The following is a 241,393-nucleotide window of genomic DNA, read 5'->3' as shown; positions in this document are numbered from 1 at the left end:
ATAATTGATTCATTTACAAAGATAACAAATTGAAACATGAAAAATATCAGAAGTTCTATATATCACGTAACTTATTAGATTGCAAATGTTTGGGTTTTGATTATCAGATATATGACTTGAAATAATTCAATGTTTCCTTTTTGGAAAATTTTGGTGAATATAAATGAAGCATTTCTACTCAATTGGAACATTAGAATAAGTTTTCTGCATTTCTAGAAATAACTTTCAATGTGATTTCTTCTGAACACAATATGATCAAGTTTTAACCATATTTTTAAGTTCAAAATAATTTCATTATCAAAATACCCTTTACCAGCAAAGATATGTATAAAGATATGTCTATGATGAATCACAAAGCATTGGATATACATACATGTATATCTATGGTATTGTGAAACGTTTACATTGAATTTATGATTTGAAAACAATTTTCATGACAAAGTGTTTATGACGTAAAAAAAAATGTTTATGCTATATATGACATGGAAACATATTCATGACAAAAAGAATATTCATGACGTAAAACATGATCAAAAATTGTATTACATGTCAATACACATGTTCACAGTAGGTCTGTAGTATGGTTCACATTCATTTCATGAAGAAAAGTAATGAAAAATCCACTGATAAACAAATCATAATAAGCGGAAGTCGTGATGTAATTAAACAAAACTAGTGATGTAGTTCAACAAAGTCAATAGTTGGTGAGAAGATGAAAAAATACTAACATACAATATATATATATACATGTATATGTAAACTTCTATCTACCTTTACGTTTATTCTTCCGGAACCCGTTGTCATGGCTGTGAAAAAAACGACTTTCTTGAGGTTTAGTAGGATATGATACCTAACATCAGGCTAGAATTTATCTTATGATACCTAACGTCAGGCTAGAATTTATCTTATGATACCTAACATGAGGCTAGAATTGATCTTATGATACCTAACATCAGGCTAGAATTTATCTTATGATACCTAACGTCAGGCTAGAATTTATCTTATAATACCTAACATGAGGCTAGAATTTATCTTATGATACCTAACATCAGGCTAGAATTTATCTTATGATACCTAACATCAGGCTAGAATTTATCTTATGATACCTAACATCAGGCTAGAATTTATCTTATAATACCTAACATGAGGCTAGAATTTATCTTATGATACCTAACATCAGGCTAGAATTTATCTTATGATACCTAACATCAGGCTAGAATTTATCTTATGATACCTAACATCAGGCTAGAATTTATCCTATGATACCTAACATGAGGCTAGAATTTATCTTATGATACCTAACATCGGGCTAGAATTTATCTTATGATACCTAACGTCAGGCTAGAATTGATCTTATGATACCTAACATCGGGCTAGAGTTTATCTTATGATACCTAACATCGGGCTAGAATTTATCTTATGATACCTAACATCAGGCTAGAGTTTATCTTATGATACCTAACATGAGGCTAGAATTTATCTTATGATACCTAACATCAGGCTAGAATTTATCTTATGATACCTAACATGAGGCTAGAATTTATCTTATAATACCTAACATCAGGCTAGAATTTATCTATGATACCTAACGTCAGGCTAGAATTTATCTCATGATACCTAACATGAGGCTAGAATTTATCTTATGATACCTAACATGAGGCTAGAATTTATCTTATGATACCTAACATGAGGCTAGAATTTATCTTATGATACCTAACATCAGGCTAGAATTTATCTTATGATACCTAACGTCAGGCTAGAATTTATCTTATGATACCTAACATCAGGCTAGAATTTATCTTATGATACCTAACATCAGGCTAGAATTTATCTTATGATACCTAACGTCAGGCTAGAATTTATCTTATGATACCTAACATGAGGCTAGAATTTATCTTATGATACCTAACGTCAGGCTAGAATTTATCTTATGATACCTAACATCAGGCTAGAATTTATCTTATGATACCTAACATCGGGCTAGAATTTATCTTATGATACCTAACATGAGGCTAGAATTTATCTTATAATACCTAACATCAGGCTAGAATTTATCTTATGATACCTAACATCAGGCTAGAATTTATCTTATGATGACTTAAACAACGACTTTTTTTTTGTAATTACAGTAACATTTCTACATCTACGCTTTCTGAAGACGGAGACAATAAACTAAACGAATAAAAAACATACTGGATTATACAAATGTAATGCTTCACTAATCTAGAATTAAACTAAATGTGAAAAGTTGATTTTCAAAGTGATGAAAAAGAATTCTGGTAAAGCACAAGTCGTCCTGTGTGTGAATAGTTACACCTCTACTTCAATACGAAGTATTTCAGGTCATGTGAAGGTTTAGACTTTCGATGAAGCAAAGTGTGAGTAACTTAGACATATTTTTTTGTACTATAGAACAGACTGTAATTTGGTTAACTACATGTATATCATTTCGAAGTACATGTATCTTTTTTTTTTACCAAATATTGACCTATGCTTTGAAGAATACACGTACATCCACGCACAATGACGGACCGGCAAGTCCTACTGCCAAATGCGGCACGGAACAACATCTTCTTCATCAGGGAAGGGTATTACTCTTTGAAAAAGACATAGTTTTACTAGTTTATTAAAGGTTCATAATTTCAATATATCAGCTTTAAAATGAGATAGAATGGTGTCTCCAAACAACAATTTCAAGGTAAATAAATAAACAAACAAAAGTGTTTCACTTTTACATGAAATAAGGCTGTATATATACAAAAATATTGATTTGGGAAGCCCAACGACTTTATAGATACTTCTACAAAAATGTTTTCAACAATACAACAAAGTCGACCTACTACAGATACCTTACATATATTACACTAGACAGATTGTAGTTTGGTGATCTTGGCAGTGTTAGTTTACGACACGCAGACTTAAAACAACAGCATGCATTATCAAAGCATTTCATGTACACCTATACCTATTTTCATGGTTGTAGGTAAAAAAAACAATGTTTAAAAAAATCTATAAAAATGTTTTAAGATACACCTGTTTAATATCTGTTCTCATAATGAATTACAATTGTCTGAGTACATGTGTATGTATCACATGTCTTCAGGCAGTTGGTAGTTCAAAATGACCACCTACCTTTACAAACTATGTTGAAGGTCAAAAGAGAATACACAGAATTATATCATTAAGATAACAAAAAAAGAGAGAAAAAAAATGAAAAAAATAAAAATAAAATGAAAATGAAGTTTATTCACTCTCTGATTGATTAACAACTCGACACCTTTATGTAGCCTTACTGTGACTTTACTGATGGTAGTCAGTATTACCCTGGTAGGTACAGAAGTCGGGAGTATCTTGTATCAGTTCAATTAAATTATATCAATGTGTGTTTTTAAGATTAAAAAACAAAACAAAAAACAATGATTAGGAAAATACACATTACTGCAATTTTAAGTTTATCAAAATTATACATAAACAGGAAAATTAATGAAACACTTTTTATCCCTTAATATTGGTAGATGTTAAGATGAAAAAAACCCTGCTCCCTCCACACTGATGGAGCGAAAGATCAGCAGGATGCCAGAAAAAAAGATGATAAACAAACACATCAGATTATAACAGCGCATGATAAAGTGTTTAATGTACAAAAATATGGATTTTAGAATACAAAATTATAAACTAGTATCTGAAAAAAACAAACGCTTAATTTTAACTTGATTTGTAAAATAGTTATTATGCAGTAAAAGCATACACCTAACAGTGATCAGTGTGTGATTATTCAGAGTAATGGACACAGGTGTCACCTGAGCAGTAAGTTATGTGCAGCAGCCTTTTAGAAAAGAATTGTAGACATTTTTTAACCTTTGAGTTTTAAACAGGGATAATGGAAGAATGTAAGGCACATAATGATAATCTGTAGCCAACCCTATCTGATACCCTGGTGTATCAAGTTTACAGAGTTATATCTATAGTGATGATCAGATAAACTGGGGAAACCATCAGATATAAAATCTACATGTATGAACTTTGACCTTAAACAGCAATATTTACCCAAGATACTTAGTACTGTAACTGAATGGTTAGTACAGTAACTGAATAGTTAATACTGTAACTTTTGAATAGTTATTATTGTAAGTGAAGCTGATACATTGTTTAGAAGAATGATATCGGAGTTTATCTGTATATTGTTATCATACTGAGTGTTTAGTGGCAGTAACATGAAAGAAAACTTGGGGATAGTAAGATAACAAGAGGCCCATGGGCCTTAACGGTCACCTGAGTTTTGATATATGTAAGCACATTTGGCCCCCCTGTGACCTTGAACAAAGGTCAAGGTCATCCATTTGAACATGCTACAACCTGATATTAGGTCTCTGCGCCTTTTGGTTATCAGGAAGAAGTCATTTAAAGATTTTAGAATATTTGACCCCTGTGACCTTTAATAAAGGTCAAGGTCATCCATTTGAGCAAACTTGGTAGCCCTTCATCCCAGCATGCTACAGATATAATATTGGGTCTCTGGGCCTTTTGGTTATCAAGAAGAAGTTGTTCAAAGATTTTAGCATATTTGACCCCTGTGACCTTGAATGAAGGTCAAGGTCATCCAGTTGTACAAACTTGGTAGCCCTTCATCCCAGCATGCCACATACCAAATATTGGGTCTCTGGGCCTTTTAGTTATCAAGAAGATGTCGCTCAAAGATTTTAGCATATTTGACCGTTGTGACCTTGAATGAAGGTCAAGGTCATCCATTTAAATAAATTGGTAGCCCTTTATCCCAGCATGCTATATACCTGATATTGGGTCTCTTGGCCTTTTGGTTATCAAGAAGAAGTCTTTCAAAGATATTAGCATATTTGACCCTTGTGACCTTGAATGAAGGTCAATGTCATCCATTTGAACAGACTTGGTAGCCCTTTATTCAAGCATGCTACATATATAATATTGGGTCTCTGGGCCTTTTGGTTCTCAAGAAGAAGTCAATCAAATATTTTAGCATATTTGACCCCTGTGACCTTGAATGAAGGTGAAGGTCATCCATTTGAAGAAACTTGGTAGCCCTTCATCCCATCATGCTACAGATCCAATATCAGGTCTCTGGGCTTGTTGGTAATTGAGAAGAAGTTGAAAATGTAAATTGTTTACGACGCACGACGCACGACAGAGGACGCCGGACAAAAGGCGATCACAATAGTCGGTGGACTTTTATTAGGTCACCTGAGACGACGAAGTCTCAGTTGACCTAATAAAAGTCCACCGATTATCATTGGGTTGAAAGTACTAACACACAATATCCTGTCATATATGGTGCATCCCCTTCTCCAACTAGCCATCAATTTTGTTTCGTTTCGTAATTGTTATAATATGAAAATAAGGTTATTTTCATCAGTAGCTGTGCTGGACAGGCATAGTTAGGTACAATTATAATTCACCAAACCATAAACATATGCACAATAATATAGTAAATATATTAAGAAAATGAAATTCTAGAAATAAAGGAATAGTTTACTGGACGGAGGTGTTGTGTGTATGATGTGAGATATGCTGGTAAAGGTCAGCAACAGTAATCACGTAGAGTTAACATTACAAAGAACAACTAAGAATAAAATTGACTAAACTTAAACTAAAGGTTTATAACCTATGGAGTCTAGTAATAAGAGGTGTTCAAATTAAATTCAAGTGAATGATTGCAACCACATCCTTTAGTTTGATATCAAGCAGTCTTACCTGGTCTACTACACTGTTATTGGATATCATCAATATTCCAGAGATTCCGTTCATTTTCGCTCTCTACACCCCTGGAATATGGCAGGCAAACACCGAAGGCTCAGTCACCACCAACTTGTGGGTAAATCATAAAGACTAGTTTGGTCCTTTGGTGTATATCAAACGAGTTTCCTGGCAGCCATGCCATTAAATTGGCTGGCTTGGAACTTAAATGTCACTGCAATCTGCGATCTCCAAAGAAATACATTAACTTAGCGATTGGTCAGGTGTTTTTCCTCCAATACCAATCAAATGGCTATATAGATGTGTGACTTCGATTTTGACCAATCAAATGGCTATATAGATGTGTGACTTCGATTTTGACCAATCAAATGACTATATAGATGTGTGACTTCGATTTTGACGCAACATATTCCAGGAGTGCAGAGAGCGAAAGTGAAGCTAATTAACACCTGGAGTATCAAAGATGATAGTTGGGTGGATTAGAACATTCACAGGTCAAGGAGGTCATGGGGACTTAACTTCTTAACCCTGGTATGTCACTTAAATGAATCGCTTGTTTGTTTAATAATTATGTAATCTCAAAAATCTTTAATATAATTTGGCACACATTCTTGATTAAGAACATTTTTGTAAAGTAAGAATACAATATACCTTTTTTTTTATAAATTGCCAAACACATACAGATAATTTTGTTGTATATATCAATCTTCTTAGATTGGCAATGTTTACTGCTGATATACCAGTAATCAAAGCTTTTAGATCACATAAAAAGAATAAAAAATACACACATAAAATAACAAATGACAAAATGAATATCAAATATGTCTATATCAATCTAGAATTTACAGGTGGTTCAATAACAGGTGTAGTTAATCTATGAGGACGGATGGTGGACAAACATTTGTCATATATATAATGTATTAATACAGTATTGTAAAATTGAATAATTTGGATGGTTACATTTTAATCTAAGGACTTATATTTGTGTACAGTCATTGATAATTCTATTATTGTTGATTATATTCAATATTGATCTATTATTATTTTAAATTGATTGATTTCAAATATATCTTGATAAATGTATAAAACTGTATTGATATTAAAGAAAATATTATTTTGTATAGGTGAAATAAATAAATAAATAAAATAATATCATTAGAGAACAGCCTAACTAAAACTGATATTAACATTAACTAAGCTACGCTATACTTGTACATAGTATCTATTCATTATCTAATTAATGTAATTGGGGACTAACAATGTAAGCACACAATTACACTAACCTTAAATATCAGTTAGGATACTAATTAACTTATAGACATTCTTTCATGATGTAAAAGGTAATTTTGATGTAGCAATGATGATGACAACAATGATCATTCATGATGCATTAGGTCTACACATCTATCTAATATAGACATCAAAACGCAAGTTCTTTTGACACAGTGAATGGGGTGAACATTTGACTGACAATAAGTAAGCTATACCAACCTCACTTTAAATATTACCCCAGTGAGCTGACAGCTCAATAGAAAACGGAGAAACCCTGATTTGTTGTTTCCTCTTTGTTAAATGCAGTTGAATTAACACGTCATATTTATACTTACATACAAGCATACAATTACTCACATAATAATATAACCTTAAAACACTATATCTTTGGCCATTATTTAGAAAACAATATATCTTGGGTTGTTTTATTTTCCCCGTGTCATATAAACCTGCTACCGGTAGGTATCGTTACATACACATTGTAGGTATTGGATTAATCTTTCCACGAATGTTTCAATTTGATTTCATTTTAAAATGTTCAATCTTTAAATTTTTAACAAGATATCCCCAGGGTTTCATATTACTAACATAACTCTATTTCTTTACATCTACCATAAGCGAAATACACTGGATTTCCTCTCCTCTCTTCATAGTTAACTTGATTTCATCTTCCTCGTGGTCTCGCCACATACAACTAACTCTTCATTAAAATAGTATTCACGATCCTAACACTTTCCTGTTATTATATACAGTATATTGCATTTTCGATACAATACAAATAACAAAATACAACTCCCTCATACAAATACAACTTACTTACCACAAAAACAGCTCACTCGTCACTAAATACAACTCATCACAAACATAGCTCACTCATACAAATACAGCTCACTCATACAAATACAGCTCACTCATAACTAAATACAGCTCAGTCGTCAACAGATACAACTCAGTCATAAATACAGCTCAGTCGTAACTAAATCACATTATAGTTCACTTTCCTTACAGTCAGAAAGATTCAGTAGAGATGTGGTAGATGACGTCCGAGAAATAGACTTTTCTACAGATTTATCTTTTTTAGATTTTTTATGTGAATGTTCCTCCATCTCCCTAATCATATCCCTCGGCGTTTTTGATGACACTGATCTGCTACGTGTGACCTTTGACCCTGATGATTTACTTTCCTTCACTTTCACTTTAGTTGATGAAGAAGCTGATCCTGTGCTTGTCCCAACAGAACCATCCTGGCTTGCACATTCATCGTCAGTTTTAAGAATTTTCTCAAATTTTGGCACATCCCATGATAATTTATGTGGTTTAGTCGGTGGCTTAGAGCCTCTGAACTGTACATCTTCACTTTTGTCATGTACAGAAATTTGTGTTATACTCATTTGACTAAACTGTTTTGACAATTCCTTAGAGTGGTCCCTCTTTTTTGGAGCAGGTACTTTTGACACGTCCATATCACTTTCTGAATCATCCGTAGGTGGTGCCATTACCTGTGCAATAGATAGCGGCGACACACGATTGTAACTAAACTTCCTGTTGGAGGATTTTGGACTTTGTTTTGGAGTTCCAGCAGGAGTTTTCACATATTTAGTATGATTTCGAGGACGTCCATTTGCTATTGGAGTGTGATTTTGTGGGGTATGTGTTGTATGCTCCGGGGAGGAGGTTACTTTGTCAATAAGATCCGGGTCAGAAATCAATGCCTGACCCTTCGTTAAGTCAATGTCCTGTTCCCATGCCAGCTGCTGCAGCATGTTTGAAAACATGTGGCCCTTATCATCGTCATTGTCATCGGTAGATTCATGTGATCCCCGTCGTGAGATGCGGTGTTTACGATGTACTTCGGTGAGATGCAGTGGGCCGGTGATACCTAATTTCTTGTGCCGTTTCATTTGTTTCATTACTTCCTTGCCCGCTTTCTGTAACAACGCGGTAAAATAATGGTATCATTGAAAGTATGCTGCTTTAAAATAAATATGAGGTTTATAGCATTCAAACTTCTCAAAAAAGGATTAAGGTATTCATTAAACTCTAAAAGATATGAACATCGAATCAAAGCCATACCTTCCAGGCAATGACGGCCGCTTTCTTGCGTCTGGCGATGGTCTTGTTGGAGCTCTTAATTACAACAAGAGCTCTTCTGTCCTCCTCGTCCTTGCCAGTGTATGCAGCTAGCTCTGCCACAGGTCGGCCAGACAAACGGGCAGAGTATTCTTTTTGGAACTGAAGCAATTGTTTTTTAGAGAAGCTTCTCTCCAGTACAACAACAATTTTGGCCCACTAAAACAAAATGATACAAAGTAATTATACAATAAAAATATACAATCACAATTTGTTACAATTTTCAACATTGATTCAACATCAAAGATGATGAAGGCATACTCTCACGTAAAGCAGCCACTTCATCGACACTTGTATCCCAAAAGACAATTTCATTTAGGATAGGGAACAACCAACCAATTGTTTTCCCATAGACTTTAGTGTTAATGTTTTGGAGTATATCATTACAATTCTTGAATTCAATATGACAATTATGCTTTATAACAAAAGTTTAGGGTCTGATATAACACCTAATCAAAAAAGAAAGTTGGGTCCTTCGTTTTGAAAATGGGTGAATTTCGCAGTAAAAATTCTCAAAAATCTGAAATGTTTACCTGTTAATTATTATGACCTGTGGTTTTGAAAAAAAAATCAATCAGACTTACGAAATTTATATCAATATTTCTTATGGATAGTTTCCTATCAGGCTACATATCTATTTGATACTTCATAACATACTGGCCAATCAGTGGCTGCCAGACATTGTATCCCTGGCTCAACTTTCTATACATAGGGGATGTTTCAAAAGTCTATATTTTCAATTGGTTGGTTGCTCCCTTAAAAAAACATTTCAAATATTTACCTGTTTACGCCATTCTTTCTCCGACTTTTGGATAACCAACTGATAGGTATTGCCCATCATGGCAATCAACATGTTGAGGAGAAGGATCGGTACTAAGATCATGAACACTGCGAACACCATCTTAGTCAGCCAGGCATACTTGGTATTGTTGAAGTCTTGGTACTGTAATACAGAGGATTTGCGATATAACACACGTAGAGGAGCTATTAACTCATGATAAGTACTCAAGGCACTGTAGTGACTCAGATACGCACTGGAATCTACGGACTACCTGCAATACTATTGACTTAGAAGCAGTGCAACTAAGAATTATGTATTCACTGAATCTGAAGAAGCCCATTGTATGGGCGAAACCGGTAGACCAAATAAATATCCAAGAACCATCAAATCCTGTTGCTTGTTGCGATTGAATTCTAACGATATGTATTCACTGAGGTGTACTATCCTTTTGCTTGGACTGTATTGATTCAATTTTACATACAATAGTGTAGGAAAGTATTGAATAGGTGTTCTATTTACTCATTGTAACAATATTGACTCGGGATTGACTACTTATATTAGGATTATAGCTACTCAGTGTAACACAAGGCTCAACTGACAAGTAACCAAGCAACATACTGACTCAAAATACCAGAGGAGTACACCGACTCAATTTAGCATGGGGATGAATTGACTCAATATAACAGAGTAATGAAGTGACTGACGTAATGTAACAGAGTACATAATGGTTCAGAGGAACTAAGAAATACAATGACTTACAGTACCTGTAGAATGTTTTGACTTTAATGTAACACAGGAATACATTGACTAAATGTAACAGAAGAATGTAGTCAAAGTAACAGAGGAATGTATAGACTAAAGAACTGGGGAAAATATTGACTCAATATAGCCAAGGAATAACTTGGCTCTAACGTAGGTGACTCATGGATTAATTGACTGTAACTGAGCAATGAATTGACTCAAATGTACATAACACATGGATTAATTGACTACTTTACTGAGCAATGATTTGACTCAAATGTACGTGACACATGGATGACCTGACTCAATGTAACTGAGGAATGAATTGACTCAAATGTACATAACACATGGATTAATTGACTACGTTACTGAGCAATGATTTGACTCAAATGTACGTGACACATGGATTAACTTACTCAGTGTAACTGAGAAATGATTTGACTCAAATATATGTGACCTATGGATGACCTTACTCAATGTAACTGAGGAATGATTTGACTCAAATATATGTGACCTATGGATGACCTTACTCAATGTAACTGAGGAATGATTTGACTCAAATATATGTGACCTATGGATGACCTTACTCAATGTAACTGAGCAATGATTTGACTCAACTGTATGTGACACATGGATGACCTTACTCAATGTAACTGAGGAATGATTTGACTCAAATATATGTGACCTATGGATGACCTTACTCAATGTAACTGAGCAATGATTTGACTCAACTGTATGTGACACATGGATTTACTTACTCAATGTAACTGAGGATTAGCATGACTCAATGTAACTGAGACATATGAATGATTATTGACTCAAGTAACACTACTAACTCAATCTGATATACTGATTCAAAGTAAGTGTACTGGCTTGATCAGGTATCTGCTATCGGCTCAACGCATTACACAAGTATACAGACTTGATCATGATCAAGAATCCATGAACACATTATATTAAAGATTAATTAATGTCTATAAGTATTCTCAATTATCATTCAACAAATTCATCAACTCATTCATTACTTAGTCATTATATTAAGCTGGCAGGTAATTGCCATAGGAAAATGCAAAAACATCCCACAATAAATGCAATTCCATAATCATTCATGAGCATATAATAAATACAACATCTACAAAGTTAGAAAGAAGAAAAATGTTATTCTCCATAGTTATATACATGTATACAGTATAATTTCTATATGGAATATGTTGTCTTGTGATCACGAAATAGTTCTTGAGTAATTGCCAAAAGATGATGGCTCATCTGAGAACAGATTGAAAACATCAAAGAATCTGACTCAACTAGAAGCATACCAAAAACAAATTTTCAGTGAATATCATAAAGTTGGATAGAATCCTTCAGATGTACAAATAACAAAATGGAGGCTCCAAAATGTTGATAAGACAGATTTTCCCTACAGACTTAATTTGCAACAGCATTCTACTAGTACAGGAACTTTCCAATACAAGAAAATGAGGTAAAGTAAACACACAGATGTTTTTCTAAGCTTAAGTTTTTTTTCAAATAACCAGGATATTGAAAATGTAGAAGACAATCACACCAAACACAGAAACAGAGATCAAGAGAGGTCGAAAGGTCGGAGTTCAAATGACACAAAGGCCAAAGTTCACAGATGTGATTTCAAATTTAACTCCTTATTGTGATCCGTGTTGTAATTAAGAATGAATATAAAGTAACATCCAAGAAATATATAAAAAAAGACAACATTCAGCCATTCAAACATTACATTCCTAAAAAGCACTAAACATTGTACATTCCTTATTATGACCTTGAAATGAGGTTAAAGATGCAAGAAGGCTACCTACACACATTAGCTCTATAAAAAGCTCATTCAAAACTTCATTTGGCCAACACTAGTTCTGTAAGGAATTTCTACAATCTTATCTTGACCTTTGACCCTGCAAAGCCATGACATTCAGCCAACAAATCAGAATACTGCTTTAAATTCAATATCTAGTCCTGATACACTTCCATGAGTTTGAAGTTTGAGAAAAAAATCTGTTCAAAAGTAAAAATTCAGATAAGCAATAAACTTAAAGGTAGAAATCTGGCTTTCTTAGCAGATATCTAAATAGTCTGTAACAAATTCTTGGTTCAACAAAAACACACCATCAATGAGGCTGGGTTCAAAATCAAAATGTCCAAGCTACAAAATTCCATAAATCATTTCATACACTTGTACTAAAGTGATTTCTGGTCTTTCTGCGAGCACCTGCTTCGGAATTATCAATCCAAAGTAATTTATCCATATAGACACAGAAGAAATACACAACATCTGAAAATTCTTCAAAAGAGTTAAAAGCATTCTTGAATCTAGTAGTCACGGATTTATCTCCAGAAGAAAATACAACACCAACACATCATGACGATAGTAACCTAGGTAAAATTCAGTTTGATAAAACTACGAAATATTTTTTAAATTTTATTTTAGAACATGCATCTTTATCTTTTAGTAAAGATCACTTTCTGAAGCAATGTTGTAATAATCATAAGAAACTAAAATAGGTCCCATATTCATCTGCCAATACACGACCATTATACCTGACAACTCTGTAAAAATGCTAACAAAGAACACCTCATTGTTCCTGTAATAAGTCTGTCCCCAGACTTCGGGTCGAAGTTTATGTGCTGAATCTCCGGATACCCACAGTTGATTGCACTGAACTTACCCTAACTTATAACCCTGTTTGACTTTGGATGATACATACAAATGTTATATAGTAGTAATTGTGTAGTGTAGTGCAATCAATCGTGGGGATCTGACAATAAGGCATTAATGCCCTGGGCTTACCTCAGGAAAAGTAAGGTAATTTAATGATTATAATATATATATATATTGGTCTCATCAGATCTTTCTTAAAATTTATATATTTACCGTACATAATATAACAATGTACTTACTAACCTAATAACATACACTTTTTGTACATATACATCCTAAAATGCTTATAGCTATGATATACATATAAAATACCAAATAAAGTAAATATATAATAATAGGAGAAGTATTGAAGAGAGTATCTCTAAGTTCACATTAGAAACACAACACTAGCAGTAGAAGATTTCTAACAAATGACACATAATTCACACTGATGATAAACAAAGGTGTGTGTGGGTACCTGGGAGGCAGCTCTCCGGCTTAGCTATTTAGCATGCATGTCAAAAGAAATGGTTCATTCAAAAACATGTCGACATGTACATATGACATGAAAACAAAGACAATAAACATTTTTGAGACAGCACAAAAACAAATTCTGACATCACTGAAAAAAAATATATATAAAAAATTGGTACAGTAAATGGTTAAGGATGTGTTGAATTGTAAAATTTAAACGTGCGGGCAAAACTATGGGAAATCTAAAATGTAAATACTGCAGCATTGTGAAAACAAAGGTGCTTATTATAAAATGACATTGGACATATACAGTACATAGAATTAATGATTTTCATGTCACATATAATATGTATGGGGCTACAGTAAGATACTGAATCAGGGATATAAAGTTTCCTAATGTTTTATACAAAAGAGATTGGGGTTAGGATCTAACAAAAAATATGGTACAAAGTAGCAGTAACATCTATGTATCATCATTTATTTTCTAAATTAAGCTTACATTCAATATCTGTCATGTTGAGAACTTTTCAGTTTGTGAATAGCCCATTTGTTTTAAATTAGGTTCAGGTTAAAAAAATCAGTGAACATGATGAGTTATGTCCCTTGACTAAGAAACACTGCATGGCTAGTGTATAGTGAATGGAATATCTTCTACAGTCATCCTCCTAAGACTTCCCCCTCTCCTTACTATAGACATAATTCCATCTATAAAACTTAAATGTCACCATCACAAAACTTCCCCCTCTCCTTACTATATATATATATATATATATATATAGACATAATTCCATCTATAAAACTTAAATGTCACCATCACAAAACTTCCCCCTCTCCTTACTATAGACATAATCTATAAAACTTAAATGTTACCATTAATATTACAACACCAACCAACTGACATATTTTGTAACAACACTGTTAAAACTTCTCATTCATATTTACATAGCACAAACATGTAATGTCTGAAACTTTTTAAAACATATATAAAGCATGTAAGATTAATCCATATTTTCACAAAACAAAATTATTCAAAATTTCCTATTTATGTGATCTTTATTCGAGATAAAATGAAGCTTAAAATGTAAATTACAATAAATTGCCTGTACACTGATCTGGCATTCTGACTGGTAACTTACATTTAAACATCTGTTTGTCCTCCATCTATACTATAATTTGTCTTACTTGCAGATTATCTGATAAATTCCACTTTATTTTTTCGGCACTTAGATCCATGGGTGTAATATCCATCAGTTTTTAATATAAAGTATTATCACAAAATAAAATGTATAATAAGTAGGTGTTTTCCAGGTTAAGTCCCTGACATACATACCAACTTCAAATAGGTTAAAATATTAATTACTTCAATATTTTACTCTATCATTAAATAGTTTTTTTTATGGTAGAAACTTTTTGTAGATTCATATCATCTGTCTGAAATAAATTTTTCTCTGAATGCAGCGCCCATAATAATATTAAAACATGGTAATTTGAACTTGTTTCCCTGCATGAGATCTTTTGACAAATAAATATTACATATTGAACTATAAGATCTCAATATTTCTACATACATTAGTAGCTTAATAACTCAAGGCAAATTCAAATGCTGAATCAGCATGCAGATAAAAATCAATTTTATGGGGATTAAACATGCAAAGGAGCTATTAAATGAATTAAACTTCCATCTGATTTCTTTTTTGAAATACAATGATTTTTTTATGAATCGTTCTGTACCTTGAACTCCCCCAAGGTCATCTGGAACAAGGTCATGATGGTATCTCCAAGGTTGTTGAAACCTTGGCTGTCGGTAGCTCCTTGGAAGAGGAAGTAAAAAGCTAAAAAATAAAAAATAAATGTGAAAAATCTTATTAACTTTTAAAGTTGAAACTTAAGGGTCGTGTTAAAAATAAGAATTGATTTTTAATGAATTTTACACCTGATTTCAAAGGTCTGAATGATGAATTTTCAGAAATTACATTAAATCATAATAAAAAGATAAATAAAATCAAAAGTAAAATTGTACATGTATGACAAATCTTAAAGCCATTTTTAGTACCCAATGTCCTTTACATGTACAGTAAAGTAAAGCTATGTAATCTAAAGTGCCCTAATTATATGCACAGCTGGATGCTTTTTCATGGCATTTTCACCCGAAGTTTCCACCTGAATAAAGACTCTTCCAGTTACCTGCATTCACAAAACAGGTATTACTTAGGCAGGTAACATAAATAATTAAGTTTTAGATTACGATCAAGGAAGTTCGAGTCTGTACAATCTTTCCTTTAGAAGAACATTTACACCAGTAATAATTTTTTAAAATGTATTTATATCATTCAATCTAAATGCCTTAAGTGCAAGTATGCATACTGCATGAAATATAATCTTCAGGTATTATGAAGGATGACAATGGAGTAGCACTAGATCAGATAGCATTTTACATTGCAGATGTTATCAAAATCGTGCATGTCATAGTGCAAAAACGTTTTCTAAATCAAATAATATGTGATAATTTCAGGCAAAAATAGTGTAAGGCATCACGATCCCTAAATTGTGACAATCTTTAGTATCAGTTTTCAACAAATAAAAAGGGGCTTTAATTTTGCAAGCTGCAGGGCAAAATCAATGTACTATCTTTCAAAGAATTTAAAGTACATGTACATTATTTTGAATTAAAAGTTCTTACCAAAATTGAAATAAGTATCTAATTAAATTACAAAACTAAGAACATGAAATAGAAGTTAAACTAGAAAATGTTTGTAAGAAATAAATGCCCCCGCTGCCACTTTTACACTCCGAAACATAGTTTGGTGAGGATTGAATCAGAGATTAGCTAGTTATGGGGCATACAAAGTTTTCAACTACAAGTTACTAGGTAAATTCATCTCATGTCTTCCATATACATTATGTAATAAAGTTCTTTTATTGATAATTTCTAATTTCACAAAACTTACCTTGGCAAAAGGCTAAGAGAAATATTGTATATATGGCCCCAAATCGTACAAGGTCGCCTACACACATTTTGTAGATCATGGTGACAAAGGGGCCGGTTAGTTTGACACTTCTGTAAATGACAGACAGGAACATGGAAGGTGACGTTAGTGAAGAAAAGACTTAACCAACACATAGAGTACAGGTGTCATAGTTCAAAGGTTAAGCAACACATCGGGTACAGATGTCAAAGTTCAAAGGTTAACCAACACATCGGGTACAGATGTCAAAGTTCAAAGGTTAACCAACACATCGGGTAAAGGTGTCAAAGTTCAAAGGTTAACCAACACATCAGGTACAGGTGTCAAAGTTTAAAGGTTAACCAACACATCAGGTACAGGTGTCAAAGTTTAAAGGTTAACATGTAGAGGTGACATCATTAGTAGTAGAGCAACATTTTTTTTTGTATTACATACTTAACTAAATAACTTGTGGTAAATACACATTAATCAATCAATCATCCCTTGATAAAGGCATATATACCAAAAATGAGTAAATTCAACATCTCTTCAAATTTAAAGGACAAAACATTGAAAAACTCTGTCAAGTAAGAAGGCACTTCTTTAATATTGTTGCATTGATATCAATACATACGCTTGATTTTAACTTCGTCTAGTATGGCTGATACCGCCCCAACACAATCAAAGGGAGATAACTTATAACAATGACTGTATAACAATAATGGTATTGTTCAGAGATTAATGCTTTCATGACATAATCACCGAGTCTCTACAATAATATCCATGTACCCGATCTACTGTACATTAATAGCTTTACAGCTTTAACAGAGGTTATTTCTACATTATAATCTATACTCAAATGTCGATCAATTAGGTCCTAAGATATCCAAAACCCTGGCTATATTTCATCTACAAATTGTCTAATGGTGAATTTGTATATCCTAGGATATGATGGAACACATTCAGAAATACATACAGTACATGTTTGATAGAAATACAGATTAATATCTCCTTTCCCTATAAATGTATGTGTAAATTAATGTTGAGAGCGAATTAGTGTACTGCTTTAACTGTAATATTTTTAATCTGCCAACACATCAGTGAAATAGTATGTTATACATGATATAAAACATTAAACAGATCACTTAAATATATACCGTAAATATATACCGTATTTGACTGATGATGAGGGAACCTCTTAAATGTGGGGCATCCCAGAGATTACAAAATTACAATTTTTTTGCTAAGATTTCATAATTACATAGAGTTGCAACTTCTAAAATATCCCAGATGTGAGAAAAAGTCCTTCAAAATTAGATGATTTCAGAAAAAATCAAAACCAAGCACACCCTCATAATGTCCAATATGGTATACAGTCATTAAACATATGTGTCACAATAAAACTGTTACACACAGTATTGAGAAAATTACTGAATATTAGCAAATCACCATTCTGTGAAAATAGAAGATGGTGGAGGAAATGTCCTTTAATAATGAAAACAACATGGCCTTGGATTTCACTGAATTTCAGACTGAAAATATCAGAAAAAAACCCACCAAACTTTAAGATGCTATTTGATAGATCAATTTTCCTTTTCCCCCTAATTATATTTTGTCTTCCGACTGTTGCAATAAAATGGATATTTGTGTTAAAGTAACTGTATAAAACATTTCAACCACAAAACTTCACAGAGCTTTTACAGCTTTCTAGCTATCAGGTACATGAAGATCGATCCTGTGTATTAATGGTTGGAATGTTAAATACTGACAGTTAGTAAAAAGTCAAGGGGAGCAACGTATAACATCATGTAACCATCACTCGTGGGCATACCTATGGAAAATTGGACAATAAATATTGTATATATAGAACCAAATTTGACGAAATCTGTCCCCAGCATCTTATAGGTCATCACAATCATTGGTCCAGTTATAAGATAGCCCCTGAAAGCACAACAAATCAAAGCTTGTCTTCATATCAATAAATTAACAATTAGATTTCATCACTGTTATTATCCAGCAATAAGGACATATGCCTCATTAATACTGCAACACATTATTATTTTAATACTGTAAACATACAAGTTTAATTTGACACAGTCAACATTTTACCACAAAACCGCTAAAGATTAGCGGAATGATGAATTAGCGCACTGACCATGATTACTATAGAAACCAATGTATAAATACACCAGGTATTTTAGCAGTAATCATAAATAAGCAGAATGCTTCCAGTGCGAAAAACGCTAAAAAGGATTACCGTCAAAATATGTAGGTTTACAGTATAAAGCTGGAATAAAGAAATACAGGACATTAAACTACTGGGTGTCTACCATTTATCACACGAAACATGACGGACAGGAAATCATAAAACAGGATACTGACCTTGCAAAAAAGAGAAGGAAGAACCACGACCCAGGAACAGCGATGATGAGGAGGACATCCTCGGCCATCTCCTGCTTCATGAATCGGACCGGTATACACAGCAGGATCAGGACACATGATATCATGAACAGTGTTTGGGCAGGAGCATGTTGCTGCAAATATAAAGAAAAAATCTAATTCTGGTGTCGTAAATGTCCTATCTTCTAACACTGTTGTTATACAGAATATGATGTAAGCTTTATATATTTTACAACAATTGTAAAATAAGTTATACCAACTTAATATTAATCACTCTTGTTGGGTCGGAAGCATAAACGTCTCACTGTGAGAGGAAACTAGGGTACCTGGAGAAAACCAACTTGGTCAAGCAGGTGTCCCCACATCTTTTTACCAGGTGTCCCCACATCTTTTTACCAGGTGTCCCCATATCTTTTTACCAGGTGTCCCCACATCTTTTTACCAGGTGTCCCCACATCTTTTTACCAGGTGTCCCCACATCTTTTTACCAGGTGTCCCCATATATTTTTACCAGGTGTCCCCACATCTTTTTACCAGGTGTCCCCATATCTTTTTACCAGGTGTCCCCATATATTTTTACCAGGTGTCCCCACATCTTTTTACCAGGTGTCCCCATATCTTTTTACCAGGTGTCCCCACATCTTTTTACCAGGTGTCCCCACATCTTTTTACCAGGTGTCCCCATATCTTTTTACCAGGTGTCCCCACATCTTTTTACCAGGTGTCCCCATATCTTTTTACCAGGTGTCCCCACATCTTTTTACCAGGTGTCCCCACATCTTTTTACCAGGTGTCCCCACATCTTTTTACCAGGTGTCCCCACATCTTTTTACCAGGTGTCCCCACATCTTTTTACCAGGTGTCCCCACATCTTTTTACCAGGTGTCCCCACATCTTTTTACCAGGTGTCCCCACATCTTTTTACCAGGTGTCCCCATATCTTTTTACCAGGTGTCCCCACATCTTTTTACCAGGTGTCCCCACATCTTTTTACCAGGTGTCCCCACATCTTTTTACCAGGTGTCCCCATATCTTTTTACCAGGTGTCCCCACATCTTTTTACCAGGTGTCCCCATATATTTTTACCAGGTGTCCCCATATCTTTTTACCAGGTGTCCCCACATCTTTTTACCAGGTGTCCCCACATCTTTTTACCAGGTGTCCCCACATCTTTTTACCAGGTGTCCCCACATCTTTTTACCAGGTGTCCCCACATCTTTTTACCAGGTGTCCCCATATCTTTTTACCAGGTGTCCCCACATCTTTTTACCAGGTGTCCCCACATCTTTTAACGTCTGATCGGGGAATCAAACAGGCCCACACAAACACATATCAACAATAAAATTTCTTTGAATTTTATTAATAAAAAATCAGTCTATTTCTTGGCATCAAAAAGCATCTCTTTGTGAAAAATTGCAAAATATAAAACAATTTAATCTAATGCTAACTAGCGATCAACACTTTTAGCAATAAACATCTATAGATATGTCGATAAGAAATAGTCTAGCTAAACATATTAGCAGGATAATTACCACATGGGATTTCTACAAATCAGAAATGACAATTACCAGTACGTACCATATCTAAATTAACAATTTGATATGTGGCTTTAATACAAACCAAACTCATCAGATAGAATCAATGTGTATCTTTACTGCTGTATTTTGAAGTAATGACCTGATATCTGACCTTACAAAACTGGAAAATATCATAAAACTTAAAACATTTACCATAATAATAAAGCTAGTAAATGGAACTTGAGTCAGCCATTTTTTTTTTTAAATTATGACCCTGACCTCTGACCTTAATGACTTCCAAATGTCAAACAGTTTTAAAGAATTTGATATCTGAACCAAATTAAAGTTTCATTGAAATCCATTCAATTTCTCAATTAAAGATTCTAGAGCTTAAAAAGTGTTCCACATCAAAAAGAACCCCTTGGTATGATCACAATTTGCAAAATTCCATGGAAGTTACCTTTATCAACACTATGAGCCATGGGAACAGATGATACAGTGATTCCATAGTAATTACAAAATAATAATTAATAAAACTGTACAGTTGAATATACTTACACAGTTTTTTAAGAATCCTAGAAGTCCCTGGGAGCCGATTTCCACGACTTCCATAGCCAGGATCATAATACAGCCGAGAATAACGAGGATTTCACAAACAAAGCGGGCCTGTAAAATACAAGGTATCATTTTACTTATGCGCCAAATCAATTGTATTCTGTAATTATAATTAACTTGCTAAAAAATGTACATATCTGGCAATACACCCATGCTAATAAGGCCATCCATCTCGACATCTGTTCAGTAAAATTATAAGGTTTCACTGGCCAGTGTGATAGCTAAGTCCTTACTTATGTACAATGAGTCCGAGGTAAACTGTTAAGTGCATTATGCCTGCATGGGCTTTTTGCAGGATAAGTAGGGTAATGTATATATTTATGAGAATATTAATGCCATCACAAACAATGATGTTGCTTCTCAAAAACTTGGTTGAATGATGTTGCTTCTCAAAAACTTGGTTGAATGATGTTGTTTCAAAGAAATTGGACAAAAACAGGGTTTTTTTGGTTTAGTCCAGGATTCAATGCAGTCATAGAAATTAACTGAATTAAATTTTACACACCCTGTTTGATGACTTAGGATTTACACTCTGTTTGATGACATAGGATTTACACTCTGTTTGATGACTTAGGATTTATACTCTGTTTTATGACATAGGATTTACACTCTGTTTGATGACTTAGGATTTACACTCTGTTTTATGACATAGGATTTACACGCTTTTTTATGACTTAGGATTCGCCCCTTTCTGATCATGAGTTATAACAAAGGTTTACATACATGATAATGAACTCATGCATGCTCAGTGATGTGGTCACAGCTTCACGACTGTTGTACTTGTAATTTGGTTAAATACTTATACATATTTCTTTTTGTGAAAGATATTAATATGGTATATAAACTTGTAATATCCGATAGGTTGACTCACAGCATCTTTTGGCTCATTGTAGGCGAGGAAGTCCTTGGAAGGTCGAGTGTATACTGCCCCGCTGATCAAAGCTAGGTGAACAAAGGCCAGGACCAATCGTTGGAAGAAACGTTTCTGTAATAAAATAAAAATTTGTTTTATACTGTAGAATTAGTTAATTTTTGTGATAATATATTCAGCATAATTTTTTTTTGAGGATGAAATTTCCTACAGAGCAACAGGTTCATGGTGACATCAATCTTACCTGACTTTGTCTATAAATAGATATTCCGAGAATTTTCAAATTTGTGAAAATATGTTGTCTAACTGTTAAATCGGGAAATTAAAGTCCTCATGAAGATATAAATGACCTTGAGTATCTATCTTCAAAATCATATCAATTTATACATAAGCATCTTTTTTTTTTGGTTTTAAATTTTGATATAAAACATTTCATTTCAAAATTATAGCAGTGATGGGACCACATATATTATAACCCTCGATCCAACCCCTCATGAATAAGAAAAATCTATCAAGAGGTTCTTGGGATACTTTTACAAAAAGCATTTTATTTTATTTTGAAAGTGGTCCACAAGTCCGATGACCTGCACCAATACATCTCATCAGAATGTGATGGTGTGATGTTATTATATGTAGGTAAATATGTACTTAATAAGTTGTCCAGCGTTCATGAAATACATTGTCCATACCAAGCTTTGTATGGATGCACAGACACACTGACAGGTAAATCTTGCTTTCACAAAGTAGGGCTGGTGGTATACATGCAATTCATTGATAATCTAACCTGTAACTAACATTTCTGTATTTTCTCAATAATAATATGTGGAAAAAATAGGCATGGGAGTAATCGGATTCCTATTTCAACTTTTTTTTCTGTATTTTGAAAAGATATGGAAAAAAATCAAAATGCAGAGAAAATGTGGAAAACAATGCCAAGAAAATGCGGAAATAATGTGAAGAAAGTTTCAAATCAATAGCTATATATAGCTGTCACTGGAAACCAGGAAGAAAACAGCATTCGGATTTATTTCCCATGACCTTCTCTAGTAATATATAGTATTTTAATCAATAAAGATTGCCATCACATAATTCATCATCACAGTTCATTAATTTTTTTAAAATTTTGTATTTTAGATGTTGCTGTGACCTATAATACATATAAAAATAATTATGTAAAATTATGTGAACTGAAATTCACTATTAGTAATTTATTCATAGCCTTGTAATCAACAATATCTACATTATATATTGTTAAATACAGTTTAAATACCCTGAAGTACAGAAATAAGCTATGTTCATGTCCCCACAAGGTAACAACACAATAAGTGAACCCTGAGTGTGGACAATATAGAACCGTTAAGACACAATTGTACCAGAAATATAGCGATATTCATAGCTAACAATACTAGGCTTGATCTCGTATTTTGTTTGTTTAGGGTTCTTTTGTGATTATCTATAAGGGGTAAATTATCTTAACTTCACCGAACTGAGGGTCAATATATGTGTAAATGTTTACTCTCCTAGAGTCAAACAGAGATCATGCACTAAACCAATGTCCTTGATGGCACAGTGTCAAACTACAAATTACATCACTCATGGTTTCTATATAGGTAAAAAAATGTTATTTTCAATGAAAATAAATCTAATAAATACCAATAAATAAAGAGATACACAAAAGCCAGTCACAAAAGTAATTGGTAATTGATGCATTAATCATATTGTTTGAAAAGCATGCCTTGATCAGCGTTTTTATATACAAATAACATGTAATAGAAGGTGTGTCAGAGAGATATCAAAAGACACAATGAAACCTTTAACTAAATTGCAATTTACTACCTTAAGATACAGGTACACACGATTCATGATATTTTTTTTTTTTTTAATTCTTCACAATTTGAAGAAAAAGAAGATTCTATAATACACTATCTAAATCCTGCACAAGACAATTAGAGTTGTCTCCCCTGTATAGTTGTTGTCCTTACCCTGGCAAATCGTTCCCACTTCTCATCCAGGAGTTGTCGCATCACACCCCCCTCTAACATGTCGAGGTGTTCATCTCTGTCACCATTGATTATTATCATCAGAGCAGAATTCCAGTCTAACAAAAACAATAAAACATTAATACATCAAATATAATTATGTTAATAAAAAACAACAACAACAAAACAATTGATTCACAAATAAATCTGCTAGTTAAGTTTAAACAGTATCAATTGTACTTTTTGTCTTTTTTTCTTAAAAAAATGGTGTAATTAAAAGAATAAATTCTTAATACCGTACTTATAACCAACAAAACAAGGTAAAATGAAGTCAAGATGTATAAATTCGATCCATCAAATTACCATCTCCAAAACCACACCATAGCAATAATCTCATTTCTAATGTACTGGCATCTTGTTCAATCTTACAGACATTGTACTCACTACAAGATGTCAGATTATAGACAATTTAACCTAACCCTAACCTTACCAGAGTGTCAGATTATAGACAATTTAACCTGACCCTTACCTGACCAGGGTGTCATATTAGACAATTTAACCTGACCCTAACCTTACCAGGGTGTCATATTAGATAATTTTAACCCACCCTTACCTGACCAGGGTGTCATATTAGATAATTTAACCCGCCCTTACCTGACCAGGGTGTCATATTAGATAATTTAACCCACCCTTACCTGACCAGGGTGTCATATTAGATAATTTAACCTGACCCTTACCTGACCTGTAAAGGGTGTCATATTAGATAATTTAACCCGCCCTTACCTGACCAGGGTGTCATATTAGATAATTTAACCTGCCCTAACCTGACCAAGGTGTCATATTAGATAATTTAACCCGCCCTTACCTGACCAGGGTGTCAGATTAGACAATTTAACCCGCCCTAACCTGACCAGGGTGTCATATTAGATAATTTAACCTGACCCTTACCTGACCAGGGTGTCATATTAGATAATTTAATCTGACCCTTACCTGACCAGGGTGTCATATTAGATAGTTTAACCTGACCCTTACCTGACCAGGGTGTCATATTAGATAATTTAACCTGACCCTTACCTGACCAGGGTGTCATATTAGATAATTTAACCCGCCCTAACCTGACCAGGGTGTCAGATTAGATAATTTAACCTTACCAGGATGTCAGATCAGATAATTTAACCCGCCCTAACCTGACCAGGATGTCATATTAGATAATTTAACCTGACACAAACCTGACCAGGGTGTCAGATTAGATAATTTAATGTATTATACATACTTGTTTCTCCTTTTGGACCGATAGAGTCTAGAGCTAACAATGGGTAGGCTGAACAGGTGATATTACTGTATCTCCAGAATTCCTGTTAAAAAAGAAAGAAATATCTTAAAACATCTCAATGCCATCCTAACCTACCACTTCCTGTTATGTGAGGAATCCGCACCAAAGGGGAAAAGTGTTGATGGCATTGTTGTGTAGTCTATAACAGTAACAGGATTCCTCAGAAACAAAAATGGATGGGTATACAATTTGTAGAGGTGTGATTTTTAATTGGTCTTGTTTGATCGATCCATAACCTTCAATGTCTTTAACCACCCCCACACCAAGTTACAAAGTAAACCTTCGTCAGTTTGAATCGCTGGATAGTTCCTACACACATTTTTTTCTTCTTTTTATGTTATTTTGGGATATCACACACTTTTTGGATAGTGAAATTGGCCTGTTTTCACTTCTAAAATACACAATGTAGCAGGACATATCCCAGAAATTGTAGTAAATTTGAGATTTTAGAGGAAAATTACTGCCATGCAGTAAGCTTGTTATTTGAATGCTGATCCTAAATCCTTCTTTACTAGAGCATGACCATAACAATATTTTACAGCATTCACGGGAAATAAACATATTAATTAATACTGATGTTATTGGGATGTACTATCCAGGTAGAATCGTGACGATCCGTTGATTGAGGGCTTTCTCCCATGGGAGTAGAGACAAGTAGATTGTATACATATATATATATGTTTAATATATATAATGATGTAGAACTTATTAGAGAAAAAAGCAAATGATATGGAGTGGAATGAAGTGATTATCTCCCATTTTGAAGTTGTGATCTGTCTCCGAGTGAAGAGAAATGCAATCATAATTGTACTTTTATGCAGCATGAAAGTCACATGTTGCTGTCTAATTTGTTTCCATTGAATGTGTTGCCAATTTGACAAGTATAGACGTTAAAAGATTGAGTTCCTTATTTCTGTCTAATGAAACCAGAATGATAGTCTCATGGTTATCGTACCAAAGTAGTTTACCAAAAACAAGGACTTATCTTTTTCTACAATTTATTTTGAAAGTATTTCAATGTCAAATCATGATGAAGAACTGGTTTTAAGGTACAGTACATTTAACAGTAATGCATTAACTAAGGAATTGCTTTGATATATTTTAGCTTGTCAAGTTAATCATCTGTCAATTTCATCATCAAATAGAAATTTGATGTATCCATAAAATGTCAGGTTCTCAGCCAGACAGGACCAACATCAGCTACAACAGAAAGGCCACCTCAATAGCCACTACAATTACGACAAGATCAGATCAGGATTTGTCTCATGCATCTCAAAAAGTCCTTAAGCTAATATCTCTAGAACATATGAAAACAAGCAGTTAATTGATAAATAATTTGGCCCATTTTACCCTAGCCTTATAGTTACTCTAAGTATTCCTGGGATGTTTTTAACCTGCCTAATACACCTGTCAGTTACACGGGGCCAGTTACACCATACTGGTATTGTAAGTAAATAGCCACCTGGAAAACCCTAATTAAAGGTAAACACTTTGTTAAGTGTTTCATATCATAAAATCTTACCTTTTGCTAGTTAACATTGTTTTTTTTTTTTCTAATTACACCCTGGTATAAAAAGTCCTGGCAGTTTTCTCTGCCAACACTGGGGTTCTGTCATCTCGGTCAACCAGAGTAGATTTACCAATAATGACTTGTCCATACTCTATGCTCTACATAAACATTTCACCGAGTTACAAAGCACCTGCAGTGATTATGTCAAGAGATATTTTCAATGTTGATTAATATATCTTAAAGGTGTTATGCATCTGAACAATACATACACAACAGACAGGTTTTATTTTTCATACAGTGATAATGTACTGTATGAAATTAATACAAATAAAGTAGTCAAATAATATATATTAATAAACTAAAAAAGCAACTTAATTTTGACATTTTTAATGCATTTATTTCAATCATTCAATCAATTAGAAAAAAAATAAAATACAAATATGAAGGTAACACTTATATAGGTACTTTGGTTTTATGATTAACTCATGAATATTCAGGTTATATTTACCTATGTTTTATAATTACAGCATTGATTGTAATTGAGAAACCACAAAGACCTCCATACTGATATTCTCGTCCCAGTATTTCACCTACAGTTCTCAGTTAACATTAAAGGAAAGGTACAGAAGTAAACAAACCAGTATTCAACCAAATTTCAATCTCTGACAAAGTAAATACATTTGTGACGATGTTATAAAGCTTGACTAAGGAATGAGGGATTTTCAGAAATTGATATGGAAAGGTGGTTAAGATGCATCAGGTAGAAAGTTAATGCTGAATAATTCGCTGACAAGTAGTGTTGGGGCTTGGATAAGGAGGATAAACTATTGACTCATACTTGAAATGTCAGAGGAATCAAGCTTTCCAACAAAACATCTAGTAACATATTCTTTGTCCTAGAAAACCTAGTAATAAATCAATGTCTGTTTGTCTGGTGGAAAGTCTTCTCTACCGATCAGTCAGAGCTCCTAACGACCACTGACAGCATTGGGTACTTGCAGATGTAATCAAATCACAATCAATGTACCCGTCATAATGTTGATCTTGTATACATGTACCCAATTCTGTTAATTTTCTCCTTAAAACATATGCTCTGCCTTTACATACCTTCTGACTTTGTTATAATACAGCTCCATTTCTCTACATTGTACTCTAGCTCCATTATTTCTACCCAAAGAAATTTCTAGAAATGAAGTTGTTTTTATTCAAAGCAAAACTGAATGATCCAATCAGGAAAAAAAGAAAAAGCGAGTGGTCATCTTTATCCTCATTAGGTCATCTTTAGCCTCCAAGTGGTCATCTTTATAGCCTCGTTAGGTCATCTTTAGCCTCATTAGAAGATAACCTGACAAAACTCCCAGGCTTATTTGAGGACAAATGTATATAGTCCCCACTGGTGTCATAGCGTTTTAGAGGGAAATTCTGTACAACAAGTTCCCATAGAGCTATTGATTGAACGATCCATTTGACCAAGTTTTGCCTTTAACTTGACCAAATGGAAATTGGCCCATCTGTGATAGGTATTGGGTGAAGGATCAATAGGATATGGTCTGACACTGAAGCTAACATTCCCTCCAATAGAAAATTACATTAATAGCCAGTATTCCTGACGGGTACGTAATTACCAGGTAAAAAGGACATCCTGGACCTAGCCGGGCATATCAACTTTTACCTGATGCCATGACACGGTCATCTTCAATGACCAACTTCCACATAGGTCAATCAATTCAACTGTCAGGATTTCAGTAAAAAAAAGAGGAAGATTTAACTAACCTAGTATTATCAATTTGTTTTCTAAATCCAAGAGATCTGCTCTTGATTTTATTATATTTGAGTTTTAGGAATTAAGACACTTCTTGCAATTTTATTATCTTTGAGTTCTAGGAATTTAGACACTTCTTGCAATTTTATTATCTCTGAATTCTAGGAATTAAGAAACTTATTGCAATTTTATTATCTCTGAATTCTAGGAATTGAGACACTTCTTGTAATTTTATTATCTTCCAATTCTAGGAATTAAGACACTTCCTGCAATGCCCCATAACAAAATATGTAAGAATTTATAACCGATACAGAGTTAAACATGGTGTAATAATTTAAACTGGTGGTGAAACATCATCTTTGGCTGTCTCGGACAGATGGAGAGAACAGTGTGCCTCAAACAAAGTTGTACAAAGAAATGAAAAGAATATACTAGCACAGAAGGAAGTCCAATACATTCATATGAAACATAAATAGAAACAAATATTAACATTGTAGCAAAACAAAACAAGAGGCCCATCGGGCCTGTATCGCTCACCTGGTTGGAATTGACCAAATGTCAAAATAATGTTCATGTTCAATTTGTTTTAATTGTCAATCTCAAACAATGCAATATATACGTAGTTATAGTGTGGGGATCCCAACTGTGGTAAAAAATATATCCATATACTAAATTAAGATACCAAAAGTTTGTTTTATCTTTGAGAAATCAAGAAAGATAGTATATCAATAATCACTAAATAAACCTAGTTTTCATACATGATACAGAGAGTGTACTAAACTGACCTTGCCAGCACTACCACCCTGTAAACCTGAGGTGACAGCCATACCCAGGTCTGTCCCTACAAAACCTTATCACAGACACCTTTATAATGAATACAGCCTGAGAATAAAATCAATATGCCCCAATCCTACTATCAGATTTATTTCACAATTTATCCACCATCAGCTAGATTAAAGTCACATTTCCTTTATGGAGAAGGTGCTTTAAATTTGCAATTAACGAAATACCTGCAGCATTCAATACAAAATCAAACATGACACAGTTCTGTCTGCCAGACTTGATACAGAATGCTGCAATATGAGTCATTTGTTAGGTTTCTTGACACTTATTAAGGCTGGCAGCCAAAACATGCAATACATTGAATTGTGAACAGCTGATCACAAGTTAAAGTGCCTATTGCATCAACAAGGCAATCAATCTGTGCTCTGTTGAATTAGAGCTCTCAGGTAGTTCATATTTAGGTCCCAGGGGCCTGTATCTCATTTTCCAACAGATCCAATAGATTATGCATGCCATTTTCTCAGAGGTCTAGTGGACCTACATGCCACTTACAAGAGATCAGAAATGCCTGTGTGTCACTGCACTACCAAGAGGTCCAAGGGGTGTGCATGCCATTTTCTCAGAGGTCTAGTGGACCTACATGCCACTTACAAGAGATCAGAAATGCCTGTGTGTCACTACACTACCAAGAGGTCCAAGGGGTGTGCATGCCATTTTCTCAGAGGTCTAGTGGACCTACATGCCACTTACAAGAGATCAGAAATGCCTGTGTATCACTACACTACCAAGAGGTCCAAGGGGTGTGCATGCCATTTTCTCAGAGGTCTAGTGGACCTACATGCCACTTACAAGAGATCAGAAACGCCTGTGTGTCACTACACTACCAAGAGGTCCAAGGGGTGTGCATGCCATTTTCTCAGAGGTCTAGTGGACCTACATGCCACTTACAAGAGATCAGAAATTCCTGTGTCACTACCAAGAGGTCAAAGGGGTGTGCATGTCATTTTCTAAGAGGTCCAATAGACCTGCACTTCACTCCCAAGAGTCCAATGGATATGCATGTCATTTTCCAAGAGGACCAAATGATCATGCATGTCATTTTCCAAGAGCTAGGTCAATGGGCCTGTATGTCATATATTGTACCAAGAGCCAATTTCAAAGAGGTCACATTCAGGCTACATTGTATACATGTGCTTTATTTAACAAGAGGTCCAATAGACCTTCATGTCATTTCCTGCAAGATCCATCAAGAATATGTCATTTTTCAAAATATTTAATAGGGTATATCTAATTTCACAAGAGGTCCAATTAGGTTGTGCATTGAATAAATATTACTACCTAAAGTAATTAATATGTGAAATATTACAATTTATCAAAATTAATGTGTGAAATAAACATTATTCTCTGTCTATTTCATTAAATCATTTTTATTCAAGTAACTGAAGAAAAACAAAACAATTCAGATTATTCACATTTGTGTATTTGATTTTTGGTGCAAATAATACATAACCCCTTTAATGTTTTGGTGTAAAAAATCTTTCATTCAATTGTCTTTATGGCAATTGTGTCAAGTGTGTAGATAATGTTTCACCCAGAGCATTAACAATTAAGACATCATCAAAAAGTTGAAAATGTAAAATTGATATGATCATGACTGTTAAATTGCTATATATTACCAGCTTACCTAAAGTCATTTAAAAAAATTCAAACAACAAAGTCGTAGGGTTATTTAATAACTACAGGGCTATCCTTTTGAAATAGTGCTGTCCTGGCCATTACTACAAGGATATACACAACTGTCACCTAGCTCGCTCTGTGTGTATAGCAAACATGGTATGTCAGTTTCCAATCTGATATGCATAGATAGTGCTGCATCTGTATGATATTAAAAATACATTGCCGACAGCTTACATATATATATATACAACACCTACCAAACCCATGCTGTGGCATACAAATCCATAATTCTGTAGATGTTTGGGACAGGGATGTGATTCCAATATTTACCAAACACATCTGGATACTTAAATAGTAATCGTAGGTGTTACATCAGTAAAAAAACTCACAACTTCTCACAGATGTAAAGGATTCAGTAACCAACCCAGTTGTGACTTTCATTTACAATTAAATTCAAAATATATTGCATCAATTTTTTACTTATCTCAGAATTTTTATTATTTGTATGTTTCTAATTAACATATGTACACATTTCTACCTCATCTGCCTGAGTTCTATAGTTAAATAGAGGTTACACAACGAGTGGTTGTTGGATATGGAATTTATTTCACACGAGTAAGTTATTTTTTAAAAGTTACAAAAGACACGAGCTTTAGCGAGTGTTTTTTGCAACTTTTAAAAAATAACTTACGAGTGTGAAATAAATTCCATATCCAACAATTTCGAGTCGTGTGACCTGTTTCTACCACAATAATATCGGCTTGAATCAAAGGGAAACGTGGCCAAGCATAATTTCGCGTATGCAAATAAAGTGTACCGGTGACGTCCGGGACCCGGTGATGTGACGCCATTAGATTATTGATGACGTCAATAACAATTGCAGCTTGGGTCAAAGTTCACCGTGTTAGCCAATCAAAATGCGTACAGAGTTTATACCACGTGTGGTATAAACAGATTGTTAATCAACAGCTGTAATGATTAACTGATGGTCTGAGAGTTGAATAACACAGGGTATTGTGGTAGAAAGAGTATTACTGCATTTGATTGCTGAGGTTTATCATCTAGTGAACAAAAAGATCATTTTGGGGTAGGGTCTTATTGTAGTTGCTAGTGGCCATCTCACTAAACAATATATAAGAGGCAGTTGGTTGCTATTGAGAGAATTAAATGTTTTTTTTTCAAAGATACAACCACATCAAAGGATTGCCTCTTGATTTCAGGTTCCCAAGAAACAAACACCATCTTTATAGGTATATAGGTATCGAACTACACCCAGTTGAATCTTCACCAGAGGTAAAATTGAGTCCTGTGCTCTATAGCTACTGACCGAGCTCACAGTCCCTCAGGGGTACATTTAACTGAGTAAGCATGACACTCATCAGTTGTAGTATGAATCAATGTTGACTTTTAACCAGTAGATAAAATCATTCATTACAATGACAGGGTTTTGTTTAGATTTCTCTCAATTTCCACCAATTAGAAGTGGAATGAGAATCATCAATTTTATCTTCCTCTATCTACAGATGGTAACTACCTTTAAAACATTTGTGTAAAGAAGATAAACATTAAGGAAAAGAATTTTTATTTCTTTTGAAATTTTAAAAATGTTCAGTTAACGAAACATCTAAAATAAGTAATTTACTGATGTTCTTTAAACATGGAACCTTACCAAACTTCCTAGTTCTAACATCTCCTTGAAGATCTTCTGTCGCCCAAGTTTACTGGCCAAAGTCAGGGGAGTTAACTTGCAATTGTTTTCGATGTAGGTCTTGGCTGGTTTCTTGTGATGTCTCACACAATATTTATACATATTCTGTAAAATAAGATATTGTACATTATATCTTAGCAAGGAAATACATATGACATCGAAACAGATTCTATCTAGTCTTGTTTATCAGTATCACACATGACTTCAATTAAGTTTTAAAACTTTTTAAAAGTAAAAACAGATTTAAACAAGAGGCCCAATGGGCCTGCATCACTCACCTAATTCTATTGCAACTAAAGTTGATCTACCTGAAGGTCATTTCTGCAGATACTAAGCTGATTACCACTTAATTCAAATATCAGAGAAGGCTGGGTTTATTCATCTCAATAAATTATCTAGTCCTTCATTCAGCATACTATTGGAATGACCTTGAATGTAAATCAAACTCTTTCCCCTTACATGCTACAGACCCAATATTAAGTCCCTGGGCCTGTAGGTTATTGAGTAGAAGTTGTTATAAGATTTTAGACTTTTTGACTCTTGTGACCTTGAATCTTGTGACATTTAAATGTTATTGAGTTTCATTTGATATTCAGTCGAAGCTGGAAGATAAACAGCATACTCACTACTTGGTCTGCTATTACAACCATGTGTAGCACTGTGTTCCCGAAGGAATCCTGGAGGTCAGGGTCAGCTCCATGGTCTATGAGGAAATCGTAGATGTCTTCATGACCGAAGCATGCAGCAAACGCTAAAGGATATTCTCCATAATAAGCATAACCTACAACAACACAACAAAGTCTGTCAAAAACTCAGTTTGATCTCACTGTAGGTGTGGTAATTGGACCTTGAGCTTTTTATAGAAGACCTGGTTTCTTTGCTGCATTTCCCTTAATTTCTATAGGAAAAACTTCAATAGAATTATAGAGAATTCTTATCTAATTATCTTTCCTTAAATTCTTAATCCCATCACGGTCAGAGCAGGAGGTTATTTAAGGATCTCTCTTTGAATGACATTATTTTAATTTTACATATAAACTTTTAATACAGATTTATATACAGCAATAGAGAAGATTTCACAAATTCATATATACATATATTCAGGTTCAGCTGTGAAGTGGCTAAACACCAATGATAAGAGTTATATATTCATTACACCATAATTGCATGTATTTATAATAAGTAATTACATATTAAAAAGTATGTGTACACATCAACACATTTCATCAAGGTGATAATTCTAACCTTTTCTTTTTTTCAAGCTTTATATATTTACCCATGCAAACTTGTTGATTTTTATAAGGGCTATTAATTATGTAGAAAGTAATTCCACAGTATTTTTGCCGATTCCTTGGGGCTATTAATTTTGTAGAAAGTAATTCCACAGGACCTTTACTATAACATATACTAGTGTTAGACAATAAACATTAATTAGTCACAGCTCACTGCCTTAATTACACTGTCTATTGAATTATCAGTGAGTGTTAATTTTGCATGAATGAGGATATTTATCATTGAGATTGGAATTAACACATCAGCTGTCATCCTCCGATCTAAACATTTTTGTATTGAAGACTTGGCAGTGCCTAAAAGTCAATTTAGTAAGGTTACGTTTTACTGAGACAACTGAGGCATTAAAAGTTTGTTATAAGAACGTGGATGTGGCACAGCGGTATAAGCTGTGGGTATTTCTGGCTAGGTGATTGGGTGTCGTAGATCTGGTGTTCGAGTTAAAGGCTTGGTCAGGGCACGCGTCATAAAGTTGTCTTTCTTCGTCATTTGTGTTACTATGTTATTTATATATATAGTCAATCCTCAAACTCTGATAATTCAAAAACCCTGCCTAACTCTAATGAAACATTCAGTTCTGAGAGTAAAAATCGTGTATAAAACACACACGGTCACCTCAGATACTCTGGGTATCTTGAGTGTTGCTGTTTACTCTTATTAAGTATACAGTGCATATCCTTGTTTACAGCTGATATCTACTTCACTACTTTAATGAAAGGATACTTAATTATTAATTCAAGGCTAAGACATGCATGAACTGGTGAGTATGTAGATCAAATATGTCAACCATGACTCCAGCATGTGATGTTATTATTCCGCCATGTCACATATAGACATGTGGATTATACATATGTGATAAGTATATATATATACCTCCATACTTAGCTAATTATAAATATAGCATGACAACTCATGTTATAATTATAACCTCCTTCAGCTCACAATCATCTACACCACGTATCCCCACCAACAACAGCACCCACCCGAACATCTACACCCCCATAATCTCCCAATTCACAACAGCCTCACTTACAACAGCCCCCAACCCAACATATACACTACCATAATCCCCTCCCACATACAACAGCCCCCACCCCAACATCTACACTACCATAATCCCCTCCCACACACAACAGCCCCCACCCCAACATCTACACTACCATAATCCCCTCCCACACACAACAGCCCCCACCCCAACATCTACACTACCATAATCCCCTCCCACACACAACAGCCCCCACCCCAACATCTACACTACCATAATCCCCTCCCACACACAACAGTCCCCACCCCAACATCTACTCTACCATAATCCCCTCCCACACACAACAGCCCCCACCCCAACATATACACTACCATAATCCCCTCCCACACACAACAGCCCCCACCCCAACATCTACACTACCATAATCCCCTCCCACACACAACAGCCCCCACCCCAACATCTACACTACCATAATCCCCTCCCACACACAACAGCCAGGTGTATCCCCAACATCTGACCCCCATAGTCCACTCCTACTAACAACCCCCACCCCAACATCTACACCCCCACACCCTCACAACCCCCTCCCACTCACAACTACCCTCAACAATATCCACACTCTCACATCCCCCCACCCACATCTACCCTTACCCACACAACAAATTCCCCAACTCACACCTGTAACTGCCCCCACTATAAACATTCACATCCCCATATCTCCTGTCACCCATAACATCCACTTCCCCATAACACTCTCCCATTAACACCTGTTTCTATCCTCACAACCTCTCCCAACCATCAACCTCCTTCTGTATATCTTATTTATGACAATGACTAACTCAATTAGTCCTTTGGGGATCATCATTAACAAAAATTGGTTTCCAAACCAAAATAAAACTTTGAAATATTTATTTTATCTATAATCATCCTTGTCAAGGTATATCACTTGGACTATTAATGAAGTCTGTAGCTTTCATAACATGCTATTTTAATAAGCAGATAGTTCTTCTGAGATAACTTACTGTTATGAATTAATCAGTGATAGAGACTCTACTGAAGCTAAATAAACTTAAATATTCATCATTTCAATATTTGATATAACTTATATACATGTATTTCATGAGTACGACAGAATATCAATATTTTCACGAGTGAAAAGCACAAGTAAACAATATTGAAATATTCTGTCAATGAGTGAAATATATGCTATATTAAACAAAAAGTGCGGGAAACAGTAACATAATTCATGATGTCATCTCTTTGTGATGTTACTCCACGTCAACTCGACAGCGCTACATTGTATTTTGAAAGGACTTATCAAACGTATTTTAAGCGTTTTCTGCTGTTATCGGAGAATCTGTGCATGAAAAGCTAATGTCAAGTGAATGTTTTGTCAAAAACTAGTCTGAATATTTCAGAAATACAGTAAAATAACTAATTGATCTATCTGCACTTCGATTGGAAATATCGGCAAGTTTCAATGAGGTGAATACAAAGGTTTGCTCTGATTGGTAAAAATCTTATATTTTCACTGCTCATCACTGCAGTGAAACTATAAGTTTTATTAGTTTGATAAACTTCCATATTTCACTGGGAAAAATGCAATAACTTTTTTATATCATATCTTACATAAAGGTAAACACCCTTATTATACACAGTTATAGCATTAAGACTGTATGACCCCATTAATCAGAGATAAAGATTAACTATAGCTCCATCAAACACATACTCAACATTAACTATATTACCCCCTCAAACACAGATCAAGCCCATTTTTATATAGACACAATATTAAATTAAGCCCCATTAAACACAGATACAGAATTAATACTGTATGCCTATTAAACACAGATACAGCATTATCACTGTATGACCCCATAAAACAAGATACAGTATTAACACTGTATGACCCCATTAAACACAGATACAACATTAGCACTGTATGACCCAATTAAACACAGATACAGCAGTAACACTGTATGACCCCATTAAACACAGATACAGCATTAACACTGTATGACCCCATTAAACACAGATACAGCAGTAACACTGTATGACCCCATTAAACACAGATACAGCATTAATACTGTATGACCCAAATAAACACAGATACAACATTAACACTGTATGACCCCATTAAACACAGATACAACATTAATACTGTATGACCCCATTAAAAACAGATACAACATTAGCACTGTATGACCCAATTAAACACAGATACAGCATTAACACTGTATGACCCCATTAAACACAGATACAGCATTAATACTGTATGACCCCATTAAACAGAGATACAACATTAATACTGTATGACCCCATTGGACACTGATACAACATTAACACTGTATGACCCATTAAACACAGATACAGCATTAATACTGTATGACCCCATTAAACACAGATACAGCATTAATACTGTATGACCCCATTAAACACAGATACAGCATTAACACTGTATGACCCCATTAAACAAGATACAGCATTAATACTGTATGACCCCATTAAACACAGATACAGCATTAACACTGTATGACCCCATTAAACAGATACAATATTAGTACTGCATGACCCCATTAAACACAGATACAGCATTAATACTGTATGACCCCATAAAACAAGATACAGTATTTACACTGTATGACCCCATTAAACACAGATACAACATTAGCACTGTATGACCGAATTAAACACAGATACAGCAGTAACACTGTATGACCCCATTAAACACAGATACAGCATTAATACTGTATGACCCCATCAAACACAGATACAGCATTAATACTGTATGACCCCATTGGACACTGATACAACATTAACACTGTATGACCCCATTAAACACATATACAGCATTAATACTGTATGACCCAATTAAACACAGATACAGCATTAACACTGTATGACCCCATTAAACACAGATACAGCATTAATACTGTATGACCCAATTAAACACATATACAGCATTAACACTGTATGACCCAATTAAACAGATACAATATTAGTACTGCATGACCCCATTAAACATAGATACAGCATTAATACTGTATGACCCCATTAAACACAGATACAGCAGTAACACTGTATGACCCAATTAAACACAGATACAGCATTAACATTGTATGACCCCATTAAACACAGATACAGCATTAATACTGTATGACCCAATTAAACACAGATGCAGCATTAATACTTTATGATCCCATTAAACACAGATACAACATTAACACTGTATGACCCTATTAAACACAGATACAGTGTTAATACTGTATGACCCCATTAAACACAGATACAGCATTATCACTGTATGACCCCATTAAACACAGATACAGGATTAACACAGTATGACCCCATTAAACAAGATACAGCAGTAACACTGTATCACCCCATTAAACACATATATAGCATTAATACTGTATGACCCCATTAAACACAGATACAGGATTAACACAGTATGACCCCATTAAACACAGATACAGCATTAACACTGCATGACCCCATTAAACACAGATACAGCATTAACACTAATGCTCCATTAAACACAGATACAGTATTAACACTGTAGCCCCTTTTAACCAAGATACAGCATTAACAATATAGTCCCATTAAACACAGATACAACATTAAATATAGTCCCATTAATTATAGCCCCATTATTATACAGAGATACAGCATTTTAAGAGTTACTATTAATACAGCCACCTCCTACGACAATGTGGATATAGATTTCTTTGTACCAAAAAACTAAATGATAAAGTTAATTACCACCTCCTTTTGTCGTTGACTCCAGTGTAATTAATCAATGTGAAGATACACAGACTGTGAATCAGTGACGTCAATTGATCAAATTTAAAACAACATCTGAATGATATTTATAGAATGTTACTGACACAGCAAATGGTTGTCGTCACTGAATGAGGTAATTACTGTCGTTTTTTTATGTTTTGTTTTAAAACGGAGAGATCAATAGGTTGTAATTTACAAGTGGAGATGTTGTATCTGGATGTCTGTGATATAAAAAACTACACAATTAACTCATGTTTCATAAAACTTGGTATATTTTCCATAAGAAACATTAAAACTGATTGGTACATGTGATATAGCATAAACTGATGAAGTTAACGGTGCTCCATGAACAACAAAATTTACCGAGAACTTTGTCAGATATCCTTTTCTCAAGAAATGTCTGTATCTCTCTTTTATCCTATCATATCTGACTGTAAGTAAATAAACAAATCTCACTCCCCATTCTGTAATGCCTTTGTGAAAAAAGATTGACCAAAGGCAAGAGTGTTGAGCTGAAAATCAGGCACATTTAAATATATATTTTGTAAAATGTCAGCCATCTTGGATACTGAAAAGCTAATTGGTGTAGATTTGTAGGCCTAACTGACACTGCTGCCAGTGTTTTGTAATATCACTATTACATTTTAGCTACTTAATAAAAATCTATATAGTGATATGAATAGTATTCTGTAGTGTTACAGAGTAAAGGACTAATTAAAAAAAGCTATTTGGTAACAAAATCAATTACAACTGATTAGATATCAAATCCGTTTTTATGTACCATGTTTAATTACATATTGGACAAGGCTGAATGAAAAAAATTAATGGTCACTCAGGGTATCCAATAGATTCTCAGCATCACGTAAGTTTTGGACCTATAAATACCATTGATTATTAATGGTAGGGAGTTTGAAGATACCAGTTTACATTAGGATATTTCACAATATTTTGAAATAAACTATCGAAGTTGTAATCAGGTGACTGATAAAGTTTTTTTTTATATTTCACTGGTCTGAAGTTTTGCAGTTATCCAAAAGAATTCTGCATAATTACAAAATATCCGACCAGATCATTGACTGTTAACTTGTGATCAATAAGATCTCTGCTATATTAAACTTGCGTTCGTAGGGAGATGAAAGCCAGGAAAGTTCCAACATCCTGTCTTTTATTGATGTGGCAAAGTTGTCTCGACGATTGTAATGTCTATAACGACAGACCTACGATCTTTTGTTTGTTGAACAAAATGAAAAGAGAATTCATACAAATGATCCATAAAATTAATTGCTGCAATGATTTAGATTTACTTAGAATTGGTTTTTGTAGCTTTAATTTTATATATACTATCACCTGAATCGTCTGAAACACGCCAAGGCATGCACAAACATTTAGATGGCATCATCATCCGAGTCTGACACAGGATAAAGTCACTCACTGTTTATATAGTATTCATCAAATACAGGAGATGTGTATTATACATTAATGGAGGTGTGTATTATACATTAATACAGGTGTGTATTATACATCAATGGAGATGTGTATTATACATCAATGGAGAAATGTATTATACATTAATGGAGGTGTGTATTAAACATTAATGGAGATGTGTATTATACATTAATGGAGATGTGTATTATACATTAATGGAGGTGTGTATTATACATTAATGGAGATGTGTATTATACATCAATGAAGGTGTGTATTTAACATCAATGGAGGTGTGTATTATACATCAATGGAGGTGTGTATTATACATCAATGAAGGTGTGTATTATACATCAATGGTGGTGTGTATTATACACCAATAGAGATGTGTATTATACATCAATAGAGGTGTGTATTATACATTAATGGAGATGTGTATTATACATCAATGGAGGTGTGTATTATACATTAATGGAGGTGTGCATTATACATTAATGGAGGTGTGTATTATACATCAATGGAGAAATGTATTATACATTAATGGAGGTGTGTATTATACATTAATGGAGGTGTGTATTATACATTAATGGAGGTCTGTTATACATCAATAGGGGTGTGTATTATACATCAATGGAGAAATGTATTATACATTAATGGAGGTGTGTATTATACATCAATGGAGGTGTGTATTATACATCAATGAAGGTGTGTATTATACATCAATGAAGGTGTGAATTATACATCAATGGAGGTGTGTATTATACATCAATGGAGGTGTGTATTATACATCAATAGAGGTGTGTATTATACATCAATGGAGGTGTGTATTATACATCAATGGAGAAATGTATTATACATCAATGAAGGTGTGTATTATACATCAATGCAGGTGTGTATTATACATCAATGGAGGTGTGTATTATACATCAATGGAGGTGTGTATTGTACATCAATGGAGGTGTGTATTATACATCAATAGAGGTGTGTATTATACATCAATACAGGTGTGTATTATACATCAATGAAGGTGTATATTATACATCAATGGAGGTGTGTATTATACATCAATGGCGGTGTGCATAATACATAAATTGAGGTGTGTATTATACAGCAATGGAGGTGTGTATTATACATCAATAGAGGTGTGTATTATACATCAATGGATGTGTGTATTATAAATCAATGGAGGTGTGTATTATACATCAATAGGTGTGTATTATACATCAATTGAGGTGTGTATTATACATCAAAAGAGGTGTGTATTATACATCAATGGAGGTGTGTATTATACATCAATGGAGGTATGTATTATACATCAATCGAGGTGTGTATTATACATCAATGGAGGTGTGTATTATACATCAATGGAGGTGTGTATTATACATCAATACAGGTGTGTATTATACATCAATCGAGGTGTGTATTATACCTCATTGTTACAATACATTACACACATTGGCTTAGTCATTCAGAAATGTCTTGACCTGTCCCAACATTAACAATAACATCCCTAAGTAGCATTTGTTTGTTTTGTATTGTCCATTTGTTTTGATTTAACCGAGAGTATAAAACAATGTCTGAAAGTAGATAAGTGCTATTTGTTTTGTAATTTCCATATAAGCCAACCATTTGAATATTTACCTATTTGCCAAGGTAAACAAATATTAATAGAAGTGGTTGTGACCTTTATATAGGTTGAATTCTGAGCTAATTTTCTATCGACACCACACATATATAAACCTACTCCTTGAATCACAAATTAACGTTCACCAGAGGAACAACCAGGAACTGGAAATTGAGGTATCCTTTCTACTACTACATGTATAACCAACCTTTCTTTATGAATAAATAATGAAAATTGGTCAATATTAAAATAAATACTGACATGAAAATCAATTAAGATAACATAAACCTGATGATTTACTTACCATCATAATTCGTTTCCTTAGTTTTACGTTTCTTTTGATCCTCTGGAAGAAAGAATCGGCCCATCGCCCGTTCATTTACATTAGCACCATATCCGATAAGAAGTTTGACCTGTTCCAGATCCCCATACACAACAGCTAGGTGTAAGGCACTTTCACCTGAAACAGAAAATCAACATCATCAATCACAAATAAAACTTTTGAACTAAAATCCAAATTAAGACTTATTTGTTAAATCCTTTTTCAGTTGATTTCTTTATGATTTTTGTCCTTGCAATGGCATGTCAGGTTACTGGTGATATGAGGGGCACTGATATTGGTTAGTCATCAATTAATTGATTCTTATAAATGATGATGATTTAATGTTTTAAAAGATGAAGTAAGAACTCTTTGTTTTTCAGTAATTCTTTTGCCAAATGAATTAAGATTATTAAGAATGATGTGATTTTTTCTAAGATATAAGTAAGGACCAAATGTCTGACCAGTCTTTAAGGGCTCAACAGATTGTGGTACTATGTATTTTGTATCCCAAAAAGGTTAATCATTTATCAATAGTTTTCTATATGAACATGTGATCTTAATACAAAGGATTTCTATAAAGAGTTGACCTTTATATACAGGTATCAAGTAGGTCAGGTCACGAGGTGGTTTCCATAAGAAAGCTTATAATAGGTGGATTATCTCCCTTGCAAATATGTCTTTACATCTATTTATAGTGTTCATTTTAAGACATTTATTATATATAATGGTCTTTATAGACAAGTTTTCTTCAAAGGCAGTATTTCTAAGAATCCTTTATAAACAAATGTCCTTTTTAATAGATGTCTTATGTAGACAGGTATTCTTGATAAGATGCTTGTATCCATAATACATAAATGTCATGCTAGAGAGATATCCTTTATAGGCAGGTATTCTGTACTGATGTTTGTATCCTTTATATACAAGTGTCATTGACATACATATACTGTTCAGACATGTTCCTTATAGACAGGTTATATTAGGTCTCTAATAACATTATTTATTTATTTGAATAATTGACAGACTGGCAACACAATGATCGCATAAACAAAAACAAGATACGGAATGTATTGTGTATAATGGTCCACCTTTCTAACTCATCCTTATGTGTTGGCCACCACACCTGGTAACGCTTAAACACACCACAGACCAGGTACCGGCTTTTTATTTGCATTAAATAACAATCAATGTTGTCATACCTATTGCTGCCCGGAGGCCTTCTGATTCTGTCAACAAACAGTTACTCTCAAACCCCGCGTATAATGTATACCCTCGAACTCTGTGTATATCACTCTCCTAATACCCAACACCGTTCTCTTGAGACAAAAATCAATGGCTGATGGAATCAATACATATCAGATATAACCAAAGCAATTTAACTGACCCAGTAAGGTTGAGCTAATGCATCGTCGTACTCAGTAAATGGTGGTTGATCTTTAATTAAAAATTATGTCAATTGAAAATGTGATTTACAACTATTATAAAGAAAACAGGCACATAATTGTGTTAATGGGAATGTAGTGTTAGATACTAGCTGTGAAAGTATCTGATGAAACATTTTTTTACACTATTACTGAATTTATTATGATAGCATTTATTGATATCAATGACAGAGTAATTCTGGGACAAATAAAGGGGCATATATTAGATAATGAAGTGTTGATTTAAAATCTAATATCTGTAAAGCTGTATACTCGTCAATTATAGTTACACAATGATTAGAAAACAAGTGAGTTCAGTAATGTCAAGCAGTGAAGAGCATGTGTCACAAACTTTACAATACACACCTCAATACAAGACAGGTCATAACTTTGTTACTTACAAATGAGGAAGATAACAACATTATTTTTGACCTAGAAATGTATTTGAATGTCCTTGGTCCATTGCAAATCAATTTTAGTGTATGACAGTTTTCTATAAATAGTAACAGTGACCTTGACCTTATCCTTAAACGCCCTGAATATATAAAGCTCATCCAAGGTATACACATAGACTTGACCTGTGTATGCAGATTGATCAAATTCTCCTTAGAGAACAAGTTAACAAAGACATTGATATACTTTTAATACAGTAACAATAACCTTGACCTTAACCTTAGAGAATCCTGAAACACAAACTTGTCTGATAATGTGGTATTCTCATATCTTTGTCCTGACCTTTGTGTAATTTAGTTTAATAAAAAATCCCTTAAGAAAAAAATGAAGTTGCTGAGAGAGTGTGGCATCAATTCAGGATGGGATAACCCCATGATGGGAGAGAGTGACATCAATTCAGGATGGGATAACTCCATGATGATAGAGAGTGACATCAATTCAGGATGGGATAACTCCATGATGAGAGAGAGTGACATCAATTCAGGATGGGATAACTCCATGATGAGAGAGAGTGACATCAATTCAGGATGGGATAACTCCATGATGAGAGTGAGAGTGACATCAATTCAGGATGGGATAACCCCATGATGATAGAGAGTGACATCAATTCAGGATGGGATAACTCCATGATGAGAGAGAGTGACATCAATTCAGGATGGGATAACTCCATGATGAGAGAGAGAGTGACATCAATTCAGGATGGGATAACCCCATGATGAGAGAGAGAGTGACATCAATTCAGGATGGGATAACCCCATGATGAGAGAGAGAGTGACATTATCAGGATGGGATAACTCCATGATGAGAGAGAGTGACATCAATTCAGGATGGGATAACCCCATGATGGGAGAGAGTGACATCAATTCAGGATGGGATAACTCCATGATGAGAGAGAGTGACATCAATTCAGGATGGGATAACCCCAGATTCAATGGCTGTAAATAAATGGTACAGTTTACCATGGTGTATAATACAATGTCATCCTCCTCCCTAAAATGATGGGGCATAGAAAGCAGCAGAAGAGAGAATAGTTGTAGCTATAATTTGATTGTACACCTTTTACTGCCTCAAACCTTTTACAAGTCGAATAGAAAAAAAAATCCCCTTTGCCTTCAATATTTCTTAAAGTCTTATAGTAGAGTAAACCCTAGTCAAAAATGCATGACGATAAAATTAGTCTTTCTTCATCAAAATATGTCTCATAGATTTACTGATGGTCAAAAGTGGAAACTCTATAAACTTATCATTTTCCTTCTGAAATCAGAACCATTCAGAAGATCAACCAAAAATTTGGTCAAATTTATACGTAATGTGCCATAAAATCTCAGAAGGTACTTAACCGGTCAAATGAATGAACTTGTCCAATATCGCTTTAGTCATTACACATCCTGAAAACTTAAAATATAAAATGGAGAAAATGTGACTCCAATTGACAGTAAATTGGTCAAACTCCAGGGTCCTATAGACCACTTAATAATTTCAGTATGTCATAGATGGAATCAATGTACAAGAAAAATTTTAAACACTCTTTCAAAACAGTAAAAATAATCAACATGCACGTGTTTCAACTACCTGATAAGAGAGATAATTAACTAAACCAAACATATTACTTGTATATTTGATCAGCTCATCTTCAAGATGAAACAAGAGGCCCAATGGGCCTGTATTGCCCACCTGCTTCTAGAGGATCTTTGAAGTTGATCTGTAAGATCATTTCTGCAGATACTAAGCTGACTACCACCTTATTCAAACATGTGAGTAGGCTAGGTTTATTATTGTAAATAAATTTTGTAGTCCCTTCATTAGACATTGTTTATAGATTTTAGCTAATATTTGAACCCTGTGACCTTCAATGGAGGTCAATGGTAGCCCTTCACCCTAGCACACTTATATAATTACAGACACAGTATTAACTCACTGGGCCACTTTGTTTTTGAGAAATTAAGAAGTTGTTTAAATGAAAAAGTTGATGCTGGATGGTGGGATGAATGACGCACCACAGCATATTAGCTCTGTTGCCCTTCGAGCAGATGAGCAAACAAACTGTCCCTTTATAACAGCATTGTCCTTTAATATCTTGAAACATTTTAAATAATGATATATGCAAAAACTAGCCCTCTCCAAGCCTGATAGAAGATAATGCAAACACTGGCCCTATTAAAACCTTTTTAATACAGCTGTAGAAGATAATGCAAAAACTAGCCCCTTTTAATCAAGAGTCCTTTCTTTTAAAATCTCAAAAACCTGACATAAGATAATGAAAAAAATGTCCCCTTAAATAGTAAAATACTAGAACCTTTCCTTTCAATATCTCAAAATATTATATAGATATTATGAAAAAAGTGATCCTTACTAGAGCCTTTTCCTTTATCTCAAAACCTTATGGAAAATATAATGTAAAAACTTGCCCTAGTTTAGATCCTTTATCATCTCAAAACCTTACAGAAGATGACAAAAACAACTCTTTTTAAATAGCTTTTAATATCTAATTATAGAGGATTAGTGAAAACAGGCCCCCTTTAACACAGCCTTTTAAAACCTTGAAAAAAACCCATGAGAATTAATTATATCAATTCATTCAATGTTTCATGGACAAATATATTTAGCTCCTATGACACATGTGACCACAAACTGGCCCCTTTTGAACCTCTTCTCTGAAAGTTCTTAATATGAACTATTGAACAGTCAATATTAAATACATCAGAGCAATATGCATGAACTGGATTACATGTTCCACACCCTCCATAATCAATACACCACTACCAGTGTGTAGGCCAATTCCATAGGCTGTTTTTATTTGTTCTCCACTTATAACTCCTCTTCTCTTGTTCTTACAGATCAATGGGAATTTAAAAGAAATCCAAAGCGTGATGGATTTTCTGACTGTGGCTGCATGCATACAATAATGTACCTGTTATCTGAAGTCTCGACAGCCGACATACCAGACAGGTGTTTGAGCTAGGGTACACTGCATGCAGTTTTCACTCAGGTGATATTTTACCTGTGTATTGTTTATATTTGAGCATTCAGCACTAAAAAGTCTTAATAGGAAATACAAATTCAAAGCACAAAAAGGGATTAATATAAAAGCTACATTGATTAATAATTTTTTTCTGTATCTTACTTAACTATTTTCTAGCAACTTTAGTTATTTTGGGATATAAAATTCCAATTATAGACATAAGATCTTAAGCATTAGTGTCTGTCTACAAAAAACTTGTAAGGCCCAAGAATCCCATTTGCAAAGATATACTTTAAATTTTACACATAAATAACATTGGCCATTGATATTCTTTAAGATTTTGTATACGTATCAGCCATATTTGAAATTGATATTAGATTTACTTTGTATCCTAAATAAAGCTTGATAAATATCCATTGAATACTAAAGCTCTAGCAGTTTAACCATTTGACCAATTCACCTTTTCTAACCTCTAATAAATGATTCCAGAATCGAAAGAACTCAATTCAGGTAAATATTGTACAGGTATATTTATAGGTAGATTCAGAACCTGATCAATGATTACAAGTCTAAATAAATATACAAAATGTACTTAACACAGAAATGATTGGATGGTGTTTAGATGACGTAGATATCTTATAAACCCATTCTATCTGAGGTTGTACAATTGATATTTGTTGGAAGTTTTAAAATGCATTAAATAATCAATACATATGTGTATACCATTATATATCACTTTTTAAATTTGTTAGAGAAGTATATGAGAAAATATTTCATTCAAATACATTCTGTAAGTTCATGGACTAGGCATTTTCTAAAGCAAATATTGCCTACATGTTTGTTTTTCCATCATTGTATCAAAGAGTGGAATGTCAGTCAATCCAGTCACAAACTGAAAAGTTCCAGTCTTGACTGCCACAGTGGACAAATTGATAGGCCAATACCTCCCTGTTACATGTACAACATCACTTTATTTTTGCTTGGATTAATTAGTAAACACAGTTTAAATGATTATCAAAAGAAGATATCATAATTAATTACACATGTCCCTATAACATTTCAAAAGATCCCTTGAATTAGTCATTATGGGGAAATAGCTAGGTAACAAATTTCAAAGGTCAAAAACAAAATGGCTGCTTCGGTGAGAGTACTGGTAACCATCTTGAATATCTGATTGGATTTCAAATATTGAAAACTTAACTAGGAACCACTGGCTTGACATAGTAATTCTTATAAAGTTTCAAGACAATTCCTGATTATAAGCTCTTGAGAAGTTTGACAGCAAGCATGAGATGTCAAAATTGAAAATGGCTGCATGTCAAAGTCAATTTCTTCACATGGACAACACTGAGGACATATCCACATAAACAGGAAGAAGGCCTACACATTCAGTAGTTAGGGGAAACAACAGTACCTATCTCAAAATGTTAGAAAAGTTGATCATATATATGTATGAATATTGGTAGCCATCTTGAAAGTCTTATCTGAGCTCAATAATTTGCATGTCACAATTAGTTAAAGGTAGGAGCTAGATTGAACATGCCTGGTATAAAATTTGATGCAGATCCATTCAATAGTTCTAAAGAAGTAGCAGTGTTATGGATGGCTTAAGGATGAGTGCACAGGATACAGATGCAGGGAAGAACAGACCTCAGACAAAAACAGATTGGGAAAGTTATTGATTTAAGTTTAAATTAAACACATTGTAAATGTTATAGCAGTAATGTACTCTATAAAATCCCTGTCAGGGGCCCCTTTATAATGTACTCTATAAAATCCTGTCAGGGGCCCCTTTATAATGTACTCTATAAAATCCTGTCAGGGGCCCCTTATAATGTACTCTATAAAATCCTGTCAGGGGCCCCTTATAATGTACTCTATAAAATCCTGTCAGGGGCCCTTTATAATGTACTCTATAAAATCCTGTCAGGGGCCCTTTATAATGTACTCTATAAAATCCTGTCAGGGGCCCCTTTATAATGTACTCTATAAAATCCCTGTCAGGGGCCCCTTTATAGTGTACTCTATAAAATCCTGTCAGGGGCCCCTTTATAATGTACTCTATAAAATCCTGTCAGGGGCCCCTTTATAATGTACTCTATAAAATCCTGTCAGGGGCCCCTTTATAATGTACTCTATAAAATCCTGTCAGGGGCCCCTTTATAATGTACTCTATAAAATCCTGTCAGGGGCCCCTTTATAATGTACTCTATAAAACCCTGTCAGGGGCCCCTTTATAATGTACTCAATAAAATCCTGTCAGGGGCCCCTTTATAATGTACTCTATAAAATCCTGTCAGGGCCCCTTTATAATGTACTCTATAAAATCCTGTCAGGGGGCCCCTTTATAATGTACTCTATAAAATCCTGTCAGGGGCCCCTTTATAATGTACTCTATAAAATCCTGTCAGGGGCCCTTTATAATGTTCTCTATAAAATCCTGTCAGGGGCCCCTTTATAATGTACTCTATAAAATCCTGTCAGGGGCCCCTTTATAATGTACTGTATAAAATCCTGTCAGGGGCCCCTTTATAATGTACTCTATAAAATCCTGTCAGGGGCCCCTTTATAATGTACTCTATAAAATCCTGTCAGGGGCCCCTTTATAATGTACTCTATAAAATCCTGTCAGGGGCCCCTTTATAATGTACTCTATAAAATCCTGTCAGGGGCCCCTTTATAATGTACTCTATAAAACCCTGTCAGGGGCCCCTTTATAATGTACTCTATAAAACCCTGCCAGGGGCCCCTTTATAATGTACTCTATAAGATCCTGCCAGGGGCCCCTTTATAATGTACTCTATAAAATCCTGTCAGGGGCCCCTTTATAATGTACTCTATAAAACCCTGTCAGGGGCCCCTTTATAATGTACTCTATAAAATCCTGTCAGGGGCCCCTTTATAATGTACTCTATAAAATCCTGTCAGGGGCCCCTTTATAATGTTCTCTATAAAATCCTGTCAGGGGCCCCTTTATAATGTACTCTATAAAATCCTGTCAGGGGCCCCTTTATAATGTACTCTTTAAAATCCTGCCAGGGGCCCCTTTATAATGTTCTCTATAAAATCCTGCCAGGGGCCCCTTTATAATGTACTCTATAAAATCCTGTCAGGGGCCCCTTTATAATGTACTCTATAAAATCCTGTCAGGGGCCCCTTTATAATGTACTCCTTAAAATCCTGCCAGGGACCCCTTTATAATGTACTCTATAAAATCCTGTCAGGGGCCTGGGATAGTGTACTCTATAAAATCCTGTTGGGGGCCCCTTTATAATATACTCTATAAAATCCTGCCAGGGGCCCCTTTATAATGTACTCTATAAAACCCTGTCAGGGGCCTGGGATAGTGTACTCTATAAAATCCTGTTGGGGGCCCCTTAATTAGAACACAGGTAATAAAGCATCTATCAGTATCATTCTTGTTTTTGTGATATAGAAATATGTCAGCAGCCACATTAAACAATTGCAGTGTGGATCTCCACATCTATAGCGTGATGTAAGTTGTTAGGCTATGGTTCTATGTCCATTTCGTTAAGGACTGTTCATTGCCTATACCAACTCAACATTGTGACATTAAATATCAGCAGGCACTGTGTGTAGTCAATTAACCACAAACCTGGCCAACAACATCCAACTTATTATGCCATGTTGAAAATACACAGCACCGACTACTGTACACAGCACCTCATCAATATCCCAGTAAAGTACATGTCATTAGTTAATGGTACAACCAGTACATATTGTATATCCAATATTTCAGGATGAGAGATGCATTATAAACATCTTTTTATTAACATATACACATAAGAAATTATTTCCTTACATCACCAATTGATGAAAGCAATTTAAGCTGCTACTGAACAGTTGCTAGAAAGTTAAGCACAGTGGTTTAATTATAGTGGTAGAATGCCAGGCTGGTGATTGAAGGCTCCCTAGTTGGAATCCCAGCATGGGCACTGTTTTGTCCTATAGTAAATATGATAGGACAGTGATCAAAATGCTGTGTTCAGGTTATTCAATAGTTATTAGAATAGCAGCTACTGGCACAATCCTTTTGACATTTTAAATAATTTCTGCATGAGTAAACTGTACTACATACACTTCTACATGGTTTATATTAAACCAAACACTGAGTGGTAAGATAACGTGGAACAATACCAAACCAAACATTGAGTGGTAAGATAACGTGGAACAATACCAAACACTGAGTGGTAGGATAACGTGGAACAATAACAAACCAAACATTGAGTGGTACGATAACGTGGAACAATAACAAACCAAACACTGAGTGGTAAGATAACGTGGAACAATAACAAACCAAACATTGAGTGGTAGGATAATGTAGAACAATACCAAACCAAACACTGAGTGGTACGATAACGTGGAACAATAACAAACCAAACACTGAGTGGTAAGATAACGTGGAACAATACCAAACCAAACATTGAGTGGTACGATAACGTGGAACAATAACAAACCAAACACTGAGTGGTAAGATAACGTGGAACAATACCAAACCAAACACTGAGTGGTAAGATAACGTGGAACAATACCAAACCAAACATTGAGTGGTACGATAACGTGGAACAATAACAAACCAAACACTGAGTGGTAAGATAACGTAGAACAATAACAAACCAAACACTGAGTGGTACGATAACGTGGAACAATACCAAACCAAACACTGAGTGGTACGATAACGTGGAACAATACCAAACCAAACATTGAGTGGTACGATAACGTGGAACAATACCAAACCAAACACTGAGTGGTACGATAACGTGGAACAATAACAAACCAAACATTGAGTGGTAAGATAACGTGGAACAATACCAAACCAAACACTGAGTGGTAGGATAACGTGGAACAATACCAAACATTGAGTGGTAAGATAACGTGGAACAATACCAAACCAAACACTGAGTGGTACGATAACGTGGAACAATACCAAACCAAACACTGAGTGGTAGGATAACGTGGAACAATACCAAACATTGAGTGGTACGATAACGTGGAACAATAACAAACCAAACACTGAGTGGTAAGATAACGTGGAACAATACCAAACATTGAGTGGTAAGATAACGTGGAACAATAACAAACCAAACACTGAGTGGTAAGATAACGTAGAACAATACCAAACCAAACATTGAGTGGTACGATAACGTGGAACAATAACAAACACTGAGTGGTAAGATAACGTGGAACAATACCAAACCAAACATTGAGTGGTACGATAACGTGGAACAATAACAAACCAAACACTGAGTGGTACGATAACGTAGAACAATAACAAACCAAACACTGAGTGGTAAGATAACGTGGAACAATAACAAACCAAACACTGAGTGGTAAGATAACGTGGAACAATAACAAACCAAACACTGAGTGGTACGATAACGTAGAACAATAACAAACCAAACACTGAGTGGTAAGATAACGTGGAACAATAACAAACCAAACACTGAGTGGTAAGATAACGTGGAACAATAACAAACCAAACACTGAGTGGTACGATAACGTAGAACAATAACAAACCAAACACTGAGTGGTACGATAACGTGGAACAATAACAAACCAAACACTGAGAGGTAAGATAACGTGGAACAATAACAAACCAAACACTGAGTGGTACGATAACGTGGAACAATACCAAACCAAACATTGAGTGGTACGATAACCTGGAACAATACCAAACACTGAGTGGTAAGGATAACGTGGAACAATACTAAACAAAATATCGAGTGGTGAAATAAGGACGTGGAATAATACCAAACAAAATATCGAGTGGTGAAATAAGGACGTGGAACAATACCAAACAAAATATCGAGTGGTGAAATAAGGACGTGGAACAATACCAAACAAAATATCGAGTGGTGAAATAAGGACGTGGAATAATACCAAACAAAATATCGAGTGGTGAAATAAGGACGTGGAACAATACCAAACCAAACAATGAGTGGTTAAATATTAAGGGTAATTTAAGTCAGTTAATTTAATGAGCTACATTCATATTTATTGTATATAAGAGATAGACTCTAATAAGCAATGATAATGGTATGGTCCAATATGTATATTGTAAGAAAAGTCTAATCAGTGACCATTGGTTTACGGTTTATTTTGTTTAACGTCCTATTAATAGCCAGGGTCATTTAAGGACGTGCCAGGTTTGGAGGTGGAGGAATTTTAAGCCAGAGTACCCAGAGAAAAACCACCGGCCTACGGTCAGTACCTGGCAACTGCCCTACATAGGTTTTGAACTCGCAACCCAGAGGTGGAGGGCTAGTTGTAAAGTGTCGGAACACCTTAACCACTCGGCCACCGCGGCCCCCCCCTATCGGTGACCAGCATCAAGGTGAACATTAATAGGTTTGACTGATAGACGAGTACAAAATGATAGCTACTTCAAGTATATAACCACTTAGATAAAGCTGAAATAAAATAAAACAGTCAAATGATTATATAATTACATTGGCTTGTAAAAGATACATCATCATAAAGTCTAAATGTAATGATAATGCTGTTCTCCCCTGTTACAGCGCTAGCATTGTAGTTAATTATACTATCCTATAATCATCAATTAATCATGAGACAGTGAGTAATTAATACCTGTGCTCAGGCTGACAGGTACCTCGACAACATCCCTAGTCTCCTGGGGATTGGATCTAGGACATCAGTGGTATAGCTGGGTGTTTACAGTTTATTAATATACAATTACCTATTACAGGCTTTTCAGTTTAAATGAGACTGAATGGCTCACGGAGAATATTCTTAACTTGTTGAATGATTAGTCATGCTGTTTTTGTTTCAAATGTTATGTAAATTATAGGGATGAGCTGTACATACAGCTGAAGGATAAAAATGCAACATTTGTTATCATATCAGTAATAATAACATTATGTCCTTCACATCAGCGTAGGTGCTGTGTCCTGTTAATGGTTATTTTGTAGTGCTGTCACACTGGAAAATCATAGCCATACAATTACATGACACAGTTGCTTAGTTGGTCATATTATACTGACAATGGTTAAACCAGTCAAGGTTATGGCCAACAGACAGTGGTTAAACCAGTCAAGGTTATGGCCAACTGAAAATGGTTAAACCAGTCAAGGTTATGGCCAACTGGCAATGGTTAAAACTAATCCAGGTTATGGCCAACTGACAATGGTTAAACTAATCCAGGTTATGGCCAACTGGCAATGGTTAAACCAGTCAAGGTTATGGCCAACTGGCAATGGTTAAACCAGTCCAGGTTATGGCCAACTGACAATGGTTAAACCAGTCAAGGTTATGGCCAACTGACAATGGTTAAAACTAATCCAGGTTATGGCCAACTGACAATGGTTAAAACTAATCCAGGTTATGGCCAACTGACAATGGTTAAACTAATCAAGGTTATGGCCAACTGACAATGGTTAAACCAGTCAAGGTTATGGCCAACTGGCAATTGTTAAAACTAATCCAGGTTATGGCCAACTGGCAATGGTTAAACCAGTCCAGGTTATGGCCAACTGACAGTGATTAAACTAATCCAGGTTATGGCCAACTGGCAATTGTTAAAACTAATCCAGGTTATGGCCAACTGGCAATGGTTAAACCAGTCCAGGTTATGGCCAACTGACAATGGTTAAACCAGTTCAGGTTATGGCCAACTGACAATGGTTAAACTAATTCAGGTTATGGCCAACTGGTAATTGTTAAACTAATCCAGGTTATGGCCAACTGGCAATGGTTAAACCAGTCCAGGTTATGGCCAACTGACAATGGTTAAACCAGTTCAGGTTATGGCCAACTGACAGTGATTAAACTAATCCAGGTTATGGCCAACTGGCAATGGTTAAACCAGTCCAGGTTATGGCCAACTGACAATGGTTAAACCAGTCCAGGTTATGGCCAACTGACAATGGTTAAACCAGTCAAGGTTATGGCCAACTGACAATGGTTAAACTAATCCAGGTTATGGCCAACTGACAATGGTTAAACTAATCCAGGTTATGGCCAACTGACAATGGTTAAACCAGTTCAGGTTATGGCCGACTGGCAATTGTTAAACTAATCCAGGTTATGGCCAACTGGTAATTGTTAAACTAATCCAGGTTATGGCCAACTGACAATGGTTAAACCAGTCAAGGTTATGGCCAACTGGCAATTGTTAAACCAGTTCAGGTTATGGCCGACTGGCAATTGTTAAACTAATCCAGGTTATGGCCAACTCGCAATTGTTAAACCAGTTCAGGTTATGGACAACTGACAATGGTTAAACCAGTCAAGGTTATGGCCAACTGGCAATTGTTAAACCAGTTCAGGTTATGGCCAACTGACAATGGTTAAACCAGTCAAGGTTATGGCCAACTGGCAATTGTTAAACCAGTCAAGGTTATGGCCAACTGGCAATTGTTAAACTAATCCAGGTTATGGCCAACTGACAATGGTTAAACCAGTCAAGGTTATGGCCAACTGGCAATTGTTAAACCAGTCAAGGTTATGGCCAACTGGCAATTGTTAAACTAATCCAGGTTATGGCCAACTGACAATTGTTAAACCAGTTCAGGTTATGGCCAACTGGCAATGGTTAAACCAGTCAAGGTTATGGCCAACTGGCAATGGTTAAAACTAATCCAGGTTATGGCCAACTGACAATGGTTAAACTAATCCAGGTTATGGCCAACTGACAATGGTTAAACCAGTTCAGGTTATGGCCAACTGACAATGGTTAAACCAGTCAAGGTTATGGCCGACTGACAATGGTTAAAACTAATCCAGGTTATGGCCAACTGACAATGGTTAAACTAATCCAGGTTATGGCCAACTGACAATGGTTAAACCAGTTCAGGTTATGGCCAACTGACAATGGTTAAACCAGTCAAGGTTATGGCCAACTGACAATGGTTAAAACTAATCCAGGTTATGGACAACTGACAATGGTTAAAACTAATCCAGGTTATGGCCAACTGACAATGGTTAAACTAATCAAGGTTATGGCCAACTGACAATGGTTAAACCAGTCAAGGTTATGGCCAACTGGCAATGGTTAAACCAGTCCAGGTTATGGCCAACTGACAGTGATTAAACTAATCCAGGTTATGGCCAACTGGCAATTGTTAAAACTAATCCAGGTTATGGCCAACTGGCAATGGTTAAACCAGTCCAGGTTATGGCCAACTGACAATGGTTAAACCAGTTCAGGTTATGGCCAACTGACAATGGTTAAACTAATTCAGGTTATGGCCAATTGGTAATTGTTAAACTAATCCAGGTTATGGCCAACTGGCAATGGTTAAACCAGTCCAGGTTATGGCCAACTGACAATGGTTAAACCAGTTCAGGTTATGGCCAACTGACAGTGATTAAACTAATCCAGGTTATGGCCAACTGGCAATTGTTAAAACTTATCCAGGTTATGGCCAACTGGCAATGGTTAAACCAGTCCAGGTTATGGCCAACTGACAATGGTTAAACCAGTCCAGGTTATGGCCAACTGACAATGGTTAAACCAGTCAAGGTTTTGGCCAACTGACAATGGTTAAACTAATCCAGGTTATGGCCAACTGACAATGGTTAAACTAATCCAGGTTATGGCCGACTGGCAATTGTTAAACTAATCAAGGTTATGGCCAACTGGTAATTGTTAAACTAATCCAAGTTATGGCCAACTGGTAATTGTTAAACTAATCCAGGTTATGGCCAACTGACAATGGTTAAACCAGTCAAGGTTATGGCCAACTGGCAATTGTTAAACCAGTTCAGGTTATGGCCGACTGGCAATTGTTAAACTAATCCAGGTTATGGCCAACTCGCAATTGTTAAACCAGTTCAGGTTATGGACAACTGACAATGGTTAAACCAGTCAAGGTTATGGCCAACTGGCAATTGTTAAACCAGTTCAGGTTATGGCCAACTGACAATGGTTAAACCAGTCAAGGTTATGGCCAACTGGCAATTGTTAAACCAGTCAAGGTTATGGCCAACTGACAATTGTTAAACTAATCCAGGTTATGGCCAACTGACAATGGTTAAACCAGTCAAGGTTATGGCCAACTGGCAATTGTTAAACCAGTCAAGGTTATGGCCAACTGGCAATTGTTAAACTAATCCAGGTTATGGCCAACTGACAATTGTTAAACCAGTTCAGGTTATGGCCAACTGGCAATTGTTAAACCAGTCAAGGTTATGGCCGACTAGCAATGGTTAAACCAGTTCAGGTTATGGCCAACTGACAATTGTTAAACCAGTCAAGGTTATGGCCAACTGGCAATGGTTAAACCAGTCAAGGTTATGGCCAACTGACAATTGTTAAACCAGTCAAGGTTATGGCCAACTGGCAATTGTTAAACCAGTCAAGGTTATGGCCAACTGACAATGATTAGACTGAGTACTTGATTGACTTTGGATTGTCTTAGTCTCATTGAGTCCCCACTTAACCTATGCTGCCTCGACTTATCTGGATGTTTTATCTAGACAATTAAAGGCATTGTCATCAAACATTTAAATACTCAGAAGTAGATTAAAATAGAAACGAGATCCTGGATGTTTTTACTCACGGAAATGTTTCAGTAGAGTACATAGTGCAAACATTAATCTTGTTTTACAATTCTGCAGGAACTTTTGAATCATGTCCCCTCCCACTCACATGCAGCAGGTACAATAAATGTAACAGCATTTTCCCATTCTGTAACATTTCTGCTACCTGAGATGTCGAGAGTATTAATGGATTTATCCAATTTACCTAATTTCATAACTCATCTGTACAAAACAAAGTGCTTAATATTGAAGTTAAACTACAAGTTAAATGTCTTTATAAAGTGTTGGATATACAATACAAGAATAAACAATATAATATGCATTGTATAATTAATACTATATATAATACACATGGTTTAAAATAATATAATTTTGGTTGAACAGGATTTGTATTCGATCATTTATTGTAGATTTGGACTCAACTTAGATGATATTTCTATAAATAATTAAAGTTCTAACTTAGTTGGTTGGAAATTTGTCTGAAATGAATCTAGACATGGCAATATTTAATGAATTTACAAACATACAATGTAATATACACCAGTTTCTGAGGAAAACAATGAAAAATGTCGTTCTCCTTACCATAGTATTCCTCTCCCTCATAGAAATCCAAGGACATTTTAGGATAAAGTTCGAGTAGAACTTTGGCAACCTCTAAACTTTCTGGTTTGTTCATGAGGTAGAGGAGGTGGAAGGGAGTTTCCCCAACCCCTCCCCTTTTGTTCAGGTCCCAGCATGCTTCGTGTTCATTAATTATGATGAAATCATCCTCTTTATATTCTTGAAGAAGTTCTTCATCTGATTTGGTCTCCAAAACAGTTGAGTTCTGTAAAATTAATCAAAATTGTTGTTATAGGAGTAAATTGTACAAACCAGAAATGTGTTCTCCTTAATTGATCATCGATGTGATATCTATATCTACAATCAGTAGCTAGTAAGATGAATGACTGCAATACATTTGTAATGGAGAATTGAAATGCCACATGATTTGAATGTTTGATTTGAGAGTATTGGCTGTACATCAAATTTACAGAGAATATCATCTTGCAAACAAAACCATTACAGTAGTTCTAAGTAAGGATCGATAAAACAGGCTAAAAATGAACAAAATATAAATTCAATGTATATGCCTTGAGACCCTTACAAACGTATGGGAAAACAGGACCAGGTGATTCCCTGGAGGATATAAGTGTCTTCTAGCTGCCTCAAACTAGTTGTTCAAGGAACTGGACTTAGAAAACAGAATGTTCAAAATGTGATTAGGCTGATCACAGTTTAACCATTTTAAAATCCTGATAAAATCATTTCTGGTGATATTAGTTATGAAAATATAAGAAACTCTATAGAACTTTTCATTATCATCTTGCTATTGAGGAATACACAGGTTTTCAAGTAAAGGAAAAATAAAATTTTCACTAATCAAGCGATTATAGAGTTGCATCTACAACAACTTTCAGAATTTCAATACTCAAAAATGATACAGAAATGTGCATGCTCTCAAAATAAAAGAAACTTCCACACTAGTCAGGCTTCAGACTTCACTGACATTATATATAACTGTACAACATACAAAATGTACAGTTTTCAAATACCTTGAAACAAAGTCACTTGGAATGTACTTGTGGAATATATTAAAAAGACCCTTATCAATAATATACTTATACATCTGAAATATTTAAACTTGAATAATGGTTGTGATATTGATCTTCCATACAAGATTTTGTATATTTACAAAAACTGTTAAAAATTATTTAAATGCGAAACTACATTGTACAGGTAACAATTGTTTCATATAACAATGAGAAATAGATAAATACCACTAAATCTCTGCTGACCATTGTACTTTATAGACAGAAACACAAGGTCCCCCACAACCATTGTACTTTATAGACAGAAACACAAGGTCCCCCACAACCAATATATTAAGAGAGTGACTGCTCAATCTTGTTGATGTCAAACATGTATAGTGTTATAACACAGTCTTGTGCAATATGACTCATTCTATGCATTATAGGGAAAGTTTTCCTTGTGCAACCTACACAAAATTATTGATACCGATGTATAGATTTCATACATTCTCAATGAAAATATTTTCAGAGTCACACAAATACTGTAAAAACAAAATACTCCAAAACAAGAAATATCTTTAAAAAAGATAAACGGCATAGTTTTAATGCTGGTGGTTATAATGTAAAACTACTGGTGAAATAAATTAACGAACTACAATGTAATTAATAAATGCGCAGTTTCAGCACGGATAACAAAATTATATCAGTTTGAATCATTTTTGGTGATAATAAGACTGCAAATGTGTCATTTGAATAGATGCATCCACTTATTCAGCTTGCATTCAATTTAAAAGGGACATCACGGTAAAAACATTGCAATTTTCACTGAATGTACGCGTTTTGTTCCTTTCCAGTTATGTTTCTGTGCTGTTCCAATGTTCACAGTCAATCCCTATGTCCAGCTTGACCACTCGATTTAGTTGGGAATCCCCCTCTAAATTTAGCGCGGAAATTATTTTTAGATCATTACGTGACTGTTTTGAAATCGTAGCAACACAAATACACGATCGTTTACAAGGTGATATCTATATTCCATCTGGGTTAGTTGGATAACGATATTATACACAGTGGTTTAAATGTTAAATAACACGTTCTGTAAATATTACGGCACACATATTTATGTGTAAATAAGTGTAAACACTGTTCATATAGTATAGTGACAGTAGCGATGTACTGCCAGGTACAGACTGTATTTGTGTAAATATTACCGAGATTATCATGACCTACTATCAAACAATCAAGCAGAATACGAGCGGCGTCCGTATTACTGCTGTTTTCATGTTTGAACTGTTACAATCTATTGTACTGCTTCCCAAGTTTAATTCTAGGATTGTGTTTGACCCATTTTCCTATTATTCTCTTCATTGCGGAAGCTGTTATAGTTTTCAACCGCAGTCGATTCACATTGGAAGCCATTTTTGTTTCCGTATATGTCACAACATTTGCATATTCAGAGTGATAACCTTTTAATAATTGATGTTTTTATGTATATACATCATCAAATTCGAATGGTCATTGTTCAGAAGGTTATCTTTTTAAAGATATACCCAATAATATGATAAAAAATACAAAATAAATATTGGTTTACCGTGAGGTCCCTTTAACTTTGTTTCGTTTTTAACTGTATATCTGCATTTTGCATTGACCGCTACATTGACCAATCACATACTTCATCTTGACCAGAACGCCACCTGTCGCGTCATATCCGGGGCCAAAACAAGATTAGACGGCTATGCCGAAAAACCAAAAACCTCCAGACATCTCTTCAATTTGATTGGCGATATAAAGGCCTGAACTAAACACTGCAAACAAAATACATCATCAGCAATGCCTTAGGCAGGGACAGTAGTTGTTGTCAGGGTGATGGTAGACATATCAGGGACAGTAGTTGTTGTCAGGGTGATGGTATAGACATATCAGGGACAGTAGTTGTTGTCAGGGTGATGGTAGACATATCAGGGACAGTAGTTGTTGTCAGGGTGATGGTAGACATATCAGGGACAGTTAAGTTGTCCGGGTGATGGTAGACATATCAGGGACAGTAGTTGTTGTCAGGGTGATGGTAGACATATCAGGGACAGTAGTTGTCCGGGTGATGGTAGACATATCAGGGACAGTAGTTGTTGTCAGGGTGATGGTAGACATATCAGGGACAGTAGTTGTCGTCAGGGTGATGGTAGACATTTCAGGGACAGTAAGGTATTGCTCTGGGGATTAAGTATACAGAGATAGGGATATACCATTGTATGTATGCTGTTGACAGTAATCATACTTGTACTAGACAAACAAATAAAGGATCTCCATGTCATAAATCACTGGCACACTGGCCATATGTACAAAGATACTATAAGAATTGTATATAAAATATTAAAATCATTTCAGAGCAAGCATGTGTTATACTGGTCTGCCCTTAGAGGGTTATTAAAACATGATCAACTTGTCAGAATGTCCAGATAAATCCAATCAAACAAAACTTTACTTAGTGCAACCATCTCAAAGTCAGGTAATAAAGTGTAAACAGATCGCCTTTGGTGGTCACAATAAAGACTCCTTGTCAATATCATGTGATAGCTGTAACCAAAGTAAACATACATGTAGAAATGGCAATTATCTTCAGGAATATAGGAAGTGACTCCTTTTCATGTCAAAGATATACAGACAAGTTAAATTGGGTTGGTACTTATATATACTTAGCCCAGAACACCAGAGTAAGGATTTGTTTATGAATTCAGCAAAAATGAATTTGTTTTTGTGTAATTCAGTGTTAGTGATATTTGTTTGTGTGTTCAGTTTAAGATAATTTGTTTGTGTTTATAAGTGTAAGATAATTTGTTTATGAGTTCAGTGTAAGATAATTTGTTTGTGTTTAATGTAAGATAAGTATAATAAATTTGTTTATGAGTTCAGTGTAAGATAATTTGTTTGTGTTTAGTGTAAGATAATTCGTTTGTATATTCAGTGTAAGACAACTTGTTTGTGTTTAGTATGAGATAATTTGTTTGTGAGTTCAGCATAAGATAATTTGTTTGTGAGTTCAGCGTAAAATAATTTGTTTGTGTATTTGGTTTAAGTGAATTTATTTGTGTGTTCAGTGTAAATGAATTTGTTGTTTGTGTGTTCAGCGTCAATTAATTTGTTTGTGTGCTCATGCAGTGTAAGTTAATTTGTTTGTGTTCAATGTAAATGAGTATGTTTGAGTGTTCAGTGTAAATGAATTTGTTGTTTGCGTGTTCAGTGTAAGTGAATTTGTTTGTGTGTTCAGTGTAAGTGAATTTGTTTGTGTGTTCAGTGTAAATGAATTTGTTTGAGTGTTCAGTGTAAATGAATTTGTTGTTTGGTTTCAGTGTAAATGAATGTATTTGGGTGTTCAGCGTAAATGAATTTGCTTGAGTGTTCAGTGTAAATGAATGTTCGTGTGTTCAGTGTAAATGAATGTATTTGTGTGTTCAGTGTAAATGAAAATATTCGTGTGTTCAGCGTAAATGAATTTGTTTGAGTGTTCAATGTAAATAAGTATGTTTGTGTGTTCAGTGTAAATGAATTTGTTGTTTGTGTGTTCAGTGTAAATGAATTCGTTTGAGTGTTCAGTGTAAATGAATTTGTTCTTTGTATGTTCAGTGTAAGTGAATTTGTTTGAATGTTCAGTGTAAGATAATTTGTATGAGTGTTCAGTGTAAGATAATTTGTTTGAGTGTTCAGTGTAAGTGAATTTGTTTGTGTGTTCAGTGTAAGATAATTTGTTTGTGTTTATAAGTGTAAGATAAGTATAATAAATTTGTTTATGAGTTCAGTGTAAGATAATTTGTTTGTGTTTAGTGTAAGATAATTCGTTTGTATATTCAGTGTAAGACAACTTGTTTGTGTTTAGTATGAGATAATTTGTTTGTGAGTTCAGCATAAGATAATTTGTTTGTGAGTTCAGCGTAAAATAATTTGTTTGTGAATTTGGTTTAAGTGAATTTATTTGTGTGTTCAGTGTAAATGAATTTGTTGTTTGTGTGTTCAGCGTCAATTAATTTGTTTGTGTGCTCATGCAGTGTAAGTTAATTTGTTTGTGTTCAATGTAAATGAGTATGTTTGAGTGTTCAGTGTAAATGAATTTGTTGTTTGCGTGTTCAGTGTAAGTGAATTTGTTTGTGTGTTCAGTGTAAGTGAATTTGTTTGTGTGTTCAGTGTAAATGAATTTGTTTGAGTGTTCAGTGTAAATGAATTTGTTGTTTGGTTTCAGTGTAAATGAATGTATTTGGGTGTTCAGCGTAAATGAATTTGCTTGAGTGTTCAGTGTAAATGAATGTTCGTGTGTTCAGTGTAAATGAATGTATTTGTGTGTTCAGTGTCAATGAAAATGTTCGTGTGTTCAGTGTAAATGAATTTGTTTGAGTGTTCAGTGTAAATGAATTTGTTCTTTGTGTGTTCAGTGTAAATGAATTTGTTCTTTGTGTGTTCAGTGTAAGTGAATTTGTTTGAATGTTCAGTGTAAGATAATTTGTTTGAGTGTTCAGTGTAAGATAATTTGTTTGAGTGTTCAGTGTAAGTGAATTTGTTTGTGTGTTCAGTGTAAGATAATTTGTTTGAGTGTACAGTGTAAGTGAATTTGTTTGAGTGTTCAGTGTAAGTGAATTTGTTTGAGTGTTCAGTGTAAGTGAATTTGTTTGAGTGTTCAGTGTAAGTGAATTTGTTTGTGTGTTCAGTGTTAATGCAGGAGTATGTTTGTGTGTTTAGTGTAAGTGGATTTTGACACATTATGTATGTAAAGCAACTGTTCAAATTTCTTTATTTTTCATGATTTTCTAATTCTATTTCTCGAAAAGTAACAGAAAAATTTACAAAATATGTACATGTAGTTTGATTGTGTTTCAGGTAGTCAAAAGAAGGTCTCTATAATTACATAGATATCCTTTTCTGAGGCTTGAGGGTTTGGAGACATATTAGCGGAAAAAAAGAAACGCAAGTTTATTTTCTAATTATTATTTTACATGATTCTTTGATGATGTGTTACTTGTGTGGGATCCTCGATTGTTTCATTATTACTGAATACATTTCGTTGATATTTGTTGTCCTATCACAGATGGTGGTTGCATGCACGTGAATACCGTTAAAACAAGGGTACCCTACGCCGTTTCCTGATCCAAATCAGTAGAGTGTGTGCCCACCCCTGGCATCAGTTGCTGCTCTTACTATCCTTAACATTGGGGCCTCGCGTTGTCCTGCTACAACGTAATGTTACGTTGATGGATAAGAGGATGAACGTATGGTCTCAAGACCTGATCCCGATGTCTTACTGTTGTAAGATTAACATCGATAACCACGAGAGGTGTTTTCACGCCTTAAGATATCCCTGCCTGTACCATAACACACCATCCCCGGAATCTGTCCCTTTTCGTTACACAAGCGTCTGAATCACCACAACATCAATACATACATTGTTGTCTATCTGACCTGTATTAGCGAAAAGTAAATATCACATGTCTCCAATGCCCCAAACAAAACTGATTAAGTGCATTTGCAAGCAGCTACTGTATTCATCATTTGAGTCACTTCTGTGTAAGTGGCAAACCAACATATAGGGACATCATGGCCTTAAATGAAACTCCCGCAACCGATTCCTAACGGTTCTTTGACACACTGGCTGACCATGAGTGCCCATAACATCACATGCCATCTCTGTCGCCATCTGAAATCAGTTACAGAGGAGCTAGACTTATGCCTCTATCTTGACGTCGTGACGTAATGCATGGGCACCCGCTTCTGTCACCCAATCTCCCTGTGGCTCTGAGATGCCCAACTTAACAAAATATTGTTGTCTCATGTACACCATATTGCAGGGCTACATGACATTGCAAATGGCCCTGCATTATCAGAGCAATGGCCTAATATATTACTTCACTCAATCGCTGCATTTCGCTGTACAATCATTTCAAAAAGAAAGTTGTGTTACTGGTCTGTACTGTTTCAATGTTCGATTTATAATGATTTACCAGCACATATGGCACAAGAGTACCCTGGATGCACCATTTCTTGAACAAGAATTCCACGGAAGTGGAGGTGTCGCCTGTGTATGCGAATAATTAAAGGGCCATAACTCTTTAAAACTAGGACTTGAATAAAAAAAAACAATAACAAACTTGTCCACAGTATTATGGTAACGAACATTCTATTTTCGCAAAAAAAATTAAAGGGCTATAACTCTTTGAAAAAGGTCCGAATAAATTTGGTTAACGAACTTGTCCACAGTATTATGGTAACGAACCTTCCCATGCAGTTTCAAATTAATCCAGTAATAATTATTCAAGTTATTGAGTGGAAACCATTTTCGCAAAAAATTAAAGGGCCATAACTCTTTTAAAATGGTGCGAATAAATTTGGTTAACGAACATGTCCACAGTATTATGGTAACGAACCTTCCCATGAAGTTTCAAATTAATCCTGTAATAATTATTCAAGTTATTGAGTGGAAACCATTTTCGCAAAAAATTAAAGGGCTATAACTCTTTTAAAAAGTTGCGAATAATTTTGGTTATCGAACTTGTCTGAGCTATCATGGAAATGAACCTTCCCATGAAGTTTCGTATTATTCCGTTCTAAACTACTAAAGTTATCGCACGAAAACCATTTTCCGGACCACGCCGACACCGACACCGCCGCCGAAAAGTAATACCTATATGTCTCCTTTTTCAAAGGCGACACAAAAATCGGCTGAAAGCTTGCAGCATCGAGTGGCATCACGATTGGCTGAATTTTAACTGAAGAACATTTTCACAGAGCAAGGACGTACCACAGTGTGAAATTTAATTGAATTTTGACAAGACCACATGTTTAAAAGTTATATTAAAAAAACCGAATTCGCATTCATTTTTTCTACTAGTATACTGTATATAATCTTCATCAGGGAAATTTGAAGTTGACAAGTGTCACCTGTATATGTACAGAATGAACGGACCTGTCATTTGATTTGACTTTGACACACTACATTAAGTTATTAACACCATTTTCTATACCAATGTAGAAAGCTGCCCATCAATCACTCACATGACTTAATTATGAAGATAGTCTAGTATCTATTTCACCAATAGTTTGTCATTGAAGACACTGATATAGAACACAGTAGTTTGATTATGAGATATTTCATCATTTATGAAAAATCATTAACTTTCATACCCCAGCATGCATAATGGCTGGCACAGCAAATACACAAACCCTATATATAAAATATTGATAAAGGGATGTGGACGTCTTGGTGTATGGGAAAGATGTAGGTATGTCTGACTATATATATATACAATATAGCTATTGGCGGCCAGCAGATCATGAGTTTGCGTCCCATTCAGTGCACGAACCATAAAATTATCTTCCATCACGTTTTGCTTTACTATAATGTTATATGATATTATATATGTACTGTAAGCCATATTGCAAGGTGAATAAATACGGTAAAAAGTAGGCTTCTAACCTATCGTATCTTCTCCCCGCCTTATACAACACAATGGCAATTGTACATAGCAATCACATTTAATCACCAACACACTTTGTCCGACACTGCTTCTGACAGCTCTATCGATTCTCCATTATATAATCTCTTCAATACTAGTACTATGCAACAGGTATCCAAGCAGACATAGCAGGTTAACACAATACCAGACACCACAATGTTGTCGGCACCCTGTTTAATGCTTTCATAATAATTCAATTAAAGATGTCTGCTTTAAAAGGACATTCAATTGACATGCTGACTTCTGAAATCCAGGAATAGCATATTAGCTGTAACAATAAGGAATTAATGTTTACTTGCATGGATCTTTTAATATTTTTTTTTAAAAACTTCAATCGCATATAAATTAGATCAGCTATTCAAAAATGTTGAATTTTGATAAAACAATTTTTAAGTATGCATATACATGCTTATATCACATAACAAACTTTGAAACATATGTCTTAAAATAGTCTTCTGATTCTGTCTGGCACATCTTTTTTAGTTGTGGATAAGTAATTATCACCTGTTTTTATTTCATGTAATCAACATGAAGAAGGACTACAGTGTGATCGTGTATGATCAGCCTTAGAAGTCTATGAACTAATTATATATTATAAATAATTCACATCCTGAATACCTTTAATATATTTTCGCTTAAAAGAAACTACGTATACCCATAGTGTCTAAAATCAACTTTAATCATTTTTTTTTAATCTGCGATATTAATGTTTTCTATATATGTGATCGTATTGGTTTTAAGTACTTCTTAAAGCAGTAATTAGGATCAAAATTAAGGTCACACTTATTAACACTAAATAAATAAATCATGTTAAGCTTAGAAAGTAAGAACTCTTAAAGTACATGTGTTATAGATGAAACAGAGGTCATATGTGGGTACCTTTAGTTTGAAAATAAGTGGGATTACATTTTAATCCCGAACACAGAATTGAATCCGCCGAGCCTTTTCTGCTAAGTCTTGGATACCGTTGTGACAATAAGTTATAATATACTTCAGACTGAATTGATTAACATGTGTATTAAATGGATTCTCTGAATATGCTTTCAGTACAAATTTACTTATTGAAAAAGAGGTTTAATTTCACCAGTTCCATCAAAAAAAGGGACTTAAGAGGTACTTAATATCTATTGTATTAACAGGAAAAACAAAACTGTTCAAACATATGGAACATTCCACCCCATGAACGTTGGTTTAACTGATTCAGGCTATTTATCTAATGTCATTTGTGTGTAGGACTTTTTAAGGATCAACAAAGTACTAACTGAAACACTTCATAATTGACTTTATATGTTTATCAATAACAAAGAATAATCGGCTTTAGCACCATTTTAAAAGTAATCATACAGGTACAATATGGTATAATTAAAAATCTGAGAACAAGTATAAATTTATATCTACTATATGTATATATACCTACTTTTTCGTGACTACAAGTTTTTTTCTATTGCCTCATTTTAGGAAGATACTTGGTGAAGTTTTGGGAACATAATGTGAACCTGAAACAATTTCAATTGAAAATGCCATGGGGTCCGCCCCCCAATAAGCCTTTAGAAAAAGACATATTAAATGTATCTAAAATATGTCCCCTTTCCTTGGCTTTGATGACCAATAATTTACATTGCTTGAGTCTCATTCTCAAATGTTACTTTAGAGACAGTTAAACTACAGAACTGATAGAATTAATTTTGGAAGGGAACAAAATCTTATTTATTCGCTTACCGTTAGTTTTGCCGTAATGCGGTGCTGCCATTTTATATTATCTAATTTGTTAATGTAACCGCCTTCTCCGTCATTGAACAAGAAGCCTGGTAATTCTGTTTTGGCGATTTTCTCCACAGCTGCTGTACCTCCAGTATTGTAAGCAGCCAGAAGTTTTCCTCCGTCGACAAAGTTGACATATTTGTACATAGGATTGTGCTCCTGTTCTTCGTTTTGACGTTTCCATGCCGAATCTGGGTCCGACTCCTTTCCACGACATATATTTCCCATTGGAATCGTGTAGTTGTATTCACTTTCTGAAAAATGTTCTCAACAATTTCCACAAGAATATATAATTTTACAGGAATATATACACATCTTCACTTGAATTCAGTGAAATTATCACATTCCGATTTATATTGCACTTCACGGCAAACATTCTGTTGTCTTCATTGTGTATGCTTTCAGCGGATATCTGGTGTTCCACCACTATTTTGATGTAGTCGTAAAAATACAAAAGCCATCTTGTTAAATGTTTTTTTTCAAGAATCCAAAGAATCCAATGATAGATATCTGAAAAAGAAAAAAAACAACATACATGTGGATTTAGAAAATAAGAGGTCCATGGGCATTAACGGTCACCTGAGATTTGAAATATTTCAGTTAATTTAATTGACCCTTTTTGGCCCCACCCATCAGCCCCTGGGAGTCAGTCAGAGCCAACATGTGCATACCGCCATACCATCAAACTGCCATCTTAAGCTGATAATGTTAACCAAGTTAGAATGAATTCCAATCTAAATCAAACAAATTAAGAGTCAAAAATGTGATTTCCCTATATAAACTACAGAAAAGTGTACCCCCTCTCCAGGGCCAAACGTGAGACCCCTGGGTCATGAAATTCACAATTTTGGTAAAGCACCTTAAGACCCTTCCATCTATGAAGAGTGTTTGATTCCACCATATCTGAGAGTAGAGAAGATTTTTGAAGTTTTAGTCAATTTGAACTATTTTAGCCCCACCCCTCAGGCCTCTGGGGGGTGGGGACCGTATAATTCACAATTTTGATTGACCTTTAGCCATAGAAGCTTCCAGCCAAATTTCATTGAATTCGGTTTAGGGGTTTTTGAGAAGAAGTCGAAAATGTAAATTGTTTACGGACGCACAACGGACGACAACAGACAAAAGGCAATTAGAATAGGTCACTTGAGACTTTGTCTCAGGTGACCTGAAAAATATAAAAAATTGCAACATTTTTAGAAAAGGATTAAGGTTAAGTATTTCAAAATTTGAAGGAAAAAAAAAAGCCAAAACTAGTTTGGGTTTCAACTCAGACATTATATTTTTCATTTCTGAGACTGTGAATCAATTGAACACAACCTCAAACACATGTGTATCAATTTGTACAATATGACATACGCATGTGACAATTTTTATGTGGACTATATGTGGAACAGCTAGGCCAATTATGTAATAAATATAATATATATATCATATTGATAAAATATATCATTGTTATCTATTCTTTGAAACATTTGCATCCAAATAAATTCAATATGCGTAATGTAACGGACACAAACTTTTACAGATACATCTATAGATTTTGATTTAAACGTGCAGTAGTAATTGATGCATTTTAATTGTCAAAGTCACCACAATATATTGAACTTGGAAATCGTTTTCTCACTGGTAGACTGGAATTTGATTACCTGAAAAACCTGACATTTGTGTGAACTTTTTTACACACATAATATACATTCCTTGTTGGCCATGACCTTTGACCTCCGACTTTTGTCTTACTACAAAAAATGTACGTGTACTTATTTAGCCTTGGTCTCAGCGACTACTCTTGTGAACGCGAGTAAGTCTGCAAGTGATCGATATGTTTTAAAATACAATCAATCCTTCTATAGGAGTTTGCATTATACAATCAAAGCAGATCTAGAGCAAACCTTGGGAAATTTTCATGAGCACCTATTTATCATGTAATACATAATTATATACAATGTATATATACTAGTATTATGAGAAAACATCTAAATTTGGCCTTGATTCAATGCCATTTATCTGTGATGTCACAATGGGCAGTGTTCAATCTATATTGAAATAGTTACATTTGGTATCTATAGTCAGTGTACATGCCAACTTGACAGAACATCATCAACATCAATTAATATTGCACCGATTTCCGTTGTCAGAATTCATTATATCTACCATAAATGCCAGCTGATAGCAGTCATTCACAGTTTTAAAAAAATCCATTTGTAGAAAATTTCATTGCTTATGAAATTATATGATTTACTACAAATACAAGATAAGCTAACATGTACTTATTTGTGTATTTATATCTTAATAATACATAAAATAGTCTTTGAAATTTCAGAACTGTTAAAATTGTTCATGCAAGTACATCAATCTTTGAAGACAAAATTTAGTAACTGAGAATGTAACCCTTTGATTTTTCGGGTTGAAGATATCCAACAGTACAATTATTATGTCACAATAATTACGACATGAGGATGTGGGTCAAGGCAATCACAGCCGATATAAATGAAATCTCTATTGGATTTTACTATAATATATATATACTGACAATTTGACATACTGTATAGAAAATATGTCAAATTGCATTGAATATATTTAAAAAATGTATGTGATATATCTGTGTAGGTACTGTACATTATACCTACTAACACTATAAGTTGTGGCAAACAGCTGAGGAGGTATGAGTCGCAACAAGTTTTAAAATATCAGCCTGCTCTTACCTACACTTACATAATTGATTACTGTTTTGTCTGTTAACATGATCACTTTATTACTCGGATCTGGTTAGTGGCCAGCTTTAGTAATTATTGATGGAAGAATGTGTCTTAGTATCAGCTGTCTTAGTATTAGTTTCACATAAGCTGTGAGTGTTAAAAAAATCATCTCTTTCTTTTTTATATCAATAATCAATAGCTGTCTTAAATTGTAATTAAATTTATAAGGGCAGACTGATCAATTAAGTCGATCCTTATAAAGATCTAGAAATATATAAAAGTGCTTATGGTAACAAATTTATATATATAAACCCGAGTTACAAAATCTTACATGCATTCAATCAATACATAAATTTTAGATGATGACAAAATTCAATTTTCAAAATCAAATATCTAAATCAAAAGTACCATAGAATCCAAATTATGTCATGCCTTCAGTACCCACTACCCAGTTATATTATCATCCATGTCTGCAGCAAATAACATCTGACAGCCAATGTATGGGTATAATAATAACATATGATAGGCCTACCTACCTGGGACACACGCAATGTAGTGGACTATACAGTATACACAACAGGTAAACTTTCACTTGACCTAAATTTTAATACTAAAACATTTTGTACCATAAAGCACTTACTTTAAAGTAGGTTCAAAGCACTTTAACGTTTTCCACTTGTCATTGGCATAAATTACATCAACTCTTGCCTTCACCTTTGCATATTTACAGAAACACCTGTAATTACCGTTGAAATAAGATCATAGTTGCCATGGTTTTTGTAAACAACCAACTGGGTTTCAGTTTTGAACAACTTTAATTTGTTTTAAATTATAACTGTTATATAAATGTTAAGATCAATACATATTTCAAAATACTCACCTACTTTGGAATCACGTCATTCTGAATAATGGTAGAAATCCGGCAAAAATGTGTCAACACAGTCGCTCTTGTCGCTCAATATACCTGTGGTGGCTAGAAGGTCACGTGACATTTTGCGTAACGGAAGTAAACTTTTCACGTGTGTACACTTCCTGTTTTATACACGAGTGTTGAGTTAGGCTACGTGCCGGTAAGCGAGATAACAAAGTAACATTGGACTGCCTAAACAACATTATTCGGTTGACAAGCAGATAACTTCTTTGTAGAAGCGGAGGATAATCCTTTTTGTTCCTTCGTCTAAAACATGGCATCAGAGAAGGAAGAGGTACCGACAATCTAAATCTTGCTACTTTCGTTTTCAAGTAAATGATTCAATTTATATTGTAGAAAACAATTCATACAATGCGACTATCTTTTATGTTATATATAATGTACACATGTCATGCATGCGTCAATGGTTATGCACAGGCGCCTGCATTAGCTGGTTAATTATTAACCAGCTAGTATTGCATCATTTACTTGAAAACGAAAGTAGCAAGGAAATATACGGTCGACAAATACAATTTGCTATCGGTCCCTGTGAATAGAGACGGGACTAAGATTTGTTTACTCATATATATATTAATTTAATATATATATGAGTAAACAAATCTTAGTCCCGTCTCTATTCACAGGGACCAATTAATATATATATGAGTAAACAAATCTTAGTCCTGTCTCTATTCACAGGGACCGATAGCAAATTGTATTTGTCGACCGTATATTTCCTTGCTACTTTCGTTTTCAAGTAAATGATGCAATACTATCGTATTTTAAAAAGCAATTCATACAATTCTGCTATATGACATGGTATAATATATGTCAAATTATGCACAGGCATCAGCATCTGATTGATACAATGTATATAAGAAAACAAATATCTTGGCCCCGTCTCTTCTCACAGGGACCGGTAGTCAATTGCCAACCTTGTATATAATGATTATCAGTTTAAGGTTAACTCACAGTGATTGACCAACGCTTGACAGATGAAGACATTATATACTTTTCCCGTGTTAGGAAATAAAACGTAAGATGTGGGTATGTCCATGCCGGAATGGTAGTGTTCCGGAATCATTTCAAAATGAGATAAAATACTCTAACTATCAAAATAACCACCAAAAGCAGCAAATCTAGGTTCAGGACTTATATTCAGGTATACATAATTAATAACATGTTACAATAAAACAGACTGGTAGCGAATTAATCCCTAAATAAGTTTTAAACTTTATACTGTAAAGTTTCTAGAGTAAGAGATTCTATTAAATATAAAATAAGTATTCTTGTATATGTTGTATCAAATATTTCTAAATAAGTACCTAATAATATATTAAAATAATTATCGGCTATATAATTAATACTAAATCCTTACTTTGATGCTGCTGATAAATACGTGTGTCTTCTTCCAAATCTGGGGATCGAGTGCCCAATTCCGGCATGGCGTTCGGAACGTTAGATGCACCCTAACGTCATAGCGCGCGACATCCAATATGGAGGCGCCCATGAATAAACGGTCTGACTGTGTCCGAGAGACATTCTACTCCTAATTTACTAATTTAAAAAGGTATGGACATGAAATAATATTGTTATTCATCTATTAACTAACATTAATCTATCTAGTGAATCCTATATTTAGGTATGACAATAAGTATTTCTATGTTTATGACACTATAAATGACAATCAGCTGATCAATACAATACACAGCTGAAATATTATGGTAAAATGGACAACAAGTGCGTACCAGTCTTACAACCTGCTCGTCAGACCATGTTGTAAAATATCGTCAACAAAGTGACAATAATGAACTCTGATAGGCTAATTCCCATTACTATAGGTATTCCAGACATAGTCATCAAGCTCCTTTCAAATACACCATTCAAAAACCCTGACTAGAATAACCTCATTTTTTTCCAAAAACTACACAAGAGTGGAACAAACTACCACCAGACATTGTCTCCTGTCCCACCACAGACTCATTTAAATAAGCCATCTACCGTCACTTTACCAACACAGAGTGGAGCCAAATATTTTCATCCAATTTTTATCCTAAAATACATAGAAAATCTTCTTCCTTTTCACTCCTCTCTGGCATTTTCCCTTCAATTAGTTGAAGTTGGCCAGTACCATATAGACATAGACAAGGTCGGAAATCACTACTGGTCCCCTGTGACTCCACTCCTGTAATATCGGAGGCTGCTTGTCAGCCTATTTATTATCTGACGTTATTGTGTTAACTATACCCCTTAACTATACTCCTTATCTACAAAAAAAGTATATAGAAGTAGGAATATAGGGACTAATAATTTTGTTTCTATTAAAACTGACCAAATGCTGATGGCTGCAGGTCATGGTAATGATTTAACTGCCTAGCACCACAGGTATACACATTGTACTCGGTGCATTTGTACTTCATGACAGGAGTTTGATGAGTAAGTTTTTTAGAAGAAAAAAAATCAAATAAAACCTAATCTGTCATACTTGTATAATATTGTATTTTTAATATTTCTATTTTTTAATATTTATTCGAATATGCAGAAGATCATGCAGGCTGCAGGACTGAGCCCAACAGATCCCTGCTCTTACTCCAGACCAGATGAATGTATTGTCACAAAAATAGACCTAGATCTGGATATTGACTTTGATAACACATCCTTGAGAGGCGAGGTTCATCTGTCTCTGCAGAAGAAGAGACAAGGTATTGACCATGTGGTGAGTGTTACTATAGGTGATGATTAATGTTCACAGGCAGTGTCTACACCTGTCAGCATGATTTTGGGTTTAGAAAACTGATCAATTTTCATTACATTAAAATAGAAAATATAAAGGGTATATTGAATGGTTTTCTGTTGAATATAACATATATTTCATGAGTATGACCATTCTGTCATGCGAGTGAAACATGTATATTATATCTGATGGGAAGACATTATGTTTTCTGTTTATTTTATTTTTTAAAAATAAAAAAAATAATAAAGAAAAAAATCTATGCTTTGAAAAAATACGGGAATCATGCAGTAGCATAATTTGTGACACCGTATCCTTATTATGCTATGCTTGACATCATGACAATGCTATTTTGAATTGGCTGCTCAACACAATTTCAGCACTTCTGTTTTTACCCAGTAATTCACTTTTTCCTGCATGTCTTACCCAGTAATTCACTTTTTCCTGCATGACTGTTTCAAATGCGCTAGAGTATGATATTAAAAACTAAACTGCAATGTATATTGCAGAAGTGAGCAAAAATAACCATTTATTCTACTTTCGCTTCATTTGAATCTGAACTGAAAATGCAGTGAATAGAAAGTGCCATTCTGATTGATCAAAAAGAAAAGTTACATCATCACTGTAAAAGATCTAATGTCAAATGTAGTTAATTTTGAGTGACATACATTTGTGATTTATCATTTTAGGTACTAGACACTAGGGAGGTGACCATTAAAAAAGTCACAGACCAGGCAAATGGACAGGAATTGACCTTCACCCTTGGAGAACATGATCCAAATTTTGGTTCGAAACTAGACATAAGATTACCTAACGGTGGTGGAAGCAGGTATAATTAGAATTCTTTGTGATATTTGACCTCATCACCAGTAATAATAAAAACATAGTTTTGTTGTTAAGAGAATTCAGTTGGGAATTCAGGTTGATATTAATCCTTCAGATTACAATGACTTTGCCAAAGTAAAATGAACAATTCTATGACTTTTTTGTCTCCATATATATTGTAGTTGTGTGGTGTCAGGGAAATGTAAGACTAAAATACTTTGTCTCCATATTGTAGTTGTGTGGTGTCAGTGGTATATGAAACCTCCCCCCAATGTTCAGCTCTACAATGGCTTCGTAAGGAGCAGACAGCAGGAAAACGTCAGCCATATCTCTTCAGCCAGTGCCAGGTAGGTGCATGATGTCAACCCTGGTCATATCACCCATGATTTCTGTGGTCAGGTAGCACAGTGGTAACACACTTGTCTTTCTTGTCTGGGGTTTGATTTGATTCCTGAATCAGACGTGAAAAGGTAGGGGAGGGGGGCGTCACTTGCCTGACCACATGGATTCTCTGGTTTCCTAGCTCCCACACTTCTCTGAGACCCCTTACACACTTCTTTTTTTTTCACAATTGTTGTAAAATAAATAATGTTTACATTTACCTGATTACTCTACCATAAGACATAAGATGTTTGATGGCTGATTATCTGTGTAATTTTATCCAATGAATTTTTGATAATTAATTAATAATTTCAGTTTTTAAACAAAAATAATAATATTTGACATCCAGATTTTCAATATCAGTTTATACATTTTATATTGTGGGTAGCATTATTCTAATGTGCTGACAAGTTCATACTCTTATGATGAGTGCATTCTAGATAGAGCGTCAGACCACTCTCTCCTAGAGCATGTTGTGTAAGTTAAGTTTTGTTGTTTCCCAACCGATGGCACCAATTGGGCTACGTTTGTGGATTTTCCTCATTGGTATCCTAATTAAATTAAGCAACACTGTGGTAAAACTTTGTTTCTTTCACTTTCCACATAAAAATGAAGGCTAGGTATATATACAGTTACAAAATAAGTCATTGGTGTAAAGTAAATCCTAATTCTTAAATCTTAATTAGGAACAAAAGAATTTTAAAAAGAAAATATTCTGAATGTCTCTTGTGGATGACAGTTCATACATAATTATGATTACATACATGTATGATACAAAATTGTGCTTGGTTGAAAGCATCAGTACATTTCAGTGGTTCGGATTTAGTGATTTAGGTATTGTTTTAATGCTAACCAGGTATTCATGAAGGGAGGTAACTCTGGTACAAACCCCTGGTATAAGATAACATAGCAACTGTAGCTTACACCCTAATGCTGACAGAGAGCATAAGTATACATTTTTATTATACTTATGTATTATTAAATATTCTTAACTCAGATACATATCTTATCTCTAATATAAGTCACATTTAAAATTTGTGAGATTCTGTAGTTTATAGTTCCCTATAACCAAACAGTTTATGCATACAAGTGTATTGTAAGTCATAGGTATGCTGTTACATAGTACATCTCATAGGTAAAAGTTTATATCAATACTAGATAATGTGCTGGCATACCTGTAACTGTAGATATCCTCTTTGTTATAAATCTTATATGTTTTGTAGGCTATCCACTGTCGGAGTATGATTCCATGCCAAGATACTCCCGCTGTCAAATGTGCTTACAGTGCTAACGTGAGTATGCTCCACACTTATAGTAAGTATATTATGATAACAAGCACCTTGGTACTTATGTATGATCTCCATATCTAAGTTCACATATACATTGTACCTGTATTTTTTTTTTTCTGCCCTGCAGGTAGGGCGTAAGAATTGTACCTCGGCTGCCCATATTGCATGATCGTAGGAGGCGACTAAATTTTGGGATCTTATCTTTTCTCTTCTTTCTGAACAAATTTCTTCTTCCTAATGTCTCCTTGATGATGCCTCACTTTTGGCCTTTATTTGAGCGTTCGCCGCTGTGAGGAAGGCTTTGGGTTCTGTCCCCTAGCCGAGACATACCAGAGTCTTTAAAAATGGTAGTTGCTACTCCTGCTTAGCGCTCAGCATATATGGAATGGGACGACTGGTTCGCCCGTTGTCAGTATAATGTGACCGGGTGGGGTGTCCTGCTGGATGAGTTCGGCAGTATGCTTCAGTGAGGTAGCACTATAAATTGACAAAAGTTCCGGCCTATCACAGGGAGACTTAACATGAACATACCGCAGCCTCCCAAAACACATATATGCACTCACCATACACATGCATATCGCATGCACGGAAGGGCGTCCTTAAATGATCTTAGCTGTTAATAAGACGTTAAACAAAATAAACCAAACCAAACCAAACTACCATAACATTATTTTTTCCTATCTCTAACAACAATAACAATAAGCAAAAACATTAACCAGACACATTTATCAGGAATTATGTACAAACTAATAAAACAAATGATAAGCCCAAACAAAATATCCTGAATAGAGTATACTTCTCCCTAAAATATAAACGTTACTGGTAGATATCTAACGACCAGTATATCATATATACATAACAAGGATGATATTGAGGAAATTTGATTTGCTCAATAAAATTTTGATGGCCATGTTTTTATTGTCCTACACAGATAACTGCTCGAAGGGAGGTTACTGTGTTAATGAGCGCACTACGACTAGGGTCTGAGCCACATCCCACCGATAGTTCTAAGCTTATCCACAAGTTTGAACAGACGGTGCCCATTGCCAGTTATCTCATTGCGATCGTCAGTGGAGATATTGAAAGCAGGTACATGTGGATCATATTTGTGAATACTTCGTGGTATAATACAACATATTTTCTCTTTACAACAAGTAGTAAGAGTGTTAAAATATGCCTTGTTGTTGGATATTGTAGAGATATCGGCCCTAGGTCCAAGGTGTGGTCAGAGGCGGAAATGGTGGACAAGGCAGCCTACGAGTTTGATGAAGTAATGACTTAAACCTTAAAACCGTAGTGAATTCAATAAAATGAACACATAATGTTTTATAACTGATTATATTAAAGAGCCTCGTTAATCTTACATCAATTTTGAAAAAAAGCTTGCTTGGAAAATGATTGAAGTGATAACCGCTCTCATTTATCATCACAGACCGAGCACATGTTGCAGACAGCCGAGGCCTTGATGGGACCTTATGTTTGGGGACAGTACGACCTGCTGGTTTTACCACCTTCTTTTCCCTATGGTGGCATGGAGAACCCCTGCCTGACCTTTGTCACTCCTACTCTACTGGTAATTATACAGAAAAGACTACTAATTAGAAAAAGGATGTCTAAAAAGACACCGTTATTTAACACAGCTGATCTGTCGTACATGAATTGAGTTGGCCAGAACCATGCTTGTCCCTCAACAAGGTTGCAGTCAGACATGTTCAAATTTGAAAGTCTCAGAATATGTTATAGACCTTCTTCATACAAACTAATACCTTTAAAACTTTCATAAATATTTGAAGCTACTCTTTCTTCTGGCCCAGTTAATTATTTGAAATATTGACATTTTCAATAGGTATGTATATTGTAAGGACTGCTAAGGCCTGGCTTATGCCTGTCATATCAAATATCTTGTGATGAAGATGATAATACATGTATGTAACAGTAAAGATCGACAGCGTTATTGCAAGGAACCAAAAAGTGAAAGGAGATATCAGGGCTATTGTGATTGTTCATCGCGTCCTTCAGGCTATATGTCAGTCCTGACATTCTGTTTTATTTTGAATAATTATTAATAATTTACAGGCGGGTGATCGATCTCTGGCCAATGTAGTCGCTCATGAGATAGCTCACAGCTGGACTGGCAATCTGGTGACCAATTCAAACTTCGAACATTTCTGGTGTGTAAACTTTATGATGATTTAAATTTCAAATAAATTATATTATTCAAACTTTTTTTTAATGAAATAGATATGCATAGAAAATAGAGGTCACATTTTACTTACTTAAGTGCAGGAAATGAACTTTGTATTATATGCACTATAGATAGTATCAATGAGTCCATTTGATATTTATCATGGTAACAAATTCAAGTGTTTATTTGATTATCAGCTTCTGTTACAAGTTTATGTGATGTGCATAATTTAAAAGCAATGGACACAAAACAGACCAAGAATAAGAAATGCTGAAAATGGTTTCAGTACAAAGAAAAGCTAAAAGACCATATTGTATCCACAAGTATATATTAGATATTCGTGTATTTAATTTCAATTAAAGGATAGAAATGAATGTAAACTTATCTTCTTAAACCCACATCAAGATCCTTCTGTAATCTGTTATACCTGGGTAAGTCCAATATATTTTGCTTTGAAGGTTGAATGAAGGTCACACTGTGTTTGTTGAGAGGAAGATAGCTGGCCGTCTCCATGGAGGAGAGGCAATGAGGCACTTCACAGGAATTGGGGGCTGGAAATCTCTCCAATATGGGGTACAGTATTTTAACTTTTGCAATAAATGTTATCAGTTTTCATAAAAAAAAAACAATTTCATATCTCAATAAAAGGAATATTGTATTTCTTGAACAGGAAATTATCTATAAGAAACAAATGCCTTGCTTCCATGCAAATTAGTGTCATTGCTTGACAGATTGCTAAAATAAGTATTGATGACCTTAACTTGACCTTTGAAATGAGGCCAATGTAGTGATGTTCAATCACAGATGGAAAGTGACATCATATAGATATTTATTGTGTTTGACTTTTAACCTTGGTGTTTTGAACCTTGACAGGTTGTGGAAGTACTAAAAAATGGTCCCTATACCAAGCTTATCCCAGATCTGTGCGGAGTGGACCCTGATGACGCTTTCTCTGTGGTACCCTATGAGAAAGGTTTTGCTCTCCTGTTTTACCTGGAAACTCTGGTAGGAGGACCAGGTATGGTGGCCATGTTCTGTTTTTATCTGATTCTCAAGTCAACATGTTGACATGACTGTTTGCTTCGAATTCATTGAACTGATGTGATATCAACCTATTGGCATGTTGTCAGTATAATTATCATTAGATATCAGTATATCTTATCATAAGATATCAGTTTATCTATCATTAGATATAAGTATATTTAGCATTAGCTATCAGTATATTTAGCATTAGATATCAATTTATCTATCATTAGACATCAGTATATCTATCATTAGATATCAGTATATCTATCATTAGATATCAGTTTATCTGTCATTAGATATCAGTTTATCTATCATTAGATATAAGTATATTTAGCATTAGCTATCAGTATATTTAGCATTAGATATCAGTATATTTAGCATTAGATATCAGTATATTTAGCATTAGATATCAGTATATTTAGCATTATATATCAGTATATTTAGCATTAGATATCAGTTTATTTAGCATTAGATATCAGTATATTTAGCATTAGATATCAGTATATTTAGCATTAGATATCAGTATATTTAGCATTAGATATCAGTATATTTAGCATTAGATATCAGTTTATCTATCATTAGATATCAGTATATTTAGCATTAGATATCAGTATATCTAGCATTAGATATCAGTATATTTAGCATTAGATATCAGTTTATCTATCATTAGATATCAGTTTATCTATCATTAGATATCAGTTTATCTATCATTAGATATCAGTATATCTGTCATTAGATATCAGTTTATCTATCATTAGATATCAGTTTATCTGTCATTAGATATCAGTTTATCTGTCATTAGATATCAGTTTATCTGTCATTAGATATCAGTTTATCTATCATTAGATATCAGTATATTTATCATTAGATATCAGTATATTTAGCATTAGATATCAGTATATCTATCATTAGATATAAGTATATTTAGCATTATATATCAGTATATTTAGCATTAGATATCAGTTTATCTATCATTAGATATCAGTATATTTAGCATTAGATATCAGTATATTTAGCATTATATATCAGTATATTTAGCATTATATATCAGTATATTTAGCATTATATATCAGTATATTTAGCATTAGATATCAGTTTATCTATCATTAGATATAAGTATATTTAGCATTAGATATCAGTATATTTAGCATTATATATCAGTATATTTAGCATTATATATCAGTATATTTAGCATTATATATCAGTATATTTAGCATTAGATATCAGTTTATCTATCATTAGATATCAGTATATTTAGCATTATATATCAGTATATTTAGCATTATATATCAGTATATCTATCATTAGATATAAGTATATCTATCATTAGATATCAGTATATTTAGCATTAGATATCAGTATATCTATCATTGGATATCAGTTTATCTATCATTAGATATCAGTATATTTAGCATTAGATATCAGTATATTTAGCATTAGATATCAGTTTATCTGTCATTAGATATCAGTTTATCTGTCATTAGATATCAGTTTATATCATTAGATATCAGTTTATCTATCATTAGATATCAGTATATTTATCATTAGATATCAGTATATTTATCATTAGATATCAGTATATCTATCATTAGATATCAGTTTATCTGTCATTAGATATCAGTTTATCTGTCATTAGATATCAGTTTATCTATCATTAGATATCAGTTTATCTATCATTAGATATTAGTATATCTATCATTAGATATCAGTATATCTATCATTAGATATCAGTTTATCTATCATTAGATATCAGTTTATCTATCATTAGATATCAGTTTATCTATCATTAGATATTAGTATATCGATCATTATATATCAGTATATTTAGCAGTATATATCAGTTTATCTATCATTAGATATCAGTATATCTATCATTAGATATCAGTTTATCTATCATTAGATATCAGTTTATCTATCATTAGATATCAGTTTATCTATCATTAGATATCAGTTTATCTATCATTAGATATCAGTATATCTATCATTAGATATCAGTTTATCTATCATTAGATATCAGTTTATCTATCATTAGATATCAGTATATTTAGCATTAGATATCAGTTTATCTATCATTAGATATCAGTTTATCTATCATTAGATATCAGTATATTTAGCATTAGATATCAGTTTATCTATCATTAGATATCAGTTTATCTATCATTAGATATCAGTATATTTAGCATTAGATATCAGTTTATCTATCATTAGATATCAGTTTATCTATCATTAGATATCAGTTATCTATCATTAGATATCAGTATATCTATCATTAGATATCAGTATATCTATCATTAGATATCAGTTTATCTATCATTAGATATCAGTATATCTATCATTAGATATCAGTTTATCTATCATTAGATATCAGTTTATCTATCATTAGATATCAGTATATCTATCATTAGATATCAGTATATCTATCATTAGATATCAGTATATCTATCATTAGATATCAGTTTATCTATCATTAGATATCAGTATATCTATCATTAGATATCAGTATATCTATCATTAGATATCAGTTATATCTATCATTAGATATCAGTATATTTATCATTAGATATCAGTTTATCTATCATTAGATATCAGTATATTTAGCATTAGATATCAGTATATCTATCATTAGATATCAGTATATCTATCATTAGATATCAGTATATCTATCATTAGATATCAGTATATTTAGCATTAGATATCAGTATATTTAGCATTAGATATCAGTTTATCTATCATTAGATATCAGTATATTTAGCATTAGATTTTGGTAGCTTACTTTGATTTCATGTCATGTAATTGTAGATGTTTTCGAGCCATTCCTCCGGGCATATATTGAGAGGTTTCAGGGAGACTCCATAGTTACTGAGCAGTGGAAGGAATTCCTGTTCTCTTACTTCAGGGACAAGGTAAGGTCCACCTAGTAAAGAAATCTACAAAATGGTTCACTAATTTATAGACCGGTCATTATCTGAAACTGCCATGTTCTTGCAATATCACTATTTCCCAGAAGGTATATATTATTGTTATGCCATAGTCATATGTGATGGCAGGTTAGAGAAAAAGATAGCTGCCACATGACCATCTTGAATTTCAGGGTCACAGCTTGTTATAATGTTTAACAAAGGATCTTCAAAACAAGAAAAACAAGACGTTGTTTGAAAATTTGTGAAATGTTACAGTCCTGTAAAAAGCAGGGGAATCATGCAAGCTCTGCTCAGAATTACTTCTGTATACTTGTACATTTTAATAATTTGTTTTGGAGTTACAGGTTGATGCAGGTGTGTTCGATGAAGTGGAATGGGATAAATGGTTCTTTGGTCAAGGGATGCCACCAGTGAAACCAAAGTAGGTCGGACAGTTTGTCAGTGAGAAAATTTGAACATGCAAAGTATCCTTTTTCTAAATTTCAAATGTTGGCAACCATGTATATGTGGTTCATGTATATGTGGTATATGTATATGTGGTACATGTATATGATATGTGGTACATGTATATATGGTAACTACCATGTATTGGGTCTAATACCTACCTGTTATCTCGGGCCTATACAGGTATGACGACAGTGTGGCCGTGCCGTGTGCTGATCTGTGCCAGCGCTGGGTAAAGGCTGCAGAAGAAGACTTCTCAACGTTTAAGGCCGAGGATCTTGAAGCTCTGTCAACTGTTCAGAGGAGAGAATTCTTAAGCCTGTTATTGTTAGAGGTACAGTGTAGAAATCTTTTGTATTTTACGTTTTTGAATTGTTGTACTGTCATAGAGAATCTATCATTTCTATGTGTCAATGTCATTAAGATACTGCTAATAAAACACTGTTTAAATAAAAACTAATTGAATTTATCATGCATGGATTAACAGAAGCTTGCTTCTTCATTTTTCCTTTGAAAACAAACTACATTATATATCATCCTACATTTTGCAGGAACCATTTTCACCTAAAAAGATCCAAGCGATGGAAGGGATGTACAATCTCAACTCTGTTAAAAATTCAGAAATCAGATTCAGGTATACTTTAAGTGCATGAAGATTTTCTTGGTTTTACTTTCAATCACTGATCTGTGACCAGGTGCTAGTATGCAGTCACTAAGAATATACTTTGGGAGATGACTAAATTGAATGATGGTATTAGGTCAACCTGATCATTTGTTACCCTTATATGGTACCGGTTGACTGTCATAATCTAGTGTCAATCAATTCCTTTCTGATATATACAATTATTTTACTTTTTTTGCATCATCTGAAACAATAATCAATGAGTTCTAATCCTTGAACAGCTGAATGTTCAAAAAAAAAAAAAAAGTTTTAAAATATTTTCACATCTCATCATAAGCAACACAAACAAAATTGTTTGAGTACAAATTGGATTGAATTATTTGATAAAATTCTTATGTGTTGGGAAGAATGCCATTGATGTTTCAAACATGACTCATGTGAGTGGTAGAATGTTGCAAACATTGAACAATGAAAAAAACAAAAACAAAAAACAAAAAAACCCACCAGATACCTACATACCGTATTTGACCTAATAAGGGCGCAGGGCGCGAGTAATTGACAGTGGGGGCGCCCTTATTAAGATTAGTTATTCTGAAGTTTTATGAAACAGACTATACCTTATAGCAGAATACCCAAGGTTGTGGAAACGGTAAAATATTCAGTCATAAAATTATTCCAGATGAAGATATCTATTCATTATCATATATTAAGCTTAAACATCACTTGAATATTCCTGTAAACTTGTAAACCATGCCAGCTGATCTTTAGACCAGAGAACGTGTGTTCCACCATTTATGTTAAATGGAACTCTTTTGTGTTCTATTTATAGAAACAGGTAATTTCCCAGATCATATCAGACATCGTTTTCTTTGACCTATAATTGATTTACAATGTCTTTTACTAGCTTTCTGTTCTGAACAAAAGTTATTTATCAACAAGAATGAAGTCTTTAGTTTATCTTCAAATAAAGATGGTAATTATTATTTGTATGTGTGTTTAGTTTTGGGTGCTCTTTGCACTGACATGTCATCTATAGCCTATAGGAATACACAAAATGTGGCGAAAACATGTGTTCCAGTTACTTAATTTGCTGAAGAAAATTGAACACATAAAGTAGCAAAATATTTCTCATAAATTATTACTTTTGAACACCATTTTGACACTCAGTCAAAGATTTATTTCCTTGAAAAAAGGTAGGGGCGCCCTTATTAGGGCAGGCGCCCTTATTAGGTCAAATACGGTATGTACAAGCCTGATATATACATTGTATATTAAAAGAGGAATTTTGTTTAATGTATTAAATCACCTATTAAGTTCCTTACATACAAATGTACAAACAAATATCGTTATAAATGAAATGTTGTATTGGACTCTATCTATTATTGATTTTATAAGTGTTTAATTTCTTTCTTCAGCTGGTTGAGAATGTGTATTCGTGCCCAGTGTGAAGATTGCATTCCACGTGCTTTAGACTTTGTCAATGAACAAGGCAGAATGAAGTTTGTCCGACCAATATACCGGTACGTCATAGCCATATCATCATGTGTCACTGTATGAAAGATAAAAAGTTTCCTGGTTGGAATCTGCAGTATTCCAATTTGTTTTTAGCTCGTCTCTTCGAAGAAGAGTATATACCGGTATATGTTGTCACTCCGGCGTCGGCGTCGGCATCAGCGTTGGTTTTTCAAATGTTAAGCTTTTGGTGCAAGTGTTGAAAGGCATAGTAATTTATGGTAATATGGTCCCTGTGGGGGTCAAACTATACCCTGCCAGAGTTAAACTAAAAGATTTTTTGGGAAAAAACATGTTTTTGAAATTTTTTGGACTAAGAATATTTCTGCGTTAAGTGTTTGGTGCAGGTGTTGAAAGGTATTAATACATCACTTTATAATTGTACTAGGGTGCTGATAATTGGCAATAGAGTCCCTCTGGAGTTACATAATCCCCTGCCGGAGTTAAATTAAAAGATTTCTTTGAAAAAAACACCTGATTTTTCAAATCTTTGGCCTTAGAATATTTCTGCGTTAAGTGTTTGGTGCAAGTGTTGAAAGGTATTAATACATCACTTTATAATTGTACTAGGGTGCTGATAATTGGCAATAGAGTCACTCTGGAGTTAAACTATCCCCTGCCGGAGTTAAACTAAAAGATTGTTTTGGGGAAAAAACCCCAAATTTTTCAATTTTTGGACTTAGAATATATTTCTGCTTAAAGATTTTGGTGCAAGTGTTGAAAGGTATGAATACATCACTTTATAATTGTACTAGGGTGCTGATATTTGGTAAGAGTCCCTCTGGAGTTACACTATCCCTTCTTGGAGTGTAACTGAAAAACAAACAATGTGAAAATGCTCACATTAGACAATTTATACTGGTCCACATTTTTCAAGGGAGGCAACTCTCATTAGGATAATATTTTATCAAAAAATTGAAGAAATGGGTCCAAAAGCAATTACATTTGTATTTAATATATTTATTCAATCTACAACAGCATATCTTGTCTCCCGAATGTTTGTCAATAAATAATTTACATATATATATCTATTTGTATGGTTTTGAAAATTGCATGAATATATACACAAAACACAATCTGATCAAATATTATTAATGCAATTTGCGAAACCATACCGATTAATATATTTTAATTATTTATTGACAAACATTTGCGAGACAGCTCTTGTTACAAGTCCTAATATTATAAAAGTATAATGATAGCTGAAAGTAATAGACTGTAATCATTGCAGCTTTTAATTAGTACTTGTCAGTTGTCAACAAGATTTCCTGTTGTGGGGCTTTAAATATTTGTTCAGAAATATTTAAAGCTGATAAATTCTACCTATCTTCAGGTCAGGAAAACTATTGTTTTACTTGAATAAGTATTACAAACCATTGTTCTGTCTACAGAGACCTGTATAACTGGGAGAAGTCACGTCAATTAGCTATTAACAATCTACAGGCTAACCGAGACCAGATGCACAACACTACAGCAAAACTTGTGGCCACAAAAGACCTTCACCTTCCAAACTGACCTTTCACCTTTTTATGGATTCTGATTGTAGTTTGTTGTATGTGTGAGTGTATAAAAAAATCTTTAGATTTTAATTGTTTATCAAACAGTTAACAATTGAACAAGGATCTGACATTAGAACTGGAGGAAGTGAAAACAGGTGCTTATCTCAACAGGACCAACATCTATGCATAAAATATGTTGTTCATGCATCTTAATGTATTTCATTATAGTTAGATTTACTTAGTTTTATAAACTCATCACATCATATTTGATCAAAGCAGATCAACCTTGTCAGGTTTAGTGACAATTCAGTGTAACATAGTGTCATGGATTAATATTTGGGTGGCTGTTAGTGTTTGTGATGAACAGTAAAACTTGTTTATAACAAACTCTACACAACCAGAAGAAATTGTTCGTAATAAATAAAAATAGAATTTTGAAATAAATAAGATTGAGCCAAAATTGAGAATTTTAATTTACTTTGTATTAAACAGAATTTTGTATCAAGCCTGTTTGTCTTAAGTTTAACTATATCATTGTATTGTAATTATGTGTGCTCTGATTGGTTGTATCAAAAAAGGTAAAGGTTGTATCCAGAATTTCTGTAATGATTTGGTTTAATTTGGATGTGCTCCTGGCCATATAATTTATTGATGTTATGTGATCATTATCAGTAAATATGCAAAAGATTATACATTTGTATATACTTGTAATATTACTGTTTGGATTTTGGATTACAGTATCTCTTTGAAAATATCAACCACAATATGCAGACTTTTACCAGCTTAACAAAATAATCAAAGCGATAGAAGTAGTTGACAAATAAATCAAGATTTCATTCGATATCAATAAATTGATTTAATTATGTATCATGTAACTTTAGACTAATAGCAGTTTGTCAAGCTTTATATCTATCTGTTATGTTAGATAAACATTTGTGTTGACAGTCATGCAGAAAATCAATATACTTGAACACATGCAGGTTTTCTCGGTGTACTCCGTACACAGTCAGACCTCTTGCACGCTGTCATCTGGGTGAACAAAAGTGATTGATATAAGTGGGTATACCAACTAACTGACATTATATTAAGTGAAAGTAGTAATATTTTGTTTCAACTAATAAGATTTAACACATATGCAAAAAAATACATGCATCTTTCAATAGCTAAAAGTGTTTAGTTTATGTTTTCTTAGTTTGGAAAAGTTTTGCTGAAAGATTTGCATATCTGGTTTTTGATTTGTAACTATTTGGGAATGAATTAACACTTCGTAGATGTAAATATAAAGGATTTTGTCTCTATTGTTTTATATAAATATTCCTTCTAATTTTTAAAATAGCTAAGTTTTTATGATGATGTCATATGGTTTTAGATTTGTTTATGACTGTCCTCAGGATAGTAAAAAAAAACCTCAGAATACCAGGATACATATCACGATGTTCATATAGTGTATGAATGCCATTATAGATCCAGCAATGTAATGATTGATTTAAATGGATACATTTTGTTTACATTGAGGATCATGCTGCAGTAGCCCAATGATTATTTATTTTATTATTAATAAATTTTGTGTGGGATTATAATAGCAAGAGTTGTTTTATGTATATTAATATCATACAGAAAAAAAACACTTTGTACTATTCTGCATTGGTCGTGACATGGTCATATGCATATCAAATAAGTCAACTTTCATAATTGTCTTTCAAATTTTGACAGGTGTATTCTGTCTGTCTTTACACTTTTTTATCCAGAATTCTCAAAATTTATAGACATCATAATCATTAGGATTCAAAGGTTTTGTGCGAGTCTCAGGATAATTGCTTTTTATTTTTTCCCAGGATTTCAACCTTTTCTGGGATCATATATACAATGTATCTCAGATTTTGACCAATGTTTTTAAACTTATGATACATTTTGCATGCGTGTATTTGTGTTTTCCTAAGCAATATTTTAGCTAGACAATTTTTGAAAAAGTATAAAACTACAAAGTGTCATTTAAGAGATTAATAGTTTTAATCTTGCATACATGTATGTGGAGATTTCCTCTTGGTTTTTGACTAATCTTGTATGATCATAATTCATTAGGCTCATGATTTACACACAATCCTGACAGTACTGGTATTTGTGTTCCTTTTATGTCCCATTTTGATCTGACAAATCCTTTTATCATTATAAGCATTTTACAGCCTGATTGAAGTCATTACAAGCATTTTTACAGCCGGATTGAAGTAATTAAAAGCATTTTTAAAACCAGATTGAAGTCATTACAAGCATTTTTACAGCCAGATTGAAGTAATTATAAGCATTTTTACAGACTGATTGAAGTAATTATAAGCATTTTTACAGACTGATTGAAGTCATTATAAGCATTTTTACAGACTGATTGAAGTAATTATAAGCATTTTTACAGACTGATTGAAGTAATTAAAAGCATTTTTAAAACCAGATTGAAGTCATTACAATCATTTTTACAGCCAGATTGAAGTTATTATAAGCATTTTTACAGACTGATTGAAGTAATTATAAGCATTTTTATAGACTGATTGAAGTCATAATAAGCATTTTTACAGCCAGATTGAAGTCATTATAAGCATTTTTACAGCCTGATTGAAGTCATTATAAGCATTTTTACAGACTGATTGAAGTCATTATAAGCATTTTTACAGCCAGATTGAAGTCATTATAAGCATTTTTACAGCCAGATTGAAGTCATTATAAGCATTTTTACAGACTGATTGAAGTCATTACAAGTATTTTTACAGCCAGATTGAAGTCATTATAAGCATTTTTACAGCCTGATTGAAGTCATTATAAGCATTTTTACAGACTGATTGATGTAACTTAAAACTGGACCGCTGGCTTAATTATATTGTTTCTCTTTTCAATTTACTTCATCAAAATTGATAGAAACAGACATTTAATATGATACAAAACTTGATAATTCTTTAAACCCTAGCTATGTTCATACCTCAGAATGCAAATTTTGAAAGTGTACATGAACTTGTGGTTTATAGGGGCCTATAATGCAATACAAACGTCAAATACAAATTCTGAAAGTGTACAGGAACTTGTGGTATAAGGGGCCTTGATAGGTCAGTCAGTTAGAGCATCGGCCATGTAACCTCAGGTGAATGTCAGAGATGCATGGTTAGACGATCCCTCCCACACGTTGTTTAATGAGGTAGTCACCAACTACTACAAGGAGACCCTGCCTCAAAATGATGCTGGCTGTTCACAGGGCGACAAACCCTACAAACAAATGTGGTATATCATGTAAATTAGATGTAAACAGATTAATATTCACAGTGAAACCATCTGCAGAATCAAATGTCATTGTTAAATCAACATTATAACTGATAGTGTTGTGATATATCACATGGTGACTAATCCTTAGCTGTTATAATCCTTAGTTGTTAGTGATAATCCTTAGTGTTTAGTTATGATCCTTAGTTGTAAGTGATAATCCTTAGTTGTTAGTGATAATCCTTAGTTGTTAGTGATAATCCTTAGTTGTTAGTGATAATCCTTAGTTGTTAGTTATAATCCTTAGTTGTTGGTGATAATCCTTAGTTGTTAGTGATAATCCTTAGTTGTTGGTGATAATCCTTAGTTGTTAGTGATAATCCTTAGTTGTAAGTGATAATCCTTAGTTGTTAGTGATAATCCTTTAGTTGTTAGTGATAATCCTTAGTTGTTAGTGATAATCCTTAGTTGTTAGTGATAATCCTTAGATGTTAGTGATAATCCTTTAGTTGTTAGTGATAATCCTTTAGTTGTTAGTGATAATCCTTAGTTGTTAGTGATAATCCTTAGTTGTTAGTGATAATCCTTAGATGTTAGTGATAATCCTTAGTTGTTAGTGATAATCCTTAGTTGTCAGTGATAATCCTTAGTTGTTAGTGATAATCCTTAGTTGTTAGTGATAATCCTTAGATGTTAGTGATAATCCTTAGTTGTTAGTGATAATCCTTAGTTGTCAGTGATAATCCTTTAGTTGTTAGTGATAATCCTTAGTTGTTAGTGATAATCCTTAGTTGTTAGTGATAATCCTTAGTTGTTAGTTATAATCCTTAGTTGTTGGTGATAATCCTTAGTTGTTAGTGATAATCCTTAGTTGTTAGTGATAATCCTTAGTTGTAAGTGATAATCCTTAGTTGTTAGTGATAATCCTTAGTTGTTAGTCATAATCCTTAGTTGTTAGTGATTATCCTTAGTTGTTAGTGATAATCTTTAGTTGTGATAATCCTTAGTTGTTAGTGATAATCCTTAGTTGTTGGTGATAATCCTTAGTTGTTGGTGATAATCCTTAGTTGTTGGTGATAATCCTTAGTTGTTAGTGATTATTCTTAGTTGTTAGTGATAATCTTTAGTTGTGATAATCCTTAGTTGTTGATGATAATCCTTAGTTGTTAGTTATAATCCTTAGTTGTTAGTGATAATCCTTAGTTGTTGGTGATAATCCTTAGTTGTTAGTGATAATCCTTAGTTGTTAGTGATAATCCTAAGGTTTTAGTTATAATCCTTAGTTTTTAGTGATAATCCTTAGTTGTTAGTAATAATCCTTAGTTGTTAGTGATAATCCTTAGTTGTTAGTGATAATCCTTAGTTGTTAGTGATAATCCTTAGTTGTTAGTGATAATCCTTAGATGTCAGTGATAATCCTTAGTTGTAAGTGATAATCCTTAGTTGTTAGTGATAATCCTTAGTTGTTGGTGATAATCCTTAGTTGTTGGTGATAATCCTTAGTTGTTAGTGATAATCCTTAGTTGTTAGTGATAATCTTTAGTTGTGATAATCCTTAGTTGTTAGTGATAATCCTTAGTGTTTAGTTATGATCCTTAGTTGTAAGTGATAATCCTTAGTTGTTAGTGATAATCCTTAGTTGTTAGTGATAATCCTTAGATGTTAGTGATAATCCTTAGTTGTTAGTGATAATCCTTAGTTGTTAGTGATAATCCTTAGATGTTAGTGATAATCCTTAGTTGTTAGTGATAATCCTTAGTTGTTGGTGATAATCCTTAGTTGTTAGTGATAATCCTTAGTTGTTGGTGATAATCCTTAGTTGTTGGTGATAATCCTTAGTTGTTAGTGATAATCCTTAGTTGTTGGTGATAATCCTTAGTTGTTAGTGATAATCCTTAGTTGTTAGTGATAATCTTTAGTTGTGATAATCCTTAGTTGTTGATGATAATCCTTAGTTGTTAGTGATAATCCTTAGATGTTAGTGATAATCCTTAGTTGTTAGTGATAATCCTTAGTTGTTGGTGATAATCCTTAGTTGTTAGTGATAATCCTTAGTTGTTGGTGATAATCCTTAGTTGTTAGTGATAATCTTTAGTTGTGATAATCCTTAGTTGTTGATGATAATCCTTAGTTGTTAGTTATAATCCTTAGTTGTTAGTGATAATCCTTAGTTGTTGGTGATAATCCTAAGTTGTTAGTGATAATCCTTAGTTGTTAGTGATAATCCTTAGTTGTTAGTTATAATCCTTAGTTGTTAGTGATAATCCTTAGGTTTTAGTTATAATCCTTAGTTTTTAGTGATAATCCTTAGTTGTAAGTGATAATCCTTAGTTGTTAGTAATAATCCTTAGTTGTTAGTGATAATCCTTAGTTGTTAGTGATAATCCTTAGTTGTTAGTGATAATCCTTAGTTGTTAGTGATAATCCTTAGTTGTTAGTGATAATCCTTAGATGTTAGTGATAATCCTTAGTTGTTAGTTATAATCCTTAGTTGTTAGTGATAATCCTTAGGTTTTAGTTATAATCCTTAGTTTTTAGTGATAATCCTTAGTTGTTAGTGATAATCCTTAGTTGTAAGTGATAATCCTTAGTTGTTAGTAATAATCCTTAGTTGTTAGTGATAATCCTTAGTTGTTAGTGATAATCCTTAGTTGTTAGTGATAATCCTTAGTTGTTAGTGATAATCCTTAGATGTCAGTGATAATCCTTAGTTGTTGGTGATAATCCTTAGTTGTTGGTGATAATCCTTAGTTGTTAGTGATTATCCTTAGTTGTTAGTGATAATCTTTAGTTGTGATAATCCTTAGTTGTTGATGATAATCCTTAGTTGTTAGTTATAATCCTTAGTTGTTAGTGATAATCCTTAGTTGTTGGTGATAATCCTTAGTTGTTAGTGATAATCCTTAGTTGTTAGTGATAATCCTAAGGTTTTAGTTATAATCCTTAGTTTTTAGTGATAATCCTTAGTTGTTAGTAATAATCCTTAGTTGTTAGTGATAATCCTTAGTTGTTAGTGATAATCCTTAGTTGTTAGTGATAATCCTTAGTTGTTAGTGATAATCCTTAGATGTCAGTGATAATCCTTAGTTGTAAGTGATAATCCTTAGTTGTTAGTGATAATCCTTAGTTGTTGGTGATAATCCTTAGTTGTTGGTGATAATCCTTAGTTGTTAGTGATAATCCTTAGTTGTTAGTGATAATCTTTAGTTGTGATAATCCTTAGTTGTTAGTGATAATCCTTAGTGTTTAGTTATGATCCTTAGTTGTAAGTGATAATCCTTAGTTGTTAGTGATAATCCTTAGTTGTTAGTGATAATCCTTAGATGTTAGTGATAATCCTTAGTTGTTAGTGATAATCCTTAGATGTTAGTGATAATCCTTAGTTGTTAGTGATAATCCTTAGTTGTTGGTGATAATCCTTAGTTGTTAGTGATAATCCTTAGTTGTTGGTGATAATCCTTAGTTGTTGGTGATAATCCTTAGTTGTTAGTGATAATCCTTAGTTGTTAGTGATAATCCTTAGTTGTTAGTGATAATCTTTAGTTGTGATAATCCTTAGTTGTTGATGATAATCCTTAGTTGTTAGTGATAATCCTTAGTTGTTAGTGATAATCCTTAGATGTTAGTGATAATCCTTAGTTGTTAGTGATAATCCTTAGTTGTTGGTGATAATCCTTAGTTGTTAGTGATAATCCTTAGTTGTTGGTGATAATCCTTAGTTGTTAGTGATAATCCTTAGTTGTTGGTGATAATCCTTAGTTGTTAGTGATAATCATTAGTTGTGATAATCCTTAGTTGTTGATGATAATCCTTAGTTGTTAGTTATAATCCTTAGTTGTTAGTGATAATCCTTAGTTGTTGGTGATAATCCTTAGTTGTTAGTGATAATCCTTAGTTGTTAGTGATAATCCTTAGTTGTTAGTTATAATCCTTAGTTGTTAGTGATAATCCTTAGGTTTTAGTTATAATCCTTAGTTTTTAGTGATAATCCTTAGTTGTAAGTGATAATCCTTAGTTGTTAGTAATAATCCTTAGTTGTTAGTGATAATCCTTAGTTGTTAGTGATAATCCTTAGTTGTTAGTGATAATCCTTAGTTGTTAGTGATAATCCTTAGTTGTTAGTGATAATCCTTAGATGTTAGTGATAATCCTTAGTTGTTAGTTATAATCCTTAGTTGTTAGTGATAATCCTTAGGTTTTAGTTATAATCCTTAGTTTTTAGTGATAATCCTTAGTTGTTAGTGATAATCCTTAGTTGTAAGTGATAATCCTTAGTTGTTAGTAATAATCCTTAGTTGTTAGTGATAATCCTTAGTTGTTAGTGATAATCCTTAGTTGTTAGTGATAATCCTTAGATGTCAGTGATAATCCTTAGTTGTCAGTGAAAATTCCTTATTTGTTGGTGATAATCCCTAGTTGTTAGTGATAATCCTTAGTTAGTGATAATCCTTAGTTGTTAGTGATAATCCTTAGTAGTTAGATCCTCATCATTTTGATATAAAGATTGACCATTTTAATTTACAAAAGTGATATTATTCATTAAAAATTACTCATGGCAGATCTCAAATTTCAAAGGAGCATTAGTACTGCACCAAGTATCTAGCTGTGTTTACACCTATCTGACTATTGTAGCTTTAGTGGTTTTAGATTGGTTTATTTTGTGTAAAGTCCTATTAACAGCCAGGGTCATTTAAGGACATACCAGGTTTTGGAGGTGGAGGAAAGCCAGAGTAACAGTAGAAGAACCACTTGCCTACAGTCAGTGCCAAGCAACTGCCCCACGTGGGTTTCAAACTCGCGATCCAGAGATGGAAGGCTAGTGATCAAGTGTTGATACACCTTAACCACTCGGCCACCGCAGCCCCGATGATTTAGTGGTATTGTTAACATAAATACCTCTTACTTTAAATAACACAATATATGACACCTGAAAAAATTCCAAGCAAACACTAGAACAGGTCCAATACAGATAGACATTTAATGTAAAAGGAACAACAACATATGACACTGCATAGTAAACAAAGGCTCTAAACCACCAACAGATGACATTCAAGGCTTTCAGCTGACAACAGTAGACAATGTTAAAAAAACATTAACAACAGAAGACAACATTAAAAATGGATGACAACATTAACAACAAATGACAACATTAACAACAGATGTCAACTTAAACAGAAGAGGACATCATAAACAACAGAGAACAAAATCAACAACAAAAGACAACATTAAAACAGGACAACATTAACAACAAAAGACAGCATTAACAAAATATGGTAGCATCAACAAAATATAAAAATTATTTACAACAAAAGACAACATTAACAGCAGATGACATCATTAATAACAAAGGACAACTTTAACAACAGAAGACAACAAACAAAATATGTCAACATAAACAACAGAGGACAGCATAAACAGCAGATGACAGAATTAGCAAAAGGTATCAACATTAATAACAATAGCAACATTGACAACAGATAACAACATTGACAACAGATAACAACATTGACAACAGATGACAACATTAACTCCATCAACAACAGATGACAACATTAACAACAGAAAACAACATTGACAACAGATGACAACATTAACAAGAGATGACAACATTAACAAGAGATAACAACATTGACAACAGATGACAACATTGACAACAGATGACAACATTAACAAGAGATAACAACATTGACAACAGATGACAACATTAACAACATAACAACATTGACAACAGATGACAACATTAACAACATATAACAACATTGACAACAGATGACAACATTGACAACAGATAACAACATTGACAACAGATGACAACATTTACAACAGATGACAACATTAACAACATATAACAACATTGACAACAGATAACAACATTGACAACAGATGACAACATAAACACCAGAGGACAACAATAACAAAGGACAGCATTAAAACAGATGTAAATATTATTGATAGATAACAACAATAGAAATATATGACAACTTAAAACCAACAGATGATAACATAAACAACAAAAGACAGCATCAACCACAAAAGACAACAAATGACAACATTAACAACAGAGGACACCATTAACAGAGGACAACATTAACAACAGAGGACAACATTAACAACAAAGGACAACATTAAGAACAGAAGACAACATTAACAACAGAGGACAACATTAACAACAGAGGACACCATTAACAGAGGACAACATTAACAACAGAGGACAACATTAACAACAAAGGACAACATTAAGAACATAAGACAACATTAACAACAGAGGACAACATTAAAAACATATGACAACATTAACAACAGAGGGCAACATTAAGAACAGGGCAACATTAAGAACAGGACAACATTAACAACAGAGTGCAACATTAAGAACAAAGGACAACATTAAAAGAGGGCAACATTAACAACAGAGGACAACATTAACAACATAGGACAACATTAACAACAGAGGACAACATTAACAACAGAGGACAATATTAAGAACAGAGGGCAACATTAACAACAGAGGGCAATATTAACAACAGAGGGCAACATTAACAACAGAGGACAACATTAACAACAGAGGGCAACATTAACAACAGAGGGCAACATTAACAACAGAGGGCAACATTAAGAACAGAGGACAACATTAACAACAGTGGACATAATTAACAACATATACAACAGAGGACAACAGATGACAACATTAACAACATGACAACATTTACAACAGTGGACAACATAAACACCAGTGGACAGAATTAACAACAGAGGACAACATTAACAACAGTTGGCAACATTAAGAACAGAGGACAACATTAAGAACAGAGGGCAACATTAAGAACAGAGGGCAATATTAACAACAGAGGGCAACAACAACAACAGAGGACAACATTAACAACAGAGGACAACATAAACACCAGTGGACAGAATTAACAACATATACAACAGAGGACAATATTAACAAAAGATGACAACATTAACAACATATGACAACATTAACAACATTCACAGCAGACAACAACATAAGCAATATATGACAACATTAACAACAGGACAACACTATAACAACCGGACAATATAATAAAACATTAGTAAAAGACGACAGTATTCACAACCAATGGCAACACAAATAACAGAGACAACATTCAGACAACAGGACAACATTAACAACAGAGGACAACATTAACAACATTCACGACAGATAGCAACATTAACTATAAGACAACATTAACAACAGGACAACAGAACACAACATAAGTAAAAGGAGACAACATTCACAATAAATGGCAACATAAACAACAAAAGACAACATTAACAACAGATGACAACATTTACAACAGAGGACAATAGATGACAACATTTACAATAGGGGACAACATATTAACAATAGAGGACAACATTTTTAATAGAGGACAACAGATGACAACATTTACAATAGGAGACAACATATTAACAATAGAGAACAACATTTATAATAGAGGACAACAGATGACAACATTTACAATAGAGGACAACATTAACAATAGAGGACAATATTCACAATTAACAGAGGACAATATTAACAACATATTGTAGCAGTAACAAAATATGAAAACATGACAGCATTTACAATAGAGGACAACAGATTACAACATTTACAATGGGGGACAACATTAACAATAGAGGACAACATTTATAATTAACAGAGGACAACATTAACAATTAACATAGACCAGCATTAACAACATATTGTAGCAGTAACTTCATCATTAACAAAAGACAGTTATGACCTGGATCCGTCTATGAAACCGCAAAATGTTAAAGCCTAAAAGTGTTTATTGCCGGAAAAGTTTATTATCCGTCTCCGAACTTATATACGATAATTAACCGGAAGTTGGTATTCTTTGAAGTCGTACTTGTGTTGATTGAGAAAATGGGAAAAGAAAAGGGAGGTTTCCTCACCCCTAAAGCGATAGCGAATAGAATCAAGTCCAAGGGCCTACAGAAATTGAGATGGTTTTGTCAAATGTGTCAAAAACAGTGTCGTGACGAGGTAAGACAATTGAAAGATACATAACGTACAAATCATGTCAAATCACAGGCGTCTGAAGTTCTGACAGTAAACTGAGATATAATACCATAGAAAAAATACGAGTATCTACTGGATACTCGTATTTTTTCTATGGTATTATATCTCAGTTTACTGTCAGAACTTCAGACGCCTGTGGTCAAATGTATCGGGCGACATACATGTAATGCATGATAGCCTATGTTTTTACTGGGACTCGCCATGGAATAATATTGTGTGGTAGACTAGATCAGGTGTACTCTTTACACAGATCACCGCAATACCTGTATAATGTACATAGTACATATAACTAGTAAAATAAATATCTACATTGAGTTATCTCCCTTATTCTGGCACGTTATATTAGCCTAATGATAGGCCAAGCCTATAACAGTAGAGAATCTGAATGGAATTTGTTATATGTTACAGCCAGTACTAGTGTAGGAAATTAAGTTCGATGTTTCGGTGACTATACACTTTCACTTTCATCAGACATGCATAGTATTGTTTGATATAATTATTATTCTTTGATCAATTTAAACAACAAATCAAGACAAACATTGAAAAAGGCAATAACAGACACATCATCACAGACACAACTGATGATCAGAACCTGTAAATAATTTAACATCATTTTAACAATATTCAAGACAATTTATATTTTAGAAGAATGGTACTTGAAATGTTACTCTTATTCAATTGTGGTTCCACTGAATTATCAATGTGCCAATCCATTAAAATTTGATACTGCAGTTAATTAACTTTCAAATTTAAGTTTCTACAAATATATGCCTGTTTACAGTATAATGTTTTTGTGTTTGCAGAATGGCTTCAAGTGTCACATGATGTCAGAATCTCACCAGAGACAACTGTTGTTATTTGCAGAAAATCCGGATAAATACATTGATGACTTTTCAGAGTAAATATCATTTTCATTACATTTAGTCATATCTCAACCAGTATAAATAATAAAAGATTGAGTCAGATGATTCATACTGGTGAATATGTACTATATGTAATGGTGTTTGTAATGCATTAAGGTAGCAGTGTACAGTAAAAATGCCAAATTCTGAAAAATATGGCACATGTTTTAGATATGTAAACATTGCCAGTTAACCTTACATATAACCTCTAATAAAGTATATATATTTGAAATCTGTACAACATTTGCAATTTTAATAGAGCTCTGAAGGATAAGTAAACTGATATTTTCTGTGATTTTTAGAGCTGTGAATACCATGGTAACAGCTTAACAAATTCTCAAAAATTGCTAAATATTATGATATTTGACCCAAAATGGCACAATTCTCTACACAATTTTTTTTCTGAAACCTATTTAAAATTAGATATCTCTATCCCAAAGACAGAATTAATCTTGTTTGGACATATGTTGTAAATTAAGTTTTTCCGCTATCTTACCTTTTCTGTGGGCTTCCATTTTGCGCTGTAGGCAAAACTAAATTTCCTGTGTAAACACACGTTCGGAAAATCCGGAACCAATTTATTGATTTTTGTTTTAATAAATGTGAAGCCTGTATGTACTACTTCATACTGAATATACCAATTATAGTGTACATTTATTTTTTCATTTTTTATGCATATCATAATACAGGAGTTATTTGCTTAACAAAAAAATTGCCCATGGCCAGGCTGTCTTACCGTGGTGTGCTACCTAAGAATTATTTTGATTCTATAATACGATAGTTGAAAAAGACAATATTCATAAAGAAAATTGCTGATTTTACAGAAAATTAATTCCCGAGATTGAATCTTGGTAATGAAACCATTGATCTGTTAAGTTAATTTGTATTCTTTGATATATAGTGAACAGAGAAGCAACATCAAGCTAAAACTGGCCTAACTGATTATTAAAACTCCTCTTTGTTAGAGGTACACCAAAAATCACTAATTCTCTTAGCTACCGAAGTATGAAGTCTATATTTATATTTATGTAGAACTTTACCATTTTGACATTGTAGTACGTGACATACACTTATTGTACCTTGTATTTATGTCAGTTTGGTAAAGTTCAGACTCAAATTACTTACTGACTTTTTTACCGATCATCTTCTTATTCTTTTGTTTAGGCAATTTGCAAATGAGTATCTGGAGTTATTGAGTCGTAGATTCAACACAAAGCGTGTCCATGCCAACATTGTGTACCAGGAGTATATAGCCTACAGGGAGCATGTTCATATGAATTCCACACAATGGGAAACACTCACAGAATTTGTCAAGTGGCTTGGAAAAGAAGGTTTGTTTATTGTTTACTTCTGCCCCCCACCCCTCAGGGGGAAGAAGAGAGAAAATTTAAAGATAATCAAGCATGGATTGGGAAAATCCAGTATTTCATAGGTCCTAGGTACCGGTATCAGTCATTTTCCACTCTAATGAAAATGCTAATTGGCTATTTGCTTTTTATCTAATCATATGATTTTCATATATTCAGTTCACAACTTTTATGTGCAAATGGTCCATGGCTCCTATCCTTCTCAATCCCATATTACAGTTTAAATTGCTTGTATCAATTATTTGAATTTACAAGATGTACATGTGCAAGACATGACTTATGTCCCTTTATACAGGAAAGTGTGTAGTAGATGAAACAGAAAAAGGATGGTTTGTGGCATATATTGACCGAAACCCTGAGACAATACGCAAACAGGAACAGGTGAAAGCTAAGGAGAAGATGGACTTAACAGATGAAGAGAGGACATCAAAATTTATACAGCAACAGATTGAGCGTGCTGCTGAGAAGGACAGCACATCCAAAGCAGCAGAATTTACTGAACTGAAGAGGGAAAATGAAGAAGAGAAAGGTATAATTCAAAAAAGTGATTAACCAAAAATTAAGGATGTTTCTGATGAAAAACTCTAAACATAGTCTATATGCGGAAGCAATCTAATTAAAATTAGACTTGTAATTTCCATTCCACTACGATACTCTACGATACATTGCAATACAAGATCTAACAATACCCCGTTGGAGGTCATCTCGGCATGACCTTTGAGCTTCAAATATAAGCCAATGAAAACTGGTCAATGATGTCATTATTCAGCCAATGACAAAGAGTGTTATATGAGCCTTTGAGCCTTCGTGTGCGTCTCCTTAGAAATACATGTAAGCAAAATTTTTACAAACATTACTGATAGATTATCTTAATGGCCATTGTAATAAAAAAAAATTGCTTATCCTCTGGACGTTACATTGAAAGAAGAACAGAAAACAATTAAACAATATCTTGTCAACAGGATGGATTGTGTTGCCAACTGGATTTCGAAAAATCGTTACCTTACACGTTATTCCCTTTCAATCTAATTTTTTTTTCATGAAGCTGTTGCCTTCACTGCCTATCTCTCATACAATGAAGGAAAAACCATACAAACAGCACATGTTTGTTTAATTATAAATTTGTTGAGGTTTTCTCGGTGAGCCGAAGTGGGCAAAGCCATATTGTTTACCGTTGCTATCGACCATCTGAATCCCTCGGGACGTTACGTAAGTATTTATACTTCTGAAGAATGAAATCACACTGAAAATTTCATAGGCGGAGCGCTGATTGGCTGACCTCAAAGGTCATGCTGAGATGACCTCTTGGGGGGAGTTGTTAAATCGTGTATTGCAGTGTATCGTAGTGGAGCATAAATTATAAGTCTCATCTTAATTAGATTGTATGGGGAAGGTACATCTCATAATATTCTTTACAAAATATTATGAATTTTGATATTCTAACAAAATATGGTATTTTCCCCACTGTTTCAATGCTTTCTTTTTTTCCATTTCACTCCAATCAGTTGCCTGAATTATTTAAAATCCATATACTTGTTTGAAAACAGAGCTCAAATAAGTATTTAGAAATGAGTTTAGAAAAGAAGTATTCGCAGTTAGTTTTTACCCCAAATGCTATAGATGAATACATGTAAAAGTATTCAGGTTCTTTCATGGAGTTCTTTATATATCATGCTTGTCTTTCTTTCACATTTTTGCCAGAAGTTTGGTGACAACTTACATTAAAGTGCAAGTACAAGAAAATACATTAAAAGGTTATGTTTGGAAAAAACATAAAACAGTATGGAACACCTCCATGGTAAACCAGATAACAAAGTTATTTAACCAAAGATTTAAATGCATCTTATATAACCTGTTTTACTAGTTAGGGACTGCCGTTATTTCTGTTGAACAGTCATGTTTCCCGCATTACTAGTTCGATAGAATAACCTGAACTGTTCCAATAGATTTATGTATTTTTTATGCCCAGCCATGAGTAGGGCGGGGGGTATATAGTGCTACCCATGTCCGTCACGTCCTGTCCTATTCCCCCCTGTCCCCTCTGTCCCATCGCGTCCTCTCTGTCCCATCGCATCCCTTCCATCCCGTCGCACTTCAACCAGTTCCATCCCAATGCAATGTAACTAGCTGATCTCAGGAACTGCTGATGCAATCCTCACCAAACTGTGTTTCAGGATCGAGCATTTATGTCTTGCATACATTTTCCAGTATAATATACATGTACAATACTTTTTGTTAATAGTTTTATCTAATGATTTTGCAACAGAAATGCTAGTATATTTGCCTATTGTTGATATTGATTAATCGTAGTGATTTTATATCTCTTTCCTTTGTAGTAACTATGAGTCTCTCCGGTCTAGTAAAGAAGAAGGAGGAAAAAGTCAAGTAAGTTTCCTATTTATTTCAGTTATAAATCTAGATTGATTACGGATTCACATTTTATATCAGCTGGTAAAATTATATACAGTCCCATTATCATTATTGTGTATTGTATTAGCAAAAAAAAATCAGTTTATGAACAAAAGACCCAGAAAGATTCTACAAATTTATTTACACATTTGATATTGGGCTAAGGGGCGTAATATTGGGCTAAGGGGCTATAACATCTGTGGCACTTGACTAAACTTCAGTTAGACATGGTTAGATGTAAAAGGTTAGCATACAGTATAGCAGAAAAAGCTGTAGCCGAGTTCATGTCACTGAAGAGTTGCAAGCTTGATAAAAGAATTCTTGGGGGACTTACAAATACGAAATGAAGTAAGATGCCCAAATTGATGCTGCAGAGCGGGGTGCCTAAACCCTAACTTCCATAAAAGAAGGGGGAAGGCATGATTATCCATGTTCGGAAACAGCTGGCAAGTGTTGTCTCAAATAAAATGCCCTATGAATTTAGAAGCTGTTATAGTCCCCAACATCACCTATAATGGTCAACTGGCAGTGTGGTGGTGACCGTGGTGGATACATGTAAGAATAACCTGCCTGGTGCTGATGAAGTCTTTAGAAACACTGACCAATCATGTGACCTAATTGTCCTCTGTGACAGATCACTGACAATTAAATAATCACATGTAACTTGTACATACCTACCACTGACTTACATAGCTTATATTCCTACTTATTCTAATTCCATAAACTGATGCTTATAACATGTACAGTAAAACCTCACTATATGGTCACCTTCCGTTCTCCGCGATTTTGGCGATATAACAAGTTTGGCGGTATATCAGGTTCGCCGTTAAAACCCGAGTTTGCTGTCCAAACACTATGAATAGTGCTTCCATAACAACTGTAGACTTTGAAAATCAAAAACAATTTATTCATATAAAAAAATTGCATCAAATTTTACATATATATCCTTTGATAAGAAGTAATTGTTAAATTTGATTATTTTCCTGAGAATGTCATTGTAATTGGCATCACATGATCTACAGTAATTGTAACATGAGTCTCAATGTTACCTCATTTTACTGTGTGCATGTTTTACCCGGTGCCAAAAATGTATCAATTGTCATCTGTTTTACCTTCAACCGACAAGCTAACAAAACAAACTGTTGAAGAGGTAAACATTTCTGAATGTCTGATTCAGCTGTAGAATGCATGTGGTCTAGAAATCTGACATTTCATCATTAACTCTCGCGAGTAATGTTTTTAGATCTGTGTCCGGGGTTTACAGTATTATTAACGTTGCGTCATCAAGTGGTACGATTCCTCTGTGTATCCGACATCTTACTGTTGTCTCTGGAGTAACCGAGTCGCATGATATTTTAACAAAGCGTGTAGCGGTATCACAAAAGTGAGTTTTATTCATCAAACTTACGAAACTTACCTAAAGAAAGACCACAAAGCACTAGCCATGGTTCATTGATTTCATGTGTGTACACGCGCTCACGGTGTGAACAGCTTATTATCTGTCGGTCGGCAGTCAGGCACATAACAATAACATAATAAACACACAACCTTCTGGACTCAATTTGGCAATATTAACGAGGTCAAGATGATATTGTTTTTACCATTTGGAAATATGATGGAGGTATGCAAGTTTGGCGGTAAATTGGATGCATTAGAGTGGGAGGAAATCCGTTCTGAATAAATTCATGGCGATAAGCAAATTTGGTGGTATAACGGGTGGCAATATAACGGGGTTTTACTGTATACACTGTATATAAAAGCATAGACATGGATGTTTTTCCACAAAATGCACTTATTTGTAAAATATTTTATCTGTTTCAGAGTCAGTACTGATAATCTTTTTACAAAACCAGTAGACACCTCTGTCACTAAAATTGGGGAAAGCAGTACATCCAGTGTTACCAGGGAAACTTCAAAACCCAAACTGGCAGGACAGAAACGGAAATCAGCCCTGGATGAAATTATGGAGGTAAATTATACTGCACATATATGTATAGTCTTATGTGTGATGAAACCTGAATACCCTCAGAAAGCCGTGTGGTCATTGGTCAGACAGCTAACCTTACCATTTCATGTCCAATTGAGAAATCAAACCACAGCTGTTTTGGTGATACCTAATTGTGTTGCCCACTTTGCAACCTGACAATGTATTTCTTATCTGTGACCTTTTCAGTTTGAAGAGCAGAAGAAGGAGAAAATGAACAGAAAAGATTACTGGCTACATGAAGGCATTATAGTAAAGGTTGTCACAAAGAAACTCGGGGATAAGTACTACAAGAAAAAGGCTTTTGTAAAGGTAGGAATATTTACTACTGAGTTGAAATGATCTTTTCAACTAGACATTTTTGCATTCAATGCCCAGTTTATTAGCTCTTTCCCAGAAAAAGAATCTGAAATGATTCTAAATGTTCGGGAAGTCTTTTTAGCCGAGACTCCTCTGACATAAACACTGACGGGAGACATTTTGAAGGACAGTTGTCTGGTGTGAGGCCAGATGGCCTGAAATCTTTTGTTGTTACAAAGATTTGTGTGCAGACAAAATAAGTCCAATAAGACATTACACACTCCTTACATAAATTGAACATTTCCCTGTTTGAGTGATGATAGTGAAACACTGGTACATGCAGATCTGTCTCTTTTAACAGAGGCACTTTTTGTCACTAGATTGGAGAGCCATGTTAAATGAAGTTCTAGTATCCCTATTAATATATTTTGATTCACAAATGTACTTGATTTTATTTAGGGATAGAAGTTACACTTCCATATCAAATATGCATTACCTGGTAATATCATGCATCGTAGTTGTTAACAAAAGTATATGAGGCAAATTTTCAACTGAGCAGAGAAGAGGCTAGGAGAATATTTCCCTGCATACAGTACTCAACACGAGTGAACTTATATAATTTTGTGTTACTTTTCAGGAAGTGATTGATCTGTACAAGGCTGTGATAAAGATGATAGACAGTGGTGACAAAATGAAAGTTGATCAGACACACTTGGAGACTGTCATACCAGCTATAGGTAAAACAAATGGGTCACACAGTAGAACTAACTCTGTCATTTTGCCTATATGTAGAAGGGCTTGAGTTGACTGGCACTAGTGTTTGACTCATCAGAGGGATAAGTGATAAAGAAAATTAAGAACTTATTTAGGTTTCATTTTTTGTCTTTGATTTTTGTAGAAAATCAGGACTTTAAATGTATTTATTGAAGAATACCATTGTAATAACATATATATTTTTATATAATAAACCTTGATTAGAATTTCTGTAAATGTAATCATTCTAATTACTGTTTTATCATATAACTGGCCTGTTACTCCATGTAATATGAATATATGTCATGCATATCGTAAGACATATCGAATAACACAGCATAATAATTTATGATGTCACATTTAATGTATGATTCCATTGCATGATTGTCTCAGAAGAGAAACACATATCGTCTGAGTCAAAATTTGTCTGTGTCTTATATTGATTAAAGAGTTTTCACTTACATTCTCATAAATATGTGATAGACAGAATCTTACACATGAATGGTGAACATATAGAATTTATTAAAGTTGTTCAGTAATCATTTGATATGCCATTCGCCTCAAGGCTTGTGGTGTATCAAATTGTTAAACTTGTTTAATAAATGTCATTTGACATATCCACTCGTGTAAGATCCTGTATATATTATGGGGGTTTCTTCTCTAGTTCACATTATTACATGACTACCTGTTTAATATTAAGATGATTCAATTTATTATAAACATCCAATTAACGATACCTATAGGATATTTACTTAAATTCCTAAAAGTTTGGTTTTTGATGTATGTACTCTTGACCTCTGTTTGATAAATCTTGTTTTTTGTCTACAGGTAAAACGGTCATAATTGTAAATGGAGCGTATCGAGGATATGAAGCCATACTAGAAAGCATTAAAGAGAGGAAGTTTTGTTGTACAGTGTCCATCAAATCGGTTAGTAAAGAAGACATGATGATGCTGCATAATTTTGAACATCAATTAAATATTCTAATCTCAAACTTTTAAAACTAGAATAAGTCCTTTTTTTTCTGTACATAATGAGAAATCAGTGATTGGATTAAGGGTAATCTAATTGTCCATTGAGAAAGAGGCTGTCATAATGTATTATCACACCTAGTTATTACATGTACAATGTATTTTTCCCTCTAATTAAGACCTGTAATTGTATTTCTGATGTTCAATGCTGATTACTCTCTTTTAAGAAAGTTTCTTTTAAGAATTCATTTTTGATAGTAGGTACATTATGTGCTATCACATGTATAGTAGTGTTACAGGTATATATATCATATTTAACTGATCATTTAGTGACTAATTACAAAAAAATATGATTATTTGTGAAGTATTCTTAGGTATATAAAGAAATTAAATCTCATCCTGATGAAGACTTTATTGTAACACAGAGGTTAGAATAAGGATTTTAAATATCATTGATCACTTAAAGAACGTTCAGAGGAAAGATGCCAAATTTTGTTTTGTTGAAAAAATGTTTTCTTAAACAATGTGTTGTTAATTTCAGGGTCCATTAAAGGGGAGGATGATTGATAATATAAAATATGAAGATATAAGTAAAATTTATCAGCCATCCTGAGGAGAATGAACAGTAGACGAGAAATATTGAGGATGATGAAACAGTGAATACTCATATCGCATATGAGGAAGGTATCAGCACCCAGCTGTTTAACAAGAATTGCTGGAGAAAAAGTAGAGAAACAGCCAAAAATGAATGGCTATGGAATGAAGTTACTGCACTCTATAAATGATCCAGTCATAATTGCATGCAGGCGATATTAAAGAGTGCCTTCAACAGAAAATGCAAGAAAATTTTTTTTATTATAAACCTCCAGCTATAAAGTTACATCAGTGGTCATACCTGCCTTCCAAACCACTTGGAAGAGTATTATTTATAGAACTTTTATCAAATAGAACATTCTGTAGAATATCACAGACAAATACCCATAGACGCTCCTCAGTTTAGCATTCTACTCTCACAAAGGAACGCTAACATTCACTCCAAATAATACCTTGGCAGTATACCCAATACCTTAGCAGTATACCCAATACCTTGGCAGTATACCCAATACCTTGGCAGTATACCCAATACCTTGGCAGTATACTTAATACCTTGGCAGTATACTTAATACCTTGGCAGTATACCCAATACCTTGGCAGTATACCCAATACCTTGGCAGTACACCCAATACATTGGCAGTACACCCAATACCTTGGCAGTACACCCAATACATTGGCAGTACACCCAATACCTTGGCAGTATACCCAATACCTTGGCAGTATACCCAATACCTTGGCAGTATACCCAATACCTTGGCAGTATACTTAATACCTTGGCAGTATACCCAATACCTTGGCAGTATACCCAATACATTGGCAGTGTACTTAATACCTTGGCAGTATACCCAATACCTTGGCAGTATACCCAATACCTTGGCAGTATACCCAATACCTTGGCAGTATACCTAATAGCAAGTGATTGTCAAATTACTATTTATCTGAGGAAACAAGTGAATTTCTACATAACAAGTAGTGTATGTACAGTCGTTTGTAGGTCTACTGACTTTTTATGAAGCAAGTGAGAAAGTGGATGATTACCATGAAGAGGAGGAGAATGTGTATGGAGTAATTTAATATTATATTCAGATTTTAATGAATGTGTTGTGTATTTCTAAATTGGTTGCACTTATAAGTGAGAAGCATGTGAGGTATGGAATTTCATTGATTGAAATCATTTGTGGGTGTGTATAAATGTACTGTATATTTATTGCTGAGGGCTATTCCAGTAAAATATATGTGATATGGTGGAATTTCCAAAATAAAGAAATTTTATACATGGTGGGTGCTGGAGAAAATGTGTCTTATTATAGGTTCTGTTTTAATTAAATCACTTTAGTTGGAGATTCCGGTGTACAAACCTGGAGTCCTGCTGTTGTGTAGATATAGATCTTTAACTGAAAATGCTCTGGTTTTTACAGAATTATATCAAACGTTATCATACATGTACATGATTAGATACATCATTTCATTAAATGCATCGATTCATGTAACATGCAGTAAAATGTCATGTCAAAATCATTAAATTTTGATATTAATGTGAAGAATAAATGTGTTAAGAACTTTGTTTATTTTCTTTTTTCACAGAAACTTGGATTACTTAACAAACTTCACTGTAATTTATACTCGGCGAAACTCTTCTTTACACTAAGTCTGTATGCCTAGTATTGGCCTTACAATGAGGCATAAATTAGTGTACAGGTGAGTGGTATACAGTGTACAATATATAATTGTCGTTGACAGAAAACCCAATAAATACTTTACAAATCTAGCACAATTTGTTATAGTTTTCCAACACACAGACGTGACAGTAAACCTGATTTGTTTAGCTTGCATGGTATGAAGTGCTAGTGAGCTTATGGTATAGTACAGAAGTGGGTATCTGTCTGTTAGCTTTTAACTTCTTTCTAGAAAACTATAAGCAACAGAGAACTGATATTTAGCCAGGAGGTACATATAGAAATGTACATTTAAGTTTCCTCATAGCAATGACCTTGACTTATTTTCAAGGTCACAAAGGTCAAAAATGACTTCAAGAATCTTCTCAAGTTCCATAAGGCCCATAAGGCTGATATTTTGCCAGCAGGTAACTATGACAGAGTGGTATGAAAGTTCCTCATATAAATGACCTTGACCATGAGGTCACAAGGGCCAAATAGTTAAACAATTCATTTGCGAATCTTCATCTCAAAAGACCCAGGGCATTCATCTCTGACTGGTAGGTTTCTGCTAGTCAGTGCTATACATTTTTGCATTGGTTATGTTAACACCAACATGTATTTTTTGGTATTTCAATACCATTATCTGACTTGGACAATGTATCTATACAAAGCCCTACATTATGATTCACCAATGCATCTGTGAATCATTGGGAAAAAAATACCATTATTCATTACTGGCCATACGAACGATTCGTAATGGTCACATAAAACTAACCATACGGTATATGTTATGATTTTAATATTATTGCTATAACAAAACCACGTCTAGTTTTCCTGGGCCTGACATTTAGGGTTCCTGTGAGAGATGCTGTGTGGTCCCTCGTCAACTTGTTCTCCCCGACATTCCAGTCCCTTCTCACAAGGGCAGTATGTCTGGTAAAGTTCGTGGTTGAAGATGTCATGAGATAGGAAAGGCATACATGTCTCGTTCTGAAAATAAAACAAAAGTAATCCTTGTACGAACACACAGGAAAAACGACACATAATTTCATTAAAAAAAATAGTTGAATATTAATCCATGTTGCAGTGGCGTAGGAAGTCGTCAAAAAGTGGGGGGGGGGGGGGGGGGGGGGGGGGGCAATATTATTTTTAACCTTAAATTTTACGCACTATACCAATCGTATGCCATCTCCGCAAAGTTAGCCAATAATCATCATTTCAACATCCCTATGATAATTTATGTAGTACAAAATAAGTTATTTATATATAATTATATCATATTTATTATTCATAGTAAAACATGAATCACCAGGCGCGGATCCGGGGGGGGGGGGGGGGGGGGGGGTGTTCCAGTAATTTAGTGATAATGCGAGCGCCCCCCGCTTCCTACGCCACTGCTGTTGTATAGTAACGTCGATAAATAATCTTATGTCCGCATTGTTCGAAATTGTCAATTCGTCAGTGTTTTTAATCTTATCTTTAAAAAAACAGTCATTAATTTATTACAGATACACTGTCAAATGCACTAAAGGAAACTTTCATAAAGACATGGGGCAAAAAATCAAAAGAAAAGGCGCGAGTAAAAAACGAGAAAACCATGCACAGATACAGGACTCGTTTTATGAAATAATAACATACATGTATAAGAGTACATATTCCCGTTTATATGAACTCTTAGAAAGTACATGTTATTATTTTATAAAACGAGTCCGGCATTTGTGAATCATGCGTGGTCTGCGAAGGAAGAATTCTTGCCATTACTATCGCTCCGTAATCCAACGCGTCGTAGCAAAAATTGGCCCTATACGAGGCGAGGGCAGATTGATATGTTGTGAGCCTCATATTGAAGGATTTGAATTTTGCCGGACCTATTGTATTATTTTTCAACATAATCCCCTTCAGTATCTATACACTCTTGCCAGCGGTGTTTAAGGGCCTCAGTGCCACTTTATAGAACTCCCTTTCTTGGCTGTTCAGAAAGTCTCCACTGCATGTATGACGTCATCATCTGACTGAAAGTGGGTGTCTGAAATAGCTTTTTCAGTTTTGGAAATAGATGGAATAAGGTAGATGCTCAATCAATTTAAAGCGACAATCGTGAATGGCAGCCATGGTAATGACAGACTTGTCAACAGAAGCATTGTCCTGATGGACTAACACCTTTATTAGTGAGCTCAAGTTTAAGATTTTTCCGTAACTGTCCAAGAAGTGAAGCATATCTATCAGCAGAATACCATCTGCATCCTACGAAACCGAGGCCATAACCTTCCCAGCTGATAAAACAGTCTTTGTCTTCTTTGGCGGGGGAGAGCCAGGGTGCTTCCATTGTTTCGATTGTTGTTTGGCCTCTGGGGTAAAATGATGGACCCATGTTTCATCCATAGTGAAAAATCTCTGAAGATAGTTGGCAGGATCTTCCTCAAAAAGGTTAAGATTAGCACGCGATAATGTGCGCATGGTGTGGTTCTGATCAACTGTCAGAAGTCTTGGTACCCATCGGGCCGAAAGCTTTCTCATTGGGAGATTCTCGGTCAGAATGGATTGTACTGTTTCCTGTGAAATGGCTAATCTATTGGCTGAATATCTTCCTGTGACTCGTCTGTCAGTCATAACAATATCATGAACTTTATTGGCCATTTCTGGGGTTGCAACATTTACAGACCTTCCAGGTCGGGTGTCATCCTCAAGGCTCTGTCGGCCGCGCTTAAATTCCACCACCCACCTTTTCACCGTAGCATATGAACGGGCATCTTTCCCGAGTGTGGCTGCCATATCGTTATGGATATCCTTAGGTGTTAAACCTTTTGATGCAAATATTGGATCACCGCTCTTTCACCGAATTCGTCCATTTCGCAAAGGCCGCTTGTCTTGTTTACTTTAGAGTGCTACCTCGTCGATATAAACTAACCAAATGAGACCAGTTTTTAGGTACACATCACTATATAGTCAGAGAATAGTAGGGCATCCCCGAGTACCTCCTTCTATACGAGGCTCACAACATATCAATCATCCCTCGTGTTTCAAATCAAAGTAATGGTAGAACATGTGGCTAATGGCCCGTGGACCTTAGGAATATTAGGCGGTCATCATCTTAGAGTGTGATAAAGAATCTCCAGCCCTCGAGGTGATATTCCTGATTGTATAACCTCATGAACCTGGAGACATCGTCGGATATCCACGGTTGATTGCACTACGCTACAACCGTGGGTATCCGGCGATGACCCGAGGGTTGACGATTTCTTTGTGACGTCCCCAAGGGATGACTATTTTCATCATAACCGCGAATTCTACCCATTTATGACATTGATGGAAGGATATTTCGCTTACATGCAACAACTTTCTTCTAGCCCTTTGATATTGTAGATGGTTATAGGTCTGATGAGGATTTTTAGTCCCCAAGGTGTGCCGTAATCTAGTCCGCTAAATCTGACCATAATCGCAAGCTCGCCTCGTTGGGCTATACACTCAACATATGTTATATATATGATAACATATTTGGTGTATTGAAAGTCGAGGCGAATACCAGTGACCAAACATTCTGACCGGTAGCTATATAAGGCGACCGGTCTGAATATTGGAGTCAGAGATTTTATTGCGAACGGTCAGAATTTTGGAACCTGTGCATGTTTAGAGGATTATCCGCAACCCTGCATGCTGCGTTTGTATTTTTACAAATACATTTAGTGACACATGTTCAGAATAAACCTACGTATTGACCTTGTTTTAAAAGCATACAGTTTCAAATTTAAGAAAACGGTAATGAGGTCAGTCACCTTAGTGACAATATCTTCTCAACTTCTTGATTTATTCAGACTGGTTATGATTTTCTTAGCATCTCTTCTGGAGTTAAACTCTTTTTACTCCTTGAATCTCTGACGAGTCCAAGGACGAATCAATTGTATGACAACATTTTATTAGCCCACCATCATCAGATGGTGGGCTATTCAAATCGCCCTGCGTCCGTGGTCCGTGGTCCGTCCGTCCGTCCGTCCGTCCGTAAACAATTCTTGTTATCGCTATTTCTCAGAAAGTACTGAAGGGATCTTTCTCAAACTTCATATGTAGGTTCCCCTTGGTGCCTAGTTATGCATATTGCATTTTGAGACCAATCAGAAAACAACATGGCCAACAGGCAGCCATCTTGGATTTTGACAATTGAAGTTTGTTATCGCTAATTCTCAGAAAGCACTGAAGGGATCTTTCTCAAATTTCATATGTAGGTTCCTCTTGGTGCCTAGTTATGCATATTGTATTTTGAGACCAATCGGAAAACAACATGGCCGACAGGCAGTCATCTTGGATTTCGACAATTGAAGTTTGTTATCGCTAATTCTCAGAAAGCACTGAAGAGATCTTTCTCAAATTTCATATGTAGGTTCCTCTTGGTGCCTAGTTATGCATATCACATTTTGAGACCAATCGGAAAACAACATGGCCGACAGGCAGCCATCTTGGATTTTGACAATTGAAGTTTGTTATCGCTATTTCTCAGAAACTAATGAAGGGATCTTCCTGAAATTTCATATGTAGGTTCCCCTAGGTTTCTAGTTATGCATATTGCATTTTGAGACGAATCGGAAAACAACATGGCCAACAGGCAGCCATCTTGGATTTTGACAATTGAAGTTTGTTATCGCTATTTTTAAGAAAGTATTGAAGGGATCTTCCTGAAATTCATATGGAGGTTCCCCTTGGTGCCTAGTTATGCATATTGTATTTTGAGACTAATCGGAAAACAACATGGCCAACAGGCAGCCATCTTGGATTTCGAAAATTGAAACTTGTTATCGCTATTTCTAAGAAACTAATGAAGGGATCTTCCTGAAATTTCATATGTAGGTTCCTCTTGGTGCCTAGTTATGCATATTGCATTTTGAGACCAATCGGAAAACAACATGGCCAACAGGCAGCCATCTTGGATTTTGACAATTGAAGTTTGTTATCGCTATTTCTCAGAAAGTACTGAAGGAATCTTTCTCAAATTCCATATATAGGTTCCCCTTGGTGCCTAAATCTTAAATTTTATATATAGGTTTACCTTGTTTGAAAAGTACTAGAGGCTTCTTCTGAATTTACACAGATTAGTAAGACTTAGAAGAAGAGAAAAGTAGAGAAAAGATCAATCTGACATGGAACCTATAAAGAACATTCAATGGTGGGCGCCAAGATCCCTCTGGGATCTCTTGTTATCCTATCCATGTAATTAAATTCATATCCACAACAGCTACCATTAAATGGTAGACTTACCAACACTCGTGATGGGTGGCAGTAACCATGGTCATGGTCGTTGCCGAAGATAGAACCACCAGATTGTCCCTCAAATAGGAACCTCTTCTTCTTGCCTATACCAAACCCACCGTGGACACAACATAGATCCTGAGCACAGTCACTCTGATGGGAACACTGACCATTCAGAGGAACGCTCCCAGCCGGCTTCAAAGTCGACTGACTCCTCACCTGTGGAAATTGACAAAAATGTAGAAAACAAAACTGTCCGTATTAGTTATGTATCTTTAAACAAAAATAGAAATTGTAAAGAAGTATTTTTTAGACAAAGCCGACTCCATTCTCGATACTCCCGAATTTACAATTTCTTTAGTTATTTCTGCGAACATTTAATATCGCGATAGGTAAACTATAGCGTGTTGGTTATTTCAGGCATTGGGAACTGCACCTGGTCAGTATTTATAGAAACAAACTCTAGCCTCTACTCTACTGTTGATAGAGTACAAACACAAACCCAGACACTTGTGGCTTGCATCTTTTCCATATGGAACGCATACATCACAAAGTAATGAACATGGAGGAATTTTTTAGGCCAAATGACGCGTATTTACCTCCTCGTGTAAATGTTATGACTCTTCATAATGGCTGTTTATTTGTGGAATCTGACGTCATTGTTCAGGTTATCGGGTACACTATTTCACGTGAAGCTGGGGTGATCATCTACATCTAGTATAACGAATATCCATACCCTGTCTACACTCAGCTCTCCATCAGGTACATGTATAAATCTACGTATGCCAATTGCAAGGAAATGTATACAACATATCTGATACCTTAGAGAAATCGCGAGCAGTTCAATGTGTAATGAGCATTTTTGCCCTGTTCTAATTCTTTCCATGTTTCTCATCACCCAATCCCCCACATACAGTAAAGCTGTGTTTACTAACAAAGACACACAGCAAACTGACACAGGTATTGGCGTGAATGGCTAATCCATTCAGGGTTTCCGACATTTATTTATTGTACTGATTCTACTTGTTCGAATATTAAAGTTCAGTACAGTGGACCCGCGATAATCCGGACGCCGATAGTCCGGAAAACTCACGGTCCGGACGTAAATGCACGGGAACGGATTTCCGTAACGTTATTTGTACTCACCAGTCCGGAAATTCGGATCAAATTTCTTAATAAATGTTACAAAACATCACATGCAAGATTGTTTGAGTGAAGGTGCGGCAACAAATACCGCGAGCAAATTTACTAACAAATCATGAAAAATTTTAAATAAAAAAAAACCAATTTAGTGTGCGCTGCGAGCGGGCTGCCCCAACCCCTTAACAAGTTAGAGGGAGGTATGGATTTTGCCGTGCTCTAGTTACGGAACTGCTGGTTAGTGTTTTCTCATTAAATTATAAACAATTACAAACAAGGTTGCGTGATACATGGAGTTGACATATAAGAATTAAATGGATTTGTTTTCATTTTCATTGCGGCTATGAATATCCCGTGGGGCTCGTTAGCATTAGCTCACCTCGGAAGATAAATAAATAGCTATCTTTGGCGGCAATGAAAATTAAAAATATCCATTTAATCAATACATTTACATTAGGGTGATTTGGAATAAAAACAAATAAGAACATAGTCATTTTTAATTTTTTACTTTTGATAGCTATATACGAAAAGATGCAAGTTAATATAACAGTCGGTGATCCCGCCAATTTATATTACCATGCCATCGTTTACCGTGTCTTTCCCAAGTTTCCTGTTTTTTTATCCTTTTTTTTTATTCAAAACCAAAAAACATCAACTAATATCAAATGCAATAATTCGTGTTAAATTAGATTTATTTTAAGTGAACATATAGCAACAGCAAAAAACACAATTTATGCAAATGAATCGAGGACTATTTTCTGGCGTATTGATATCAAATGAAGTATGGTGTGGAAAGTTAGCACGTGAATCGATTTCATAGTTAAATGTTTGTTGTTTTCACTTGGTATGTTCATAAAGAGAATCAATACTTAGAATGTAGATATATGTAGTAATATAATAGAGTACATAATCTTTTGTTACCAGATTAAACATAATTAAAAACTGAAAACAAGTATCTCTCAAATGAAAATATAAACTGACAGATGGTCGTCGTCAGAGAGCAGTGTAGGCAGAGCATGAACATACAAATGTAGATCATCGTCGGATACCACGGTTTATCGATGAGCTTTCCGCTCTGATATTCAGTGTCATTTTTTATTTCCAAATTATGATTGAATTAATATACACGGAACAAAAATCAGCTTTACGGCCTGTAACCTTATAGGCGGATATTATTCTGATATAGAATGCATTACTTCCTAATCCAATGTCTTTCACTCAGACGCAAGTCAATTTATCCCGATATATTTTTTTTCGTTAAGCTAACAACCTATATTGCGAATTCTTTAATGCAACAAATTAAAACACAATACAAATGCACCGGCTAATCCCTTTGTCATTTTACATGCCAATAAAAAAAGTTTAAACTAAAAAACAATAGCCTACGGAATGTTTGATGAATTAACGGGGAACTGAAGAATCAATATCAATTCACAGATTTCAGCAGATCAGATTCTTTTACCACACACAAAGCCTTCGCCGGGCAGAGGACGTCAATAAAAACCAATAAAGATCCTTGTTAATATTTCTATCTACATATATTGTATCAGGGAGAAATACTATTGGATTATTTGATTTAGGTATTTATGCATATATTCAATTTCTAATAAACAAGCTGTGCTGCCTCAAGCCTTATAACAAAGCAATCCGCTTAGAGATTCAGCAATACAATTTGATAATATTGCTTAGGTTAGGTATTGAATTCAGTATCGAATTACCAATCAAACAAGTCTGAAACTTAACCCAATCATCTGATGGGATACAAGTTGATCGCATGTTGTAGATATTGATACCTGACTCCGTTCTATCGATTAATTCTACTATACACATTGTAGAAACTCTATTGATAGAGGTTAGGTAGGCCTTGATTGATTTTTGACGTGAATATTCATTTAAACATATTTTGTGACCGCAAATTAAATTTATTGTCAATGAAAATATACGGTTTACCCATTCAAATCTAGTGTCAATGAAAATATACCGTTTACTACTCTAATCTAGTGTCAATGAAAATATATGGTTTACTACTCAAATCTTGTGTCAATGAAAATATACGGTTTACCAACTCAAATCTTGTGTCAATGAAAATATATGGTTTATCCACTCAAATCTAGTGTCAATGAAAATATACGGTTTATCCACTCAAATCTAGTGTCAATGAAAATATATGGTTTACCCACTCAAACCTAGGTTTTAATGAAAATATACGGTTTACACACTCAAACCTAGTGCCACTGAAAATATACGGTTTGTACACTCAAATTTAATGTAAATGAAAATATACAGTTTACTAACTCAAACCTATAGCTAGTGTCGATGAAAATATACGGTTTACCCACTCAAATCTAGTGCCAATGAAAATATACGGTTTACCCACTCAAACCGAGTGTCAATGAAACCATACGGTTTACCCATTCAAACCTAGTGTCAATGAAAACATACGTTTTTTGGAGAGTCATATAAAGTATTAAATCAATAACTAGCTACATTTCACCTTCTCAAATACTTACTACAACAGCGACGCACAAACAGAGGACAGCTACCGCTACCTTCATTTTGATTTTACCAAATGTTCTAATGGCACCTTTGAGAAAACGTCAGATGTTTCTAGAATGACTCTGATATCTCGGTGTTAGGCACACATATTTTGTCTAAGAATTGTTAGTTTTAATTACTTACGTATAGTTATATGTATATATGGTTTTTATCTTTCACTTTTGTTAATTTGAGTAAAAATAATCTGACTCTTGTGCTTATTAATATTAACCACTTGATTTATTACAGGTACCCTGGAATGGTTTTGAGTATCCATTGAGAATCCATCTACACTGGAAATGCCTGGTAAGGTAACAAGTCATTTGAAATATAGAGCTTTGATAAGGTTTGGCACAATTTCGACATAACATATCACAAGAGATTAAAATACACATTTGTCTAGTTATTCTTCAGAGTAATGTATAAAATGCTCCTAAAACAATACTTTTTTGGCCTCAAGTGACCCTGAAGTTAAACAAACAACAAATTGACTTAAATCTGATGATAAGCAGTTTGAATCAAACATAAAAAATATGATGCAACAAAAGACAGTGCCTAATTAGTAAGGCTTCACATACAATACACAGCTGATATAGCTGATCTAAATAAAAATAGTATAAAAACAACCCATATAAATTGAGACAATCGCTTACTAAGGAAGGGGAGGAGGGACGGAATTTTTCACTGTTTTCTGAGGAAAATTTTCAACAAATCAAAGATGGCGTCTTGATGCAGAGGAGAGAGTGGAGGTGGGGCCTTCAGCCTCAGCCCCACGGCCCTTTCCTTGACCTCTTGACCAAAGACATTTTAACTTGACCTATTTCAGCCAATTGAAAATGGCCTTAGCCCAAATATGGAATGTTCTTCCAAATTACGGAATCAGAATTCACACCTACATTAACGAAACGAAATAATTATATTGTCCAAGAAGTCGTATATAAATATACTTTTTATTTTTCTGTTTTGATGAGACCAAGGAACCTAAAGATAAGCGAATGTCAGCCAATCCCTCACTTCTACATCATCTATATTAGGTTTTGTTTCCTATATATATCATGGCTAGAAAGTGACACGTGATCCTCCAATCACTTTGCATTATAATAATATACTCATGTGCATCCTACGCTAAATAAATCCGAACAACAAACTAATAGCAATAGAATATATATTTGCATTTTCATCTTTGACTACATAACTGCACTGCCATCACTAAAGTCGACAGCTTATGACTGAAGGGAAATTGGCATTTGTGGTACTTAACATGCGTGTCTAAAGCAAACAGTATTGATTATCATTTATGAAAACCTGCATATGTGATTGAACATAGTTTCTTTTGTCAAATATGGTACAACATGATAATTATTTCTGATGGAAATTGGTAATATAAAAAATGTAATTTTCTTTTGGGAGTAATCCAAAAAGACTATTAAAGGGTCATTGTGTTATGTTTGTCCGGAAGTGCAATGTATTATGCGCAACGTCTCGAACATTTGAATGCTAGATACATGTATATATTTTATCACGTGTACTTTATTGCTTATATCGTTGTAGGTATTCTTATTATCGAGCAACTACAGCTAGGGACCAAATGTTAAATATGATTTTTTTCGCCATCCCAAAGAAAATGAATAAATAGATAAATAAAAAATCTAATGATCAATAAAAAAAGTAAATTATTTAATTAATATTGTGTTAAATGGGCAGATTGTTGCGTATAAATCATGGAAGTGTAGGTTTTCGTTATTGTTTACACAACAATCAGATAACTGACTTTGTGTATGTACACTAGTAAGGTTACACTGCCAGGTAGATTCATTATTAATGCTGCCTAGAATGCTATACTGATTCCGTTGACGCCATATTGTCTGTAATTTCAGTCTGTTAAGCAAGGTATTACCACAACAATATTATAATGCTAAGTTAATTAGATAAGGTCTTTTCTGTTTGTATAGATACACTACATGTACCTCAAAGTCAAAACAATCATATTGTACATTACTGTACATCAGTATATAAGTGTACATCAGTATATAAGTGTACATCAGTATATAAGTGTACGTCAGTGCATACTGTACATCAGTATATAAGTGAACGTCAGTGCATACTGTACATCAGTATATAAGTGTACATCAGTGCATACTGTACATCAGTTTATAAGTGTACATCAGTACATTACTGTACATCAGTATATAAGTGTACATCAGTACATTACTGTACATCAGTATATAAGTGTACATCAGTACATTACTGTACATCAGTATATAAGTGTACATCAGTACATTACTGTACATCAGTATATAAGTGTACGTCAGTGCATACTGTACATCAGTATATAAGTGTACGTCAGTGCATACTGTACATCAGTATATAAGTGTACGTCAGTGCATACTGTACATCAGTTTATAAGTGTACATCAGTTCGATACTGTACATCAGTATATAAGTACATCAGTATATTAGTGTACATCAGTGCATACTGTACATCAGTACGATACTGTACATCAGTATATTAGTGTACATCAGTACAATACTGTACATCAGTACATTAGTGTACACCAGTACAATACTGTACATCAGCACATTACTGTACATCAGTACATTACCGTACATCAGTACATTATTATGTATCAGTACAATACTATGCATCAGTATATAAGTGTACATCAGTACACTACTGTACATCGGTACATTATTATGTATCAGTACAATACTATACATCAGTATATAAGTGTACATCAGTACATTACTGTACATCAGTACATTATTATGTATCAGTAAAATACTATACATCAGTACATTACTGTACACCAGTACATTACTGTACATCAGTCACATCTCCTAATCAGTTTTTGTAAACCTGGCAAAGCTCCAAACATAGCAACATCTTTACTGTCTCGTACATTAGTTTAAAGTATCTGTTATGTGTACAATGTACATTTCATTCTCCAAAAAATATTAATTTATTCATTTACTATGTACATTGGCGATCAAATGTTGCATTTCTCTTAAAGAATGAATTTGATATAACACCAGTTAGATATTTCCAAACCGATTTTGTTGTGTTTTTATAAGAGATAATAGTGTGAAAGATAACAATGTGATAGATGGTAGGTCGGATAATTGTATTTACATTTGTAGTACTATAGTTCTATATAGTGGATACATCGCAAAGGCTGATGTATAGCCAAACATTACATTATTTTTTTTTCTCATTTTCACTTTTCTAAAAAAAAAATGTCTTGAAGCAGACAATAAAAATCCACGTGGATTCAGCAAATAACTTCGTCTGCATATAAAACACATAAGATAAGGTAAATGAGCGAACCATGCATGTAAAGCATACATTTATACAATTAATCAATATTCACTTAATTAATTGCTTGTAAATCATACTTTGTTTACAAATCATGCATTGCTATATATTTGTCACCTCAAAATAAACTTCTTTCGGAGAGAGATTATTCTAACGTTAGTTACAGCTATGGATAACAGTACTTCATTAACACTATCAATCAGGAATATAGTAAAAAGTAAATTAGTCGACTGCCTATACATGTACATTCAGCCATTATTGTAAAGAATGTTGTGTTGTGCTCGACAAAATAGGAAGAGGGTAGCAGGTATAAGAATTAATATCGATATTCATTTAATTAATGGTGTGTCAACTGAAGTATTAGGTAGCAGATGTGACTTTGCTTATTGAAATGACATCAGTACATAATCGATTTATCTCGGTTTTCAGCCTTATCAATATTTACCAACGATGTAGTACATCGGCCTTACTACTGCTGTTGATGTGCACACATAATAGGATTTCATGTTTAAAATGCACATTATGGTCGTATAATTGTGGTCCTTTGACATTTTCCGCTAGACGAATATTTATTGTTAACTATGGGCGAGAATGAGCTTGTATAATGTCAGCTAGTATTATTAGCCTTGTCAATCATTGAGATGAAATAGCACCGTTTTATATTCCTACGCAGCCACCAGTAATGAATTAAATGTATGTAATGTATAACAGGAATTTCGCTACTTAGACCAACAGTAGAGCTAGTGCTTCCACGACCAGCGTGACGATCGATACAAGTATTGATTCGCGTGAAGGGCTGGGCGACCAAAACAGAAGCGCTGCCATTTTGGTTCCAATGAATATCTGTATAAATCAGTGGACGAATTCTTGATTTGAAGAACATCGACCATATCTCAAAATGAAGGGCGGCACTATCTGTTTCCTCCTTCTTGTGGTGGCTTGTACTCTTGTTCAAGGAAAAAGGGTGAGTAAGAACTAAAATAAATTATTATTTAGTATTTTCAATCAATTTAGATAGTTTAAGTAATTCTAGACTACATAGCCGGGACCTAACATTTGAACGGTTTGTGTACTTATATGTAGGTCAACAAGTGTTGGTTCAGAATCACATGACAAAACTTTTACTATTTCCTGTGTGCCATTGCTGTGCAATCTCTACTTTGACTACAGTAAGCCAGAGATGAAAAATATCATACAGTGCTTGGTCGGAAGACCGCATTTTCAAAGATTCATCTACCAGCCTTTCCTTCATATCAATTGTACCATTATCTAAATTAAAGAATGGAATATACTCTTGTATAGTTCTTAACCAACATTTACTGATCGCTGATGAGTAAGGGTACTACGCAGTTGTTATCTAGTGTTATTTTATGTCATGTTGCGTCCTAAAATCATGTACATGTGTTTCTCTTGTCTGACTGTACTTGAACCATTCGACAATGTCATTAAGCTAAAACATTTTAAGGATTGCAAAAAAAATATGAATTCTAAACTTTTTAATGATCGGTTTGAAGACAATTGGTCACAAATTTTGTTGTCTTAATAAATTCATCGACGTTAATTTTATTATTGGTTTTATAACTGACAAAAACTAATGGATATTTACTCGTACATATTTTAAAGTACGCGACGTAACGTTTTTGTTAACAAACTAAACTACATCTGCAAGATAATTACTCGCTTTGAATGACTAATATTATGCAAAAAAAAAAAAAAAAAAAAATGATGGACCTCACGAATGTTTGAAGCACATTTACCAAAGCATATTTTCCAGTGTTGCTTTGTTGGTTTGTTTTGGTTTTTATTACGGTATGTTGACGGGAACGCCTCATTGTTTTTTTAAAGTATTTTAATAAGAATATATTGCAAGGTACTTATATTTTGCGTGAGTTTTATTTTCGCGATTATCTGTACGAAAATAAAATCTTTAGATGGCGATCAAGCTATCGGTCACCGATATAGGAATCTTGCAGAATCTATGACTTTAATAGCTCATCCATCGCGAATTTAATGTCATTTATTGATCAACGTTCGTGAATCATGTATCCGCTTATATGTCTGAAAACGTTAGTTCGCGAAATAAAGTGTTCGCGAAATCTAACAGGCTTACAGTATTCTGATATATTTAGATAGCTCGTTGTATGTCGACTCATCTTTCTAACCTTAATCATGTTATGCAATTGATACGAAACAGTGATGGACCTTTTGATAATAAGCTTCAAAGGAAGGAAGGTTTTCGGATTATAGAATTCCAAATAAAGCATATTCTCCTGAAAATAAGTAGAATTTAAGATAAACATGACTACATGCCAACATATTATGGATCGTTTTACCACAGAAATAAATCACGTTTCTCTCGAGGGAATAAAAAAAATGCGACGTGAATGCATGGATGTAAGATACACATATACTGTGTTACCCATCGGGGACCAGCAGTGCCGTGTTTAACGATTGCATGTACTATCATTTCCCGTCTTAATAAGAAATATATGTGTCTTTGTTTATATGCTTATAATCGATTTAGGAATTGCCCATTGATTTTAACAGTAAAACTCTTTTCTTAAAAGATGAAAATAATACTGAAACGTAAAGAACATCTTAACACCCTTTTATTATTGTTAAGCATAATATACTTTACTTATGGTAATATATTGTAATAGTCTACCTTGAACAATCTGTATTTAAATTTCAGGTGAATCTGAAAATGTTACATCTTTAACTAATGTTATTATTATAACAGCAATATAGTCGGTTAGAAAACGCTGTTCTATATTACCCCAAGGGAAGTCGGAGTTGTTCGATCAGAACTAGCTATATAAACAGCGCACGACGTTTGGCGTACCTTCCATTCGTAAGATCAAATATCTCTGATTCAGCTTGTCACGTGATAAGTGGGGTGATATAGGTACATGCTATACAGATGTCATGGCAACGTCCCTGTCTACACTACATACATTCCTCTGGTATATATAAGCTAAATCTCTAAAAAGCTTTATCAAAAGTGCAAAACATCTTTGTAAACATTTTTGATTCTAAACAACTGAGCCTGTTTATCCAATGATGTGAGTTACATCTGATATAGCCATTGTTCTAGCTCTAGCCTTTGTTCAGGAATCGCAAGTGTCCCTCATGACTCTGTACATAACTACATAATAAGTACCCCTCGCAATTACCACTAAGATGTCAATGTCCCTTGTAGCTGCCCTTTCGAAATCAATGTCCTACTTAGTTACCACTTAAAATTCAATTACCCTCGTCATTGAAATCATGGCCCTCGTAATTATCCATTCCAAATGGATTTCCCTGGTATTTTAACTACCCTGTCAATGTCCCTCGTAAATACCACAACCAACTTAATGTTCCAAGAATTTAACACTAACAAGTCGATGCCTCTTGTACCATTACAAAGTCACTTTTCTTTGTAAATACATCTAAATGTTCCTTGTAATTACAGTTATAATATCCCTCTAATTTCAGTTGCATAGAAATATGTTCCTCTCAGGTACCAGTTCATAAAGCCAATGACACTCGCCATATGTCGGATAGGACAAGCATAGTCTAATTGTGTCAAAATTAATACATATACACTGTTTACAATTGTTTGCTGTTGTGAAACACTCTGAAATAAAAACACTGTTTTAACTTATCTTATTTTATAAATATATCGGGTACATCTGTACGTTAATCTAAACGTTTAGAGATGAACTACCTATCCTAATTACTTCGTCATACACATACGCACAACACCTAGCAACGCAGTAGCAACTTTGTATCAAAAATCAATTTACAGCGGTTGTGGGTTAGCTTATATGTGACATGGACAATGTATCGGGGAATATTGCATGCTGCCTGGCATGAAATATAGCCTAATGAAAGAAATAAAACTGTATGGGTTCCGTCTGAAGCCTGATGCAAACGTTTTTTTCTTCGCCGCGGAATAGCTACAGAGGGAATCCTCCCTTGACGTTGGAATCAATACAATTATCTGCAATATGACTTAGAACTCATTTATTCAACACGGAAGTTAAATCAATTTCAGTTTTTATTAGTTTTATGTCTAGTTGGTGAACTGGTGTTTGTCAGATTCTTTCAGAAAGCAGTATTTTAATACAATATCATTTCAAAAAGATGGAAATTTATTAAATGAACTGCCTAGGGATACATTGTTTTTACATTTAAGTTGAGAAAGCACTCGGTATATGGTGGAACTATTGGTTTTTATCTACCTCAAGAAAATAACAGTTCTACCATTTATGAGATAAAATTGCAGATTTATATACAGGTATATATACTTCCAGGTGTATATAATAACGTCGAACTAGAAAGAAAACAACAACTAAATGACACAGTACCATTTTACCACTGGAATCCTAATCGATACGTACGGTGAATTCTGTAACATGTGTGTTTATGGTTAGTGCAATCAATAACATATCAATTTGGTTTTTTTATGAATTGTAGCTAAATTTTATCTCGCATGTTTAATTATTGTTTGTATAATGTTGAAAATTGACCTCGATGACAATTACATCTGTAACAGGTATATAGCCGTTGCTCTTTCACCTTAGTCTGTGAAACACATGTTTCCAACGAAAACAAGAGATGTCTTCCATATGACTGGGAGTCTGACATTATCTAGAGTGACATCATAATCGAAAAGGTGTAGAGGGTCTGTAAATAAGCCACATGAGGCCATTCATATGGCATAGCTAACTCCAGTAGGATTAGTTACCGCCCACACTAACGCTAACCCTGAATGAAAACCAGTTAATTCCGATATAATTCAAATGGAACTATGCAACACTGCTGATGGCTTCATTCGCGATCAATATATTCTGTTAAACACTTTTAAAAAAATTGTTGGTGTTTTGTTTTTGTTTTGGTGTTGTTGGTGTAGTTGGTTGTGTGTGTGAATGAGTGTGTGTATGGGGGTTGTTATGCTTATTTGCAGATATCAGACTAATTCTATTTGTTTATAATTCACAGAATAATTTGCTTGGATTAGGCTGTGAAAAGTTTCAAGGTTGCATATGAAAATGCATTCTTAATCATTAATGCTATGTGCAAAGGATACATATTGATTGATCTTTTTCAGATGAAACAACGACATATCAGAGCGGCTGAAGAGATCAAAGAGCTCCAAATTAACCATGACCTCGTTAGAACAAAAAGAAAGTTAAGTGACCCAGCTCTGACCCGAATGAAGCGTTTACAAGAGCCCCCGGAACCCTATTTAGATAGAACGAAGCGTACAAGAAGATCTTTACGCGCCAAATACCCGCATATAAAGGAAAGGCCACTTCACCGAATGAAGAGAGTACCGAAAGAAGCTGTCCTCCACCGCACGAAGAGAGTTCCGAAAGAAGCTGTCCTCCACCGCGCGAAGAGAGTTCGGGCCGAAAAGACGCTCAAGCGTATTAAGCGTCTCCGTCGCGATCTTCGGACACAATTGATGCGTCATCGTCGAAATACTTTTTCAAGTACGCATCCCTTGAAAATCCCAATAATGAAACGTGCCCACAAACACCGGATGATGAGACCACGTCCGGATAATCGAAATCAGGCCAGGCTAAATCGAATGAAGGCTGCCATCGGGAATCACATTCAGCAACGCAAACGGAACCATTTCATGCGCCACAAAGTGAATGGTCCTACGCACAAGAAGAATGACGTCATGCGTAAAAAGAATGAAGTTGCACATAAAAAGATGATAACGAAGAAGAAGAAACAGCACACTAAAAGCGATAAAAAACACCATGTCCAAGTCCATGCTAACTGAACAAAAGTATGTGAAAAATGAAGTTGAAGGAGAAAAATGTATGAAGTGTTTATAAAATTCTCAAAAGCGTCAATCAAAATTTGATTAGGTACACGAAAATGTATTTGAAATGCTAACGTTCGAAAAGTATGACGAAAACTGATTTTATGAACGTTTTCCTTTTTAAAGTAGACTCTATTTACACAATTTGGATATGGTCCCTTTACACTACAGGTGCTTAAAAAGCAACCAATATGTCGTTAAAATAATGATGCATGGATTTCATTTTCCTGTAGGGTATCATATTGTTGCAATTTACTTACAATTATTATATAGTTAGATCACATAGTGGAAATATGAACACAGCCTTCATTTACATCCGGAATTAATGGTCCGGGGGCTCTGGAAATTAAGGATGCGGGGAATCTGGACTATAACTTTTTGTGTTCAGCTCCGTTTCTCAAAAAGCATCAATGCTATTTCAACCACATGGAATATAGTTGCATTGTAGCAAAAACTTCTTAACGCACCCTACAGATGACATACATTTTTTTTTTTTTTTTTTGCCGTATGTTTTGGTTAAACATTTTGAGAATTTAATATAAAATATCTATTGCCTCTCAAATTGATTTACAAATAAGTTTATAGCCAAATTGGAATAATTTCTGTAATGAATCAGCTGTATTATCTTCTTATTTTTCAAGGTTAGAAATATATATTAAGGTGAAGTTTGAGAAGTTTGAGATTTTGTGAAATTTAATATTTGTTTTCGCAATGCATCAACATTACACATGTCTATAATGTATACAGGGTGCTGTGAAACTGTCAGGTGGAGGTTATTTTCATATCTTTTTTTGTTGTTTTTAGAAAAAAATACTGAAATTTCAGTGAGTTTTGGATTGTGCTTTCTATAGTGATAGACAGTGACAGGCGAGACATCTAATTTCGTTCAATTCTTGTTCCTTTTTAATTTTGAAGTTAAAGTAAATATGTATTAAAGTGATGTGTTACGAACAGTTACATGTAGTAAAACTGGATTTGTTAATGTTTCTGTTCTATAAAGTAATGTATATCCATGTTACATTGAGTATTTCACTGGAAGGTTTTGTTATACAATCGTTTTGCTGAGATGGTGGACTAATTTGTTTACTAGACAGGAACTATAACGTAAAATCGCATTGAATAGTGTTGTTATTATGGGTAAGTACATTCAGAGTTCATGTGCCATTGTTATCTTATATCATCCTGTAGCAGAATATTTTTTGTCATATTTTGTAATTTTGAAATATTTTTATATAGTGTAAAACAATTATATCAATCATTACATATACATATAATATAACGGTTGGATCGTCTGTATCGGACGAAGAATGACTTTAGATATGCAAAATCGAAAAAAAGGAACCAGATTATTATGAAGATAAGTTTATTAAATTATCAATTTTCTGTCATTCTTCTTTTTTGTAATTTACATATTTATGTATGTATATAAAGTAAAACGTTAGATAACGTGTGTCATTTAACCTATCTCTTTGTCAGTTTTCAGTAATTAAAACATGATTTCCCACGTCTCCCCCTTCGCTTTATGTCTAAAACAATGAACTATATGGGTTTTTGAGTCATTATCTTTAATTGTACTCTTTGTGATTGTATCCTCTGAAGATTTAATAAATCCAGTTTTCTTTGAGCGAGTTGTTGTAGTTTTTAAGCATCATTGTTTTATTATACACCTTTAATGTTCTATAAGTGTGTGTAACACAGGTAAAACTTACGTCTGAAATATGTTTATTATGATAACTATGACTCCTAAGGTGATTACGACCGAAATGGAATATAAAAACAGGATTAAAACCTTAGATTTTACGAAATTGATATACATCTTCAATGTCTATCTAATTGATTTGCAAATAGTTTATATCCAAATTGGAATAGATTAATCAGATGTATTTTCTTCTCACTTTCCAGAAAGACTGATCTTTGAGATAAAAGTTCATATTTAGGAAATGAAGAATATAGAAGGGAAACGGCAATAAACCACCGATTCAAATTCAATTTCAACAAATTCTATTGACATAGAAAGAAAGTCAATGTAATTGGACATCAGGTCTTCTCCTTAGTAATAACAGATGGTAAGAAATACAGACAAATATAATGTATAGGTACACATTGATATGACAAATTGACTTAAGGGGAAGTAACTCCTTGAGGTTGTTAGACTTATTCAATGTTGTTTAAGAGAGTAACCCTTTGACTAAGAATACTTGATTTTAAATACTGGATTGTTATATTATCAGTGAATAATACAAAGCAATAAATATTAATATTGATATAAATATACTGTCAAACATAAATATTTGGTGATATTGAATTTGTTCCCCCAACAGATACAGGCCACACAGTCCATATACATAACACACTGGCCATCCACTGATGAGGTTTTTGGTTTCATATCAAATTTTCCAGTTTCATTTATGTACTGCCATGTTTGTCCTGCGTTAGAGATATTAGAATGTTTAAATTGACATTAGTGCTACATCAATTACAACGTTAAGAAGAGTATTAGTATTTTAGTGGTTATGATCACATGGTGTGTTTATTTGTAATTGTAAACATGGTACAGTGTTATGTCATACATGCCGCCGGACCGTTTATACCCCACCACAACGTAATATTACAACAGGACAATTTTCTTCGGCGAGACGTGAATTTGATTTTGTTGGGAAGATCAATGCCGTGTCGATCCAGGAAAGCAAAGCAGGAATAAAAATGAAAAAAAAGAGTAAAACTTCATCATTAAGTTGTTTCGTCCACCAGCAAAGTATACAGGCAAATCTCGAGAAATAAAGTCCACAATCAGAGTATACCACGTCAAACCTCGAGAAATAAAGTTCACCAACAGAGCGTACCTCGGCAAACCCTGGAAATTAAGTCCACAATCAGAGTATACCACGGCAAATCTCAGGAAATAAAGTCCACCAACAGAGTATACCACGTCAAACCTCGAGAAATAAAGTCGACCAACAGAGTATACAACGTCAAACCTCGAGAAATAAAGTCAACCAGCAGAGTATATAACGGCAAACCTCGAGAAATAAAGTTAACCAACAGAGTATACCACGTCAAAGCTCAGGAAATAAAGTCAACCAGCAGAGTATACCACGGCAAAGCTCGGGAAATAAAGTCAACCAGCAGAGTATACCACGGCAAAGCTCAGGAAATAAAGTCCACCAGCAGAGTATACCACGGCAAACCTCGAGAAATAAAGTCCACCAGCAGAGTATACCACGGCAAAGCTCAGGAAATAAAGTCAACCAGCAGAGTATATAACGGCAAACCTCGAGAAATAAAGTCAACCAGCAGAGTATACCACGGCAAAGCTCAGGAAATAAAGTCAACCAGCAGAGTATACCACGGCAAAGCTCGGGAAATAAAGTCAACCAGCAGAGTATACCACGGCAAAGCTCGGGAAATAAAGTCAACCAGCAGAGTATACCACGGCAAAGCTCAGGAAATAAAGTCAACCAGCAGAGTATACCACGGCAAAGCTCAGGAAATAAAGTCAACCAGCAGAGTATATAACGGCAAACCTCGAGAAATAAAGTTAACCAGCAGAGTATACCACGGCAAAGCTCAGGAAATAAAGTCAACCAGCAGAGTATACCACTGCAAAGCTCGGGAAATAAAGTCAACCAGCAGAGTATACCACGGCAAAGCTCGGGAAATAAAGTCAACCAGCAGAGTATACCACGGCAAAGCTCAGGAAATAAAGTCCAGCAGCAGAGTATACCACGGCAAACACGAACGACTGTTCAAAACACACAGTCAGAATACAGTATTTACTCCCTGGTCAGACAGTGCTTATCACACTGTTTTACGTGATTCACTTGTTAACATGTTTTCAATTTCTTCCAATGTTGTTTATCGCTTTCGATATGGTCATCTTTTTTTTTTTTTTTTGAAAACCTTGCTCGCACACGAAATTTTCCAACATTTCAATAATCATAAGGTAAACAGGTCGGAGAGGGGAGGGGTTTGGGTTGTTGGGGTTGGGGGATTGGTTGTTGGCTTCGCTCTTGAACGCGGATTTGGAAAATAATTATGATACTATATCAAGGTTCCAATAGAAATTATCTAAGTTCTGTAGAGTAAAATACAAACAATGAAAATACAACTGTTTCGAACAACTCCCTTAAACTGATATTATAGGGGAAAATACAAGTTTTAATTCATATTGAACGGTGATAATACTTTGCACCTTTTTTGTATTTTTTAGACGGCCTCTCATCCACCGATACAGCCAAGTACATGTAACATGGTACGAGAGATGATTGATGTGATTAATATGTTGTGAGCCTCGTATTGAAGGGGGTACTTAATTATGTTCTTTTAAAGTCCTACTTGTCCTTGACTTTATAGGGCCGTGTACCCAAGGACTAGTCTCATTTGATTAGTTTATATCGATGAGGTAACACTCTAAAGTAAACAGGAACAACAGCTTTTGCAAAATAGACAAAATCGGTTAGGGTTAGGGTTAGGGTGAAATAGTCTGTCATTACCATAAATGCCATTCGCGTTTGTTGCTTTAAATTGACTGAGTTTCAGCCTTATTCACCGGATTTCGCTCCATCAGACTTTCATCAATATAACAAAAACTGAAAACAGCTATTTCAGGCACCATATCCCTAACCTTTACCCTAAGATGCAGTTGATGAATTTCTGAACAGCCAAGAAAAAAAAGAGTTCTATAAAATTGGCATTGAAGCCCTTAAATACCGCTTGCAAAAGTGTATAAATACTGAAGGGGATTATGTTGAAAATAATAGAATATGTCCGGAAAATTCAAATCCTTCAATATTAGGCTTACAACTTATCAATTAGCCCTCGTACCATTCTCGTTGGGAGTTGTAGTAGAGGTAGTGGTAGTGGGTATTGTTCAATTTAAACTGTATAATTTCGAAGTTCGTTGTTACATATACATTTTTGGCTTATGCTGATTAGAACAAGGGTGATACTTGAAATAAAAGTATTTAAATCTGAACTAATTTCTCTATAAATGATACTGTATGTACATGTACAGCCTAAAATAAATAAAAAAAAATAAAAAATAAATAAAAAAAATAACAAAAACAAAAAAACAAAAAACAAAAAACAACAAAAAACAAAAAACAAAAACAATCCCGAATAATTGTTAGACAACTGCATTTATGATGTCAATGAGAAGATATGTTTCCCAATATTTATTTCACTCGCAATTTGAAGAGAAAAAACATGCGATAGTACATCTGCACAGGTACATAGAGCGAATAAACAGATTTGCCCTGTACTGCTCTAATTATGTATAATCTATTCAGATAAAGAGTCACAGGATGTCATCTGATATGAATCGCCTATTATACTCACATTTACTAATGTATCGTTAGAGATGGACACCAATGAAAAAAGTGCCCTTCTTCCGAATGAAAGAAGAGGAGTCATTCAGAATGTATCCAAGAAAGACCATGATACTCACATAACCATCTCAACCAATGACTTCATCATACGGAATATAAACATTATTCTGATAGCATGTGCTGTGACTATAGGAGGTGTGAGTAAAGCTCAATACATCTACAAATGGGTATCCTTAAACACAGTCTTGCCTGACCTCATCCCAGAGACCAATGCCACCTCAACTGGTAACAACTCACAACAATGTGCTACAAATTCATCATCTGATGCTGAGGACGAGTACCAAAGACTCGCAGCTCGCTTGACTCTTTTTTTCACTTTGACCGAAAAAGGAATAGCTCTTCCGGTTCTGGTATTTTTCGGAATTTACTCAGATCGAATTGGTCGAAAACCTTTGATGATTGCCGGAACGGTAGCAGAATGCTTAAAATACGGAATTACGTCGTTTTTCATTTATAAAGACTTTCACATCAACTACCTGTATATTTCGTTTGCGGTTAGTGGCTTAGGAGGGACTTACTTTTCGTTCTATCTTGGAACCTTTGCAGCTATCGCAGATACCACAGCTCGAAGCAAACAAAGAACGTTCAGCATTGCATTGCTTGATGCTGTGGTAGGTGTCAGTGGCTTGGTGGCACAAATCACAGCTGGATACATGATAAAGATTACGGGCTATATCTATATCAATATGATGGTAGCTGGGTTATTTATATTAGTATCATTATCTATCATATGTCTATATAAAGAAACCCGTACAAATGGACAACATGCCAACTCACCAAAACACAAAACATCATGGAGTATTTGTGATGCTATCAAAAGAATAACAGGTTTTTACACACATAAAGAACAACGACGAAATATGCCACTATCTATATTTCTAACAAATGCAGTTGTTTTTATCATCCTCTACAGTATGGGAAGTGCTAGATCTGATATAGAGATTCTATACACCTTGAATTTTCCATTTTGCTGGTCATCTGTGAAGATAGGATATTATCGTGCCGCAAAAGACTTCGTTCAAATGGTTGTTGGAGTTATCCTCATAAAACTTCTACATTTTTGCACTTCCGATGAGATAATATGTATTCTTGGATGCGTTTCTGGTATCGCGTCAATGTTAATAATGGGGTTTGCTTCCAACGATTGGATGCTGTATCTTGGTAAGTCTGTCCTACAACACAGTAACATTTTTTTCATTAATGCTATTAATTTATGTGATCCAACCAGTCTCTCAACTGACTGAAAACATGAAATGAGATCACACCACCGAACCTAACACTTATCAATAGTAACGTTAAGTTTTTAACAATACGTAACATCAAATTAATTTTGTACAGCGTTCGATTATGTAGATTTAGTTATTATAGTGAGGTATACACAACTCATTCATGACTATTTCAGCTACAGGGCTCGGAATCATGTGTATAGTCCCGCTACCGCTGATAAGGGGAATATTTTCGAAAACAGTTTTATCAGACAAACAAGGTAAGATGAAATACAGTCATTGATGTCCTACTATCTAAAAAGTGAAAACATTTTATAATTAATAGATTTGTTTTGTTTGTGCTTCGAGAATGATGTATATTTATATTGGAGTGAGTATTCATGGCAATTGAAAGTTTGCTAATAATAGTCAGTAGCACAATAACCAGGAAAAGAAACTATATAGTACTTATTTTTTAACTCGCGCGGACAGTGAATATATGTCTCCTTGTAATATATATTTTGCAATCTCCGCTTTTATTCCAGGCGCATTGTTTGCCAACATCTATATATTTGAAGTGTTGTGTAGTTTGGGCGGAAGCACAATTTACAACAACGTTTATGCCGAGACACAAACCACCATGAAAGGTGTGACGTTCCTTGTCATGGCAGGAGTCTACCTCTTATCAGGGATCTTATTGATGTAGGTATATCTTCTATGTACAATATTACAAATTACATCTACACATATTGAATATGTCAGATACATCTGAATAAAGCAATAAGACAATTTTATATCCAACATAACTGTTATCTTTTCCTGTGTTAATATCAGTTTGTAAACGATAAGATCAATAAAATATCACACCCGTGTCGATTTATTATGATTCTACGTTTTATAAGAAAATACATGCACATGTAATAAACTGACAAAAAGCAATTAAATTATCTCAATAGTCGTTTCTTTAGCTACACATTTGATGTTTTCAGCTACATGCTAAAACACATTTAATGTCTACAGCTACAACCTTTTTCAATTCTCATGTTAAATATAAAAAAGTCCAAGTAACGTGTAACGAAGTGTTCATATCTTTTGAGTTAAACATGTATTTGAATTGTTTTGTTTCCATATTTCCCGTGTAATATCTTTGTTGGTACGTTTCAGTATCTGTTTGTGTTTGACCTCGTCGTGGGAGACGTCTAATCTATATACCACAGTAGACAATGAACCCTCAGTGAACTGCAGAAGAAGTGACACTCCATGCGTAGATAACGTCGATTTGATGAACAGTAATCCACCTGACGATACTAACAATGTTGAGGTTAATACAGAGGAAGTCGACTCGGTCTAGTGCTATCGTCGGCTTTGGAGTATTATACAGATGAAGTCGACTCGGTCTAGTGCTATCGTCGGCTTTGGAGTATTATACGGAGGAAGTCGACTCGGTCTAGTGCTATCATCGGCTTTGGAGTATTATACAGAGGAAGTCGACTCGGTCTAGTGCTATCGTCGGCTTTGGAGTATTATACAGAGGACGTCGACTGGGTGTAGTGCTATCGTCGGCTTTAGAGTATTATACAGATGAATTCGACTCGGTCTAGTGCTATCGTCGGCTTCGGAGTATTATACAGATGAAGTCGACTCGGTCTAGTGCTATCGTCAGCTTTACAGTATTATACAGATGAAGTCGACTCGGTGTAGTGCTATCGTCAGCTTTACAGTATTATACAGATGAAGTCGACTCGGTGTAGTGCTATCGCCAGCTTTACAGTATTATACAGATGAAGTCGACTCGGTCTAGTGCTATCGTCAGCTTTGGAGTATTATACAGAGGAAGTCGACTCGGTCTAGTGCTATCGTCGGCTTTGGGGTATTATACAGATGAAGTCGACTCGGTCTAGTGCTATCGTCAGCGTTACAGTATTATACAGATGAAGTCGACTCGGTGTAGTGCTATCGTCGGCTTTGGAGTATTATACAGATGAAGTCGACTCGGTCTAGTGCTATCGTCGGCTTTGGAGTATTATACAGAGGAAGTCGACTCGGTCTAGTGCTGTCGTCAGCTTTAGAGTATTATACAGTTGAAGTCGACTCGGTCTAGTGCTATCATCGATGTTTGAGTGTATTATAACAGCAAAGCAGATATTAAAGGTTTAATGATGCACAAAGGTTGATAAGTATAAAGCAGACATTGATTCATTTATTACAACTCTGTTAGATTATATATGAAAACATTCATATATTCTTATATATCATTATATTTTCGTGGAGCTCGGATCGTGTTCCTCAATTGATTGGTACAAAAGGATGCAAGGACGTTTGAATATAAACAGAAAGTGTCAGCAAACAAGACTGTAAGCACATTCTATGCTAAGTTAATACTGAATTACAATAAAAAGACTCAATTAACAATTTCACAACTGATATGGCAAGTGATAAAATTCGTATAAGTGTGTTATTGTTTTTGTTTACACACCGCGGTGTATAACCACTTTCTAAGCCTCCGATTTGTCATTTTTGACCCCAAAAATCTGATTGGCTAACCTCTGGCCTTTGACGATGGACTATTTTTACAACCCTAACCCTCACTTATTCTTTTTTTGTCGTCTGGATCGACATGGACACGTATTGTGGAATGGCCGGTAGTCAACATTAGCATAACTGGGTAAGATGGGTGTATTCATGGAAATGACGATTAATCTGGGGTTCGAGTCGAACGAAATATAATTTGATGATGGTAAATCAGACGACGCACGAAAGCGAGATTTTGATTCGATTATACGCCTAGCGAACCAAAGCTAACGACCCCATCCCCCTTGATTCTCGATATGCAGTGGACCCGGATAGCCATGAATGAATTATCAAAACAATGAACAAATGTAATACAAAATAGTTAAATCGCTGTCCCTAATCGTAGTCATTTGAATAAAACGGTCGCGGCATCTAACGTTGGCCTAAGCATTAGAGCTTCCTTTTTCCTGGTACAGTAGTAGGGCTATAAAGTACTTTATAGTTCGGTGTCATTCGGTACAGATATTGTATCATCAGAAAATTAAACCAACGAATAAACACTTTCTTATCATTCCACTTACCTTTATTACGAATATATATAGCCCAAAAACAAAAATATAAAAATCATTTTGGAACATTTGTCTCGTGTCAGTAAACTGATGAGATTTCGTGTAAAACACACTGACAAACGTGAAATACATATTGCTCAGCACTCCAGCTCGGTTTCGGAAATATTTGTTGAAATGCACGGCATCTTGAATGAATTAATCTCAGCATGAACATTTAACATCGCAATAACCAGTAATAGCATACCTACGAAACCCAGGAAACGACCAATAATTGAATCCGACAATGATTAGTCAAATATTCAGCGATGACCTTCGACTTCGCGATGACGGTATCGTCTTTTGATATGTTTGAGCGGAGTCATTTCGACAAGTTACCTATTAATAAATTACAGAGACACAAGGATTGTCAAGCAAATATTTCGTTCAGTAAAATTATATCATTTACAAATATAGTACAGAAGATATTGGTCGTGCATCTAAAATAAATGATAAGCTTTCGTTCATAACGAACTATTTTGTCGCGTAGTTATTTGGTTCACGGAATTGAAATGCTACGTTGGGAGAATTTGAACTTGACAAGCTTACAAGTAAAGAAGTTATGGGATAAACAAGTTCCCCAACTCGTGACGATTGTTTATCATTTTTATCAAATTCTCGTTAGCTAATTTAGCCAAGTTTGAGCTAAAGCTAGTGTCTTTTCAAAATTAGAAAATTAACTAACTCGAGTTAGTTAGAGTTAATTAGTAACTCTAATTCCACCCGTGGAATGAACTCTAAGTACGTTTTAATTGGTTGTCACGTTGGCCTTTTACCTGGACTATATTTCCACATATGACTCAATGCGATCTGATTGGTGTATCGTGGAAATGATAAAGCACCAAAAGTTGTTCCCAATTGTTTTTATGATTATTAATTTTTACATAGATTTCTAAATTTTGCTTTGAAAACAATAAACTTGCTCATTATTTGTTATGATTCAGGATATTTCAATATTTTCACACATCTCCGATATTGTTTGTCAGTTTTGCATATTGATTAGCAACGTTTCACTTTAGGTCATATACTTACAACCCGATTGATATTCTGAAAGGAACACACGTTAACACAAAACATGTCAATTCATTAGTTGCTTTTATCGTGGTAAAGCTCGTGTTTTTGTAACGTTGGAAAATTAACTAAGGACAGTGAAGAAAACAATATATACAACAACACTTTGTGTAACCTCTATAAATTAATTGAAAAAATAACTGTTTACGTCATGAAGTATAAGTATGGAAGCATATTTGTCACGTTGCTCTGAATTGTATGTAATTGGTTGATAACAACAGAGAATACAGACATTATAACAAAACCATAATTAAAGATCATACAATGTAATCGTATGATTAGACGATTATTATTTCACCAACAAACGGCTGAACAATGCAGTTGTTAAACGAATGTTTTAACGAATTCAGATGGTCAAACAGTTATCGGTAATGTTAACACAGAATATGTTATAGAGGATAGCTTTGATTTAGTTTATATAGTCTCATGTGTAAATAGGATTTTGTAAAATGCACAATAAACAGTATTTGATATGTTAACGACCTATATTATGACTAGGTATAACTGTACAGGTATACATTTTAACGCACCTGACAGAGAGGAGAGCAAAGTAATGACAAAGATTCGGTGTATTTTACGAGGATGGTTTTCGAAAAAGATTCCTTCTCGATAGCTTATATATCTGGCTATACGCATTTTTTAAATGAATGGAATTGTTCGCTGTCCAAAGTATAAGGAAACAATATTTGTCTTTTAACATTCTGGTATGAATGACAATCAAATGTGTTTTAGCAGCATGGCAATGACTCCAATAACCATGGGGTCAAATGCATTCAAACTACTACCAACTTACCAAGAATCCCTGGACCAATATGCCTTATTCTAGTCACTCACCTCTATATGTAACTCCAGAATGTGTGATTTAACAATTCACCGACAAGATAAGCCTATTAAGCGGTAGCAAGTGATGAATTTCTAAGATTAATTTCTTCTAGCAAAATTTATGAAAACCCAATTATCTAATCATGATCCAGATTAATTGATATGTAGAAAAAAAAACTTTAGCGTAAATGAGCGACTTTAATATGTGGGACAGTTTCCGGGAATGTTGCAGGGAAATAATCGCGGTCTGGTTGACAAGGAAACGTGAAGGACATTTGAGCACTACCGATTTAAGAATTAAACACCAGAAACACCTTTTTCATGATTATTATGAAGTTAAACTGACATCGACGGAAGCCCAATCAGTTAAATCAGTTTGTCCTACCTGTGAGGTTACATGTAATCAAACTATACCAAGTTGACGTTAAAAGATAAGTAAGCATTCTTCAGCAAAATAGTTTTTTCAAAGTCAATCATATCCATGAGAATGCATGATCGTCATCTGTAACCATCCATGAATACACAATCACTTTGAAGGAACAACCTACATTTGTAAAAAAAAAAAAAAAAAAATCTTTAAAACATCCCCTGTGCTTAGAAAGTTGAGCCAAGGATAAAATGTGTGGCAGCCACTGGTTGGCCAGTATCTTATGAAGTAAGAAAATAGAGATAGATAGCCTTATAGGTAACTATCAATAAGTAAGTAAGTCCGATTTATTTTCTTTCCAAAAGTTCAGGTAATGATAATTAACAGGTAGACATTTAAGATTTTTGAGAATTTTTACTGCGAAGATATGGCTACCCTGGAGATAATTTGAGCTGAAGGACCCAACTTTTTTTTTATTAGGTGTTATATGAGACCCTAAACTTTTGTTACAAACCATAATTGTCATATTGAATTCAAGAATTTGATTGAAATACTTAAACGTTAACACTAAAGTCCATGGAAAAACAATTGGTTGGTTGGTCCCTTGAAAATAAAATTTTGTTCCGATTTCCTGTCATTTTATATGATGTACTGCGTTTATGTTACTTTATTTTAATCCGCCTATCAAGTGGCCTTGTCACTTTGATTATCATAGCTATTCACAGTATTGCTCTCTCTCGGACGATTTTAACATTTCAAATTACTGTATAATACTTGTGTATGTTAAGCTGCATGTATCTAAAACTTATAAGGCTAAGATCATTCACATTTTAACTGTTAATACCCTTACACCAGGTGTTTTACTTTACACAGTTGTGTCGCGAGGTCTCCTGTAAGGTTTCTAGAGGTTTCTTAACGTCCAAAGATAACAATGGGCTTTCTCATTATCTAGAGAAGGACATTTACATTGGTCAAGGGATTATTGGTAAGGAGGAAGTTGTTTGAATACATTTGACACAGACCCTAGGGTTATTGGAGTCATTGTCATGCTGTTACAGCACATTTGATTGTTATTCATACCAGTATGCTAAAAGACGAATATATAGTTCATCATTAAAAGAACGTGTATAGTCCACACGATTCTTACTGGTGCCTCGACACTAGATATAAAAACTAATGAGCAGGAATACTTCTTAAAAATCATCTTTGAGATTCGCCGAACTATGTCATTACTTCGCTCTGTCATCGGGCAGGTGTGTTAAAATGTATAAATGTACCGTTGTACCTTGTCACAATATGTCGTTAACAAATCAAATATTGTTTACTGTGTATCTGACAAGGTCAAATTTGCAAATAAAACTATGTAACTAAATAGTACGCTGACCTAAATATTAGTTTCTGTGCAAACACTAACGATAAATGTTTGAACTGCCGAATTTGCGATATGCATATGCAGAAATTGTTCAGCCGTTTGTTGGTTTAATCATTTTGTTTTTGTTTTTTGTTTAGTTTTTGTTAATTATAATTCATTACTTGGTGTGAGTACTTCTTGCACGCTTATCAAGCTCAATGATGCTCAACGAGAGACATGTCGGGACTATAGGGAGGTTATTTTAGAGGCTGCATATTGTTTGCTGTATGTCATGGTAGAATCTGGCAACTTGTGATCGAGCATTGTCTTGATGATAAGTGAGGTTAAGACGTCTTAGAGGTGGGAGGAAATGTAGCGTCTGGTCTCTGTATCTAACAGCATGGCGGTATTAGTTCAGGACCACTAAGGGGTATTTTACTCCATAAGAAACGCCTCCCCAAACCATTACAGTAGGCCCAACAAATCTATCGCTTTCAACAAGGCATGCATCAGTGAAACGCTCAACTGGACACAAAGCCATTCCTGTCCGTTTAAGCACTGGTCTACCAAAGATGGCTAAGGTGGGGTCTCTACAGCGATCCAACATTCGAATTGCCCTGTCTTGTCGTGCGTTGTTTATATAAGGGGAACCTCTTCTGGGACGGCAGAAACTTACCAAGTAGCATGATAACGTATTTAAGAACGATTAATTGTAAACTTTGGTGCACAAAAAGATCTAGATAATATGGCTATATGACCATCTATTAACATCGACATTGCTCTACCCCCTTTAAATTTGTTGAATCGTTATCAATGGTGAAATCCAAATATCCACGTTGAAAATGAATGTGGCTAAGCCTAAAGTCCCCGTTGGAAAGCTAAGTTAAAAGCAACCCACCTAGCTTATCAGGTCACGGCATTTGGTTTTAGGAAGCTTATAAAGCCAGATAATATTGACGTCATGGTTTATTGAATACCAAATACAGTGTATATAATCTTTTTTTTCTTACAGGTTAATGTGTTCTGCAGGGGAATACTTTATACGTGATATCTTTATCGAGTATATATAACCTCACCTCTACCAAAAATAAATAAATAAATAAATAAATAAATAAATGGGAAATGACTTATACTTTAATAATGCATGAGGACCGATCTATACATTTTTATTATTCTTTTTCAGATCTATGGTTGTCTTTAGGGAGATTGACAGAGGGTTACAGATAATCACCTCCATTATGACTATAAATATTTCGGAAAAGACCACCTGTCAATAGCTTTCCTGCACAGAGGCAATGACATCTCACTAAAGCTTAATTCAGGTATCGTTAATATCTAAAATGTTTCCAGTATCGAAATGGCAACGTGGATCATGTGATATATCAGTTGAGTTTGTATCAAGTAGTAAAAAATAGGTATACAATTATTGACCTGTTTTAAGATGAATATGATGACTTATTAACCTGAGAAGGTGATATTAACTGAGAAAAATATCACTTTTGAGGATTGATCAAATAATGTTGGTTGATTAAGCAATGGACATAATTACATTGTTATTGGTCAATAACTCTTTTATTGTATGACATTTGTGATAAACGTAAACATGTGTATTTAATGATAACAATATTATATTGGATTGTACTATACATCTGTTATGCGCCTGACGGGGATTCGGGCGGTTATATTTACCTCATGTGCAAGGATTATGTAGGGCTTTGTGACTCGTAGTAATATGTTATAAACCTTTCGATTTGTTTTGACCAAGTTGCTTGCAGGAAAAATAAGAGCCATATAATAAGACAATTTTCCGGACGGGTTAGATGAGTTCGTTTTCTACCAGAGCAACTGGTTGCGTCAAATAGTTTTCTTTTCATAACAGCCTCCTATTACCTAGTGTGATGACTAACAATTCTAGTGAGTTCTGATCTACTGTCAGGTAAATGGTGAACACCTAACTGTGACAAATTTAAGAATAACTGAGGCAGATATACATTTGTATATCAAATATTTGGATTTTCAGTTTGATGTAGTCTTGTGATACAGCGTTGAATGCTCATAAATGCTAATATACATTGTCTTTCTTTCTTTGCAAACGTGTTATCAAAGCAAACACAGTCTACAATGCCAAAATATAAAAGTAAAAAGTTAAATTGTTCATTTAAGATGTCTGATAGATTTTGATTTGTTCAACGATATGATAGAGAACATTCATTAAAGGCAAGCATATCAGGTATAGTACAGACAAATCAATCAACAAAAGCTACCTTAGACATATTTATATTATTGTATTTCAAACCGAGTTGAATAAATCTATCGATTCGATGCCATTTTTACAAAGGTACTCCGAGAGTTACTTCATTTCAGTATTCATTATATGCTATATAACAATAAAGATTAGTTTGTTTTAATGCAGAATTAAGTGATTAGGATATCATTCATGATTACTAGAATTTTGTATATCTTTGACGGCTGTGTTGATGTTTTTTTCATAAGAAACACTTACAAAAGATAATTCATATGTACAATCAACTGATGTATAATGTGATTATGTCAATTATGAAGTAATTAATTTATTACGTCATCACCAATATGAACACCACAAAACTGAAGTAGAAATGTTAAAACTGCTAACATTTATCTCAGTAGAAGAATATACACATTGCAATGTAACAATACGAATATAACCCGATTTCGTGCTCAATAACCTGTTACCCGGAGGGACGTATGTCCGTTCCTGAGCTAGTTTAATATCGGGTTTTCACACGATTATCGATATTACATGTTCGATTGAAACTATGTAATAGAAATTCAGCCATTGACCTAACTTATGAACCATTATAAAAAGTCTAATGCACAATTGCTTAAGGCTACTTAAACAATGTATATAGATTATCATTATCATGGATCATATGATATCAATGTGTGCATATATACTGACCCGGCCAGGAGTCTCGTTATCATCTTGGTGTATTACTATAACAGGTGGTATTATGTAGGTTATCTCTCCTACAATAGATACAACACCAGAGTGCTTAAGTTTAAATTGATGATGTCATGTACTTTCTCTTCGACAACACTGTTACTCATTTACATACATTCATGGACTGAACATGTCCCAACATCAATAGGAATCATTCGTTCTGTTTAATGCTGACCGATTCCGTTTTATTGTGCTAGCTAAGGAAACCATCTAAACATCGGAACTTCATTGTCAGCGAAATGCGAGTCAACCCACAACAACCAGTTGCACACGCCGTTGAGTCTAATACTGGCAACAAAGACGAGCAATGTCCATTGATTTCTGATGGATCCAAACAAACCCAATGGTCAGGATTGATGTTGAGGAACATCCTGATGCTACTCTTTGCTATCAGTTACAGCACGTTTATGTTGTGTAAAACTCAGTTCTTATACAAACGAATCAGTGATACTAGATCTAGCTCTGCCTTCAACAAATCCGCAGTGACGTGTGGGAAGATCAACGGGTCTCTTGCCGAGGACGAAAGTCAGACAGAGGCAGCCACTCTTACGTGGCATTTAAGTCTGGTACAGATGTCCATATCCATTCCTATGATAGCATTATTAGGTACCTACTCTGATGTTATTGGACGAAAATACTGTTTATCTTTTTCATTTGTGGCCAATAGTTTACTTTATGGATGTATGTCCTTAGTAGCCGCGTTTGATTTGCCTCTAGATTATCTGTATATAGGATATGCCATATCAGGTCTTGGTGGCGCACAATTTAACCTTTTTGCAACTTTGTCGGCGTCTGTTGCAGATTTGACAGTCGCTAGTAAATCGCGTTCATTGGCATTTGCTTTATTGTATTTCTCAGCTGGTGTAGGGCTATCTTCTTCCGAATTCGTCGAGGGATTTATTATTAAAAGCTCTGGATTTGTGTGGCTTCTTGCCTTTGCATTCTTGCTTTTACTACTTGCTGCAGCTTTGGTAATTCTGTTTTTTAAAAATGAAGTCGAAGTCAAGAGTTCTGGTTTTAGAAACATTTTATCGAATCTAAAAACATTTATCAGTGACAAAGAAAATAAACGTTTTCCTATATGGGTGTATATAGCGTCTTTGGTGGGTTTTCTATTTTTCTATGCGCCTAACGACAACAGAGAGGATATAGAAATTTTGCTTCAGCTGAGAACACCCTTTTGCTGGGATTCCCAATATATTGGATGGTTCCAATCTGCCGAGTCAGCCGTACATATGCTCGCTGGCCCGTCGCTCATGATGATATTACAGAAGTGTTTCAGTGACGAAACTATTGCAGTCCTGGGTTTATTGTCAGGCATGGGGTTTTATCTGATGTTTGCATTCGCTGTTACAGACTGGATGATATATGCAGGTAATATGTAGTTAAGCTACAATGGGCACCTCGGAGCCATGTAATCATTTTATGACGTTTTATTGAACCAGTAAACATGTACGTTATATTGTTTTATGAATTAATACCTGTAATTATCTTTTGCTTCCTATTTCTAACAATTATGATAAAATTATAATTATCAAAGTGATAAATTCATTCGAAAATGCTCTTGTTTTAGGCTTGCATGTAAAGCAATTATTGCATGATTGTAAAACATTTTTTTCACGGATTTGAAGATTTGCAAAGGCTTAGCCTGTTATCTGATCCTATTGAATACTTTGTACAATAAAATTTGTTAAAATTGAAATGAATTTCTTACGGATAACCTCTATGTTGTATATATATATATATATATTGGTTAAAAACGTACTATCCACGGTAATTATCCGAATAACACAGGATTTTACCAAAGGTTTGTCTGCAGGAAACGAATTATGTTAATATGGGGCAAACAAGTAATTCTAACAGTGCGAACAATAAAATTTTCGAGGCTATCCACCTCTTTATCAATTCTCTATGTCTTGATAAAGGGATGAAGTGACTCGAAAAAATGACATTTTTCATTGTCCACACTGTTAGAATTTCTTCTTTGCCCAATCAAAATACACAATTTATGCCGAATAATAAATGAAAATGGATCTGGTTACATTTCAACCAACACACATGATCCATTTTTATGATCAAAATTACAAAAATACATGTTTCTTCCTGTAGGAGCCGGTATTGGTATTCTCCTTATGGCTTTCCCACCATGCCTAAAAGTGTCGCTATCTAAGATGGTTCCTCCAGAATATCAAGGTAAGGTTTCAGTGTCTTATTTTACCAACGTTTGCATAGAAATATACCTTTCACAATTATTGTATTAAATTGGCAAAATGACAAAATACAGCGACAATGAGGAGGTTGTCCAATTCATTTGTCACCTGGTTCTGATGGTAGAGTAAAACAACCAAGAATAACCATCCTTATTTCATCGGACCGCCTCCGATTCTTCTATTTCTCTGTAGACGAAATACTACCTAACAATGCTTCATTATTGTGCAATCTACCGTACAATGATAGACATTTAAACCCGACTCGTTTGGATTTGATTCCAAAACCTCACAATTTGGACATTTCATCATCAGGTTGGCACAGGTGTGGACTTAATAGAATGTGAATTTAGTTTGATTTTATAGAGCGTTCTTTTCAGTCAGCTGCTTTCGGAATACCTCTCTCCTATTAAAGTATTTCATTTTCTCTTCCAATTACACATCCAATTTCAAACTAGACCAACGCCTTCGTTCTATTTTTATGAGAGGTTTTCTTTTCGAAGAAGTAAGAAGAAAGCGTGACAAGTTCAGTTTTCCTATCGCAATTCATTTGTGGGTGTCTATACGAACGTTTCAACACACAGAGTTGACTCGGCATGAATGATTAAAAATCTACTGAAAATAAATATTCTTTCTTTCTAGAAAAGCTTTATAGTCGATATATTAGTAACATATTTCTTTGTCACCACGTTTGATTTTAAAATGGCGACATTACCTGGATATAAAAAAAAAGATTAACATGACGGATGAACAACGTAAGGCTAGTCATCTATTTGAATAGATGGTTAGCCTTTCTTGTTATAGAAATGTTTATAAAAAAAGTATTACTGACTTCGATTTCAGAATCACTGCCTCATTTACATTGTACGTAAATTCTCCTGTAATTATTCCACAAACATGTGATCTTTTTGCAACTGTTTTCATACGTAAAAAGCGATTATATGGTGCAGAAAGTTTTCGAAGTTTATGATTAATAACGTGGACGTCGACCCAATTTTGTTTCAGGTACATGTATAATAAGCACAAAATGTTCTACACCAGAATCATTCCTTCATTTTGTTTCTGACTGTGACAAAATATGAAATGTACATTGATGATACTTGTTATGAATTATACACACATGATGATTGACCTTTTCACACAAACAACTTTCTTTAAAGGAACCCTGTTTGCGGTAATTTACTTAGTGAGTGTGGTCTCTACTATGGCCGGGTCTACCATCTTTAACAACATATACGCCCATACTCAGACCAGCATACGCGGATTAACCTTCCTGGTCATGGCAGGCTTCAATCTTATGTCTGTCGCGATTATCATGTAAGTATGACGTCATCAACTTATTACTATTATAAGAAAATGAAACAAGACTTGCCTAAAAACATTGAAATAAATCACAGTGGGATGTGCTTTACTAGATATATCGTTATGTTTTGTGAAGTTATTACTTAAATGCGGGACCATTGTAGTTAATTTGAAGTTCTATCAGAATAGAAAGAAGAATCCTACGAATGTAACATAATATCAAATAAAGAGATTTATTGAAGATGTAAGAGATCACGTTTAACCGTCTGTGGTTGTAGAACGATCTATGTTCATACGAAAAACATAAAACAAGACTTAAAGATAACAAAAGAGAATATTTTTCATCAATTGAAATCCTGGTTACATTTCCTATAGCGTCGAGGAAAATTAAATTAACTCGACAAAAAGGAAACGTATAATTCAACTTTTGATTTATATTGTTTGGTATGTTCGTGCAAAATTTGATATCAATGTAAGGGGCAAATCTACTATTTACAAAACGAAAGTCTGTGTGGTAACCCCCCACCCCACCCCACACACACACACACACATAGAAAAAAAAATGACACTTCATTACGTGGTGTGGGAACGTTTTGCACTTCATGGGAATTTTGTTTCATTCGTGCGTCAATGCTACAATAAACTGGGCGTGGTTAGTTGAATGGTTCTGACGTTTTCTGATACGCCTTTGAAACTCATCCCAAAGAATTTTAATGGCAGAACTGACATATATAGGACATTCTACATGCTGGGTATTGCTGCGGTAAGCATTGTCTTGCTGGAAACTGAGGAAGGACAGGTGCTTGAAGGACCTGGTCTCTGTATCTTACGGCATTAAGGTTTTGATTTAGGTTCAATAAAGAGTATTTCTCTCCATAAGAAGTGCCTCCCTAAGCCATTACAATAATTCCAGAGAGTCTATCGAGTTTTACCATGCGTGCGTCGGCGACACGCTCATCACGTTCGCGATAAAGCCCTTTTCTCCCGTCTGAGGGATATAGGAAGTATATACGTCAGAGAACATCACGCGATCCACCGGCGCACCTCAAACCATTCGGCTAACCTCGGCCGATTCCGGTTAGATGTAGGTACGGAATCGGCCGAGATGTGACGAGTGATCTCAAACCTCGGACACATCCAATCAAGGCACACTTGTCACCTGCGTATAGTGTCAGATGTGGCCCGACAATAAAATCCGTGTGTTATAACTCTCTCAGCATGCAAGCGATATATATCTGGCAGTTTAATCACTGATGTGTCTACCATGGATGCCACTGGGCATCACCAAACTGTCTTTGGATATATGACCATATATTCACATCGCAATTGCTCTACCAACGTTTTATTTTTGTATCTTATTAATTCCTTAAAGGGGCATTCCGTCGTTGAAACGAGTTTAAGCTATAAAACACAACATTAAGAAGAGGAATCTTGTATTTTTCTCAAGCAATAAAAGTTATAAACACTCAAAGCCCGAAGATGACCGAAAGTTCTTAAAAATATGTGATTTTCAGAATGTAAATTCGACCCGAAGTGCGAAAATTAATCGCCGCCAACGACTGTCTATACGAGCATGCGCATACAAGTTCACGAACATATCCGAAAATGGCTGATGTGGTTCCTCGAATGAGCGATTGGCTAATGGGTCACTGAAATCGGAATTGGCGGGCCTTTCTTTTTTGTAGAGTTATAATACCAAACAAGAGAAAGGGCAAAGGTGTCCTAATAATATGTGTTGTACTATATATTGATGCTACCGGACCTATCTATATACCATTATTGACTTTTTCAGATCTGTGATTGTCTTTAAGAAGAGTGACAGAGGTATGCAGATAACCAGCGCCATTATTAATATAAACGATTGAAAAGGAGAGATTTCAATAGTTTTCTTGCACTGACAATGGCAACTTCCGTGACAACGACATATCAGTGACGAGATGACAATGTTCAATATGTGATATATCAGTTGTGTTTTTGTCAAAGAATGAAAACAATCATACAGTTTGTGACCCGATTTCAGGTGAGAGCAAGGATTTATTCAGACTTCGGCAAATATTCAGCTTAATGCAACATCTTATTCACATCATATCAAGTATATGTGATAAACTGTGTAATCATAAACATTGTTTATTTAATTACTTATGTGTAGTAAAACAAAAATGCGGCACAGGTTGCTGGAGTATATTAATCACAACTGTGATTGGATGGACGTGGTTTTGGACTGTTGTATTGGCTTATAAGGATTCTGTACAGTTCGATGTAACATCTCAGCACCTGGTATATTTAGACCTTGTGGTATTTTGACCAATCGGGGCATAGGAAATAGTAAAGTCATACAAATTGGACAAGTACGCACTAATTGGCTTTTTGTACTACTGTGTCAAATTGAAGGATAGCTGAGGCATCTACACATATATATACGGTCTTGTGTTATAAAACGACTGAAGAGAGATAACTCATGTTTCTCCAGGATGTCTTCAATCATTTCTAAATTATCGTACAATAACTTTCTATTGAAGGCAGGTTTACTTTCATCATGCAGTGATTGCATATATTTTGAGCAGAACACTGCGTTTTATTCATCACATTAAAATTGGATGATTATGTTAACAAATCTTACTAGCAGATTACGCTGAAATTACGTTGAGCAGCCAAAGTTGTCAAGTGTAACATCATAAAGACATCACAGATTATGCTGCTTCTTTTTGGACTGATAAGATATCTCTCTCTTTATTTTCGCCATTATACATGAAATGAATAGCAAATCGAATGGTTTCTTGTTGAATGTAACAAATATTTCACAAAAATGAGAGTATATTTAATACCATCTACTTATTCAAGTATATGATCCACGTGTCATAAGAATAAAAGCATTTTTTTTCATAATTAATAGATATTTAGTTGTTGTTATTCACTGCTTAAGAAATAACGATATATTGCAATTAATTATTTCTATAAGAATTGGAGCTGACTACGTATTCCATAAATCCCTCTACTACATGCATTAATATACCAGTATTGATATTTGTGGTAAGAATTTTGATGGCCAGTACACTTCCAATGTTTCAGGAAACCTCAACTCCATGTAGCATGTTCGTTATTCAGCCACAGATGAATTTAATAAAGCATTTTTTTTTAGAAACCATACTGGATTTTCACAACTTTCAATCGCTTGAAACGATCTTGGCGGAAACTTAAAACATCGATACAGATATGAAAATAATAAAACCTACGCATTGCCAATGAATCGTGAACTATAGAAGAAACACAAAAGGAGCAAATCAATGATAAAATAACGTGTGTCGATCAGGATATAGATCAACCGGTGTATCAAAGAATAAAGTCATAGATATATGGACAAAGTCAATACATGGTTCATGGGCTTGGAACTGTATACAAAGGGACGGTCTAATAACGTTGTTGCATTTTTATAGTGTTTGTCTTTCAACTAACAGGATAACCATGCTACTCTCGAGCTCCTTCCAAACCAGATTAGCCCGATATCGGAGTGTTGCTTTTTTAAATATAAAAGTGAGTCACAAAACAGCACATCAGTTTCACTTGAACGCTTCCTTTCTGAAAGCCACGGAAATAGCTTACCAAACAGGATACCATAGGTTGATGACATACAACCTAAATATGACATACCTGTATGGGATAGATAGATATAGAGGTTACACAACGAGTGGTTGTTGGATATGGAATTTATTTCACACGAGTAAGTTATTTTTTAAAAGTTACAAAAGATACGAGCTTTAGCGATGATTATCGGCTTGAATCAAAGGGAAACGTGGCCAAGTATTATTTCGCGTATGCAAATAAAGTGTACCGGTGACGTCCGGAACCCGGTGATGTGACGTCATTAGATTATTGATGACGTCAATAACAATTGCAGCTTGGGTCAAAGTTCACCGTGTTAGCCAATCGAAATGCGTACAGAGTTTATACCACGTGTGGTATAAACAGATTGTTAATCAACAGCTGTGATGATTAACTGATAGTCTGAGAGTTGAATAACACAGGGTATTGTGGTAGAAAGATAGATAATCTTTATTTCCCCATTTCAATGAGATTACAAACAAATAGATATGGTGCAGTGAAATGAATTACATAGGTGATATATTATTGATATCGATATTAACAGTTCGTTGTTGATCTAGTTCATGTTTTAATTATCACTTATAATATTGCGTCAATTTTCAAATACATTTTAGGTATCAAATTTGCGATGCATTTTATCATTTCAATCCTTGTTTTTTTTGATAGTGTCACCTCATCTGACCGTTTGCCAAGAATAAATTCTGTTTGTTCTATTTCACTCATCTCCGTGAATTTCACGTAGTCGGTGACAGGGAGGAAATTCACAATTGACTTTAGAATCAAGTCTCTTTCAGCGAAGAGAATGTGGCATTCAATGAGGAAATGGACCACTATATCAGTTACCGTTTTACCACATAGCTTACAGACGACGGGATAGACTTCCGAGACAAATGACAGCTGTATTAGCTCTCCCAACAGCCATGTTTCTCTAACACTAAGCTTAGATATTTTCCAAAAGGGATGTATATCATCTAGTTTGACATGAACACTGCTGAAAATACGCAAACCATCCTTTCCTGCCAATGATTCTCTCCGTTGTTTTCTTCATACGTCTGTGACACTCTTTTGATAAATTGTTTCCCTGGACCTTTTAGATGGAATGTCATCATCTGGATTGCATAATCTGAAGAATCCCTCTATATTATACTTTTCCATTATCTTATGTACATCCGGTATACATCCTAATGAACGCTTGTTCTTGGTCAAATATGTTGTCAATCTTGTGTCGAAAATTTGTTTCCATAGAAAAACATCCTCTCCTGTACATAGCTTATTCCAAAGGAAAAGCTTGGACTGTTGAATTTTCGTGTTAATCTCACGAAGGCCTAATGAGGCTATGGTTACTGCGTTCGGAGAACGAGTGTCGAAACCTTGTATTCTACGTGCGGCTTTACGTTGGAATATTTCGATGTTATTTAACGAATAGTTAGAAAAATTGCTCCACAATTCACAACCGAATAAAAGAGATGGTGAAATTATCCTTTTCCATATCGACACACTTGTGACGGGGCTCATTCCGTTTTTGTGGACTCCAATTGAAATGAAGCTATTCAGTTTATTTATATTTTTATTAATGGATTCTCGTATAGCAAGATCGCTTTTGAGGTTTTCATTAAAGATGATTCCCGCGTATATTTTTGAATTTTCAATTGGAAGTTGTTCCTGGCCAAGCGATACTTTGCATTTTCCAACGTCGATCCTTCTTTCAGGACGAAAAAGCACAGCTGCACTCTTGGTAGAGTTGTAATTAAGCCTCCATTTACACGAGTAGTTGTATACAATATCAAGGAGCCGTTGCAACATTCTGTTACATCCAGCTATGACACAAGTACTGTATCATCCGCTAGTAGTATACAAGGAACTTGTATGTTTTCAACCAATATACCGTTTTGGGACAAATCTAGTTCCTGCGCTAGGCCGTCAATCATGACGAGAAACATCCAGGCAGATATGGTTCGGCCTTGACCGACGCCCTGTGTGACGAAGTAGGGTTCCGACATTTTTCCACTATAGAGTACCATGACTTTCACGTTTTGAAATGAATTATACAGGAGTCTCCATGTTTTAGAATTTATTCCAAGCTGGTAAAGTTTGTAGAAAAGACCTGCTATCCAAACACTATTAAAAAGCTTTCTGGCTGTCCAAAAATGCTATACATACCGGAGAAAACGTCTCCATATTGTGAGATATACTTTCATGAAGAATGAATCCTGCCGTGATACTACCACATCCCCGGCGAAAACCTTGTTGGAATTTAGAAGGGAAATTGTTCATCTGAGAACAGAACTAACCGCCTATAAATTATTATTCGAAGAGTTTTTGAATTATCGACATTAGTGTTATATACCTATAACTGTTTACGTCAAGCCCGTCTTTGTTATTTCCTTTATATAACGTTACAACTATCCCTAACTTTAAATGTTCTCGGCAGATTTCACTTTGTATTTCAATATTGTTATATATTTTCACCAGTAATTCCACAATAATATCAGGGAGACATTGAAGATGTTCGACAGATATCCTGTCGTGACCAGCTGCTTTTCCTCTACTCATCAGCTTCAGCTCAAACAAAGTATCTTCTATTGTTATTGGTGTATCAAGGATCGTTTCAACGTTGTTAAAAGTAGGTCATAGATCCAATATGGCCGCCATGGCGTCATACCTAAAATGATTAAAATAACCATAACTCAAAAAGTATTTAAGATACAAGAGTCATGTTATGATTTGATGGTACATTGAATCTGGGGGTAACTTTTATAAAATTACAAGTTTAAGGTCAGAGGTCAAATAAAAAAAGCTCTCCCAGGGTCAAGTTAGTTTATTTTTAAAAAATCCTCATTTTTCAATCTTTTTCAAACATTTGTTCGGAATATGATGCGTTATATCATTCCGATGATTTTGATGTCTTTAGTTTATCGTTAGCGTTTGCCGTTAACGCGGTACTTCATTTTGAATATTTCTTTTGTTCTTTTTTGTGTAAAGACCATTCACATTTTAAGTTTCTTCTTAAATTCCATCAGTGGGATTCAGCACAAACTTTGATAACATGACTATGAGATAGTACTGACCAAGTCTTGTTATCATGGGGTTGGTCCGAAATCCAATATGGCCGCCACGACGTCATGTATTGAAAAGTTTAAATCGCCATAACTCAAAAACGATTCATTCTACAGAGGTTATGTAATTATGTTATTTGTAGATAAGTGCTGGCACTGACTTTTATTCACCAACAGTTTTCAGGTCAGAGGTCAAATAAAAAAGTTAGCTATGGGGTCAAAGGCCACCAAATTCTTAACTTTTTCATTTTTTTCATTTTTTTTTATTATGTTCGATGCAGTATGTTATTCCGATGATTTTGGTACCGTCGGTTTTTCTTTAGCACTTCCGGTTCAAGTGGTAAAACGTTTTGAAAATTTTCATGATTGTGCAATCATTAAAAACTCTTTAAACAACATCTTCTCAAACACCAAGAGTCCCAGGGACTTGATATTTGGCCTGTAATAATCTTGGACGAAGAACTACCACGTTTGTTATTATGAATGACCTTGACCTACATTCAAGGTCACAAGGTGTCAAATAGTCTAGAATTTTAAATGATTTCTTCTCAATAACCAAGAGTCCCAGTGACTTGATGTTTAGCCTGTTGCATACTGGGATAAAGAGCTACCTAATTTGTCATCAAGGGGTCGGTCCAAATTCCAATATGGCCGCCATAACGTCATGTATTGAAAAGTTTGAAATGGCATTCACTCAAAAAGTATTCATTTTCCAGAGGTCATTTAACTATATCAATTGTAGATAATGTTTAGGGCTAACATTTTCTTTCTACAGGTTTTAAGGTCAGATGTCAAATAACAAAGTTCGCTATTGGGTCAAAGGTCACCAAATTTTCAATTTTTTCATTTTTAATTTTTTAATATTTTTCGATGCAGTATGTTATTCTGATGATTTTGGTACCTTCAGTTTTTCTTTAGCACTTCCGGTTCAGGGTGTACGCCATTTTGAAAATTTCATGATTGCCAATCATTGTGTAATCTTTAAACGACATCTTTTCAAAAACCTAGAGATCCAAGGACTTGATATTTGGCCTGTAACATGCATGGGTGGAGGGCTACCAACTTTGTTCAAATGAATAACCTTGGTCTACATTCAAGGTCACGGATGTCAAATTGGCTAAAATCTTGAAATGCCTTCTGAATAGCCAAGGGGCCCAGGGAGTTGATATTGGGTCTGTAGCATGTTTTAATGACGGTCTAACAAGTTTGTTTAAATGAATGACCTTTACCTACATTCAAGATTATAAAGGTAAATGTTCCCCTAAGTTTGTCAAAGGTGTGAAAAGCCCGTCAAATTGTCCATGACAATTTCTAGTTGAGATTTGATATTTATAGTACAAGCCGCGTTCATTATCAGAACAGAGCAGTCTAGTAAAAGTCTAGACGTTGATGATTAGTTTCGAAATGTTAACATATGAGTCTGAGAAATAGAGATAAAGCTAAATGTGTAATATGACTTAGAAACAAATTGTCCTTCCATGCCTCTTATAGTGGTACATGTCAACGTGCCCCTATTTGTGTTAAAATATTACACCTGCAATGAATTATTCTTAACATATACCCCTTGAGTATTGTACCATCTCTAAAACGGAAACAATGCCTTGGAGACACATTGTCTTAGTGTACGCTATTGATTTCAGGCGAGAATTGATTAATAGTTCGTAGTCAACTCTCGTATATACTGTGTCACCTCATTAGCATTTTCAGAGATTACCAAGCTGCTGACGTGCTCTCTCCAATAACTCGTATGATGCATCGCAATATCTCAGGGTGCCATGAGAGACCGTATTTAGCGTTTGCTTGTTAAAAAGGGCTGAACGCATAAATGAACTGATATCTTATAAGTGTAAAGTAAGTTTTTTTAAATGCATACTCAATTGGTCAGGTGATGATACAGTGATGTGTGTCTAAGTGACGCGATTAAATCAAAATGGAAGCATTAACTCGTTTGCTTATGGCAGGGATCATTTCCATGTGTCTTGTAAATTTGTCAAAAGGCAACTGCAGACAAAGACCACAATTGGCCTCTTATGATTTGACTGACCTGGTATCTAAATCTCCATTCGGATTACAACAGTGTGAAAGGGAATGTTTCTCAGATGCAAACTGCCTGGTGATGGTTTATCATACACAGAACTTAGAATGTTATAAAGGGGTGGTCGACAACAGCGCTACAGCCACAGAAAATTTGAATTTCGTTGTAAAACGCCGTAGTGAACTCGCCTCTGATTTAAATATGTCTTACTTGTGCAACGACCAGTCGTGTGAGAACGGATTTTCTTGCGTGAGCTTATCAAGTGGTATTTCTGTCTGTATCGGTGGAGTTTGTGGACAACCGTTGTCTATTCCAAACGCTGTTGTAACCGCCAACAGTTATGCCATTTCCTCTACAGCAACATATTCTTGTAATACCGGATATTATCATATTGGTGCAGCGCAGGTCACGTGCGGGTCCTCTCTAGAATGGACTGTCCCTACTTTGGTTTGTTGTAAAGATACGTTTACTTATCACCAGGAAACAGAAATGATGTATAAGGTATTTGCTACAAGTAAAATATATTCGGATGCATTGAGTTATTGTTCCAGTTTAGGAGCGGGACTTGTAAAAGTTAATTCAACAGAAAGGATGAGCGCGTTGTCTGGGTATCTCTCGAGTGGACAATACTACACAGATGCATCGGATCTAGTCACGGAAGGTTCCTGGGTCTTTTCAGACGGAAGTAGCGTAGATATGTCGTTGTTTTCTTCCTACCGAGCCAGATGGTGAAACAACAGAAAATTGTGCAATCTTCGGAGCTGGATCTAAGCTGTACGATGTAAGATGCTCCACTAATAGAAATTTCATCTGTGAAATAAGATAAATGCGTATCGAAGATATTTCACGAATTTAACTTTGATCAAGATAACATGTACTTTCCTTGTCGGTGAGCGCCTAACATGTAATGAACGACGTGGATCACTTTCAACAACGATATTTATACGAGGTACAATGTTTACCTATTGGTTCTATTGTCACCACCCGAACTATCATTTGAAAATATTTACATTTGCCTCAATGTCAATATGGACTGCAACTATTAGTGGATAGATGTAGTGAAGATCACATGACGTGATTGTTACGTCATTTTGATCCACGTCATAGAAATGCTTCGCTATGCGTAACAAATGAATTAAATGCAGCGAGGACAAATGTTCAGAAGAATTGCGTTACCATGCCGTCATTTTGGCGGTATGTTAATGATCGTCACGGCAAGGTTTTGTTCTATGTGTCAGATTTTTTCGAATCAATCACAGTGATAATTTTGATATGAAAATGCTATTCTAATGAACATACAAGGAAATGGGTCAAGATAAAGGACGTATTTACGTAAATAAGAGAGATTTTAACATTTCAACATATGTAAATATCATAATTAAACGCTTGTTAGTTGGATTATATCTATTTTCACAATAAATGCAATTTTGGATGACAGTTTAATATTCATGGCGCCTTAACGGATTTATTTGTCATCTAAATTGTATTTATATTGACAATTAATACAATCTAACAAAAGTTAAGTTTTTAATGGTGTCTTGACCCGAATTTGATCAGATCTGTTTGACGTGTGTCGTCAGTGAAGAGGAAGACGCTTGTTCTTCCGAAGTACCTGGTCATAGTCTCTTGTACTTTTTCTATATATGCATATGTGTGTATCTCTAAATATGTTAGTATCTCTATATATGTGTGTATCTCTCTATATATGTGTATCTCTATATATGTGTGTATCTCTATATATGTGTGTATCTCTATATATGTGTGTATCTCTATATATGTTTATATCTCTATATATGTGTATCTCTATATATGTGAGTATCTCTATATATGTGTGTATCTCTATATATGTGTGTATCTCTATATACATGTATGTGTATCTCTATATATGTGTGTATTTCTATATATGTGTGTATCTCTATATGCGTGTGTATATCTATATATTATGTTAGTATCTCTATATATGTGTATATTTCTATATTGGTGTGTATCTCTATATATGTGTGTATCTCTATATATGTGTGTATCTCTATATATGTGTATATATCTATATATGCGAGTATCTCTATATATGTGTATCTCTATATATGTGAGTATCTCTATATATGTGTGTATCTCTATATATGTGTGTGTATCTCTATATATGTGAGTATCTCTATATATGTGTATATATCTATATATGCGAGTATCTCTATATATGTGTATCTCTATATATGTGAGTATCTCTATATATGTGTGTATCTCTATATATGCGTGTGTATCTCTATATATGTGTATCTCTATATATGTGAGTATCTCTATATATGTGGTGTGCATATCAGAGTGATTGTAGTTTCATTTTCGAAATGTTCTTGCACTGGTCGGATGAAACAAGACCTTTAACCAATAGATAAAGAGCGTCTTACACTCGTGGCTATGCCATATGGAATTTATTAAACGAGTTCAATAATTTGATATGACACGAGAATGTAGGCGAGTGGCATGTCAAATTATTGAACGAGTTAAACAAATTTCATCTGACATAGCCACGAGTGTAGAATTTTATTTATCAAATAACTACTCTTTACGAGATTATAAGCAAAAACCTTTCAATTTTTTTTCTACACAAGATAGGCGAAATCCGGCTCGGATCGGACGTGTCCGTCTATCCAAACAATCACGTGTCGTCACATAGTTATTTAAGGAATGCAATTTATCTTTTCAACATTCATGAGGTCATAACAACATTGGCCTCTGGACAAATTCCATGAATCGCATTGATAAATATGTCCAGAAAGCCAATGTGGTTATGACCTCATGAATGTTGAAAAATTATTTTCTTTCCTAATATTTACATTTTGATTATTTTAAATTGTATCTGTTTAAGCACCCAATAATAAAAAGATGAATTTTTTGATGTGTTTATCTGGGAGTGACGTCGGAGAGAGAACAGCCGTTTTCTCGGTAAAGTGTGAGACATTTCTTGGCACGGTCTTAGCAACCGTCACAACAACACAAACATAATGTAGTTCAAAACTACAATACTTATTCTGTGAGATTTTTGGAGTGATTTTTTGTTTATGTTTTGAACATTTAGGGAGACCGTAACAACATCGTATTTATGAAAATATTACACTGATCATGTTTATTTAAAAGAATACAAGAAGAATAAATCCGACGACGGAGCGTACTACCTGTGGTAACGCGATTCCCGACATTGTTACACACTATAATGAGGCTAATCAGGGGTTATTATGAAAAATGAATACAATTTTCGCCAATGCTTTCAATCATACAGAATGTAAATATTTTAACGTAACATATATATTATGACGTCACAATAGTGTAATTACACATGATATTTATGACATGGCCGTATAACATGGCAGAACGGGCAAGTTATGGGATAGATTTGGCCATATATGTTATATACATATCATTATCAACATTTAAGTGAGTTTCCGGAATCTGTCTTTTTTTCTCTATTTGTGCACTGTATTACGTAATTTGTAACCGGAAGTTATTTTTATGCTTGATTTGGTGAATAAAAAAGAGACTTTGAACTGCAACACATGTTTGGTATTTTGCCAATCGATCCCCATACATACATTACAACACAATAATTTAACATTTTGTCTGATTGAGTGTGTAGTTGATCTTAGCCATAACTGCCAAGATAGCTGCCAATGTTAGCTTTCGACTATATAAAATATATTTCAGTTGAATAAAATGAATTTTCAAATTTTAAAGAGCATCAACTTCCGAAATAAGATTCTATCGAGGGAAATTTTTAAGCTTTTGATTTGAGTTTTAGTAAATATTTTTTGCTGGTATCAATGTTCTGATCTGAATTACACCAAGCAATGACCTTGCCGTTTGCAGATGTGATACAAGAATTGTCCCTGAAAACAAAGACAACAGCATTCAACAAAAAGTTTGTGTACAATACCAGTACGCTCACTATGAACATGACAATGCTATATTCCAGCAATGAAGAGATACATTTTGTAGTTCATGACTTCGTATTCAATAATCAGAATGGAACAGTTTTATTTCATGTCGGGCTTTAAAAACGTGATATCAGAACATAAGAAACGAGTCATCAACTGTAAGGAAAGGAGAAATAAATCAAACCAAAAACAAAACAAAAAACAAAACAAAAACATTTTGATTGCAGATCAAAAGTTTCAACTTGTAAAATAGTTACATTCTGCTACTGTCACCTGAATAAAAACTGACTATCAATAAATGATGTGTAGATACGTTCTTTTTTATGTAATGTTGTGTGATACATATACAGGTTCTGAATAATATTACAGTTTATATTTGTATATAAATTGTAAATCTAAATTATATATGTGTGTTTTGTTCAGTGTTAGCCCACAAGCATGGATTATAACTTATATTATAACCTATACACGAATCCATGCTGCAGTGACAGCCGCTTTTTGTACGAAGGAGAAACCCTCATTGTGTGAAGGAGAAACCATCATTGTATGAAGGAGAAACCCGTCATTGTGTGAAGGAGAAACCATCATTGTGTGAAGGAGAAACCATCATTTGTGAATGAGAAACCGTCATTGTATGAAGGAGAAACCGTCATTGTGTGAAGGAGAAATCCCTCATTGTGTGAAGAAGGAACCCCTAATTGTGTGAAGGAGAAACCCCTCATTGTATGAAGGAGAAACCCCAATTGTGTGAAGGAGGAACCCTTCATTGTATGAAGGAGAAATCCCTCATTGTGTGAAAGAGAAACCCTCATTGTGTGAAGAAGAAACCCCTCATTGTGTGAAGGAGAAACCATCGTTGTGTGGAGGAGAAACCCGTCATTGTGTGAAGGAGAAACCCGTCATTGTGTGAAGGAGAAACCATCATTGTGGGAAGGTGAAACCCGTCATTGTGGGAAGGAGAAACCCGTCATTGTCTGAAGGAGAACCCCGCCATTGTATAAAGGAGAAACCCGTCATTGTGTGAAGGAGAAACCCGCCATTGTATGAAGAAGAAACCCTCATTTTGTGAAGAAGAAACCCGTCATTGTGTGAAGGAAAAACCACTCATTTGTGAAGAAGAAACCCGTCATTGTGTGAAGGAGAAACCCGTCATTGTGTGAAGGAGAAACCCTCATTGTGGGAAGGAGGAACCACTCATTGTATGAAGAAGAAACCCTTATTTTGTGAAGGAGAAACCCGTCATTGTGTGAAGGAGAAACCATCATTGTGTGAAGGAGAAACCATCATTTGTGAATGAGAAACCGTCATTGTATGAAGGAGAAACCGTCATTGTGTGAAGGAGAAATCCCTCATTGTGTGAAGAAGGAACCCCTAATTGTGTGAAGGAGAAACCCCTCATTGTATGAAGGAGAAACCCCAATTGTGTGAAGGAGGAACCCTTCATTCTATGAAGGAGAAATCCCTCATTGTGTGAAAGAGAAACCCTCATTGTGTGAAGAAGAAACCCCTCATTGTGTGAAGGAGAAACCATCGTTGTGTGAAGGAGAAACCCGTCATTGTGTGAAGGAGAAACCCGTCATTGTGTGAAGGAGAAACCATCATTGTGGGAAGGTGAAACCCGTCATTGTGGGAAGGAGAAACCCGTCATTGTGGGAAGGAGAAACCCGTCATTGTCTGAAGGAGAACCCCGCCATTGTATAAAGGAGAAACCCGTCATTGTGTGAAGGAGAAACCCGCCATTGTATGAAGAAGAAACCCTCATTTTGTGAAGAAGAAACCCGTCATTGTGTGAAGGAAAAACCACTCATTTTGTGAAGAAGAAACCCGTCATTGTGTGAAGGAGAAACCCGTCATTCTGTGAAGGAGAAACCCTCATTGTGGGAAGGAGGAACCACTCATTGTATGAAGAAGAAACCCTTATTTTGTGAAGGAGAAACCCGTCATTGTGTGAAGGAGAAACCATCGTTGTCTGAAGGAGAACCCCGCCATTGTATAAAGGAGAAACCCGTCATTGTGTGAAGGAGAAACCCGCCATTGTATGAAGAAGAAACCCTCATTTGGAAGAAGACCCTCATTTTTAAAGGGAAACCCCTCATTTGAAACGAACCCTCATTGTGGAAGGGAAACCTCATTGTGTAGGAAACCTCCTTTGGGAGAAACCCTCATTGTATGAAGGAACCCTATTTGTGAAGAAAAACCCTCATTGGTGAAGGAAAACCCTCATTGGAAGGAACCCTCATTTGGGAAGAGAAACCCCATTGTGAAAGAACCCATTGTGAAGGGAAACCTCATGTGTAAGGAACCCCATGTTGAAAGAAACCCCCATTGTGAAGGGAACCCCACTTGAGGAGAAACCCCGCCATTTTAAGAAAACCCTATGGTGGAAGGAAACCCTCCCTGGGATCGGAAACCCATTTGTAGGAAAACCCCCTTGTTGAAGAGAAAACCCCATTGCCCGAAGAAAACCATCATTGTGAAGGAACCCCCCATGTGTAAGAAAACCTCATTTGAAGGAAAACCTCATTGTTAAGGAAACCTCATTGTGAAGGGAAACCATCATTGTGTGAAGGAGAAACCCTCATTGTATGAAGGCAGAACCCGACATTATAGTGAAGGAGAAACCCGTCATTTTGTGTAGGAGAAACCCTCATTGTATGAAGGAGAAACCCGTCATTGTGTGAAGGAGAAACCCCTCATTGTGTGAAGGAGAAACCATCGTTGTGTGAAGGAGAAACCCGTCATTGTGAGAAGGAGAAACCCGTCATTGTGTGAAGGAGAAACCATCATTGTGGGAAGGTGAAACCCGTCATTGTGGGAAGGAGAAACCCGTCATTGTGTGAAGGAGAAACCCTCATTGTGGGAAGGAGGAACCACTCATTGTATGAAGAAGAAACCCTTATTTTGTGAAGAAGAAACCCGTCATTGTGTGAAGGAGAAACCCCTCATTGTGTGAAAGAGAAACCCTCATTATGTGAAGGAGAAACCCTCCATTGTATGAAAGAGAAACCCTGATTGTGTGAAGGAGAAACCCGTCATTGTGTATAGGAGAAACCATCATTGTTAGAAAGAGAAACCCCTCATTGTGTGAAGGAGAAACCCTCATTATGTGAAGGAGAAACCCGCCATTGTATGAAAGAGAAACCCTGATTGTGTGAAGGAGAAACCCGTCATTGTGTATAGGAGAAACCATCATTGTGTGAAGGAGAAACCTCTCATTGTGTGAAGGAGAAACCTCTCATTGCCTGAATGAGAAACCATCATTGTGTGAAGGAGAAACCATCATTGTGTGAAGGAGAAACCATCATTGTGTGAAGGAGAAACCATCATTGTGTGAAGGAGAAACCATCATTGTGTGAAGGTGAAACCATCATTGTGTGAAGGAGAAACCCTCATTGTATGAAGGCAGAACCCGACATTATAGTGAAGGAGAAACCCGTCATTTTGTGTAGGAGAAACCCTCATTGTATGAAGGAGAAACCCGTCATTGTGTGAAGGAGAAACCCCTCATTGTGTGAAGGAGAAACCATCGTTGTGTGAAGGAGAAACCCGTCATTGTGTGAAGGAGAAACCCGTCATTGTGTGAAGGAGAAACCATCATTGTGGGAAGGTGAAACCCGTCATTGTGGGAAGGAGAAACCCGTCATTGTGTGAAGGAGAAACCCGTCATTGTGTGAAGGAGAAACCCGTCATTGTGTGAAGGAGAAACCCGCCATTGTATGAAGAAGAAACCCTCATTTTGTGAAGAAGAAACCCGTCATTGTGTGAAGGAAAAACCACTCATTTTGTGAAGAAGAAACCCGTCATTGTGTGAAGGAGAAACCCGTCATTGTGTGAAGGAGAAACCCTCATTGTGGGAAGGAGGAACCACTCATTGTATGAAGAAGAAACCCTTATTTTGTGAAGAAGAAACCCGTCATTGTGGGAAGGAGAAACCCCTCATTGTGTGAAAGAGAAACCCTCATTATGTGAAGGAGAAACCCTCCATTGTATGAAAGAGAAACCCTGATTGTGTGAAGGAGAAACCCGTCATTGTGTATAGGAGAAACCATCATTGTTAGAAAGAGAAACCCCTCATTGTGTGAAGGAGAAACCCTCATTATGTGAAGGAGAAACCCGCCATTGTATGAAAGAGAAACCCTGATTGTGTGAAGGAGAAACCCGTCATTGTGTATAGGAGAAACCATCATTGTGTGAAGGAGAAACCTCTCATTGTGTGAAGGAGAAACCTCTCATTGCCTGAATGAGAAACCATCATTGTGTGAAGGAGAAACCATCATTGTGTGAAGGAGAAACCATCATTGTGTGAAGGAGAAACCATCATTGTGTGAAGGTGAAACCATCATTGTGTGAAGGAGAAACCCTCATTGTATGAAGGCAGAACCCGACATTATAGTGAAGGAGAAACCCGTCATTTTGTGTAGGAGAAACCCTCATTGTATGAAGGAGAAACCCGTCATTGTGTGAAGGAGAAACCATCATTGTGTGAAGGAGAAACCATCATTTGTGAATGAGAAACCGTCATTGTATGAAGGAGAAACCGTCATTGTGTGAAGGAGAAATCCCTCATTGTGTGAAGAAGGAACCCCTAATTGTGTGAAGGAGAAACCCCTCATTGTATGAAGGAGAAACCCCAATTGTGTGAAGGAGGAACCCTTCATTGTATGAAGGAGAAATCCCTCATTGTGTGAAAGAGAAACCCTCATTGTGTGAAGAAGAAACCCCTCATTGTATAAAGGAGAAACCCGTCATTGTGTGAAGGAGAAACCCGCCATTGTATGAAGAAGAAACCCTCATTTTGTGAAGAAGAAACCCGTCATTGTGTGAAGGAAAAACCACTCATTTTGTGAAGAAGAAACCCGTCATTGTGTGAAGGAGAAACCCGTCATTGTGTGAAGGAGAAACCCTCATTGTGGGAAGGAGGAACCACTCATTGTATGAAGAAGAAACCCTTATTTTGTGAAGAAGAAACCCGTCATTGTGTGAAGGAGAAACCCCTCATTGTGTGAAAGAGAAACCCTCATTATGTGAAGGAGAAACCCTTCATTGTATGAAAGAGAAACCCTGATTGTGTGAAGGAGAAACCCGTCATTGTGTATAGGAGAAACCATCATTGTTAGAAAGAGAAACCCCTCATTGTGTGAAGGAGAAACCCTCATTATGTGAAGGAGAAACCCGCCATTGTATGAAAGAGAAACCCTGATTGTGTGAAGGAGAAACCCGTCATTGTGTATAGGAGAAACCATCATTGTGTGAAGGAGAAACCTCTCATTGTGTGAAGGAGAAACCTCTCATTGTGTGAAGGAGAAACCTCTCATTGCCTGAATGAGAAACCATCATTGTGTGAAGGAGAAACCATCATTGTGTGAAGGAGAAACCATCATTGTGTGAAGGAGAAACCATCATTGTGTGAAGGTGAAACCATCATTGTGTGAAGGAGAAACCCTCATTGTATGAAGGCAGAACCCGACATTATAGTGAAGGAGAAACCCGTCATTTTGTGTAGGAGAAACCCTCATTGTATGAAGGAGAAACCCGTCATTGTTTGAAGGAGAAACCATCATTGTGTGAAGGAGAAACCATCATTTGTGAATGAGAAACCGTCATTGTATGAAGGAGAAACCGTCATTGTGTGAAGGAGAAATCCCTCATTGTGTGAAGAAGGAACCCCTAATTGTGTGAAGGAGAAACCCTCATTGTATGAAGGAGAAACCCCAATTGTGTGAAGGAGAAACCCTCATTGTGGGAAGGAGGAACCACTCATTGTATGAAGAAGAAACCCTTATTTTGTGAAGAAGAAACCCGTCATTGTGCGAAGGAGAAACCCCTCATTGTGTGAAAGAGAAACCCTCATTATGTGAAGGAGAAACCCTCCATTGTATGAAAGAGAAACCCTGATTGTGTGAAGGAGAAACCCGTCATTGTGTATAGGAGAAACCATCATTGTTAGAAAGAGAAACCCCTCATTGTGTGAAGGAGAAACCCTCATTATGTGAAGGAGAAACCCGCCATTGTATGAAAGAGAAACCCTGATTGTGTGAAGGAGAAACCCGTCATTGTGTATAGGAGAAACCATCATTGTGTGAAGGAGAAACCTCTCATTGTGTGAAGGAGAAACCTCTCATTGCCTGAATGAGAAACCATCATTGTGTGAAGGAGAAACCATCATTGTGTGAAGGAGAAACCATCATTGTGTGAAGGAGAAACCATCATTGTGTGAAGGAGAAACCATCATTGTGTGAAGGAGAAACCATCATTGTGTGAAGGAGAAACCCTCATTGTATGAAGGAGAAACCCGTCATTATAGTGAAGGAGAAACCCGTCATTTTGTGAAGGAGAAACCCTCATTGTATGAAGGAGAAACCCGTCATTGTGTGAAGGAGAAACCATCATTGTGTGAAGGAGAAACCATCATTATTGTGAAGGAGAAACCCTTCATTGTATGAAGGAGAAATCCCTCATTGTGTGAAGGAGAAATCCCTCATTGTGTGAAGAAGGAACCCCTAATTGTGTGAAGGAGAAACCCCTCATTGTATGAAGGAGAAACCCCAATTGTGTGAAGGAGGAACCCTTCATTGTATGAAGGAGAAATCCCTCATTGTGTGAAAGAGAAACCCTCATTGTGTGAAGAAGAAACCCCTCATTGTATAAAGGAGAAACCCGTCATTGTGTGAAGGAGAAACCCTCATTTTGGAAAGAAGAAACCCTCTTGTGTGAAGGAGAAACCCGTCATTGTGTGAGAGAGAAACCATCATTTGGGAAGAAGAAACCCTTAAACAAATTGTTTTGAAGGAGAAACCCGTCATTTGTGAGGAGAACCTCATTGTGTGAAGAGAAACCTCATTTGGGGAAGGAGAACCCTCCCTTGTTGAAGGGGAAACCCTTATTTGTGTGAAGGAGAAACCGTCATTGTGTGAAGGAGAAACCTCATTGTAGAAAGAGAACCCTCCTTATGTGAAGGAGAAACCCTCCATTGTTGAAGGAGAAACCCATGTTGAAGGGAAACCCTCATTGTGTAAGGAGAACCCGTCATTGTATGAAGAAGAACCTCATTTTGTGAAGGAAAACCCTCATTGTGAAGGAGAAAACCCCCATTTGATGGGAAAAGGAAGGAGAAACCCTCATTGTGTGAAGGAGAAAACCCTCATGTGTATAAGAGAACCTCATTGTGTGAAGGAGAAACCTCTCATTGTGTGAAGGAGAAACCCCTCATTGTATGAATGAGAAACCATCATTGTGTGAAGGAGAAACCATCATTGTGTGAAGGAGAAACCATCATTGTGTGAAGGAGAAACCATCATTGTGTGAAGGAGAAACCATCATTGTGTGAAGGAGAAACCCTCATTGTATGAAGGAGAAACCCGTCATTATAGTGAAGGAGAAACCCGTCATTTTGTGAAGGAGAAACCCTCATTGTATGAAGGAGAAACCCGTCATTATAGTGAAGGAGAAACCATCATTGTGTGAAGGAGAAACCATCATTTGTGAATGAGAAACCGTCATTGTATGAAGGAGAAACCCGTCATTGTGTGAAGGAGAAATCCCTCATTGTGTGAAGGAGAAACCCCTCATTGTGTGAAGGAGAAACCCCTCATTGTGTGAAGGAGAAACCCCCAATTGTGTGAAGGAAGAACCCTTCATTGTATGAAGGAGAAATCCTTCATTGTGTGAAAGAGAAACCCTCCCATTGTTTGAAGGGGAAACCTCATTGTGTGAAGGAGAAACCCCTCATTTGGTGAAGAGAAACCCGTCCCTTGTGAAGGAGAAAACCCTCATTGTGGAAGGAAAACCATCATTGTGGAAGAAAACCGTCATTGTGTAAGGAGAAACCCGTCATTGTTGAAGGGGAAACCCGTCATTTATGAAAGGAAAACCCGTCATTTTGTGGAGGAGAAACCCCATTGTTGAAGAGAAACCTCATTTTGTGAAAAGGGGAAACCGTCATTGTTGAAGAGAAACCCGTCATTTTGTGAAGGAGAAACCCGTCATTGTGTGAGAGAGAAACCCCGTCATTGTGTGAAAGGAAAACCCTCATGTTGGAAGGAGAAACCCCATTGTTGAAGAGAACCCTCATTGTTGAAGGAGAAACCTCATTGTTGAGAGAAACCTCATTGTGTGAAGGAAAAACCTCATTTGTGAAGAGAAAAACGTCATTGTGTGAAGGAGAAACCCGTCATTGTGTGAAGGGAAACCCTCATTGTGTGAAGAAAAACCATCATTGGGGTGAAGTAAACCCCTCATTTGGTGAAGAAAAAACCCCTATTTGTAAGGAGAACCCTTTGTTGAAGGAGAAACCATCATTATTGGAAGAAGAAACCCTTCATTGTATGAAGGAGAAATCCCTCATTGTGTGAAGGAGAAACCATCATTGTGTGAAGGAGAAACCCTCATTGTGTGAAGGAGAAAACACGCATTGCGTGAAGGAGAAACCCGTCATTGTGTGAAGGAGAAACCCTCATTTGGAAGGAGAACCTCATTGTTGAAGGAAACCCCATTTAAGGGAAAAACCCGTCATTTTGTGGAAGGAGAAACCCCATTGTTTTGGGGGAGAAAACCTCATTTTGTGGAAGGAGAAACCTCATTGTTGAGAAAAACCCTATTTTGGAAAAAAACCCGTCATTTGTGAAGGAGAAACCCTCTTGTGTGAAGGAGAAACCCTCATGTAAGGAGAAATCCTCATTGTGTGAAGAAGAAACCCTTATTTTGTGAAGAAGAAACCCGTCATTGTGTGAAGGAGAAACCCCTCATTGTGTGAAGGAGAAACCCTCATTATGTGAAGGAGAAACCCTCCATTGTATGAAAGAGAAACCCTGATTGTGTGAAGGAGAAACCCGTCATTGTGTATAGGAGAAACCATCATTGTTAGAAAGAGAAACCCCTCATTGTGTGAAGGAGAAACCCTCATTATGTGAAGGAGAAACCCGCCATTGTATGAAAGAGAAACCCTGATTGTGTGAAGGAGGAACCCGTCATTGTGTATAGGAGAAACCATCATTGTGTGAAGGAGAAACCTCTCATTGTGTGAAGGAGAAACCTCTCATTGCCTGAATGAGAAACCATCATTGTGTGAAGGAGAAACCATCATTGTGTGAAGGAGAAACCATCATTGTGTGAAGGAGAAACCATCATTGTGTGAAGGAGAAACCATCATTGTGTGAAGGTGAAACCATCATTGTGTGAAGGAGAAACCCTCATTGTATGAAGGCAGAACCCGACATTATAGTGAAGGAGAACCCGTCATTTTGTGTAGGAGAAACCCTCATTGTATGAAGGAGGAACCCGTCATTGTGTGAAAGAGAAATCCCTCATTGTGTGAAGGAGAAACCATCATTTTGGGCAGGAGAAACCCGTCATTGTGTGAAGGAGGAACCCGTCATTGTGTGAAGGAGAAACCCGTCATTGTGTGAAGGAGAAACCCGTCATTGTGTGAAAGAGAAATCCCTCATTGTGTGAAACAGAAACCATCATTTTGGGCAGGAGAAACCCGTCATTGTATGAAGGAGAAACATCCAATGGTGTGAAGGAAGAACCTTTCATTGTATGAAGGAGAAACAATCATTGTGTGAAGGAGAAACCCTCATTGTGTGAAGAAGAAACAATCATTGTGAGAAGGAGAAACCCTCATTGTGTGAAGGAGGAACCCCGCACTGTGTGAAGGAGAAACCATCATTGTGTGAAGGAGAAACAATCATTGTGGAAAGGAGAAACCCTCATTGTGTGAAGGAGAAACCCTCATTGTGTGAAGGAGAAACAATCATTGTGGAAAGGAGAAACCCTCATTGTGTGAAGGACGAACCCCTCACTGTGTGAAGGAGAAACCATCATTGTGTGAAGGAGAAACAATCATTGTGGAAAGGAGAAACCCTCATTGTGTGAAGGAGAAACCCTCATTGTGTGAAGGAGAAACAATCATTGTGGAAAGGAGAAACCCTCATTGTGTGAAGGACGAACCCCTCACTGTGTGAAGGAGAAACCATCATTGTGTGAAGGAGAAACAATCATTGTGGAAAGGAGAAACCCTCATTGTGTGAAGGAGAAACCCTCATTGTGTGAAGGAGAAACAATCATTGTGGAAAGGAGAAACCCTCATTGTGTGAAGGACGAACCCCTCACTGTGTGAAGGAGAAATCTCTCATTGTTCGAAGGTCAAATACCTTATTGCGCGAAGAACAAACCCCTCATTGTTCGAAGGTCAAACCCCTCATTGTTTGAAAACGTGTTGCGCTTTATGTGCTCTACCTTAGAGTTCTGCTTACTGCCTTTGTTCGCTAAACTGAAAACTGATTGACAAGTTTGGCGAAACATCATTGATTTGGATTAAATAGACGAAACAAATCAGATACCTATCAATTAATGACGTCAGTGTGCATGTATTTGAAAGTCTCGATAATCACGTGGACAAGTAATGTTTTACGCGAGAGGAATTTCCGAGCCCGATTTTTAATTTTTTGTAAATTTAATGAACTGCTTAATTATCTTTTGACGGAATTAGACGTGTTTAAGGCATAGGTAAATTATATGTATTATACAGGACACATCGCTCCCTACCGAAATTCCTTTAACTCAGACAATAATATTAGAAAAGTAAACCAACCGAAACTGTAAATGATTTTGTGGTTTCAATAGTACGTTAATTTAACATACATTCTGTTTAACACAATTTACAGACCCTCATCTATGTAACACATCATATGAATACTTAGACATACGACCCAAGAGTATTTGAAAGAAAATTAAATGATAAAGTGAACCCCCATAAACTGTAATTAATTGTATATGCATTGACGGAATTAGCAGGACCATTTTAGATTTTTCAGTACTGAGAGAATTAATATTGTCTCTGCATTTAATTATTTATTTCAAACGATGGTACATAAGGTATGAATTGCCGATTAATTAGGGGATATTACCTGTAAAGAAACGCTCGTTTGCTACATAGATATTATATTGTTTATTTTCTGAATATTAAATTGTCAATTAATATCCAATATTGTCGATATACCTATAAGGACGATAGAGATAAACTAATTAAATATTGATATTTTATTGATTCTCTAAACAAAGATTAATGAAGCGTGTTTATTTCACTAATATTGGTTTACATATGTTTCACAATATACAGACCTTCCAAACCGTTAATTATAATTACACAATGTAACTTGCGCGGTAGTGGTCGCTTTTCGTTTGTGCAAAAATATAAACTTGTCGCTTTAGTAACAGAAAACTCTGTCTATAAAGCCCTTCATAGAAGCAGGGGAACGTAGCCATGATATGCCCAGGTTGTCCTTATTTGGAGGTTTTCGCATAAATGAACCGTGTCACATTGTTAAACATAGCACGGTAGGACAGGTTCGGATATAAAAACAATTATTTAAATTAATAATTTCAATTTCAGTGAGGTCATGTTCTAAAGATTCCATTTTTGATATTGAATATGTATGTGTTTCAAAGAAAAAGGTTTGATACAGTGAATTCAGAATTTTGTAAAACCCCAAATGACATTTCGGTCAAACACATATTTTAAAGTCAATACGTACAAAAGGAAACATCGAGCTGATGATTTGGTTAATACCGACAATATCTTCAGACAAATACTGCCGGGAGCGAGGGCCTGTTTGCATGACGTGATACAATTGGTGTCTGACAGATATAACAGCCGATCTGATTGGTAGTTTGGAATATGACAAAAGTCATTTAGAAGTTGAAATTGCCGAAAGGCTTAATGGTTTTCTGTATCTATCTGCATTTTAATAAATGCGAACGACTGAGATACAATCTGGGCCTAAGGGTGCTGGTTCCAACATACGTGATAATGCCCTTCCTTTCCTAGTGGTGTTTAGCTATGCACTAACGCGAACTTCTACAATAGTGCAATTGTACATTAAGAAAGAGTGTAAATAATTGAATATTAAACACTTTTATCAAAAAAAAAAAAAAAAAAAAAACGCATGCAGCGAAGCATATTTGAAAAACGGGGTCAGGTCACGTTTCTAACTAATTAATTACCTATAGAAAGCTTACACCTATGTGCGTCGACTGCATTCAATAACTTACACACGTGTGTGGACTACCTTCTATAACTTACACCTGTGTGTATCGACTACCATGTATACTAACACCTGTGTGTCGACTACCTTATATAACTTACACCTGTGTGTATCGAATACCTTCTATAACTTACACCCGTGTGTGTCGACTACCTTCTATAACTTATACCCGTGTGTGTATCGACTACCTTCTATAACTTATACCCGTGTGTGTATCGACTACCTTCTATAACTTATACCTGTGTGTGTCGACTACCTTCTATAACTTAAATCTATGTGTATCGACTACCTTCTATAACTTATACCTGTGTGTTGACTACCTTCTATAACTTACATCTGTGTGTATCGACTACCTTCTATAACTTATACCTGTGTGTTGACTACCTTCTATAACTTATACCTGTATGTGTCGACTACCTTCTATAACTTACACCTGTGTGTTGACTACCTTCTATAACTTACATCTGTGTGTGTCGACTACCTTCTATAACTTACACCTGTGTGTGTCGACTACCTTCTATAACTTACACCTGTGTGTTGACTACCTTCTATAACTTACAACTGTGTGTTGACTACCTTCTATAACTTATAACTGTGTGTGTCGACTACCTTCTATAACTTACATATGTGTGTGTCGACTACCTTCTATAACTTACAACTGTGTGTGTCGACTACCTTCTATAACTAACACCTGTATGTATCGACTACCTTCTATAACTTACACCTGTGTGTGTCGACTACCTTCTATAACTTACACCTGTGTGTGTCGACTACCTTCTATAACTTACACTGTGTGTATCGACTACCTTCTATAACTTACACCTGTGTGTGTCGACTACCTTCTATAACTTACACCTGTGTGTGTCGACTACCTTCTATAACTTACACCTGTGTGTGTCGACTACCTTCTATAACTTATACCTGTGTGTGTCGACTACCTTCTATAACTTACACCTGTGTGTGTCGACTACCTTCTATAACTTACACCTGTGTGTGTCGACTACCTTCTATAACTTACACCTGTGTGTGTCGACTACCTTCTATAACTTACACCTGTGTGTGTCGACTACCTTCTATAACTTATACCTGTGTGTGTCGACTACCTTCTATAACTTACACCTGTGTGTGTCGACTACCTTCTATAACTTACACCTGTGTGTATCGACTACCTTCTATAACTTACACCTGTGTGTGTCGACTACCTTCTATAACTTATACCTGTGTGTGTCGACTACCTTCTATAACTTACACCTGCGTGTGTCGACTACCTTCTATAACTAACACCTGTGTGTGTCGACTACCTTCTATAACTAACACCTCTGTGTACCGACTACCTTCTATAACTTACACGTGTGTGTGTCGACTACCTTCTATAACTTACACCTGTGTACGTCGACTACCTTCTATAGCTTACACCTGTGTGTGTCGACTACCTTCTATAGCTTACACCTGTGTGTGTCGACTACCTTCTATAACTTACACCTGTGAGTGTCGACTACCTTCTATAACTTACACCTGTGTGTGTCGACTACCTTCTATAACTAACACCTGTGTGTGTCGACTACCTTCTATAACTAACACCTGTGTGTGTCGACTACCTTCTATAACTAACACCTGTGTGTACCGACTACCTTCTATAACTTACACGTGTGTGTGTCGACTACCTTCTATAACTTACACCTGTGTGTGTCGACTACCTTTGATAGCTTACACCTGTGTGTGTCGACTACCTTTGATAGCTTACACCTACATTTGCCGACTACCCTTGATAGCTTACACCTACATTTGCCGACGACCTTTGATAGCTTACACCTACATTTGTCGACTACCTACTATTCTTGTCACCTGTTTATGTTGACTTCCTACTATTCTTGTCCCCTGTATATGTTGACTAACTTCTATAACTAACACCTGTTGATGTTGGCTAACTTCTAGTATTGTCAACAGTCTATAGACGTTTACTACCTCGTTATTAGGATACATACACTATGACAATACGCTATCAAACGACAGTAGAGAATATGATTTTGCCTTAGGAGGCAGTCATTATCAGCACTTACTATCTCTTGATTCGCCTTAAGAAATATACTCGATAGAGTGTGTTGTTCAGTAGGGGCCGTCATTACCTAACATCATATAAATACTACACGTGGCTTCGTAATGTACACAAATTATACCGACACGGTTATCATTGATTTCAAAATAGCCACTGTTTTTAAGTTTAGCTGTTTTCCGTTTAGTGTACAATGTTACTTTTACAGCAATACTGAAGCAATCGCACTGGCTTTAAAACAAATTATTTCCACAAAAATCATAACTTCACACTAACAATGTTAGATTATAGAAAATATAAATGACGTAAATCTAACACTATAGTTATGGGATAAGAATATGAGTGAGAAGATTACAAGTTAAACAATTTGAGGTAATTTTGATAGTTTCCGCATGGTGTTAATACCATGTAATTTGTGCAATGCGCGTTACACAGTAATTTGGTAGGGAGTACAGACATTTTATGGTTGAATGATTTCGCGAATATCACGAAACATAATCAAAATACAGTTATCACCTAGATCTGAATTGCCTTCCAGATTCACTGACCCATGTATATGACCTGCTCCCAGATTTGAGATAACATTTTCGTTCACACTCGTCACAGAAGTTAAACGTGATGGTTATATCAACAATGTCCTTTTCCATATTTTTGAGAAAGTGAAGTCATGGTACTTTTAAAGAGCCAAAAACAAATGTGTTTTGGGAGATTTGTAAAGAGTGCTGCTGTGTTGTGATGAAAGTGGTGTGGATTTCCTTTTTTGTTCTTTGTATACATCCTGGATACATAAGAACAGAAGATGACACAAACGATGAAAAGGACGACGTTACAAACATTCACAGGTATGTATTGTTCGTGTTGGGGTGAGTTCATACTTACATTTCATTAATATGTTTTCCCAACGAAAAAATGTTCAAATGTAAACAATTTTTTTTCTACAACAATTGCGAAACAAAGTCTATCAACTTATATTAATACACGAATAGTGAAATGTCAGTCGTCACTTTTACGATTTATTTTTTAGATAACATGTGAATGAAAGTTAGCTTTAATGACCTGTTATTTCACCGTTAAACATTTACAAACTTTTCTTTTCTGTCGATCTTCTTTGTTGCCGGTCAGATCCGTTAAACATGCAAAACTAAATAGAGAATAATTTCCCTGGAAACATTATTCATGAGAACATTTCAGCATATGATTTATTTAGCGTAATGAGAAATATGTCAGAACTTATCATGAAATCAATGAAAAAAAGAAATAAATAGTAAAATGTGTCATTATTCCTCAATAACTTGTATATTAAGGTGATCAGGTGTCGGTCATTAGAAGCCCCATATAGATGATATATGTAACATTACACATACTCAGTAATTTAATGGAAGGACGTCCTCTAACAAAGTATCAATTAGTCTCTATTGACCTACAGTATAATAGTAAGCACGCGCGGCTAATTGATATTACCATATTGCAGGTCCCACGAGATACACGGTACAATAGCGAGTACATCAGGACAGAGATTGATTCAATAACTATCAACAGATTTATTTGTGAAATTGATTCCTTATTGTCATCTCTATATCCCTGTCTTAATAACGAGTGGATGCCTATATGTACATACAAATATACGGACAAAATACGTGATAATTAGTACACTAAGCTGTTCCAATCCTGGCTAGATCGACAACCATTTTCAAAACTATTTTAAGATAAATATCTAAAAGAAAAGTTCCTTTTGTGTTTTCTTTCTTTTTTGAATGATTTGATGAGAATCCCCATTAATCAAAATAAAGCTTTAAATTGAGCTTTCTCAGAAATACAACATTTTTTTTTGCGAAATTTTTGTCGAAAAGCTTGTCAAACGAACCCGTAATTCTATACACTGTACTTACATATATATTTGTTTTGCTTTACATCAATTGGTCTTCATGGAAGTTATACCATAATGTCTTAAGACCAAACTTATCGTCCATGATATAACGTACGGAGACTAATAACCATTAGTATACTCTATATCTAGTTGTCAGTGTTACCATTATATTAACCAGTAGTACTCTATGTTGTGTGTGTTATCATTATATTAACCAGTAGTACTCTATGTTGTGTGTGTTACCATTATATTAACCAGTAGTACTCTATGTTGTGTGTGTTACCATTATATTAACCAGTAGTACTCTATGTTGTGTGTGTTACCATTATATTAACCAGTAGTACTCTATGTTGTCTGTGTTACCATTATATTAACCAGTAGTACTCTATATCTAGTTGTGTGTGTTACCATTATATTAACCAGTAGTACTCTATATCTAGTTGTCTGTGTTACCATTATATTAACCAGTAGTACTCTATATCTAGTTGTCTGTGTTACCATTATATTAACCAGTAGTACTCTATGTTGTCTGTGTTACCATTATATTAACCAGTAGTACTCTATGTTGTCAGTGTTACCATTATATTAACCAGTAGTACTCTATGTTGTGTGTGTTACCATTACATTAACCAGTAGTACTCTTTGTTGTCTGTGTTACCATTATATTAACCAGTAGTACTCTATATCTAGTTGTCAGTGTTACCATTATATTAACCAGTAGTACTCTATGTTGTCAGTGTTACCATTATATTAACCAGTAGTACTCTATGTTGTCTGTGTTACCATTATATTAACCAGTAGTACTCTATATCTAGTTGTCTGTGTTACCATTATATTAAGCAGTAGTACTCTATGTTGTCTGTGTTACCATTATATTAACCAGTAGTACTCTATGTTGTGTGTGTTACCATTATATTAACCAGTAGTACTCTATGTTGTCTGTGTTACCATTATATTAACCAGTTGTACTCTATATCTAGTTGTCTGTGTTACCATTATATTAACCAGTAGTACTCTATGTTGTCAGTGTTACCATTATATTAACCAGTAGTACTCTATATCTAGTTGTCTGTGTTACCATTATATTAACCAGTAGTACTCTATGTTGTCTGTGTTACCATTATATTAACCAGTTGTACTCTATATCTAGTTGTCTGTGTTACCATTATATTAACCAGTAGTACTCTATGTTGTCTGTGTTACCATTATATTAACCAGTAGTACTCTATGTTGTCAGTGTTACCATTATATTAACCAGTAGTACTCTATGTTGTGTGTGTTACCATTATATTAACCAGTAGTACTCTATGTTGTGTGTGTTACCATTATATTAACCAGTAGTACTCTATGTTGTGTGTGTTACCATTATATTAACCAGTAGTACTCTATGTTGTCTGTGTTACCATTATATTAACCAGTAGTACTCTATGTTGTGTGTGTTACCATTATATTAACCAGTAGTACTCTATGTTGTGTGTGTTACCATTATATTAACCAGTAGTACTCTATGTTGTGTGTGTTACCATTATATTAACCAGTAGTACTCTATGTTGTCAGTGTTACCATTATATTAACCAGTAGTACTCTATATCTAGTTGTCTGTGTTACCATTATATTAACCAGTAGTACTCTATGTTGTCTGTGTTACCATTATATTAACCAGTAGTACTCTATGTTGTCTATGTTACCATTATATTAACCAGTAGTACTCTATGTTGTGTGTGTTACCATTATATTAACCAGTAGTACTCTATGTTGTCTGTGTTACCATTATATTAACCAGTAGTACTCTATGTTGTCTGTGTTACCATTATATTAACCAGTAATACTCTATGTTGTCTATGTAACCATTATATTAACCAGTAATACTCTATGTTGTCTATGTTACCATTATATTAACCAGTAATACTCTATGTTGTCTGTGTTACCATTATATTAACCAGTGGTACTCTATGTTGTCTGTGTTACCATTATATTAACCAGTAGTACTCTAGATCTAGTTGTCTGTGTTACCATTATATTAACCAGTAGTACTCTATGTTGTCTGTGTTACCATTATATTAACCAGTAGTACTCTATGTTGTCTATGTTACCATTATATTAACCAGTAGTACTCTATGTTGTGTGTGTTACCATTATATTAACCAGTAGTACTCTATGTTGTCTGTGTTACCATTATATTAACCAGTAGTACTCTATGTTGTCTGTGTTACCATTATATTAACCAGTAATACTCTATGTTGTCTATGTAACCATTATATTAACCAGTAATACTCTATGTTGTCTATGTTACCATTATATTAACCAGTAATACTCTATGTTGTCTGTGTTACCATTATATTAACCAGTGGTACTCTATGTTGTCTGTGTTACCATTATATTAACCAGTAGTACTCTAGATCTAGTTGTCTGTGTTACCATTATATTAACCAGTAGTACTCTATGTTGTCTGTGTTACCATTATATTAACCAGTAGTACTCTATGTTGTCTGTGTTACCATTATATTAACCAGTAGTACTCTATGTTGTGTGTGTTACCATTATATTAACCAGTAGTACTCTATGTTGTCTGTGTTACCATTATATTAACCAGTAGTACTCTATGTTGTGTGTGTTACCATTATATTAACCAGTAGTACTCTATGTTGTGTGTGTTACCATTATATTAACCAGTGGTACTCTATGTTGTCTGTGTTACCATTATATTAACCAGTAGTACTCTATATCTAGTTGTCTGTGTTACCATTATATTAACCAGTAGTACTCTATGTTGTCTGTGTTACCATTATATTAACCAGTAGTACTCTATGTTGTCTGTGTTACCATTATATTAACCAGTAGTACTCTATGTTGTCTGTGTTACCATTATATTAACCAGTAGAACTCTATATCTAGTTGTCTGTGTTACCATTATATTAACCAGTAGTACTCTATGTTGTCTGTGTTACCATTATATTAACCAGTAATACTCTATGTTGTCTATGTTACCATTATATTAACCAGTAATACTCTATGTTGTCTATGTTACCATTATATTAACCAGTAGTACTCTATGTTGTGTGTGTTACCATTATATTAACCAGTGGTACTCTATGTTGTCTGTGTTACCATTATATTAACCAGTAGTACTCTATATCTAGTTGTCTGTGTTACCATTATATTAACCAGTAGTACTCTATGTTGTCTGTGTTACCATTATATTAACCAGTAGTACTCTATGTTGTCTGTGTTACCATTATATTAACCAGTAGTACTCTATGTTGTGTGTTACCATTATATTAACCAGTAGTACTCTATGTTGTCTGTGTTACCATTATATTAACCAGTAGTACTCTATGTTGTGTGTGTTACCATTATATTAACCAGTAGTACTCTATGTTGTGTGTGTTACCATTATATTAACCAGTGGTACTCTATGTTGTCTGTGTTACCATTATATTAACCAGTAGTACTCTATATCTAGTTGTCTGTGTTACCATTATATTAACCAGTAGTACTCTATGTTGTCTGTGTTACCATTATATTAACCAGTAGTACTCTATGTTGTCTGTGTTACCATTATATTAACCAGTAGTACTCTATGTTTTCTGTGTTACCATTATATTAACCAGTAGTACTCTATATCTAGTTGTCTGTGTTACCATTATATTAACCAGTAGTACTCTATGTTGTCTGTGTTACCATTATATTAACCAGTAGTACTCTATGTTGTCTGTGTTACCATTATATTAACCAGTAGTACTCTATGTTGTCTGTGTTACCATTATATTAACCAGTAGTACTCTATGTTGTGTGTGTTACCATTATATTAACCAGTAGTACTCTATGTTGTGTGTGTTACCATTATATTAACCAGTAGTACTCTATGTTGTGTGTGTTACCATTATATTAACCAGTGGTACTCTATGTTGTCTGTGTTACCATTATATTAACCAGTAGTACTCTATATCTAGTTGTCTGTGTTACCATTATATTAACCAGTAGTACTCTATGTTGTCTGTGTTACCATTATATTAACCAGTAGTACTCTATGTTGTCTGTGTTACCATTATATTAACCAGTAGTACTCTATGTTGTCTGTGTTACCATTATATTAACCAGTAGAACTCTATATCTAGTTGTCTGTGTTACCATTATATTAACCAGTAGTACTCTATGTTGTCTGTGTTACCATTATATTAACCAGTAATACTCTATGTTGTCTATGTTACCATTATATTAACCAGTAATACTCTATGTTGTCTATGTTACCATTATATTAACCAGTAGTACTCTATGTTGTGTGTGTTACCATTATATTAACCAGTGGTACTCTATGTTGTCTGTGTTACCATTATATTAACCAGTAGTACTCTATATCTAGTTGTCTGTGTTACCATTATATTAACCAGTAGTACTCTATGTTGTCTGTGTTACCATTATATTAACCAGTAGTACTCTATGTTGTCTGTGTTACCATTATATTAACCAGTAGTACTCTATGTTGTGTGTTACCATTATATTAACCAGTAGTACTCTATGTTGTCTGTGTTACCATTATATTAACCAGTAGTACTCTATGTTGTGTGTGTTACCATTATATTAACCAGTAGTACTCTATGTTGTGTGTGTTACCATTATATTAACCAGTGGTACTCTATGTTGTCTGTGTTACCATTATATTAACCAGTAGTACTCTATATCTAGTTGTCTGTGTTACCATTATATTAACCAGTAGTACTCTATGTTGTCTGTGTTACCATTATATTAACCAGTAGTACTCTATGTTGTCTGTGTTACCATTATATTAACCAGTAGTACTCTATGTTTTCTGTGTTACCATTATATTAACCAGTAGTACTCTATATCTAGTTGTCTGTGTTACCATTATATTAACCAGTAGTACTCTATGTTGTCTGTGTTACCATTATATTAACCAGTAGTACTCTATGTTGTCTGTGTTACCATTATATTAACCAGTAGTACTCTATGTTGTCTGTGTTACCATTATATTAACCAGTAGTACTCTATGTTGTCTGTGTTACCATTATATTAACCAGTAGTACTCTATGTTGTCTGTGTTACCATTATATTAACCAGTAGTACTTTATATCTAGTTGTGTGTTTTACCATTATATTAACCAGTAGTACTTTATATCTAGTTGTCTGTGTTACCATTACATTAACCAGTAGTACTCTATGTTGTCAGTGTTACCATTACATTAACCAGTAGTACTCTATGTTGTCAGTGTTACCATTATATTAACCAGTAGTACTCTATGTTGTCAGTGTTACCATTATATTAACCAGTAGTACTCTATGTTGTCTGTGTTACCATTATATTAACCAGTAGTACTCTATGTTGTGTGTGTTACCATTATATTAACCAGTTGTACTCTATGTTGTCTGTGTTACCATTATATTAACCAGAAGTACTCTTTGTTGTCAGTGTTACCATTATATTTAGGAATATGCACGTAACGGGTGCAGTTTTAATTGGTACCATATGTGTAGCGAAAATCAAGGCAGTTTAGTATTTTGGCTGTTTATCTGATAATTAAGGATGAGCTTTCATTTTGTTCCGTTTACGAGGTCAAAAATCCCAGAAAGCAGTTGATATTGTTTGTTAACTCGAAGCGTTGATACAATTTACTTCGTGTAAAAATAAAAGGTTGAAACACAATGTAGTTTTATTTACAATTATTTCTTTTAACAGCTGCGATCAAAATGTCAAATACCAAAATTTGTCTTTTATGGTTTTTAGAAAGAGAAATGATAAATTGTACACTTTTTTAGATTTTGTTGCCCCTCACGAACCATACATTGTATTTAATGCGGCAGTATACTTGAACAAGTCTAACGGTCTAACATTTGCACAAGACTAATTCAGTCTCTTCTAACTCGGAAGGCTGAAAGGGGCTGAACTTCAAACACATCCAAAACCGCAGTGACATTTGTATCCACTTCTTAATTTTGATACTTTAACATTTCATTTCCGTTTTCCATCATTCATACCTCTAATATACCACTATTCCATTCCCAGTTCATCGGAATGCCAATGTTCGGAATGGGACTCATGGTCTGACTTCAGCGCGTGCTCAAAACACTGTGGAGGCGGTAAACAAGGACGAAGCCGAACGCGGCACTGCAATAAAACTGTGGTTGTGACGTCACAAGGAGAGGTGTCCTGTACCCGGAACAGAACCCAGTATCGCTTCTGTAATGCTCAAGACTGCGGTAAGTGATACGAGCTACGTTAGGATCAATGTACGGTTTTAATACCAAGGTGGGGAGAAGTTTAACAATAGCGTTCCGATACTTTTCATACAAAAGCATGATAGCATGATGATGATGCTGTCCTTAAACAAAAAGGTTGAAAGGTAATTCAGTAAATGGAATAGTGTCTACATCTATATTAGTGGATGCCGAGTCTGCTAAAATAGCTAATGCAAAGACTAAAGAATATCCACTACTACATACTTATGCTAATCGTTTAGTGGCTTTACAATTAATTAAATTTTGAGATAAATTTTCAGATAAATAAAGGTTGACAGTGAGTTCCATGGGTGTTAATTGTTGATCTTCATTTGCTGTTAAGGGTGAAGGAACTGATAGATTCAATCCACTCTGAATATGAATCAAATCTTAAATCCTCTAGTTTTGCCCAATCTGATGCATATACAGTTGTAATGTATTTGCCCATAATATTATTTACTAATTGATTAGTAATTTCGACCTTAACAAACATTTGTCTCGACGGTCGCGTGCTGACACTGTGTCTTCAATGTTACACCAATATCTGTACCATAAATTATACAACTGTTTATTTGTCGATTACTATTAAAGTACCTGTTTAGGCACAGTCAAATTTTAGCGCATTTCCAAAATTGTTTGAGTGATAAGTCGATGATGATTAGCGCACTTATGATACTTACCATAAAAAACACTAAAATATGGTGATCGATAAGATACGTCTACCATTTATAACTTGTTTGTAAGAAAAACTATTGTAACATCAAAAGTACATTTGTATATGTACAGTTTATCCTTTCTATCGAATAATGAAAACAATACTATTCAACATAAACATGTGATATATAACCCCAATCTAACCTTTCCCAAAGTTTTTATACAACTTATTTCCATGGAAACCATATTAACTATAAACTCAAACAAGTCATCTTATTACTAATTTTTTTACCCCGTGATGACTTTTTGGCTTCCCTCCTCAAAATAATCACTATTTTATATGATCTGTTGTTATCTATAGTATTGTCAATATATGATACACTCATCAACAGGATGTGACGTAGTCTGCAGTCCGTGGAGTGAATGGACCAATGGCACATGCTCCGTGTTTTGTGGAGGAGGGTCTTTACCAAGGACACGACACCGGAAGTGCCAAGGAAACCAAGGCTGTCCAGAACAAGCCCAGGAGCTATCGTCGTGTAACGTAAAACCTTGTTCACGTAAGCATCGTTGTTTTGTAAGAAGTTGCTAAAATGATAGCATCGACAAAGCTCCAAATCTTTTTGCACCGCATCTGTATTGTATCATTGTACATTTATTAGAATAATTGCCAATATTTAACTCTTACGTTCGAATCAGAATTTGGCATTCGAATTAGACAAAAGAGAGCATTGGTCTGGATTGAGACGTTTGACAGAATCCCTGAATACACAATACACATATAAAAAATAATATAATCGATATAATCAAAATAATTGTATCTTACGTAATCACCCGGGTCACATGACACTGAAAACTTTTAAAACATATTATATTGACTTTGGTATAGTATGAATTGCTAAGTTTTAACCTTTAAAACATACATCTGTACATTTTATAAATATTAACTTATATTTGTATTTAAACTTGTATACGTTATCTAACATACATGTATGTAACGACTTAAGCATGCCCCTTTTATCGTATAATTAAAATGTGACGTACTGATTTAACTAACATAGATTATGAAGACTTTGTCAGTGCTAGTTTATGGAATGGCTATTTATGTCGTCCGTTTTCAGAATGTTCTTGTGATCTCTGGTCATCTTGGTCAAGCTATGGTCTTTGTTCCGTCACGTGCGGACAAGGAGTTCAAATCAGAAACCGGGAGCGAGCCTGTAGGTCTCTTGCTATTGGTCAAAACTGCATGTCTGCTACCATAGAAACCAACGCATCACCCTGCAACTATGGGATTTGTAAGTATTCGAATTCAAGTGAATAAATATATATATACTTTTATGGGTAATTATGAGACTGAAATATTATGACGTATTCTGGTTCTGTTTGTCCCTCCATTAAAACTTCGCTTGTTGTCTGACTTTTATTTTTTTTATCCGGCATATAAATGTAGTCTATGACTTGATATGAAGTACTTGGATACATGATAATTGATCTATCTTAAGATTACATTTCATTTTTTAGGTTAAGGTCGATTCCGTTGGTGACTTCAACTCTATAACTTTCTTATTTTATGAAGTTGAAATATCAGTAGGAAGGAACACACTTACATTCTCCTGTGAATTCAAAGTTCAAGGTCATCCAAAATCAACTCTTTATATATAAATATACGGTATATGTTTTTGGCCTTACATAAACATATGTTTTAAGAGCAGTTAACTATAGATTGATTTTCCGATTTTTTATTACCCCAGGTTGTGATGACATTTGTTTACCTTGGTCCTCTTGGCGGAACGATTCTTGTTCAGTGACATGTGATGAAGGCACTTTCACAAGGTCGAGGACCAGATTATGCCCGCTACAGTCATGCGCAGATCACAAAACGGAAGTGGATAGTTGCAAGAAGGAAACTTGTCTTTGTAAGTATAGAAAGTGGTTAACGTTGTTTTTGATTACTGATACTGTGACTAATCAGACATTTGTATGAAATATTACACATACCTGTATGTATGACTTGTAGTTTTACATACCGAACAAATATACTCAGGTTGGATGTACTGAATGGCATACACAATGTTGTCATACTTAATTCATTGAACAACACTATAGTCTAGATATGTGATAAGAATTATTGAACAAGATATTAAAATGGATCGGGGTACATGTGCTCTATATACTCCGATTATCTTAAGTTTCAGCCACAACCGACCGTATTTTCTCTCAGCAGTTTAGTTTAGTTTATTTCCGAATGTAGCACAACATATAGGAATACATACAGAATACATAAACGTACATTACAATTCATTTGTAAGCAAGCAAAATAACGAAAATTGACAAATACTGTCTAACGCAATTCAGTTATTGAGTAACGATATTCTTTTGGACGAAGCATGTATTAGGTATTTACTGAAATCTCTTTAAGTTTTAAAGCAGTGTATGTACGTTAAAAAACCCAAGGGTACATGTATCCATGGGCTTCAATGGGATCCAGTTCAATTTATTAACTGTAGACCATACGGCTGATGAGTGCATATATGTTAGGATGTGACACAGCAAGGTAAAAGTGGAGTACGAGTGGTAGAAATACAGCTCTTATCTTATTGGCGTTCAGAACAAATGTCGAGACGGCTTAATCCCTCGATGTTATTGATACACAATGACTAATTCAATCATTGAAGGTTTGCCATTAGTATTCTAATATATTGAATTCTTAAGATATTTCAAATAAACAAAATAATATTGGGCTTAGGCTTCGCACTGTCTTCTTCTAATAGAATATACACGGAAATCGTCCATAAGCACGTGCTATAGGTGTCAGACTTGGGTTTTAATTTGACGTGGGTAGAAAATCAATGATCCAAGACACAGGTTGTAAGGTGAACTCCACTAACAACATACATTGTATATATGTGCAGCGCCTTATTCTGTGACGTATGTGTGTTTCTGATATTACTCGTGCTTACGCAGCACGCCATTTGGCACCGTAACAAACTTTACAAATTTTCTTTTTGCATCATAAATCTTAGGATGAAGGTTGTCATGGCTACATCATGTAACTGTTTGATTATTTACTATGTGGCAATGATGAATAATAATGAGTTAGGTTCTAGATCATAAACGCTTGGTTATTAGCTTGATATACCATCTCTCTTCCTGCTATGTAATAGTGATGAAATGCATTTCTGAAGCTTAATTCGATAATCAAGCAGCTACATTTATGTCCCTTGATGATTGAATATCGTTAGTGATCACTGATATGCAATTTACGTTAATTTATATAAAAAATCGACTATGGACGCATATAACGACGAGAGCTGTTAGGATGTCAACTTCCTGTCTTCACGACAAAATACAAAACTGGAGATAATTCCCAGATGGATTCTGTCTTATGTGTCCCGTTTAATTAAGTTGGTAACTACAACAAACATGCAATAACAACAATGCCTATATCACCATTTTTATAAAAGATGTTGTTGAACTAAAAAAAAAAAAAAAAAAAACAATCTGAAAGATAAAAAAGTAGCGCTCAGATTGGGACAACTTGACTGTGACCGGGTGTGGTGGGTGTCTTAGGCAGTACGTTCCAGTGAGGTAGCACTATAATTTAACATCAGTTCCGCACTAACACAAGGAGATAATCAACAATATACTGCAGCCTCCCATAACACACACAAACCACTCATCTCACACACAGACAGTGCCGTCCTTAAATGACCTTAGCCGTTGATATGACGTTGATCAATACTAAACCAAACGAATCAAATCATTTTGGACTTTTACTGCATTCTACCAATATGATTTAAATCATCTGTCAAGGACGTCGTTAGGCGTACAGGCAACCCATTGACAGACGGATATGATAATTCTAACGGAAATTAAGACGAAATATATTGAAGAAAGGAGATATGTCTAGTTACTACTCATACACTTCTGTCACATATAATCACATCTGTAGCTATTTAAGCATTGAACTGTTACCAAATGGTAGTATACACTCGGTATGAATACGATTTGGGTGAAAGATAAATAGAATGTCGCCCATTAAGGTGATAGTTTGGCGATTTCAGGGGATATGGTGAGGATCTGATTTTACTATAGGTACAACAATGAGTTACTTAATTATACATGCATTTATATGGTTTCAGCAACGTGTGAGACGACCTGCTCCCCCTGGGGAAACGTGACAGCCTCTCCTTGCTCTGCGACGTGTGGAGGCGGCACGCGAATCTACACAAGTGTTCGAAACTGTACATATCCTGATTGTGTGACTGAAAACGTTATGGAAGAAAACTGTAACGTTCATCCATGTCGATGTAAGTATTAACCTCCTATATCTAATGCGATATCGCCCCTCTTTATCTATGAACAACATTTCATTTACTGAAGTTACCTGTCACAAACACCTCGGTATCATTATCTCAGCTAACGGAAGTTGGATTGACCATACACAATGTAATATCAGTAAAGCCTCTAAAAACAGTCTGCTTAGGAATCCTAAATTAAGTATTGACAGGAAGTGTCTTGAATCAATATATTTTACTTTTATCAGACCTTTGTTAGAGTATGGCGATATTGAATGGGACAACATAACTTTATGCCAATGACAGATGCTTGAAAATATACAACTCGAAGCCGTTAGAATCGTGACAGGTGCTACCTAACTCACAAGTTACGATAGACGAACTTCTATAAACAAAAGCTCGGAGACGGATTTATATAAGTACTAAGTACTTGTTTCTGAATCCTTTCATGTTTTGTATAATGTATGTTCAATTTCAATTTACAATGATAAAATAAAGTTTAAACTAATATGATATCAGTAAACTCATAGATTTTCAAAGAAGTAGTAATAACATAGTCCTACATAGTCATAATAGTAATCCATACATATGATAATCGTCTAACTAAACATCGTCGGTAACCCATATAGTCCTAACGCTCACGAGACCGAGGGTTGATTGGTACACTTTTCGTTGTTTCTCGAATGATATTTCTTCGAGAATTTTGACTAATCAGAAAACCACTTTCTTGGGGATTTTCGCTCAACTATATAAAGTAACGGTTGCCAGAACTGTTTCAAATACATAACTTTGAAGACTTTCAAAATTCAAACATCGACGCTGATGTGAAAATTCATTGACCAATAGAAGCATATTTTATTACATATTGGGTTTGATTTTCCTTAACTACATGAATACACATAAGCTTTACTATTGCACGGCTAAAATAACTATGGTAACGTCAACACCTGTGACGTTTCGGAATTTCGTCCTACCCTTCCAAGCGTCTAAGTCACTCGGATATCATCACTGCCGGCGACAGTCATGGTGTCTTTTAGGCCTACAGGAAAGTCGATATTTCAGTGATTCTAACTGTGTTTTGGTGATTATGTAATAAAACAATGATAGTTTTGTATAATATTCTATGTTTTGGTGGCGGTCCCCATGACGCGGATCCCCAAGATATGTTTCACACAAAAGAGTTCCGAAGTCTAATCTGAATGATCGTATTTGATTGGTTGTTGTTTTGAAAGCCGAAACGAGTTTCTCTGTATCAATTGTCCTTTGTCCGTGAGCGTCAGGTTACCGAAGATGCTACATGTACCTAACGTCTTTAGTAAAAATACCAGGAAACCTACTAAATCTAAGTGTTTCTTTGACTTTATTAAAAGCAGCATCTTGTAAAGAGTCATGCAGTAGCTGGAATGAATGGCAGAATAGCGACTGCTCGGCTTCCTGTGATGAAGGAATTATGGTACGCCAACGCACGAGAACTTGTGACAGTACAGATTGTGTAACAACTGACGAGAAGTCTGTAAAATGTAGTAACAAGACTTGCGCAGGTAAGGCTTCACCTTCTGATATCGGAAAAGAGAGAGAGAGAGAGAGAGAGAGAGAGAGAGAGAGAGAGAGAGAGAGAGAACTATTGACGTCCTTTATATTGGTATATCTTAAAACCTTTCTTCGAATTTAACTGAAATAAGGCAACTACAATGGAAAAGCAATAACACAAACCCACGGTATCGTAAAAGATGTCATAGTTTTAATCAAATATCAAATGTCGCACTTAATGTCAATCACCAAATTGCAAGTGCATGAATGTTTACGTTTGAATCGATCGACAATTGACAAAAATAGACAAAACGCAAAATTAACACAGTAATCCTGATGTAGAAAGTTTGCAGAATGTAAATACATAATTGAACAGTATTAATTAGTCTGACAAACCGTAACGATGTATTAATCTTATTGTTATTCACTGCTAATTTTGTCTACGTCTGAATCTGTAATTTTGAATACCCTGTTCCTCTTTTTTCATTTATTATTTACAAAAACGTGGTGGTAATCAATGTATGTTATCAAAGCCAGTAGACGGTGTTATTAAAGTTTGTTCATGCATACATATTGCACATATATGTTGCTAGAGCTTTCATATAAAAAAAATGAGACGTAGGATTCGCTACCCCAGTCATGCCATCTATATCATAATTCCTGTTACATACAGGACTCACTATCCTCGCTATTATATACAGGATTCACTAGCCTGACCGTGGCCACCCCATCTATATTATGATACCTATTATATATAAGGTTCACTACCCTAACCGTGGCTGTACCTGGGACGACTGGTTCGCCTGTTGCTATAGCATGTGACCGGGTGGGCTGGCCTGCTGGGTGCCTTCGGTAGTATGTCTGGCTGAGGTAGCACTATAAAGTCAGTTTCCGCTTCCACAAGGAGACAAACAAAAACATAAAAAAAAACACCCACAACGCGCATCTCACACACAGGGAGGCCTTCCTTAAATGACCATATCTATGGAGAGGACTTAAACAGAGCAAAACCAAACCAAACTAACATCCGACCGCGCCATCGATAAATCAAGGACCGAAGAAATGCTAACAGATAATCTGGTTTTTGAATCGGGCATTTGTGCGTGCATTTTTTCTGTACCAATAAGTGAACTACTATCGGTATGTACAAGGTACATAGGTACACTTCGTACTAGTAGTTTCACTATTTTTCTGTCCGATTTCGACCAACGTATATACTGCGATGGGGAAAACTTGATTAGGAAACTTGCCAGTTTCAAAATTAGCATATATCTTTTGGAATTAATTGCTTAAATGTAAAACGTTTGGTTTGAATATAAAATTGACTTACAACTTTATGTGGGGATATCTAGGAATTTAATATGGATAATAACTTATAATTTTATTAACAAATGATAATATCTTGTGAAAAATGGCTTGATGTCTATACAACAAGATATTCATACCAAATCTGGTTTAAGTTTTGTCCTAAATTGCTCTCGTTTTTTATCTAGGTACTTGTGACTTAAAATGTAGTCATTGGGCGGAATGGCAGGAAGGAAACTGTTCCACGGACTGTAATGAAGGTGTTGTGACAAGGACAAGAGTCCGCGGATGTCCCCAATCTGCCGGAGATTGTCGTCAAAAACAAGAAGTTGAATCGCCCTGTTATTTAAAAACCTGCTCAGGTGAAAGTTCTATTTCATTAAAACATCGCTGCTGTTTTGGGAAATGAGGTATTCCCCTAGAATGTACAATGTACGAAGCAATGTTGGTAATATATCATCGAGGAAATGTTGAAACTTCCCAAATGTATTCCGCGTAGGGGTCAAAGGAGTGATAGGAGAACGCAATGTTCTAGGTGCCTGTTTATCATAGGAGAGTGAAGTAAGGAACTCGGCTAAAGGGTGAAAGGTTTTCAGATATGGGGTTATGATCCAAACCAAAAAAAATCTGTTGCCATATGGGATCCTTTGTAAGTTTTTTTTGTATTCTACCAAATGTTTTTCTCCTCTTGTTCCCGTTGGTACTTGGATTTTCAGCCGACTTTTTAGCATTTGTATGCACATCACTCGTTTTTATTCATCATTTCATTTAATGACGATAGACATATGTTAATACTTACTTGATAAAACTTTGAACTGTTTTAGAAACTTGTGACGTCAACTGCAGCCAGTGGGGCGATTGGAGGACAGGACACTGTTCCACCACGTGTGACACTGGAAGCGTCGTCAAAAAGCGGTTCCGGAAGTGTCCAGCGAAAATTATAGATTGTGATCATACCGAACAAGAACCAACCACTTGCCATTTAAGAACATGTCCAGGTAGAGTTTCTTTCAAAGTGGGTTATATAAGGAATTGGAATTAATAATATATAAGGAACAGGTAGGTGAATAGACTATGTCATAAGATGTTTTCACGGAAAAGTAGCGTTTACCGGACAGATAGTAATATTTTACCTCATGACGTTAAATACAATTTGATAATTAATAAATTAATAAATTAATAACTAGTAGAGCTGAAAACCAATTTTCTCAAACAGATGAACCATGAAAATAAAAGTTTTTCCCAGCGATACATTATGAAAACATTAACCTTTATGAAGACATTATTAGGACCTAAATTATAAATCATAATCAGTGATATCTAAAAGAGAAAACAAATAGTCCGTAGTGCGGAAATAACTAGGTCTTTCAATCAAGACTTCACACGCAATTTGGAGAGGAGATGATTAGTCGTAAAGACGTTTTACACGTGATGCAGATTCACTTTGATAATATTTTAGAGCACATCTTTGTAATTAACATTCTAAACACTAACGATTGTCTAATATTGTCAACAAAATAATTAGGATTTAGATGAGGTATTTATCAAAAGTTTGCCATTTTTACTCCTAATAGTGACCTGTGATCGACTATGTGGCCCGTGGGGCCAGTGGATGGGCGTGGTCTGCTCGACCACGTGTGACAATGGCGTCATCACGCGCACCAGAGTTCGAACGTGTCGGTTTCAGAACAGAGATTGTGGAATGTATGAAAACCGCACTGAGCCTTGTAACATGAGAACTTGTCCAGGTATGCGATCTTATATATTGTAAAAGTAAGCTAAACAGCGATTAGTATGTCATTCAGAACAATTTATACAGTATTATACTGTATATATAGTATTATACTGTATATATAATTATCATTATCATCATGATTATTTTGTTTATGTTAGGGTGATATAAAAAAAAAAAGAAGAAGAAAAAAGAAAACGGGAGTGTACTCTCATCATAAACTGCGTCTTAATGCTCATGATTTAATTGACTATACACAATCTTTTTGGCCATCCACTTTCATTAATGGCCTCTTATCTTTTATTACAATTGGTGTTATGATATCAAACACCCTCGATACGTTTGTCTCTATCTGCCAACACCTATGACATACACTATGAATTATAGAATTAATTTGAACCCTACATTCAGATTCTTTTCTTCTTTATTTACATTCCTTCCTCGCTTACTATGCATCAAACTTCTGTTTTGGACATACTTGGGTGTTAATGTATCTTATATGTCTGTTAGATACCTGTGACAGTAACTGTACCACATGGAGTCCCTGGATGGAGATAGGAGCCTGCTCTCGATCCTGCGGGTCAGGGCTCCAAACTCTACAAAGAGTGCGGTCATGTGGAAAGCCGGACTGTTCAGCGCTGGAGTTGTCACACCGGCACTGTATGGAGGGGATATGTATTGGTAAGCGTGGCAGTGTACGATTCAGAAATGCATAATGTCAATATATTGAGGGTACACACATAGACACATTTTTGTAGAATCAAGAGAGACTAATATTAGCTCAAAGTTTAAAGAAAATACAAATCTTTTTTCCCCTTTTTAACATGATAAGTTTTCTTATGATATACTATTTTTTTCATAGACAAAATAAAGGACATTCGTCCTGTATGCAAGACACCTGGGATGTTTTATCCCCATCCCGCGGACTGCAACAAGTTTTTTAGTTGTATATGGACGATACCAGTCGAGATGCAGTGTCCGTACGGTACAGGCTGGGTACAGGAGAGGGGAGTGTGTGATTACAGATGGAGGATACCAAACTGTCGCTGACTTTCCAGGGATACAGTTATCAACTCCACAACGTCAGGGTACAGGGGAGTGTGTGATTACAGATGGAGGATACCAAACTGTCGCTGACTTTCCAGGGATACAACAGTCACCACCTCTAAATTATGATTTCTAAAATTATCTAAGCAAGATGTTGAAACACATATACCATACAAGGGGAACAACTCCAATGTGCATACAAAATACGACATCCTCGTTCTCTGATGTCTATTTACATGTTTTATTGCCTTTTTAGTAACGTGATCTTGTTCAAGATGTCCAACCTATTCATAGTCCTTTCTAAGATTAACACTCCCGGATAAAACCCTACATAATTATGTGACAATTACGGTTCCATAAATTATTCATAATTTATTTCGTGAATATTCATAATTGTTTTTTTTTTCATACCGGTATTTCTTTCCTTTTATATATTAATTCATTCTACAACATTGATTTATTTATAGAAATTACATCTCCTATACTTATTTATTACTGGTAAATATGCTGCATTGTATTTGTACTACATGTATGCTCCATTTGGTAGGTAACATTTCAATGCTTTACCACACTGTAGGTTATGAAATACGTAACCTTACAGAATACTGTGTAATATATTTACCTAAACCTTATATTGTAATGTCTTTATTGCAGCAATGTCCCACAGGCATCGCTGGTTCTTGTCTCCGAACTTTTTTGAAAGATTGCCTGCCTTTTTTTTTAATTAACTGTGGTATTTTCCAAATCTCCTTTCCTCCAGATTTAGTCAATATTTTCCTAACTACTGAGGTGATACAGTGCTGTAATATCGAGGTCGTGGTATCAATTTTCGTTTGAAATGTTAAGAAATATCATAAAATTAATTATGCTTAAATAGAATAATAATATACTGATGTAAGTGCTATTATATTGGTGTTATTGAACAAGTTTATTTAGCAGGCTCCCTCATTCAAGGGTCAAGAAAACCGGAAATATATTCATAACGGTACTGACATAGGGACATAAATCAATCAGGGCATTCAACCACAGAGTGCCCAATCTTTTGAGGAAATGTAACAAACAAAACGCATTATGATGTTTTTGTGTTGAAATTAAACTCGTAAACTTATCAAAGAGACACCAACCTATTGCTTTTACCCGATTAGGTTAATTGTCACAACTCTGCATAATAGACGTAAGTACCACAATAAACAAACGGGAAAATTTAACACAATTTGTATTGTAGACGTATTAATGTCCGTTAACCAATCTTGTGTATCAAGATAGCTTCTAAACCTGTCTATAAAGGAAGCATTTTAATAAGTTTTCGTAAATGGTACAATAAAAGATTATATATATGTATATATATACATGTACATACATAAAACAATACTAAAAGGTAAATCAACGGAAACTTTATTACTTGTGATGTAATTAATAGTTCGTTTTTCATATTTGTACATAAAAATATATAAACATTGTATATGTTTATAAATATTCACGGCTAAGAAATCCACAAATGACTCATTTTGATGAGCAATGTAAATATAGTATAAACATATTATTGTGCATTGTTATATATGTTTTTTTCTGTATCTTATTTATACATGTCTATTTCTGTAAAGTGTAAGTATCATATATTTTGTCAAAACTACTATCAAGTTGTCATATACGTTCAATGTAATACTTAAATGCTACACTTCTGTTGATTTAAATACATGTAACATATGTGCCTGTCCATGTCATATTGAATTCATCATATTAGTCAGGATTATTTGATAATTTACTTTGATAATGACTTCCATAATTACACTATGGCATACGTTTGACACCATTTACTAATGATATCACAATGATGTTTTTCATCTATGTCAAAAATATCAATGACATTGAATAAATACATTACACGACAGACAAGATTTATGTTAAATTTGTTTTCGAATGTCGAGGGTGGGAACATAATATTCGTCTGCGTACAATAAGAAGTTATATCGTAATCGATCATTTCAGAAAATATAAAAAATATCCTATAATTTTATGATATTGTTTTGTCTTTCAATACACAATTTTCTTAAGAAATGACCCATAAAACAACTACAAGACATACGCCCCTTAGCCCACAAATCTAACGGATGATTGTGTTATGTGTTAATTTAGCAAACAAAATGTAATTTGGCGATATGATTAGAACGTTATAGACATATAGAAAGCCATACCCGATGCGTTCGATGATTATAACATGTTTACTTATATTATAAATAATAGATATCATACAACAGGACATTAAACTCCTACAATTTACATCCCTGTCAAAATACAAATATTGGATTTTTTTATATCTATGTATAGCAAAAGGATTTGTCTCTCTTTTTCTTACATTTCTATTATTCAAATTTCGTAATGTCACACATGCTAAGAGATACTCATATCACCCCTATTTATACTCACAGGCAACATACTAACTAAAGGAGACAAAGTTCGTATGATAGTGCAACATTCATCCTGCCCGAAGATTTTTCTCTGATTTAAATGATTATCATGTTTTGGATGATAAGAAAATGGCAACCGGAAGCCCATTTATCTCAGGTAGATATTCTCTCAAAGGAAAAACATTAAAATCCTTGCAACATGCATCTCGCTTGACACGAAACACTTCCATTTAGAATTTTGTCACATTGTATATAGAATTTCGTACAGTTCCAGTGATGAAGGTATGTTGGCTCTTCATGAATAAATAGTAGGAGGAATCCTCATTCTTTTCAGAACACGAATGATCTCCTTTTCGTCCCTCATTATCCTTTCTAGTGCATTCTTCATGATAGAAAACTGTTGAGGTGAAATGTGTCCCCAGAGATTGAACTCGTTTTCAAAGAAGTGAGGCAGATTTTTACTCCGGATGAAGCTGAGGAGCCTGAGAAGGATATTGCGCACGCATTCGTCGATTGAAAACCGTTGCCAACGTGGAGTATTGTCAACTTGAAAGTCTATGTCGTGTAGGAGCACTGTTTTGATATGGTAGGGCGTGATGGAGCGGAGTTTCCACTCCTTTTGACACATATTAGAGACGAGCTTTGCTGCCATCAATCGTTGATTTTTGTCACCAGAGGTTATAGCTTTAAGAATCACTTCCTCATTTGGCGCGAAACTGATCCTCCATCGAATGTCTGAATTGCCATTTTCGTCATTCTCATGCGGTTTTGCCACAAAAAATGGACCCCCTCCGTTTGAGGCAGTGATAGTCGGTATGAGTTCTATTTCGTTTCCGTTTTTGAGTGTCATAAGTAAAAACCTATTATCTTCTTCCTCAATTAAACTGATGTCAGGAACATCTATTATTTCCAGTGGTTTAGGCTGTTTCTTTGGTTTGTCTATTGGAGGTTTGGCTGCTGGATCCGGCTTCTTCTCTTCTGTTGGCTGTGGTACTAGTATAACGGTTACCTCCGACGGGGGTCGACGAAGCTCTGATGTCGTCGATGTTCGTCGACTTGAACGCGATTCTAGTGAGAAGGGCACTTGTAATAAAGTCAGGTCCGACATTGGACGACTTTTGTCTGATATGAAACTAGCATCGGATCGCTTTCTCGTACGCATGTTCTCCGCTCTATGGATGCTTTCACTTGTTAACTGAGGGAGGATTCCCTGGGTGGTTCCGTTTGAAGCACCATTTGTGGTACCGTTCGGAGGGTCAATGGTAGTAGTTGTGGCAGTTTGATTGGTCATGTTACTCAAGCGACTGGCAGATCGTTCTGACTTCTGACGGCTAATGTTGGTGCGGACACTAGTCCGACTTGGTATATCCTTCCGCTGGTTGTCGGGATCGTCGTCTGATTTGTACGCCGCACTTGCGTCTGACTTTTTACGACTACGTTTCGATTCTGTTCGACGCGTTGGGCTTGCATCAGGTCTAATACTTACATCCGACCGTCGACTGAGTCGACTTTTCATTTTCTCTTTCTCGACAATTGTTCGCAATTTATCTAGTCCAGTTTCTAACACTTGGAATAAGGCAAGATACATTTTCTTTGGACACAAATGTTGCTTATCCTCTGACCTTACGTCAAGGTTATACACTTTGATACTTTTTGGTGTTATTTTCGGCATTGGGAATACAACATATCCCGGCTCTAGTTCCTTCCCAGTTATTTTACCGACCTTCATTGTCAGTAAATAGCAAGGACATTCTGGTTTATAAGGCTTCCAAGCCGATATATCCCCCGCGTATATCGGCATATCCTTCAGCTCCAGTCCGAACTGGTTGTTCTTGATGTGAGGAATGATGTGTTTGAAACACGCTGAGAAAGCATCTTTGGTGGAGGCGGCTGGTGTCTGATATTCCTCCTGAACTTTAAGCATTGTTGAGTCGATCTCATCCCGGAGTTTTGAGCTAGGAAGCTGTTGAGTAGCTTGTCGATAAAGCGAAGGGAGGTAACCATGTTTGCTCTGAAAGGGATCTTCCATTATTATTGTTTTGGCTTGTGAAGATGTCCAAGGATTAAGAGGACTATCGTCCTACACTTCTTTTGTCCTTTACATTTCAGTTGTCGTCTCCTCTATCTGCAAAGAAAATAACAATCTTCAGTTAAATGCATTTGCTACAAAATCTAGAATCGATAACTATTTTCTTTAAATCTATATCATGTAATGGGAAACAGATAAAGAAAAACGTACACTGTATATTGAGCATGCATGCTATGATATCATTAGTTTGTAAATATTGGCTTAGAATGATACTTTTCATATTTGTTTCCTTTGCTCCCAATTTGTTATTTGTTTACAGAACGGAAAAATCAGATAGTATGATATGAACCTAATTTTTAACAGTTTTGATGTTTGTACTACTCGGGTATGAGTCCGCATGTATTCATAACACAGCTATACCTGAATTGACCACTTTCTCCAGCGTTGGTGGTAATACATATGACATCCAGTACGAATCAAAACTCCCACAGTAACACAAGCATGCCACGTTTAAGCACGTATGCTGTGCCATCTACATACGGTTTTTTTTACTAGAATAGCGAAATATCGCACTTCACTAAAATCAAGTTAATCAAAATTACAAATATGTAACACATAAACCTCACATTCAGTGGAAATGTAAGAAATGTCCGTAGTCAGGAATGACATGACGGCTGAAGCTAACACGATAAAGAAATTGATTATCAAGGATTTACTTTCAATAAAATAACTTGTCACCCAGTAGGTGGGATTTTATTGATGTTATGATTACACGCTTGGGTCGCTATTGTTGGGCATTGTCCGGGGATGTTACTACTAAGAAGATTGATGAATAGAGTAACGCCCCTCACACTGCTGAAAGTCGATAAGTAAAAGCACGTAATCCTCCTTTCTGGGACTTGGTAGTTTGTTATCACCAGATACATATATCTTGCTAGTTTTCTCCTGAACCTTGTCTGTCATGACCTATATCGAACGTTCATACACCAGATGTTTTAAATGATAATGAAATGAAAGAAAAAATATATTGCATTTAGACGCGGCATCTTATCTAATCATTATTGAAATATGAATACCATATAGCAGTTTTACGTAAAACATTACGTTTGTTTTATATATTATATATTATAATAGATATATTGTCATGTTCAACCACGTTGAGGGTGTTTTTTGTTACAAGTATCACTTTCAATAGTTATATATTAGTTGTGTAACTACAACGCTACGAATACATAATTATACATTTACATGATTGGATGAAACCTATACATTAACATCTTCTGAAATGAAACTTACCTTTATCAAAGATTGAAAATATCCCTTATTTCATTCTGTTTTTATCCATACCCGTGCGTACAGTGAACTAATGTCCGCTATATGACACCAGGTATCGATACATATATACACGGCCATTAGTGATAATTAAATGTCCCTGTTAATGACATAGACACTGATATACAACCAGATTATGTAGTGTTAGTCCTTCTCCTTCATCTCGTTTATTAGAGGGAGGAATCATATAGATACGTTTCCCTTAATTCGCTATATACAATATACAAATTCATACATAATCTCAATAGTAAAGTTAGGACATAATCTGTACACACAGCTCTCAAGTACTTCATATTTCTATGGTAAATATCTTAAACCTGTACACAAACAATAGCTGGCCATTGTCATAAAGCAGTGGACTTGTAAGTTCAGGTGTGTTTGATTAAGACAAAGGGACTGTTACCCTGATGATATCAATGTCTGACGCTGTGAGGCTCCTAACGGGTGTGAACGATATGTTTAATTGTATCCCGGCCATTAAAAGTACGCTCCCGATACATAAGTTGTAAGTTAGTTGAGGTAGACAATTTAAGCTGTTTTGATGCTACAGTGTATATATATTTTTCTATATGAAAATATATTGACATATAGATATTATGTAGATCTAATCTGAATGTTATCTTAATGCAAAATGATAACAATATAAGTTATAAAAAATGACATCATATTTTTTATGCTATTAAGGCCGAATAATTTTCTAAAACACTCAAGCAATATTATTATTATCTTTTGTTTTCAATTACTCCAGCTTTTAGTTTAAATAACCAATGCATGTTACTAACAATGTTTTTTTACATTAATAAATCATATTTAAAACACTTGCATTATCACATATTTTCATAAAATGTGTTCATTTCATAATTTGCTTTGCGATTAAATGAATAAGGTTTACATCTTGCATCACATATTTCCACAATGATACAGGCATTAATCGAGACCCCCGGAACAGTAAAGATCTGAGACACATTATAGTGTGCTATATACCAGATACCAGGGCGTATCTACCATTTGACAACCTCGACCATGTTGGACGGTCTCGATAAGACTAGGAGATATACACATTTATACATCCACACTTCCTTTGTTATGGCCCAACAATGGCCGCCTTGTGATATCGGACAGATTTCTGCATGGCTACCCATATCCATATGAATCTCTCCCCGTACGCTTTGTGTTGAGATCATTCGACGGGCGAATTGGTATCCAAGGGGCCGAGTCATTTCTGTATGTTGTTAAGAGGCACGTGTTGCGTTCTCAACACCTTCTCTTCAGGGCTAGCCCCCCGTGTTTATACTATTGTTTCAATAAAACAATTGATACATTCTTCAAAATCGTTGTCTTTGTTTAGTATTTAAAACTAATGCTTACATATTGCATTTATCAGGTGCCAAATTTCTGTCAGCACATCCGGAGATATAAGTCTAACGAATTCTTTATTAGCTAAATATCCGTAATTAAAAAAAAAGAATGTTATATAGTCATGCACTGACCTTAATTCATATGTCATAGCCGATCAAGGATTCCTGTTGAAATGTATCAACATGCCTCAGAGATATCTGTAATGTTGGTCAAAACATGCGAATCGCATACTAAGATACCAGCATATTTCTTGTTTTAAATAAAAGACATCAGGATTATTTACGATGATTGTATCCTTCGATATCTGTCGTACTATTGGTAGCGACGATAAGCTGCTAATTAACGAACATTTTGAGGAGATATCTTTCTTAGACATGGTCGCGTCTAATGAACATATTAAGGAGATATGTTTCTGAGACATGGTCGCGTCTAATGGACATCTTAAGGAGATATGTTTCTGAGACATGGTCGCGTCTAATGGACATCTTAAGGAGATATGTTTCTGAGACATGGTCGCGTCTAATGGACATCTTAAGGAGATATGTTTCTGAGACATGGTCGCGTCTAATGGACATCTTAAGGAGATATGTTTCTGAGACATGGTCGCGTCTAATGGACATCTTAAGGAGATATCTTTAGACATGGTCGCGTCTAATGAAACATCGCCTCGTCTAATGGACATGTATATTGCATAACACACCTGATGTATAACGATATTAACCTTTTATTTCTATAACTGCACAACAGAAAACACATTTGTTTTCGGTACTTATATGAACTTCGAGCGAACAAACAGAAATACATTGATGATATCCAGTCAAATCACTGAAGGACAGTGATCAACAAAGACATCACCCGTTTTAATCGATATACCTATATAATTTGCAATGAACAATCATATGAAATTTGCTAAAATAATTCAAAAAGTGCAGCTAGAGTTTTGTCTAGTTGATATACACGCTCTGGTAAATCAATGTGATACAAAGACATTGAAAGCATTATTAGACATTATCATATATGTTGTATTTGTACACATTCCCTTGTTCTTTGAACTTTGTGTGAAAGAATTGAACAGGTCGCGTCATTTTTGTTAAGAGTACAATTTGTTCTCTGAACGTATTATTACTCACGCTGTGCTTAATATGTTTATGGTAGAGACTCATATACACTTAAAGCGGTGCTAGCAACAACTGTGCTCCAGTAGAAGAACATTTACATACAGAATTCAACATGGGCAAAGAGTTGTGAAAGGGCCTTTACAGAATACCTGTCCTTACTGTAATGTAGAATAATTCAACAATAGACATAATTCATTAAACAGATGTCCTTTATTTACATGATCTTGAACTATATATTTTAAAAATATATTAAAAAGATATGAAGAAATTATCACCCAAATACAAATTTATGTTGAACATGTACAGCTGCTATTAGTTTGTGTGGTTAAAATGAACGTAGAAGTGAAAACCATAGTTACACAGTTTTCATTTAGATCGTTTTAAACTATTTCGGTAACATGCAGTACGCTGAAGAGACTGTTTGTTTAAAAAGTTAGAAAACAAGCGTTTCATCTAGCCGTAAATTAAATTTGTTGATATTTAAATCAATTTATTTAAATGCCAAACGAGGCAAGGCATGTGATGACCTTTCGGGTTGAATACTAAGATACTGTTACCTTTTATTTTCGTATCGTGAGACATACCTATTGTGGTTTACCTGGACAACATGTTTACTCTAGGGCGTGAGACCCATGTATCACATAGTATACCTTTGTTTACGGTGTGTCAGTAACACGACAGGTAAAAATGTTTAAATTCCAAAACTAAGTAAACTATCACGATGTGTTACGAAAGTATCATCTAGGTAATTTCATTTGCTGGGATCTCTTATATAAATTAAATAGATTTTGTTATAATAAACACAATATAATTAGCCTTATCTTATTTCGTTTATCAAATCTATCCTATCCGATATCAAAATAATATATAAAAAGCGTTTTCTATCAAAACGTTTTCGTATTTCATAAGTACTTTTGCATTATGATAATGTGTCTTACACTTTGTTTGAATAAAGCATTTAACAGGCACTCTTGATCGATTTAAAGCTTAGTCGTACGATTGGCAGATGATACAAAACTGTATTATAGATATGGGACATACGATATTACAAAATCAGCGTGTATACAAATTGAGTAAATTTTGATACTGATAAAAAGCCACGATATATACATTCAATTCAGACTTTGAATTCTACATTTTTATAATAAGTTTTCTTAAAACGAATTTTTGTTGATATTAAAACAATTTGTTATACGTAATCTAAACATGTCCTGTACTAGTTTGTTATTTGTTTATAACTGTCCTGTTATTTATATCGAACCACACTCCATAAGGAACAAGTGTGATAAAACCAATCGTATTGTGATTAAGTGTATGTACGAAGCGATTCAAATGTAAATTTTAGCATTGCATAAGACAGCAGGAATGTGACATCTTACACAAGATACAAGACAATTTTCCTTTAATAAATATTATCTACAGCAAATACGAATTAAACAAAATTCATCAAGATGTTTATTTTTAATGAAGCGTGATTCTTTTCAATGACAAAGGCATGCTTAGATAAAATGTCGTTAGATAAAACGTAAACGTTGTTGGATTTGTATCAAGAGTTAACCCCCCCCCCCCCCCCCCCCCCCAACCCCCTACCGACCCAACCCTCGAAATATGTATCTGAAAAATACAGTGTATATACAACAAGAATTATTGTACCAATCAACAGGACATATACCAAACAAGTGCGGTTCGGAAGATATCAAATATGGCGCCTCTTAACCAACTCACAGGAAAGGAACACATAGAGCATTCATTGTGTGACCCAATTAAAGTTTCTTACGTTATACGTTAACAGATAAACACACTGAAGTATATATGTCAAACTACTTAAAATGTTTCTTTATTGAAACCCAAAATCTATACGATTCATATATTTGTTATCATATGGTTTGTCAAAGCTGAAATATTATATTATATAGCTTGTTAACCCCACGCAACGTTAGACAATGTGTACACAAGGAACAATGGTTAAAATACAAACAATAAACAGAAAAAAAGAATTTGGCAAAACTTACGAAAATGTTTGTTTTACGCAGCAAACATATCAACAAAATTGGCAGAGGAATATCTTAACAGCCACACGCGTGGCAATAGTCTTTATTCCATCATCTTAGCATACAATTGTAAACTATTACTTCATAAAGGACATCGAGAAAATGATTGTGAAGAACAGGAAATCAACTGTACTTGAGTCTATATACCCAGTCTAGATCGGCATCAGACCTGGATCTAGTTTGTAGTTATACAAACTGTATTGTTTATTTTTCTAGTCATGAGTTCTCGCTATTACAATAGAAACATTTAAACGTTAGACATTTATTTGTAAGAAGGCTTTTTCATCAATATCTAAAGACCGCCTTGTATTTAATGCCGTGTGATTCACAGAATACACCTCGAAGACTAGTTAAATCTGAGACAAGGATCTGGAATGCGGCTATTGACCTAGCCAGTATTGTTCATCGTTAAGGATCAACTGGTGTCAAAAGTCCGCCATTTTAGTTTAAGGCGTTGGGTATGTATTTGGTTTTGTGTATTTGTATGTTAAGACAAAGGAATATGTCATTGTATTCTACACTTTGCATATAAAGAAGTATACACATTAGGATAGCAAAGTTAGTAACTCATTAAGTTAAGATTTCTTTAATATGTATCGCGTATGTGAGCGATGGGAATTATCAGGTAAATATCAATAAATGATATACATGATGTACCATAGCGTCAAGATAAAAGTAGAATGAAAATTAAAATCGATAAGACACTACACCCGCATGAACTTAGTTACTTATTTTATAATTGTTCTAAAATTAAGACTTTAAAAGCAATTTTGCTTTAATCCCTAATACCTATCATCCATTAAATACAAATCAAACAAATCGTGACAAACATCTAATAAATGTAAATGTAAAAATTAAATAATGTTTCTCGAACAGACATACATATTATTGAAGGATGATCATTTCTGCTAAACACCCATATTGTTCTGTTAGGTATAATAATGTATCATGCAGTTTAAAAGTTGTTCGGCTATAGACCATTAATTGTATGTGAATTAGTTATTAAACAGACTTGTTAATACCGAAAAAAATGTACCGCCTTTATTTTGGTTAAATGGTATTTGTGAAGAGATCAACTACATCGCCGTACGTAAAGAAAAAGATCTTTTATCCATAGTTGTCCACATGAAGCGTTTCATTTGACACGGAGGACATTTTAAGATTGATGGTTGCCATCATCATTATTATATCACTTCCCGATCTAATGATTTGGAGTGTAGCATGAGTGAAAACTCGTTCAACATTTAGATAGGTGATGACTGTTACAATGTCAGTTTCTTTGTATGCCTCTTTATTGTTGTTGTTGTTGTTCATGTCAAATTCTGATTTGTAATCTTTTACACTGACATATCTTAAATATTTGACCATAATTAAAATTAAATAAGAATCGAGGGGTTGTAAACATGACGTGTGCTATAATTAATTCTCCATCTCTTTACCCGTGGTGTACCAGTTACAAGGGACATTTTTCTGTTTAGTCATTGCTAAGAGTACGTACACTGTACAATAAATATTCCCTCATCTGAATTTATTAAAATTCCCATTTCTTGTGTTTTAACACAAATACATTAACATAATGTACAATGTTTCGAAACTGTATCACTGTTTACTACAAACATTATATATCACACCAGTTTTATAGTTAGCGAAATATTTAAATGTTAAAGATATTATTGTCAAGTTAAAGGGACTTTTAAAGCAATAAATGGACTTTTTGCCTATAACTAAAACATCTCTGGACAACACACAGACTAAATTAGCGGTAATTATACCAGCGGTGTTACAACAGTAGGGTAGGATATAATGCGTGTTCCCATCTAATACCTACTCCTTTCGTAGAATATACCTTCTTACTGAATGATGTTAATATGGTTAGTACATCTGTGTGTATCCAGTTTATATGGTTAGTACATCTGTGTGTATCCAGTTTATATGGTTAGTACATCTGTGTGTATCCAGTTTATATGGTTAGTACATCTGTGTGTATCCAGTTTATATGGTTAGTACATCTGTGTGTATCCAGTTTATATGGTTAGTACATCTGTGTGTATCCAGTTTATATGGTTAGTACATCTGTGTGTATCCAGTTTATATGGTTAGTACATATGTGTGTATCCAGTTTATATGGTTAGTACATATGTGTGTATCCAGTTTATATGGTTAGTACATATGTGTGTATCCAGTTTATATGGTTAGTACATATGTGTGTATCCAGTTTATATGGTTAGTACATCTGTGTGTATCCAGTTTATATGGTTAGTACATATGTGTGTATCCAGTTTATATGGTTAGTACATCTGTGTGTATCCAGTTTATATGGTTAGTACATATGTGTGTATCCAGTTTATATGGTTAGTACATATGTGTGTATCCAGTTTATATGCGTACTTTCATCTCTATATCATAGTAGACATTTACACTATCATCCTTTTAGATGCCATACCACGAACAAGGGCCATTGAAGATCTGATGGGTGGAAAATGCTAAGAAACGTATCAGCATTTCAAATTTCGGAGACCGTTGAAGAAGCATTAGGGATCTATTATATAATTACCAGATTGCTTCCATAATATTTTTTACGAAATCATTTTAGGAAACAAAACATTATTTACGTTCCTAAAGCTTGTGAATTTGATGCGCAGTGATTAAATATATTCAAGGATTCTTAATCAATAAGGAATTAACTGATCAGGACGTCATCAACGTAATATTGCGTCAGTGTTTCTTAAATATAAAAATCAGGTTAACAATATGAAAATTAACCTTAATTTGACAAATTGTTTAACAAAACAAATTAAGGAAAGTCTGACCATTTCTTTATATATATAATTATATATTCAGAAAGTGTATGTGAAATTGATCTCTCCATGACAATCATACATACATGTATGTATACTTTATTCTTAAGATTTTGATATATTGCCATGGAATTTACCAAAGACATGATTATCACAGCATCGTCCTTTAAAATAACCGTTAATCGTTAAGTAAAATCATTTCTGTCGTGTTTCCTCTCTTATACAGATGATGAACCCCTATAAAAATGCATGGAAGGAGGTCCATAGCATTGAATGCAGTTATTATAGATTTGTATGGCTGAACATCGTTTTTTGTTTTTGTTTTTTTACCAATCAAAATAGTGCTTTCTATTCACCGCATTGAACTAAGTAAAGGTAGAATAAGCGGCAATATTCCTAGTTTTGATAAAAGCCACTTCGTAAGCATAACTCTCTACGTAACGATAGAAAGACGTTGAAATTGTGTGGAGCAGCCAATTCAAATGGCGCCGGCTTGTGAAGCGTAGCGTAAAAACCATGCGACATCACATATTATGCTACCGATTCCCGCCCTTTTTCTTACTCGTCTATAAAATGAAATGAATAGACAATCGAATGGCGTCCCGTTGATCATTTCACTCGTATGACAGAATATACCAAAATTCAACAGGAAGCTATTCAATATAATTTATATATCATCTTACCTATTTAAGCATGCTCTCACGTAACGTTACAGTTTTTGCATGCAAAAACAAACGATTATTGCTTTTAATTGAGTTCAAATTGGTGTATCTTTTCAATGTCGATAATATCGATATCTTTTAAATAGAATGCTAAATATCTACGCGTTTCAAAAGATATGATTCATTTAAGCCGCCGTGATCTGAATAATACAAGATAGTGGCCCACTTGAATCTCCAGCACTGATCGTGAGAACTTGTTAGTGTATTTACAAATCATTCAGATAGCCTCTCCCAACAATCGACGGTAGATCTACTGATGTTTTTTTTAGATTTAAATGGCTGTTAATGTTAAGATGGAATATCTTTCATACAATACTGTTATACAAAATGTTTAGTTACAATAGTAAATGTGGGAGGACGTGATGATGCATCTATTTACATTATGTATGGTTAGCTTATCAAAATTAGTAAAATGTATACATGTATTATTCAAAATATATAATGTGTTATACAATCAGGCACATGTAGTTAGCATTCTTAACATGAATTATACAAGACACTAGTATGTAAAGCAGTGGTAATTGGTAGAAAATTTATCAGGGAATGAGATACAAATAAGATGTTTATGAATAGTAATATATTACAAAATGTAGGTATAATACTGTTGAACTGGTGATGATTAGGAATAATGTAAAACAATGTAATGAAGTTTATCATAATGTACAAACAGTGCATCATATAACATAATGTAACATCTACATACACGCGAGAATACCTATAATACACCATATGTTGAGACACATTTTCACTTACTTGACTTTCCTTCTTCATTTCAACACTTTGGTATCTAGCATCAATGACAAGTCCTCATTTGTATTAGAATGACAGAAAGTGATGATTTTCATTCATTAGAGGGTGTTGAAAACACGATGTTTCTTTGTGACATCAAAAACATAAACATAGATTGCTTTCAACAAAATCAATCTAAGCTCAACTATAAGTTGAGATGTTTAATTATCGTTCTACAATAATGTATGCAACAGTCATTCACAACATAACTACACCAATTAACAGTTCAGTCCTCTATTTGTCATTTCAGGTTTGTAATCAATATAATTACATGTTAGTATAAAAAGTTATGCTCTAAAGAGTCTGTTGCATATTGCTGTAAGTGATTTTAAGAAGTATGGTTATTTTTCGGATTTGCGTCTTATTACCTACTGAAGGAAATGAGAACAACACGAACTGGCAGAAACTGTTTCAAACCAAAAACAACCAGCATGAGCCGACGGTCCAACAAACTAAAAAAAGAAAAATATCGCCCCTGTCTGTGGGACTCCACTACTTAAAGGTAACACCATTATCTGAGGGACTCCAATAACCAGAGGTAAGGGCACTATCTGAGGGACTCCAATAACCAAAGGTAAGGGCACTATCTGAGGGACACCAATAACCAAAGGTAACACCACTATCTGAGGGACTCCAATACCTAAAGGTAACGCCACTATCTGAGGGACTCCAATAACCAAAGGTAACACCACTATCTGAGGGACTCCAATACCTAAAGGTAACGCCACTATCTGAGGGACTCCAATACCCAAAGGTAACGCCACTATCTGAGGGACTCCAATACCCAAAGGTAACGCCATTATCTGGGGGACTCCAATACCTAAAGGTAGCTCCAATATCTGAGGGACTCCAATACCCAAAGGTAACGCCATTATCTGAGGGACTCCAATACCCAAAGGTAAGGCCACTATCTGAGGGACACCAATACCCAAAGGTAACACCACTATCTGAGGTAAAACAGGTACAACTTTAATGAGATGTATTGATGAAATTACATTAATTCCTGCTTACTTAAAATATTTTAAGAAAATTATCGTTTGTAGTAATGAGACGGTAGATTATATTGTAAATAAATACATATAGAATGAAACACATTAAAAACAGCTTATAATATCATTAAATATATATTTTGCCAGGGCAGATAATTTAAAAAAGTACCTCAATGTCATTTGATGGTGTCCCTTAATAAGGAGACTTGAAATCAATTTCCGTCACATGTATATCATATGATTATCCGTCGCAATGCACAATATCTATATCGTAAGTGCTCGTAAGATTTTAATAGGATAGAAATGTTACAATGGCATTTCAGCTTCGTTAAAGGAGATGCATTAATTATACATTTACCGATGGAATTAGACCCTTAAAGATTTATGATTTCCATTTAAATGTTTCTCGTTTTTGAATTCCTCATTGAGGTTACGATATATATCGTTATAACCTACAACGGTACCTAGCTACGCCTGCGAGTTCATTCAAACCAGACCCAATTTATATTTTTAATGCCGACCGATTCTATATTTCATTTGATGAATTATATACATTTTGTTCAGTGACCTTCCCGTATGTATTGTGAGGTATCCCGCCTCATTTATCTCCGTAATCATCCTGTACAGAAATGTAACGCTATGTAATCTCTGACTTTCAATACCTTGGGAGGGGGTGTTAATGCATGTGTTACCAATAGTGTGGGATATATACAAAACAAACCTCAGACTTATGTGAACTATGTCAACAAAATACAACGCGTAAGTCTCACGGTGACTTGATATTAATATTGCCGTGAACATATCTTCTTATATACGCTGAATAAATATTTTCATTTTTATGATCATAGGGGAAATGTTGCATATTGTTGTAAAAAGATTACCAGGGTTCTAAAACGTTTTTCTACCACAATACCCATTGTTATTCCACTCTCAACCATTGTATATATGTCCCGACTGTGGAATATGACTTCCAGTGTTTTGATTGGTCAATAATTCGAACTTTGACCCGAACTGCAATTGTTATTGACGTCATCAATAATCGAATGACGTCACACCACCGAATCCCGGCCGTCACCTGGACGCCCTATTTGTTTACGCGAAATAAGACTTGGCCATGTTTCCCTTTGATTCAAGCCGATATCATTGTAGTAGGAACGGGTCATACGACTCCTGATTTTTGCATATGAAATTCATTTCACACTTGTAAGTTATCTTTTAAAAGTTAAAAATGACACTCGCTAAAGCTCGTGTCTTTTGTAACTTTTAAAAAATAACTTACTCGTGTGAAATAAATGCCATATCCAATAACCACTCGTTGTGTAACCTCTATATATCTCATTGTAGAAACCAGAAATGGCCTTCAATCTTCAGCAAGTCTTTATACTTATACATTGTGGTAGGGTAATAATAGCGTGCACCATGACCTCCCTGGTGCACCGTAGAACCCATCAATGTCACGCCATGACCTTGAGAACCGTACCTGTGGAGTGGGGACTCGGCTGGTATACTGTAATGTCATTTCAAATTAATCCTGATAAATTGAAAACACGAACGTCAATCTAAATGTCATCTCGTTTTTTATTTATTTATTTCAGTTTTTAAATTACACTATAGAAACCTTGCCCCATTGACTCGCGTATCGAGTACCCTAGAACGAGTATAAAAGTGTTTTTCGTCAGAGATTTTAGTTAGTTTGTGTATTTATAATCTAGATAGCTTCCAAATTTAAATAAAACATCCATAGCATGTATACGTAACTATGATGGTAAAGATCGAAACAACATTGTAGCAAAGCAAGACTCTTCATAAAAGACTTGAACACTATCTAAATATAAACATTTACACATTGTTATTTAGAAAGGTTAAAACTACAATGCCATAAAAGAACCAAACATTTACTTTTAGGTTTGTATTATCAAATCTGAAACAAATATTTCACACAAACTGATAAAACTACAAACTACAATGTCAATATGATTTCCCATATCGACTGTCCCTAGAACCCTATCATTTTAGAACCCGCACCTCATTTAACAGAGAGTACCTACATAATAACAAAACCGTAATTCTAACTCAAAAACAACAGAGAGTACCTACATAATAACAAAACCGTAATTCTAACTCAAAAGTAACAGAGAGTACCTACATAATAACAGAACCGTAATTCTAACTCAAAAACAACAGATACTACCTACATAATATCAAAACCGTAATTCTAACTCAAAGACAACAGAGAGTACAGACATAATAACTAAACCGTAATTCTTACTCAAAATTGATCAGAAGACGGCAAAATATCAACAACAAAATATAGAAGACCCTTACAAAGGTGTTTCGGAAGAGAGTGAGTGTCTTCTGACAACATCTACTATACAAATCTAGGTCAAATCCGGGATAAGTCACAATCTCAACACGAGAACTAGGATGGTGAGAACGGAACCACTAGACTTATCAAAAAGCACCAAACACGTCAGACGTCATATCGCACAAGGAAGTAAGATATTTCCAAACGAGAATATGATGTCGATACCATACAGCTTTCCCATGGTATTCTTTAACCTGCACCTTGTGAAACCTTGTGTTTGGGAACAAGCTTTTGAATATCGAATCAACTGGGACCTATAAACACTGTATGTAGGGGAATGTTACTGTCTAGAAACGGAAACTTAACCATTTGGAAACTGAATTTATCACGCTTATCATAAAGCTTATTTGCAATATGTACCTACTTGTTATTCATTATAAATAAAATATCGAGGTAAGCAGCTGATGTCACAGAGGCTGCAGTGACCTTGGTTTCAAGTTCTACAAGGTATATCCTATCGACATGGTCAATACATTTTTTTTTTTTTTTTTTTTTTGCTTTTTTTGTCATAGTAAGTTTACGTATAGGTGAAGTTGAAGGACTATGCGATCTCTGTTATCTGTTCTGATAAGCTCTTCAATACATTCAACTTCGTACAAAAAAACATCATGTCGGCCAATAATGAGGACAGTTTGATTCTGTTATAGTTAACTCTAGTGAAATGTATGATATGTACTAAACAATTTGAAACTTTAGAAAGCATCAGGTGAGGATGGAGTAAGTCACCACATGCTTAAATACACTGCTGATACAGTCTGTAAACCTCTTGAACTTCTTTTCAACTTTTCTCTATCTTCTTGTACCTTTCCAAATAATTGGAATGTAGCTAAGGTTATGCCCCTTTTTAAAAAGGGCAATAGGCATTCTTTATCCAATTATCGTCCAATCTCTCTTCTGTCTTCTGTAGGCAAAGTATTAGAAAGGGTTCTTTTTAAGCACTTGTATAATTATTTTTTTGAAAATTATTTATTTTATCAGTACCAAACAGGTTTTATGCCTGGTCACTCAACAGTTTATCAACTAATAGAAATATATCACAATATTTGTTTAGATTTAGAAGAAAAAAAACACACTTGTATGATATTTTGTGACATATCTAAAGCCTTTGACAGAGTCTGGCATAAAGGTCTTCTGGTGCATATTGTATTTCCGGCGACATATTGTCTTGGATTAAAAACTACTCAAGTAATAGACAACAGAAAGTATTTATCAACAGCACTTCTTCTGATATTGGTATGATAGGGGCCGGAGTTCCCCAGGGCTCGATTCTCGGGCTTTTTCTTTTTCTCATTTATATAAATGATATAGCAGATAAACTAGAATCAACAGCTCGTCTATTCGCTGATGATACTTCTCTCAAAATATCACTTCTTCTTGTCGAGAAATAGAATTAGCTTTAAATAGAGATTTAGAAAAAATAAATATGTTGGCAAAAACATGGCTAGTTACTTTTAATCCAGACAAAACTGGGGTTATTTTATATCAAATTCTGATGATATTGATGATGATCTTAATTTAACTTTTGATGAAAATTTCTTAAATTTCAGTAGTTCCCATAGACATCTTGGAGTCACTTTCAATTCAAATGCAAATTGGTCTGATCATATTGATGAAGTTTATAAATCAGTAATGAAAAAAATAAATGTCTTGAGGAAAATTAAGTATATGCTAAAGCGTGATGCGCTATTAAGAACTTATAAATCATTTATATTACCTGTCCTGGAATATGCGTGTGAGGTTTGGGACGGTTGCTCTCTGGTAGATTCAGAAAATTTAGAGCGGGCTCAGCGCGAAGCAGCGAGAATTATAACTGGTTTACCATCTTATGCGAAAAATGAATCTTTATATATTGAATCAGGACTTGAACTACTTTCTGATAGAAGGGCCAGAAGAAAGCTGCAATTGTTATACAAGATGAACAGTAATTTGACTCCAAGCTATCTATCAAATTTATTACCCCCTCAGTAGGTGATAACAATCCATATGATTTAAGAAATAAGGAAAACTTCAGGCTTCCAAATTATCGACTTTTTGCACACAAATCTTTCTTACCTTCTACATTAAGTAACTGGACCTCTTAAGATGATGTTATCAAATCCCTACCGCTCTCATCTTTTAAACTAGCTCCCTCCCAAAATGTTTCCAAAACCCAGCCCTGCTTCTATAGTTATGGAGAAAGAAAATTAAATATTATGCTAGGCTAAGACACCATTGTAGCTCCCGTAAAGATGATCTCTTCCATGTAAATCTAGTTCAAGACTCACAATGTGCATATTGTGGGCATTTTTGTGAAAATGCATACCATTTCCTTTTCGATTGTCAATACTTTTCCACTGCCCGTTCAGAAATATACAAATTAATCTAAATTTGTTACTTTTTGGTAACGAAGACTTGGCTTTGGATGTAAATAATTATGTGTTTGAACATGTGCAGGCTTTCATCAAATCCAGCAAAAGATTTTAAACATGCAAGTTGTGTCTATCTTTATATCACTATTTGCATAATTATGTCAAATTGACTTATTTAAACTTTGACTTTGTAAATGTCTATGTCATCACTTGTGTAAAATGTTTTGTTGATAGGAGATGGCTTCATAAGATGTCATAACTTGTGCCAAATCCTTTGTGTCTATTTTTGGACAATAAATATGTTTAAAGTCAAAGTCACTGTTATCTGTTCTGATAAGCTCTGCAATACATTCAACTTCGTACAAACAACATCAAGTCGGCCAACAATGAGGACAGTTTGATCACATGCGTATACGAATTGTCTGTTAAAGAGATCTGGTCACTATTTTCACAATTTCATCTTAAGCATATTTTCTAGGGCCCTTGTCGTATGTCTAACGTAATATGCCCCCGTATAATTCACAGTAATGTACTAACGATGTTGAGTATAACGCTGTTCGCCTTTCGTGGAGAAGAAAACTTTCATCACAGGTGAACGAAGGCGTTCCTTAAGTTTGAAAGGGAAATGGTAATTAACGGTAAAAATCACACGCCTTAATAGAGAAGAATGATCTTTAAGAGCGGATGTTCAAGATTAATAAAGAAGGTATTTTTTTTTCAAAATCTTATTCAATTTATTACCCTCTAGTATTCCGATAGGACTGCATCCATGAATTTATTGTACTTAGAATAGCAGTAAGAAGTGTTGATAAAGTCTAAGTTGAAACAAAACTACTCGAGCCAGCAATTAAACAATACCTTTATGGGCCAATATAAATGAGGGAGACTCGCATCCTTCTCGCTATCCGGTTTAAAGATATTGCAATACTGATGAATGATGGGTCAGTATTTCGTCTTTCGAAAACCGGTAAATGTATTGTTATGCTGACCCCAGCAAACCTGGTGTGTTTCGCTCTTTGAGAAGGAAATGCTATAGTGTTAACACTCATGGATCGAATTATTAGATACGCTATCGGCAGGCACGTCTACAAACCTGTCATGTTTTAATGTGGTTTTGTCATCGGGATCAAGAAAAAAAGACTAGTGTTTTGTTTTTATTTTAGATTTTAAGCACTTATCATTATAGACCATTATGGATTTAATAGATTTAATCCACTCTGACATTGAAGCCTAGTTTTACCCATGATACTTTTTAATTACTTGTGGATCACAGTTGTGGGATCACACAAGTGTATTAGTCGATGAATACACTAAATTTGACATTACTTGTTATTTACATTGTATTATGTTTCGAATATGAAATTTCCCGATATCTATATCTATATAGACACCATGAAGCTTGGCTACACTTTTTTTTTTTTTTTTTTTTTTACTTCTTCATAATTTTATTTCACATTATGTGAACGCATTACACAAAATAATAATTCTTGTGTCTTGAAAGAGTTACTTTGTAATAACCCAGTAATTTGAGTCAACTTATTGAAGAACGTAGACAGATGAATTATCAGCAGTTTCAAATATTGCACAGTCGATTGAAGTACGATAAATATGACGACTTCCGAAGGTCCATTCGGTGTTTGTTTTGTGTAATTATGGGTACAGGGCACTATATACAATCACCCAAGTGTTCCAAAACGCAGAGAATACTTAATCATATTCCATTTTTATCGATCGATTTTATACTAAACTATTATTCAAACAGTGAGAATCAATATAAACGCCGTGTGAAAAACAAGCAAGTTTGTGGATTTGATTGTGACAGGTGTCCTGTAAGGGGACGGTGAATGTTTGTAACGCATATTCGGGTTACCAGCTAGACTTGCAAAGTCCTAAACTCATAAATGATAATGTGTAGACAGTTACAAATTTACTTATCATTATGTCGTTATATGGATGCAATTAAGTCATCAAGTCTAAAACATTTCGATTTATTAACATTCTCCTGGACATTGCTATAAGAATAAACCCCTGTAAAACATACTTGCATGCGTACACTGTAGGGTATTAGTATGAGGTTTAAAAATCATATCCATGGTCTTACAGGCAAATGCGGATAACTTCAAAATCAATTATTAAATACCTTGGAGCATATACAATGTAATACCTTGATATACATTGTATTTTGTTCATGCAGACAAGACAAAATATAACAAATATCGCTTCAGGACTGAGGATATGGAAACGAGCTGTAAGGCTAATGCTAAACCACTTCCCTTCAATATACAATATTGAGATGGATAAGATTAGCAATAAAACAAAATGTGAAAGAAGATTTGATAAATAGTCCTCAAGTTGATTCTTCTACTGTTTATACATCTATTGGAGGGGAGGGGAGGGTGTGCAGGGAGATGGAACAAGTAAGGTTGTGGTGAGCTTGCCAGATTAATACGTTATGGATGGTTTTAAGCCCAATCAAACTTTCATGATTATGCATGTATTCAAATTGATGTAAAAAAAACAGAATAAAAATGATTATTTCCTTAGGTACGTGATTTAATTAACATATGAAATATAATATGCTACCTTGAAATTCAAGGGTTCCCTTGTCATATTATATGCAGAAATATTGAGAACAGGCCTCTTTGATGTAAAAGATCAGAAAGTGACGCTTGCAATAATTAACAAAATAACGATTTCACATATTCCGACGAACATTTTATATACTAGGTAGCAGTGAAATTATCACCGGAGATGAATCATACTGGCCATGTGATTGTGTTAACAACTTTGTGATTTACATTGTAAATGCACTATACTACGTGTAAACCAAGATATTTATTGATGTATTCGGCCATTATCATTCCTTGGGAGCGTCTAGACCTCGGTAGTTATGCAAGGTTCATTCTTTGATTAAATATGAATTCTGTACCTGCCAAGAAACGCTATTGTGAATTCTTGTGCAGACTGCATGGGAATAGAAATAGATCTACATTAAAATCTTTAGTAATGTCATAAGATATATACAGTAGATTGTAATACAATGTTTTACAATATATAACGATATTCAAAAATCATTATCTGTGTTGTTGTTTTTTTGCCACTGGGGGCGTCGTTTTTCACAACAGTGCGGGTTATTAAATTGTTTGTATAGCATAGGGCAAAGTCAATAAAGTGTTTTGATATCAGGGGCTCAGTTATGTAACAGACGATCTCACCTTATAAACAGACAATGGATCACGTAGAGGCTTTATTATGTCAGCTTAGTAGAAGAGTCTGATAATCTTATCATCAACTTTGATAATCAGGTGAGGATTCCGGGGAAATCTCCTTATACATTTCATACGGAATAGGGTTTCCAGTATGAAACTATATGGAAATGATTGTGTAAAAAATTCAATTGAGTCTTCCTTGCTTCGTGGATTTCTTACACGTAAATCCAGAAAATGCTTACATAGCTTCGTAGCTGTATTTTCATCTAACTTTTCCGAAAAAAAAAAAAAAATTCTTCAATATATAAACAAACCTAGGTTAAGGCTATGCCTAATACGACTGTAAAATAGTCACCTGGATATCTTGTAATGTTAATAATTCCTAATTAAGTTATATAGGATACAAATAACGGCATTTGTTGTCAAGTCATTTTAAATTTCAAGATTTAAATGAGTAACTTATACAGGCAAACAGCTTACCTTCCAGTGTCCGGCCGTACATCCATGTGATGGCCGTGTCCTGTAAGTTTATACCGGAGGGGGCCTTGCTCTTCAGCCTGTCTGAAGTAGCGTTATACCATCCTCTTGATGAGTTACCCGTCTCGGGATACACCTGTGTATAGGCAGGTAACAAGGGTTTACCTTAGACACACAGGTAAACTGTGTATGTATGCCTGTCCGTCTGTACACCTATGGACGTTTGCATACTATGTATATAAAAATCATGCATTTATATATACATTGTTAATACGTTGGCACCGTTAAAGTGTGAAATAATGAAGTTCGGTATGTGTATTGAAATACCATTGGTTGGACGGACACGGCTGACGTGCTATCTACTGGCATGTGGTAACCTCCCACCCCGGGGACACGTTTAACAGAAGTGTGTTTTGCTGATGATCAACGATAATTACCACTGTTGAAATGAGAATTTTAATCATCATTGAAATGTATTTGCACGCTAATATTCGTATTTATTTTTCTCATAATATTTGTTTCAATAAAGATTTTGGTGCAGAAAAAAAAATGGAAGAGAAATAACAACTACCTTACATAAACAAGATATCTATTTACCCCAAAACACCAATCTAGTCCAATATTTGTGTTCTATTCCATCCATGCAAACCCTCGCTTTACGTTGGTCATTAGTTAAGGTATGGTTAGTTAGAGGCCCAGTATTGTTAGTTAGATGTTCAGGTATTGGTTGTTAGATGTGTAGGTATTGTTAGTTGGATGTTCAAATATTGTTAGTTAGATGGTCAGGTATGGTTAGTGAGAGGTCCAGTATTGTTAGTTAGATGTTCCGGTATTGTTAGTTAGATGCCCAGTATTGTTAGTTAGAGGCCCAGTATTGTTAGTTAGAGGCCCAGTATTGTTAGTTAGAGGCCCAGTATGGTTAGTTAGATGCCCAGTATTGTTAGTTAGAGGCCCAGTATTGTTAGTTAGAGGCCCAGTATTGTTAGTTAGAGGCCCAGTATGGTTTGTTAGAGGCCCAGTATGGTTAGTTAGATGCCCAGTATTGTTAGTTAGAGGCCCAGTATGGTTAGTTAGAGGCCCAGTATTGTTAGTTAGAGGCCCAGTATTGTTAGTTAGAGGCCCAGTATGGTTAGTTAGAGGCCCAGTATGGTTAGTTAGATGCCCAGTATTGTTAGTTAGAGGCCCAGCATGGTTAGTTAGAGGCCCAGTATTGTTAGTTAGAGGCCCAGTATTGTTAGTTAGAAGTTCTGGTATTGTTAGTTAGAGGCCCAGTATTGTTAGTTAGATGCCCAGTATTGTTAGTTAGAGGTTCCGGTATTGTTAGTTAGTAGTCCAGTATTGTTAGTTAGAGGTTCCGGTATTGTTAGTTAGAGGTTCCAGTATTGTTAGTTAGATGTCCCGGTATTGTTAGTTAGAGGTTCGGTATTGTTAGTTAGATGTCCAGTATTGTTAGTTAGAGGTTCCGGTATTGTTAGTTAGAGGTTCAGGTATTGTTAGTTAGAAGTTCAGGTATTGGTTGTTAGATGTGTAGGTATTGTTAGTTGGATGTTCAAATATTGTTAGTTAGATGGTCAGGTATGGTTAGTGAGAGGTCCAGTATTGTTAGTTAGATGTTCCGGTATTGTTAGTTAGATGCCCAGTATTGTTAGTTAGAGGCCCAGTATGGTTAGTAAGAGGCCCAGTATGGTTAGTTAGATGCCCAGTATTGTTAGTTAGAGGCCCAGTTTAGCTAGTTAGAGGCCCAGTATTGTTAGTTAGAGGCCAAGTATGGTTAGTTAGAGGCCCAGCATGGTTAGTTAGATGCCCATTATTGTTAGTTAGAGGCCCAGTATTGTTAGTTAGAGGCCCAGTATGGTTAGTTAGAGGCCCAGTATTGTTAGTTAGAGGCCCAGTATGGTTAGTTAAATGCCCAGTATTGTTAATTAGAGGCCCAGCATGGTTAGTTAGAGGCCCAGTATGGTTAGTTAGATGCCCAGTATTGTTAGTTAGAGGCCCAGTATTGTTAGTTAGAGGCCCAGTATGGTTAGTTAGAGGCCCAGTATTGTTAGTTAGATGTTCCGGTATTGTTAGTTAGATGCCCAGTATTGTTAGTTAGAGGCCCAGTATTGTTAGTTAGAGGCCCAGTATTGTTAGTTAGAGGCCCAGTATGGTTAGTTAGAGGCCCAGTATGGTTAGTTAGATGCCCAGTATTGTTAGTTAGAGGCCCAGTATGGTTAGTTAGAGGCCCAGTATGGTTAGTTAGAGGCCAAGTATGGTTAGTTAGAGGCCCAGTATGGTTAGTTAGATGCCCAGTATTGTTAGTTAGAGGCCCAGCATGGTTAGTTAGAGGCCCAGTATTGTTAGTTAGAGGCCCAGTATGGTTAGTTAGATGCCCAGTATTGTTAGTTAGAGGCCCAGCATGGTTAGTTAGAGGCCCAGTATTGTTAGTTAGAGGCCCAGTATTGTTAGTTAGAGGTTCCGGTATTGTTAGTAAGAGGCCCAGTATTGTTAGTTAGATGCCCAGTATTGTTAGTTAGAGGTTCCGGTATTGTTAGTTAGATGTCCAGTATTGTTAGTTAGAGGTTCCGGTATTGTTAGTTAGAGGTTCCAGTATTGTTAGTTAGATATCCCGGTATTGTTAGTTAGAGGTTCGGTATTGTTAGTTAGATGTCCAGTATTGTTAGTTAGAGGTTCCGGTATTGTTAGTTAGAGGTTCAGGTATTGTTAGTTAGATGTTCAGGTATTGGTTGTTAGATGTGTAGGTATTGTTAGTTTGATGTTCAAATATTGTTAGTTAGATGGTCAGGTATGGTTAGTGAGAGGTCCAGTATTGTTAGTTAGATGTTCCGGTATTGTTAGTTAGATGCCCAGTATTGTTAGTTAGAGGCCCAGTATTGTTAGTTAGAGGCCCAGTATTGTTAGTTAGAGGCCCAGTATAGTTAGTTAGAGGCCCAGTATGGTTAGTTAGAGGCCCAGTATTGTTAGTTAGAGGCCCAGTATGGTTAGTTAAATGCCCAGTATTGTTAGTAAGAGGCCCAGCATGGTTAGTTAGAGGCCCAGTATTGTTAGTTAGAGGCCCAGTATTGTTAGTTAGAGGTTCCGGTATTGTTAGTAAGAGGCCCAATATTGTTAGTTAGATGCCCAGTATTGTTAGTTAGAGGCTCCGGTATGGTTAGTTAGATGCCCAGTATTGTTAGTTAGAGGCCCAGTATTGTTAGTTAGAGGCCCAGTATGGTTAGTTAGAGGCCCAGTATTGTTAGTTAGATGTTCCGGTATTGTTAGTTAGATGCCCAGTATTGTTAGTTAGAGGCCCCGTATTGTTAGTTAGAGGCCCAGTATTGTTAGTTAGAGGCCCAGTATGGTTAGTTAGAGGCCCAGTATGGTTAGTTAGATGCCCAGTATTGTTAGTTAGAGGCCCAGTATGGTTAGTTAGAGGCCCAGTATTGTTAGTTAGAGGCCAAGTATGGTTAGTTAGAGGCCCAGTATGGTTAGTTAGATGCCCAGTATTGTTAGTTAGAGGCCCAGTATTGTTAGTTAGAGGCCCAGTATGGTTAGTTAGAGGCCCAGTATTGTTAGTTAGAGGCCCAGTATGGTTAGTTAGATGCCCAGTATTGTTAGTTAGAGGCCCAGCATGGTTAGTTAGAGGCCCAGTATTGTTAGTTAGAGGTTCCGGTATTGTTAGTAAGAGGCCCAATTTTGTCAGTTAGATGCCCAGTATTGTTAGTTAGAGGTTCCGGTATTGTTAGTTAGATGTCCAGTATTGTAAGTTAGAGGTTCCGGTATTGTTAGTTAGAGGTTCCAGTATTGTTAGTTAGATGTCCCGGTATTGTTAGTTAGAGGTTCGGTATTGTTAGTTAGATGTCCAGTATTGTTAGTTAGAGGTTCCGGTATTGTTAGTTAGAGGTTCAGGTATTGTTAGTTAGATGTTCAGGTATTGGTTGTTAGATGTGTAGGTATTGTTAGTTGGATGTTCAAATATTGTTAGTTAGATGGTCAGGTATGGTTAGTGAGAGGTCCAGTATTGTTAGTTAGATGTTCCGGTATTGTTAGTTAGATGCCCAGTATTGTTAGTTAGAGGCCCAGTATTGTTAGTTAGAGGCCCAGTATTGTTAGTTAGAGGCCCAGTATAGTTAGTTAGAGGCCCAGTATGGTTAGTTAGATGCCCAGTATTGTTAGTTAGAGGCCCAGTATAGCTAGTTAGAGGCCCAGTATTGTTAGTTAGAGGCCAAGTATGGTTAGTTAGAGGCCCAGTATGGTTAGTTAGATGCCCATTATTGTTAGTTAGAGGCCCAGTATTGTTAGTTAGAGGCCCAGTATGGTTAGTTAGAGGCCCAGTATTGTTAGTTAGAGGCCCAGTATGGTTAGTTAAATGCCCAGTATTGTTAGTAAGAGGCCCAGCATGGTTAGTTAGAGGCCCAGTATTGTTAGTTAGAGGCCCAGTATTGTTAGTTAGAGGTTCCGGTATTGTTAGTTAGAGGCCCAATATTGTTAGTTAGATGCCCAGTATTGTTAGTTAGAGGCTCCGGTATTGTTAGTTAGATGTCCAGTATTGTTAGTTAGATGTCCCGGTATTGTTAGTTAGAGGTTCCGGTATTGTTAGTTAGATGTCCAGTATTGTTATTTAGAGGTTCCGGTATTGTTAGTTAGAGGTTCCAGTATTGTTAGTTAGATGTCCCGGTATTGTTAATTAGAGGTTCCGGTATTGTTAGTTAGATGTCCAGTATTGTTAGTTAGAGGTTCCGGTATTGTTAGTTAGAGGTTCCGGTAATGTTAGTTAGAGGTTCCAGTATTGTTAGTTAGATGTTCAGGTATTGTTAGTTAGAGGTTCCGGTATTGTTAATTAGATGTCCAGTATTGTTAGTTAGAGGTTCCGGTATTGTTAGTTAGAGGTTCCGGTATTGTTAGTTAGATGTTTCGGTATTGTTAGTTAGATGTCCAGTATTGTTAGTTAGATGTTCCGGTATTGTTAGTTAGATGTTCAGGTATTGTTAGCTAGAGGCCCAGTATGGTTAGTTAGATGTTCCGGTATTGGTAGTTAGAGGTTCCGGTATTGTTAGTTAGATGTTCCGGTATTGTTAGTTAGAGGTTCCGGTATTGTTAGTTAGATGTCCCGGTATTGTTAGTTAGAGGTTCCGGTATTGTTAGTTAGAGGTTACGGTATTGTTAGTTAGATGTTCCGGTATTGTTAGTTAGAGGTTCCGGTATTGTTAGTTAGATGTCCCGGTATTGTTAGTGAGATGTTGCGGTATTGTTAGTTAGATGTTGCGGTATTGTTAGTTAGAGGTTCCGGTATTGTTAGTTAGAGGTTCCGGTATTGTTAGTTAGATGTTCAGGTATTGTTAGTTAGATGTTCCGGTATTGTTAGTTAGATGGTCAGGTATGGTTAGTTAGATGTTGCGGTATTGTTAGTTAGATGTTGCGGTATTGTTAGTTAGAGGTTCCGGTATTGTTAGTTAGATGTTCCGGTATTGTTAGTTAGATGTTCCGGTTTTGTCAGTTAGAGGTTCCGGTATTGTTAGTTAGATGTCCCGGTATTGTTAGTTAGATGTTCAGGTATTGTTAGTTAGAGGTTCCGGTATTGTTAGTTAGATGTTCTGGTATTGTTAGTTAGATGTTCCGGTATTGTTAGTTAGAGGCCCAGTATTGTTAGTTAGAGGCCCAGTATGATTAGTTAGATGTTCCGGTATTGTTAGTTAGAGGCCCAGTATTGTTAGTTAGAGGCCCAGTATGGTTAGTTAGATGCCCAGTATTGTTAGTTAGATGTTCGGGTATTTTAGTAAGATGTTTAAATATCGTTAGTTAGATGTTCAGGTATTGTTAGTTAGAGGCCCAGTATTGTTAGTTAGAGGCCCAGTATGGTTAGTTAGATGTTCCGGTATTGTTAGTTAGAGGTTCCAGTATTGTTAGTTAGAGGTTCCAGTATTGTTAGTTAGATGTTCCAGTATGGTTAGTAAGATATTCCGGTATTGTTAGTTAGATGCCCAGTATTGTTAGTTAGAGGCCCAGTATTGTTAGTTAGAGGCCCAGTATTGTTAGTTAGAGGCCCAGTATGGTTAGTTAGAGGCCCAGTATGGTTAGTTAGATGCCCAGTATTGTTAGTTAGAGGCCCAGTATGGTTAGTTAGAGCCCAAGTATTGTTAGTTAGATGTTCAGGTATTGTTAGTTAGAGGCCCAGTATTGTTAGTTAGAGGCCCAGTATGGTTAGTTAGAGGCCCAGTATTGTTAGTTAGAGGCTCAGTATGGTTAGTTAGAGGCCAAGTATTGTTAGTTAGATGTTCGGGTATTTTAGTTAGATGTTTAAGTATCGTTAGTTAGATGTTCAGGTATTGTTAGTTAGATGTTCAGGTATTGTTAGTTAGAGGCCCAGTATTGTTAGTTAGAGGTCCAGTATTGTTAGTTAGATGTTCCGGTATTGTTAGTTAGAGGTCCAGTATTGTTAGTTAGAGGCCCAGTATTGTTAGTTAGAGGCCCAGTATGGTTAATTAGATGTTCCGGTATTGATAGTTAGAGGTCCAGTATTGTAAGTTAGAGGCCCAGTATTGTTAGTTAGAGGCCCAGTATGGTTAGTTAGATGCCCAGTATTGTTAGTTAGATGTTTAAATATCGTTAGTTAGATGTTTAGGTATTGTTAGTTAGAGGCCCAGTATGGTTACTAACATGTTCCAGTATTGTTAGTTAGAGGTCCAGTATTGTTAGTTAGAGGCCCAGTATTGTTAGTTAGAGGTTCCGGTATTGTTAGTTAGAGGCCCAGTATTGTTAGTTAGATGTTCCGGTATTGTTAGTTAGAGGTCCAGTATTGTTAGTTAGAGGCCCAGTATTGTTAGTTAGAGGCCCAGTATGATTAGTTAGATGTTCCGGTATTGTTAGTTAGAGGCCCAGTATTGTTAGTTAGATGTTCGGGTATTTTAGTTAGATGTTTAAATATCGTCAGTTAGATGTTTAGGTATTGTTAGTTAAAGGTCCAGTATTGTTAGTTAGAGGCCCAGTATTGTTAGTTAGATGTTCAGGTATTGTTAGTTAGAGGCCCAGTATTGTTAATTAGAGGTTCCGGTATTGTAAGTTAGATGTTCGGGTATTTTAGTTAGAGGTTCCGGTATTGTTAGTTAGATGTTTAAGTATCGTTAGTTAGATGTTTAGGTAGTTTTAGTTAGAGGTTCCGGTATTGTTAGTTAGAGGCCCAGTATTGTTAGTTAGAGGTTCCGGTATTGTTAGTTAGAGGCCCAGTATTGTTAGTTAGATGTTCCGGTATTGTAAGTTAGATGTTCATATAATGTTTGAGGCTCAGGTATTATTAGTTAGATGTTCAGGTATTGTTAGTTGGAGAAGCAGGGTTCTTTAGTTAAATGTTCACGGATCATTAGTTAGATGTTCCGATTCTTTCAGGTTTGCAGTATAACATTGAGCTTTAAAACAAATACGCATCGTTAAATAATCAACATTATAAACATTACGTCAAAACAAAACAAAACAAAAACAGGTCGCCATTATATGTTACTTATGTCCAACGAAATGTGTGGTCAGGTTGCAACATTGGGTACACACTTTCACCTAGGCGACCAGAGTTCAATTCGCCGATCGGGCGTGAATAAGTACATTTGACATGTATCGGATCACCTGTTGGTTATCTCCGGGTACTCCGGTATTACCTGTTGGTTATCTCCTGGGTACTCCGGTATTACCTGTGGGTTATCTCCGGGTACTCCGGTATTACCTGTGGGTTATCTCCGGGTACTCCGGTATTACCTGTGGGTTATCTCCGGGTTTTCTAGTTTACCTGTGGGTTATCCCCGGGTACTCCGGTATTACCTGTGGGTTATCTCCGGGCACTCTGGTATTACCTGTGGGTTATCTCCGGGTACTCCGGTATTACCTGTGGGTTATTTCTGGGTACTCCGGTATTACCTGTTGGTTTTCTCTGGGTACTCCGGTATTACCTGTGGGTTATCCCCGGGTACTCCAGTATTACCTGTGGGTTATCTCCGGGTACTCCGGTATTACCTGTTGGTTAGCTCCGGGTACTCCGGTATTACCTGTGGGTTATCTCTGGGTACTCCGGTATTACCTGTGGGTTATCTCTGGGTACTCCGGTATTACCTGTGGGTTATCTCTGGGTTCTCCAGTATTACCTGTGGGTTATCTCCGGGTACTATAGTTTACCTTTGGGTTATCCCCGGGTACTCTAGTTTACCTGTGGGTTATCCCCGGGAACTCTAGTTTACCTGTGGGTTATCTCCGGGAACTCTAGTTTACCTGTGGGTCATCCCCGGGAACTCCGGTATTACCTGTAGGTTATCTCCGGGTACTATAGTTTACCTTTGGGTTATCCCCGGGTACTCTATTTTTCCTGTGGGTTATCCACGGGAACTCCGGTATTACCTGTGGGTTATCCCCGGGAACTCCGATATTACCTGTGGGTTATCTCCGGGTACTCCGGTATTACCTGTGGGTTATTTCTGGGTACTCCGGTATTACCTGTTGGTTAGCTCCGGGTACTCCGGTATTACCTGTGGGTTATCCCCGGGTACTCCAGTATTACCTGTGGGTTATCTCCGGGTACTCCGGTATTACCTGTTGGTTAGCTCCGGGTACTCCGGTATTACCTGTGGGTTATCTCTGGGTACTCCGGTATTACCTGTGGGTTATCTCTGGGTACTCCAGTATTACCTGTGGGTTATCTCCGGGTACTCTAGTTTACCTGTGGGTTATCCCCGGGTACTCCGGTATTACCTGTGGGTTATCTCCGGGCACTCTGGTATTACCTGTGGGTTATCTCCGGGCACTCCGGTATTACCTGTGGGTTATCTCCGGGTACTCTAGTTTACCTGTGGGTTATCCCCGGGTACTCCGGTATTACCTGTGGGTTATCTCCGGGCACTCCGGTATTACCTGTAGGTTATCTCCGGGCACTCCGGTATTACCTGTAGGTTATCTCCGGGTACTATAGTTTACCTTTGGGTTATCCCCGGGTACTCTAGTTTAACTGTGGGTTATCCCCGGGAACTCTAGTTTACCTGTGGGTTATCTCCGGGAACTCTAGTTTACCTGTGGGTCATCCCCGGGAACTCCGGTATGACCTGTAGGTTATCTCCGGGTACTATAGTTTACCTTTGGGTTATCCCCGGGTACTCTAGTTTACCTGTGGTTTATTCCCGGGAACTCCGGTATTACCTGTGGGTTATCCCCGGGAACTCCGGTATTACCTGTGGGTTATCTCCGGGTACTCCGGTATTACCTGTGGGTTGTCTCTGGGTACTCCGGTATTACCTGTTGGTTTTCTCTGGGTACTCTAGTTTACCTGTGGTTTATTCCCGGGAACTCCGGTATTACCTGTGGGTTATCCCCGGGTACTCCAGTATTACCTGTGGGTTATCTCCGGGTACTCCGGTATTACCTGTTGGTTAGCTCCGGGTACTCCGGTATTACCTGTGGGTTATCTCTGGGTACTCCGGTATTACCTGTGGGTTATCTCTGGGTACTCCAGTATTACCTGTGGGTTATCTCCGGGTACTCCAGTATTACCTGTTGGTTAGCTCCGGGTACTCCGGTATTACCTGTGGGCTATCTCTGGGTACTCCAGTATTACCTGTGGGTTATCTCCGGGTACTCCGGTATTACCTGTGGGTTATCTCCGGGTACTCCGGTATTACCTGTGGGCTATCTCTGGGTACTCCAGTATTACCTGTGGGTTATCTCCGGGTACTCCGGTATTACCTGTGGGTTATCCCCGGGTACTTCGATATTACCTGTTAGTTATCTCCGGGTACTCCTGTTTCTTCCCGCAGTAAGACCCCTGGTGCGATTCCATCTGGACCAACAAGCACGATTAATACATATATATGACCATGAGTTTTTATTTCATATAAGATTTTAAGAAACGAGCCGTAGAGGTTTTTGTTTCGAGAATTAAAACTTCGGGACGAATTTCATAAAATCGTATACGAAACGAAAACACATTTAAGATACTTGTTTATCACATAGGTCAGAAGACGTACATTTTGACGGGTATTTAAAATTTAAAAATGTGGAGGGCTATAAAAACAAAAGGAGACAGCTATTATGGCGTCACAATCGATTTCTGACTGACACGGCCAATGAAAAACACTCCAGGGTAAATTACACTAGTGAATATGCAACAATATAATATGTGCAAATTCAGTGGAAAACAGGTCGATTATGTGATAAAGGTCGTTATAACTTGTTACAGAATAACTGTAAAATAGATAAAGTTTGCATTGACAAATAAATACGTATAATTGACTCTTATAACTGTCAGCAACAGAAAATGTGTTAAATTTGAATAAAGATCAGATAATTATGACAGGTTTTTACATGAAGGAATAATTCCGGAGCCTATCGCGGTGATCCCCGTGCCAAGGTGTCATGTTAGAACTACCATTAGGCACCTTGTATGATGTACTTTAGTACATTAACTCGTAAACAAAGCGGACAGTGTTACATACCTGTCAATAAGTATGTCAAGATAATGTCAAGGGTTTCTTTTTAAGAAAATTAAACAACTTCTGGCTTATATCTGTCACATCAACCAGCACGGAGGTGTATACTTTATACTATGTTCGTCCCTGCTTTTACAACTATATATATAAGTTGTGTATTGATGTACGTTTAAGTCATACAATAAGTTTACGTCATCGAAAGTTGCATTCATATGCAAGTTTAAGTTATACAATAAGTTTACGTCATCGAAAGTTGCGTATGTATGTACGTTTAAGTTATACAATAAGTTTACGTCATCGAAAGTTGCGTATATATGTACGTTTAATTTATACAATAAGTTTACGTCATCGAAAGTTGCGTATATATGTACGTTTAAGTTATACAATAAGTTTACGTCATCGAAAGTTGCGTATATATGCACGTTTAAGTTATACAATAAGTTTAAGGTGTCTATATATATAACTAATACAATGATTTTACATGTACACCATTGGAAAGTGTACAGCATACATGTACGTTTATATTAAACAATAATTTTACACCATCGGAAGTTGAGTATAGAGACGTTAACGTTTCGGAAAAAATCATTCCAGATTCAAAAAAAGGAACATCGCTGCATTTTCTGCATATTACTTTTTTTAGATTTTAAGTCTGGCATATCAATCCTGCTGACAAATATTAAAAACGAGCAGACACTTACAAAAGCCGAAGTTCTTTTTGTCGTTCAGAACTAAACGATACAGTAGCATTTTTGACTGAATTTTTTGCTAATGTTGCGTGTGATTCATAATGATATACTTGTTGCCTTTGAAATTCTAGTGTGTAAAATCTAGGGCTACACGTATAAGCATGTTGTATTATGGATAATTATCCATGGAATTATCTAAAAATGTCCAAATGTCCTTGTTTCTGGTCTCCCTTTGATGAATCTGAATACCCCAAACATAACTTAAATTTTTGATCGTCAATACTCTCGACGCTCGGGAGGTTATATTCAAGTTCTTCGATTCAAAGATGGAATAAGGATGCACTTCCGGTTTCAGAACAGTTCGTGCATTCTATGTGATGACAAGTGACTAAATAAAGAATGCACAGTACGACACGATACTATGTGGAATGTTTCCCAATTAGTTTCGTATATTTTATAAACACTTAACATAGCATCCAACAACTTAGCTAGTTAAGATTAGCTTCCACGTATAGTAGGGCGGAAGAATTTAATCTAGGCGTTGTATTTAATTAGCTGCTTCAAGCTATGGATAGGTACCAACATTATTCCAACATATTCTCCCATGATTACCATTAAAATCATGACGTCATTAAACACAAAACTAAATTAATAATGATGAACTATATAATTATGATGTCTTTACGAATGTGTCAACAGAAAAATGGAGAACGTTGAATAAGCTTACATTTATTTTGATGCATTGTGCTAAAACAGTGAGTGTCATTATTGTTGCGAAAGTCGGATTGAGATTGTTACGTCAAAAGTAATAAACTCCATTTAAGGATTTTTACCTGAATATATCTTGGTGGTCCTATGGTTCATGTTCCCGTCATCAGGTAGTCATCTACATCCTTCAGAGTGTCCCGATAGGAATGATCAAGTCCCAGAACCCCTCAGCTGTCTGCTAGTCAGTTGCTATAACTGCAACACACTTGGTATGTACCCATATACTTTACATACACACAGAATATGTCACTTGTTTCGCATTTCCACTGTTCATCTCTCTTTCTCCACAACCACATTGATGCCATCTTTGCTTCTCTGCACAGACGTCCGCCTCCCTACACCAGTGATACGAATGACCCGCAGAGCCCTCCACATATACTGTCCGACGAAGCCTCGGTATCCCGCCTCCACTGGAAGGTAAAATAATTAACATCCTCGCTGCTATCACCAAATCTTGGTACTTGGTTGCTATCACCAAATCTTGGTACTTGGTTGCTATCACCAAATTTTGGTACTTGGCTGCTATCACCAAATCTTGGTACTTGGTCTGCTTCCGCTCGTAGGCGACATCGATTATGTCTTCCCACAGCACTGTTTATTCCACCAAAACATTCTGTCTGGAAGACAAAGACCAACTGACAATGTAGTTCCACTCTTTTCCATATCATCTCCATTACTCCGTTCCATGAACATGCATTGTTGGCGAATTTTAGGCTTCCTTTGTCACATTTTCCTGTTCCCTTCCAAGTATTTGCAGAGACAGGTTAATCATGTCATGGCAGTACATAATATCGTCGTACAATAGTTGAGACCAAAGGATCCGTCGTAATACCCTTGTAGATACATCTAGGCTCTGTATTTAACCGGCAAACCAATTCTATTTATCGTGTCCATCCACCATTTCACCACATGTGTTTCCGGAGACACTTTACCGGCATCTACGACACCGCTGGATTTATATCCTCTCTGTTCCTAATAATCTCGTTGGTAATCCTTCCTCTCTTCAGTACCAGATTGGACTTTGTGGGTTTGCTCTTCATATGTGTCCATCTAACTCTCAATCTCTCAAAGAGCCCATCTCGCCTCGATGACTGTCCTCGCACTGGCCGTTATATCATCCACGAATCTCAATCTGGGGTCTGTTGTATTCCAGCCTTCATCCGTGGGCTTCTACTTATATTCTCTACCAAATTCACCATTAGATCCATGGTATCCTCTCTAGCACATGATGACATCCTAGTATCAGTTAAAACAGCTTGTGCGGCATAAAACGATACGTGATTGCTAGGTCCAACCATATGACAGCCAGTTCATCTCTTTGCTTTTCTCAAATAACCTGCGTTAGGAAACTTGTATGCATATTGACACCCGTGGAACTCTTACTTTCCACACGTCGATGTCAGCATACTTATTGGTTAGCACAAAGGTGGTCATGCCTTAAGTCAGTATCGCTAGGATTATCAGTCCTTTGATGTTCTATTAGGATGTGGTTCGGCACAGCATGGTTGTCCACCTTTTTTCTTTGGTCATGATAAATCCCTCTGCATGTTGTCAACTGCCTGTTGACTGCCCTCTTATCCACATTTTAAAATGTTTCTATAATGGCTTGGTTAACCTCTGCCAGGTCATATACTTTGTAAAAAATAATATTTGGACCCAAACATGCTGCTGCAGCCTTCCTGGTGACTACAATCACTCTTCAACCTTGATTCACATTCACCAAACAGGTGTTCTGCTTTATCATTCTCATAATTCTTCACTCCTCCAGATGTCGCTGAGCATGCTCTGAAAGATGTTTCTTCACTTCGTCACCTTCTGAGTTCAATATTCCAGGCCCTTTACTGTCTGAAAAAAATGTCATATAAACTGAAACGGGTTGGCAGTGAATCGTGTGCAAGCTCTCTCGACTACAGCCACCAAAGATTGGAGAATAGCATCAACGTCATGTCAAACTTCTCCCTATCAGCTTTGCTTCTACTGGGTGGCCACTTGATCTTTGCTTTCCTGCAATTTATTTTCTGTGTTTTTGGACGCTATTGTGACTTTTGTTTTAGTCCTGGACCATCTTCTCTTTCTCATTGAAGTGTCCTGTGTGATTTTTTAATTAACGCGCGCAGAACTGATGCACCCGAGTTTTCAAATATGGATCTTAGGCCCTCACTCATGCTTCAGTATCTTCCAATTACTAAATGTACTTCTGTTATCCAAGCTCTCAATCACTGATCGATCCGGTATTGTATCTATTGTAACCCCTTGATTAGGAAGTTCATACTCCTCCTTTGGCCTACCAAGTTTCTACAGTCTGTGTCTCTCCAGACTGCCGTCTGTCTATTCAGGTTGTCATCGCTTTAATATACGTTTTGCATATTACGCCGCCATTTTGGGGTCAGAGGTCAAGCGGTTAAACTTTTGTAAACAAAACATGGCGGCGCCTACAACCCTCACAGCTTTCAGTCGTTGAACGTCGTCATTTTGAGGACATTTTTGTGAAAATCGAACGTTATTATTAATGGGGAAATTACTCAGATATTATATTCTACATATTGTGTCGCTTGCAGCTGAAATACTACATTCTAATTACTAGAAGCATCAAAGTTTAATACCGCGGCATATTCCAATTCCCGTGAAATGTTTACAAACGCACACGGGAAAAGTTAACGAAACGTCAACGAACTGAACGTTCCTGGTATTGTATTTATTCATATCATCAGCATCACATTTGTGAAAATTATAATATATATACATGCTAATATTGTTGTAAAGAATACAAATAGATAATGTCCAGATCCATCGGTAGCAAATTTACCAACGATGCTAAAATATGGCGTTGGTCCTCACATCTTATATTCAAACATATCACCAGCAGCTGTATATCTATAATTAGAGGATGATGCTTTGTGTGCAATTGACTAACTCCACAGGCACAGGTATAAGCTTAGGTTTTAAATATTTCAATAGTAGCCAGAATTCCCATGCAATGCATTTAATGATCAGTTGCCAGCAAATTAAATTTGACCAATGGTTATTCATGTATTTCATGGAGGTACACCTCCAAAGGGCATAAACATCCTGAGCGATGTCCTATAAACTCGTATTACCTTCTTTGAAATATCTCTTGAATTTATAAAAAAAACAACAACAAATAAACAGAAACAAATGCATGCATTTTGTCTCATTTTTACCCTTCTTATCCACTCCCAACTGATCTCTTGATCCACAACTTAGCTACAAGTTTTATGTCACATATTATATAACATTAAAGTCATTGTTTATATTTCTTGTCAAATAAGAATAAAGAATATATCTAAATACATGATAATGAAGTTGTTATCAACAGTTTCTGATATGCTATTATCACATTAGTCTCATATTTAAACTGTTTAAAACAGTGATTGGTTGAAATACATTGGTCCTCCAGGTGTGATCAGAGTATATGTCTCTGGTGTGATGAAACATACATTTGTCTATTTCAGGTCACTTAGAACTTAATGAAACTACATTTGTATGACCAGTACAACATCCAGACTTGGGTGGCGGGGTGGCATAGTGGTATTACACTTGCATTTCACCAAAGTGGTCAGGGGTTTGATTCCCAATTGGATGTGAAAATGTGTGGGATCGCCTTCCCCATCACACTGGGGTTTCTCCAGAAGCTGCTTTCTCCCAACCGTAGAACCCCTTGTACGCTTCCAATGGGACCAACACGAGCAATTAATGTTAGTTGGTATATCTTGTTTTGCAATTATTGTAACATGAATAGAGTACACGTTTTTCAATATCAAGACTTAAAGCAACATCATCAAGTTTACCATATTAATGGCTAGTATATAGATATGTTCCCAATGATAACAAATTAAAATGTAGAAAAGCTATATTTATCAATATCTAACATAATTATATGACAAAGCAATTAAATATAGAGCAGACAGGGAAAATATATTCTAGTAATGCAAAGGAGGAAGCTGGCATTCGACAATGACACAGGTGTAGCATGGAAAATTAAAGCTCATACAGTAGTGAAGTGAACTGCAGATCACTACCATTATGACGAAGTGAACCCCATATGGTGAAATGAAATTGCCTTATATTTTGTTTTCAACTAATTTTTCTTTTCTTATTTTTATTCACTTTATTATTTTCTTCCACAAAAGATAAGAAAAGTTTGGATCAGGATTTATAGTGGGGCACAGGGATTCACTTCATTGTAGTAATGTAAAACATGTTTTTCTTACTTCATGGGCCTCTTGTTTCACCTTATCAACTTTTCACCAATCCATAATCTAAAGATTGGTGAAAAATATTATTAGTGAGAAAATAGAAAAATGCTTTATTTAACCAATAATGCCTCGCCTTAAATTGCCTGGCCCTGGACATATTTTTTGCTGCTTTTGTGTTCAAAGGAATGAATCATGTACATGTGTGATCTAGAAAATAGTTGATGGAAAACAGTTAATTTGTAAGGAAATACAGTAGACAGGAAAAAAAGGAAAACCACGCCACAAAATTGATGCAAAGTTGATGATAACCAGATGGAATTCAACTTTGACAAATTGTAGATTTTAATCCTGGTTTGGCTTCTGGTAAGGGATTTGTTTGCTTGCTGCATTTATTGTCCTGTGAACAGCCATGGTCATTTTGAGGTGCAGTCTTCTTGTTGTAGTTGGTGACTACCTTACAGAACAACATACAGGAGGCCTGTTGCATGCCATCAAGAGCAGTTATAGGGCGAAGTGTCTTGCCCAAGGGTACAACCATGACAGCCGAGACCAGACTTTTGAGCATCTAATGATTATAATTACATTATGTTGCACTTGATACAGTGATTACCCACCTCTTTGTTCCACATACAAGATTTTCAATTACCAGGTATATATCATGCTCTTCATGCAATGCCACATTAGTTTACATGTTGATAAAACAAACTACAATACAACTGTTATAGAACACATGTCAGTCTCATTATCATTAATCAATCAAATACATATCATTGATGATTATAAAACATGTCGAAAAATTATCAAGTTTTGGTTCAATAGTACTTTGACATTCGGGTATAAATTGATTTATTCCATAAACTAGATTTTACATAAGTATTCTAATTAATTACAATGAATTATATCCCAAAAATAGGCAATGGCTTGGTCAATATTATATTCCATCTTCATTTTCAATTATTTGCAGAAAATTATCTCTGTCACTGAGCAGAAACAAATTATCCATATTTGGGGAAGGTATTAAGAAAAAACAGACATTATAGAAATAAAGTGATATAATCTACAGATGTACCTGCACATGTATATTATGGTTTGGGGGAACAAAGGACATTGCTTTTAAGGAACATTCCTCTCAAACAAGCACAACAGGAAAGGACAAATACAACTAGACATGGACTTGAACTCATAATCAGGACCTCTGAACTTGAGCTAAATGACGCCAGCGTTGAAGATTTCAAGATCATATTGGTCATTCAGATGTGTGTAACAAAAGGCCAAATAAACTGGTATTCAGCAAGTTTTACACCAGCCTGGAACACAATAACAGCATTATATAATTTCACATGAATGAATCAATTCAAATCTGATCTGTAATTGTTTTTCTTGAAACCTAGAAAATGAACATTACACAAAGAAATAAGACATTTTATTTTTGTACTACTAGGATAATGTACAGGATAATTTGGGATGTATAATATTGTCAAATTTGGCATATTGATTCAAGCTTACAAATAGATAAATAAATAATGATATTCGTTGCATGTTAATACCTCGAAATACATTGAAGGGATAAATCATTTCATGACAAGCTATACCAGCCCTTTGTCATTAAACTTGATATACAAGATCTTAAACTTTTTTTGCTATCTCTCTAATTTGAGAGTGCTCTTAGGTTAAAAATTATATTTAAAAAATTGAGTATGGTATGATAATGACAGGCTTTAAAAGGACAAAATATGTATCAATATAAATTACTCTGTTTTCGAATTCAACTTTATTAGCTCTATTATAATTACAAGTGTAATTTGATGGTGAATCATGAACAACAGAAATAACAAAAATAATGTATACATATAGGTTAACATTATATATTTAACCACAAAATACTAAATTAATACGCTAGTAAAAAGCATCTGTCAGGTGATGAACTGATAAAAGTTTATGTAACAACAGTATATATTAATTTGTATCAATTTCAATTAGACATGAAATTGAATGATGAATGCCAGCTGAAGATTCTGTACTTGCTGCATGTCAGCCAGTTTACCAAGGCCTGTCGTGTTACGTTCGTTTTTGTATTCTTAAAAAATGACACATATTTTAAAAATAGCACATTGGTTTAAGTTTCTTGCTTGAAATCGATTATATAGTTTCCCCCCGTAAAGCTGCCAGCTACATATTCTATATCGGAACTGGACACAGCTGAAACCTACCAAACGGCTGATGCAGGACCTATATCCGATACATTCATTGCTAAAATAAACGGTGACATTGGAAAAAGATCTTAGTATGAGTATCTCTGATGACAAACAGCAAGATTTAGGCATGTAAAACTAAGTGCCATATTTTCTAAACGGAGAAAACACTGCTAAAACTTTCACCTCCGTAGTGTTCCAGTGTTGTTGCGGGGAAAAATTTAACCGCTTGACCTTTGACCTGCGGCAAATGACCCGGATCAAAGATGGCAGAGGGGAATTATGCAAAACGTCTATTACTTTCGTCTTTCCTGGCGGTCACGGGTTCCCTAGAACATACAATAAATAACGCAACACTCTACATTTCAGTTCTTGCATTCAAATGGTTTATCTATTTCTTGATCATTCGATCGGAAAACCCCGTCCATGGTTCCCAGATCCAGATGGATTTGAGTCCAATGACAGGCCGTGCCGCTATTCAACAGCCCGATTAATATATTTTACTATCGAAATATGTGTCCAATCTTACTTAATAAGGTGGCTAACAACAGATGGTCTGTCACCGAGTTAACTTTTGACACACTGATATGTAAGATTATCACCTAGTTTTATTTACACCAAATAGATATACATTTAGGTATAGAACCAACTTCCACTTCCACACACCGCTTCTATAATATCGTAAATTTTCATGTCAATAAAAATAATGTGTAGTTATAATAAACACTACAGACAAATATTTGAAAATTAAAATATAGGATTAATATTATAATCAATACAGTCTGAAAACAGTAATAAAACAATAGACTCGTATTTCTGGACAGATAACATGTATTGTAATCGCTGATTTGCTGCGGTGGACACACATTAGTCGCCTCATGCATTCAAGTATTGGGATGTGATAGGTTTATAACTTTCCTGGGCCACGCTCACTATATATGCATACAATATACCGTATACACTAAAATAACATGCTCTTAGGTCGAGGTTCACTTGACCCCCAGCTCTTTCATTGGTGTACTGATAAGAAAAGTTACTAGGAATATTTATGATGGCTCTTTAGGGCCAAATATCAAATCTCGCATTCTCGTTCTCTCGACTTTAGGTTGAAAACCCGAGAATGCGAAAACGCGACGGCGAGGGAGCGAAAACGTGAGAATGTGAAAGAGCGAAAACGCGCGAATGCGAAAACGCGAGTGTAATCTCGCACTCTCGCCGTCGCGAATTCGCTCCCTCGACGTCGCGTTATTGCATCCTCGTATTTTCGACCTAAGGTCGAAAACGCGAGATGAGGCCTTAACGGCCGTCCTCGCACTCTCGCTCCCTCGCTTAAGGAAGTCCGGTATTAGATAGAACCTCATAATGACAGGCTTGTTGTGTGTATGTCCGTAGGTGGTGGAGGTTGGTGGGATCGAAATCTAGAACAATGTTTAATAGGTCTGATACACTGACACACTGATACATGCATAGGCCTGAGTTAGTATGAGATAAGTAGGCCTAATATATGAAGTAGCTACTAGCTAGTGATGTCTTTTACGCGAGGGAGCGCGAGTGCGAGGACGGCCGTTAAGGCCTAATCTCGCGTTTTCGACCTTAGAGAATGCGAAAACGCGACGGCGAGAGTTCGAGATTATTCTTGCGTTTTCACATTTTCGCCGTCGAGTTTTTGCAACTGCGTTTTTGCATTCTCGCGTTTTCGACCTAACGTCGAGAGAACGAGAATGCGAGATTTGATATTTGGCCTAACGAACCACCATAAATAACCGCATTTTAAAGATAAGGAGCACGTGCTTACGGCAATGTATAAAGGGCAGTAACATATCAACCCAGTCAGAACCCTACAAAACTTCGGACATGTTACGACTACTCGCTATCATCGTTTGTGTGGCCCTGGCACAGGGAGCGCCAAACAGGTACAGTCTACGTACAGTTATTGTCGTAAAACATAAAGAGTTAGTAACAATTACTCAGGTCTGACTCACATATTGAGTCTCAGACACCGGATGAATCTTAGGTTGATGAAAATGAGTTACGATCAATTACACATTTCTGACTTACAATGTACATGTAGACACTGGTCGGACTTCGTGTTTCTGATAATTGGCTTGTAATAATTACAGAGTTATGACTTAAAAACTGATTCTCAGACACTGGGTGAACTTCGTGTTTCTACACAGTTCTGACTCGCGTATTACGTCTCAGAGAATGGACGAAATTTTTGTTTCTGATATTATAAATGAGGTTGTAGCAATTACTCATCGGCATGGTCAGTCAAATGTTAATTATGATCTACAGAAAAAAAACGCTTAACAATATACAGTCGAATCTGTATTAAGCGACCACTCAAGGGAAGTTAAAAAACGGTCTCTTAATGGAGAGTGGTCTCTTAATAGAGATGGTATCTTAAATTTAATAAATGTTCATAATCTTTTTATTCGCTTTATCAATTGGCAATAATGATTTATAATATATATGAAAAATGAACCACCACTTTGAATAAAACAAAACATTTTTATTTTTTTTAATTTTTTTTCAATAATTATTACTGTGCTAATTTTTCATCACTATATGTATTTTTTGAAATTCTTTCAGCATAGCAAAATACATCGATTTAACATGAGAAATATATTTCATTGGTTAATTAGAATACTTTCAAATTATTTATATATATATTTTTAATTCCTGAACTCTTGGTCCGGATTTCCGCTCCGATTATTATTTACGTTCCTGCATTTCCTACTTTAAAAACGGCGACTTTTTCACTGGCAAATATCTGTTTTAATGTCTCAAAAAAGATAACAAATCACGATTTAACAGTAAGTAAAGTGTTTATGCATTCCTTCATTGTTATATTTCGCATGCAAAATGATATATTGTAAAAGACATACAAGGATTAACATTTTAAGAGGCAGCTTATGACCATATTTTTGTTGAAATATATGCAATAATTATTAGGAATGAAGCTTAATACCGATGTTTAATTAAATAAGTTATATAAATCATTTTTAAAGAACGTTATATAATTTGCTCGGACGTCGTCGAGGACTCCTCCAGACCTGGGAAAGTCGAAGAAATATATATTCGGGAATGGTAAACACCCTGAATCACAAAGATTTAGAATTAAATATGCTAAATAGTTATTTGAATTCTTGATACATGGAATTTGAAATTTGTTTTATGTAGCAACACGACATTTTATTGTGTGAGTTAAAAAAAGTAACGTATGTATGCATATGTACGTGTGTCCAAGCATTTGACACACTCACCAGCGACCGGCGAGATTATATACCTATATACCTGTAGAGCTAAACAACAGTCAAAACGTCTAATTTTGAATAGAAACATTTCTTTTTTGTTTAAAAATACATATTATATGTAATTAATGTATTGAGTAAGATAAATAATCGTTGTGGAGTCCTTCTACCATCCTGGACATGTTGATGTACATTGTAATTTATACACGTACTGTATACAGTTGTACATCACCAGGCCGTCGAAAACATCACGAATATTTGCGAGACAAAAGGACGGTACTTTAATGGCAAAAATTAACAGGTCAAATGTAGTCAATGAATGAACACAACTGTTATGCAGCACTTATATATATTATAATTAGCGACCATCCTAAATCATAATTTATATCTTTTCATATATGTGTTCGTATAAATAGTTATTTCGAAATATTTATAAACCTATCGTTAGCTGTGCGGTTTACATCGCACAGTTGTGTGGTTTGTATCGAACACCGCACATTTGTGCGCCCGATGTCTGCACGATGTGCGCACGATGTTTTTGGAACGTTGTGCGATCACACAACTGTACTTTAGTTAAATGTTTTCTTTGCCCTTGTTACAGACACTGTCCAGATGTGCTCGCTAAGGCTGGGCTCACCACCAAATACAACGAAACAATCGCCCACGCTGTCCACTCAATGACAGTGGAAGCTCTGAAACTCTTTAACCCTAGGGCCACTTCAAACAACAAAGTACCCACCGTCAACCAGGATCTCAACCAGAGCCAGAAAGTTCTACCATACGCCCCAGAGGCCCACACCGGAAATGGGTTCTCCACCATGACAATGAACATAATTGACGGTATATTGTCCACCATCGGTCACTCCAATGATGGACTGGGTCCAAACTGGTCACCAATTGAACGTGTGGCTCACGTATTCCACATGTGGGACTTGTGGCACAAGGTTTGTAAAAGAGTCAAAGATTTGCGTGGTACCGTAAAAGTGGTGTTTATTGTAAAGTCAATTGAAATGTATTTCTAATTTTATTCAATTCTTATCATTGTAGTGAAAAGGTCAGATATCAATATGCATAAATGTACGTAATAATCAAAAACAGTCCAGACTTAACCTGCCTGTTATTCACGTGCTATGCTTTCTCTCAACCCCTCAGATATACAGCACAGCATGGCAAGACATTCAGGCTGACACGCCCTCCCAGGCCACATGCGACTGTGTCCTTGACGTAGACAATAATGGGGTCAAGGCCGCTGTCCAGTGGGTGGCTGACCACTATGAGAGTGGAACACCCATCACTCTCCTGAACCGTCCAATCCCTAAATTGACTGACGCTCAGACATGGGGTGTCTGGAAGGATCGCCTGCTTCACTACTACACACCGGCTGCTCTGAAGGACGCCGCCATCTATCTCTACTGTGAAACCCAGCACATGTAATGCACGCGCGTGATGAATGCATGTACTATCGAGATGAATGTTGGTGTAAAAGATGAGTCCGTGTCGAGCATCAAACATGATACATTTTATGAATAAATTCTATCAAATTTATGAAAAAATCTAGTTTTGGTGTGATCATGGTAATAGCCACATGAAGATGAAAATCAAGCATTATGTTTATATATAGCTTTGGTTCAAAAATGGAAAATCCGGGTTCTTTATTCTCTAATTAAACAGTTCTATACATGTACATGTTCAAACAGAGAGATGATAGGTACCTTGCAGCATAAATGGTCTGGCGTAACGTACAAAACCGTGTACAAAGTATGCTTTATAGTGTAGTCACTATGAAATGACATAAAGATATAAAGGGTACTAAACACTGATACGAGCGAACAAGGGACTTAACTCATCGCTCCGATGTACATAAGTACATCAATAAATCCATTTCAATTAAACATAAAATATACAAAGAGAAAAAACTTAAACGATATTACAGATTTACATTTTTTATATATCAATAATACAAATAACGTCCTTCAAATTATTATAACGCTACAGTTAAATATATAAGAAACAGAAAAGAAACAATTAACAGTTTATTATGTATATATCAACATGGTAATTTCATCAAATAAATATTCGTATAACATTATCACTATAATTTAAGTATAGATGATCAACTGCCCGTGTGCGGCATACTACCATCCTAGACGTACTTAATACTGTCGCCTCTTGACAAGTTTTGTGTAATTCTAAAGTAATACAAACAATTACCTATTAACCAATTTGAAGATAGGATGTAGTTATATATAATCATACTGTATATCAAAAATGTCAAAGCAGACAAATCCCAGATTGAATTGCGCACTTTATGAGACATGTAAATTTCTGAAACCATGGCGGACATGATATAAGTAGGAAGGGGTGGGGGTGGGGTGTGATAATGGTAAGACCGAGACTAACGGATTCACGAAAGGACGTTGACCGCGAGTTAAAATGGGTTGAGATAGGACCAAACCGCTGTACCAAAATTGGTATAAGGTCTTTTCATCGACCGCCAATCTCCTCCGTAATCTCGTTGGATGAATGGGAGAAACAATTGGTAATCATCAACAACTTGCGATGCCGGAACAACAAAGTTGTGCTGGGGAGACTTCAAACTTCAGCGATATAAACTGGACCAACGGAGCCTCTTCCTGCCATCCAACAGTGAGGAGACAGTGAGGTGACAAGTAAGGTGACAGTGAGGTGACAGTGAGGTGACAGTGAGGTGACAAGTAAGGTGACAGTGAGGTGACAGTGAGGAGACAGTGAGGAGACAGTGGGGAGACAGTGAGGAGACAGTGAGGTGACAGTGAGGAGACAGTGAGGTGACAGTGAGGTGACAGTGAGGAGACAGTGAGGTGACAGTGGGGA

At 35.4% G+C, this 241,393-nt stretch overlaps 10 protein-coding genes across 14 annotated transcripts; 7 read left to right on the top strand and 3 right to left on the bottom strand.

Annotated features, from left to right (window-relative positions):
* Window positions 1-7,385: 7,385 nt before the first annotated feature.
* LOC117330349 (transient receptor potential cation channel subfamily V member 5-like) lies at window positions 7,386-72,165 on the bottom strand. 2 transcript variants are annotated; one of them, XM_033888566.1, is made up of 16 exons: window positions 72,066-72,165; window positions 68,448-68,999; window positions 58,253-58,496; window positions 42,299-42,454; window positions 33,517-33,671; window positions 32,852-32,995; window positions 25,391-25,472; window positions 24,121-24,236; window positions 22,139-22,252; window positions 21,211-21,318; window positions 19,118-19,269; window positions 18,567-18,676; window positions 15,522-15,622; window positions 9,911-10,072; window positions 9,073-9,288; window positions 7,386-8,927 (listed from the first exon to the last, which is right to left on the bottom strand). In XM_033888566.1, exons 2-16 carry the CDS (start codon window positions 68,715-68,717, stop codon window positions 7,986-7,988), a joined length of 3,072 nt encoding a protein of 1,023 aa, XP_033744457.1. In that variant the 5' UTR covers window positions 68,718-68,999; window positions 72,066-72,165; the 3' UTR covers window positions 7,386-7,985. The 2 variants fall into 2 exon arrangements, with proteins under 2 accessions (XP_033744457.1, XP_033744456.1); XM_033888565.1 differs by lacking the exon at window positions 18,567-18,676 and adding an exon at window positions 16,739-16,848.
* Window positions 72,166-72,212: 47 nt separating this feature from the next.
* LOC117330348 (leukotriene A-4 hydrolase-like) lies at window positions 72,213-89,110 on the top strand. Of its 2 annotated transcripts, none has more exons than XM_033888563.1 (17): window positions 72,213-72,390; window positions 74,638-74,811; window positions 75,516-75,655; window positions 75,887-75,998; window positions 77,256-77,324; window positions 78,253-78,410; window positions 78,519-78,591; window positions 78,754-78,894; window positions 79,398-79,492; window positions 79,965-80,079; window positions 80,380-80,524; window positions 83,332-83,435; window positions 83,798-83,874; window positions 84,081-84,231; window positions 84,449-84,531; window positions 85,935-86,039; window positions 87,423-89,110. In XM_033888563.1, the coding sequence occupies exons 1-17, from the start codon at window positions 72,370-72,372 to the stop codon at window positions 87,544-87,546; spliced, it is 1,887 nt and encodes a 628-aa protein (XP_033744454.1). In that variant the 5' UTR covers window positions 72,213-72,369; the 3' UTR covers window positions 87,547-89,110. The 2 variants fall into 2 exon arrangements, with proteins under 2 accessions (XP_033744454.1, XP_033744455.1); XM_033888564.1 differs by having other exon boundaries at window positions 72,352-72,427.
* Window positions 89,111-98,613: 9,503 nt separating this feature from the next.
* LOC117330346 (DNA/RNA-binding protein KIN17-like) lies at window positions 98,614-109,660 on the top strand. Its single transcript, XM_033888561.1, has 10 exons — window positions 98,614-98,784; window positions 99,624-99,718; window positions 100,887-101,053; window positions 101,385-101,618; window positions 103,426-103,474; window positions 105,320-105,467; window positions 105,672-105,794; window positions 106,420-106,519; window positions 107,364-107,464; window positions 108,048-109,660. The coding sequence occupies exons 1-10, from the start codon at window positions 98,665-98,667 to the stop codon at window positions 108,117-108,119; spliced, it is 1,209 nt and encodes a 402-aa protein (XP_033744452.1). The 5' UTR covers window positions 98,614-98,664; the 3' UTR covers window positions 108,120-109,660.
* Window positions 109,661-110,540: 880 nt separating this feature from the next.
* On the bottom strand, window positions 110,541-118,759 carry LOC117330347. The gene is made up of 3 exons (XM_033888562.1): window positions 118,647-118,759; window positions 115,006-115,215; window positions 110,541-110,748 (listed from the first exon to the last, which is right to left on the bottom strand). The coding sequence occupies exons 1-3, from the start codon at window positions 118,689-118,691 to the stop codon at window positions 110,584-110,586; spliced, it is 420 nt and encodes a 139-aa protein (XP_033744453.1). The 5' UTR covers window positions 118,692-118,759; the 3' UTR covers window positions 110,541-110,583.
* A 3,890-nt stretch (window positions 118,760-122,649) lies between these two features.
* Window positions 122,650-129,428, top strand: LOC117330345. Its single transcript, XM_033888560.1, has 2 exons — window positions 122,650-122,947; window positions 127,079-129,428. The coding sequence occupies exons 1-2, from the start codon at window positions 122,882-122,884 to the stop codon at window positions 127,760-127,762; spliced, it is 750 nt and encodes a 249-aa protein (XP_033744451.1). The 5' UTR covers window positions 122,650-122,881; the 3' UTR covers window positions 127,763-129,428.
* A 3,485-nt stretch (window positions 129,429-132,913) lies between these two features.
* On the top strand, window positions 132,914-136,863 carry LOC117330344 (proton-coupled folate transporter-like). The gene is made up of 4 exons (XM_033888559.1): window positions 132,914-134,352; window positions 134,594-134,677; window positions 134,942-135,098; window positions 135,561-136,863. Exons 1-4 carry the CDS (start codon window positions 133,164-133,166, stop codon window positions 135,745-135,747), a joined length of 1,617 nt encoding a protein of 538 aa, XP_033744450.1. The 5' UTR covers window positions 132,914-133,163; the 3' UTR covers window positions 135,748-136,863.
* Window positions 136,864-144,159: 7,296 nt separating this feature from the next.
* On the top strand, window positions 144,160-150,479 carry LOC117330343 (proton-coupled folate transporter-like). Its single transcript, XM_033888557.1, has 4 exons — window positions 144,160-145,477; window positions 146,213-146,296; window positions 147,471-147,627; window positions 149,405-150,479. Exons 1-4 carry the CDS (start codon window positions 144,343-144,345, stop codon window positions 149,475-149,477), a joined length of 1,449 nt encoding a protein of 482 aa, XP_033744448.1. The 5' UTR covers window positions 144,160-144,342; the 3' UTR covers window positions 149,478-150,479.
* Window positions 150,480-174,723: 24,244 nt separating this feature from the next.
* LOC117330340 (coadhesin-like) lies at window positions 174,724-194,884 on the top strand. Its single transcript, XM_033888553.1, has 12 exons — window positions 174,724-175,168; window positions 182,216-182,409; window positions 183,474-183,641; window positions 184,203-184,376; window positions 184,833-184,997; window positions 187,224-187,391; window positions 188,753-188,920; window positions 190,403-190,576; window positions 191,039-191,212; window positions 191,789-191,962; window positions 192,457-192,627; window positions 192,809-194,884. The coding sequence occupies exons 1-12, from the start codon at window positions 175,062-175,064 to the stop codon at window positions 192,994-192,996; spliced, it is 2,025 nt and encodes a 674-aa protein (XP_033744444.1). The 5' UTR covers window positions 174,724-175,061; the 3' UTR covers window positions 192,997-194,884.
* Window positions 194,373-217,188, bottom strand: LOC117330342. 3 transcript variants are annotated; one of them, XM_033888555.1, is made up of 2 exons: window positions 216,991-217,188; window positions 194,373-197,526 (listed from the first exon to the last, which is right to left on the bottom strand). In XM_033888555.1, exon 2 carries the CDS (start codon window positions 197,428-197,430, stop codon window positions 195,697-195,699), a length of 1,734 nt encoding a protein of 577 aa, XP_033744446.1. In that variant the 5' UTR covers window positions 197,431-197,526; window positions 216,991-217,188; the 3' UTR covers window positions 194,373-195,696. The 3 variants fall into 3 exon arrangements, with proteins under 3 accessions (XP_033744446.1, XP_033744445.1, XP_033744447.1); XM_033888554.1 differs by lacking the exon at window positions 216,991-217,188 and adding an exon at window positions 198,727-199,062; XM_033888556.1 differs by lacking the exon at window positions 216,991-217,188 and adding an exon at window positions 197,851-198,649.
* A 19,888-nt stretch (window positions 217,189-237,076) lies between these two features.
* Window positions 237,077-240,093, top strand: LOC117330339. The gene is made up of 3 exons (XM_033888552.1): window positions 237,077-237,199; window positions 239,142-239,484; window positions 239,693-240,093. Exons 1-3 carry the CDS (start codon window positions 237,141-237,143, stop codon window positions 239,972-239,974), a joined length of 684 nt encoding a protein of 227 aa, XP_033744443.1. The 5' UTR covers window positions 237,077-237,140; the 3' UTR covers window positions 239,975-240,093.
* The last annotated feature ends 1,300 nt before the right edge of the window (window positions 240,094-241,393 follow it).

This window comes from Pecten maximus, chromosome 7 (assembly GCF_902652985.1).
Source record: "Pecten maximus chromosome 7, xPecMax1.1, whole genome shotgun sequence".
NCBI lineage: Eukaryota > Metazoa > Mollusca > Bivalvia > Pectinida > Pectinidae > Pecten > Pecten maximus.
Note: the sequence above shows the minus strand (reverse complement) of the source record. Positions and strands in the feature narration are given on the sequence as shown.

Bases quoted from the DNA above. Each gene is read 5' to 3' on its own strand.
- LOC117330340 (XM_033888553.1), top strand. From the start codon at position 175,062: ATGAAAGTGGTGTGGATTTCCTTTTTTGTTCTTTGTATACATCCTGGA. The intron at 183,642-184,202 runs GTAAGCATCGTT...GTCCGTTTTCAG, and splicing joins TAACGTAAAACCTTGTTCAC to AATGTTCTTGTGATCTCTGG. The intron at 191,213-191,788 runs GTAGAGTTTCTT...TACTCCTAATAG, and splicing joins CCATTTAAGAACATGTCCAG to TGACCTGTGATCGACTATGT.
- LOC117330347 (XM_033888562.1), bottom strand. From the start codon at position 118,691: ATGAAGGTAGCGGTAGCTGTCCTCTGTTTGTGCGTCGCTGTTGTA. The intron at 115,216-118,646 runs GTAAGTATTTGA...CAATTTCCACAG, and splicing joins GTTTGTGCGTCGCTGTTGTA to GTGAGGAGTCAGTCGACTTT. The intron at 110,749-115,005 runs GTAAGTCTACCA...TTTTATTTTCAG, and splicing joins GCCACCCATCACGAGTGTTG to AACGAGACATGTATGCCTTT.
- LOC117330339 (XM_033888552.1), top strand. From the start codon at position 237,141: ATGTTACGACTACTCGCTATCATCGTTTGTGTGGCCCTGGCACAGGGA. The intron at 237,200-239,141 runs GTACAGTCTACG...CCCTTGTTACAG, and splicing joins GCACAGGGAGCGCCAAACAG to ACACTGTCCAGATGTGCTCG. The intron at 239,485-239,692 runs GTTTGTAAAAGA...TCAACCCCTCAG, and splicing joins TGTGGGACTTGTGGCACAAG to ATATACAGCACAGCATGGCA.
- LOC117330344 (XM_033888559.1), top strand. From the start codon at position 133,164: ATGGACACCAATGAAAAAAGTGCCCTTCTTCCGAATGAAAGAAGAGGA. The intron at 134,678-134,941 runs GTAAGATGAAAT...CTTTTATTCCAG, and splicing joins AGTTTTATCAGACAAACAAG to GCGCATTGTTTGCCAACATC. The intron at 135,099-135,560 runs GTAGGTATATCT...GGTACGTTTCAG, and splicing joins TTATCAGGGATCTTATTGAT to TATCTGTTTGTGTTTGACCT.
- LOC117330343 (XM_033888557.1), top strand. From the start codon at position 144,343: ATGCGAGTCAACCCACAACAACCAGTTGCACACGCCGTTGAGTCTAAT. The intron at 146,297-147,470 runs GTAAGGTTTCAG...CTTTCTTTAAAG, and splicing joins GGTTCCTCCAGAATATCAAG to GAACCCTGTTTGCGGTAATT. The intron at 147,628-149,404 runs GTAAGTATGACG...TGACTTTTTCAG, and splicing joins ATGTCTGTCGCGATTATCAT to ATCTGTGATTGTCTTTAAGA.
- LOC117330349 (XM_033888566.1), bottom strand. From the start codon at position 68,717: ATGGGAAATATATGTCGTGGAAAGGAGTCGGACCCAGATTCGGCATGG. The intron at 32,996-33,516 runs GTGAGTATGCTG...CTTATTTTACAG, and splicing joins TTGTAATAGCAGACCAAGTA to AATATGTATAAATATTGTGT. The intron at 21,319-22,138 runs GTGAGTCAACCT...TGTATTTTACAG, and splicing joins ACAATGAGCCAAAAGATGCT to GCCCGCTTTGTTTGTGAAAT.
- LOC117330348 (XM_033888563.1), top strand. From the start codon at position 72,370: ATGGCATCAGAGAAGGAAGAG. The intron at 78,895-79,397 runs GTAATTATACAG...AATAATTTACAG, and splicing joins TTGTCACTCCTACTCTACTG to GCGGGTGATCGATCTCTGGC. The intron at 83,436-83,797 runs GTAAGGTCCACC...TTGGAGTTACAG, and splicing joins TCTCTTACTTCAGGGACAAG to GTTGATGCAGGTGTGTTCGA.
- LOC117330345 (XM_033888560.1), top strand. From the start codon at position 122,882: ATGAAGGGCGGCACTATCTGTTTCCTCCTTCTTGTGGTGGCTTGTACT. The intron at 122,948-127,078 runs GTGAGTAAGAAC...GATCTTTTTCAG, and splicing joins CTCTTGTTCAAGGAAAAAGG to ATGAAACAACGACATATCAG.
- LOC117330342 (XM_033888555.1), bottom strand. From the start codon at position 197,430: ATGGAAGATCCCTTTCAGAGCAAACATGGTTACCTCCCTTCGCTTTAT.
- LOC117330346 (XM_033888561.1), top strand. From the start codon at position 98,665: ATGGGAAAAGAAAAGGGAGGTTTCCTCACCCCTAAAGCGATAGCGAAT. The intron at 101,054-101,384 runs GTTTGTTTATTG...CCCTTTATACAG, and splicing joins CAAGTGGCTTGGAAAAGAAG to GAAAGTGTGTAGTAGATGAA. The intron at 107,465-108,047 runs GTTAGTAAAGAA...TGTTAATTTCAG, and splicing joins GTACAGTGTCCATCAAATCG to GGTCCATTAAAGGGGAGGAT.